Source organism: Cryptomeria japonica, chromosome 9, assembly GCF_030272615.1.
Source record: "Cryptomeria japonica chromosome 9, Sugi_1.0, whole genome shotgun sequence".
NCBI classification, from domain to species: Eukaryota; Viridiplantae; Streptophyta; class Pinopsida; order Cupressales; family Cupressaceae; genus Cryptomeria; species Cryptomeria japonica.
Window position 1 is genome coordinate 507,833,902 of NC_081413.1, and position 264,359 is coordinate 508,098,260.

At 36.6% G+C, this 264,359-nt stretch overlaps 3 protein-coding genes and 1 non-coding gene across 5 annotated transcripts; 2 read left to right on the forward strand and 2 right to left on the reverse strand.

The window, feature by feature from the left end:
• Positions 1–76,451: 76,451 nt before the first annotated feature.
• On the reverse strand, positions 76,452–225,525 carry LOC131046939 (uncharacterized). 2 transcript variants are annotated; one of them, XM_057980769.2, is made up of 6 exons: positions 225,087–225,525; positions 163,945–164,053; positions 82,004–82,095; positions 81,492–81,750; positions 81,017–81,150; positions 76,452–76,941 (listed from the first exon to the last, which is right to left on the reverse strand). In XM_057980769.2, the coding sequence occupies exons 1-6, from the start codon at positions 225,422–225,424 to the stop codon at positions 76,911–76,913; spliced, it is 963 nt and encodes a 320-aa protein (XP_057836752.1). In that variant the 5' UTR covers positions 225,425–225,525; the 3' UTR covers positions 76,452–76,910. The 2 variants fall into 2 exon arrangements, with proteins under 2 accessions (XP_057836752.1, XP_057836750.1); XM_057980767.2 differs by having other exon boundaries at positions 81,007–81,150; positions 225,087–225,522.
• On the reverse strand, positions 88,940–90,180 carry LOC131046941 (uncharacterized). The gene is made up of 2 exons (XM_057980771.2): positions 89,342–90,180; positions 88,940–89,233 (listed from the first exon to the last, which is right to left on the reverse strand). Exons 1-2 carry the CDS (start codon positions 89,456–89,458, stop codon positions 89,024–89,026), a joined length of 327 nt encoding a protein of 108 aa, XP_057836754.2. The 5' UTR covers positions 89,459–90,180; the 3' UTR covers positions 88,940–89,023.
• Positions 215,871–215,942, forward strand: TRNAA-AGC (transfer RNA alanine (anticodon AGC)). Its single transcript has one exon. It is a non-coding gene; the product is annotated as a tRNA-Ala (tRNA).
• A 21,754-nt stretch (positions 225,526–247,279) lies between the features above and the next one.
• LOC131858469 (uncharacterized) lies at positions 247,280–248,263 on the forward strand. Its single transcript, XM_059211715.1, has 2 exons — positions 247,280–247,679; positions 247,830–248,263. The coding sequence occupies exons 1-2, from the start codon at positions 247,280–247,282 to the stop codon at positions 248,261–248,263; spliced, it is 834 nt and encodes a 277-aa protein (XP_059067698.1).
• The last annotated feature ends 16,096 nt before the right edge of the window (positions 248,264–264,359 follow it).

Below are 264,359 nucleotides of genomic sequence, written 5' to 3' on the forward strand. Positions count from 1 at the left end.
CCACCATGGTTTTTCCCAGTTGGGTTTCCACGTGAAAAATCTGTGTCATGTGTGATGCCTTTTCATGTGATGCTTTGTTATTTTCTATCAAGTGGTAAATCATGTTGAACTAGCAGGTTATTATATTTTTGATTGTATAATACCGGTGTATGCGTATGGGTGAAGTGGAAATAAGATGTTAGATTGTGTGGAAAGCTAAGTGTTACCGGTTTAGGTCCTTCACCATCTCACTGTGTTTAACCGGTAGTAATCTGGTTTAGATCGATGTTAGTGATTGCCAGTCAAGTGCAATGTCTGTAGTCAAACTGGTTTAGGAAGAGTGATTTTTGTTTGTACTGATTCACCCCCCTCTCAGTACCGGTTTGGTACTAACTGTTCATCATTTATTCATTAGTTCTGCTGATAGTTGGCTTGCCACTGTTTCATTGTTCTACTCTTGGGTCAGCCCCTTTGTTTTGGCTTCTTTTAATATAAAAAAACACATAACACCAAGATTTGTACGTGGAAAACCCGGTAAAGGGAAAACCACGGTGGGAAGCCTACCCATAGTCAGATAATACTTCTGCAGCAAGTATGTGATTACAATAAGAGGGGCCTACACATGCAAGAAGGCACACTGCTCATCACAAAAGGAGCCTCACTGAATACAAAGAAATCTAGACTACAATTCGGAAAGATGATTGAACTGCACGAATAGCATCTCCTATGCCTAAGTACAATTTTGGTTAAGCTTAATATCGAAGGTCTTAAACCTCTTTCACAAACCCAATTCGATCACCTATGATCGACCAAAACCTCTGTATATGATTACAACATTATTTGCACACAGATAATCCTATATCCCACTCCTATGTTATGATCTACAAAGAGATCTTACATCATATTTATACCAACCTGGGACCTAAACAATTAGGTCGGCCACCTAAAAGATAATACAATAGATTTGTTACATAATCCCACAAACCAATGATAAACCAAGTCGGCCTAAGATCGAAACAACATAATCCAAACAATAAATCCAACCGGTGTCACATGGGGAGCATCAACCAACACATTACACAAATCGGTCCATAACCTAGCAGAATAAGACAAGACCTATAATAGGTCGCCATATAAGCCAAATGAAACACCACCGATCAACTGAAACATGAACAAGATAACCATCAGCATTCTGATAACCTTCTAGAACCCGAACCAACACCACTTATCAGATTCATCAAAATATTTTCAACAAAGTGCTATCAGTAAAACACTTACCGGTGACCAAAAGGCTTACTAAAACAAATGATAGCATCCAAATCATCAAATCCCAAACCAACTGAATGTGATATGCATCAGGAACACATGAATAACCAATCCAAGCCAATACCACAAGCCGGAACAAATCGGAGAATACCAGAGATGGTCTCCAGATCAATATCATAATCCAACCACTCTACCAGAAGTCAGTAGACAACAAAACAACTAGTGTTGACATTAATGACAAAACATCAATGCAACACATAATCAATTCCTCCAGATTGCCAACAAAATAAAGACGTAGGATTGGGATCTTTATTGACCCAAAAGATGAGGCAAATGTACTTGGGGAAGATTCTTTCCCAAGCACAAAAACCAAATGATTAATTGATCAAGGATGAGGTCTAAATAAAACTTCACAAGGTACAAAACCTTAGAGTGGGCTTGATTTGATTGATTAAGGGATTGGATGTTTGATTGATTTGATTAAGGTTTGATTGTTGGTTGATTGATGTGCTAATTCCTTAGGAAAGGTGCATGATGAAAGATCAAGGGGAATGATAGTGATGACTAGAAGAAAATGGTGATTAGATTATTCATAGGATGGAAATGACTCAATAAGTGATAGGTTTGGACGACAAATTGTATGAAGGGATGCGACCACCCTGATTTTGATGATAGTTGGTATTGAAAGACAAGCCCAATCCTTGGTGTAGGGCACTGACTCTTAGTTCATCACTACCATCAAACTCGTTGTTATGACCATGACTATAATCATGATATTGATGCAAGAAGGTCCTATGTTTGAGCAAGAGTTTGCGGTTGGTGTACCAAAAATTTTGACATCTAATGAGTTGGGCTTGGGTGAGTTTCTTCTTCTTGAATTGATGATGAATAGACTTCTTGGGATGCTTGTACAACTTAGGCTTATGGAACATGAGGTGAAGGTGAGGTGGACTAGGTTTGGACTTTGTTTATGCAAGAGTAAGAATTTGGACATTGGAATGTTTGTCAAATGTGGAAAGTGGGGAGGTTATTTGTCAATCTGCTCTTGGCAAGAAATCATCAAGCATAGTAAACACATTGGCCAAGTATAACACTCAATGTCGAGTGTGCAAGTGATGTGGGGCCTAGATTAGCCCAAATTGATTTTACGGGTATAGCACAAATGAAGACACTTAAAGACAACATAACTTAGGATGGAAAGTGGAAACCACTTGATAGGCCCATCACATAAGAAATACCTCACTCAGGTGGACAAATAGAGATTCTGGTAGCACTAGCTCCACTCCACGACACTCACTTCTTGGGTATACCAGATTCTCTTACCCCAAATATCCAAGGATCTATTATATCATGAATTTATGTCTCATCTTGAGCGGATACATGAGGAGTAACTTCGGGGTACAATCTGCATCCCCTACATTATCAAATGTAAGATTTTGGCTACTAAAACTAGTGTCTAGTGTAATTTTCGAGGGATCACCAATCCGATGATGGATTCTCAAAGCAAGCCAATTAAGGCTCTAAATGAGCTTATTAGTGCAAGGAAGGCCCCCACATACGTTGAATTCACTCAGCACTCTAGTCTCCCGACAAACTTATTTATATAGCGGATCAAAAAACCCACTTGAGATCGCATCGGGAGAGTCGATATCCCCGACGTGTCCCAACTTAAGATACCCTTGTGGGGTGATGAAATCCCCAATCAAGAAATACCCCTCAACTACTTAAATAAAAAGAGAGTGTCATTGATCACTCATTCTCTTACACCCAAGATTCGTGAAGGCGAGGGGATAGGATACTAGAGTGCAATGATGGGCCCACTCAACATAAAGTATGCAAGCGCACAAGACACAAAAGACAATGGTTTATTTTAGTTCCACATGAATAAGATTTTCTATCTAGAAAGCATAAAATGAAACTAAACTAGTAGAAAAATGATTCTTTGGCATGCATGCTGCAAGAAAAAAGGATTAGTAGTTTTAAAATTATATCTTGGACACATGAAACTACCTACAACCACCCAAAATTTGATTAGAAACAAAAACTCCTAAGGATACAACTCAAACGTTGATCCACAGGCACAGACGTTGCAGCGTCTATGCAAACATTGAAGCAACTGTGCACACCTAAAAAAATAGTAGAGGCGGGCACCGTAAAGTTAAATTTAAATTCAAATTTTCAATTAGGATTTTACCTCCTACGCAGACGTTGATGCATATGCGCAGACATTAAAACAGAAAGCTAAATACTCACAGTGAGTTAGTTGATAGTTTCAAAATTTGAATTTTAATTTCAGAAGGCGGGAGGGAAATCTGGTCCGACATAGGTGCCAAACCAGAGCGCAAATGTCGATGCATTTGCGCAGGCATTGATTGCCAAAAAACCGAGAAATCAAACTAAAATGCTAAAAAAAACTGAACTAAATGCTAAATATTTGTTTGTTTTTATTCTTTTTAGACTCTTTTTAAAATTTTTTTTTTTTTTTACCTTTTAAAACAAAACAAATTCCAAGATAATGTTCTAACTGAAAATGTCTAAAGACACTACACAAATTTCGATTGGTAGTGCATACGTTGAATGTGCTAAAACCTGCAAAAAGCGGGAAAAATTCAAATCAAAAATCAAAAATGTTGAATCCCGGTGGAGATGTCGAAACAGCCAGGCGAAGGCATTGAAAGGCAGGTGGAGATGTTGAAACACTAACCTACGTGCTTAATATCACAAAAACACAAAATGATTAAATTTTAGGGACGTAGGTCCCACTGGGCGTGCCAAAATGAAGCAAGGGAAAATCAAAGTGAAAGGAAATATCTAGTTTAATCCAAAAAAAACATTCAAAACAAGATAAAACACCATTATACCTTCACAATGTGATCTCTTGCTCCTTCGATTAAGCCTTCTATGAAGTGAAGAATGCACCCCTTCTCCACTTGATTGGATTGACTCTTTGATAGGATTGTGGAATGCTCTCCACTACACAACAAGATGGGATTGGATTCCAATGATGAGCATGGGTGTGATGGATTGGATTATGAGGCAATATTTTGGCATTGTGATGGCATGATGGATGATTTTAGATCTCAAAAGGACATCATAAGATTAGATGGAAGGTGGATGAAAATGAAGGGGAGGAGACCCAGATTTATAGATTGGAGGAGGCCAAAATGGAGGGCCAAGATTGATTTCAAAATCAAGGGTTGAGATTGATTTGAGAGGGAGCACATGGATTGAGAGGACAAGGTGTGGAGACCAAGAGATATGCCATAAAGGCATTTCTTGTCTCCACACCTCTCAAGGTACATGGGGAAGAGCTCCCAAGAACATTGGGAAGAGAAAAGGAATAAAAAATTCCTTGGGGGAAGGAAGGAGACATTTAAAATTCCAAAATAAGAGGACGTGTGTGAAGATTAGATGGATAAAGGAATTAAAAATTCCTTGGGAAGAGGATGCATGGGGAGATTCAAATAATTTGAATTTCTTTGAAAGGATCAAGGTGATTAGGAATGTGCAAATGATTAAGGAGATTGATTAGGTGGCTTAATGAAGGATTAGAGTACAAGTAGGAAAGTTAGGAGGATGTGACATGAGGAGAGAGAATGAGTGGATGAAGATGAAATTAGAGAATAATGATAAGCATGATTCTAGAAGAATTAATTAGGTTAAGTGGGGATTAGGAAAAGTGATTTGTAGAAATCACTTTAGTTAAGTTAATTAATTAGGATTAATTAACTAAGAGGAATTTAGAAGAATGGGGAATTAATTAATTAATTATTGGACTATAGAGATAAGATTGATTAAATTTGATTTAATTAACCTTGAGACAAAGGGAATTAACACAATTAAATTGGTTAATTATGTTGACATACTTAAATTCATTAATTTTAGGTGTCTACAGTTGTCAACCCGATGGTTGAGGCCACTTTTTCTACCCAGTCGACGCTCGATTGCATATCATATCTTAGTCCAACCATAGGGGATTTTCACCATTACCCCAGATGGGACCTTGAGGCCGGATTTTGGTACCATCCATGCTCATTCAATGCAGATTGAGGAATTTTGTGCCTGGTACGCAATCCCAGTGCATTCAATTGTGGAGATTTCCTCCTTTTGCAGGGATTTTTCTTTTCCAGAGGTAGAGGACGCTCTTAGAGCCAGTTTCAGCACGCTATCAAATTAACCTTGATCTAACCTTCCTTCCCTTTGATATTTTGTAACCTAACCCGAGCCAAGGTTAGGGCTTCTTAATTGTAACCATCCAAGTTATGCCTGAACTATAAAGGAAAATCTGTAACATTTGTACAGGATCTTCTTTATTTTCTTCTACAGAAAACTTATGTTTCTCTGCACTTGTAAAGATCTACTTTGCCTTTGCATGTATAGAATTTGCCTATCTTGCCTTGTTTCAGTTTGAGCAATCTGTGTAATGCTTACCTCCTTGTTTGCAAGATAGAGAACCCTATTGAAATAGGGGGGTGGCTTCATCTGGAATGGGCTTGGAACTAGGACTTAAAGTAGTGCAATTGTATCTGAACTATCATCATTAACGAGGTTAGAGCCAATTCAATGGGGTGGGTTTCTTTGCATAAGAGGTTGTGTTGATCCCCTCTTCGGGTGGCACCTAAGAACTATTTGTTGGTGTAAATAATTATTCATTATGGATATTGTTACACTATACTTAAGTTTACTTAGGAAATGCATTTCATAGCAGTTTGGGTATGAGACACTTGGGTGTTTGTGCCACATTGGGATAGTGTGTGTAGGAGAATTTCCACCTTTTATGTTGTTGATCTTATTAGTACTTTATCGTATCCACTTATTGTGGAGTGATAATTCTACCTTCGGTGGGTGATCCACCTCATGTGGAATATTTTATTGTTTCTCCTACCTACCCACACCTATTTCCTACCTACCCTTGTTTCTTATTGAGCCACATGTCATGTTTGTGTGCTCACATATCCATATAGCCTTGCCTATATAAGTAGGCTCATCTACATTGTATGAACATTCATTGAACGATTGATGATCCAGTTGATCACTATCAACTTGATAGAATACAGTTTATTCCTATCATCTATTTTGTTCTCTCTTATTTGTGCTTTCCATTGCCTCTAGATCTTGGCAAAATATCACACTATTTATTTTCCCCTTGCCATTCTTTAGAATTCCAACCTTCACTCTTACTTAGGGAGCTGATTTAGGTAGAAACATGTGCACATCCTGGGTGATTTTATTTGTGTTTCATGTAGTTACAAGCAGGGAGATCAAATTACTTCTAGGTGCAAACCTCTTTTTCTTCTTTCAAGAAACCCTTCTCTTTCTCTCTTTTCTCTGTTAGATTATAGACTAGGATTTATCAATGTTGGGGTGGTTCAACACTTGCACTTAGATGGATAGGAAGTTGGTCTTCTTTGGAGATTCATCCTCACTTTTGCAAGTCCCACACTTGGGAGGTTGTTTCCATGTTGCACAAGGTTGATGAGCATATGTGGTCATCAAGCAGGTTCAACTTTTGTGAAAATAATTTTTAGCACGCCCGGTGGGACACACATTTCAATTAATTTGCTAAGAGTTTAGTGCTACCCTTAGCAATCTTGCCTTTGGAGGTAGTCACATTTAGCACTTGGTGACTTTGAGGATCAAATCTAGGCTCTTGTTCAGGACCAACTATCGTTTCACATCAAGTTTTCAACAAGAGCATCTTCTAGAGGTATTTTTATTTGATAGTATGAACTTTTAGATTCTAGAAGAAGAGGGAGTTGCTATTTCTCATGGCAGTCCCTAGAATACATTCATTTGTCACCTTTAATGGTCACAGACCTTTAGCTCTAACCCAAAGGAATGATATCCCAGTTGCAGCCCTTAGGGATGTACCATTCTTTATTGAGGAAACCTCTTTCACCCCAGTTGAACACATTCAGGATGTTGCAAGTGTCTTCTCTGTTTTTGATATCACAAAGGATAATGTTGCAGTGAGGCTTCTTGCCTCTTCATTCAAAGGAAAGGCCCTAAAGTGGTATAGGGGTATGCTCTCTAATTCCATCCATAGCTAGGATGAGTTGGGAGAAAGATTACGCAAGAGTTTTGAAGACAAGAGTGACCCCTTGTCACTGGTTGAACAACTAGCAACCATAAATAGAGCCCCCTATGAATTCATGGCAGATTCTAACTACAAGTTTCCAAAAACTTGGGATAGAGTCCCTGCTTTGGTCAAACCATCTTCCAATCATACCTTCTTATACTTCCTCAGGGCTTTGAATTGCGACATAGCTATGATGATATAATCAATGGGCAGGGATAACCTTTCAGAAGCTTATGACACTGCCATCAAGGCATAAAGGTGTTTAATTCAAGCTGGAAAGTTATCTCCAAGGCCTCCAATTCCCTTGCTCCTAAAGGCTCCTACATGACAAACTAATTTGGCGCCTATACCAATGAGACCTACTCCATTTCCTTAAGAGATTTAGGAGCTTAAAACCTTGGTGCAGGGACTTAACAATGAGTTAGTCTTGCTCAAGAGGCAACAGTCTCAGGATGACAAGCCTTATCAACCCCAAAATCTGAATTATTAGTAGCAGAGACCCAATTTCCAAGAGAAGAACCAATGGACAATCCCTAGACCTTTGAATATCTTAAATCCTGCAATTACAAGCACCTTAGGAGAACTTGTCCCTGTGCAAAGAAGTCTTGCTCAGGGGTGGGATTTGGGAATTCATGTTAATCGGGCCACTTTTAGAAATGAAGATGTCTCTCAAGCCTTAGTGACACAAAGATATTTTTCTTTTACAAACTGGCAAAAGGCAAATTTTTGTGTGGTTGACCAATTAGACAACTCCCCTATGACTGACAAGAAGGAAGAGTTTGTTTTCTCATTATTTGATGAGCTTCCTTCCTTTATTGAGAATGAGGAGGAACTGGAAGATGAACCTACAAAGAGGATGCAACATGGGTTGCAATAGGCTAGTGTTGAGGTGGCCATAGAGAGAAGTGATTTTGCAATAGATAGCATGGTAGATGAGTCTTGCCATGAGCCTGAGCTTGCTGCAATTTCTCGCCAAGAAGAAGAAAGAACAAAAACAGAGAGACAATATGAAGATTTTAAGTCTTCATGTGAAGTGTCTTGTGAGCCTGAGGTTTGTGTTGATGAGATAGATATAAACACATGTGATTATGATGTATGTTGGTTCTACCCTATCCCTAATTATGATGATGTTGAATATAAGGCCTTTATTTAGTATGAAGATGTCTCTTTTGACATTAGGGATAAGGTGTTTGAGCTTGAATGTTTTACTTGGGACCAACATAGAAAGTTTGATGAGGCTGAGCAACAACATGTTGATCATGCAAAAATTCCTTTGGTTGTTCAATTTGACAGTATGCTCGAGATTCAAAGTTTCCACTTTTATATGCATGAGGACCCCCTTTATGCAGATCAAGATAGGGATATCCAGTACACTTGTCATCCTCATGTGAGTTTGAGACTTTTTCTTTTGGTCTCAACTCATACCTAAAGCAGGGCAACAATAATAACAGTGTTCAATATGATTTTGACCTGACCTCCATGCATCTTCCCCTTGCTTCTAAGCATACACTTGATGTGCCTCCATGTGTAGAAGGGGCTTATTTTATGTGGATTCCCTACAACAACAAGGTAAATGGTGAGTTCTCTTTTTACCACATCAACGACATGTGTTCTATGTTGTATGCATGTAGGATAGAATCATTGCTGCGGTTAGCTGATGACTACAACCATGAACTGAGGGAGATCATCTCCTTCAGAAGGATCATCTTTGACAGAGGCAAGAGACATCATCTACCTCTTATTGCAGCAATGTAAATATTAGTTAGATCTTTTCTAGTTTTCCAAGAAGTGCACATGCACAAGCTATTCTCCAGAATGGTGAAGTTTTGATATTTTGCAGGTTGTAGGGATAGTGAGGAGTTTATTTTTTGTTTTCCCCTTTTGACCTGTGCCCAATGAATATACACAGAGACATTTGGTCTTTCCCTAAGGAGGCTTAGGGCCCCCTCTGAGTCGCCAAAATGATGACTATTTCTCTATCAACTTAACTTCATCAAACCTGAGAAATTTTTCACATAACCTGTGTGTTATGCACACTGTATTGACGACAAAAGAGAGCAGTTTATTTTGCCCTGGTAGTCTTTTGAGGCTCCAAGTTCTATTTTTGAGTTGACTGGATCAGCTGATCAACTCACTTAAGTTTCTACCGGTTGGCGAAGTTCCTTGTTATCGCTTTGTTGCATCGAACATGAACACTTCCACTTTTGTTCCATGTTCCGATCTTCCATTTTTGCGCGATTGTGCAATAAGCGATGCTACTGAGGGGAAAGGAGGTTGTTATCGCTTGATTTGCCTATCTCTCTTTTCTTACAAAAAAGAACAATGTGACTTTTCCACTTTCACATGACAAAGTGATAAGCGATGCTACTAGAAGGAACAATAGGCAGTTTGTTATCCCACAAGGCCAACAAAGGCGAAAGAAGGATGCTACGAGATAAGAAAATGACAACACGAAGGATTGCCCTTCCCCTTATCCTGCAAGGCAAATAGAGGTTGTTGAATAGGCATGCAGGTAAGAAAGTAACAACTATATACGAGTGAAATGGGTCCCACCACATGGCATGCGTGCGACCGTGGATTTTCACTTGAGAGGATGATCAAGGGTCATGTTTTAATCTTCTTTTGAGCCTTTTGGAGGGCTATATGGAGAGATTCAAGCATCCATCTTTGCATGAATCTCTCAGATCAATGACCATTTTTCAAATCTGTAGTGAACATTAGAATTCAAACCTTTGTGCAGGGTGGTTGTTGACCCGATGGTCGAGGCCACTTTTTCCACCTAGTCAATGCTCGATTGCGTATTAGATCTCAGTCCAACCACCAGGGATTTTCACCATTACTCCAAACGAGACCTTGAGGATGGATTTTGGTGTTGCTCATATTCATTCAATGCAAATTGAGGAAGTTTTGTGCCCGGTATGCAATCCCAATGCATTCGATTGCAAAGATTTCCTCCTTTTGCAGGGATTTTGCCTTTCTAGAGGCAGATGACGCTCTCAGAGTCAATTTTAGCACTCTATCAGATCACCCTTGCTATGATCTTCCTTCCCTCTGATATTTTGTAACCTAACCCGAGCCAAGGTTAGGGTTTTGTAACTATAACCATCTGAGTTATGCCTGAACTATAAAGGCAAATCTATAACATTTGTATAGGATCTTCATTCTTTTCTTCTATGGAAAACTTATGTTTCTCTGCACTTGTAAAGATCTACTTTGCCTTTGCATGAATAGAATTCGCCTATCTTGCCTTGTTTTAGTTTGAGCAATCTGTGTAATGCTTACCTCCTTGTTCAAATGCATCTTCATCTTGTTTTCTTTGCATAAGTGATTGTGTTGATCCCCTCTTCGGGTGGCACCTGAGAACTATTTATGTTCCCCTTGTCATTATTTAGAATTCAAACCTTCACTCTTACTTAAGGAGTTGATTTAGGTATAAACCTATGGATATTCAGGGAGGTTTTATTTGTGTTATGTGGAGTTACAGGCAAGGAGATCAAATTCCTTTTTGGTGCAAACCTCTTTCCCTTCTTTCAAGCAACCCTTCTCTTTCTCCCTTTTCTATGTTAGATCATAGAATAAGATTTATCAGTGTTGGGTTGGTTCAATACTTTCTCTCAGATGGATAGAAAGTCGTCTTTCTCTGGAGATTCAACCTCACTTTTGCAAGTCCCACACTTAGGAGGTTGTTTCCATGTTGCACAAGGTTGATGAGCATACATGGTCATCAAACGGGTTCAACTTTTATGACAACAATAAACTTTATCAATTCAGTCTTTGATAGAGCAATAAAGATAACATACCTTGCCTTTTCTTTCTCTTCATAAGCTTGAATCTCATATGGAGTAATAAGACCATTTGCTAGTTGAACATACTTATTTTTCATAGCTTTTCGAATGTTGCAACCCAAGGAGATCGGGTAAACTCTCATCTTCACTTTCCAAAAGCTATAGTCGAATCCTTCAAAGATAGGAATGGTCAGTTTATGTGCCATCATATCAAGATCTACCTCAAGTGGTTAAGTTCTTTTCTAAGGAACCAAAGATCTGATACCAACTGTTAAATATCTAGGCAACTGAGAGGGGGGTGAATCAGTTAACATCTTAAATATTCTCTTCAACTCTTTTACACATATGGAGTAACCAACATAATTAATTAAAGAAGATATAATGTGAAAGCACATACACAACACAAATTGCACAATGAACACCAGATATGACGTGGAAAACCCAAGAAGGGAAAAACCACAAAGAATGTTAGTTCTAAATATATAACACTGGTTAAGGTGACACTGGTTAAGGTGATTTTTACAAAAGGTGACTCACTACTAGAATGCTCAGTGCAGGTGGGCTCACTATTGAAACAAGAAGAAAGAAAGAAAGAGAATCCACCATTGTTACACAATTTGCAATACTAGAACAGTTTTAGTTGTCTCAACACCAACACTCTTCACATATCATCAATAGCTAGATTTTTCCTTTTCAATCTCACAAGTCTTCCATATGTTCATCATTCAATTCATCCTCTTATTTATACTATTTCCAAGAAACATAATATTCTAAGTCGGCCAAGACAGATATTTAGGATAGGTCAACACTAAACATTCCGATGGTGGGAAGGAATGATAAGTAGACCATACCACAACACACAAAATCAGTTAGATCAACACGTTACATCCATCACAAATTTTGGACCCAAATCAAGACTTGCATGCTACACAAATGTCGTAACTCATCCTCAAATTCCAGACTTAATCTGGACCCAAAATAGCACTACTCAACACAACAGAAATATGAAAGAAACAAAGATACTCATGAATGCAGTCAACCAACACCATATCTGATAAACAAAGAAATCCATATCACCGTCAACTCAACTAATCCATGCCGAATATCAACTGAAACACATCTTTTGAATAACCAAAGATTTTAGGAACATATCTTCCAGATCACCAACACCAAAATCATTATGTTGACATCAATGACAACTAATCATAATCATCAACATCACATTTGCAACAATATGATGTTTTTGGTATATGGCTCACTAGGTAGGGTGGTTTCATTCCTTGTTGTAGAAGGCCAAGTAGCAAGAGAAGTGTTTGTCTTCAATTTTTTTACTTTATAGTGCCCTTTTAGAGCCCCCATCCCCATTAGGAAAGTGTTGAGAGGGCTCACCATGGTTTCAAGTTTCTCTTATGGATTGATGTTGTTCATGTCATTAAGACCAAAGATGGCAACAATGTAATGTCAAGTGGTGGTGAAGGCCCTTCCATCATGAAGGAATAATCTCAGTGTTTAACTACACTCTTTTTCATGGTTTAATGATTCTAACCCAATTTTATTTACAAAAGGATTCTATTTTGTTAAATGGGTGTCCAATAAATTCAAAAAAGACACTCCAATAATAATACAATATTTACAACAATACTCTATGAAACATAATTTTTTTATATAATCTTAAGTTAGCATAGAGGGTGATGCATAGCATTTTATTTTGTTAAAGGACAATTGATTACTTTAGACTAGATGTAAGTTATGTGCTTTTGATCTGATAGATCTGTGAGTTGGAAAATGTACTTAGATTTGTCTAGTTATAATGAGAAATTCAAGAAGGTTCTAATATTATTTTTAAAAGTAAAATTTTAAAGGATTATATCCAAACTCAAACAAATAGAATAAGAAAAATCATGAAAAAATGTGTCCAATAAAAAAAACATATAAAAAAAGTGTCATAGAAAAAACCAAAAATTGTTGTTATATTATTCTAATTAAGATAGATAAATTGATTTTTCTATAATAGATTAACCGTTAATAAATATAAATAATTATAATTATATGAAAATATTAAAATCATTTTATTATTAATTATGATTCAAATGTTATTATTGTATCAGCTTTATATATATATATAACTTGCTTTTCAATATTAAAATTTAAGAATCATAAAATTTGACAAAGAAATTCCGTAATAATAAATAAGTACAAAAAGTAAAGATATGTCCTCCCCTCCCCTTTTAAAGGACAACTATTTGGTAGTAATATTAAAATGGGAATTGTTTGTAAATATGAAGAAATTTGTGCATGCACATGATCATGATGTGCATTTAAACTTTTAAACCATAATTAGAAGTTATCATGTAAAGGACAATGATAATAATAAATATTTGATCTTCTACAAATTATGATCTTCTATAGCTTTGATTTTGTATTAAATTGTACTTCTCTTTTAAATTATTACATTAGTGCACCTTTTTAGACACTATAATTTGTAGGCATAATTACTTGTCTTCAAGAATTTTTAAAGTACTTATTTTATGGAAGTATTAGTTGGTATGCTAACATTTATATCTTAAAGTGTTTATTTAAATTAATTAGTAGAGTTTTGTGTTGGAATTGGTTTAAAGCATGATTTTGATTTTTCTTTTTATTTTAATCTTGTAATTTATTTTCATGTGATTTGTGATTGATTTAGATTAATTTTGAGAGTGAAAAATTATTGTAGAATCTTAAATTTTCAATTTTAAAATCATTTTTTAACTTTTTTTTTATTAATTATGATGAAATGATCTAGCAAACATTTGTGGGACATGTTGCTATATCATGGTATTTAAGGACATTATTAGTGCACTTCATTTCATAAGAAGAATTAATCATAAGGTGGGTTGTTAGAGAATACTTCAATTCTAAGAAGAATTAAAGTCAAATATGCATCATCATTATATAAGACACTTACATGCTTATGAATATTGTCTTTGATTTTCCTTGTGGATAATTTTATCCGCCTATGGGTTTGATCCATAAAAGCATGTTCACTTATCTAGTCCACTAGCTTGTGAACACTGTTCTTATATACCACATTGATAGACCTAGATGCCAAGAAGGAGAAGGCAAACAACTTTTTAGGTGTACATTTTATCGCTTCATTCTAATATTTTTTAAGATTAATCTTGCATGGCATGTCGGGTTTGCAAAAATCATAAATAAATCTATTAAGTTTGGGATTAATATGCATTGTTTTCTACTATAACTCAAATGCTAAGAGATTCAACATATGATCAAGGAAATTAACTTTCTAATAGCAATATTAATTCAAATTAACATCAACAACATTCATTCATCATCGATCATAAAATAAAATTTGTATCTTCCTATTTAATTTATCACATTTATTTTAATTTAATTATTTATTTTGACTCTATTATCTAAATTACTTTAAATTTATTCAATTAGATAAAGTCAATTAACCCAAATAATTTATGTAGAAGCACTATATATATTGTTTACTTAATTTATAATTGAAGTGGAGCTCATTTTGTTGAAAGCTATATGCATGCTATAATCTATTATTTTTAATTAATTTTCATTCTAAGTAGATTAAATATTTATCTAAAAATTATTTTTTCAAAAATAATTTTGAATCTTTTAAAATATATAAAAGAAGATATTTATTATTGTAATATTTTTTTTTTGGGTGTCAATATGGGCTAATTTCATAGAATGCATATACATAAATAATAGATTAATAGAGATCAATAAGAAATAGTTGTGAGTTAATGTATTCTAAAATAAAATATAATGAGTAGGGGTACTTAGCTTTCTAATTGAATAATGATTGTCCTTGATGAAGATTCTAAACCTTGTATACTTCTATCAAAAAAATGTAAACTTTAGGTATCAATGAAATGTCTTGAAACCTATGACAAATTTGTGTTCTATTTACAACCAAGTGTATAGGTCTAGATTGAATCTATTATCATGAATTCTTCCCTTACATTTAGATTCAACCATACACAATATATAATTATGTTTATATTATGTTTGATTGAACTTCATCTTGTTTGTTCTTTTATGGTATTTGAGGGGTAGTGATGCTCAAAAATACCTTGGAAAGGCTGCTTTATGTTGCTAGGGGATACATTAAACTTCTAGGTCAATCCATATAAATGTGTCTACAAGTTTTAAAAAATAATACATTTTAGACATGCACATGCACCTAGTATGCTCATGTGGATCTAGATTTATTTTATCACATTAACCAAAGTGTTGTGATACAAAGATATTTGAATAAATCAAGGATGATGATCCCTTTGGATGAACTATAAATGAAACTAAATGTCTTTTAATATTATTAGATGTAATTTAAGTTCATATGATACATGTACTTAATTGAGTCAATATGGGAAAATAAAGGGATCAATTGACCAAAATTTATATTTTAATCCGTCTAAAACTACAAGGTCAACCCAGCTATAGAAATGACCCAAGATGGAAAAAGTGTTATATCTAGGTGTATATAGGCTATTGGTAGGTGTATAGATAAATCTGATGAATATAAGAATTAGGTTAATGTATAAGAATGCTTCCATATAAGGATAAGGTCAGGGCTAGGTGCAAGGGAATATGTGCATAGGAATAGATAGAAACTAAGGGAAAACTCAACTTCACATAAGATTATGCCATTTGTCAATATGTTTATGTATGAAGATATTTACCCAAAATAGACATGAAACAAAATGAAAAACAATATGGTTATGCAACTTTTTTAGTTACATTTTGCCTACAATTTGTGTTGCATGTGAATCTTGTAATGATCATGCATCCCAAATTATATAGCACTCACAAAAATGCATGAAAATGAATTATTTAGACACAACAAGATACCAAAGATTGTCCATATAATGTAATGTAGGTTTTTCCCTTGTCATCTACTCTCCATGGTAACTTGTTAAATAAAGGATAACTATGCCATGAGTACTTTATATAACACAAGCAAGAAAAAATATAATTTAAATCTTATTGTTAGCAATCACAAGATAGAGAAGAAAATAAACCTATATAAAAAGTGATAATGAACCCCCTTGTTTAAAGTTCAATGGGTGATAGGGTGGGTATGTGCAAGGTATGCAATATACTAAAAATAAGTTTCAATAGACGATCAAAACTATATAGAAAACTCAACATAAGAGTAATACTGACATGATATGTTCCCCCTATAATTGGTTGCGTGGATATAAGAAGTCATATGAGTGGAAAAAATAGGAAATGAAATATTAAGGTAAGGATGTAAGCATGCAATCATGTAAAGTAATAAATGTGAATAAATAAATTATTTAACAATCTTGTAAATGTATCAAATGATAAGCATGGTAAACTCATGGGCTAGATGTAAGAAATTTAATGTAGCAAAACAACTTCCTACACTAATATTGAAAGCAGGCTAATGTAAACCTTTTTAGACCTTTACAATAGTTACAAAAATTAACATATATAATGCATAACACAACATGGTAGTTTACATGGGGAAAACCCTTTTGGTAGAAAAATCCCACACTCCAAAATATATCTAATGTATTATTCAATAATCATGAAGATTATAATGTACATGCAAAGAAATCTCATCACATGAGTATCACCAGCTAGTGATCTAGAGGTAAAACAACAACTATCAGATTCTCAGAATACATCACAATGCACCATTGTAATACGATGCCCCCATAAATAGGGTTTCCTTCCAGGGAAAGAAAATCCAACATAATATATACTACCAAATTTGAGGCCTACAATAAATGGTATAGATTTACAATAATGTGTGTGTGGCTTTTAGGGCCACTACTCTCAAACCCTTGTTGGGACACATGACCCCTAGACCTCCCTTTGGGAGTATAGTCCCCCTGAATTCCCTAGGAGGTACCCACCTTGTAACTCACATCCACTCAACTATCAACAATTATCTTATGTAATTGCAAGGTTGAGACACCTTTTTCCTAACATTAGAGATCATACTAAGAAATAGTGATTTTTTCACCATAATAGGTAAATAAAGGGTGATGATGTGGTTTTAAGAGGCTAGGAACACACATGTAACTACATAAGGCACTAGAGTGGAATATACTCCCAATATGGTATTGAAGAGCACAATCACACATTTGTATTGATAAGGTGATAGGTCCTTGATGGTGATGAGGATGTCGATGTTTGACATGTACCTAATAAAGTGGGGTCATATACATAACTCCTTATGTTTCCCATGTCGTAATGTAGCTTCATAGGATGTGATTAGGTCACATGATTGCAATAATGTATATTGTGAGTATGAAAGCTTGTGTCAAGGTAATGATCTCTAAAAGATGGTATGATAATCATATTAGGTGAAAATGTGTGTAGTAGGAAAAAACATTATACCCAAAATGTAAGATGTGGAATGTTAAGTATAGTGTATAAGAGTCCAAGACGTGATTATCAAAAGATTATTGTACAATTACTAAAAAAAGACCCTAGTAATACAACATTGCTATAATACAATTACTAAAAAAGAAACTAAATGACATATATTGTACCAAATGAAAGAAATGATCTAAGAACTATATAGTAGAAACCAGACAATAATATAGTTAAGAATATTAAACATTTGTGCTATTGTGTCATCAATAACACCTATAGATAGGACATAGGGGATGAGGTGACTACTAGGGATCTTACCAAATGATTGAGCCCCTATTTTTGTTTTTCAATCCCTATGGGTATTCCAATAAAAATATGGATTGAAGTTGGATAATGTGTGTGAGTTTTATTCCTAAGTGTATATAAAATTGAAGGACATTAATTTTTATAGAATGAATACTCAATATATTATGTTTATAGAGATGCTAAATATCATATGTGTATGGAGGATAATGATAGAGGATGTAGAATCAACAAATGCTAATAATTTCTCTTTAAATATCCTAAATAAAAAATGGACAAGCAATTCAACATTGGCCTTTTGAGAAGATAGATAACACAATGACAACTCGATGGGAATATAGATGAGTTATAAATGACTAATAAGATAGGTCAAAATGAAAGGAGGGTAAAAATGAACAATGATAGTACCACCTTGCTAAAAAATGTTATGAAGAGATATCTTCCACGAATGATGAGGAGAAATTGTTATTAAGAGAAATACTCCCAATAAATATCCATTAAATGAGAATACAATATTTATTAGAGAAAAATAATAACTTTTGATCTAGAAAATTGATTGAGCCTATTTTTTTAAAAATGAAGGTCTCAAAGAAATCAACGAATTGTAAACCACTTGCTTTGGTTAAGGTTCATTTTGACATTTTGAGGGGGTCAAAGTTAACCTTTATAACCTAGAAATGATAAATTTAGTTTTTTATAGCTAAACAATTATGTGTGTTTAACATTATAATGCAAGGTTGAAACACCTTTCTTAACATCACCAAGGTCAACTAGGATTGACTAGAAATTGTAATAGCAATAATTTAAGGCATTTATTCCAATCCTTCCCTAATTTTTAATATTACATAACTAAACTCATTGAAAAATTGAGGAGGAAGGCTAAATGGAAAGGAGTTAAGATTGTGGTTGGTATGGATGCTACTACTCATCAACAGTTTGTTAATAATACCATCCTCTTTGGGGAGGCATCTTTGAGGGAGGCTAGATGTATCAAACAAGCTTTGAATAATTATAGTGAAATTTTGAGCAACATATTAATTGGTTTAAAATCGAAGATTTTTTCTTCAATACCAATTTTTGTAGACAAAGGGAAATCTAAAAAATTCTAGGCATTAAGGTTGGCAACCTTCTAGAAAAATTTCTTGGAACTCCTCTTTTCTCAGGTGTGTGTTGATCAAATTTTTGACAGAAACTAGTGATAGTTGTGTGGGGAGGCTAGAATGATGGAAGAGTAAGTGGTTAATTGTGGTAGGTAAATTTATTATGCTCAAAATAGTGATCTTGGCTACTCTAATTTTTTCTATGACGTGTCTGAAAATCTCAAAGAAGATCATTAATACAATAAACCAAAGAATGAGGAAGGTTTTTTTTTAATGGCAAAAATGAGTAGGATAAGATTCCTTTATTAGCTTGGATAAGGTATGCAAACTTAAATTTGTAGGTGGTGTTAGTTTAAGGAAATGGTACATTATGAACGAAGCAATGGGGGCAAAGCTAGCATGGAACATGTATTTAAATTTTGGAGGGGACTCTTGGGAGAGTTGGTTGAATATCTAGGCAACTGAGAGGGGGGGTGAATCTGTTGACAACTTTAAATAATTTCTTCAATGCTTTCACACATTCTAAGTAGCCAACATAATTAATTAAAGCATATATAACATGAAGAACACATACACACAACACGTTACATAATGAACACCAGATATGACGTGGAAAACCCAAGGAACGAAAAACCACAAAGAATGTTAGTTCTCAGTATAAAATACCAGTTAAGGTGACATAGGTTAAGGTGATTTTTACAAAGAGTGGCTCACTGCCAAAATTCTCTTTGCAGGAGGGCTCACTGCCGAAGAAAGAAAGAAAGAAAGAAAGAAAGGTAATCCACCACTATAATACACATTGCAAAAACTAGACTGCATCCAATGCCTCAACACCAACACACTTCATACAACATCAATAATTAGATCCTTCCTTCTCAATCTCACATATCTTCAATAATAATGCCACACTTTTTTCATATTAACACAATCAGATCATCCTCATATAAATATTGTCTTTTGGGAAGCATAATATTCCAATTTGACAAAGATCTAAAATAGGTTAGCACTAAACATTTCGGTGGTGGGAAGGAATGATAAGTAGACTATACCACAATACACATCATTTGTTAGATCAATATGTTACATCCATTACAAATTCTAAACCCAAATCATGACTGACACGTTGCACCAATGTTGCTACACATCCTTGAATTCTAGTCTTAATCCGGACCCAAAAACCATTGCCCAATACAACAAAAATAAGAATGGAATCAAGATACACATGAATACAATCGATTAACATCATATCTGATAAAAAAAAATCTGGATCACCATCAACTCAACTAATCCATACTGAAACACATCTTCTAGAGCACTAAAGATTCTAGAGACACATCTTTCAGATCACCAACACAATGAACACATGTTCACACTAATGACAACCATTATGTTGACATCAATGAAAACCAATCATACTCATCAACAACACATTTGCAACAAGGTTATCTACCCTCCGAAGACAAGAATAATGTTTGCAGATATCAAGATTATTATAGAAGCAAGGTGGGGTTCAAAAGTTAGTAATTATGTGGACAAATTTAGGGAGAATGGTATGGATGTGTGGGGATGGAAAAATATTCAGGAACTAGACCTAAATGCACATCATGAATCATATTTTAATAACATATTCTAATCTTGGTGTTTAATGCTATCGGGAGGCAAAGATGAGATTATATGGTGCAGAGACAAAACTGAGATATATTCGGTCAAACTGGGGTACAAGGTTTTAGAAAGGGAGTTGGAGGAGGAGAGTTGGCCTTTTTAAACTTTGCTGGAATAAAAATCGTATTCCCAAGGTAGGCACCTTTGCATGGATTTATTTGAGAGGACATATATTAACGGGTGAAAGATTGAATAAGTTGGGTTTTCATGGTTAGATTCTTTCTTTGTAAGGAGGAAAATGAAACTCTTGACCACCTCCTTCTAAATTGTAGTTTTTCTCTACATTGTTGGAAGTTTTTGTTGCAAAAATTAAATTGATTTATTTTGCTCCTTGTCAAACTCATAGAGTTATTTCAAAGTTGGAATTTAGATAGAATGAAATCAGTATATTCAAGTATTTGGTATATTGTTTTGTCCATCCTCATTTGGAAAATAAGGAAGGAAATGAATAGGAGGGTCTTTCAGGATAAGGAAGAATCTTGGCAACGAATGTGTGCTCAAATGGAACATGCCATTTTTAGTAATGGTGAATGTTGCAACTATTAACTATAATTTTGAGAAATACCCACTTAGTATGGCAAATAAAATTTTATAGTCATAATGGCCAATGTTGAAATTTAGGCCTATTTATGGGCTTCTTAGGATTGATCCTCCTTAGAGATCCAAGGAAAGTATTAATTGGATGAAGATAGAAGCAAGATGGATTAAGATCAATTTTGACAAGCCTCGAAAGGAAATCCAAGACCCTTAGGTGCAGGTTGTATTGCGAGAATGATACTAGAGAAGTTTTAGCAATGGAAGCATCAAAATTGAATGATGATACTAATAATGAAGAAACAAAGGCTCAATCAATGCTCCTTGCAATCTCTTTGGCAAGTAGATTACTAGTCTCTAGACCCCATTTAGAAGGAGATACAAAAATTATGATTGATGCCATTTCAAAAGGGGAAGCAAAATGTTGTAAGCTAAATAAATTCATAAATATCGTTATGCAAAAACATAGTACATTTCAAGACTTCAAAGTCTCTCATACACGAAGAGAAGGTAATTGGGAGGCACTTTTCCTCTCTAATCAGGGGTGTGCTTTAAACGAACAAGAGGTGAGATGGTGGGAAGGCATACGAGGAGGACAAAGGATTGAGGAGGTGGTTGAGGGTGATGGCATGAGATGAGTTGGTAGGCCACCAAGACAAGGTGTGATGATGATTACTGTTCTCAGCAAAAGTTATCATGTTTAAATGCAAGACAATCACCTCAAATAGTAGTAATGATGGCTGTACAGTGAGCGTATGCCACCAGAGCTTAGATTTATGCAGGGCACTGTGAGTTTCAAATGATATTGATGGTTGATATGTGTGACCATTTAAGGCAAGGTGGGTAGTTGGCATGACTAGCGTGACATTCACAAAGAGAAAATATTTAGTGATATCGGCAAAGATTTTTGTCAAATTCTACAAGCTTGAGTGCAGATGAATACATTCTCGGGGATGAGGAAGGTGGGGATTCGATCTATGTCTATCTTTGAGCACGCAGATTGTAGGTTTTGAATGGGGTGCTGATAGCGATGGAGGCAACCATTATGCTCACCAAAAGTAGTAACTAGTGTGTCTTGGGAGTGATATCGAAAGAAAGAATGTGAAATATCTTCAAAATTCATGCAGATGGTGGACATTTTGTTGGGGAAGAAATTTATAGAATTAGAGTTCCAGTATAGAACCAACGCTTATATGGTTTCTATGTTCTTTGCTTGGGGGCTAGAGTTGGGGATGAAGGAGGATGTCAAGTGGGTAATGAAGGAGTGTGTTAAGGAGGAATGAAAACTCAGAATAGAGACATTCATGCCATTAATAGGCTTAGGGAAGGATTTGTGTCTACAAGTGGTGAATGGATTCACTCTGCCGAGTTCGTGCCAACTTTGAGGCCCTTCTTTATTTAAGGGGTAGATATGGATTGGGAGGCTCATAGGGAGGAGGTGTATGTGGGTTGGGAGTACATCAAGGATTACTTGAGAAGCAGAGAGGAAATGGTGGAGGTGTTGGGACTAGAGGAGCTGAAGAAGACAAAGGAAAATAATGTTTTTAAGGAGGACTACCGGGTGAGCTGCAAGAAGCTAGTGATTTGAAATTATGTAAAAATTTATGTTTCTCATTTCATTTTATAAAGTTTTAATTTGGTAAGGTCTTTTCAAAATGTCTCAGTGATAATAGGTTGACTCTGTTTCGTATGTATGCGTCCATTGACAGTTTTTGTTTAGGTGGTAGAAATATGTAAATCTGATATGTTTGATAGGGTTTTAAGAGACTCAAACTGTTAATTGTTGTATTTCTTTTTTGATAATTTAATATAAATATATCCTATTTATGGATCAAAAATAAATAAATTCATAACTAAAGTCTACAATCTTTAATGAGTCCTTATGTAGATTTTTAATATAATGAAAATTCAACTAGAAGTTAGAAAAACTAAATGAATGAGATGGAGAATTCGAATGAGAGCATGTTTTGCACCCATTCAAACATGTAAACCATGAATCTTGTATATTTACTTGATATTGCCATTAGAAACATAATCAATTATTGTTTCCTTCCTTTGACATCCTCCTCCTCGCTCTTTGCCTTGTGATGAAGGTGGAAACCCTAAGTTCTTGTAGGTAAGAAAAAGAGTTTGACATTAAGGAAATGGAGGTAAAATCCTAAAGCAACACATAAAGGGAAGCCAAAATTAGAATGATGTAATTGCTAGACTAAAAAAGTCAATGACTCATTATTGACATCCTTTAGGTTGCTAATTGTTGGAAAAATATGACATTTCTCAAAAAATCCATACAAACAAAGACGCATTGCTTTTGCCAGAAACCTAGTGGTCGCTTGCTCATGCAGAAAAGGAGCAAAAGAGTTTGAAGATGGCATTCATTTGTATTATATTATATTTGACAATAATAACCAAGAGATTTTGTATACAAGGTGAAGGACAATTGATTTTAAACAAAAAATTAAATTAAAAAATAATAAAAAAATTAAATAGAATGAACATAACCACAATTACAATTACATAAAGAAAATAAAATCGCATTATAATTTACATTATAATTTGAATTAAAATAACAAAACATAAATCTAAATTAAATATAAACCACAAATTAAAATTAATAAAAATACAAAGAAATAGCTAAATACAATCAACTTGTACACTAACATCCACCAAATTAAACACCAAAAAGTAAAGTACAAAACAAAACATTGATTAAAAAGTACTGATTAACCAAAAAAATAAAATAATAAAAGCATGTTTAATACATTAGATGAAGAGTTATTCATGGACACTTTATTTCCCCTCAAAATCCGAGTATTAATTATAATTATTAATCTATTCATGGTAGTTGTAACCATCGATTATTCGTTAAATCAACATTAAAAATAATTCCTTAGAGAACAACAATTAAACCTCCGATTTAATATTCGAAGGGAAGTATGTCCATGCCTTAAGGTATAATTGTGTTTTCAAACTTAATTTTCATATAGTTTGGCCATTGATACAAGGATAAGATCCCTTTCTCGTGGGCAAGGGAAAATGTTTATTTAATGTTAGTAGAGGACTGAAGTGGGTGCTTTTTTAATGTTTTTTATATGTAATTTTAATATCATATATTATATTTTTGTCTCATTTATTTTTTATTGGTTTTTTAATTATAGACAAGATATGCAATTATGATTTTGGAATTTGAATGAGGTTATTGATGAGATTTTATTCTTGCTTTCAAATTTTGATATTTCATATTCTAAAGTTGACAATGATGTAGCACCAAGAGCAAAGCTAACTCAAAAGCTTATTAGATAGTATATCCTTCACTTCCATATGCATATATAGATCTCGCAATATTTATTTCTATTTTGTAGCCTTGCGTATTGAGGTTGATATTGAGATTGTCAAGGGTAATTCAAAATTTTATGATTGAGATGAAAAATCTAATCTTGGGGATGAAGAGCCATATATTTGGGAGGAAGATTTAATCGACGCAACAACAATTGATGTGGTTGAATAAGCCTCTCAAGGGTTAAGAACTCACGTCACCCAAAATATAAGAGATATCTTTTTTATGTTTCTATATGTGTTTGTAGGTTTTCACTTCTCGTTAAAATTTGAGGTTGTAATTATAATAATATTTTGCATTAGGCTTGATTAAGATATTGTGGTATCATGAAGTCTTTTGGCTAGGACTTTGTTGTTGTAGAAATAATAGAGATTGAAGCATAGTTAAAACTTATGTAGTATCACCTGAAATGCAATTGATCACCTAGAGACTATGTGATATCTTTGTGGGGTCTCTAGTTCCTACTATACATTCAAGGATGATGTAAAATTTTAAGCATTTGCATTATTATTCTTGGGGCCACTTTTCTATAGCTTGCAAAAAGATTTTCTATTTGACTCTTTGGGACCATTATTTATCTTTATGGGGATTTATATTATGGCATCGACTAATTAGAAGACCTCTTCACTTAATATTATGAAAAATAATTTTTAAATAATAATGATAACGAGAGGTCATATTTCATAATTAGGAGTGGCTATTGGGATTACTAAATAGACATATATAAATACTAGTTTAGCAACTTAAGGTAGTAATGCTAATTGAATATCTTTGGTTCAAGCAAGGGTGTGAATTGAAGAAGGATTGTGTGGATTTTATATCTCATGAAAGAAATTTTCTTATTTTCTAAGACATCAAGGCTTGAATGTTGAGGTTATATAAGGCTTGAAAGCTTGACTTTGTATTGATATTACACAACTAGATGTTTCATCACTTTTCCAAGTAGCTTGATATATTATTATTGATAAAATTAAAGTCATCATTTTAGACATGTGTCTTTCTATTGCATAATTGAGCCTCTTTGATTATTTTGTGTTGTTCAAGAGGATTGGTGTAATAGATTTGTGGGTTTGGACATCCCTTAATTGGGACCTCCATCTATAAATGCATGAAATGATATCAAGTAGGCATAATTATTATGAGTGAGTGGCAAGAGGAGTGTGTGGATGGAAGCATTGATTTTGGGTTAGTATATAAGAGGTAATTATGAAATATAGTTATGAGCATTAATTGTGAGGAAGTATACAAGTAGTGTGGAAGAGAAACATAATAGGAGGTTATTTATATTTGAGGGTAACCATAATGTGTTTAACCTATGAATGAGTTTATCTCATAGTTATAGTTGTAGGATTATGTGACTTATTATCAACAAGTTTAGTGGAAGAGTGGCTAGTAGAGGGAAAACTAGAGTTGCCAATATGAAGATAAATTTGGAGGCACAAATGGAAAATACAAAGAATATGTTCAAGGCCCTAATTTCTAGATTAGATATTCTATAGTAAAAATAAAGGCTAAGAAAATAACAAATAAGGTTGCAAGGATAAGTGATGAAGAATTTGAATTAGTCCAATATAAATACCCATAAATGATCGACAAATAATCATTTAATTATAATAAGTGGCTCATAAGGGGTGAGATAAGTAATGTAGTGTGGTGTGTTCCATAGATAAGTAGAATATACTATTTTGGTATGTGTGGTAAGACAATCAACATTAAGTGAAGAAGATGAGTCACCTTGTAGGTGATAAAAAGGATTTTTTGAACAATAAAGCAGGTGAGAGCTTGTGAGTAGCTAGAATAAGATTTTAAAAAATAGCATATAAGGATGAAGAAATAGAAATGATCATGAGATTCTTGAAGGAGATCAATTATATTATTATTGTCTCCAATGTAATTCCATAAATGGAGCATTTGTGGCAAAATAAGATGTGATAGAAATAGTGAAAGAAGAATTTCCTTTTAGGCATTTCGTTGATAGTGGTACAATCAAGGAGATAATTGAGGAGGGGAAAATTAATATAGTTCAAGCCAAGGAGGAATTTTACTATACAAAAACTTTGAATTTAGATAATAAACTAAATTAGAGATAGTATAAGTTTGACATATTTGCAATAACACAAAATAATTTCTTGAAGATGCAATGATAATACCCATAGTAAAAGTGGGAGAATAATACATCTTTAGTGAATAAGGGATGAGAAGAGATAAGACCCTATTAAATTTAATTGAGATAAGGTAGGGTTGTGATCGACCTTCAGATGATCTAGAAGTGATAGTGGTTGATTTAAAAAATTCAACACTATTTAATCCTCAAAACGATGTAAAAAAGGAATAGACAACATGTAAGGTAACACCCTTGAGAATGAAACTTCCATGAGTTGTAATAGGCATGAGGCTTTGTTGAGCACATAATTGAGTTCTTATCAAAGGAGTGAAAAAATAGAGAGGTTTGGAACAAGCACTAGGAAGAGGTGAGTAGTAGAGGAAATTGAATGAGAACAAGACATGATTGAGTTGGTCCTTGGAGAGGAAGAAAGTAGTATAGGCGAAGGAATAATGACAACATATCCTTTGGAATACATGAATAGTGCTATGGTAGAGAATGTGGTATAGATGAGTAAAAAAAAAAACCTTCATCTTTAACTGATTGTGAGGAGGAACACAAATTTTAGAATAGAAGGAACTAGTGTGAGTATGAAAAGAAATTAGGGAAGGAAATAATAATAATAATTTGATATAAGTGGAAAGGTATGCGATATTTTTTGACAACACCAATACACATAAAATAATACAAGGATGTCAAAGATAATTGCACATAGATGACAAAAATAAGGATAAGAAGAGAAAAACCATAGAGTGGAGATGGATAGTGCATGGTAGCTTAAGATGCACCAAAGATGGAAGAAAGAAATAAAGAGGGATAATTGTGTCTTGGCTATGCCAACCTTGGGTTGTCATATGAAGGATATACTAGGTGGGTCAAATATTCCCGATTGATTAGAGAATTCACATACATGAGAAGGTTAGTGGAGGCTCCTTTCACAATTGTAAGATGGGATTATGCAACACCACACATTGTCAAGGGATCAAAGGTAGTAATGGAATGCATTCTAATGAATTGAAATGGGAGGATGTGTTAAAAATTTATAGAGAATTAGGAGCCATAAATATAATGAATGAAAGGAAACAAAGTAATCCTCACTAAAGGAAGAATGAATACTAAGGTAGGATATGCTAGGTTAGTAGTTTTTTATAAAGAACCTCTTGTTGCTTTGTAGAGTGAAAATGTAATGTACAAAATTTAACTTGTTTTAGCTTTTATCTTCTTTGAAGATTTAACTTCAATCAATTTTGTCTTAGGAAGTAATCTAGATTAAATTTTTACTCAAAACAATATTTGAACCCTTGTAATTCTCTGTCACATCCTTGTCAATAATTGTGCTCTATTAATGCTAACATATGACACAATCCCTAATATTTATCTAGAGACTACCCCATTTTAATATCTTTGGGTCCTTGAAAAACCAAATCAATGCTAAACCTGTCATATAAAGTTTTTTGAGGAGGTGAATCAAAATGAGAGGGTCCCTCTCCTTATTGAGCTAAAAAGGATCATTCCCTACTAGATAACTTGGAATAATGAAATGATGGTAAGGAGTTCCAACATCCAATTGAGTTGGATTCAAAGGAGGTATTAATCATTTTATTCCTTGATAAAGAATATCCCACATGAATTTTTTTCACTGCTTTGAGAGGCTAGATCCTTAAGGGAGAAGAATCATCTATATCTAAAAGTGATTTTTTATATAGTAAACAACTTATCTTCAACTTTTATAAATTCAATTTTTTTTTTAAATTCATCATGGAATCCTCTTAAGATGTTCATCTCTACACAAAGTTAGGCTATTGTAGTGTATGCTTTTTAAAGTCTCACTAGATATACGAGAGCATCTCCATTTACCACTAGTGTTAAACCTTCACAATATTTTAGGAGTAGGTAAGGAAGCCTTGCATAAATAAAATCATATGAAAATATTCTATTTGATGGTTGAATGTTGGGGACTAGGGTATAATGCATATAACATCATCCTTGAAATCCTAAGGATCAAGTTTTAAAATGAGATTCTTGTCCTTAATGAATCCAAATCTTAAAAAAAACACAAGTGCATGGGTGAAAGTAAATTTGGCCTTCCATATATTGCTTCCATTTCTCTAAAATCCACCCATGTAGTTCAATTAGTTTGGGTTCCAATCTCATAAAAATTGCACATAGTCTTGCATGCTTAAATAAACAATCTTCATTCTTAGCTAGCATATAATCATATTGATTTTAGGAACACAATCAATCTTTTAAAAGATGTAGAATACACCCTACTGTCATCGTTGTCTAATTGTACATTTGACTTGTGCAGGGATTCACCATCCAAAGAGGGGTTGGCTATAATTTCATGGTCATGGAATGCCCTAAGAAATCCCACATCATAGGTTAGATGAAACAAGAAAGTCTTAGGAGAAGAAACTTTCCCACCATAATTGAGCTAAGTTATAGAAATGAATTGGAGGTTGTCATTTGTAGAAGCCCTCTTTCAAACTTCTATTGCAAATGAAGATGAGATTGAAACCTTAAGGGTAGATGATTATTGCAAAAGAATCCTATTAGTATTGATTGTAAATCGCTTACAACCACTAGCAAGGACACTATAGAGGAAAGTACAATTAGGACATAAAGTGGTGTTATCCACAAGTTTAACAAAATATAATGAATATATAATTTTTAAGAATGATATATATGATGAAAATATTATTATTTTTTATATCATGCAGTGAGGGTTAGTAATGCCCCCCAACCCCTTGAAACTAGTAAGATTAGGTCACTTTTATTTGATGTACTCCCAACAAGGATTGTATTGGACTTACAATAATCATGCCTACACTCCAATGAGTTTAATTGTGCCTATTTGTCTCCTCTCTTTTCCCTTGCAAGACATCCACTTATTTTCTCTCCATAACTACTCCTATAGATTGAACATTATCTCCTTTTATATCCTCCTACAAGGAAAATACTCCCTTTTCCTCCTTGTCCTCCTCCTTCACCATCTATATGTCTACCACACTCTACCATTAGAGTGGAAGTATCATTTTAGCATGCTTATTGATACTAAGTTGTCCTTGGTGAGAAGTGAAACTTACTCTCCAACATAAGAGCCAAGTGATCCTATAATTAACCACAACTCCTTTATTTATAATGTATATATTTGTTTCACAATTAATATTAATATAAAATTATCAAACATTAAATATTTTTTTATCTTTATTTTAGCAATTCAAATATCTACAATTAATTTAATTTTTTTATTTGATGAGATTTTAATTATTATTTTTTGGCTATCCACTATAATATTAAACATTTAATCAATAATTGAAAAAAAGCTATCTAACATGTCCAAGGAGTTGAGCTTAATTTGTTAATGCTTTTGAGTCGTCATCATTGAGACCGAATTTTGAATCCCAATGAGACATCTAATATGAAATCCTAAGTTGTGACTCTTGGTCTTCCCTAATTGGCTTCTAAGTGGAGGTGGTTTTTGTAATGGTAGAAATAGGGTTAACTAGTTAATGCATGCAAACTAGGAACTAAAACTATTTCACAATTATTACATTAGAAGGACAATGAACTCAATAGGCTCAATCTCAATCTTATTAAGAAAGGATTGAGCACAAGGTGAATTTAGTACTCCTTGATTGAGTTGAAAATGGGCTATGAAAATGATGTGAATTGAATGTAGGATTTTGGGCTATAAGGTGCAAAGTTGACAATGGAGAGCATAAACAAGTAAATGTAGAATTGATACTCATAAAACCAACCCAGATCTAGAAAGGGGATACATAGAGGAATCTATCATAAAAATATGAATTGAAATATAGTGGACAATGATGGTTAGGCATCTCTGTCCAACTAATAAATTTCTAAGCATCGAACTGAATATAAAATCCCAAGACCATGTGCTTCCTACCAAATTTCAGCCTCAACTAGGAGGACAATATCACCCCAAGAACCCTTATCTAGAGGATTCCTAATGAAATTTGGAGGGGACATCTATCCCTGGGTCTTAAGCACTTTCCCATCTTCAATCTCTGTCAGAAGCCTGTAGTTGAACTTGAATCTACACACAAGAGGAGAAAAACGGTGTTTGGGGTTGTATAGGGGTTTTCCTTAGTTAAACCTTGGGTTGGAATCAACCCTATAATGGTGATGAATTGGAAGTAGAAATTTGAATTGAAATTCTTGATTGAAATGATTATACTTTTAATTGATGATGTAATGTTCTTAGGATAAGTACTCCATGTGTTGATGCCTTATATAGGGATCTCAATATAAAATCATCTTTTGGCTGACTTAGAATTATCATATTTTTTTGTCAGGGGTAGTTCTAAAAATGGCAAGATCAACATATTATCCTCTTGAATTTTTATCCAAAAAGTGTCAAACAATGGTGCTCCAAGTAAAGTTGTCTAGATAGTGGTGCTTGGGACAACATTATCTCAACATATTAGGGTCCGAATTTTTTGGGAATTGAGATAATAGGGCCATTGTGCCATAAATATAATATATATAAAAATTTATAATATTTAGATGGGGAAAATGGTGCATTTAACTTTGAAATGACATAGGACCCATATAAGGTTGAAATGAAATAAGATAAATGACACTTAAAATAAGGGCCCAAATAATAAAGTGTTGATGTACTAAAGTGAAATAGAAATCATAATATTGAATTAAATATAAATTTAATACAATAAAGGTCCTATGATGAATAAAGGAAAGGCAAAGATAAAATGAGTGCTAGGAGAGTGTGAAATCAGACTCCACAATTAAAGGAATATAATTTATGACGCTACATTTAGCCTACACTTTAGTGATTTATGACTTACACTCATATAGGAAAGTAGAAGTGAAGAGATAGAGCATCTATGAGCAATGCAAGCTAGGGATAGGAAACCACTAAATCTGAGGGATAATTAAGCCCCAAAGCATAGAATCCTATAAATCCATGCAAGTAACCTTCAAATATACACAAATCAAGTAACACTAGTACTAAAATAAAAGTTCCAAGTCAACTAGTTGAAGATACCTTGATGTCAAAATGTCTCAACCGCTAATATCTTTATTGGCATGTTATTGCAAGAGCATAAACTTGGACTTATAGAAAGAACAAGGACGTACACCAATTGAGAGGAGAATAAAAAACCATGATCCAACACCAACAAAGTGTATTATGCTATGGGTTAGTGGGAGAAGGAGAAAGGAATAATGGATTCCACGAGCTACCAAGCTGTGTTATGATAGGTGATCCACGAAAGCACAAATTCTATGGGACAATAAGTTGTGTTATGTCAAGTGTGATCTATGTGAAAAGGAAAGGAAGAGTCAAAATAGTCTAGCAAGTTGTGTTATGCTAGTCAACTCATCTTGAGATACAGTACAAGGAGAGCCAAAAGATCTAGCAAGTTGTGTTATGCTATTCAACTCATCCTATAAAAAGGGAGATTGCCAAGTAAAGCTTTCTTTTAACAAGGCAATTGATCAGTGTAAATTGAATTATGATATTGATGGTGTCTGGTTTCAAGAATGAAGCATCTCATGTAAGACATCAAGTTTAGTTTTGAGAATGTAACAACTTTTTTAAGACACATGCTTAGTTTTGAGAATGAAACATGAGGATGTAACAACCCGTCTAAGACCAATGATAGACAAATTGGAAAAGTGTTTAGTTTTGGGAATGAAACATGAGTATGTAACAACCCGTATAAGACAAATTATAGTTGATAAATATTGCACAAAGATAATTAAAAATGCAACTAGGAGGCCGCATGGGGGATGTCAACATAGCCATATGTTAAATTCTTAAGGCAAAAAATATCAAGGATAAACACCTTCATCACCAAGAAGATATCCTTTTTGATAAACAATGTACATACACTCCAAGCTGAAGAGGACACAACTCTTTTAAGAAAGGAAGAGAAGGTTGCAAAAGAGATATCTGGCAACAAGGGTAAATGGATCCTTTTGAGGGATGCATGCTTAATGGAGGAAGATATATTTTCCTAAAGATGTCTACCTCTGAAAAGAGAGGAGATATTTAATAAAGATGACACCTTGTAAGGGGAAGGAGAGTAAGAATACACACCTTCCCTATTGCTAGGAATAAGTGGATTCTTAATTAAGATTGCACACTTTCTATCACTAAGAAGAAATCATTCATAAAGACATACCGTTTCAATAAAGGATAGGTCCTAACCAAGGAACACACATGCACTCGCATGAAGGATAATTCTATGCAAGAAAGGACATAAAGTTATGAAAGATGCATGCCAACAAAGGAAAAGTGAATCCTTATATAGAAAGGATGTTTGAGATAAGAATAATTAAGCTATTATGTTTCTCATCAAGTATGATTGCACCTGAAATTGTACCATCATGAATGATAATGAGCCCCCAAAAGGTAAGCTAGCATTGTCACATAGTGAGAGAAACATAATAACTCATAAATGTTATTTAGAAGAGACAAGATGAGGGTCCAACTCATTGTCATCTAGTATTTGAATGATACCAGTTATAATGAGTTGTTGAATTATAATCTCCAAGTCATGGCATTTATTGGTGGAATGGCCATAGATTTGATGATATTTGCAAAAAGATGGATTAACTTGATTTTTTTATGATTCTTTCTTTGGTTTTTTAGAGGGGGGTAATCAAGTTGGTCGTAAGAAGCTCACACAAAATACTCTCGTGTTGTAATGAGAATTTGAAAGTAGAAGACATCGATGTGTTAGACAATGGGGGAGAGGATATCGACAAAGGAGGTTGGAAACCTAAACCTTGGTTTAAAAAGCCTGATGTAGATTTCCCATGGGCCTCAAAACTGTTATGCACATATCCTTAACCATGTTCATTGTATCCATGTGTAGAATTATGTATAGGTGTTCAAATGTCTAAGGGAGAGGGTTCACTCTTAGGTTGAACTGGATTGAAATTTAAAGAGCCTCAATCAACATCTAGATATGTGTTAATATTGAATAAATGATACACTAGGCTTCTTCAAGGATTTATATTTGCCACAAAAAGAGGGTGTGAAGTCTAATGAACCCCAATCAACCTCCAAGATTACCTCTTTTGGTGGAGTATATTTAGTAGGAGATGGTATATTTTTTGGTATTGGAGAAAGGATTGAAGAAATTGAAGAATATTGATCTTGGTTGGGTTCTTTATTCACTAAAGAATAATCCTTAGGAGAGAGAGCATTAGAAATATTGCCATGAAGGGAAGTCTTAATGATATCATCCTCTTTCTCCAAGGTATTCTCATGAGTAAGACAAACTTTAGGAGAGGGACAAACATAATTCATTAATGCTTCATCTCTAGAGGGAAGATCATGGAAATAAAAATAATGTAAGTTAGCCATAATATAACTCTCTTGCACCAAATGATCTCCATGGGGATGTATATTTTAGGAGAAGGATAAACATAATTTTTTAAAGCTTCTTCCTTAGGAGGTTGATCTTTGAAAATAAGTGTTGATAGTCTCTTCTTGCACTAGGATGTCCTCATGGGTGGGACCAATTTTGGGAGAGGGTAAATCATAGTTATGGATGAAAGGAAGAGATAAGTTATCATCACATGCATGAAAGGGAACATCATGAACATCTTGAATAAAACTTAAAATTGAGCTAGAAAAAGAAGATAACAACTCCATTTAAATTGTGTGCTTATGATCAAACTCATATGCAATATCAATAAAAAATGCAACTAAAGAAATTCTCAACCAATTGTATAAAATCAGAAGATATGCAAATGTAAGAGGAGTTAGGTTCACCAAAATGTAATGGTCGGAATAGGGTCAACGAGTTTAGTCATGCAAATAAACTAAACCTATTTCACAATGATTATATTAGAAGGAGAATGAACTCAATGGGCTTAATATCAAATTTATTAAGAAAGGATTGAGCACAAGGTGAATTCATAACTCCTTGATTGAGTTGAAATTGAGTTGTGGAAATGATGTGAATTGAATGTGATAATTAGGGCTAGAAGGTGCAAAGTTGACAATTGACAACATAAATAAGTAAATGTAAAACTGATAATCACAAAACCAACCCAAATCTAGAAAGGGGATATAGAGAGGAACCTACCATAAAAATATGACTTAAAATATAATGGACAATGATGATTAGGTTCCCTTGTCCAATTGGTGAATTTCTGAGCATTGAATCAAATTTGAAACCTTGAGACCATATGCCTGCTTCCTACCAAATTTCATCTTGAACTAGGAGGATAGTGTCGCCCCAAGTGCCCTTGTATAGGACAATTACACCCTAAGCACCCTTGTCCAGAGGATTCCTAATAAAATTTGGAGGGGTTTTCTAACCCCCAGTATTGAGCACTTTCCCATCTTCAGTCTTTGTCAAAAGCTTGTAGTTGAACCCGAATCTACACGTAAGTGGAGAAAAAATGTGTTTGGGGTTGTATAGGGGTTTTCCTTAGTCAAACCCCGAGTTGGACTCAACCCTACAACGTTGATGAATTGGAAGTAAAAATTTGAATCGAAATGCTTGATTGAAATAAATATACCTTCAATTGATGATATAATGTTCTTAGGATAAGTCCTTCATGTGTTGATGCAATAACATGATAAATCATCATAAAATCCATCATGAAATCATAATTGAAACATAATTGAAGATACCTTGATGTAGTTTTCTACTCATTAGACTCAGATATTCTCTTGGAAATGAATAATTGTTCTTGGAATGAAACTAGTAGATGATGAAATGAATTAGGAAGGATGCCTTATATAGGGATCTCAAAGTAAAATCACCTTTTGAATGACTTAGAATTATCACATTTTCACATTGAGGATAGTTCTATAAATGGTAAGACCAACATATTATCCTCCCAAAATTTTAGCCAAAAAGTGTTGGACAATGGTGCTCCAAGCTATAGTGTCTAGACAATGGTACTTGGGGTGACATTGACCTAACAAATTAGGCTTGAATTTTTAGGGACTTGAGATAATAGGGACCTAGTGCCAAAAATATAATTTATATGAAAAGTTAAAATATTTAGATGGGAAAAAAGGTGCATTGAACTTTGAAATGACATAGAACCCATATAAGGTTGAAAAGCAATAAGATAAAGGTCATACTTAAAATAAGGGCACAACTAAAAAAGTACTGATGTATTAAAGTGAAATAGGATTCATAAAATTGAATTTAATATTAATTTAATACAATAAAGGTCCTATAATGCATAGAGGAAAGGGAAGACTAAAATGAGTGCTAGGAGAGTGTGAAATTAGACTCTATAATTAAAGGAGTACAATTTATGATGCAACGATTCCTAAATAAGTGGACTTAGATAATTTGCAACTCTTGATCTTTCATAGGTGATTTCTAGAGTGATTGATTGAAAGTAGCTAATATTAGTCTCATGGTTGTGCTTACAAGAGTTTGTATTGGTCTCACATTTGATGAATAATGATGAACAATAACTACTCAACAAATACTGAGAGGGGGGGTGAATCAGTATTTACAAAAACTTCCTTAAACCATTTTGACTGTAAAGACTGCACTAACTGGTAAACAATATCACCGATCTAAAACAGGGCACTACCGGTAAAACACAGTGAGACTGTGAAACACATAAACCGGTAACACTTAGATCTTCACAAAACCTAATAACTTATTTCCATTTCACCCATATGCATAAGCAAGTAATACATCATCAGAAATATAATGACCACTAGATCAACATGCTTTTACCACTTAACAGAAAACACTAATCATCACATGAAAAAGCATCACACATGACACACTTATTTTTCACGTGGAAACCCAACTGGGAAAAACTACGGTGGGGATGAATACCTACAAGTTGTTCTTTGAACTCTTCTGAAGTCTGCTCTATTAAGAGCCTAGTTCGGTTAAGGACTTTACAATAGGTTCTGCTAGGAATCGATCTTGCTAGGGATGACCCGGTTAAGGGATGGCTAAATACCTAGTTAAAGGTTAGAACCCTGTTAAAGGTTACCTCGCAAGAGGATTTGAAGAACTCAATAATTTTGAGTCACCCTGTTAAAGGATTTACAGAAAGCCTGTTAAAGCTACCCGGTTAAGGGATTTTCCAACTGTTGAAATTGTTAGAAGTGAACAGGTAATACACTGATCTGATAACAACACTCAATGCCAATGCAGATCCACTTTAGTTCCTTTGCTTCTGCAATCACACTCTGCAGGTATCAACACACTTCTCCGGTCTGACAAGAATCAAGTATCTCTTCACTTGGATACACACATAACATTTGCCAACAACTTCACAATGCAAATCATCATTGACCTTATAGACAACAGATAGGTCAGTGGCATAAACCCTAAACCCTAAACAATTAGGTTATCAATACAGTCAATCCAATCCTGACCGTTCAATCACATTGCATAGTGTAAAACGTGATAGTTCTGATACTTAATATAAGTACAGATCCAATAGCCAACAAGATGAGAGGGTGGGGGGGGGGGGGTGAATCATACAAACTTAATCATCCATAAAAACATCAGATTCAACCTCGGTAACATATATATTAGTCATATAACCAAAAACTGTCAAACATGCAAACTCAAAAGTATATGAACAATATAAACCTCATAACACCAAATTTAACGTGGAAACCCAAATAGGGAAAAACCACTGTGGGATTTCAGACCCACTAAGAAATATACTCTTCTAGAGTATGCTCGGTTAAAAGCAAATCCTGTTAAAGATTACAAACACATTGCTAGATGTGACCCGGTTAAGGGATTTCCCTCAGATCTGTTAGGATCTTCACTTTGTTAGAAGTGACCTTGTCAAAGGATTTCAAACACGCAATCAGAATGTCACCTTGTTAGAGGATTTACATATAAGACTATTAAGTCCACTCGGTTAAGAGATTTCCTATCACTTTCACAAAATAACAGTAATACAATCTGTCTGCAACTTCACATCTAAAATGCTAAAGCAGATTCCTATTTGTTCAATACAATCTAGACATAGAACTAATCTTCTCTATCTGTTGGGCATCAATACTCTGTTATTCTAACAGGTCTTCAAGCTTTTGTGCTCGGTTATCACTATGTAGCATCCCTGTGCATACACTTGCCTGCATACATTGTTTATCAACAGTTTCCTATTTATAAACAATCTTCTAACCGCTTAATCTCATTGATCACATTTCCCATGATCAATCATAGCCATCAGATCTTCAATCTTGTCCAGGTTCATTGTATCTTTCAATCTGAAAATGTTTTACCTCGCCTTGGAACTTGCACATTCACCTTGGAACTTGTGTTAGGGTAATGCGGTTCAATCTGAGCTGTAGATCTTCCTGCAGACTTTCCATTGCCTTAGATTCGATTAACAAACTTCTTCCACGGCTTACCAATCATTGATCCACTACAGCTCATCAGCTTCTTTCATTAAATATCACATGTAAACATTTAATGCATTCTGTTATAGCTCGGTTACAACTCGGTGAATACTAAACTTCACTCGGTAGACATTCTGTCTTCATTAACCGACTGCGATAACCTTAGGGTTTACCGACTAGGTTCCTTAGGGTTTACCGACTAGGTTCTTTGCTTGATAACATAGTATAGTATTAACCTTTACATTTTACAACATATGTATGATGTTAAAACAATCTAAAACATCAAGATCTCATCATTGTCTAACTTGGTAGTAGTTGCCCATTGAATATCTTATCCCCTTATTCATCATATTCTTTCCTGTGTCTTTACCGACTTCTTTATAATCTTCATATCATACTTCTCAAGATATGGCAACAACATACTAAATTAGAAAATCAATTTCTTGACATCAATGACAAAATAATAATATCAAGATAGTAAAACATCTTTAATCAGTTATGTCCATAATCATCAACAACCTTCTCAATATCCTTATTGAAATGTCAACAATCTCTCATTGTCTTTTATAATGTAATATTGCCAACAAAACGATCTTGAACAAATCTCAAGACGTTCTCCATCATTTGTTCTTTGCCACTTCTGGAAGTTGATAACCCATCACACGCTCTCCACCGTTTACTGAGACTTCGCACATTCCCGAGGTAGATAGGATCAATCTTCTTCATGCAAGATCCTTAAGGAAATCCTTCATGCGCACAAGGCTGACGTGGCAACACGATCTAATCTTCATTTCAATGCTAACCCATTACAAGATGTCGTCGGTCGAATCACACAGACTTGAAATGCATCAACCGAAAACCCTGAAGCTGAGACTACCAACCGGTAGTCATACCAAATGAAACCCTGATACAAAACCTTCCATATACCGGTTCACATTCCAACATACCACTTCACTTTTTCACATATACCGGTTCACATCATCATACCGGTTCTCTTGCCAGTTTGCTTACTTCAATATACCGATTCATACTTCAGCATATTGACATCGATGACAACATACAATATCATCATGTCATCACACTCTGTACATATGCCAACATTAATGTTCATATGAAAAGATTATTTCTAAACAATTAGCAATATAAAAAAACTATACGACTTCAAAAATCTAAACATGAGAATAATTATTAAATATTTTTTTATTAAAACATGATAAACATTTTTCTCTCATAAAATTCTCCTCCTTTATTCTCTTAATACAAAACAAACATAATTATAAAAATAAAATCCAAACATTAAAATTAATAATTAAATTATATTATGAAATCATACATAAAAAATATCAACGAGAACCCATTTTAATTTAAAATAATTATTTATTTAGAAATAAAAGGAAGCATCACCCAATTTACTTTTCAAAGGATAAAATGAAATTCTATTTAAATGCTCAAGATTTTTTTTCCATAAACCATAATGAGTAGCTGTAAATTGACACTCACAAGCAATCCCATTACCCATCTTTGAATTTCATAATTTTTTCTTGGACGTATTTGGAACATAAGTTGTACAAAAATATTATATACATAAAAGCTTCTCTACATAGTCAATTTAAGAATTGTGTATTCAAAAGCTAAAATGATGTGTTTGGAATCATGAAAGCTCCTCTCTTTCTCTTTCCATTATGCCAACAAAATTGGATGAGACAAAGCATGCAATGCTTGCCTTGTAAATGAAGAGCAATGTGATAAAACACTTTATACTTTTACAGGGATATTATTAAAAGTTTTGGCTTCTTATTTAGCTCTCTCAAAGTTAGGTTGGATGTAATACACCAACAGTTGTATCATGACTTTAGATTTACAATTGTTTTCTTTATATTATATTGAGTCAATCACAAGCCATGATATGACTTGGCTTTACATACAAGTCCAGTACAAAGAAAAAGATTGGGAAAGAGCACCTTCATTACACTTCTAAAGATTTGTCAGTTTTGCCATTGAAATAGTAATTAGGTTTTTCTAGTAATATTCTATTTGTCATTAATAAGATTTATATTGTATATTTAATTATTATTTTTATTGTATTTTAGTATAAATTTATTTTTTATGTTGATAGTGGTATGGTATGATGGTTAAGTTGTGTTGTTATTGTTCTTTCCATCAAGATTGAAATCTCATGGAATGGTAATGTTAAATGAATAAATGAGAACGAGGTTCACTGTTTGTGGCCTCATTGATTCATAACTCTGAGTCAAATGTATTTCCCCTTTTTAAAAAAAAAAATTATATAAATTTTTACGAGAATACATTTTAAAATATTCAATTTACATATTTTAGATAGTGAAAATATATTTGCTTTATGTAAAACAATAGGTCACATATAATCATGACGTGAGTTTTTCATTAAACTTACAAAATGGAAGAAAAACATATATGACGAGTAGCCTTTGTCATATAGGTAAAATTAGCTCTAACTTTTTAAGTAATAATAACTATCTTTAAAAAATGAGGAGTGGAAGAGAGAGGGGGGTTTGGAAGTTTATTTCTATAGAAGCTAATATGATTATATATCACTTGATGTAGTGACTTACAATGAATCTACTTGATTGTGGATTATTTGATTTACTCAAGTGCAATAAAGTGTGATATGCTTAAGTGCAATAAAAATTATGATTTTCTTGGTAGTATAAATGTAAGAGAAATCTATCCAATTGTAATCATGTAATATAACCAATATCTATCTAAGAAAAATGATGAGTATTTGCATAGCATCAATCATTACTTGAAATCTCAATAATAAGAGTGTTGGTGATATTATATCCCACCCTTCAATTGATGGTATCCATCAAATGCAATAAATTAAAGAAAAGGAAAAATGATGCGTAATATATTTGATAGAATAATCAAATCATATAATAATGTGAGCACATATAATATCCCAAAAATGAAGCAATCATCATGATAAACATCATCAAAAAATGAAATGTAGCTACATCTATCATAAAAAATAAAAGTGGATGTGATTATGTGATAAGCATATCAATTATATAAAAATATGTAATATTCAAATAATAATTTTATCCAAGCACATGAATGTAAGGCTACAATGATAAAAATGGGGATAATTATTAAAAGATAATATTGTCCCTTGTATAGGAAAATCATGAGATATGATAAAACTAAGGCCAAGATAAAAAGGGTATAAGTAGATTCAATATTTGGTAAAATTGAAAGATAGGTGTATAGGTTCTGATAAGCAAGATATTATTATGTTTAAGCTTATGTAAAGATCATAAAACAAATAGTAAGATAATGCTTATGTAATGAGATATTATGGACATAAGAAAGATGATAGAAATGAATTTAATCATCCTATCACATGTCTAATTAATAATAATTATATAATAGTATTTAAATATAATTGCATAATATTAGTTAGATGTTTTACTATTATTAAGTTAGGAGTAGATAATCTAAAAGATTTATATCTAAGGTAAGATATCGTAATCAATGATTAAACTAATTCAAATGAAAATTGTTATGTATTTTTTTATATCATAGGATTTTTTAGGATTAGTATGAAGAACCAAGTTTTACAGCTAAAAATATCGATGGATGATTTTTTGATTGCAATTTTTTCTTTAATTTTCTTTGATATTAATAACTTATAATTCACTCTTCACTTTTCATTTCATGAATAGATACTCGTAATGAAGGAATATCCAATTCTAAGGGCATAATGACCTTAGCGTCATATACCAATGAATAAGGTGTGACCAAGATATAAATATTTTTGGACTCAATTGTGTTCAAGAAATTTTCATCATATTTCAGATCACAGTTCATAATCCATCATCAAAAATTTATTTATCCAGACAATTAAATTTTAAATTAAAACAAAATCTTTTCCCTTAGATATCTAAGAATAATAATGCTAAATTTGATGGTTCTTTATTCCAAAGCTAAAGTCAGCCATCAATGATGAAGCACATGATTTATTTTTTTAATTCTTTGTATCATAAAAAGATATGACTTCCTAGCACGTGATAGGCATATGTTATGAGCATAAATGTATAGACAAAGTGTGTTTAAAAAATTTAACAAGCATATGCAAAGAAATGTAGAATCTAATACTTGCCGGTTAAAAATGGTACAACCATGGGAAAAAGCATGTTAACACTTTTGCATATTTATTATTTTAATTTTTGGGTTTCTTATTCAAGAAGGGCCTAAAGTTATCTTATATGTAAACTATTATATCTTGCAAATAAAAAAATTAAGAGATTTGAAAAGTACTAGAGATTTGTTTAAATTTCAAATTAATCTATATTTAAATTTTGTTGTTGATGTGTTTTAAGTTTATTATATTAAGTCAAATAATGATGGAGTTACATACAAGGAATGAGCCAATAGATATTAATAATGGTGAATACAAATAATGGCTCAATAGATATTAATATTGCATAATATAAATGAGAGCTTAAAAATAATGATGGTGTTATAAGTATATTATTTCATATATTTTATATAAGTTTTTTTAAATCATATTAATGCTTGTGTATATAATCATATTTTCAAATCTGCAATCATATTAATAATGGTATATATATAATCATATTTTCAAATCTTTAGTTTTACTCTTTATTTAGGTAAGCAAATATTTTTAATACTTATAATGTTTGCATAAATATGAATGATTATTTGATTTAAGAATTCAATATAATATTTGATTAATAAAAATAAATATATAAATATGAATGATTATTTGACTTAAGAGTTCAAGACGAAATTTGATGACTAAAAAATAAATACACATTTATTAATTTTTAATATGAATGAAAAAAAGAAGATAAAACGTGAAATCACTTGAATTTTAACTGATAAAAAATATGATCTAAAAGAAAATATAGATCATAAAAAATGTATAAAAATAAAATTTTAGCTTTAATTCTCCAAATGATTTATTTTAAATTCGAATTCCAATTTTTTTTTAAAACAACCAACCCAATATTTAAATCAAAATAACTTAAAAATTTACAACAAACAAGTACTGATTTGTACATAAGCATTTGCAAAACACATGAATGCATCTTTAAAAAATGATTAAATGTATATTATTAATGTGCTTGGAGGAAATTATATGAAACATAAAATAATCATTGGTGTGAGGTAATAATGTTGAAACTTTAAATCTTCTTGGTGGTATAAGAAATGTTTCTAGAATAAAGATGTCAAGAGCACGTGTTTAGGTTTTATTAGGGTTTGATCTTTCCCTATCTCACATTGTATATTATCTTTGAGCTTTGTGAGATATTTACATTTAATATATTTTTATTGCATCAAATATGTTTTTTTCTTCCTATGTAATAATATGTTTTTAATTTATTTATTTGCAATGGTTACATCAATCATATAGGTTGATATTATTACCACTAAAGTCGTTAGTGATGATGGTTCTCAAAAGAGTTCACATAAAATGTACTTTGAATGGATCTTTAAAGATTTTTAATTGATGTTGTTTTATAATTAGTTGAATTTGATAATATTTATATATGGTGTGAGTGGCATCTTTATTTCTTATTTTGTTAGTTATTTCTAATAAACATTATATTTAAAAGCTTGGTATATGGTATTTTATAATTTTCTTATATTTAATTATATGCAATTTTAAAAAAATATTAAATATTTATATTTTTTAATTTAGAATATTGACTTATTATTATTAAATATGATTCTTAGTTCATTTATAATTTTATTGTTATATTTTTTTTTCAATTTATGATGTCGCTTTCATTGGTTGTCTATGTATTTTTATTTGTTGTTGGTGATTCAAATTGCATGTTCTTATGGATAAACATGGAGTGTTGTTGGGTGTGGCTTCACCTCCTCTAGTGCATGATTCTTCTTCGTTGTTGGGTGGCTATGGTGCAATGATATGTGGGGTTTCTCCTCTTTTGGCATGTGATTCCTCTTCAATACTACCTCCTAGGGTTAGAGCTAAGTTTGTTGGTGTTGCTCTACCTAGGGTTGGCTTGCCTGCTATTGTCAGTATTGTGGGTGTTGATTGCAACTCCCATTTAATTCTTTCTACTATTGCTACTCATTGAAGATTTTCTCATGTGGTTAGTAATGGCTCTTTTGATCCTTTGAGGGAGAAATCTCATCCTATTCATATTGTCAAATCATTCCTTATGGTGGTTTGTAGTCGGGATGTGGTGGAAATGTGGAATTCTACCAACATAGTTGTTTGGTTTGCAAATATTGCAACCTTTAGCATTCTCTTCTTGACCTTCATAATTGGGAGTTGAATTTATGGAGGCCTCTTATTATGGATGAGATTGAGCTCTTCACCTATGCTAAAGGTTGTCTCATTGCTTCATTTGCCTCTTTTGAAGATACAAATTTGGTGTTGAGTAAGTTTTGGGTGTGGGGAGAGCACTCTCTATCAATTAAGCCTTGTTAAATTTCCTTTAACCTTCTCAGTGAGTTGGACTATGATTATATGGCAAGTTAGTTATAGAGGCGGGTAGAATATTTCACCTTTATATTCACCTCTATTCCTAACGAAATACACCAATATTCATTTATTCTAGCAATTTTTCTTTCCTGTGTTGTTTCCAAGAACATAAGTGGTGGTAGAGATATCATTATTGTTACATCTTGATGTTGGTATTGAAAATGCATACAATTTCATGCGCTTTTCATCTTTACTACTATTTTGGAAAAATGTTCACTTAGAGAATATTTGGTTTGAGCTTAAAATGAATGTAATTTTTATTGAATATTTAATTATTTTATCATTGGAATGTTATTAGATTCATTTACTTGGTTTTGGGTTTTGAGAATGAGGACCAATTGGGGCCAGTGTCATTGTGTCATCTTAGTTCTCTATGTGGTGGGAGATTGAGTTGGGTGTGTGAAGAATATTCCCCTTCATCCCCCATAGAATCATTTTGAAGGCCTTTGTAGACCTCTTAATCCTTGGGAAGCATCTCTCTAAATTTCTTGCATCCCAAAGATTAGGTGTTATTGCCTAAGGTATTTTCCAATATTGTGTAGCTTGTTTTTGTAATTCCTTGAGTATGGTACCTAGAAATAGTTATTTATTTGGTCTTTGGTTAGGGCTAAAACATTACAAAAGGACTACATTGAAAAAATAAGACTACAATTCTATTTTAGGCCTCCAACACAAAAGTAGGACTTTAGAACCAAAAATAAATTTGAATACCAAAATAGGGCACCCAAGTAATAACACACTTGTTTCCTTCCCAGGTGTTAGTTACTTGTCTAGGATTTAGTATTCTTTTTGGATGTTGTAATCCTCTAGCATTTTGTATTGTGAGCTATTTTTCCAAAGAGTTGGAATTTCTAATAATTTATTGGTGAAACCTTGCATAAAAAAATTGTTCTCCTTCTATTTATGGGACTTTCCATATTGCCTCTTTGTTTAGGAGTGCCATAATCTAAAAATTATGCCATCTCCTACTTGGGTGCTATTGTTATTCTAGTTGGTGGAGGGCTTGCACCTCCTAATATAATAACCTTATGTGAGGAATTTCCTATGTATTTTGGTGTTTTTTATATTGTTTTGGACTATACTGCAAGTATTTTTCACCCTTGTTCTACTTCATGTTCAAGAAAATAGTTGTCATTTTAACTAGTTGTGACATGGTTCCTCCTACTTTTTTGACCTCTTTTATAGGTTTCTATTTGTGTTATAAGAGTCATTGAGTGTGTTTAGAGAGTATATTTAAGGTTTATTTTCTCATACTTATGTTTTGTTAATGAGAGAACATGCCCATGGATGGTTTATGATTCAATTATTATCGTGGTGCAATCTCACTCTCTTCTAGGTTTGTTGTAGTGACTTTGTCATATCATTTACAATTATTCTACTTGTACCTTGTTTCTTTGATAAATGATGATGTTATCTTGTGTGTGTCATTTTTCATAACATGAAACTTTTTGTGCATATTAGTATGCAATGTGATGTCGCATTATCATATCTTGACCACTGGAGTCATTCTTGTGTTAAATTATTTTAAAAAATATTTACTTGGATAATGTATTGGGTGTGAAGATTGGATAATTATACATGATAGTTGATATTTCAAGCCTCAATTATGAAATGACCCCATAAATTGGTACAAATACAAGGATTTGATCTTGAATATGAAACTAGGATCTATCAAGGTTAGCATCCATTTTGCCAATTCTTCACCACTATAAATTCTTGAAATCAAAGAATTGATGGATAAGAGGAGGACTAAGAGGATACAATGTATTAGTTGTAATGGATCCCATAAAATCATGATTATGTGTCATGTCCTCAGGTTCTACATTATCATCATTAGCATCCATAGGATGTGATTCAACTTTGTGGGGATGATGTATAAATGGATTGTTATAATTTTGAAATTGACTATCGTATATTGAAGTTTTTGATATTTTTCACAATTATAATGAGAAACCCCTTAATAAATATATTTTTCATCTAAAAATCGATAAATTTAGTGATTAATTTATAGAATAAATAATAGAATTAGATAACATAATTGGTAATGTATTTATTCAAGCATTGGGAATACTCAAATAGGTTGTCATCTATTACTTTAAGGTCATATTGACTTTAAATTCCTTTAATAATACTTAATAAGATCATAAAATGAATGTATAAATTCTTTAGGAAAGGAAAAGAACCACTCAATAGTATGGTATTTTAAAGTATGTGGGAATAGCTTTTCTTATAACTTATCCTCATAAATGAATTCTACACAAGTATTTGTGTACAATATTAGATAGGTTTTGGGCTCACCTTTTCCATCATACATTGAAAATTAAGGTGAAATAAATTCCATGCAAATAATGGATGTTGGGAATTCAGTCCCTACTATTGTATATAGAACTTTAAGATTATGTGATGCAAATACAACTATATTTTTTTTTGTAATATTTCAATATCTAACATAAACCAAAGAACATGAGATAGTATGTACATTGAATTCACATGAGACACAAATATTTTTGTGGGAAAAGTTTAGAGGATAAAACCCATTAATAAAAAGATGGTAGCAAATGTATTCATATGAAATGTAATGTCCAACATAATATCTTTCGTGCAAACTTCTCTATATGTAGACTACATCATACAATGTCATAACCATTCCCTAAGAATCACAACATGACACCATGATTAGCAAACCTATTTTCTCTTCCATTTAATCCATTGCAATAGTTACATGTATAGATTGTGAACTATCCTCATGAAATTCCAACTATCACAAGCATCTAATTTTTCATCGAATATGAAGTAGTACAATCATTAAATAATTGTACTATGATGTTAGCATAACTCACATTATATGAAATGTGACTCATCGTGATGATCACCACATATGATTTGTCATTGTTACTATGCTCTATTTATAATACCTCTATGTAAAGAACATCTACATGCTCTTGAATTTTTTCGTATGTTCTCTAATAGTACTCTATGTGTTCTTGGAATGTCATACACACTCCAAAACCTACTTAAACTAGATTTATCATTGAATTCACAACCAACCTTGTGGTTTTAGCCACAAAAATGCAAGGCTAAGTTAAGTGTTCATGCTATACATTAACATCTTCGACTCAATATATAGAATTTTTTAATTTTATACTAGTCTACAATCAACCACTTTAACATATTCTCTTCATCTAGGAACTATCTACAAGTGACCAACGCACTAATTTTTCATAATAGATATGTCACAATATCCAATAATAGCATTATATATCTAGCATCTAAAAATTCATTAGTATCATGTTCACTTAAATTTTCATCCAATTTATTTTTAATTTGACCTATTTTGTTAATAGTGAATCTAGGGTGGAAGAGGGAATGGTGACTAATGAGAGTTGGGTACCTTTATAGTGTGTGGGGTAATATGAATGTGAGATAATATGGGTGGATGGAGTGATATCTTGGTATAATTTCATAAAGAAAGTATGATAAGCTTAAGGTTATTTAGGATATGATATATGATGTTTATTTTGGAAGTGGCTTAGCTAAGTGGGATATAAGGAGACCCAATAGTGGTGGATAAAATAGGAATGAAGATGTGATACATCATGTGGGTAATGGGTATCTTAAGAGGGACACAACTAAGATCTAGGTCATAGAGAGGAGGGTAAGTTAAAAATGGATAGATAAATGGTGGAAACTGGTACTATTATAGTGATAAGTAGTCTTGGTGGAAGTAGTAATGGTAGAGGATGGACCTATGCAATAATTAGATGCACTAAGTCACAATAGATGAAGTAATATTAACATATGTTATTTACAAAATCTCTAATCTAAATGGACTATTAGCAAGCATTACATGAAACATATCCAACAACTGTTTAAGATTTTCTACATCACTCAAATAAGCAACTTAATTTGTGAAGCCTTGATTGCTTAAATTATTATTCTAATCATAATACTCATATACTTTCTAATTACGAGCATTAAAATAGACTATTTTTATTCAATAGGATGGTTATGGTATGGTTTACATGAGCACTCCTTAAGATCTTAAGTTGCTCATAATAGAAAAAAAAAGATTGGAAATTAACTCTTAAATATATAGTTTCAATTTAAAAAGTTAAAAAATAATACTATATAAAATTTGAAAGAGAAATCCTACTATGGGAGTCAAGGGTGAGTATACAATATGAAAGAAATAGTATAATCAAACTCAAATGATGTAACAATGTGAAAGCAATGAAATAAAACTATGCAAAGGAGTTTAAAATCTAAAAATGAGAAGTAAATCCAAAAATATAGATATATGACAAATTATAATATGGATAAAAAACCTTTAAACAAAATTATGTCATTTAGAATTGTTCAAGTTCACCAAAAATTTAAAGGATTAAACTCTTCTTAAAATTAAAATAAGGTAATTAAATAATTGCAAACAATTAAACTCAAATCAACCTAGATTAAATGATGGTAATTGGGACTAACTAATTATATTATTATGATTACTCATATGAAATTAAATGTGATAGGTAGGGGTGCTTAACTATGTGATTGAAGAATGATTTCCTTTGATAAAGATTCTAGTATTGGATGCTATCTCCTCAAAAAATGTGATCTTCTTATTATTGAAATGCATCTACAATTTACCCTATCTAAAATCAAGCTTTTGGGTCAAGTAGAAGTAAATATGGATACATATTTTTCTTTTCTAGTCACCAAGTTGGTCTTAATTTGCTCTTTTCTTCTCTAGTATTAAAAAAATAAAAAAATGTAAGATGTGTTCTTCTAGATCAACCCTTGAAAATGTTTGATAAAGATTGAATATAAGGTAAAACTTTAGAATTGTTCACACTTTTATGAAGGAAATTACCAACATAAATATTATTTTAAAACCTAGATAGCCTAAAAGAGATATGTATCTTTTACATTTCAAATGTATTTTTTTAATTAGTTTAATATAATATTTTATAAATTAAAGAATACTCTTAATTGTTTTGAAAGTGATGTCAATAGGACGTTGCATAGCATTATAAATATATATATTTTCATAAGTTGAAAATCTAGTACACAGAGCAAAAAATACAAATTCTAGAATATTTATTTTTTAATAATTTTTTAAGTCAAATTGACATCACTTTTGTCTAAAAATTTTACAATAAAAAAAGCCTTTTAGAGATTATTTTCTCCTCTAGAACAACATATATTTTTACAAAAATTATAATATATTTAAAAATTTCTAATTAGCCTCATATTCAATTATATTAGCTACTTAAAATAAAATTTTCAAAATTCATAATAAAACTAGATAGATAGATAGATAGATAGATAGGTGGATGCATTTTGGCGAAAACTCGCTATGTCACGTAGGTATGAGTAGTTTTAAATGAAATAATTTTGTTGGCTTAAAGTTTTGAACTTTCACTTAATAGTAGGAAAGGGACCTAGATTGATGTGTGTATATTCAATACTCTTTTTAGTGCACCAAATTTGAATGTTTCTCTATTGGTTGCTTATTTAATGCTCTAGGATGAGAGATGATGCTTGAGAGATCAAAGGGTGTTAAAATGAATGGTAATTAATACCTTTCAACACTGGGACATAGCATTGAATTCCATACAATATGTATATAGTGAACCCTAGAAAGAAAATAAAGGGGGGTTAATTAGCAAACTTAAATGTTGGAAAGGTAATGTCAACATTACAATCAACTTTAAAAAAAGAAAATGACCTTTGATGGGAAAATGTGCGAAATCCAAAACGTGTAATGACTATATTTTGAGACGAGTATTGATAAGGGTGATAAATATAAGAATAAGACGAGTATGTACAAGTAAAGATAACGTAGAGCTAAGTGTGTGAAAATGTGTTATAAGAATAGTTAAGACTAAGATAATGAGTCAAACTCCACAAAAGATTCTACCATCTTTTTAAAATAGACATATAAATAAAAAATAATGTGAATATATGTATTTAAATGTCTATATATAGACACAATTCTTTAAAATAGATTTTTAAAAAAAAAAATTCATTTAAGAAATTTTTATAAACTTATATTTCACAAACCAAAATTAGAATAAAATGAAAGTAAGAAATGTGGGACCCAATTGACCACTTGTTGCATGTGTTTGTCTAAGCTTTAAAGAATACTTGGTTCCCACTCAAAATGAATGCTAATTATGACAATGAAACATGTGCAGCCGTACGTTTGGTAGTTGCAACAACCAATTAATCATTTGTTTTGTTAATTTATACATAATAATAATGTTACTTAATGGGGCAAAATTCCAATTTGTGTTTGTAACTTATTTTTCTTTAGTCCGGCCATTGATTTTAGACTTAAGTATTTTTGTTTGTCACTTTAGTATTGTTTTAAGGAAATAATTTTCAAAGAAAAATTAATTAATTTTTTAGTTTAATAGATTTTTTAAATTTAATTTGTTTTATGTGTATTTAGTTTATGTTCGATTTATTGTTTTGTTTTTTTATTATTATGTTTAATGTGGGTTAAATATAATAGTGAAAATTAAGTTGCTATCTTATAATTTTTTTTTTATGTTGTGGAATATTTTATATTGGGTTGTCTCGAGTGCAATGACTAGTATGCAAATTGATATATTTTTGTATGGAAGTTGATAAATAATTTGATTATCATTTTATTTTATTTTTGGATTTCTAAAATACTAGTCTTGGTTTTGTGTCTTATCATTCCTTGTCTCGAGTCTTTTTTGTGAGTATGAAATCAACTTAGGTTAGATACATGTGCATACAAGTGACCCCAACATTTTTAGATTCAAATATTTTGAATGAGTATACATCTCTCATTTTCAAGTAACTATTATACATCAAATTATGTCTTAGAAAGTCACCAAAAAGGAAAAACCCTAACTTATTATTGCATTGACGATTTGGGCATATTGAGTGACGACCTATTCTCTTTTATCTTTTTTTTTTGTCTTAATGTCTAAATTAAGACAAACTATACCTAAGCAAAAATATAATCAAAGGTCATATCCATGAACTAACTTTGAATTTGTGTGCAAGGTTCAATTTATACTCGTGGAGATTAGTTTCATAATCATTGAAGCGAAATAGAATAACAAAAAATATGTTTCTAGCAAATCTTGATTTTTGGTATATTATAAAATTATTTGATAACATTTTGACATAACAAGATCAACATAGAACTTACACTAAATATTATTATTTTATTTATGTAAATTATGTGTATTTAAATCAATAACATGGTTAGCCCCAATTATTTATATTAGATTAATTTTTTATTAGTCTTGAATTAATTAAAATTACCTATAATATTTATATAAAGAAAAATATTTCATTTTCTTTAAATGCATTAATTAAATTTTAGATTATTTAATATTATTAAATAATGATCACCTATTCATGGATGCAAAGGGTATAGCCTCCAATTTCACTACAAAACAATGTAAGTCAGTTTTTTCATTTTGATAGAATTCTCAAATTCAACTTCAATGAGGTAAAATTTAGAGTGGTTCTTGTGGGGATAAGTTTAACTTTATAATTTGGTCATAAGATTACGACAATATATCAAAGGTTATATGATGATATATCAACAGTTATTTAATGGTTATTTTGAATGTTGTTTGTTTTGTTTTTGTTTTTATTTTTTTTGTTTTGTTTTTAGAGAAAACTATTGTTAATTGGATGTTGGATTTTTTCTTTTGGTATGACCTTTTTGGAATTTTAGTATCATTTTCATTTAATCATTATGTTTATGAAGCTAACAAGGTCACAAATTTTTTGGTTAATTTTAAAATTGTTTTCTTAATTTGGAGGTGGTTGGTGAGAGTTTAAACATTAGATTGCTTTTAGTTAAAACAATGTGAATATTTTTCAATTTAAAGTTCAATTTAAATTTTATATCAAACTTTATGATCCATCATGAAGAAGTGAATAATAAGATTATAGAATTTAGATATAGAAATTGGTAAAATGAGAGGTAGAAATGAAAAAAAAGAAGAAATACTATATGAAGTTAGTAAGATATTTGAAGAGGGTGTAAGATCATGAAAGAGTTAATACAAAGTGAGCAATATTATAGAAACATAGTAACATTAGAATATATTAATAATAATCTTATAGACACAATTAAATTGAATTTGATATTTATATAGAAAAATATTTATTAAATGTAGAAAAGAAATAATATTAATAATTAAATTTAACAAATATAAACTTGATAATACAATTAAATAATAAAAAAAAATATGACAATAATATAATAAAGAGAATTTTTATAATATATATTTTTATTTTACCTAAAGAAAAAAAAAAAATCATTAGAAAAGTATTTCAATTAATGACTTTAGTTTTATTGTAATTGAATATATCTAGGAAGGAATTCATTTGGAAAAATAGCATACCATTTAATTAGGGATGAAATGTATTTTGAGAAAAGAATAGAAAAATAGAAAATAAAATGGAAGATTAAAAAAAAAATAGATAATAAAAAACATAAAGGGAAAAAGACAAAGACTTAGCTTTATTTTTCATTCTTTCATTTTCGAAAATGTTCTTTCACAACCCTCTTCTTTTAAATGGAAAACTAGATGAAAATTTTCAGAATTGGATTGCTTGGATTCAATATGGGGTTGGTAAGGAAGGATTAGGATTGATGGAGTGATTGTTGCATTTTGAATGGTCTTCCTAATTGAGAATGAATTGAAGAAAAACTAGTAATTTTGTGAGCTTCATATTAGAGGGATCCTCTCCATTTTCCTTTTTTTTGGAACTCTCTGGACTCTTATTTGTCATGCTTATCCTTAAGGAAGCATATGGTCTTGTTGTAGAGTGATTTTCATGCAATTTTATTGAATTAAATCTAATGTTTTTTTTTTGTTTTTTTTTTTGTTAAAATGTTCATTTTGTTTAATGATTATGGTAAGATTTTTTAAAAATTATTAAATTTATTTATTTTTTCAAAAGAGTGATGTAGTTCTTTATTGAAATCTGAATAATTTTTTAATTTAAAATTTTTAGAAATCAACAATAGAGTTTTGAAAAAAATCATAATTTTTCATTGCAAATAATTTTATAATTTTTTGAATTGGGAATTATTCATGATGAATTTGATTGAAAGAAAAGAGATCAACTTAAAATTAATTTTAATTTAGAACCTTTTGAGACCATGTTAAATTTTGTGTCCCAAATTTGTGCATTGAAATTTGTGCCACACCTAAATTGGTATTTGGAATGTGCTTGTGAGGGCGTAAGGTATAGGGTTAAGAGGGAGTGGCTCTAGATGTTGTCCCAAGTTTGGAGGTGACTTTGAGGCTACAATGAGCATAGTGTTATGTAATCAAGTGATAACAATAAATTTATGGGGTAATTAAGACAAACCAAGATATCAACTGGTGACATACTTATAATGCTTTCATAGGGTTGATCAGCATATAGCAAGGACATACCACAACTAAGTATAGTTGGTGGATGTCACTTGCGTACTCCCTTCATGTGACAAGAGGACATGTGTACTCAAGTTTGCATAGTCATCCCTTTGTGCTATAGTGACGATACTCATTGCCTTTCTCTATGGTTTTCCTTATCCTTGAAGCCATTAGAATTTCTATTGATGTAATATTATTCTCTAGACATGTGTGTTTGGACAATAATGTTGGTGTTCATGTTTATTTCTATGTTGTATGTTCTATTGTTGGCATGTGGTATGCTATGTGATCATGTGGATCATTTATTATGCTCATTGCTGGTGATGGTTTGCCCCTTTGAGCCTATCATTATATGATTGGTTGATTGTACTTTTTTGCCATGTTATACTTGATATTTATTATAATTGTTATAATGTGGATGCAAGGATGGATGGATGTTAATATTGATTGGCATGTTTGTGAGCCATACTCCCCTTATTTTGTGTGGTTGTGTGTGGTTGTGCCCAAGTGACTATCTCCTAGCATAGTGAGATTGACCTATGAGTTCTACATGGTTGGGTGGTATGGAACCACCTTTGGGGATCAAAAATATTAGAAGGATTCATTTTGTAGGAGCTTTGGATGGTGTGCAAGTGGAAATTCTCTAATTCTTGCCTTAATTTCTTGTTTTTGTAAATGTTGTAAAATTTATATTTTAAGACTTTGATTCCTCTTGTGTAATTGTAATAATTTGATATGGAAACTCCTATTGGATGGAATGCAAACCTCCCACATAAGTGGTGATGAATCTATCTTCATTTGTATACTTTTTCAACATTAGTGTTGAATGTTAATGTCATTTCATATGCTTTTCATCATTTTGGTTATGTTGGTAAGATGAACTTATAACACATTTGGATTTGGGTTTCAGATAAATTCAATTTGTTAGAGAAAAATTCAATTTGGCATTGGATTATTGTGTATTTGTCTCCCTAACTTGGGTAATAGTGTGTGAGAACCCACCACAAAGTGGTGTCACTTTTTAGTCTCCTCTTGCTTGAAGGACAAGTAAGTTGTCTTGAGAATGTTTGTATTTGTTACTTATGTCCCTAGACTCATGTTGGATCATTTTTTTGGTCTCCCATTTCATATGGAGCATCTCCTTATTTCTTGTATACTTCACTCAGTGTTGTTGACCCTATTGATCTCCTAATCATATTTTACCTTTTGGAAGCCACGTGATGTTGGAATCTTGTTGTGTGAAGTCTTTAGTGTTGTCCTTGGGTTTGAGACATTTAAATAGTCATCCATTCTATTTCTAGCAAGGAAAATGTGAATTTTGGACCCCAAAATAGATTGTGGACACATGTGTAATCCTAGGACACTAGCATATTGTTGGGTCACATGAGAAATCATACTAGTGTCCTCTTGGAACATTGTATCCCTCTAACATACTATAGTTTTTTGTCTTGTAAGATAATCATTATTTTCAAGATTTTTTCTATGATATTTTATGATCAAATGTTGTTTCCCTTGGCTAGAGAGTCTTACCATGTGGCTTTGTCAATAAGTGCCCTTGTTTGGAATTCATTTTATCATTTTCATTGGGAAGCTTTCCTTTGCATGAAAATAACTTATTGTCATTCTCATTGGTGGAGGGTTTGTAACTCATAGAAAATAAATCTTTTGTGAATATGTGTCCCTTGTGTTTGGGAGTTATTTAAGTTATTTTTTAGTAGATGGGAGGTAGTCATTACCCTCATCATACTCATTCAAAAAACCAATAGTTGTGTCGTCTAGTCGATATGTGATGTATGTCAATAATTTTACCACTTGTATAGGTTTTCTTAGGTGTTGTAAGTGTTGACAAGTGTACATTGGTTAGGATTTGAGATAGAGGATTCCCTCATCCTACCCTTGTTTTTTTATGAGAAAGCATAATTGTGGGTTAGTAATTAATCATCATTTGGGTATCATTCCACTCTCTTATAGATTCAACATGGTGATTTCATTACATGCTTGTTAAGTCTTCCAATTATACCACCTTGCATATAGCAATAGTGAGATTGTCCATGTTGCTAAATGTTATTGTGTCATTTTGGTTGATAGAAAACAAGTACACATTGATATGCAATGTGACATGTCATCGTCATGTCATGAACCATGAAGTCATTCTTGTGTGGTTCTTTACAAAAAAATGTTTTCTTGGAAACCATGGAATAAAAGTTCCAAACTGAAGGAAAGGAAGTGATATCTCACAAAATAGTGAATGGAATGCCAAGAATTGTTTTCCAAAAATAATGAAGAAATTTTTTTAGTCACAAACAAGTAGACTAGGTAGTGTAATTTTTAGTATCAACAACTCTCTTGACGGAAAACAACATAACTATGGAAATGTAGTGTATCTAACACAACAAGGCTTTCAATGGCATCCCTCTTGGAAGACCACTTGACAAAAGTTCTAAATATATTATTGAATTGGAGGAGGGAAATATGTCTATCATTACCACCCTTTTATCACCATCTTAGAAGGCATAAGGAGATAGAAAAGGAAATAAAGGAATTGTTGAACATGGGGCACATTAGGCCTAGTTTAAGTCCTTCTACCTCCTTTGTATTCCTTGTGAAGTAGAAATATGACATAATGAGGATGTTTTTCAATTGTAGATGTCTTAATAAGAATACCATTAAAAAAGATTATCTAGTCACCATCATCAACAAACCAATTCATGAGCTTCACAGAGTGATTTATTTCTCTAAAATAGGCATCAATTCAAGCTACCATTAGATTAGAATATGCGAGGGAAGCATTCACAAGGCATCCTTCTAGTGCCACTATGGGAATTATGAATTTTCAGTCATGCCATTTGGCTTGACGAATGACCCTATGGCCTTCCAGTTATGTAGGAAACAAGTATTCGTTATTGAGAAAGTTTTTTCTTTTCTCTTTGATGACATCTCCACTTACAGAAAAACATAGAGGGAGCACTTAAGGCACCTTGATGAGGTGTTAGGTATTCTAAAGACACAAAATCTTTTTGAAAAGAACCATAAATGTGAATTTTTCGTGACATAAATTTTATACTTAAGGAACATCATTAACACAAAGGGGAGTGTGTATGTACATGGAAAATATCAAAACCTATTTGGATTGGCTTCCTCTAAAGACTTCGATATAGTTTCAACGATTCCTCAATCTTTGTAGCTACTCTTAGAGGTTTGTTAAGGGATTTTCTCAATTGGCCACCCCCTTCACCAATCAAATAAAGAAAGGAGGTTTCATGTTGAGTGAGATGGTGCAACAAGCTTTTTAAAATTAAAATAGGTAGCAGGCTCATGATTACTACTAGTTGTTCCTAATTTTCCCTTTTGTCTTAGAGTGTAACGCATCTAAAAAAGGAATAAGAGTTTTTCTTATGTAGAACAAGCACCCCATTGCATTTGAGGGTCACAAACTCATGGAGGAAAAAAGATGATTCTCAATCAATAATAGGGAGATGATATTTATTATGCATGTAGTAACTAAGTTTTAGCAATACTTGATTGGCAATAGATTTATGGTTAAAATAGATTACAAGAGCATACATTACTTTCTCAATTAGAAGAAATTGAATGAGAAGAAACACAAATAGGTGGGAAATCTTCAAGTGTTTGATTTTAACATTAAGTATGATAAAGGAAGGGAAAATGTAAACTTTGATGCTTTATCTAGAAAGCCAACTTTTTTCTCAATGTCACAAATCTCAACTAGTTAGAAGGTTGAAATTATAGTAGAATTGCCAAGGATGAGTTTGCAACTATTTTCTTAGAAGGGAATTTGTCAAATGATAGATACATGTTGTCCAAAGAACTCATTCTCTATAAGGAAAGAATTTATTTAGTGCCTGAAACAAAAATTCTAAAAAAAGAGGACAATTCACGATACTCTCTTGGTTGGCCATCCAAGATATTTCAAGATCTATAAGTAGTTCAAGGAGAAGTTTCACATGGAAAGGACTCGATGATAACATTGTTAGGAACATGAGAAAATGTAATATTTTCTATTCAAATAAAATAGAGTAAGCGCATCACACATAACTCTTGCAGCCTTTGTCTATCCCAAATAAAAAATGGGAGAATTATTTCAATGGACTTTATCATTGGAATTAATAAAGTCCAAGGTAATGACTATATATATGTAGTTATAAATAGACTCAAGAAATAGTCACACTTCTTTGTCATTTACTCGGATTTTAAGGCACCACAAGATGCCAAATTGTTCTACAAGGAGGTGTTTGGATTTCATGGGTTACCTAAGAACATTATGAGTGATATAGACAACTAATTCTTGATCTTATTTTGGAAAGATCTCTTTCATTTGATAGGTATTGAACTCGCACTAAACATTAGCTACCAACCTTGAATGGATAGTCAAACTGAAATTATAAATAAATGGGTAGAAATCTATTTGAGATATTATGTTTTTTGTCATAAAAAGGTATAAATTACCTCCATCTAGGAGAGAACTATTATAACATGTTGTCACATGTCTATTGGGATGACACCGTTCATGGTTTTATATGGATATGAAGCCCAAAGTTTTGTTGACTTTGTGTTGTCTAATGGAAAGGTATCAAGAATGACTAATTTGATCTAGTAGGGCTGAGACATATTGGAGTCACTTAAGAGCAATCTCCAACAAGCCAAAAATCAACAAAAGATGTATGGAAACTACCATTAGATAGAAATAAACTTAAAGTTAGGGATATGTTGTTTGTGCGACTATAATCTTACAAGAAATCTCCTTAAAGGAAAGTGGGTTTGAAAAAATCAAACATCATTTTTACAAACCTTATAGAATTTGGAATTGAGTTGGTGAAGTTGCCTACGACTTAGAATTGTTGAGGAAACTAAGATTCGCAATATGTTTCATATGTCCTACCTCAAGAGGGCACTTAGAATATTTATTCTAACTTCAATAGAGTTGCCCCAAATGGATGAGAAAGGTAAACTAAATCCAATTCCCAAAGTGGTTATGGAGGCAAGGAAAAGAAGGTCGAGAGGTCAAGCATCACAAAGTACCTACTCCAATGGAATTAACTTGCCTATAGAAGATGCAATATGAGAAGGACCATAGATGATGGAATATTAAAAACTTTCAATTGCTCGAGGACAAGCAAATTTGAGCACAGAAGACTTGTCATGTCTCCTATTTCTATAATTTATGTGATGAGTCAAAATTCCCATTTCCTAACTCCAGTGTCACACTTGATCCAATCTTTGTTATGTATTCTTCCATTTTTAAAAAATCCATTTGTCTACCTAATATCCCCAAATTTTCTATGTATGAAAGCATGACCAAACTTTTAAGTTTGTGTAAGTTGTCAGAGTTGGGATATTTCACTTCTTGGTAGGACTCTCATCCCAAATTCACTTTCTATTCTCTTTATTAGTGTATTGGAAATCTCCATATAATCCCTAAATGTGTTCCCTTCCTTTTTTCCCTCTTCCATTGGGACTGAAAAGAGTTTCACATACCGCCAAACCTCGCTCCTTCACAAACCCTAGTCAAATAATCAAACTTCCCCTTGTTGGCATGCCCCATTTTATAACCCCAAACCCTAAGTTGTGCCACAAGTCACAACATATCTCCAACACCTAAACTCTAACCCTTTGGCCTCTTTTCATTATTTATCTCCACATACCTACTTGCATGATCATGCACCCATTAATGCATAATTTGATGATGCATTGCTCTTGTAGGCATAAAATATCATTTTGCAATGAGGGCATGGTCCCATATGTTCGTTGAGTTGTGCAGACAAAAAAGGTAGCTTTGACTTCCATTAATGATGTGGTTAAGGTTTCAAACCCTAAGGGATCCCTCATTATTATTGTTAAAGATGATTATAGAAATCATAGAGGAAATTTTTCATGCCTCATGAGCACATTTTTGCACATATAAGAGCAATTCCAAACTTGATTCAAGGATAAATGATGCTTGGTAGATGCATGCAATCCTTGACACGTGCCAATCTCATGATGGAGGTAATTGTTATACATTTTGACATGTTTTTGGGTATGTTATGAGGTAAAAGACAAGATGATAAGCCATATATCAAAGATACAAAAAAAAACCTAATTAGAATGTGTGAGAACACATGTTTAAGCTCTTAAATTTGTGAAAAATAACTCATATATTTGCAAGAGATTGAAGGCATGAAAACCCATTAGATCTCCTATCAAAGGATGAAACCCCTTTGGCAAGTGAAAGTTATAGATTTGCAAAATTCTTGCCAAAGGAGTTTCATTATTTAATAGTAGATCTACTCATAGATTTGCAAGAGATTGAAGGCATGAAAACCCCTTATATCTCCTATCAAAGGATGAAATGATACAACAAAACTTACTAACTAGCTCAGAAGCTATGGAATGGGCAATATTTTCTAAACAAAACTCTACTATGCTCTTACTGGACTTTCAAAAATCTTATGATGGGGTTGAATGGTTATTTCTAAGAATGGTCCTTGAAGCATTTGAGTTCCCTACTGAATTTTGTAACATGGTTAACACATTGTTATGTGATGTTGTAGCACAAGTTGATGTGAATGGATCTCTCTTGAGACATTTGTTCTAGACAGATCAATAAGGCAAGGTTACCCCCTTGTACATGCACTCTTTGTAATTGCCTCTAACGTTGTTCATTACCTTCTAATAACTACATAGATTACTCCTGGGATCAAGGGTATAACACTCCCTGATAAGAGGGATTTTTTAAATATCCAGTTTGTAGATGATACTACAATTTTTGTTGAACTTGAAGAGAACAATGTAAATAATCTAATCTAGAAACTTGAATTGTTTTACTTAGCCTCGAGAGAAAGGGTGTCTAATGCCTAGTAAATCATTCTTGGATGGACTAATACACCTCCAAAGTGGTTTAATAAGGTTAACACTCAGTTGGAAGGGGCCCAAAAACAAGTTAGGTATTCGGATTGCCTTTGCTACTAGCCCAAATTTACTAGCCGAAATTTAAAAGAGATGTGGTTATGGATCAAAACAAAAATTGATAAAAAACTAGATGGTTGGAATACGTAATACTTGTCCTTAGGTGGAAGGATACAAGTTTTTCAAAATATCTTATCTTCATATAGTTTATACTATACCTTTGGATTTTCAACGACTACTAGGTGAATGAGAGAGAGAAAAAATTCAAGAGTATTTTATGGTTAGATGGAAAAGGAAGGAGGAAAAAACATTCAATCAAATGGGAATGGTGTTGTATGTATAATGCCATGGGGGATTGGGTATTAAGGACCTGAAAAAACATGGCATTGCTTTGACAGTGAAATGGATTATCGAATTTCTTGATGGGGAAGGGCAATGTAAAGTCTTAGTGAGAAATAATCTTATGCTTGCCAAAAAGTGGGATTCTTTGTCTATATAAGATCTTCTCATTAGCAAGTGTGTTATAACTCTTGCAAGTCCAAAGTATTCAATAGTCTATGGAAAGCATGGGAGATGGTTAAGGAAAAAGTAATATACTTCCATTTCATGTAGGATAATAACAAGAAAATTATTGCTCATAGATCCAACTGGTGAAACTTAAAATATGAAGGTAAAACCCTTAATTTACTTCACGGTTGCTTGGCCAAAAGTTTGTATTAGAAAGATATGCAATTCTTTAATAACATCATACAAAACAATCAACTTAAACATTGGACCTCCCTAAGCTACATGAATGTCTTACCACCGTCAAACTAGAGGACATACACCATTATGAGGGAAGCTAGTAAAGGCTTTCAATTTCTAGGTGACTAAATTCAGGATGTTGAACAATTTAAAAGCTATAAATGGATAAATGGTACTCCATTATGTAATATTAAAGCTAAAATCATGTATACAAAATTATCTAAAACTATTTATATCTTTGCTTAGCTTAATAATTGTTGGAATATAAATCTTGAAGATAGACAATAGTGTTGGTTGAAAGTTTTGTACACCTGGGGGATGTGTAAAATTGTGGTTTCAGCCACAATGTGTGAGTATGATACTCTCCTAATTTAGGGAAGGCTCCCCCTATCTACAAGCTAAACTAATCTAATATGGGTGAAAAGATAGTCTTTCTTTCTTCTTTCAAGAAAAACTATACTCTTTTCTCTTCACAGAAAACTAATAGCGATTGAAAATAAATAACAACAAATACAGAAATAAGACTTTTTTGTAGGACTTTTGGGACATAAAGGGAAGAAAAGTTTCCATGAAAGAACAAAGACCCCCGTCACTTCCCCGAGCAGGGAAAATAGAAATGAAAGAACAAAGTCTTAAAAACTTCTACTGTCCTATCAACCTTTTTTGATGATTTCTTGCTAACCAAGAACAATATATAGCATCTCAAAGTCTAACAACATGATGCACCTCTTATGCTCAAAGTCTAACAAGCATTAACTTGCAATTATGGAGAAAAAACATGCAACTTCATATGTGTAATGGGTAACTACAAGTTTACACTTGTAATTGAACCTTTAGGACTCATTTTCAAGTGTTTTTTAGTGCATTTTGGACCAATTTCGGGTTCTGGAAGGCAAACTGCAAGTAAGAGAACATAACAACTTGCACTTGTAATCGGGTTTTAAAATTCCGATTGCAAGTAAATAGGAAAAAATTGCAAGAGGGGAAAATCATACAAATTTACAAATTGCATTCAAAGAACAAAATGATTTGGGAAGATCTTATAGAAACCCAAAATCTTGCTTGAAGAATGCCCTAGGCAAAGCAAATGAACTTGGGAAAAACCGTAATGCTCTTATAAATATATGAAGAAGCCAACATGTTGGTATCCCATGCATCAAACAAATCGGTTTTGCATTTAACCCATTCTACAAAAAAGACTCACATTTGGCACCAAAAACTCTTCATTGAATGCAAGATGCAAAACATTTTGCAAAACGTGGCAACAATGGCGGAAAAAGGGCACCCAAAACATGGAACACGCTCAGCAGAAATCGAAGGCAAAACACTTCACATCAATGTGAAAATTGTGACAAAGATCATTGAACCCCAAAAACGTGGCAAAGAAGGTGAACAAATTCAACCATGAAAGCTTCTTCTTGTGTCAGATTCAACCATGAAAGCTTCAAATCGATGGCAAAACGTGGTCGAATTTTGCATATTCAAGAGCATGTAAAGGGCAAAAAACGTCAGACAAGGAGATACAATCAGGTTTAAAAAATCCTCTTACAAGTTTTAATTTAAAACTTACTTTCTCTTCATCCTCCAAAATCGAGTTTTGGAGAAGTAATAACAAATAAAAACACAAAAAGAACTAAAACACTTGCAATTGGATTTTTAAATCCCTATTACAAGTTCACTGAAAAAGAAAATAGGAACTTTTTAAAGCACTTACATGTTTTCATTAACTTACATTTTAAAATTTACTTGTAATTTGACCAAAAAGTTCCTTCAAAACAACTTAAAAGACTAAAAAGGGGGAAATGAGAAATAAAAAGCAAGTTACAAGTTACAAGTCTTTTATAAAGTTCACTTGTAATTGCTTGAAAAAACCCCTACAACACAAAAACAAAAGAAAACTTCTAACTTGCAAAAGAAGGAAAATTTCCCACTTGCAGTCAACAGGAAAACCCCAAATTTGAAGGAAATACATAGCAAACGAACTTGAAATGTGGTGAAATTTGAAACATGGATCAAAGATGAACCGAATATTAGTTCAATTCAACAAGATGCAAATTTTTTGTCTCAGGAAGTGTGCCATAGAGTAAAATTTCCAACTTGCAATGAATTCTCTGAAACTTGAAATCGCACAGAAAACTAGGAAAATGAAGGCCCAAACTTACCAAAGCTTGGACAACGATGTCAAAGACAACCCCTGATGATTTTACATTAACAAATATGAGTTTTGCACCTCGTAAAAAATGCCTTGGAGACAAAAATGACACATTTTGACCAAAAATTTGTAGGCGTTGTCACATTTTTGAAAATCCAAAAATGAGGACAACAAATAGCGAGGGTGTTTCAAGTTGTTATGTTCAAATATTTTAGAGCCTAGAAAGGCCTTCTTTAGATGGTTTACTTTGCAAAAATTACCTTATAAACTAAAAATACTAACATTGATTTGTGTACCATCTAGAGGAAGCCTAAATCTGTTAAACATTTTTCTTTTAAGGCTTCTTTGCAAAAGAAATCTAGAATTAGTTTTGTGTAGAACTTCCATTTCCTAACTCCACTGTCACACTTGATCCAATCTTTGTTATGTATTCTCCCATTTTTTAAAACTTGATTTGTCTATCCAATATCCCCAAATTTTCTATGTATGAAAGCATGATCAAACTTTTAAGTTTGTGTAAGTTGTCAAAGTTGTGATATTTCACTTCTTGGCATGCCTCTCCTCCCAAATCCACTTTCTATTCCCTCTATTAGTGTATTGGACGTCCCCATACAATCCCTACATGTGTTCCCTTCCTTTTTTTCCTCTTCCATTGGAACTTCAGTGTTTCACATACGACCAAACCTCACTCCTTCGCAAACCCTTGTCAAAGAATCAAACTTCCCCTTGTTGGCATGCCCCATTTAATAACCCCAAATCCTAAGTTGTGCCACAAGTCACAAGGTATCTCCAACTCCCAAACTCTAACACTCTGGCCTCTTTTCATTATTTATTTCCACATGACTACTTACATGATCATGCCCTCATTAATGCACAATTTGATGATGCGTCTTCTAGAAGGGCTCTTGTAGGTATAAAATATCATTTTACAATGAGGACGTGGTCCCATATGTTCACTGAGTTGTGCAAAAAAAAATGGTAGCTTTGACTTCCATTAATGATGCAGTTAAGGTTTCAAACCCTAAGGAATCCCTCACTATTATTGTTAAGCTTGATTATAGTTCATAGAGGACATTTTTCATGCCTCGTGAGCACATTTTTGCACATATAAGAACAATTTCAAACTTGATTCAAGGATAAATGATGTTTGGTAGGTGCATGCAATGCTTGACACATGCCAATCTCATGATGGAGGTCATTGTAATAGATTTTGACATCTTTTTGGGTGTGTTATCAGGTAAAAGACAAGATGACAAGCCATATATCAAATATATAAAAAAAAACCTAACTAGAATGTGTGAGAACACATGTTTACACACTTAAATTTGTGAAAAATAACTCATAGATTTGCAAGAGATTGAAGGCATGAAAACCCATTAGATCTCCTGTCAAAGGATGAAACCCCTTTGGCTAAAGGAGATGTCTCGCACAAAGTTTTCAGATTTATTGGTGGTAGATCTTCAACAATATCCAACTCATTTGATTTGTAGGCTACATTGGGACAAAGTCATATTTCTAGTTTATATTATTGTTTAATTGATATTCCAATTGTTGGGGCATTGTATTGTATTCTTTGTTACAATTGTTTTCATAGCTACGTTTTGTAGTGGCTTTTTCAATCTTTCATGAATGTAAATGAAGGTTCAATCGTTTTGTCTTGTTTGTGAATATGATTTATGTGCATGGGTATCAATGAATGCAAAGTAATATTTACAATCTTACTTTATTAGATCTAGGTATACATTTATATCTATTTTTTATTTTATTTGTGGATCCAACCATGTAATACTAGGTATTTAATGTTTAAATGCAAAAAGAGGAATTTTTTGAGTTTGATATATTAGAATATTAGAATATTTTAGGGATTGTTAATTTTGGGTAAAATAAGTCTAGAATATACTATAAGGTTGATAATGTTGTGCAAACATTATCTCCTAGGATTTATAAGGTTCTAGGTTTTAAATATTTAAATCTGAAATAAAAATAGTCAAAATATTTGCCTTAATATTTGAATTTTACAAGGGCTTGATCAAATATATTTAAATTTGTCTACAAATATTAGTATTAATATTTTTCAAATACATTACATACATAGTTTCAAACTAATTTAAAATCTAATGCAACTTCATTAAAACAATATAACATAAGACTTTTCACTTCATCAAAGTTGTTTGGGTTATCGTTGTTAAAGGAGAGGTTAAGTTTGGAATATGCTTCATTTATGCACCCAATGATTACAGAGATAGGATTGGATTTTTGAAGTGGATGTGCAACTTGCAACAGTGGGGATTTTAATATGATGGAGCATAATGAAGATAAGAGTAGGGGGTATAAATATGGATTGGAAAGGAAATGAAAAGCATTTATGGCAAAGAATGAATGCCAAGCTTAACTTTTTTGAGCAGGATTAAAGGAAGACAATTCCAAATTTTGGTTTACTTGGTGCACAATGCATAGAAAGGGGGAAGAAGAATCTACTATAAGTTGGATCAATTCTATGTTAATAGAGACTATTTCAGTTTTGACCCAAGTAAGGATGGATGTAAAGTCAGTGTATACCCACCCCTACACACTCTCTAATTACCACCCTATTAGGCCCAATATTGTATTAGGGGGAGGTCCCTCTAAGAGGAGCAAAAAGTATAATTGTTTCATTTTTAACACTAACATGTTGAAGGATGAAGACTGCAAGGAGGCAATATTTACCCTTAGAGAAATTCATAAGTGGATGTTGAGAGATTTGAGTGAAATTGAGAAATGGGGAGCATAATGTTAAAGGTTGAAAAGTGATATTCTAGACAATTGGAAAGAAGAGAGCCATGGATAGAAGGAGGAAATCGATCTGCAAGGTTGTTGAAAGCTGAAAATGTATACAAGGAAATCCATTAAATGAATAGCTATGTGAAGAGCTCACCTTAGCCAAGAAACTGCTTGAGGAGGCTACAAGAACACAAAATTCAAGGGCTCAAAGTGAGAGCTAAGTTGAATTGGCTTAATAATAGTGATAAAGGCACCACATTTTTCTTTAGGTCTATTAAGGACAAAGGAATCAAGGAACAGATTGATAAAATATGTCATGAAGGTAAAGTTATAACTAATCAAGAAGATATCAAAAAGCAAGTCTTCATGTTTTTAAAAAAAAAAAAAATCTGCATCTAAAGGGACTATATTGCTAATAACACCACTAGAGCATGTATTAAACAAATGATACCAAAGAAAATTACATCAGAAGATAAGGACAGATTAAAGGTTTAGATATCAAAAGATGATGTTAGGAAAGCTATCATGACTCTAAAATGACAAATTCCTAGGGGATGGTGGACTCCCCATTGAGCTCTATAAAACTAATATTGAATGGATCCGTGAGGATTTACTTCAGGTTTTCAAAGAAGTTCATTGGGAAAGAGTTAAATAAAGGAATTATTAAACTACTCCCAAAGAAGGGAGATAAAACAATAATTAAGAACTAGAGACATATCACTCTTTGAATGTATCTTATAATATCTTAGCTAAGATCATAGCTATGAGATTAATTGATATTCTTCCCAAATTTCTTAATAACACTCAAAGTAGATTTATCAAAGGTAGATATATTTTAGAGAACTTACTAACTAGCTCAGAAGCTATGGAATGGGTAAGATTTTCTAAACAAAACTCTGCTATGCTCTACTAGACTTTCAAAAATCTTATGATGGGGTTGAATGGTCATTTCTAAGAATGGCCCTTGAGGCATTTGAGTTCCCTAATGAATTTTATAACATGGTTAACACATTGTTATGTGATGTTGTAGCACAAGTTGATGTGAATGGATCTCTCTCTGAGACATTTGCTCTAGATAGATCAATAAGGCAAGGTTACCCCCTTGTACATGCACTCTTTGTAATTTCCTCTAATGTTGTTCATTACCTTCTAAGAGATACATAGATTACTCCAAGGATATGTTGGCATTGTATTGTCATTGATGTCAACTGATATAGGCAGTATATCAGTATAAGAGATGTATGTGTTGCACTGTCATGGATGCATAAAGGATATGATATCTTTGATATCATCTTGTGTTGCAGATCACTGGTAAGGAAAGGATGTCAACTGGTAAGAGTTGTGTTGATAGTGAGTAGTTGCCAACCGGCAAGCATATGACCAATGTACAAGCAGGATGAGCGAGGTGTTTGAGTTGTTGTTTGTGATGAAGAGACATAATATTACCTAAATCACATCAACACTGGAGGAGAAGGATGTACATGTTACTGGTATACTATGTGGATGCAGAACAACAGGACTCCCACCAGATGAAAATGTAGTCACCATGTGAAGAGATGATTGACAGTGAATGTACCCACACCTAATCACATGTGTCTGTTTGAAGATATGTTGCACAAACAGGGAAGCCACATGAGTGCATTGCAGGATGCAGATGACAAGGATCCACTGCCACTGGTAAGTGGAGCTTATCTCCTATTATGCATAGTGTGCATCATAGTTTTGTGAGATAAAGAAGAAGAGGTAGAAGGTAGGTGATTGAAGGCTCACACTAGATGTACCACTGAAACACAAGGATGCCTCAGGTGCATGTAATCAGAGATGTGCACCAGATCAGAAAGGGTTGGCATATTGTGCCACTGGGACAAAAAAGGAAGAGTAAAGAAGTGATGGGTTTGTCACCTTGACAAACTAGCTGAGATGATGTTTGATCTGATGATGAAGAAGGCAAAGTGGAGCAACTATAGATAGAGAATACAACCAACATGCAGATGCCTTAGATGGAAACAACTGAAGGTTGATGACATGGTGTCATTAAGGTGCCTACCGATAAGTATGAGAATCAGTAAGAGAGCAAAGAGGCTAAGTGATGTGCTCCTACTTGATGAGAATGATCAACAAAGTGCAGACATGATGGTTAACTGGTAAAGTGTGAGATACCAGCAAGGTTAGAGAACCAATAGAAAAGAAGGACCGGTTGTGTGTTGATTGTCGGTGACCGAGTCTAGCCGACACAGAGACCTTTGTTGAGGAGGATATCAACAAGGATGCCACATGGAGTTTAAGTGGCAAGCTCGTAGAGGTCGGTGAAGTGTTGCATCAGTGAGGTAGCTGGTGGTTGGTCGACATTGAATGTTGACTACGACAATCATGGAGGTGTTGCAGCTCGATGCAAACTGAATATCTGGGTGATTCCATGATCGATGAAAGATATTCAACTGCAGAACAGATTTGGCAAAGGCAACTGCGAGATCACTAAATGTGATTGACAAAAGTAGGTCGAGGAACAAGGTCGTGTTTGTTAAACATAGCAAACGTGTATTGGAAGCCACAAGATTGACAGTGGTTGATTGATCCGTTGTAGGGTGGTCGATCTCTGGAAGGAAATCTGATTGGATTCGATGTGCCTCGTGATCAGTGGAAGAAACCCTAAGGCACCAAGTTTGAATGTTGCTTTTGGCGGGAATGTCTGATCATAAATATGCAGGCCAAAGACAGGATTCGGGGATGCCTCAGAGAGAGATGCTGCCAAGTAATGCCAAAGGCCAAATAGAGAAGTAGATGAAGAGTGATAGCTGCAGAGGATGATAGAGATCGAGCAGAAGGGAGATAACCTATAATACGTTTTAGTGGAGGTTTAACCGGTGAGGTCAAAGCAACCAACAAGCTGCAAGAGAGTATCAATGAAGCCAACAGAGCAAGTGAAGAGGAGATTCGACAGAGCAAAAGCAGAAGAAATGTAATCGATAGAATTGATCCGATAGGGCAATGACATTAGAGTGTAGCAAAGAGCAGAAGATAGTGATCCAACAGAAAGATGAAGAGAGATAGAGTGAAATCGGTATAGAGATTATATGCACTAGTTGCAAGATTCACTTGTAACAGGTTATTACTTTTGTAATTGATAATATACTTTGTAGATCACTGAGTTGTAGCTCAGTGCAGGGGTTGGTGCTCCTTGGGTTGGTGCCCTAAATATTGTAATCAGAGATTCATTGTGAGGCTGGATTGGAGTAGTAGACTCCAGCAACATTTCTCACCGACGTTTTTCCCATCTTGGGTTTTCCTTGTATATGCTAGTATTATGTGATGTCTCTTTATGTGTGAGTGCATTTGTGATTAGTCTCCTTTGTAATCCGTAAGTCTGCAATGAGTTAGATCTGATAAGCGGTATACTCACATAGGACAGTTAAAGGGAAAAGTTTTAGAACCACTAATTCACCCCCCTCTCAATGGTACATTGTGTCTAACAGGATCAAGGGTATAACACTCCTTGATAAGAGGGACTTGTTAAATATCCAAATTACAGATGATACTACAATTTTTTTTGAACTTGAAGAGAAAAATATAAATAATCTAATCTAGAAACTTGAATTTTTTTTGCCTAGCCTCAGGAGCAAGGGTATCTAATGCTGAGTACATCATGCTTGGATGGACTGATACACCTCCAGAGTGGTTCAATAAGGTTAACACTCAGTTGGAGGGGGCCCAAAAATAAGTCAGGTATTTGGGGGTTGCCTTTGCTACTAGCCCAAATATAAAAGAGATGTGGCTATGGTCGACCAAAACAAAAATTGATAAAAAACTAGATGGTTGGAATACGTAATATTTGTCCTTAGGTGGCAGGATACAAGTTTTTCAAAATTCCTTATCTTCATATAGTTTATAGTTTATACTATGCCTTTGGCTTTTCAGCAACTACCAGGTAAATGAGAAAGAGAAAAAATCCAAGAGTATTCTATGGTTAGATGGAAAAGGAAAGGGGAAAAAACATTCAATCAAATGGGATTGGTGTTGTATGGATAATGCCATGGGGGATTGGGTATTAAGGACCTAAAAAAACATGGCATTGCTCTAATAGTGAAATGGATTATCGAATTTATTGATGGGGAAGAGAAATGGAAAGCCTTAGTGAGAAATAATCTTCTGCTTCTTGTTCCCAAGCATGCCAAAAAGTGGAATTCTTTGTCTATATGTGATATTCTCATTAGCAAGTGTGTTATAACTCTTGCAAGATCCAAAGTATTCAATAGTCCGTGGAAAGCATGAGAGATGGTTAAGGACAAAGTAATTTACTGCCATTTCGTGTAGGATAATAATAGAAAAATTATTGCTCATAGATCCAATTGGTGGAACTTAAAATATAAAGGTAAAACCCTTGCTTTACTTCATGGTTGCTTGGCCAAAAGTTGGTATTAGAAAGATATGCAATGCTTTAATAACGTCATACATAACAATCAACTTAAACATTGGACCTCCCTAAGCTACATGAATGTCTTACCACAGTCAACTTAGATGACATACACCATTCTAAGGGAAGCTTGTAAAGGCTTTCAATTTCTAGGTGATTACATTCAGGATGTTGAACAATTTAAAAGCTATAAATGGATAAATGGTACTTCGTTTTGTAATATTAAAGCTAAAATCACCTATAAAGAATTACCTAACACTATTTCTATCTTTGCTTACCTTAATAATTGTTGGAATGTAAAACTTGAAGATAGACAATAGCAGGGGTGTTTCAAGTTGTTATGGTCAAATATTTTAGAACCTAGAAAGGCCTTCTTTAGATGGTTGTTTACCTTATAAAATAAAAATACTAACATTGATCTATGTACCATCTACATGAAGCCTGAATCTGTTAACCATATATTCCTTTAATGCAAAAGAAATCTAGAATTAGTTTTGTGCAGAACTAAAACACTAGGATGTTAATAAATATGTTAATTGGATGGAAATTTTAATAGGAACTGTTAGCAAGTTGGATAAAAATTTAACAATCTAAATTTGAGATTTTATGGTTTATCTAGAAGACAAAAAAAGACGAGAAATTTAATGGGGTAAAGAGGTCATTTACTAAGTCAATAAAAATACTCAACTTTTCAATGTTGCCATGTAGGTTATGGTTATGATTGAGATTTGAAAGTTTATGTTTTTGAAGTTGCTTAGTGATGGCACAATGAGACTAAACAAAGAGGAGGTATTGTATAGTCGAACTTGATCATACAATTAGTTTGAGAACTCCCCCTTCTACAAAGGGCTAATGGAATTCTAGAAAAGCTACAATGAGTAAACAATGGTAAACACAGAAGGTAACAAGGGAGCGCATGGAGTAAGAATTCATCTTAATGATGACAATGACTTTGGCATTGAAGTGGTAAGATCTAATGAAGAAGTACCAATTATGTCACCTCCTATTAGGTGGTGGGATTGGGAGACCTATAGTGAAAACCGAAATTCCTAAGGGATCAATAAGAACAGTACAATTACTTACTTAAGAGTGTATAATATATATAATCTATCTCTTTTTGTATAGTGGACACTATTATATTTCATTTTAGACTATATATTAGTTACAAAAATATGTGAAATATTTAGTGTTGTAGAATGGGCTGAATTTTGTATAGGTACAACAGTTGTAAGTTATCAGCAAGTTCGATCTAGTAGCCTGGTATGTTTTCCAATAAACAGTGACCTAATGGTTTGATGATCTAAACTTTGACACTTTGTATTAACTTTTAAACTACATCTAATAAAAAAAAAGACATTACATACATAATTTCAAACTAATTAAAATTCTAACACAACTTTGTTGAAACAATACAACTCAAGACTTTTCACTTCAACAAGCCATCATAACTACAATATAAAGGAACTCCATTGCCAAAGTTACAATTGCATGATTCTAAACCGAAGAACATTATTTATTAAAAAAACAACCCCAAACAATAGCCAAGAAAAAGCTCACTACCCAACCATTTTGGCATTAATAAGTCCATATGCCTTAGCTAATAATTCAAGAGGGTGGCATCAACCGTCATAGGGAAAAAAGATGATCATAATATGCAATATACAATAACAAGTTAGGCTCGAAAAGCACACATTGGATCCACAAAAGGGATTCAACAGAGAAGAGGAGAAGGATAGGTACCACATACATCATTAATCTAAATAAAAATTTCACAACTCAAATGACAACCAAAGTAACTCCCTTTTATTTCAAAAGATCACACAACACATCAAATGGATTCATATCACATCAGTGAACCATACTAGTAGACTGAGCCTACCTCAATACTCAAGATCCCAAATGAAAATGTGTTTCTTATTTCTTCCTTTACGCCAACTCCATTTTCAAGCACAATAGGTTCTATAATGCCACCATCAAGACAGTCAACCAAAAGTGTCTTCTAAAACCAAATTTCATACTTAATTACAAGTATCATATTACCCCATGTCATCCATCAAGTCCGAGAAGTCTAATTGTCATCCTCCCTTGTGACTCCTAGGTCATGTGAAGATATCCTCGCACATGTAAAGTTGTAAACACACATTTCCATAAGCAGTGAGGATTGTCAAAACCGCTGAAATGGTTAGAGAGGAAGGCTTATAAGAAAATATATCTTACTCATTTTCATTCGAGTGAAAAGCATTTGCATACCAACTCTTAACATTTCTTGAACTTCTAAAAGTCCAAGTTTGTTAGCCCATACCCCTAGGTACCCCGTCTCTGGAATCTCAAATATCTTTAAAACCATAAAATCACATTTTTAAAACTCTTTAAAATTCCCCAAAAGATTATGTATGAAATTATACAAGAAAGAACTTGTAAGGATCTCCCAAACAATGCATAACCTAACAAACCATAATCACATCACAACAACATTTATACACAAAGGTTTAAGGTATAAACCCACAAGTAGGGTAAGGGTAGAAATTAATAAGGTAAGAGTCCCAACAGGTGTATACATGCTAGAACTTAACAAATCATCAGGCTAGCAAAATTAAGATCCCTTGCCAATCAACATCGAGAAGACATAAGGCCTAACACTTAGGCACCCTTTCAATCCCAATTTCCTACACATTTGAATAGTGCATCAAATGCATCCACGATATAAACCATTACTAAAACATTCTAACACTAATCAATTACCACATAGTAAACTAAACATAATCCTAATTATATCATCACTCATGAGCATAAGAAATGAAATACCAATTCCACATCATAATACTCACAATGGTTATAACAAAAAAACCTCACCATCTAAAGAAACCCTAATAATCTTACACTATTGCATTGTCTAAACAATCTTAGCATCAACACAAAATGTAAACTAAAAACATGCAATCACTATAATCAACTCATTAATCACTCACACAACAATTTGATATTAGTTATCACATTTCACTTGATTATACAATTGTAAAAAAGATACCATAAAACCTTAATTTCAAGCAAATGGGGACACTTTATAAATCATAACATTGATATCTATAGTAATATTATAATTAATCATGTAATTAAATTCTCTTTTAGACCAACTAACCAAATTGTCTTGTAACTAATCAGATCAATTGTAACAACATCAAAGTCATTCACTCTCAAACACACATCATCACCTAAACCTAAAACCAAGATATTTATGTCACAAAATGAGCAATTGATTACAACATATGGAATATAGAACACAATACAACACAACATTCATGTATCTCAAAGAAACATAATTACGTAGAAAATTTATTTAAATGATGCAAAAAAAATCACATTCTATGTATAGGTAGCAACAATTAATTTGATCACAATAAATATGTCTAGAAGTTACCTTTCTATTTCACATGCAAATTTTCACCATGGTTGATATGCAAATAATGCATACCAAAATTTTAAACTAAAGGATCACTAAACTCCCTTTACAAGATTTAACATTATTTTTTTTTGTCTAAACAAAGCAATTGTAAGAGAACACTCCAAGAACTATAAATGCATATATACTTAACTTACACAACAATTCATCAAGTCATAATAATAAATATATTATAGAATCCACACCATCGTAACATACATGCAAGTTCTATGTATAATCTATCATTAATTAATGAAAATTAAACATATTGGAATTGATAGACATATAAGTAAACATCCATAGGGTGCACCAACAATTCAATAGCACAGTCAAAAGTAATATAACTGTTTGTGTGTGTGTATTTGAGTGTGTGCATGTGTGTGATGTATACAAATCATGCATACCAAATTTTTAAACCAAAGGATCTATGATCTCTCTTTACAAGATTTAACATCATTTTTTGTCTAAACAAAGCAATTGTAAGAGAACACTACAAGAACCATAAAAACGTATATACTAAACTTACATAGCAATTCATCAAGTCATAATAATAAATATATTATAGAATCAACTCCATCACAACACATATGCGGGTTCTATGTATAATCTACCATTAATTAATGAAGATTATACATACTAAAATTAAGAGACATAAGTAAACATCTAGAGGGTGCATCAACAATTCAATAACATAGTCAAAAGTAAACCACCTTCAATAGTGTAAAATCTAAGTATCATATTATAGAATCAAAACCAGTTCCATGTATAATCTACCATCAATTAATGAAGATTAAACATGCTATAATTAATAGACATATAAGTAAACGTCCATAGGGCACATCAACAATTCAATAGCATACTAAAAAATAATCTAGCTTTGATTTTGTGTGTGTGCATGTGTGCACTTGTGTGTATGCTTATGTGTCTATCTATTTGTGTGTATGTGTGTATATGTGTGAGTGACAATGGATTTTTCTAAAGAATGATAAATACTAAAATGCTTAAAAACTAAAAATAACACTAACATTTTAAAATGTTTAAATATGTTAATTATATTGATATTTGATAGTCATCATCATAGAAAAAAACATTTAAAAGCATAATCACCTATAGATGATAAAGAAACTAGGAAGGGAATCCCATTATTTTTAAATACATAGCATGAGGGACCTTGGAGACGAATATATTTTCAAATCAATTGAAAAATTTCAATGCACGTACACATTAAGCCTTATTATTATTTCACTTCATATTCTTACCTCTTTGGAATTTAATAAGAAATTTTTCTAGCACCAAAAAAAACTTGTAAACTTTTCTGAAAAAAATAAAAAGTTACGAGGCTATTAGAATATTAGTTTAATTCTATTATTTTATATCAAACATCAGCACTCAAAAAAAAATCCAATGTATTTTATGTGATATTTGAAAAACCTCTATTGAAAGTTTCCTCATTTTCAAGTGATGTTCATCAAATGCATCCTAATGTATGGAAGCATCTCCATATAGGTTTCCAAGATGGTGACATGTTTCCAATATGAGAGATAAGTACAAAAGGTCGGGGTACAAGTCTCCTACTAACTATGACATTTACCTTCATTTGGTTGTAAGAAACCAAAACCATGGTCAATCCCCTAATAAAATCTAGTGTTAAAAAGTCACAATCTAGCAAAGTGAATTAAACATCATCATATGATATGAGGATTTTATAATCTTAGAAGCAATTTCAAGACACATTTCTGTGACATATCAGACTTGAAGGGGTGGCAGTAGGGGGAATTAGAAACTTCCAATAATGGTTCTTTTTGGGGTTTTTTTTAATAATCGTAGTACATATGTTGATTTGGATGACAAATAAATAGATGCATAATTATGAACCTGTGGACTTTCTCACTTAAAACAGATACAATGGGGTAATCTATCTACAAGTTTCTGTTGAAGAAACAAGGACTATTTTCTTGGATAAGAATGCCATAATTTTAATATTTCACCGACCATGAGAGAATTTTGTGAAGAATGCCATAATTTTAGTATCTCACCGAATACAAGAGAATTTTGTAACTGCCAGATACAATGAACCACAGTATACCAAAAGGGATCTTGTTGGGCTTATATGCCCTCATTGTAGGATCAAGCATGGTAGGTATATACAGAACAAAAAATGGTTGAACCAAAAAAGATCAAATGTGAAGCATAGAAAAGAAAGCAGTCACATAAAAACATCAGGAATGGGCGTAAAGACGCTTTCAAATCAGGGTACATTAGTAATGAATAAGAATAGGACTATATTACATAATTGATCATTCAAACCAACCCTGTGACAACTGATTGAAACAGAAGAGCACTTATGGGAACTGTGTGAATTTGTGTTGAACATTGACCACAACCTCAAATAGGCCGTCCATTCAAGCATAAAAGAACACTTATTTCAAGTCACCGTCTTCTCTAGTTGTTATAAATTCAACATGACATGATATACAAATTTTTAGCATAATGCTTTAGAGAAACTAAACAATTATCTTTCAATATGATGCTTTATTTCTCCAATGCCAATTACTTTTGTTGCCTCGTTTCTCTCTTTATTAATCTTTCCCTGTGACGTCAAATTTTAAATCTTTGACCTGGCTACTTTGTCATCATCCAATGAACTATCTTCCATGCAGATCATTACCTTACCCATAGCTTTTCTTAAAAAAACTGCAGCAAATGCAAGGTTTGCCTGCCATTTACACACAACATGGATTCTTCATCAAAAAGCTCACTGGGAGAAAAAAATCACTAAGTAAGAGCATTCTAAATGTAACTGAACATATCAGTTCTATAAAACTACAATTTTGACAGGTATCATTGCAATACCATAAATTTGGCTTTTCTATTCTATTTGAAAATTCCTTTAATTTTATTAATTAATAAATTCAAGGACTATCTAACTTTTAAGTTAAACAAATTAAAATTTTCATTTAGAACAAAAAAATCAGCAATTCAAGAAATACAAGTGAGATAAAATAGAAAATAATTGAAAAGGATGTCACTTGAAGATCAACCCAAAACTATGCAGTTTAATTGCATTTAAAGCTAAGTCATCAAATATGATAGAACTTGTTGCAAGCTATAGCTCCCTTCATGTTCCCATTACTATTTTGTTTAACAACTGAAAAAATGAAGCAGATTGGCAACCTTCAAGGATGTACGCAGATTGGTCACTGAGGCATTGGCATATTGGCAAGACCTGGTTTGCTCCTAAGGCTCGTTAGAAGCTAAAAAACTGAGAGAGTACAAAATTAGAATAACATTTAGATAAAGTTAAAAAATCCCCTTTTACATGTAAAGTAAGGGAAGGTTACCAAACACCATCCAAATCTGCAATACTAATAGTCTGGGAGAAAAAAATAACTCCTTTACCCCTTATTGTCCCACTGTTTGTTCCTCTACACACACACACCTCCCAATTACAGGACAGCTCTTAGGAGTTAAATCAAATGCAATCGGCCATTGACAATACCAATACAAACAACATAACAAATAATTAGAGGATCATAGCTAATTGTTTGGAAACTTTAGGGGAAAACATAAAAGGAAACCACTGTTTTGATCAGAAATTGAAAAGGTAAGGCCTTTAGTTCTCAATTCACAGGCTTTGCCAACATGGAATTCTCTACATCAATGCATGTGCTAGCAAGATTGACAATGTGGGGAGTGAAACCATGACAAAATGACAAAAAATCACATAGTACACAATGTGAATCTTAGAGCACAAGAAAATCACACTGAAACTGTAAAAGAGGGCCCTGCAACAACCTACTCATAAACACTTACATTTTTGTCTCTCAACTCCACTTGCTTATAAAACTGTCATTTATATTGTTTGACCCCCAAAAAATATCGCAATGAATATTAAAGCACACCATAGTTGCAGAAATTGGGAAACAATTCGAAATGCACTGCCACTGCCCCCTGCAGGGGAGACTCCACGACATCCCTGAGACAAACAACAGATGCCTAGGCATCCCCAACTGTCCCTAAACAAATTTTCTCTATATCATGATAACAACTTTGGTTTGTGTCACAGCTTTGAACAGACAGACATGATGATGACATATACAAATGGATGACCTTGGGAGCAAGGAGGAATATTTACACAGTATTGGAGGTAAAACAGACTATTAAAACAGCTGTTACTATTTTTGTTTACTTGAATGCATGCTCTCTTATCTTACCTTTAGGAAGTTGGTGATCAAATATTTCTTATTTTGTACATCACCAACACCAGAGTGAAGGAAGTCACGAGTGTTGGGTAGTGGTGGATGTTATCAAGTTTTCATAAATGTATGAGTTTCTGCTCTGCTCACTCCAGTAAGGAGTTTCTAAAAATAGAAAAGAAAATAAATAAAAGGATTCAAGAATGACAATATTCATGTCTTCAGTTGTGCACCCCTCTTCATTTAAATCAGTTAGTTCCCCTAGATTCAGCGTTAGTTCTAAGAAAAACGAAGATTTGGTTAGCAATAATAAGGATTTGGTGTCACATAGTGATAAAATTATGAAAGGTCCACATGGTCTCGAAGACCTTAATTTGGGCTTGGTGGCGGGGGTTCTGCTCCTCAATCCTACCTCTGCTCTAGTTTTAAAAAGCAAAAACTTAAATTTGTTTTGGGCACAAGTTGTTTGTCTGTGTGTGATGAGGATTTGGTGTCACATAGTGATACGATTATGAAAAATGGCATGTGCCATGAAGGTCCGTGTGGTTTTGAAAGGCCTTTATTTGCACTTTGGTGGGAGCTCTGCCCCTCAACGCCGCCTCTGCTCTATTTTTGAAAAGCAAAAAATAAAATTTGTTTTGGGTGCATGTACTTTTTTGTGTGCGTGTGTGTGTTTCCACTGCCCAATACGATCTCCCTGCCATCCCCAAAACACGTCCCCCTATTCTAAAACTGTAGAATACTGTTAAGAACAAGTACCAGCGGTATGTAATGTCGCCATTTGGGAGTTGCCTTCATGAAGTCCCGAGACAACAATTTTTATTTGAAGTGAGTTGTAATATATTAATAAACATAATTTCATCAGAATTGAATACATTTCATTATAATATTGACTTAAAATTTTAAGAGTAGTTTAGAGGATAGAACTTATCTTGATAACTTTCTCTGATTTGTATACTTGAAATATATACCTCAATAATATAAATTGTTGCTCTCAACTGAACCTTCAGATTAGAGTAATAAATTCCTCACAACTTATGCCATAGTTCTTCCTTTCAACTTGATCTTCAAATCTGCTTATGAAATGATCTCTAACTCATATAAATTTTCTATAAAACTCTTTTATCCTTCTCATCAAACCTGCAATCTTATCTTCTCGTATTCTTTTTATCAAATCTGTATTGAGGAACACACTCTTCCTCTTGGATTTATCTTCCTCATATGATCTCCAAATATATCGCATTAATTGAATCATTATTTTTCACTTATCACATCTTATTCATAAAATCTGTTTAAACTTCACTTCATTGATTTCTATTTGATTATTGATTTTACATCATGTATCTCTTCACTTCTTTTATCGATGTGTCTCTATATATCTATTGTCCTCTTTATATTTATTTCATTCAATTCATTACTGCATTGTTATTCTCCTTGGATGATCTTTTCCTCAATGATCTTTGGTGAATTAGTTTCTTTTTGTCTTTTTAATAGTCACACCACATAATCTATTAATTGAGGTATCTTTTCTACCTTGATGCTTTGATTCCTATCCTTTATATTTCTCAATGTAAGGGAGAGGTCACACCTTTTCATCATGTATGCCCTTTGGCAAGAGACACACCCTTTCACCATTAGAACTCTTTGAAAGGGTGCAACTCTTTATTATTTCTGCCCTTTGAAAGGGACAACCTTTCACAATCAGATCTGCACTTCTTATTTAAATCAGATCTGCTCTTCTCCTTCCTAAAATATCCCCCTGAAATGAGATTCTCTTCTCCCTTTTATATCTCATGTTTGAGGGAGTCACTACTTTTCATTTTATGTCTTTTGACCATTCATTAACTTAATTAAAGTTTAGCTATATTTAATTATATTCTTTTATAGTTTTATTTTATTTTTATTTTTTTATTCATTTGGTTTTAAATTTATTATTATTATTTATTATCAAATTTCTTTCAAAGTGGGGACATTACATGGTTCCCTTTAAGAAATTCCACACTGCTCTAAAGATTTGTTTCATAATTGCTAATGAAATTTTTTATGAAGGTATTAATAATAATTTCTGCAGAACAAATGACAAGTTTTATTCAAACTTAATTGCAAAGTAGATCTCGAAATGCTCTTCAAACAGTTTGAAGACTGCAGCAGTTGGCTTTCTATTGGTATGGTTCCATTTTAATTCAATTTGATTTTGGAATGAGAACCTATGGGAATTATTCCCTAAGGCACTGGAGAAATCCCATGCATTATAAGGCTCATTTTGTGAATTCTCCAAATTCACATTATGTATTTAAATTGATAAAACTAAAACTACTGCATTTTAAAATCTTAAACCAGTTTCTCAGATACTTCCATAGACGAACAAAAGGCATGGAATATATTCCGATCTATTAGAATTTATAAAAATTAAATGAAAGAATCGTCTATGAAATCAGCAGATACTTTAATGGAATTTGATTAGCAGTGAGAAATTCCAGAGGATAATAAAGCCAACCCTCCTATGAATATATTTGTACTTTCAAATATTGAAGTCTATTCGAAGAGAGAAAGTTGACATTAAAAGCATAAGGTTGGTTCAATACCTCTGACAACCTGTATGTATGAGATATATTTATGCGTATTAATCCCTTTGCTAGCCATGTGAGTGACTCTTGAATAGAATTTCCATATACTTCTGGTTGATGAATTCTATAGCTTCCCCAGTAAAGTCCATGCACTGTCCAGTTCTGAAACGAGATTAAAACTCAGCATGACATCCACTAAAGCAATAGCAATACCTGATATAAATATAATTATTTAATTGGATATATTCAAATAATCTTACAGATTGAAATGCAAGATACACAAGCATGTGCTGGAAAATTTCTTGATATTATGATAGAGCATGGGTTAACAATAAATGAATCTAATATATGAGAAATCACTTGAAAAAAAATGTTTTAATTCGTATTAGAAATAAAAACAGGAATAAAATGAAAACAATCTGTCTATTCTAAATAACAAACATTCAAATAAATTGTACAGTACATACTTGAAATTCTCCAAAAGCATGGGATGTCAATTCTACCTTTATAAGGGCAATATTTGCAGGAATAACAGGAATTTCTCCACTCGCAAATCCTATGACCAAAATCTTGGCTCCCCAATTCAAAAGCTTCAAGCTATCTTTTAAAAGCTTACCTCCAACAGGATCATAAAGAACATCAACTCCTTTAAGATTTCTTGATTTGAGGAACTCCCGTACATAGGGAATTATATTACTAACAGTAGAGTCAACCACGTGGTCAGCTCCTAATGACTTGAGAAGACGTTCCTTTTCGGGTCCCCTGAATTTTACACATTTAAAAACTGGTCATCACATACCTCATACACATTCATGAACTTTCAGTTGGCTTATTTCTCTGGAAATGGTTTATCAGGTGTTGCAATCTTTATTGACTTAATGACCCTTGAAACAAAGAAACATTCAGAATAAAAGCCTACAATGCCCTGTCTAATTAAGGAAGACTCAACAGAAAACAACACCCACAAAATAGAAAGATGCAAAGGCGAGTCGTGGATTATAGATCAATAACATACCTTGCAACAGCAATTACAACTGCCCCACAAACCTTTCCAATCTGCACAGCTGACAATCCAACTCCACCTGCTGCTCCAAGAACAAGCAGAACCTGAATATCAATAACCATTAGTAGTACTCCTACTGTCGTATGACATAAAGATAAATTGGAAAGACAGAAATTCACCAACTACAATTGATTATGCCTCAACTTTCACATAAGTCTGAGTAGAAATCAATTAATAACAAGCTTGGTAGAGCTGTTTGCAGAATAATTACCATATCCAAAAAGTTCAGTAGGTACTAGGTTACACAAGGAAGCTTCAATAAAGTTTAGCATTTTGAGCAAAGTTTGGAAAGATAAAGAAAAATATTTGATGTTATATGCAATTGTACATAAGAGAATGACTGCAAATCAAAGTGTACTAAACCAGATAAAATTTTGAAAAGAGATATGTTCAGTGCACATAACATTTCAGAGTTTGATTAAAACTGACCTAAAATCCTCCACTTGAATTCTGTTGATGAATACAAAGTGAATCATAAAAGTGAACAGAATGGCCTCTTTACACTAGACTTACTTTCTAGAAACAACCCTAGTTGTGAATGGATACTTTGGTTGCTTGTGAATGTTAATTTAATTTAATTTCACCCTTTCTGTTATTGCTGTAAAAAGTTCCTTTCAGCTCATCATAGTTGTTCCAAAGAATAATCAGGATGTAAAGCATCTCCTCTTATATAGTGGCAGCTCCCTCTATTTGCAAATTATTATGGAATTTGCATAAAAGATTGGAATATAACTGTGTACAGCATATACAATAATTTAGAGATATAGAGATAAACCATTTCATATCTTATTTATATGAAAATAACAACTATTTACTAACTAAAGGCACAGTTTCATTTTCAATTTTCATTGATTCAATCCACTCAGAGAAACGGTGCAAGGTGAAAGTTCAGGAGCAAAGATTCCTAATGCTTGTTTTTTCTAATTTTGCTTGGTGGATTAATGGAGCACTTTGTTAGGCAAATGGCTCTCCTTCCCTCAAGTAGAGGTGTCTGCATCCCTGTCCTAGAGATCCCAATGTCTACCTACACCATTGCAATTCGGCTAAGCAATGGAAGGCATACGAAACAAAACAAAAGTTCTTCTCCCCCTTTTTTGTGACTATTTTCAGTTTTTGACAACATTCCAAAGTCAGAATTGTCAAATCAGCGATTAAATAGGAGAATAGGACTTTCTGAGATGGCAGTGATCAGTTCCAAATGTTTGTCACCAACCAAAGGATTAAAAACTGGCACCAAAACTGATTGAATCAAATTGGTGTATGTTGAAGCCAAAGGAATCCAATGTTCATCACCAACCACCATATATCACAAGGCATATTTAGAACATTCTTGAAATTGGAGTTGCTGAAGGTAAGTTAAATAATAAATATGTTTCAATTTAGTAAACTTTTCATTTTTAGTTTTGTAAATTTATTTTTTTTATTTTGATTTTCAAACAGGTTGTTAGACCTATTTTTCCTTCAACACAATTATGATAAGATGACTTGTGAAGGTTCATGAGGCACTTTCTAACATGGTGATCAGCCCAAATTGTTCCATATGGAGGTAATCTAGTAGTACAAGGGCAGCAAAGGCCAAGCAAATGATTCTAGATGACTTTTGGTGGGATTGTGTTGAGTATCTCCTCAGTTTCATTGAACGCATAGTGAACATGATCCGTTATACCGACATAGGGTAGGCCTTGTTTGGGTGAGGTATATGATGGCATCAACTCAATGATTGAGAAGATGAAAGTCATCATAAATGCAAAAGAGCAAGATTCTAAAGAAAATTTCTTCAATGAACTACACCAAATCATTGTAGAGAGACAAAACAAAATGACCACATCATTGCATCTTCTTCCCCTTGCATTGAGTCCCAAAGATTGCCGTTCTCATCTCCTTTCTATTGGCACAAGAGTTCCCCCATATGGAGATCCTAAAGTTGCTCAAGGGTACAAGGAAGCACTTCATAGACTCTTCAATGATCGTGACATGTGGGATGCAATGAGAGTTGAGTTCATAAGTTTTGCACTAAGTTATCATTTCGGGTACGGATTCGAGTATGGAATCGTGGGTATGGCAAAAAAAAATTCCTTGGGTACAAGTACAAGTACGTATGTACACACACACACATATATATATTTAAACATCAAAATTATAAAATATAAACTGTCACTACTATTATTACAATGATACAATCCATACAATGTAACTTTCTCATACATAAATGATAAATCTATAATTGCCAATAAATATTCATAATATTGTAAATGTAATATCATACTCATAATTTGCAAGATGATAATATTCAACTTTCAACTCTCAGAATGTCATGACACAATGAAAATTCAAATTACAAGCCATATTGGATTTAATCTCCATATTCATCTTCATCTTCATTTGAAGCAAGCCCAAGCCCAAGGTCATCATTTGGTTCAAATTCAACATCATTTGAACCACAATCCATTGGAATGCCACTCCCACTAGCTACGTCTCTCTCAAGTTCCACAATTGCCTCATCTATAGAGACTTGGGCAAGTTGTGCAATTGTAGCATCTAAATCAGCACACTCAAGAGCTAGATCCCAATTCCTTGTCACACCCACAATATATTCAAGTTTCTTATGTGACAATAGACAAAGGTTGGAGTGTATGTAGACCAAATCCTCTACTTTCTTTGCACCCAAACAATTACGCTTGATTAAGTGGATGAACGAGTATGTACTCCGATTCCTCTCAACTGAAGAAGAACTTGTAACCTATTAAAACATAATTATAAATTTATAAAAATAAAATAAAAATATTTTAATATTATAGTATCAAATGGAATTGGAAAACTATAAAAAATAAAAAATAAAAAAGATACATACTTGAGAGAGAAGTTCGATTGCAAGAGGCTGCAAGAAAATGGAGCCTTGACCATGTACATAACACCACTCATCAACATCCATCCCATATCTAGCTTGAAGAGCTACAACATCATGATATTTTGTAGATATGAATTGACCAAACTACTTCACAACAATATTTCTAATCTCCTCATCTGAATATATCTTTTTAAAAGCAGCCCTTTAGCCAGTAGCAACCTCTGCATCTCTATATGGTGCACCCTCCTTGGCGTTGCAAGCATATCTGTGCTATTAAACTTTGGCGTCAAAGCAAATGCTAAGAGATGTAAGGGGGTGGTCAAAAATTTGTTGCACAACTTTGAAAAATGTTTCTATTGGGTCATTTTCCTTTTTTTGTATTATTTCTCTCATTTTCTCCACCATGTAATCCATGCCATCATAAATTTCACCCAAACATGGGCGATCGGTATCAACATACCTAATCATGCTCGTGATGGGCTCAGTGAAACTCAAAACATATTCCACACAATCCCACCATTCATCATCAAGGATCAATGCTCTTATTTTTTGAGCTCATTATGTGTTGCATTGCTTCCATACACTCCACAAAGGTCTTGATGATCATAGCACTCAAGGCCTCTTGCACCTTCACAAGTCATCTTAAGATGAGCGTATGAGATGCAAATTATGATTCGGCAACCTAACATGGCATAAAAAAAATACACATCATATATCAAGTTATCAACTATTAAAAAAAAACTAAAAAATTAAGATTTGTGAGATTTCCACAGTCCATGTTGTTGATCAATTATTTTCTGGATGCAAAAATTACTTACAAAATTAAATACAGAAAATAATTGATCAACTAAAAAACAGTGTTCCACGGGGACACGTCCCCCTCCTTCTTGGGTGTGTCCCCTCGTCAGAAACGTCTTGGGGACGGGGGGACGGAGACACGACGTCCCCCGCCGTCCCGCCACCGCCACCCAAGCACCGCCGAGACGCTCCGCGTCTCCGTGTCTCCTAGGGAGATGTGGAGACGTCTCTTGGGAGACGTCTGGGCGTCTCCTTGGGAGATGTCTGGGTGTCTCCCCCTCTCTCTCGAGACACCCAAACGTCTCTCGAGGGATGGGAAGATGCCCAGGTGTCTCCCGCGTTCCCACGTCAAAGCTAACCAAAAAAGGTAGTTTTTAAAAAACATGTGACTTTTGGGGGGGTTAGGGGGTAACCCTAATTGGACGTGGGCCAATAGAAAAATAACACCTGCCGCCTTTAGAAAATAATAAAAGTATTTTTGGCCTCGCGGGGCGCTGCTTCTCGACCCCGCCTTGTATCGAGGGGCGCTGCCCCTTGACCCCAACTTGGGGGCGCTGCCCCCAAACCCCTGTTGAAAAATATAGGGGGAAACCGCGCCGATAGAAGTAGGGAAAATTTAACCTCCGAGTCTAATTAGGCTCCATATAACAACACAATTAGCATTGAAGAAATCTTGGTATTTAGATTTAGTATTTCAAATTTCCTATAGTCTCATTTGAAATGTAATTCTTATACTGTAATACTGTCATCCATCTTTTCAAAACTAGTTTTTCAAGTACTATATGTATATGTATAACTATATCAGCACCACCACCCCACCACCCGCCTGCCACACCCCCGCTCCCGCCCCCCCCGCCGTCCCCAAACTTAGGCCCTTGGTCCCCCTGTCCTGGAAACGCGTCCTCGCATCCCCCTGTCCCCCCATCCCCAACACCCGTGGAACACTGCTAAAAAACTAAATATAAAATTTAAATTGCCCTCAACAACTCCAACTTGGAGAAGGTCCTAAATATGGCTTGTGACATATGATGATTAGTCACAAACATTTGAATCTCCTCACCCTCCATGTACATTTGTTTCATCCAATCAATTTATGTGCCAATCTTTTGCATGATTAAATTGAGTGAGCTGCACATGGTGTCCAAAAAATATGACCATATGTAGCCTTCACTATAGTCCCAGCTGCCCTACAATTTTTAGCATTGTCCGTTATGACTTGGACAACATTTTCAAGCCCCACCATGTCAATGGATTTTATGAGGATATTGGCAATGAAACTTGCATCTTTCACTTGGGCCTCACAACCCACTGCTTTTAAAAACATCGCCCCTTTAGGGCACATTACAAAAACATTGATTAATGGCCTTTTTTAACAATCTTTCCATCCATCAAAAATGATAGACACACCTATATCCGGCCATGTATCTTTGATGACTTTCAATTGTGTTTCTACAAAATCTTTCTCCTCTGCCAATAAGGTGGTTCACACCCTTTCATACCTGAGACAAACATAATCAGAAGGAGTGTTGCAAAGGGTATGCACCATGTCCCGAAAATAAGGTGATATAACAATGTTGAAAGGAAGCCCATTGCCATAAATGCAACAAGCAATGCTCTAATCGACAACTTCTTTGATTTCATTTTTGAAGGACGTATCTAATGGGCCTCTTTTTTGTGTAACCACAACATTCTCTAGTTTAGAAGGTGGTGGCATTGGCATGAAAGGATGTGGGTCAGCCGGTCTTGTGGAGCCACTACTACTAGAAGGCCTCTTCGAGTTTGCCTTGGCAAGAGGATGATCAATCTTTGGTTCGTTGCTTCTCCTATCGGCTTCCTCTTGTTCTCTAATATATTTTGTAGCTAGAGCTTTTGGTAGCCCTTTGCCATTTGACCCCTCTCAAAATTTTATTCCACATCCACAGATGAAGCAAAGGTGACCTTTCACTCGATAGTATGAGTTGGTATGCTCTTTGCCACAATGATTACACCATAGTTGAAAATCTCGGACTCGCCTCAGACTCGGCAAACCAAAAATTTGGACTCGGATTCGGACTCGTGAAAGACTCACGAAAGACTCAGCAAAAAAAAAACCGTAGTTTTACAAAAAAAACATAAAGAAATTAATGCATTTAGAGAACATAAGTGCCATAATTGAAACATTACACATGTCATATGATCTACAAACACGCAATATTTGAAATTTCATCATTCATGGCAGCATATTCAAGTTTTGCAGCATATTCAAGTTTCAAGTTTCAACTCTAAAATGTATAATGGCAGCATAAGTATATAAATGTTCACAAAATTACATATAATGATATGTCCAACTCCAACTCCAAATGTGAAAAACAACAATGTGAATGAACAAACCAAAGAGAAGACTACATCTTCCTCTTTGTATTTTTCCTAATATAGCTCAATTTTTCAGGCCTTGAGCTAGAAGTAGTAGCAGTGGGTGTTGTGGTATCTAAATGGTGAGATGATTCTTCTTCAAAGTCAAAGTCCTCATCTTCATCCTCATCTTCATCCTCCATTTCATCCAATCTTGCTCCTTCTGCATCTTGTGCTGCTCCTCTCTCTATTTCTACAATTTCTTCTTCGGTAAGGAGGACATCGTCACCATCATTTTGTTCATTCATGGTCCAATCACCATATGGATCAATTTCATCCAAGTCAATGGCCTCATGTGAAACACCCTTCACCTGTCTAACTCAAAGGTTGTACCGAACAAATACTAGATCATTGAGCCGCTTTTGTGACAATCTATTTCTCTTCTTTGTGTGAATACTCTCAAATACACTCCAATTTCGTTCACACCCAGAAGCACTGCATGGTTGAGACAAAACACGGATAGCTATCTTTTGAAGATTAGGCGTGCCAACACCATAATTCTCCCACCATAAATCTACAAAAAACATTTAGAAATATTAGAATTGAGAAAAAAATGTAACAATCAAGTTTGTAGGTTTTTTCTTGCACTATTGAACTAAGTTACTAAATTTTTTACTTGGTTGTTGTTTTCCTCTCCTATCAATTGCTAGTTGTGATGAGAAGAGTCTCCCCTCTACACTTTTGTAGATCTTGAACAATGAACATTTCCAAATTCAGAAATAGATAGTCAAAGTGTCAAACTCAAATTCAATAATGAACATTTCTGAATTCATAAATAAAGATAGAGCAATTGCAAATGTCAAAGCTCACCTCCAACTCATCAAGAACCTTGTCTCTCAACTCAGGATCAGGTGTCATCTTATCAATGCATGTAATAACACCTGCCATGAACTCCTCATCAGCCCTAAATGAATCAAAGAAGTAGAATTTCGGGTTCAAAAAGTAGGCAAGGCATGTATCGGTTGGTGGAGTTGGTTTGTCCACCTACGATCAATGATGCGCCAAAGGATTTCACATTTTCTTGTATTTCCACGATAGTAATGTGAAATGGCCTCTTTGGCCCTATCCATGGCCTCATAAATGAAACCCATTGGCATGCCCTCTCCATCCACCATACGAAGAACCCTTACCAAAGGTTTTGTCACCTAAAAAAATGAAAACAAATTTTAAATTAGTACAAAATCAACCCCTAAAAAATAAAATCAGCAAATAAACAAGATTGTATAAACTTTACTTTTGTGTTTGTTACTTACCGCAGTCAACTCCTCTCCACTTTTATTGAACCCTTCATCAAAAACAATGCTCACAATCTTCTCTGCTTCAGGTCTTTTGGAGTATGCAGACCCCAACCAAGCATTTGACACAAACATCTGCTTAAGATGAGGAATGGCACTAAGAATTCTCTACAAAGTGATGAAGTGGCTAGCAAATCGTGTCACTCCAGGTCGCACAAGGTCCTTGCCATTTGTATGTTTTCTCATCAAAGAAAGCACCCAAGTATGGTTGTAGATGAATTTGGTGACATTTCTTGCATCTTCAACCACCTTCTTCACCCATCCAATCTTCCCAATGTCCTCTAGCATCAAGTCCAAGCAATGTGCAGCACAAGGACTCCATGTAATCGAAGGATGCCTCTCCATAAGCATTCTACCTGCAGATACATATGCAGCTGCGTTGTCCGTGATAATTTGGACAACATTCTCAACTCCAACTTCCTGAACCACATCATCCAACAGATTACACAAAGTCTCTGTATTTTTTATTTCATTTGAGGCATCAAAAGACTTTATGAATACCATTGCACCGTTTGAAGCCACCAAGAAGTTGAGAAGAGTCTTATTCCGTCCATCTGTCCATCCATCAGATAAAATGCTGCATCCTTTTCTCTTCCAATACCTTTTCTGATCATCAACCACACCTTGTGTATTTTGCACAGCTTTCTCTAGCAATGGCCCACTAAAGTCATGACCTGTTGGGGCCTTAAACCCCTTACCCACAACTGTTACTGCATTAACAAAACCTTCCCAATACACATTGTTTGCTGCATTGAAAGATAGATTATTGTAAAACCAAAAGTTTGAAGCTGCTATTCGTGCTTGTTCATGCTTCTCTTTATTCCATCCTGTACCTTCAAGTGAAGGTTGTGCACCTGGAACATTGCGTGGTACAAAAAAATTAGGGTCTGATCTAACAGGAGTGCCACTAGCCTCACCCTCATTGTCACCAAAAGATGAAAGTGACTGACGACCCCGAGTGTGACCAATGGGACCCGAAGTGGACAATGTGGGATTCATTGCAGCTACCATGGCTTCTCTTGTTTTTTGCCTTTCTTCCTTGTGCATATCATTCTCAGCAAGAATGGCCTTCATCTCTCTAATAATTCCAGGAGTTGATTTGGGGCATGCCTCCACACCATATCTAGGTATTTGTGCAAGGTGGTATTTTAATCTATTGATTCCACCAGTCATCCATTTTGTACATTCGGTGCAAGTGACCTCCCCCTTTTTGCTTCCTGCAATCCCATATTTCCATGCTTTATCTCTTTGTCTTCCTGACCTTGGGGTTGCCCTGGAGTCGAACTTGCCATTGTTGATTTAACATGAAAAAAAAAAAAATCAGCAGGGTTTTATGGAAAATCAACAAAAAAAATGACAATGAATCATTTGGGAAAAATAGCATTCAAAAACAAGAAAAAAAAATGAGGAAATAACTTAAAAAAGAAAATAGAAAAAAATTTGGCAGCATATCCCCCTTGTTTTTCAAGATTTTTTTGAGTTTCAAAACATTGAAATGATTCAAATGAAAAAAAAAGTAAGAGAAAAAATCCTTACCTAGATCTCTCGCTGATTTTTTCTTCTTCCCTCTACTCCTTCGAACCCTACAAACCTGCTATAACCAAAGAAAAACAAAAATGAAGTGAAAAATTAAAAAAAACTTTGTTTTAACCCTTTACGGGCGTATTTTCTAGGCCCACGAGTCCCTACGAAAGACTCGCGAGTTCGAGCAAAAGACTCGTGTGAGTCTTTTGTAGGGACTCGCCTGGACTTGCCTCGCGAGTCCGTGGCGAATCCGCGAGTTTTAAAACTATGGGTTACACCACCAAAGATAACTCCCACCACCAGACATTTTCTTGATAATTGTTGTATAATGCCAAAGTGGTGAATTGGCATCAATTTTAAAAGGGTTTGTTGAGTTCGGGCTTGGGCAACTGAACTAGAGCTTGCACTTGCACTTCCAGACTGAGCCATTATGTATGAACAATGAACCTAAAAATAAAAAATGGAAAACTCAACATTATAAAAAAAATAAAAAAATTCAGCATTATAACCCCCTATTGTGCATACAAAGGGTAAAAAAATAACTTCTTAAAAAAAAAATTTTAAAAAAATGAAAATTTAAAAAAAAACTTGAAAAATCTTGAAAACAATCTTGAAAACTTGAAAAAAAATCAGGATTCACTCACCTTTGATGGCTAAATTTGTTGTCTCCAATGATTCCTAAGCCTTTGGTACGTGTCTCAATTAGAACTAGACTCAAAAGGATCTCCAGCACTGGTTAGAAAGACTCATAACTCCTTCATTTGACATGTCGAACAAATACTCAGCCCATGCTTGAATCCAAAATTTAAACACCAACTTCTCCTTGAGTCTAATGTATGGGGAGGTGAGCAAATTTTCTACCCTTCACTTGGAAGGACTTGCTCGTGAATGCTGATACCATTGCCTATCACTCAAAGCCATTGTCTTATCACTACGTATGAAGTGTTCAACTTCAGACAAATATAGATTGGTAGGTTCAAGAGGCAAGGTCTGAAGATCCATTTTACAGAGCTCTCATTGTTGAGGTACAGTGGTATAATAGACAAATATGTGGCAGATTTCTACAGGATTATCATAATGGTACCTAAAGTTTAAAAGAAAAAAAAGAATCACTTTACTCTTTACTAGGTTTATTGTAATGTCCCCAAATTACAGTTTTGTTTTCATTTCCTTTTTTGTATTTTCTGAATTTTCTGAGCAAATGAACAATTGAAAACAGTGGACTAGAAACAAAATAAAATGCTGGTAGCTACTCTAGATGACTGAAATTGATTATTTCAAACTCATACTTCCAAAGAACAAAAAAATATGAAACCTTTATGATTGAATTTTGTCAAATCTAAATTCGTACTTGATAATAGATGTATGAAAAACAGTATTTGACATCACTCAAACTCCTAGAACTGATATTTGTTCAAATGCACAAGTACAAACTGATCTAATAATACTGGAAACAATATTTATGAATTGCAAATTGTCCAATCTTCTTACAAAAAGGGCAGAATATCCTTAAAACTGAATTTGTACAGCCAAAGAACCTGTACAGCCTGTTACACAGATGTTCAAAGGCTGCCGTGTCATGTCCCCACCTAAACAATAAAAACCCTAATAAAGAAAATTGTCTTTTCAAAAAGACTTCACATTTTCTGAATCAATCTCAGGCAAACAATCTGAACAAAATGCAACGATTAGCAAAATCAAAGGATGCTGACCGATTTATCTAAAGAAAATATTTAAGGGACGAAATGACATTGTTAAGAGCAGTGATTAATTAATGAACAGAAAACTAAGAGTTTTTGAATTAAAGTTGGAAAGGAAACAATTCATAAGCAATCTGTAGTCAAGGAATTAGTTGAAGTGGTGCGACTCACTAAGACTATGCAATGGCTTAAATAAGAACAAACAAATGCTAATATGCAGAGATCCAAGACAAGGATAATAAAGGTGTATCTTATTAAAAAAATAACACATCGTTTGACTAATACAAGAAAGGGTGCCATGCTATAAGCTTTCAAAAGAGCGATTCAAATAATAGACATATTTGGTTCATTAAAAGGTTTAATTTTGTGTAAAGGAAAGGTGTGATTCATCAAATAAGAAGTTCATTATGAAACATTGTTTCTTTCAAGTAAAGTTCCTTCTCCATGAAGGGGCATCAAGGTACATATATATATATTTGAACTATTATTTGTGAAGAGTAAGAGGGGGAGAGATATATGGAAGTGTATTTGACATACCCTAATATAAATATCTGAATATAATCAGTAGATCAGATTTATATAAGCATTGAAAAGCATCAAGAGAGATCAATCAAGTAGGAATCTGAATATGTGAATCATATTCAGCATACAGTCCCTGTGCATTTATATGAGTGTTTGGGGCTGATGCATAATGCATGGACCATGACATTACTGATTTGCTATTTTGTAATCCATATAGAAATGGATGTAATTAACATATTATTATTAGTATATATATTTATATATTGCTATCATTACTATTATATATATATATATATGCAAAATTAATAATGATGAAGATTCCTTTAAAGTCTCATCCAATTGGCCATCCCATTTTGGAGGGGAGATAGTGCAAGAATGCAAGTAGCTAGGAAGCCATTCTGATAGAGACACCCCAAGTGGGTCTGGGAGGTCGAATGGTGGTTTTCATTCCATGCTCCTAGGCTGGATGGAACGGATCGAGGCGCCTTGTATGATCTCCCAAGTAGTTCTTCATAATGTAGATGGGTTGTTGGGAAAAAACTTAAGGGAATCCCACATGTATATTTTGTAATTTATAATCATAATTAAGATAATGTCCCTAACCCTAGTAGGAATGATCGATTTTATATCTGACATGAATGAGGGGTCTCAATCAGGATCTAACTGGTAAATGATATCTCTATTTCATTCCTTACTTTACTTGGGATTGTGATTTTAGGGCAAATACTAGGGCATGGGACAAGGGAACATTACATGCTGCGAGGCTGATGTGAAGTTTAGTGGTGAGAAAATGTTGCCAAAGTGCCATGTCATCGTACAAATGCTTCTTCAACAAAAATTTGGACTCGGATTCGGACTCGTGAAAGACTCACGAAAGACTCAGCAAAAAAAAAACCGTAGTTTTACAAAAAAAACATAAAGAAATTAATGCATTTAGAGAACATAAGTGCCATAATTGAAACATTACACATGTCATATGATCTACAAACACGCAATATTTGAAATTTCATCATTCATGGCAGCATATTCAAGTTTTGCAGCATATTCAAGTTTCAAGTTTCAACTCTAAAATGTATAATGGCAGCATAAGTATATAAATGTTCACAAAATTACATATAATGATATGTCCAACTCCAACTCCAAATGTGAAAAACAACAATGTGAATGAACAAACCAAAGAGAAGACTACATCTTCCTCTTTGTATTTTTCCTAATATAGCTCAATTTTTCAGGCCTTGAGCTAGAAGTAGTAGCAGTGGGTGTTGTGGTATCTAAATGGTGAGATGATTCTTCTTCAAAGTCAAAGTCCTCATCTTCATCCTCATCTTCATCCTCCATTTCATCCAATCTTGCTCCTTCTGCATCTTGTGCTGCTCCTCTCTCTATTTCTACAATTTCTTCTTCGGTAAGGAGGACATCGTCACCATCATTTTGTTCATTCATGGTCCAATCACCATATGGATCAATTTCATCCAAGTCAATGGCCTCATGTGAAACACCCTTCACCTGTCTAACTCAAAGGTTGTACCGAACAAATACTAGATCATTGAGCCGCTTTTGTGACAATCTATTTCTCTTCTTTGTGTGAATACTCTCAAATACACTCCAATTTCGTTCACACCCAGAAGCACTGCATGGTTGAGACAAAACACGGATAGCTATCTTTTGAAGATTAGGCGTGCCAACACCATAATTCTCCCACCATAAATCTACAAAAAACATTTAGAAATATTAGAATTGAGAAAAAAATGTAACAATCAAGTTTGTAGGTTTTTTCTTGCACTATTGAACTAAGTTACTAAATTTTTTACTTGGTTGTTGTTTTCCTCTCCTATCAATTGCTAGTTGTGATGAGAAGAGTCTCCCCTCTACACTTTTGTAGATCTTGAACAATGAACATTTCCAAATTCAGAAATAGATAGTCAAAGTGTCAAACTCAAATTCAATAATGAACATTTCTGAATTCATAAATAAAGATAGAGCAATTGCAAATGTCAAAGCTCACCTCCAACTCATCAAGAACCTTGTCTCTCAACTCAGGATCAGGTGTCATCTTATCAATGCATGTAATAACACCTGCCATGAACTCCTCATCAGCCCTAAATGAATCAAAGAAGTAGAATTTCGGGTTCAAAAAGTAGGCAAGGCATGTATCGGTTGGTGGAGTTGGTTTGTCCACCTACGATCAATGATGCGCCAAAGGATTTCACATTTTCTTGTATTTCCACGATAGTAATGTGAAATGGCCTCTTTGGCCCTATCCATGGCCTCATAAATGAAACCCATTGGCATGCCCTCTCCATCCACCATACGAAGAACCCTTACCAAAGGTTTTGTCACCTAAAAAAATGAAAACAAATTTTAAATTAGTACAAAATCAACCCCTAAAAAATAAAATCAGCAAATAAACAAGATTGTATAAACTTTACTTTTGTGTTTGTTACTTACCGCAGTCAACTCCTCTCCACTTTTATTGAACCCTTCATCAAAAACAATGCTCACAATCTTCTCTGCTTCAGGTCTTTTGGAGTATGCAGACCCCAACCAAGCATTTGACACAAACATCTGCTTAAGATGAGGAATGGCACTAAGAATTCTCTACAAAGTGATGAAGTGGCTAGCAAATCGTGTCACTCCAGGTCGCACAAGGTCCTTGCCATTTGTATGTTTTCTCATCAAAGAAAGCACCCAAGTATGGTTGTAGATGAATTTGGTGACATTTCTTGCATCTTCAACCACCTTCTTCACCCATCCAATCTTCCCAATGTCCTCTAGCATCAAGTCCAAGCAATGTGCAGCACAAGGACTCCATGTAATCGAAGGATGCCTCTCCATAAGCATTCTACCTGCAGATACATATGCAGCTGCGTTGTCCGTGATAATTTGGACAACATTCTCAACTCCAACTTCCTGAACCACATCATCCAACAGATTACACAAAGTCTCTGTATTTTTTATTTCATTTGAGGCATCAAAAGACTTTATGAATACCATTGCACCGTTTGAAGCCACCAAGAAGTTGAGAAGAGTCTTATTCCGTCCATCTGTCCATCCATCAGATAAAATGCTGCATCCTTTTCTCTTCCAATACCTTTTCTGATCATCAACCACACCTTGTGTATTTTGCACAGCTTTCTCTAGCAATGGCCCACTAAAGTCATGACCTGTTGGGGCCTTAAACCCCTTACCCACAACTGTTACTGCATTAACAAAACCTTCCCAATACACATTGTTTGCTGCATTGAAAGATAGATTATTGTAAAACCAAAAGTTTGAAGCTGCTATTCGTGCTTGTTCATGCTTCTCTTTATTCCATCCTGTACCTTCAAGTGAAGGTTGTGCACCTGGAACATTGCGTGGTACAAAAAAATTAGGGTCTGATCTAACAGGAGTGCCACTAGCCTCACCCTCATTGTCACCAAAAGATGAAAGTGACTGACGACCCCGAGTGTGACCAATGGGACCCGAAGTGGACAATGTGGGATTCATTGCAGCTACCATGGCTTCTCTTGTTTTTTGCCTTTCTTCCTTGTGCATATCATTCTCAGCAAGAATGGCCTTCATCTCTCTAATAATTCCAGGAGTTGATTTGGGGCATGCCTCCACACCATATCTAGGTATTTGTGCAAGGTGGTATTTTAATCTATTGATTCCACCAGTCATCCATTTTGTACATTCGGTGCAAGTGACCTCCCCCTTTTTGCTTCCTGCAATCCCATATTTCCATGCTTTATCTCTTTGTCTTCCTGACCTTGGGGTTGCCCTGGAGTCGAACTTGCCATTGTTGATTTAACATGAAAAAAAAAAAAATCAGCAGGGTTTTATGGAAAATCAACAAAAAAAATGACAATGAATCATTTGGGAAAAATAGCATTCAAAAACAAGAAAAAAAAATGAGGAAATAACTTAAAAAAGAAAATAGAAAAAAATTTGGCAGCATATCCCCCTTGTTTTTCAAGATTTTTTTGAGTTTCAAAACATTGAAATGATTCAAATGAAAAAAAAAGTAAGAGAAAAAATCCTTACCTAGATCTCTCGCTGATTTTTTCTTCTTCCCTCTACTCCTTCGAACCCTACAAACCTGCTATAACCAAAGAAAAACAAAAATGAAGTGAAAAATTAAAAAAAACTTTGTTTTAACCCTTTACGGGCGTATTTTCTAGGCCCACGAGTCCCTACGAAAGACTCGCGAGTTCGAGCAAAAGACTCGTGTGAGTCTTTTGTAGGGACTCGCCTGGACTTGCCTCGCGAGTCCGTGGCGAATCCGCGAGTTTTAAAACTATGGGTTACACCACCAAAGATAACTCCCACCACCAGACATTTTCTTGATAATTGTTGTATAATGCCAAAGTGGTGAATTGGCATCAATTTTAAAAGGGTTTGTTGAGTTCGGGCTTGGGCAACTGAACTAGAGCTTGCACTTGCACTTCCAGACTGAGCCATTATGTATGAACAATGAACCTAAAAATAAAAAATGGAAAACTCAACATTATAAAAAAAATAAAAAAATTCAGCATTATAACCCCCTATTGTGCATACAAAGGGTAAAAAAATAACTTCTTAAAAAAAAAATTTTAAAAAAATGAAAATTTAAAAAAAAACTTGAAAAATCTTGAAAACAATCTTGAAAACTTGAAAAAAAATCAGGATTCACTCACCTTTGATGGCTAAATTTGTTGTCTCCAATGATTCCTAAGCCTTTGGTACGTGTCTCACACCTCCGTAGCCTTCACCTTTGAAGAAAAATGGAATGACCTTCAAAACAAGCTTGGAAGAAAAAAAATGGCGAAAAATGTCTCATATGGGTGAAATTAGGGTTTCGACTGTTTTGAAAAGAAAAAAAAATGTTTTTTATTGGTGGGGCTGTTTTTAGCTGCCCGCGCTTCTGGGTACACCCAGTTATGCTCGGGTTCCACTTGGGTTCGACCCTAGCAATGGGAACACACCCAAGTCAAACCAAGGTGCGAACCCAACTCGCACTGGGACCTAGCTCGTATCGGTAACGGAATCTGGGGCTAAATGCAAGAACCCAGTAACTTAGGTTATACATGCTCAACAATTGTGGTCTTGATGCTCTTTGAGACAAGTATATGGTCGATGCCCATAGTTATTGGTACTTCCATGGAAAAACATACACGCACCTACAACCTCTTCGATCAAAATTTTATTGCAAGTTTTATAAGAAAAAAAATCTTTTACCTTTCAAATTTTATTTATATTTAAATTTTATAATTTAAATCTTAAAATTTTATAGCTCTTAACTCTCTAATTTTGTCTTAATAGGTTGCTAGTTCATCTACATCAGACAGGAATTGGCACACACACCCTTTCATCCACTCAATAAAGTACAATAGACTACACAAATAAGGTAGATGACTTGGTGTATGTGCATTTAAACTTGTGGCTCCTTACACACAAACAAATTGTCAACAAAGAAGTAGGATATCCAGCAAAATAGTGTAGACTTGGATGCTTCCACTACCCACTTTGTTGTACTTGATGTTGATGATTACTATGAGCCACCTAGTGAGCTTGAGAATGCTATGGCCAATGCTAGTTGTAGTGCTAGCACTAGTGTCAATGGCACTATTGTGACATTTTCACACATCGTCCCATTGCAAATGGGGACCCCCACTTTTTCTGCTTTCTAGGATAGTTGTAGAGTCTTTTAGCTATTAGCCTTTCACTTGTAAGAAGTGTAGCATCTTAAGTGGCTAGGACGTAATCAAGTCAAGTCTCCCTCTCTAGATGAAGTGAGGTCAGTCAATGAATGATTCACATCTTTGCTCACTCTAATGGAAATGGAATGTTGAAATTTGGCTAAGGCAAGTCGCTTTTGGAGGATCGACATTCTAGGTTTGCACTTTGGAGCTTGGTCATTGACCCCCCAAATATGCACCTTAAGCATCCACACTCGGTCATTGAACCCCAAATGTGCACCTTAAGCATTCATACTTGGTCATTGACCCCCAAAATGTGCATCTTAAGCATCCAAGCTCGGTCATTGCCACCTTGAAAGTGCGCTTTAAGCACTTTAGACACTTCCTTGCCCTTGTCTTGCACAGCAATACTTTTGAACGAAAAATCATCATTGTTTGACAAGGATGTTGCTAGGATCAAGTGATATCAAGTGAATGAGGAGATTGGCTACTTCAAGTATATAATCAAATCCACGAACTTAAGGTCTTTTAGCCATTTCCTTTGCCCTATGAGATCCACACACTTCCTTTGCCACCTAAAACCCAATGCAAATCAGACATGAATCAGACCCAAAACCTATCAAATCAAGCATATAAAGTGAGAAATCAGACATAAATCAGGCCTGACACGCAAAATCAGACTCAAGATGATGAAGAATTAAGTCAAAAGGAGAGAAATATGACTTAAAATCAGATGTTTCCATGATCAGAAAAATCATTTCCAGATTTAGAGAATGAAGCTTGATTAAGTACTTTTTACAATATCTTGATTCAAATTATGTTTCTTTTCAGGTTTGATGCAAGGGAGATGAACATGCAAAGGAAGATGAAGAAGATCAAGACTTCAAGGCGTGAAAGGAATATCACCTCACATACTACATCAAGATTTCACCACATAAGCAAAGACAAGGGTCCAAGGAAGACATTGCATCACGTAAAGTTTCAGGCTCATACAAGGAAGCTGATGGGATCATCATAATGTAAGGAGAAAAGATAATCGACATCAAGACAATCAAGACGAAGGATTCCAAGGATGGAAAGAGAAACATATCTAAGGCGAAGGAGTTTCCACACAAGACAAGGAGAATGCAAGTGATCAAGACGAGACAATTTCAGAAGAATTAATCAAATTTAGAAGATCAATTTGAGCAAAGTCATCATCATATCAAGTGCTTGGAAATGTTGAGTGTCAAGAGATATGCCTCATTCATTTACAACTACAACTTGTGATGAGTTACAATGATCAAGCTAACTGAGGTGGTGTCCAGTCATCACTTATTCAATCATATCATTCTAAGATAAGGCATCCAAATTCAATGTACTTGACTCATCTAACAAGAAGATAACTACCACATGCGGGCACAGATGTCGATGCACCTACCGTCACCATCAATTGGTCAAATTTTCAAAGGATATGTATCCCATTAATGTAATTTTGTCATTGGTCAAGCATTAAATGCTTTGTAATGGGTATAACAAACCCTAAATAGGGTTTCTATTTTTCAATCTTGGCCATTGATTGTGAATCAATCTGAGCCACTCAATTGTAATGAGAGCACTAAATAAGGCTCCACCTATTCATTTGTAAAGGTTAATATAGTGAATAGTGAGTAGTCAATAGTTCACAAATAGAAATTAGAGTAGAATAGGAAGAGAAGGCAAAGATTGTTGCCAAGACATTGTTGTAAGAAACATGTAAACTTCATTGAAGATATGATGAACTGTATGTGTTGATTCAACAATTTGCATGGTCTCTACTTCTCATTTGATTTTCATGTTGTTCGGATGAATGGAAGAACTTTGTGCATGATCAATGGTGAAATTCGTACATCCATACTACTAACACCTTGTTGATGGTAAAGTGCCTTGCGTAGTCAACTGGATCCATCTTAGCAAATATTAACTTCAATTATCACTTTTTCATTGATATGCATCAACTTGATGGTATCTATGCTTGTAGTGGTGATTTGAAAATCATAAAACTATCCTTAGAAGATTGCACTAGCCTTGTGGAGATGTTCATGGCATGTCAAAGCAAAGCTTAGTTGAGTTCCACCAAAGATTGTCCATTGCTCTTACATTCTTAGGAGTAGATTATCTTCCTCAAACCCTATCCTTTTTTCCCTTTTTTTTTCAAATCAAGTGAAATCCCACATTCCAAAGACATTCAAAAGCATTCAGGCATTCAACGTAAGTCCACCTTGTGAATCCAACAATATCATATCAAACAACTGAGTTTATCCAAGAGCATGTCAAGACCTGACATTCGAGAACCTTGGAGTCGTCTCACTTGATCACGTAGCTTAGCGTTTGAGAGTCTTTGTTCAAGAGATAATAGAATACTTAGTATTTTATTCTGTGTTGCATAGTACGTAAAAACACCATCAACAGACACTATTTGTGGTTCTTCTAATTTACCACAGCATAGATCATCTAATATGGATGATGATGATGATATTTTTGATGATCCATATGATATTTGATCGATGATGGCTGATTGTGGACATTTGACATTATTATTTTTTAACTTTAAAGTTTAATTCATATCATGACATTCATGTTTGTCTAATATTTAACTAATAATATGGTGGTGTATTTTGCTATGTTATTTGACTATTAATATGGTGGTGTATTTTGAACTTAATTACTGCTGCAAATGTGTATATATTTCTGATTTTTATATGTTTTTGTATGGACAAACCCAACATAAACCCAACCCCCATAAAATTTTTGAGTAAACCCGCGAACCAAACCTTCGAACCTGAACCAGTTGCTTAGAAAATAAGCCTAAGAATGAGAGAAGGCTCAATTAGAACTAGACTCAAAAGGATCTCCAGCACTGGTTAGAAAGACTCATAACTCCTTCATTTGACATGTCGAACAAATACTCAGCCCATGCTTGAATCCAAAATTTAAACACCAACTTCTCCTTGAGTCTAATGTATGGGGAGGTGAGCAAATTTTCTACCCTTCACTTGGAAGGACTTGCTCGTGAATGCTGATACCATTGCCTATCACTCAAAGCCATTGTCTTATCACTACGTATGAAGTGTTCAACTTCAGACAAATATAGATTGGTAGGTTCAAGAGGCAAGGTCTGAAGATCCATTTTACAGAGCTCTCATTGTTGAGGTACAGTGGTATAATAGACAAATATGTGGCAGATTTCTACAGGATTATCATAATGGTACCTAAAGTTTAAAAGAAAAAAAAGAATCACTTTACTCTTTACTAGGTTTATTGTAATGTCCCCAAATTACAGTTTTGTTTTCATTTCCTTTTTTGTATTTTCTGAATTTTCTGAGCAAATGAACAATTGAAAACAGTGGACTAGAAACAAAATAAAATGCTGGTAGCTACTCTAGATGACTGAAATTGATTATTTCAAACTCATACTTCCAAAGAACAAAAAAATATGAAACCTTTATGATTGAATTTTGTCAAATCTAAATTCGTACTTGATAATAGATGTATGAAAAACAGTATTTGACATCACTCAAACTCCTAGAACTGATATTTGTTCAAATGCACAAGTACAAACTGATCTAATAATACTGGAAACAATATTTATGAATTGCAAATTGTCCAATCTTCTTACAAAAAGGGCAGAATATCCTTAAAACTGAATTTGTACAGCCAAAGAACCTGTACAGCCTGTTACACAGATGTTCAAAGGCTGCCGTGTCATGTCCCCACCTAAACAATAAAAACCCTAATAAAGAAAATTGTCTTTTCAAAAAGACTTCACATTTTCTGAATCAATCTCAGGCAAACAATCTGAACAAAATGCAACGATTAGCAAAATCAAAGGATGCTGACCGATTTATCTAAAGAAAATATTTAAGGGACGAAATGACATTGTTAAGAGCAGTGATTAATTAATGAACAGAAAACTAAGAGTTTTTGAATTAAAGTTGGAAAGGAAACAATTCATAAGCAATCTGTAGTCAAGGAATTAGTTGAAGTGGTGCGACTCACTAAGACTATGCAATGGCTTAAATAAGAACAAACAAATGCTAATATGCAGAGATCCAAGACAAGGATAATAAAGGTGTATCTTATTAAAAAAATAACACATCGTTTGACTAATACAAGAAAGGGTGCCATGCTATAAGCTTTCAAAAGAGCGATTCAAATAATAGACATATTTGGTTCATTAAAAGGTTTAATTTTGTGTAAAGGAAAGGTGTGATTCATCAAATAAGAAGTTCATTATGAAACATTGTTTCTTTCAAGTAAAGTTCCTTCTCCATGAAGGGGCATCAAGGTACATATATATATATTTGAACTATTATTTGTGAAGAGTAAGAGGGGGAGAGATATATGGAAGTGTATTTGACATACCCTAATATAAATATCTGAATATAATCAGTAGATCAGATTTATATAAGCATTGAAAAGCATCAAGAGAGATCAATCAAGTAGGAATCTGAATATGTGAATCATATTCAGCATACAGTCCCTGTGCATTTATATGAGTGTTTGGGGCTGATGCATAATGCATGGACCATGACATTACTGATTTGCTATTTTGTAATCCATATAGAAATGGATGTAATTAACATATTATTATTAGTATATATATTTATATATTGCTATCATTACTATTATATATATATATATATGCAAAATTAATAATGATGAAGATTCCTTTAAAGTCTCATCCAATTGGCCATCCCATTTTGGAGGGGAGATAGTGCAAGAATGCAAGTAGCTAGGAAGCCATTCTGATAGAGACACCCCAAGTGGGTCTGGGAGGTCGAATGGTGGTTTTCATTCCATGCTCCTAGGCTGGATGGAACGGATCGAGGCGCCTTGTATGATCTCCCAAGTAGTTCTTCATAATGTAGATGGGTTGTTGGGAAAAAACTTAAGGGAATCCCACATGTATATTTTGTAATTTATAATCATAATTAAGATAATGTCCCTAACCCTAGTAGGAATGATCGATTTTATATCTGACATGAATGAGGGGTCTCAATCAGGATCTAACTGGTAAATGATATCTCTATTTCATTCCTTACTTTACTTGGGATTGTGATTTTAGGGCAAATACTAGGGCATGGGACAAGGGAACATTACATGCTGCGAGGCTGATGTGAAGTTTAGTGGTGAGAAAATGTTGCCAAAGTGCCATGTCATCGTACAAATGCTTCTTCAACACAAATCACCCCAATTAGTTGGTCCAATGCTGATCACCCTCAATAGGTATGCTGGAAAAATTTATAAAAAATGCCAATTGTCATCCAAGGTGTCAACATGTATGTAGATCACCCTTCTATAAATGTCCAAAACTTACCAAGATATAAATCTCCATCCTAGAATGACCATGAATGAAGTAACTTGCTGGTTGCCCTCAATAAAATGTCAAAATGATTATCATAGGCTGATTACCTCTCATTAGATATGATTCGGCCTTCAAGGGTTTGGTGCAACTGCCTCCAAATTACAAAATAGTGAGCCCAAACAACAGCAAATTATGTATAAACCTGAAATGTCCCCTCACAATTTTTTCAATTTTTAAACACAATAATTTCACCCATTAGTGTCAACAAGGTTAAATATTGAGAGCAACACATATTGGTCGTTGGACCAACCACTTCCACTTTTCAGTGGGATAAAGAAATGCTGGAAATTAACAACTACTTGGTGGTATAACCAGCCAATTACAAATCCAAGAAGACTGAAATTAAACAAGACAATCACTCAACCACTTATTCAACGAGAGGACTGGAAATAACAAACTATCACTCAACCACTTATTCAGTGGGAGGACAGGAGTACAAAATAGAATAGAGATAGGTGGCAAGCGAGCCTCTTCCACTTGTGCAGTGGGCGATATAAGAAGTATAGTGCAGAAATAAAATGGATTGTTTCAATACTGCTGAATACAGCCTTACAATGGCAACTGTACAAAATACTTGTCAGTACATCAAGCTCTAATCTCTAAGAGATACAAGAAGATACTCGAAGAAGCTACAAACATGAAAACTAGAAAATACAAGCCAAAAAGAACACTACCAAATCTGAAATAACACACCAGCAACATCAAAAACCAAACCAACAGCATTGTGAAGTCCGTATCTCCTTCAAGACACCTTTGAATAGCTCCAAACCAATGGCAAATGAGAGCTAGGAAAGGGATGCCCAAGTCTCAACCAGCAAACTAATCCAAACAGCCTTCAAACTTTAATGCATGCATCCCAAGGTCACTTCCAGCATGGTACGACCTGCTTGGAGAGGGGCGATCTGCCTTAAAAATATAGCTCTTCACTATAATTCATGATATATTTTGCGCCTGAGGGGTGTGTGTGCATTCAGTGCATAACAGAATAGGAATATAGAAACGGTAGCAGTACACAAGGATGCAAGTGAGCAGAACTCATATGTCTGTATTCATTGATTCCACAAAACCAGTACATTCAAAACATAGTTTCCCTTCCTCTTATCACATATATGGAAATAGAATCCCAAGTACATATATATAGGTGTCGGTACAGGTTGTCCAGTGCCAACTACCGACAACCGTCACATAACCACCAACCCTTAACACACGTAACATTCTAATTACAATATGACATAATTACCCGACAACATCATCCCCCCCCAAAAAAAGGTCGTCTCCTGACGACATACAAACAAAATGGTAAATGACACTAAGACAAAACATGAAAAATCAAAGCTGAGGGGGTACAGAGGGCATCCCTGATGAAGAAGGGGTCGGTGGTGCTGTCGCTGCCAATTGCTCCCTCCACTGGTGAACCTGTTGTGTCCGATGTTGGAGATCTCGCTCAGCTACCAACTGCCTCTCCCTGGATCTCTTCACCATAAAAATTGCTTCCATAAGCTCCTTTTGCTTCCCATCCAACTCCTCTAAGGTAGATGTGAGACAAGTCTCAAGGGCTGCCCATTCTACCACCTCGTGTGCACACCCCATCGTCTCCTGGGCAAATTATGTCTTGGCACGAGCCAAGTCCTCCTCTAGGCTGGTCGCCCAAGCCCTCTACTGTGCCAACTCCATCTCCATCGTATGCAGGCGAATGGCTAGCTCCTCTCGAGCTGTGATGGCCGCCACCCGCTCTATCTCTGCTGTCAAGGCACGATGCTGGGTACGTCTGAGCTGGTAGTACCTGTCCCAGAAGGCTTGTTCTACCCGTTGTAACAAGTGTACCCCACTAACCCTAGCTGTGTCCTCATTCCTCCAATCCGCCAACATCTCGGGAGTCTCCACAGCAGGCCAACCCCTGGCCTCAAAACATCTCCCAAACTCCTCAGCACACCCTCCAGTGGCAAAGGCGAGGAGACCCTCAACGACAAGCTGCCCAAGAGCCTCAATAGAGGCTGCCAATCTCCATGCACTGGCCTCAACCTCCGCTGTCATCCTCTGCGTACCGGCTCCCATCTCTGCCAAAAATATCTCTATGCCCTTTGGCTGGCTCTCGGTAGTGGCCCGCATCTATTGCTACATCTCTTTCATCTCCTCCTCAAACCCAACAGTGTCCAGTAGGAAGTCCATCGCCAACTCTTGCTGTCCCACCTCTTGATGAGAACTACCCTCATCTAGGTCCACAATTTCAGGAAAAGGACGTGGTTGGGTTAAGGCAAGCGGGGGTCCCAGTGGTGGCATAGGAGGCATCTCATAGTGACCCAGCCACACATCCATGGTGGAATCATCATCTTGGGTCATCGTGCCCTCTGCTACCGTGACCTCCATATGTACAAGTTCCCTCCATACGGTAGACCCAATGCAAGGAGGTTCGATGGGAACCAATGATACTACTGGAACCCACTCTGTCAGAACTGTTGTGGCGACCCTAGAGGGTGTAGGCAATGGGGGTCGGGGTCTCAACTGCCCAAATCCTAGAATGGGTATCCCTGGTATGGCTCCCACCGTCACCCCTAAAGCCGGGAGAGGTGTCAGTTCTCCATCAAGAATCAATACTACTGGTGCATACACCAGTCAGCCTACTCCCGCAGGTCGCACTCCACCCGTTGGTAATCCACGGATTCCCCTCCTTACGTGCCCAAAAGACACTGCACGACCACTACTCTCCTCTATACTAGGGGTTTTCTCTACTTCTTTCTGGCTATAAAGGCAGAATGTGTCGTGACTCTGGCTGCTCCTAGAAGAAGTGTCCTTGGAATCTTCCCCTTCCTCTGCACTACTATCATCCTCTTCTTCAACATCCTCATCAACTGTCTCTGTCTCTTGCTCATGTTCTGATACTACTATATGTGGTGGTCTCCTTCGTTTCCTGTTGGAATGGGCTTCCCCGCTACCTGCAATGGTATCCAGGTGGGTCCAATAGAATATGGTTGGTTGTGAAGAGTCCAACGTCTCCCGACGTTTCCAAACATGCTTCTTCAGCGATACCTGTGTGTGTACAAAATCGAGGAACAACCCTATGGCATGAAACGGCATGTAAAAAGACTTGTATTGCAAGATCAAAAATTCATGAATTCAATCAGACAAGACTCCAGCCCAGTTGTACACCATCCCATTCCTCAATCCATTCATAAGTGCAATCATGGGTACTGCTGTGTCCGATGCCCTGCTGGCTCCGGTAAGTCTGCTTTTCATAACATCTAGCAGACATTGCCATTCACCTATCACAATATATGATTTTTTTAATCCTCTCCCCTTTGGTGCCTTAATCGCTGCCCATTCCTGGTCTGAAAGATCACTTCGACACATCAGTTGTAGCAATTGTTCCTTCCTTTCTAGCGACATCTTAGTGGCATTCTTGTCCACTTTCTTTCCCTCATCTGATATGCCAAAGACCTTGGCAAAATCGTTGGGTGCAAATGAGACGGTCACAGTGCTCTACTGGTAATAGAAAGTCGATGCCCTCGTCGCACTGTCATATGTGGCCACCATCATTCGCAGACATGCTTCGAAATCCTTGATCGCAAAGATGGGCATTTGAATTGCCCAGTGCACCCGTGCTTTCCTGATAGACTTCTTAATCACATGATTATCTAGGGTCTCTAGCCACCAGGTCCTGCATACATTTCCACTCAATCCTTCAAATGTAACAGTGTCAAGTGTGGTTTTCTCGGGCATTGTCTTCTTTTTGACCTTTCCTATATCTGTTGGCCCTGCAGCTTTTACTCTAGACTACAACACTCACTTACCGTTGTCCTTGCCTACCATGCTTCCTTATGCCATTTTCCTTGACTTAGACGGTTGGTCTAACTGCTGCAACCGTTTTCGCCAATCCAACTTCCCTAATCTTGGTTTTCCTAACTCCATCAACTAGTTGCAATTGCCCGTATCCACACTTAAATGTTTTCAATTACCGTTATTTTCCTGTTTGTAGGCTCGAATGATATTGGTACGGCTTTATGTGGAACGCTTTAATCACTGTACCGTACAGTCGGCTGTGTTTAGCGTGTACGACAGCCGTACGGAATAGCTCTTATCAAACCGTACAAATTTTTGTTGTACGTGGCTATACAGTCTTTTGCGTCCTTCGGCCGATGTCCTCCAACGGTCGTACGGCCTGCAATTTGCTCCACCGTACGATCTCTTCATGCGGCCATATGGTCTTCTACCTATTTCGTGGCCATATAGACTTCATTCTTCATGGCTGTATGGACTTCTATCTGTCGTATGGATTTGCTTTGGTCTGTTTTTATGCTGCCTTTGTACGGATTTATTATGACGTGACAGTACGGAATTGTCCTCCCTTTTCGTATGGATTTAAGGAATATATCGTATGATCAACCTTTATTCTGTTTATTTCCCCGCCGAACAGAAACGTATGGCCTCGCGTTTTTTTTCAACTTTCCGTTGTACAGTGTATGGCCCTTTCACCATATGGTATGTGCTGTATGGTGAACACTTTTTTTTTTTACCTTTTTAACTTGGCCGGTAAACTCGGTCATTCTACTGTTGCCTTCGATGGTAAATTTTCAATTTCGTCCCGTTTACCGTCTCCTTCATCGGTTGGTCATCCAATGTGGACAACTTGATCACTCCATTCTCAACTACCTCGCGAATTTTATATGGCCCCAACCATCTGACCTTGACCTTTCCAGGTTTGATCTCATTCCGCCCATTATACTTCAGCACTCACTGACTTGGACGAACTCCATGCGCCAGATGTGCTTATCATGCCAAAATTTTCATCACTGTTGAGCGGCTTCGATGGCCCATTGGGCCATCATTCTTCGTTTGTCCAACTTGCCCAATGCGTAAAATTGCTCCCACAGGCTCTCCATATCTCCTAGCCGGTTCTCAATTGCTATCCTTAGACTCGGGACCATTAACTCTGTCCGCACAATGGCCTCTTGGTTGTACATTAACTGAAAGGGTGTTTGACCCGTCGTGACTTTGTAGGTGGTCTGGTATGCCCACAGTACGGATGACAACTTATCTTCCCAATCTTCCTGCTCAACTCCACAGGACTTATAGATCACAGATACCAATATTTTATTAGTGGCCTCAGTCTGCCCATTGGCCCTCGAGTAGTACGGGCTTGACAAGGAATGAAAATTTTCAAATTCTGTCATGAGAAACTTGACTACATGGTTCACAAAGTGCCCACCTCGATCACTCATCAGTTGGATTGGGATGTCGTACCTTGTAATGATTTGTTCATAAATGAACTTGGCTGTACTCAAAGCTGAGTTATCTGGAAGTGCTCGCGCCTCAACCCACTTGGTAAGGTATTATGTTGCCACCACAATGTAACGACATCTCCGTGTTCTGCTGGCCTTCAAGGGTCCAATGAAATCCAGACCCCAGCGTTCAAACAAATCCTGGGCATGGGATGGATTGAGGAGCATAAAGTCTCGCTTCAATGGTTTTCCTGCCCTCTGGCAAGTATCACAGCCCACCACCCATTCTCGTGCATCATTATACAAGGTGGGCCACCATAGTCCGACCAGCAATACTGTAATGTGCCCACTTATTTTTTCGGTTTTCAAGCACAACAATATTACAATGCACCCGTTAAAATTAGGAAATATAATTGCAATGCCACTGAAAAGTAACCCTTTCACTTTCTGATCACAAAGAGCCTAATGTGGGAAGGTGAGAGCATACAGTTACAAGGGGTTCATTAGCTCTCTAATCCGCTAGAAATTACAATGCAATTACAAAACTTGGTGGCAAGCCAGCTCCTTCCACTTTTCAGCGGGATGAAGAACACAAACTTGGCGGTAAACCAGCCAAGGCAACAAAGCATAATAGAACCAAATCACTCTACCGCTTATGCAGCGAGGGGACTTTTAAATAAAACTATCACTCAACCGCATATCTCAGTGGGAGAACAATATTACTCAACCACTTGCTCAGTGGGAGGACAAAACTGAATTAAAAACATACAGGCGGCTAAGCCATCCTCTTCCACTTGTTCAGCAGGAAATGCAGCATAGAATGAATCGGTCAATACTACTGAAGCAATTCTTACAATGATAGAAATGTGAAAGGAGATAGAATGAAGTACATATCTTAAGAATTCACTAACACATTCTAACCAATAATCCTACTTCTTGTTCTGAAATCAAATACAAGGAAAATGCAAAACCAGCCATCCCGAAACCCACTAAATTGCTTGTAACTCTCTCAAAACCAGAGAAACGGGACTTGCCCGGACTCGCCCAAACTCGGCGAGTCCGAGTACGAGTCATGCTCGGCGAGTCCTAGGGACTCGGACTCGGACTCGTCCGAGTCTGGGGAGTAAACTCGCCAGACTCGGCGAGTTGGCGAGTTTGGCTCAAAATCGCCAGACTCGGCGAGTCCTGAGCCCCAGACTCGGCTACTGGCTGGGTTAATAAAATGACAAAAAAAAAAACATTTTAAAAAGTTTTTTTTAAAAGTAATAAGTTTTTTTGGAAGGGCGAAATTTGGCATTTTCGTCTCTCCGTCAGGATTATTTTATGGAATATAACATTTAAGTATAAGTGACATTTCCTTATATCTTTCTTCTTTCTTATACTTTAAGTTATATTCCATATATACTGTCAGGATGTTGAGAGTGGTTTCGGGCCTCCAGGAGTTATATTGCAAAATCTAGTTTTTGGAGGATTCTTCAGTTTTCCAGACTTAGTCAAATTTCAGGATCAGGACATTCCAGACTTTATCACTCACCAACTTGACCTAGCTTGGACCTTCAAGAATGATACTCACCAAGCAAGACCCAATTAGCAACAAGAGCAAAACTAGGCCCTAAGGAAGACTCTCAAAGAAACCCTAATTCAGACTTGTAATAAGTTTTTTTGGCCTCGCGGGGCGCTGTCCCTCGACCTCACCCCGTATCGTGACAGGGAGTGCGCAAGGGGCACTGCCCCTTGACCCCACCTTGGGGGCGCTACCCCCAAACCCCCGTCAAAAAATGTGGGGGAAACTGCGTCGATAGAAGTAGAGAAAATTTAACCTTCGAGTCTGACACTGATTGGATCGACCAGGTAGATATAGAGGTTGAGACTGTAGCCATGGCAGAGGAGGAGCGGAGAGCACGAGCACAGACAAGAGATTCAGAGGCAGATAGTGACACGGATGTTCCTGATGTTGGTGAGCATGGCATGGTGTCACGGGGAGCGGCTATGGCAGTCAAATCATCCAGGACCTACCTTAGACGCCTTCGCAGGGGGCCGGGGCCGGAGGGTGCAGGCTCCTTTGAGCCATAGACTTGTAGTTGTATTTACCTTTGGTATTTGTATGAAACATTTGATGATGATCATATGATGACATGGATTTTTTATTCCATGAGTTTTGTAATATTGTATACATTTGACAATATTTATATATCTATGTTTGTTATTTTCTTCAGCTACAATTTGCGTTTATGCTTATGTGATTGATGTATACTTGTGTATGTAATCAAATGAGCCGAGTTTGATGATGTTATTGTGTCTTTAAGGTGTATTCAATAAAGGGTGTCTGAAACAAGTTTTAAATATTTAAAAATCTCTAAATTTCTTGAGTTTTTCACTATCCCGAGTCCAGTCAAGTTTGGAGCCGAGTCTGACACCGAGTCTCGAGTCCGAGTTTGAGTCGGCCTTGCCGAGTCCGAGCCGAGTCCGAGTCCCGTTTCTTTGCTCAAAACCCAATGGAATCAAGCCAAACCAGAAGCTAATGAAGCGTATGACATAAGCAAACAAATAAGTACCTTGAAACTGCAACTGGAGAGCATCAACAACAATGCACGCAACCCGAGGCAAATCTGGTCATGGTGTTTTTGCTGAATATTTCGATCTACAACCAAAAAATGGAGAGTTCTTCAAATGCCATGCCAATATAGGGGAACTATCGTCTCTCCGGTATGGTTCCAACAAGCCCTCACCCAGAATGATGCACTCAACACACTAGCAGCTACGAACAAAATTGCACTTCCAGCCAACACACTAGCAACACCCCAAAAAACCAGCAATGCACAACTTCTTCACTCACACACCCGAAAATCACCAAAAAGCTCATAACTAAACACCACAGCTAGGAGTGATGTCTCACACTCGAAACCGGAAGGAAGGATCTAGGAGGTATTCACCCTCGAAGAATGTCTGGATTCATTCCGACAGCATAACGATATAATTTCTCTAGATGATGAAATGAGGAACCCAACACCTGTTTATATAGCTTTTCCAATCTGAAATTCAAATGAAACTACCTCCCAAATTTGCCTCATTCCAATTGCATTTCATTTCATGGTGGACCCAAAGTGGTGCCCACTTTCCTAAGTCAAAATCATGCCAAGGAGAGGGGCCACAATTTTGGCATTATAGAACTCTTTTAAAATATAAAGAACAAAGTCTCCTTATTAATCTCCAAATAAATCGCCCAGGCATGACTTAGGAAAACATATCATATTTTGCACAATTTCCCATAGCATCAATCAATAATAAAAATAATTAAATAATAGCCTTAGGATAAGGAATAATATTTAATTAAATAGCTTATAGCTCCAGTACTGATTATCAACAAAATCCGGATGAGGCTGAGCAATGAGGATCACTGAAATGTGCCGGGTCAGGACCAAGTCCAGGATTGCCAAAAATAGAATGCCCCAAACTGCCACTTACTAAAAACAGTAAGTCATGAAATAATGCTCTGAAAATCATAATCATCACAACCAGAGAAAGAGCTTGGCGAGCTTAGCAACTTTGCACCATCCTGATGGCGAAACCCTAACTTACTAAAAATAGTAAGTTCACATTCCAACCCTGACAAGCTTAGTCAGAACTCCAAAGAACATGGAAACCCTTAATTCACCTTTCCACATAGCCTACGGGTCTCCGGAATAGGCCAATGGACCACTGAATGCAACATCACAAGGAAGGGGATATTACAATCGGCCCTTCCCAAAATTGCTTGTCCTCAAGCAATCGCAAGCCAAGATGCTGTAAAATCTCCTCATTCTCCCATGTAGCATCCTCCACCGGTAAGTCCTTCCACTTAACCAAATACTCTTGGATGGTCCTCCTCCTCAACAATCGTTCCCTAACATCAAGGATGGCCTCAGGGACTAGCACCAATTCTCCCTCTTCATCCAAAGGAGGCAAATCAGAAGAGACTATCACATTGTGCCCAAGTGCCTTTTTGAGGCGTGACACATGGAAAACATTATGTACTCGGCTCTCGCTAGTAGCTCCAACTCGTAAGCCACAACTCCTACTCTCCTAATGACCCTGAATGGTCCATAAAAATGTGGCTTGAGTTTTTTCGCTCCACTCTTCTTGAGAGTAGACTGTCTGAAGGGCAAGTCTTAGGTAGACCATATCATCAACCTCAAATGAGTGCTCAACACACTACTGATCAACATACAACTTCTGTCGATTTTGTGCAATCTGGAGGTTGTCCTTCAATGCCTTCAGAATATCTTGACACTGTTGAACCATATCCCTAGCCTAAGGTGCTCTACTATCTCCAAACACCAAATCAACAAAGTTAGGGGCCTCATAACCGTAAAGTGCCATGAAAGGTGACATCCTAATGGACATGTGATAAGTGGAATTGTAGCAATATTCACCAAGATGTAGCCATCTTACCCAGGCCTTCTGCTGTTCTGAAACGTAGTTCCTCAAGTAACCCTCCAACCACTTATATACTATCTCTGTTTGTCCATCTGTCTGGGGATGGTAACTCGTGCTTGGGGTTAGCACAGTACCACATAATCTGAAAATCTCTTGCCAAAAGGAGTTTAGGAACTTGTTGTCCCTATCACTCACAATATTTTTAGGCAGCCCATGTAGCCTAAACACCTCACGGAAGAACAAATCAGCAACCTGAGCTACTGTAAATGAGCTAGTGATGGCAAAAAATGAGCAAATTTTGTCAATCTATCCACCACCACATAGATACAATCCTTCCCACTAGCCTTTGGCAACCTAGTGATGAAATCCATAGAGACACTTTCCCATTTTTGACTGGGAATTGGCAGTGGTTGCAATAAACCAACAGGTGTTGTGTGTTCATCCTTGTTCTTTTGACAAGTATGGCATTCCCTAACGTACTTCAAGACATCTCTCTTCAACCCTTTCCAAGAGAATCTCTCTCGGATCTGCTTGTAAGTCTTGAAAAAACCTTGGTGGCTAGCAAGGGGAATGTCGTGAAAAGTTTGCAATACCTTCTCCTTCAATTTCGATTCAGGTAGAAGAAGGATTCTTCCCTTATACAAAATCAATCTATCAACCAAACTGTACTTTTCATCATGAAAAGTGCCTTCAACAATGCTGGTTGCAAACTGATTTTTGGCATAATCAGCAAGCAATAGGTCCCTCCAATCAGTAGTAAGCTCACATATAGAGCTTAGATGGGGTCTCCGTGAAAGGGCATCTGCCACTATGTTGTTTTTCCCTTTCACATATTCGATGTCGAACTCATAAGCCTAAAGCTTACTAACCCACTTTTGTTGCCTTTCATTTAAATCTTTTTGGTGCATGAAATGCTTAAGACTGTTATGATAAGTCTTAACAATGAACCTACTTCCCACCAGGTACTACATGAATTTCGCAAGGGCATGCATTATGGCAAGCATCTCCTTGTCATAGATTGAATATAGCCTTTCAGGCCCTCTCAACTTTCTACTCTCAAAGACAATAGGGGGCTTGTCTTGCATAAGAACTGCACCAACACCTTCCCCTGATGCATCACATTGCAGTTCAAAAGGCTTGGTGAAATCTGGTAAGGCCAAAATCGGGCATGAGCTCATGATTCCCTTAAACTGATCAAACAGTGTTTGTGCCTTTGCAGACCACTCAAAGGCTCCTTTCTTAGTGAGATCTGTGAGGGGGGCAGCCAACTAAGAATAACCCTTCACAAACCTTTTGTAAAAACCGCATAGACCCAAGAATCCTTTCAAATGAGTTATGTTCTCAGGTGGTGGCCAATCAAGGATAGCTCTAATCTTTTTGGGATCCACCTTCACACCCTTTGCACTGATGATGTGCCCCAAGTAGAGCAACTCCCTCATTCCAAACTCACACTTAGATTCTTTGGCAAACAATGATTCAAACTCCAAAATGCTAAGAATTTCATCTAAGTGTTGAAAGTGCTCCTTCCAAGACTTGCTGAAGATGAGAATGTCATCGAAGAATATGAGCACAAACTTCCTCAACTGCTTCTAAAAGATTTTGTTCATGCAGGACTGAAATGTGACTGGAGCATTAGTCAAACCAAAAGGCATGACTAGAAATTCGAAATGCCCAAAGTGGCATCTGAAAGCAGTCTTCTCTACATCAGAAGCCCTCATTCTGATTTGGTGGTAGCCCGATCTGAGATCTATCTTGCAGAAGTACACTGCACCATGCAGCTCATCAATCCTCGAAATGGGTGAAAGATCCCAAATGGATCCTTTTGTTGTTGCTGCTGTAAATTCTTAATTAAACATACTATATTTTTGTAATTTTCCAGTGATCTTATAGAATAGACAGAAGTTGCAGAAAGGGATTGTTTCTTTTTGGGTTTTGATGTTATAAGTAAAGTAATTGATAAATAGCAACAACTATGAAATAAATAGTAAACAATGTTCATATGTAAGAACACTTAAGCAATCTGAAAATACTGCAAATCATACCAGGCAAATAACCTAGTTTTGTATTCAGCAAGAATCCATACATTTATTTGGAGTTGTTCTCAATCTGGATTGATGTCAGATGGAGGAATATTACTGGCAACAAACAAGGAAGACCAAATAAGCTGAAAACAACCCTTCAAGCCAACATACAAACACGTGGTTGCAAAGGAGGCCTGGAAGCTGCTGCAAATCACTTGCCAGCTGAAATAGACTAGCCGCCCTGTTGAAACCCCCAATATGCATGCTAAGTCTTCACGACAAGAAGATGTGTCTTCTACCTCTAACAATCTTTGTGCAATCCTAGATAAATCCACTGTCAACTCCTGCTGAGGACTACGTCCCAGCAAGCTCAGACCTGGGGTTTGCGTCCCAGACCAAAATCACTCTTCCAAAGCAATTCCCAAATTCGCAAGTTTCAAAATGATCAAAGATGCTATCAATTAGGTTGACGATATGGAGTGGTAATTACTGGCTTAGCTCCGTCCTCCATCTCTATCCCATGCTCAAACCCTCTATCTGGAGGTACACAAGGAGGTATGTCACCAAAAACTCTGCCATGTCGGTCCATAATCGACTGAATATCAACATGAAATGCCCTGCCATCCTAAGGTGTAGGTGTCTTGGACTTCACAAAACAACGTGTAGCCCAAATCACATTATCATGTCTGATGATAGACTCCATCCTGCGCGAAGACACCTCTTTAGGCCCACCATCTAAAGCTGCCCTCAAAATGACCTTCTTCCCTCCAAACAGGAACTCTAACTACATGCGATGGTGATCAATAATATATCTCCCAATACCTTGTAACCACTACATGCCCAAAATCACATCATAGTCCTCCAAGGGTAGCACATAGAAGTCATCTGTCAAGGTATAATCCCCCATCTGAATGCTAAGCTGTGGAATCCGCTTAGTACAGCCCAAAACTGCACCATCGACAACCTTCACTCCAAAACCATCAAATAGCTTAGACTGTAACCCACGCCTCTCAACTAACTTCTGATCAATAAAGTTGTGCGTGGCCCCTGTATCTACTAAGCTCATGACTCACTAGCCCTGCACTGTACCTTTCAACCGAAAGGCATGAAATCTAGGATAACTGGAAAGGGTGGCCATAGTCACTTTGGCTGCTGCCAATGGCTCGGGGATGTCTATCTCCAACTGCGGCTGCTCCTGCCTAGTCTCCTCCGTAATGTCCTTAGTGTCAGTGTCTGGTATCTCCTCATTCCCAAACTTGGATGTTACCTCAATCAAATGAACCTTGCCCTTGCCCATAAACGGTGCTCGGGCTCCCACGGCTCTTTGCAGGAGAAGCATAGTTTCCTCCTTTTCAGATCATTCCATGTCTCCTGGTCCATCCTGGGAGGTCTAGCTGTTTGTCCATCTCTAAATTGTGAGGTATTGGCCTTTTGTGGAGGTCGTGAGTCCCTGAACGGCTTCTTATCTGTCTGATAAGAAGTAGGAGTGGTGTCCAGTCTCAACATCACATCTATGGTGTCCTTAAGAGTGGCCGGCTTGAAAGCACGTACCCATCCCTTAAGCCTGTCCTGTAGTCCCTCAATGAATAACATCACACTGCGCCTCTGAGGCATATCAGGTATCATAACTGCAATACGCTAGAACTCATTAACATACGCCTCTGCATGCCCAGTCTGTCTCAGATGTGCCAACTCCCTATAATAGAGCTCTGTCTCCTTACGATCAAACCTAGAAATGAGGCGCTCAGTGAACTCTGCATAGGAGTGGACCATGGCGTGGTCCTGGGTGACCAACCCGTGGTGCCACCAGTCATAGGCAACCCCATCTAAATGCAAGACAACAAACTGAATAGCATCACGCTCAGGCACGGGTCTCAGTGATAGATATATATCCACCTTGTGCACCCACGCTCGTGCACTCATACCACTAGTCCCATCAAATGTAGCCAATGTGATCTTCCCAATAGCTCTATTGAGGTCATAGTTCTGCTGCTGAGGCCTATAGCCCCGGTCTCCTCTGAACCTGGCGGTATCTCTACGCTATGCACAATATTGAGGAAAAGGAAAAACATCCCTAACCTCTGGGGGTAGGGCTCTCCAATCATCTGTAGCTGCCTTGACTGAATCCTGAAATTCCACCTCTAGTGGCTCTACCTATACCGGCTGCTCACCTGGTATAAACCGAGGAAGTAATGGTCTATCCCTAACTAGTGCATGATGTCTCTCACGCCTAGGGGAATGATGAGAGCTCCCAGCTGATGTATGAGATCCATGACTATGTAGCTTCCAGCCACAGACACGGATCTACTCCGTCTTCCTCTGTATCTATCCACTTCCAACCGCTCCAGGGTAACTTGTATTCTGTCTAAGGTCTGAACAATCCTGGGCTGGGTAGTGATAAGGGTCTTCATCAGCTCTCTCTCTCTTGTCTATCTTCCTCAGCCTGATTTACTCCGGCGCCCACCTGTTCATCTGCCATAATAGGTTCCTATTCTCTTCCACACTCACACTCGTACTGAGCTCTTCTGCAGGTATAATATCACTATATGTTACTTCTTCCCGGATGCATAGAAAAAAGAAAGCTTAACCCCACAGGCTGGTTGGCAAATAGCTCTGATACCACTGAAAGATCCCAAATGGATCCTTTTGTTGTTGCTGCTGTAAATTCTTAATTAAACATACTATAGTTTGTAATTTTCCAGTGATCTTATAGAATAGACAGAAGTTGCAGAAAGGGATTGTTTCTTTTTGGGTTTTGATGTTATAAGTAAAGTAATTGATAAATAGCAACAACTGTGAAATAAAACAATAAACAATGTTCATATGTAAGAACACTTAAGCAATCTGAAAATACTGCAAATCATACCAGGCAAATAACCTAGTTTTGTATTCAGCAAGAATCCATACATTTATTTGGAGTTGTTCTCAATCTGGATTGATGCCAGATGGAGGAATATTACTGGCAACGAACAAGGAAGACCAAATAAGCTGAATACAACCCTTCAAGCCAACATACAAACAAGGCGTGGTTGCAAAGGAGGCCTGGAAGCTGCTGCAAATCACTTGCCAGCTGAAATAGACTAGCCGCCCTGTTGAAACCCCCAATATGCACGCTAAATCTTCAGGACAAGAAGATGTGTCTTCTACCTCTGACAATCTCGGTGCAATCTTGGATAAATCCATTGTCAACTCCTGCTGAGGGCTACATCCCAGCAAGCTCAGACTTGGGGTTTGCGTCCCAAACCAAAATCACTCTTCCAGAGCAATTCCCAAATTCGCAAGTTTCAAAATGATCAAAGATTCTATCAATTAGGTTTTCATCTCCTTATAACTCCTTTCCCTTTGCAAGTCGAACCCTAAAGAATAATAAAGCTTGCTCTTTATAATTAAAGTGACACTTTCCCAATTATGGCATCAAACTATAGAAAAATATCACTTAATTGCGAATAAGTAGCTTCAAGCATCCAAAAAAACTCCGAGAGGTGAGAATCATGTACCAAAGTTCAAGACCTTTCCAACGAGCTATGAGGGATCAGCCTCTCCATCTTCTTCAAGGATAAAATCCGAGGACCCCCATTTGACATTCCTCGCAAAACCACCTTCTTCCCTTCAATCATGAACTTTAACTCCATGGTTTGCAGGTTAAGAGTGATCTCTCCAAGAGATCGCAGCCACCAAATGCCTAGAACCACATCATCGGTCCCTCCAATATTGACAACATAGAAGTCATCCTTGACTTCATAATTACCAAGCTTCATTGACATGTTCGACACCATCCATTTACAACAAATTGTTGATCCATCAGCCACCATGACCTTAAAGTCTTCAACATCATTAGTGATAAGACCTCTCTTGGCAACAATCCTAGAATCAATGAAGTTGTGAGTTGCTCCTGTATCAATTAGAGCAACAAGTCGGTGCTCTCCCAATGCTCCTTGAACTCTGAATGATTCATTCTTCTGGAAGCTAGAGAGTTGGGAAACTATACCCTTATCATCTTAATCACTTTCAGGCCCTTCTGGAGCCTCTTCATACTCACTTTCCTCCGAATCAAGCTGCTGTTCTGAATTTTCAGAATCTGATCCATCAGCTGAATATGCTTCCATTTGCCGAGCATTACCCTTTCCATGACATCTATGACCCGGAACCCAAGGTTCCTTGAATGAGTAACACAAATTCTTCCTCCGAAGTTCTTGACGAAGCTCATCATCCATCCGAGGAGGGAACTTCTTAGGTTGATTAGAAAATTTCTTCTTGTCTTTACGAAATGGAAAAGGCTTTGACTGAAATTTAGACTTAGGGGCAGCCAACTCCATGCTTCTAGCCTTCTTGATTGCATTAGCCAAGGTGGGCGGGTCAAAGGCTTTTACTCAACCTCTCAATGGTTCTTCAAGACCTTCAGTGAACAGGACCACCAGTCTTTTCTCCGAGATACTACTAACCACAACTGAAAGATTCTGAAATTCAGTTATGAAGGTGTCCACAGAACCCTGCTGTTTGAGTTGTGCTAGCTCTCTAAACTTCAACTCCGGATCCTTGGTATCAAATCTTTCTATCAACTTGTTGGTGAATTCAGCATACGTATGGATCAAGTTGTGACCAAGGGTGATCAACCCATTGTACCACCATTCATGAGCAGCTCCATCTAGGTGCAAGGTGGTGAATTTGATGGCCCCTTTTTCGGGCATGGGTCTCAAGGACAAGTAGTTGTCCAACTTCTGCACCCAAGCTCTAGCCGTGCTCATACTGCTTCCATCGAAGTGTGCTAGAGTGACCTTCCCAAGGGCCTGTTGAAAATCCCTGGGAGTGGAGTAACGATTATCATATCTCCCTTCCCTTCTCTTCTTTTGATTCATGTATTGGTCAAGAGACATAGCATTTCGAATCTCTTGGGGAAATGCTGCATACTCCACAAAGCTGGCCCAAATCTCCTCAGCTACAGGAACTTCCACTTCAGGAAGCGGTGTTTACCTTGGAGGGAAAACAGGTTGCAATGGCCTAGTCACCGATCCAACAGGCATTCCATTACCATGGCTGCCACTGTTGCTGCCATTCCCATTACCACTGGAGTTGTTGGAAGTACTGCCATTATTACCACTCATATTCTGATTTGGATCTTGATTATGCCCTCCTCCATCACACTGCCTAAAGGTGGCTATCATCTGGGACATCATATCCATCATAGTGTTGAATTTCTTCTCTATTTTCTCTACAGCCATAGCTATTTCATTCTGTCCAAATAGTCTTTCCCCCATTGAAACTGTTGAGTCCATTGTATCAATTTCCTTATCTCTGTTTCTCAAGACTTCTGAAAAAGTCTCTTCAAGAGGCACTGCAGGAATTTGATATTGCTGGCATCTCTGTCACTCATGGAGAACTCTGTTTACCTTGACTTCATAGGCTGGCAGGAAAAACCTGGCTCTGATACCACTGTAATGTGCCCACTTATTTTTTCGGTTTTCAAGCACAACAATATTACAATGCACCCGTTAAAGTTAGGAAATATAATTCCAATGCCAGTGAAAAGTAACCCTTCCACTTTTTGATCACCAAGAGCCCAATGTGGGAAGGTGAGAGCATATGGTGACAAGGGGTTCGTTAGCTCTCTAATCCGCTGGAAATTACAATGCAATTACAAAACTGGGCAGTAAGCCAACCCCTTCCACTTTTCAGCGGGATGAAAAACACAAACTTGGCGGTAAACCAGCCAAGGCAACAAAGCATAATAGAACCAAATCACTCTACCGCTTACGTAGCGGGAGGAACTTTAAATAAAACTATCACTCAACCGCATATCTCACCAGGAGGACAATATCACTCAACCACTTGATCAGTGGGAGGACAAAACTGAATTACAAACATACAAGCGGCTAAGCCATCCTCTTCCACTTGTTCAGCGGGAAATGCAACATAGAATGAATTGGTCAGTACTACTGAAGCAATTCTTACAATGATAGAAATGTGAAAGGAGATAGAGTGAAGTACATATCTTAAGAATTCACTAACACATTCTAACCTATAATACTACTTGCTGTTCTAAAATCAAATACAAGGAAAATGCAGAACCAGCCATCCCAAAACCCACTAAATTGCTTGTAACTCTCTCAAAACCCAATGGAATCAAGCCAAACCAGAAGCTAATGAAGCGTATGACATAAGCAAACAAATCAGTACCTTGAAACTGCAACTGGAGAGCATCAACAACAATGCACGCAACCCGAGGCAAATCTGGTCATGGTGTTTTTGCTGAATAATTCGATCTGCAACCAAAAAATGGAGAGTTCTTCAAATGCCACGCCAATATAGGGGAACTATCATCTCTCCAGTACGCTTCCAACGAGCCCTCACCTAGAATGGTGCACTCAACACACTAGCAGCTACGAACAAAAATGCACTTCCAACCAACACACCAACAACACCCAAAAAACCAACAATGCACAATTTCTTCACTCACACACCCGAAAATCACCAAGAAGCTCACAACTACACACCACAGCTAGGAGTGATGTCTCACACTCGAAACCGGAAGGAAGGATCTAGGAGGTATTCACCCTCAAAGAATGTCTGGAGTCATTCCGACAACATAACAATATAATTTCTCTAGATGATGAAATGAGGAACCCAACACCTGTTTATATAGATTTTCCAATCTGAAATTCAAATGAAACTACCTCGCAAATTTGCCTCATTCCAATTGCATTTCATTTCATGGTGGACCCAAAGTGGCACCCACTTTCCTAAGTCAAAATCACGCCAAGGAGAGGGGCCACGATTTTGGCATTATAGATTTTTTTTAAAATATAAAGAATAAAGTCTCCTTTTATTCTCCAAATAAATCGCCGAGGCATGACTCAGGAAAAAATATCGTATTTTGCACAATTTCCCATAGCATCAATCAGTAATAAAAATAATTAAATAATAACCTTAGGATAAGGAATAATATTTAATTAAATAGCTTATAGCTCCAGTACTGATTATCAACAAAACCCAAATGAGGTTGAGCAATGAGGATCACTAAAATGTGTCGGGTCAAGACCAAGTCCAAGAATGTCAAAAATAGAATGCCCCAAACTGCCACTTACTAAAAATAGTAAGTCATGAAATAATGCTTTGAAAATCGTGATCATCGCAACTAGAGAAAGAGCTTGGCGAGCTTAGCAACTTTGCACCATCTTGATGGCCAAACCCTAACTTACTAAAAATAGTAAGTTCACATTCCAACCCTGACAAGCTTAGTCAGAACTCCAAAGAACATGGAAACCCTTAATTCACCTTTCCACATAGCCTACAGATCTCCGAAATAGGCCAATGGACCACTAAATGCAGCATCACAAGGAAGGGGATATTAGAAATACTTTGCGTGCGGTGGTGTCTGGACCCATGTGGCCTCCTGCGGGCCCTTTGTGTGCTTCCCGGAGCACTCCCGAAATCTCTTCTTCCATCATACACCTTTTGAGGACTTGGTCAGGTCTATTGTGACGTATTCACACATCGTCCCATTGCAAATGGGGACCCCTACTTTTTGCTTTCTAGGGTAGTTTAGTTTGATTGTTTGCCTAGTCTTGTCTATTAACCTTTGCATTTTGAGAGTTGTCAAGGTGAGAGCAATGTGATTGAGGGAGAACTTTGAATGTTTGAGTAGTGTCTAGGGCAAATTCACCAATTTCGCTCCTGACCCTTCGAAAGGGTCTAGAGCGAATTTCCTTGGATCTTCTTTCCTGGTCCTAATTTGCATAAGAAACCTTGTCCTTATGGTGGAATGAAAAGAGCATTGATGTTTGCAACAAGGAGAAATGATGAAAAGTGAGGAATTTGGACATGACTGCAAATTTAGCTCCTGACCCTTCCAAAGGGTCCAAAGCGAAATCCTCCTTATTGCTTATTTCTTCATTAAGGACATCAAATAATGGACTTGAATGGCAAGGAGAGGATTCAAGAAGATAAGACTAAAGCATGATGAGTGAAAAGGGTCAAGAAACTTGAGCTAATGATGAATTTCGCTCGTGACCCTTCCAAAGGGTCCAAAGCGAAATTTCCCAAAGAACTAAGATTTCACCTAAGTCATTGGATAGTTGGGTTAATTTGCATGGCTATGGAAGGACATGCATTAAAAGGTTGAGTCTAAGGCGAAGTCAAGTCAATTTCAAGGTGAATTAAGCCTAGAATAGGAATTTCGCTCCTGACCCTTCCAAAGGGTTCAGAGCGAATTCCTCCATAAGACATTCCACCTTGACCCAAACTAGGAACTAACTCATTCCTAGGCATTAGTGAAGGCAAAACACTTGTTTCGATAAGGAAATGTGGGAAATGAAGTCAGGATTTGAGCCCAAAGATGAATTTCGCTCCTGACCCTTCCAAAGGGTCCAGAGCAAAATTCTTGTAGGACCCTATTTCTTCGCAAAATCTTGAAGTAAATGCCAATTTGAGGAGCAAATTGACTTGATGATGATAGGAGGAGGCCTCAAAATTTGTATCCAAGGCTAGGAAAGGAGAAAGGAGGTGTGAAATGAGCTCAAGGAAGAATTTCGCTCCTGACCCTTCCAAAGGGTCCTGAGCGAAATTCCCATAACCTCTATTTTACTCCTTGTTATGACCAAATTTGTTGATTTCTAAGGCATGTTGGGAAGGCTTTGATGCATATTTGCATTTGAAAAGTGGATTGAGGCAATGGAGTGGTGAAAATCAACCCAAAATAAGAATTTCGCTCCTGACCCTTCTAAAGGGCCCAGAGCGAAATCCTCAATTTGATCCTCTATTTTGCCTAAGACATTGAAAAGACCTTGTTTTGAGCTAAATGGATGGCAAATAGACTTGATTGTGGTGAGGAGAGATGGGTTTGATCATGTTTGAAGGTGAATCGAATGGAAGAAGTGTGAAATCAACCTAGAACAAGAATTTCGCTTTTGACCCTTCCAAAGGGTCTAGAGCAAAATTCTCCATAGACATCATTTTCTTCCTTGTTTAGACCAAAATCCTTGTTCCTTGGACATAGTGGGGGTAGATTGACATGTTTTTTGCCTTTTGAAGTGATTCAAAGCAAAGGAGAGGAAGGATTTTGTCCCAGATCTTGAATTTCGCTCTTGACCCTTCCAAAGGGTCCAGAGCGAAATTCCTCAAACCACCTATTTTCTCCTTGTGTGAAGTCAAAACATTGGTTCCTTGGCGTGGTTGAAGGTGGAGTGATGTATTTTTGCCTTGCAAGATGAATTGAAGTTAAAGAAATGAAGAATCAAGCCTAAATCATAAATTTCGCTCCTAACCCTTCCAAAGGATCCAGAGCAAAATTCTCAAAATCTCCTTTTTCTTCCAATTTTGTGTTAAGACAAACGTTGACCAAGGTGAATTGGGCTTGAAGATGTCCCTAAGCATGCATTTGAATAACTTGTGACCACCAAAAGTGAAGATTTTGAGCTAGAGTATGAATTTCTCTCCTGGCCCTTCCAAAGGGTCCAGAGCGAAATTCTAAATATGTCTTGTCCTTGGCCATGGTCTGGAGCAAATTTCTCCTTTCAGGTCTGGAGCAAATTTCTCCTTTCAGGCCTTCCTGAGAATCGAGCGAGTGTTGTCTTCATGAGAGAAGAATCCAAAGTTGAGAATCATGGCAAAGCAAGGTAAGAAGAGGGTAGAGTTCAAACTAAAGGAAGAATTTCCCTCTTGACCCTTCCAAAGGGTCCAGAGCGAATTTCTTCATAAGACACTATTCCTTGCTCCAATCTACAAGCTAGTGCATTCCCAAACAATTTTGAAGCCCAAAGACTTGTTCTTAATGACTTAAGGGATGAAGAATGGAGCTAAGTGAGGGAAAACAAGCAAATCATGAATTTCACTCCTGACCCTTCCAAAGGGTCCATAGCGAAATTCTCAAAATCCTCATGTTTAAGATCAAGATATGAATTCCTAGGCCTTGGCGGACAGAAGACTAATATATTTTTGCTTTGAGGTGCAATTTGGAGTAAGGGAGTGGTGGATTGAGTCTTAATCATGAAAATCGCTCTTGGCCTTTCCAAAGGGTCCAGAGCGAAATTTCCTATAGGGCCTGTCCCTAGAGAGGATCCTAAGCGAATTTCATTGTGATGGCTTCTTATTAATGATTTAAGGTAAGAAATGCTATGATCGGGATAAATATATCATGTGTACTTAATCATCTTTTGGTTTGTTTTGCAGATGGAGGAGGATCAAGCCAAGACAAGGACGACCTATTCCAGTCCCATCATCATCAAGGACACTCCAAATGCATGGAGGAAGACTTCAAGTGTTCGAGAAAAGCATTGGGAGATTTCAAGTGTTCAAGGAGTTCTAAGCTATCCTCAAGGACTCCATTCTACCACATAAAAACCACAGGATAACAGAGAAGAATGACCTTACCAACACTTCAAGGCGGGGTATGCTACCGGAGAAAGAAAAACTTGATAGTAAGGAAGCCTCATCAAGCACATAGAGAATCAAGGAATGCATCATTCATCGCATCAAGGACGAAGGAGGATCAACCAAGGTCAGTTCAAGGGTATAGTGAAGAAGCAGATAGTTTCAAAAGAGTTAATCAGAGATAATCTTCTCATCAAATATCAAGAGATACAAGCGAGTACCAGACAAGGTGGCATCCCAGTCATTGTTCCTCCAGTCAGACAGGTCCACCATAGCATGTCCAGATTCAGTGTACCTAGCTCAACAGTGATGGCACAAACTTCGGTGTACCTACCCCTGCTTCCTATTGGTCCTCCTTGAATGTAATTTTCTCATTGGCTAAGGAAGTTTGTTATAACAAACCCTAATTAGGGTTTTCCATCTTTTAATCCTAGCCATTGATTGTAAATCAATCAGAGCCATTGAATTGTAAAGAGCTCCCTATATAAAGCTTTGGCTCTTCATTTGTAAGGGTTAATAGTTAGGAGCTAGCAAAAGAGAGTTAGTGAATAGTTAGCAGATAGAATAGCAATTAGAGTAGATTAGGAGGACAAGGCAAGAAATTGTTGCCCTTGATTGTAAATAAACCCCATTTTCATTGAAATCATGGTGAAATGTGTCATTTCTTTGCAATATGCACGGTCTCTTGTTGAATCTTCGTATTAGATGGTAAATAACTAGATTGAATGGAGAAAATTGTTGAATGCACTTGTGTGGAGTCCGCCTAGTCCAAACCACTAGCCTCTTGCTGACTATAAGTGCGCCTTGTGTGGTCAACTGGCATAGAATGAACTTAATTTTGAGTCATTACATGTCTATTGTTCATGCATTATCTTGAATGGTGATCAGTGTTTGAAGGTGTATGATTTGAATCTATTTGAAGCATCCCTTAGAAGATCGCACTGAGTTGGTGTCGAGTTGTTCAATCTAATGGTGAGACCTAGCCCAGTAGGACTCCACCTAGTCATTCATCCATCTTCTCGCATTCTAGGTCTTAGAGTAGACTTTCTGAGCCCTGTATCTTTTGATGTTTCTTTATCTTCCAACTAGTAGATAGGACTTGAGTTCCAACAAATCAGACGCTCAAGCATTCGAATGTAAGTCCCCTTGTGATTCCAGCAAAATCACATCATACCACAAGAGCTTATCCACAAGTAGAGACCCTACATACCAAAACCTTGGGGTTGCCCCGATTGATCCTTAGGCGAAATCTTCAGCATTCGGGGAAACTTTGTTCAAGAGAGGATAAGATACCTTGGTATTTTATGTTGGTGTTGGAAATAAGCCACACCCGGACCGACGATGGACTGGTCCAAGAGGGGCCAGTAGCTCAGTGGTAGAGCACTCCAGCAGCGTATGGAAGGTCCTAGGTTCGATTCCTAGCTGGTCCATGTCTCAACATGGTATCAGAGCTAGGTCCAGGCTAGGAGCCGCAAGCACACGAGAGGTGTGGCTTAAGGGGGGTGTTGGTGTTGGAAATAAGCCACACCTGGACCAACGATGGACTAGTCCAAGAGGGGCCAATAGCTCAATGGTAGAGCACTCCAGCAGCGTATGGAAGGTCCTAGGTTCGAGTCCTAGCTGGTCCATGTCTCAACATTTTATTCTGTGTTCACATGTGCATGAAAAAAACATCAATAGGGTCCCATTTATACAACAACCCATTAATTAGCTAGAATGTCCTACTTCTCAAGACCAACTTCCTTCTCACTCGGTAACATCTCGGCTGGGAACCGAGAGGTGGACAAGTATTCCCCAGTGTTTGCATACCACGAAGGTAGTGCCGCGAACAGATGTGCGTTAGGAAAGTCATCATTGAATCCCTCTGGCGGCTCTCCCGACCTAATCCAGGACAACTGATTAGCGATCACATGCCTCTTGCCTGGCCATACAATTATTGTGAATGTGAACTCTTGAAGGAGCAGTAGCCACCTTATTCTACCTTGGATAATGGGTTTATTTACCAGGTACATCAACACCTAGTGATCCACATAGAAAGTGAAAGGTGTCGCCAGCAAGTAGTGCCGAAATTTTTGTAGGGCATAGACCATTCTGAGGGCTTCCCTCTCGGTGGTACTATAATTCTTCTCGGCTTTCAACAGCAAACGACTGGCAAAATATATGGGATGGTCCAACCCATGTCCCCCTTCCTGTGCTAGCGTAGCCCCAATGGCATAGTTTGAGGCATCCACGTGTACGTGGAATTCTCGGTCCCAGTTTGGATAGGCCAAAATGGAAGTGGCAACCAGTCTCCTCTTGAGTTCCTCAAATGCTTCCCCCTGTGCCGATCCCCATATGTACGGTTCGCCCTTCCTTGTCAGTTTGTCCAATGGGAATGAAAGTTGAGCAAAGTTCTTAATGAACTTCCAGTAGTATCCTATATGTCCCAAGAAGGACTTTACTCCCGTTACATCAATGGGTGACTCCATCTCCACAATTACCCATACCTTATTCGGGTTAGTTTTTAATCCAACTTTACAAACAATATGCCCCAGCAACTTTCCTTGCGGTACCATAAATCTGCATTTCTTCGGATTCAAGGCCAGCCTAGCCCTCCGACATCTCTCCATGCATTCCCGTAGTGCCACCAAGTGAGTGTCTTCGCTACTAAAAATCGACCAGTCATCCAAAAAGGCCTTAAAATTTCCCATAGACATCTTATCGAAGATGTGAAGGACTATCCTCTGAAATATTGTCGGAGCATTGCACAAACCAAACGGCATTCAGTTGTATGCATAGACTCCATCCTCCACCACAAAGGTGGTCTTCAACTTGTCCTCCTCAACTATCGAAATCTGATTGTATCCAAAAAAGCCGTCCAAAAATGAGTACATTTCATGGCCAGCCACCTCCTCCAAGATGTTGTCTGTGAAAGGTATAGGGAACGGATCCTTGATGGTGACTACATTGAGGCACCGAAAATCTACGCATATGCGGATCTGGTTGGCCTCCTTCAGCGAGATCATGATCGGTGAGACCCACTCACTTGTCTCTTCCCGAAATATGATGTCGGCCTCCAACATCCGTTCAATTTCTTCGTTCACCTTGGCCGCATAGTTCTTATTCATGCGGTACAGCCTATTCCGTACCGGCTGGGCTCCAGGGACCAATGGTATCCGATGGATGCACAGTTTGGGCAGGACTCCTTTCAGATCTTTGTAGGACCAAGTGAACACATCCTTGTATTCCATGAAAATTTTGAATGTTGCAGCCTTCAGCACCAGGCTCCAATCGTCTCCTACCTAGATATTTTGAGGGTTGGCAGTATCTCCTAAGGTCCTCTCCTTCACGGTGGGGTCTTTGTACCGCATTGGTTTGCCCTTTGAAAACTTGTACGCCGGAACATCATTCACTCTAGCGTCTCCCTCCTTATACTCCCTATATTCTGGCGGGAACTCATTTTTTTCGCCTCGCTCTTCATCAATTCACAGCATGTGGCACACAGGATGGAATACTTCATAATCTTCCATCTGCCAGTGGAATAGCCCATTCAACAAGCCTCACTCATCCTCAAAGCAACCCTCTAATTCTAGAAAACCTTCGTCTGTCGGCTCCCTTTTATTGTCATCCACCCCGGAATCCCCATCGGAGTCGGAATCTAAAGAAGATGCCATTTCTTCACTCACTACCTATGTCTAGAGGTCGATGATGAATTTCCGACCCCCCTTCTCCATGGACAGCGTGTTCCGCTTCCAGTTGTGATTTACTCTGGTTTTAATCAACCAGCCTCTTTCCAGGATTGCGTCATAGCCTCTTTTCTTCAAGGGAATCACCACAAAGTCTAGAACGAAGGGCTGAGTGCCAATCGTCACCTGTTGAGCCATGAGTGTCCCAATGGGTTTGATACCATGCTGGTGGGCACCCACCAGGTTGAAGGTCGGCAGCCATAGTGTCGGCTTGCCCAATTTCTGCCATGTCTCCTCCGGGAGTACATTCACCCTGGATCCTCCATCTATGATGGTGTCCATGAGGATCGTACCCAATATCCCCATTTCCACCACCGTCGGGTGTCTCCCGCTGTTCACTGCCAACAACATGGGGTCAGTCGAGAGGTTGACCAACACCTCTGTGTGAAGTGTTGTTGTACAGATCAACACTTCTACGGCATTAGTGATGGCTTCTCTTAATCTCGACATGGTTTTGAGGAGGTCCTTGAGTTTGACGGGTACCTCGGTCTGCAACACTTGTTGGAGGATGGTCTGTTCGGATTCAGCCAGTGTACTTGTCGGGGTTTCTCAGGGCTCCTTCCTCATTTCTCACTCAATATCAACCTTGGCTGCCCGTACTCGTTCGTTCTCCATACGGGGGTCAGGATAAGTAGCCTTCTTTGTTTGTGCTCTAGTGATGGCAAGCGTCTCCCTTTCATTGGAATTTTCAAAGGTTAACAAATTTACTCCAGACTTCAGGCAACTCCCGTCATCGTGATCTCCTGGCCCGCACCACCGGCACATGCTGAGCAGTGTCTCCCTTGGGACAATCATGGGCATAGTGTCCCCAGTCATTACAGGCTCGACACTGGATCATCGAGCGACCTTTTGCATCATACTGCACTCTACGGGTGCTATTGTTGTTGTTCTTTCCTCCTCGTCTATTGTTTTTGTACCCGCCAGAAGATGTTGTGGTATTGACTGATTGTTGTGGGTTAGCAGCTACCGCTGTGGAAGGTTGCTCCTGGGTCAGAAGCACTTGGGCGCTTCTTGTTTTCATATTGTACGGGCACTCCTTGGTGGAGTGTCCCAGTACTTGATAAATGTCACATAAAGCTTTCTGAAGACATGTACCCTTAGTGTGGCCTTCCTCCTTGCAATCTGCGCACCACAAGTCTCCTTCATTCTTACTGCTGCTTCCCTTCATTGCTTTGAATTCTTTCATCATCCTATGCATGTCCTTCTATAGAGCGTGGACTTTCTTGCTCAATTCCTCGTCACTACTGCTATCAGAAGAACCATCGTCACCTGATGATTTATCCTTCTTCTTCTTCGAGGTCTTGCCTTCGCTCTCGAGGTCCATGGCTCGATTGTATGCATCCTCGTACGAGGTAGGAGGGACAATCTTCATCTTCTTTTTGAGAGAGGATCTCAGTCCTTCTACAAACCACCGCTTTTTCAATCCATCAGCAGGTTGATTATCCATCTTTCCGAGCAATTCTTTGAGTCTCTGGTTGTATGCTCGTACTTTCTCGTTCTTCCTGTGCTTTGTGCACAAGATTTCGGCAACGATTTCATTGTCATCCCGAAGGAGTCTAAACTCCGTCTCGAAGGCTTTTTGCAATTCATCCTAGGTACCTATCTTCATCTTGTCCATGTCGAAGTACTAGTCCACAACTACACCTCGTAGGGTGGTGGGAAACTGCACCACCCATTCAGCTTTGTCGGTCACTCCATTGGCCAACCAGATCGTTTCGCATTTACGACAGTGTCGTACAGGATCCTCCTTCCCATCTCCAGTGAACTTAGGCAATTTCTGCCTGTTCGCCAGTATGCTTCTTGGCAGCGGTCCACTCTGCCCTCAAGAACTTGACCCTCCAAAAACTGGCCCTCCAGAATTTGGTCCTCCAGATACTGACCCTCCAGGAATTGGTCCTCCGAAAATTGGTGCGTTAGGTCCCCCCAGATTACTCTGGCTACCAGAGCTTGATGAGCCCGAACCGAACAAATTGCTTCGACTACCCTGCCCTTGTGTCCTCTGGACACCTTCAGCCACACCAGTATCTCCTACCTCTCTGATCTCGGTCTTGGTCTCCTTTTCCCTCCTAGTCTCGTCACCTCTAAATGGTGTGTACGGCTCTACCGTACTCCCATCGCCAATCTCCTCCAACGTGAGGGAAAGGTCCCACAACTGCTTCCTAGTGGTTTCTATCAATACAAGAACTTGGCCCTAGCCAGTGGAACCATCATTGCCATTCCCTCCACTTCCTTCCTCAGAAATTTTCTTCAGTCGTCGCGGACGTTCGGCTTGTTGTTCCAATCTTAGTGCCTTCGCTACTGCTCCGTGTCCATCTTCCTTTTGTCCCTTTGGTACATGATTTCGATCTTTGTTCAACGTCACAGGCATCAATTCCTACGTTCCGTAGGGTTGAAGGTCCGTCACGTTCCTCCTCCCGCCGAGTCCTCTCTTTGAACTGTTGTAGGATTTGTTGCCGACGGTTCTCGCGATAGGTTTCCTCTCGACAAGTTTGTAGAGCAAGAAATGCTTGTGCCAACAAGCTAGGCAAGTTGTTCATCAACCAGTTTACTGTCGGAGTTATGCCAAGGGCAATCCACACGACACTCTCAGGGACGTCCTCGGTCGTGGCCTCCCTCCATACATAAGTTTTGATCGATGCCTGTAGGATGTAGGTGAAATCCCTTGTCAGTGCTCTCTCTCCTTCGAACAACTCCATCAGCTCTTCCTCGAGATTGCTACTTGTCCCCTCTCTCACTGGTCGCCCCATTATTGTCATGCCATGTAGTATGTTCTTGTCATTCCAGGTTTAATTTGGCAACAACACCAGATGTTTTTCCCCTGAGGGGTGTGTGTGCATTCAGTGCATAACTGAACAGGAATATAGAAATGGTAGCAGTACACAAGGATGCAATTGAGAAGAACTCATATGTCTGTATTCATTGATTTCACAATACTAGTGCATTCAAAGCATAGTTTCCCTTCCGCTTATCACATATATGGAAATAGAAGCCCAAGTACATATATATAGGTGTCAGTACAGGTTGTCTGGTGCCAATTGCCAACAACCGTCACATAACCACCGACCCTTAACACACATAGCATTCTAATTACAATATGACATAATTACCGACAACATGAAACTTAACAAAGAGGGATGCCTAGCAAAGAGGAATCCAATGAGCCAATACCCCGAATGATCAAACAATTAGGCAAAGAGATATGAACGAATAACTGCTACAGCCATGACACAATCAAAAACATTTAAAAACACTCCAACACTCAGAAAACTGAAAATGCAACAATAAAATCCACCTCGATATAGCTCAATCTATCCGTCTGAATGAGAAATAGTCTCTCCAATCAGCTAGGTGCTATCTCTCAAGCACGAAAATGGCACAAGCTAGGAAGCTCTCAACTTTGAAGCACGAGTCTAGAACAAATTCAGCAACACTTTGTTACAAAAAATTCATGGATACCAAAACAAGAGGCCAACACTCTTATTTATAACCTTGGTGTCTCCAAATTCAAATTCACATTCCCCCCAAATGGACGCCAAACCTAAATGCAAACTAAGTTCACCTTAATTTGAATTTTGCATTTCATTTCCCCTCCTTTTCCAAGTCGACCTTCACATAGAAGCAAATATATTTTATAAAAATGACAATAAAATCATAATGTGGCGTCCAAGGTAGATAAGTGAAATATATTATAAAATTAACTTATTTCTCCATAAGGCACCCATCTTGCCTTATTAATATTTCACTTTATGAAGCATTTTTCCTCAACAATAAATCGCCCAAACCTTATGACATAAAATAATACTTTATTACCTCAAGTCGTCTCCTTAAGTCATAATAAAAAATACATAAGTCATACTCCTAGGCCAAGGGGGCATTAAAAAATATTAAAAATAATTTTCCCATGTGGTGAACAATTGCCATAGTGAACTAAAGGCCAAAAGTACTGAAAACTGCACTGCCTGAAATAGCCTCTGAACTGGACCACTGAAACATGCCAAAAATAGCACTTACTAAAAATACCATACTGCTAAAAATAGTGTGTCCAAATGCATTTTAACCACATTCTGAGTAGTTGTCGCAACTTACTTAAAATAGTAAGTCCGGAAAAGTTTTTAGATTCATTTGCCTAGCACACCATCGCGAAGCTCTCTAAAAACCCAGAAAAACCCAAAAAGATGAGTTGTCCTTGCCCCCACTTACTAAAAATAGTAAGTTTACCAAACTCCACTGATTGCTACGCATGTACCATCATTGTGAAGCTTTCTGAAAACCCAAAAGGAATCCAAAATAAAAAATGTAAAACTCCAACATGCAAGCTGCAAAAATTGCCAAAACATCCTCCTCGAAAATAGGAAACCCTAATTCTGCCTCTAACTGACCAACGGGTCTCGAGATTGGCCAACAATCCCCAAAACAAACTAGAGCAGAAAAGGGGACATTACAGTCCGCCATTCCCCAAATTGCTTGTCCTCGAGCAATGCCACAACTCCAAAAAATTAAATTGATCCACACCAAAGCAAGTGCGATCCTAGGGTCCCATGTCCATCTCAAGAAGAACCCACCATGCCGACGCTGCGCCACTCTAATCACATCAGTGAAAACAACACGCCAAAACTGAACTAAGTCCCTTGTAACTCCAAAATGTTACCATCCATGATACTCAAACTGAAAAATCTTGAAGGACTAAAATGAATATCATGCAGCATCTCATGCCCATAAAGATTTGAGTAATCAATATCAACAATCTATCTATCACAAGCCTAGGCAATAGGAAATAAAGTCTACTCAACTCACAATCAAACTCCACAACATATCTCCCCAAGGTGTCAAGCAGAGCCATGACTGTAAATGTGAATTCTTCAAATCTCCCTGCAAAGAGGAAAACAATCCTATGCAAGAGCTCAACAAACTCATCCCAATAACTCCACATGAATCTACTAGGCCTCAATTGAATTATTCTGATACAACCATGGACACTTCTGAAAACTCTTATAGTTCCTACTCCAAGCACCTCAGAATGATGAACCAAAGAAAGCAAAGGTTTGCTTTCCCAATCATAAGTAGAAGAGAGGGCATAAGGATAACCACTAGTTAGAGCTTGAACACTTCCCATACACGGATACTGATTGCCCCAACTCGCCATACCTCTCATCTGAGACCATAAACCCATCCTGCCAGGAGACTGTGAAGTCTGAAAAAGAGTACACCTGCAGCGCACCAAGTCTGAAATGATTGACTTGAGATCTGATTTTAGGAAAACCAGCATCCAAGAAGATGAACAACTGCTGCAACATAGGAAATCGAAACAACACATTTGCTCACATCCAAGGCTGGAAATATCCTCTCTAGTGACTCCAACACCATCCTTTGCTCAGAATATCTTCCCAATCCACTAGTTGATGAGCAAAAGGAACCATCAAATGGCTGGTAAAGAAGGGAACAGCACCATCAAGACTGAAAAATTGTTCCTTATACCTCCAAAGATCCTTCTTTCCACATTTAATAAGCTCCATCAGACCATGTTGACGATCTCGAACCTAGATACCCAACCGAAAGTGATTTTCAACACACTGGAAAGAAAACTCAACACATTCCCAAGTGCTAGTAAGGACCAACTGCATACTTCAGAAATTGATGTCTCCCCTAGTGAACCCTTGAAGCCTAACCATTAAAGCTTCAACAACATTGGAGTATGGAACAAATGTTGTCCTCAAATCCAACTCCCAAAATGGACTAGTATGAGCCTTATTATTATTCAACCCAGGGAATAGGTTATCAAGCAGGCAATCACCACATTCTGGTCCTTCTTTCTCCCCTACCTGAGTAACAAGTCTGAAATCTTCACTCCTTGTTGTTGCAATGAAACCTTGGACGGCTACTAAACTGTGTTTAGACAACACCTTGATGCCAAAGATGTTGAAATCATCTTGATTCAACACTTCCCAAGTGGAGTCTTCATCCTCAACCCCACATGCATTCAGTATCAAGCAGCCTCGGAAGATTACTATTCACAAAACGTGGCACATCCTCATGATTTGACATCACATCATCCATACACTGGAAACCATACTCAGTCTCATGTTCGATCACTTCACCACATGTTTTATCATCCATCACAAAGAGAGGGTTTTCATAACTTTCCTCGATACCCACTTCAAAGAGAGGGTTATCAAGAACCTAAAAGCCATCCCTTTCCTCTTGCTCACTTCCATCTTGCTGATCCAAATCTACACATGCAACTTTTGTTTTTCTTGTTAAGTTCTCAAGATCAAACTCTTCTCGAAGACTATCAAGCTCACCAATTACTTGCTCGATTTCTTCAGCTCTTTGTGCATTCTCTTGCTCCCTGAAAAGTTTGAAATCAGCAAAGTGATCTTCTACCTCCATTAGAACCAACTGAGTATTTTCTAACATGTCCTTTGTTGACTCAAGCCTAAGAGTAAGCTCTTCAACTTTCCTCTCTTTTCCTTGGAAAGCACTAAGGATCTTCTTTCCAGATTCAATGGCATAATCACGACCTGTGATCAATTGTATGCACTCTGATTTCAAAGTCTCCAAAGACTCTTTGATTAGTTGCAGATTAGGGAGAGCAACTTCATCCTTAACTCCTTTCCGTCTCTCTTCAATTTGAGCCTTCCAATAGAGTTCTATCAAACTATGTGTATGGTCAAACCCAAATAGAACCCGCACCTCATTCTCAAAGGACCTCATGAATTTATCCATCCACTCGTGAACATGCAAAGGTGGTGTATTGGTGATTGGCTGTAACTGAAAAATCAGAACTTTTTTTCTTGTCTTCGCTGCCCTCAAAGCTGCTCCAACACTCCTTTTCTTCACCATCCACTAGCTGCAATTGCTCAATATCATAAAGAAAATCCAATTCTACTAAATCTTCAAATTTGTGTTTACCACCAACTTCATGAATAGGTAAATCAAATTTGTGTTTTAGAACCTCTTTAAACTTTCCATCATCAAGAACCATATGGTCCTCTGGCTCTATGTCCTCCTCAATGTCCTCTTGATCAAAGGACGTGGTAGCCCCCAACTTGATCAATGAGTCATTGCTGATCGTTGTTTTGAAAGTTTCTACAGAAACATATTCTTCTTTAGTGGTTGCAACCATCTCAAAGGGGTTATTATGGACTTTTGCCAAGCAAACTCTTTTTCCAAAGACACCTCCTCTAATGGCCTCTTCATAGCTTACAACACAATTTGTTTTTTGAGCCTCATCAGGATCAAAGGGAAATTCATCCCACACGGTTTCCTCGTCATCCTTACCTACTTTCACACCTGGATCCCAAATGCTAAAGGGTCGTTTGTTTTGATCAAAAGGAAAGTGCTCATTGTACTCCTCTTGGAGTGTTGACCCTTTGAAGAGGTCATCTCCCAACTCACTAAAACTGACATCTTCATAAGTATCTCTCTCCAAGGTATTAGTTTGATAATCAAACTCAAGACCACCCATGTCACCAACTTCGTAATGTGGTAAAGAGTCTTCAATGCTAGCTGTTCTGAAAACTATATCATCTTTGCATTCAATGTGTTCACCATGAATAGGCATATTTTTGTCCTTATCATTGATAGTGACATGCAAACCAAAGAGGTCTTCTTGTTTACTCGTCATAAAATCCTCTTGTGAAAACTCTTGCGAAGTTTGGACAGCAACAAGTGGGAAATTTTCCAACATCAACTCTTCAACATGATTAGATATGAACTCATCCGAATCATCATGAACATCATCACCATGAAAGTTTTCATAAGCTGATTCTACAACACCACCAAAACTACCTTCAACATGCTCTTCATTAGTGAACTCATTAGTCTCAAGACCATCATTGAATGAATCTGAATTAGGCTTCAGAACTACTGTTTTGTTCTTTTCACCAAACCAATCATCATTATTTCCAATCACATGCAAGTCTGAGGGAGTATTTTGGGGCTTTGTCACACATTCTTCATATGTCAAGGCAGCCTTCCCATCCAAACATTTGGATTTTGCAGCACTTGTTGAGTATGCCCTTTTAATGTCAGGATCTCTCATAAGCATGGTCAATTCTTGTATCAACTTGGATAAAGAATTCTCCGTAGTCATCTTATTCTCTATCTTTTTTCTCTCTCAATTATAAAGAAGGTTGCATAACTGTAGCAAGGGCACATGATGGAAGCAACTTCTGCTCTGATACCACTAAAATGTCCCCTCACAATTTTTTCAACTTTTAAACACAATAATTTCAACCCATTGGCGTTAGCAAGGTGAAATATTGAGAGCAATGCATATTGGCGGTTGAACCAGCCACTTCCACTTTTCAGTGGGATAAAGAAATGCTGGAAATTAACAACTACTTGGTGGTATAACCAGCCAATTACAAATCCAAGAGATTGAAATTAAACAAGACAATCACTCAACCACTTATTCAGCGGGAGGACTGGAAATAACAAACTATCACTCAACCACTTATTCAGCGGGAGGGCAGGAGTACAAAATAGAATAGAGATAGGTGGCAAGCTAGCCTCTTCCACTTGTGCAATGGGCGATACAAGAATTATAGTGCAGAAATAAAATGGACTGTTTTAGTACTACTGAATACAGCCTTACAATGGCAACTCTGCAAAATACTTGTCAGTACATCAAGCTCCAATCTCTAAGAGATACAAGAAGATACTCCAAGAAACTACAAACATGAATACTGGAAAATACAAGCCAAAAATAACACTTTACCAAATCTGAAATAACACACTAGCAACACCAAAAACCAGACCAGCAGCACTGTGAAGTCTGTATCTCCTTCAAGACACCTCTGAATAGCTCCAAATCAATGGCAAATGAGAGCCAGGAAAGGGACGCCCAAGTCTCAACCAGAAAACTAATCTAAACAGCCTTCAAACTTTTAATGCACACATCCCAAGGTCACTTTCAGCATGGTACAACCTGCCTGGAGAGGGGAGAACTGCCCTAAAAATCCATCTCTTCGCTATAATTCATGAAACTTAACAAAAAGGGACGCCTAGCAGAGAGGAATCCAACGAGCCAATATTCAGAATGATCAAACAATCAGGTAGAAAAATATGAATGAATAACTACTACAAGCATGACAATCCAGTTGTTATCACCTAAACCTACACCCTATTGCTAAGCTATCAACTCAACAGGTTTGTGACACATGAGAACACTCCTAGACTTGTGGGTTGCCTAAAAATTGGAGTGGACCTCCAGAGAAAGATGGTTCTTAAGGACTTCACCTAATTCTAACCCACTCTAATGATTTTACTGAGAAAAGAGGAAATTTTTTTTGCATAAATTAAACCTACAAACTAATAGGTGATGCACCAAATGATACTGTGAGATTTGTAAACCAGCTGCATACACACAACAATCAATAGAAAAGAAACTTATTACACACAGCTCACACTTATATTTCCTTTGCATAAATATTTCACGAGAAGGTTAAGCTGCATAAATCCTAGAAGGAAGGAAATCTTTCACAACTAAAACAACCATGCAACTTTGACACAACTCATAACTCGCAACTTAAATATAACTATGTAAAGGTGCTTGAAATGAGACAGAACTACTAGGAAAAGAAAGGCTTTCACAAGTAATAACATCAATCATTGATACACACAACGAAACAAAGGAATGAGAAGGCTATATCTCTTTTCTTTTATTGATAGTTGAGACAAAATCTGATACATATAATTTGAGAATCTGAGTTACAATATCTCTCTCTGCAGCAAGAACTCCAAAAAAGTTACAATGATGCTTGTGAAAAATAAGAACTAACTTCCAAAAATGAAGTTAAGACCATACTTATGCTTTTTGCTAGTCAGTTACATGAGAATAGGAGCTTAAACTTCATGGTCAAATTTAACCAAAAACCCTAAAATCTAGCCACTAGATTTCTTCAAAAAGAGCTCATAAAGCATGGAAAAGTCAAACTTGACCTTGTCAAACATAATGAATAATAAATTTGCCCTCAAAACACTCCTAATTGCCCTCAAAAGCAAACAAACTCCCCTATATGCCCTCCACATGTCTTCAAACTAATTCAAGCTCCCCTATATCTTAGGCACACATGCCCTATATACTTGGCATAATCCTTCCAACTAATTCAATTTGACTTGGTCACATGGCAACACATGTCATTTTGATTCATAATAAGTATTTACTTAGTGTTTATATTTTACACTTAATAACATTTATTATATAATAACACCATTGATACAAGGCAAGAATAAAACCCACGGGGTATTTGAAAAGTAGATATTACAAAAAAGAAAAGAAATAAAATATTAAAATGCTCGTCAGCATATTAGGGTAAAGAAACCCTAATATGCCTTCATTCTTTCCTTTTTGTATTCAGCATTATCTTTCTCTGCATTTTAATACTCCCAGCCATGAGGGTTTGGATGGAATTCTTGGAGATTTCATGTTGTATACCTTACACAAGTACATCTGTTCATCTACAGGCTGCAACTAGTAAATCTTTGTTAACTTTGAGTATCGTGCTTGATATATTGATTCGAAAATGACACTGTTGTAGCTTAAAATCCATGCGCTTTTGAAAACCACTTCACAGTTTCTTTCTCCTGTAGCTGTTTATGAGTCTTAGCACGATGATTTTCTGGTAATTGCGTCTCAGTTTTCTTCTATCTAGCTGATCTTTTACCGTATTTGAGTGCTTCAGACACGGCCTATAACCTGCAGCTTGTACCTCACATCTTTACTAGTTCTGAACTTGTTGAGGGTTACAACCTTAAAGGCATCATTGCTTTGACCAAATCATTGTCTTTCTATTCTCCAAATGCTCTTGACAGAAGTATCCTTGCATCATATGATATCTAGATTGTGACAAGCTTTCCTATCACTGTAGCTTTTACTATGACAGTTTTTTGTGAATTTCAACAATGTCTTTGATCTCTGAGATTGTTCATTAGTATTACTCTTTTGTATACAGCTGCTAGACTCAGCTAACTGAGAATGAAGACATGTCAAACTGTCAAATGATGTCTTCCGAGCTTGACTGTAGCTGTACCTTGGACAATGAACGCACTATCATACATATGACTGTGAATGTGCACATTATCTTAGGTTTTTTGCAATTTTGTAAACCTGTAGCTACTTCTTCTATATGGTCATATATGATTGTCACACTAATCTTATTTACTGATCTGATCCTCTTTGGTTTATTATACATACAGTGCATTAATGTTTCTTCTTGAAATTTTGTTAATGTGTACGAAACTTGCACCTTTGCTTGAGTGATCATTCTTGATCTGATTTGAACTTCTTAGATATCTGTCATTATTATGAAGGCTGCTTTCACCGTGGTTGAACTTGACTATAGCTTGGGGCTGTTGCTCTTCTTGATATGGCTGAGATTGCAATTAGTGTTATTGACTATTAAAAGACTTACTCACTGTTCATTCCTCAATACCACTGTCTTTCTTTTGTGCTAGGGCAGACCTACAGCTTTTCCTTCTTCATTGTCTTTCTGAATGTTTTGCTGCTTTGAAACTTCTTTTCTTTCAATCATATGAATATAGGTTTCTTTCATGATATGAATTGCCAAAGGACAGTCTATGATCTTCTTGATGAATTCCTCAATCTATGAAGCTTTTACTGTAGAATAGTATATGCTTAATGAATTTGGTGAAACCTCACTACCTTTACATTAGCCCTTACCTGCCCTATTAGTAGGTCTTCAACTCCATGATTCATGACTAAGTTTATGAATACTCCTTTTAAAACACAAGCTATCTCTTTTGAGCGGCACAATAAATCACTGTTATCTATATCTTGCCTATGGTTCATAACAAGGGCTCATGATTTGTCTTTCTGCACATTGAATTTCTCTATGACACCTTGCATTTGCTGTTGAATGCTGTTCATATTGAAACCTATGCCTGACTACTCCCTTCTATGGTTGGGACTGCTTCTTATCATGATAAGGCCTTTTGTTAAAACTGTCCCTGTAGCTGATCATTGATCACTGTAACATGGCTGTAAGTGACTAATCCATATGCTTGATGGCTGTGATAAACCCCATGGTGATTCAAAGACTGTCGTACTGAGACTCTGTCAGTTATTTCTAAGCTTGAAACTCTAGATCTTTCGCTGTTGACATCAATAATGTAGTTGCTCTTGAAAGACTTATTGTTATACAGCTTATTCTTTTCCATATGATTAACATGATGACTAAGGGTTGTATGACCATTCTATACATTTGTTTAATATGCTCTTGATTATAACTCAGGGTACAGACTGCCCTTGCTTGTGACTATTTCAATCATCAGAGGAAAGTGCTCTAAATCTTCTCTGTGTATTAGCATGCTTAAGACTGTCATTTCCCTTTACCTTAGACAATATTATGATAATTTCTTTTGTTCTTCATGGTATAGATTGTTACTGAGATTAGCATGTTAGTCTCTTATTACCTTGATATGATGTCCTTGCTAACTGCTTTGTGGCTTTGTATCTATGACTGTATGATGTCTTTGCTGCTATACAATATTAATGCTCTTTTAGGCAGTAAGTTGGGTATGATTTCTCTTTGACTGCTCATACATGAATGTATTAAAGCTTTATCTACTGTTGACTGTAAGTGAAGAATGGCAGAGTTGCTTACTTGAATATTTCATCTCTGGCCTTCAATACCCTGACTGCTACATGTGATTCTTGCTTTGTCAACATATGAAGATATGGATGTTCTCATGTTCTTTTAAATGCAAAAGCGTCCTGCTGACCTGGGTAGGTAACTGCATTTACTCATATGACTGTTATAAAGCTCTATTTATGCCTGCAAGTATCAATGAACAATGTCCCTTGCATTCAGGTAGTCACTATCTTATCATTGTTCTTAATGATTGTCATTGCTTATGTTACTCATTGATTACTATTTTGCACAATACAATCATGACTTATATTAGTTATCAATGGTGACTGCATTTTAAATCATATCATATCATTATCCCTTTTCTTGATGCATGCTAGGTTCAACCCTCGTGGGAGCCACATTTCACCTCACATGTTGTATCTGATTAATCACAAGATCATAATTTTCACCTGTAGCTGCACATAAAGCAAACAAGTTAGAAAACAAATGCATACTTTGGAGAAATATGATATAATAACCTGACTGTTTTCTATTTCTTGTTTAATGTGCATTTGAGTCAGTATATATATGCATAGAGATAACTGTTTATAGGATGCTTGAGATTTGTCATTGCTTAGATCTTTATGATCTAACATCATTCTCATTACTCAAATGCAGGCACTAGGAGTTATCTAGAGCAGCAGGAGACACAAGAGATCATGGTCAAGACACCTAGCAAAGCAACAAAACGAACCAGTCATTCAGGCAATGACTAGTCTCACTTCCTATTTTCATTTATGTACTTATTCATGTATATGCTCTCTTTTATGCACATTAAATAAGTTAGTCTCATGGCTTGTGTGAGACAATGCACATTTTTTTTTTTACTTTCAATAAAGATTGATTGTTTGTACAGAAATGATTGCACAAACTCTTTCTATGCTACTTGCACTTGTATGAATGCAATAATCTGTGAATGTAATCTGTTGATTTTCTTTCATACTCTTGAATGTAATATAAGAAAGATTTTGAAAAATGTACCTTTTCTCCTTTCATTTTAGAGTAATAAGCTCTACCTGATTGAGTTGTAAGTGAAAAACTAGTAACACCAGCAACATAAAAAAACACTCCAACACTTAGAAAACAAAAAATGCAACAATAAAATCCACCTCGATATAGCTCAATCTATCCCTCTGAATGAGAAATAGTCTCTCCAATCAGCTAGGTGCTATCTCTCAAGCACGAAACTGGCACAAACTAGGAAGCTCTCAACTTTGAAGCACAAGTTTGGCACAAATTCAGCAGCACTTCATTACAAAATATTCATGGATACCAAAACAAGAGCCCAACACTCTTATTTACAACCTTGGTGTCTCCAAATTCAACTTCACATTCCCTCCAAATGGACGCAAAACCCAAATGCAAACTAATTTCACTTTAATTTGAATTTTGCATTTCATTTCCCCTTCTTTTCCAAGTCGATCTTCACATAGAAGCAAATATATTTTATAAAATGACAATAAAATCTTAATGTGGCGTCCAAGGTAGATAAGTGAAATATATTATAAAATTAACTTATTTCTCCATAAGGCGACCATCTTGCCTTATTAATATTTCACTTTATGAAGCATTTTTCCTCAACAATAAATCACCCAAACCTTATGACATAAAATAGTACTTTATTACCTCAAGTCGTCCCCTTAAGTCATAATCAAAAATACATAAGTCATACGCCTATGCCGAGGGGAGCATTAAAAAATATTAAAAATACTTTTCGCATGTGTTGAACAACTGCCATAGTGAACTGAAGGCCAAAAATACTGAAAAACTACACTGCCAGAAATAGCCTCTAAACTGGACCACTGAAACCTGCCAAAAACAACACTTACTAAAAATAGCATACTGCTAAAAATAGTAAGTGTGTCCAAATGCAATTCAACAACATTCTAAGTAGTTGTCGCAACTTACTAAAAATAGTAAGTCCAGAAAAGTCTTCAAATTCATTTGCATGTCACACCATCACGAAGCTCTCAGAAAACCTAGAAAAATGAGTTGTCCTTGCCCCCACTTACTAAAAATAGTATGTTTACCAAACTCCACTGATTGCTATGCATGTACCATCATTGCAAAACTTTCTGAAAACCCAGAAGGACTCCACAATCAAAACTACAAAACTCAAACATGCAAGCTACCAAAACTACCAAAACATCCTCCTAGAAAATAGGAAACCCTAATTCTACCTCTAACTGACCAACGGGTCTTGAGATTGGCTAAAAGTCTCCAAAACAAACTAGAGTGGAAAAGGGGACATTACAAAACCCCCTCACTTCTGCAACAAACAACTATGATGTATTTCCCTAATGTAGCACTCAAGTTGGTTGCTGGCTATGATGATGGTCAACACCTTCAAAATTTGAAGTACAATAATCCAAATGATTTGCTTGGAAATGTTACTCACCAAAACCTCCAAAAATAGAAATCCAAGAGTGTTTTAGTCCTCAAAGATGTTAGAGAACAAACAAGGATTTTCGTCCTTGGATGAGTTGAACGAACACAATGCTCAATCCAAAAAGTGAACAAAATGCCAAAATGAATACTACCTGCAAATGACGCTACGCACCCTCTTTTTAAACCTTCCCAAAGAGGGGCAATGATTAATAATTTCCTTCCAAAGTATTTATAGATACTTTTTCTATAATAAAAAATGTTTTTAATTAAATAAAATTATATTATAATATGTTGCCCCTTAAATATAAAATTGCAAAGCCCGAGTTAAAATAATACCAGCATAATTATCTTTAGAAAAGTATATTCGAAGACACCAGGACATATCATTCACACGCACCTATTTCATTTAAGTTACAACTCTAATAAATAATAGGTGCTTTAAGAATGATATCTCTTGGTGCCTTTTACATAGACTTTTCTAAAGATAGATATGCTAGTATAGATATATTACATACATCTATCTAAAAGTCATCGAGAGACATCAACGTTATTGTAGAGTTTTCTAATAGAAATCTTATTACTCAAATGGAATAGTGTTGTAAAGTCCCCATTTTGATAAAGAATTAATTAATTAAGTTGTCCAAATTATTGACATTTTTATGGATAGCTTGATTAATTATTTTAATTTAAAATATTAAGTTAATTATTTATAAAGTTGTCAAATAAATTAAAAATTAAAACATGACTTTATATTTAATTAATTTAATAAAGTGACTTAATTTAAAATAATATCATAAAGTCACTTAAGTGAAATAATATTATTTCTAGAAGCTTCTGGATGATGGGTTAGAAAAGTATAAAAGGAGGTTTAGCTTAGCTTCTTGGCGTCTAGGATTTGGTATTTGCTTTTGTGAAGTTTGTGGAGCCTAGGGTTTATGCAGATTGTTGGTCAATGGGAACGATACCTCCCTTTGATTCGCATAACTAAGGGGGTGAGAGATCCTCCAAGGGGTTGCTTTGGGAGTGAAGGACATCTTAGTCTTTCACATTGGAGCTCATCAAGTTGCAGCATTATCCATAGTGAATAATCTGAAGACACATTCAGATTCATAGAGTTTTGAAGACTATTTGATTTCAGCGTTGTGGAGGAAGACAAACGATTTTTGGAGCATTTGGAGAGATTTGTGGTGTTTGCAGGTGTATCTCAGATCTAAGACAAATCGTGTTACTACCTCCAATTCCACGATTTTGTTCATCCCTCTTCATTAAGGCATCGAATCACACATTAGAGGTCAGTGCCGGCTTTGAAGGAGAAGGGCGATGATTTTTGGAGGTGCTTAAGGGAGAATTTGAGGACACTTCAAAGATAAGACTAATCTAGAAAAAAATTGTTCAGACTGCCCTTGCCCCATGAAATTGCTCATAGTTTATCATTTTGGCATCAATTTACACCAAAGAAGACAGCGTTTCAGTTGGGGAGATAAGGCAATTATTTTTGGGGAAGGAAATTGGAGCTAGCTGCTGTCATTATTTATTATCAGATCATGTATGTTGCAGCAGGGGTGATTTTTGGATAAGGAAGATTTGGCAGTTAGAAGGTTTCGATCTATATGATATTGCTTGCTTCATCAACCCTCCAACAAGGCGATTTACATCAGGTTCATTTTGACATCATTGCTTTGGTAAATTTCAGTCATTTGGTGGGACGAATTCAAATCATGAGCATTATGATTGTTCACATCAGACTTTGGTGGATGTGAAAGATGAAGTAGTCACTAATGTTACTCATGATGAAGGTAACATTTTGCAATGGCATGATATCATCACTGATTTGTTCTTGGACAGCAGCTGTTTACCTCTCATTCTCATGACTTGGCAGCTTTAACTCATAAAATCACAAAAAAAGATAAGTCTACAAATGCTGGCATTCATAGTGCAAGTGTTGAGAATGAAGTTTCCAATAAGGAGGTGCGTGTAAGAGTTGAAGGCGTGACACAAATGCATGACCGTGGTGCTGATTGTTATAACAGCAGTGATACATCTCTTCATCCTCAGGGTGATGCAGCCTTTAATCATGGAAAAGACAATGTTATGGAGTCACCTAATGTTGGCATTCAGGTTTGGGGAGATGAACATGAGTTATTGGTTGATGATGCATTTAGTAAAAGGTCTGATTTTGTGCATCATCACATAGATGTAGAGAGGACTCAAAGCATGTGTGATGAGTGGTTAAGGAAAGCTAGGCAAGCTAAGTTGCTAGCTGCCCAAACAAGGCAACACTTACAAAGGGTCAAGGAGCGCTGCAATCATATAGATCAAACAATACAACAAAGAGAAGCATATCTTCGATCATTCTTTCTTCCAAGGAAAGAAGACATAGAGATGGAGCATGAGCAAGGTGAGTATGATTACACATCAACTCTAGAAGAGTCACATATTGCTTCATTGGGTTTTCATGATGATCAAGAAGTTGAAGAATATGCAATCAAGGATGAGCATTGTAATCTTATGAGATCAGCCACACAAGAATTACCTTGGGGTGTTAAGGAAGACACCTACATTACAAAATTGATGTGGGCACCTATTTCTTATGATATGGCAGCTATCCACTTGTTGATTGGTGACACAATTTTCCTTGATTCTGCATGGGTTAGTGGTTGTCATATTTTGATTTCCAATGCACTTTCAGATTTAGCATGGTTTACATCAGCCATTCTGTGGCATAGAGTGTGTGGGGGCATACCTACTTGATGGGTAGTGAGTATGTGATGGATGGTTTATTTGATGGATCACTTTGTGCAAAGGTTGGGAGAAAGTATGGTCAGTTACTTGACTTGCTTCCTCATGAGGCTTATACTCTTGTGGCACGTGATGAGATGATTGAATTGATTCAGCAGATTCAATTGGTGTTACAAGAGCTCTTTGGTGATAGCAAGGACATTACACATATTTTTCTTTGGGATCTAGGTAAAGTAGAGTTTTCTTTGCAGTTGAGATTGCTAGGGGATAAGCAATTTCAAGAGGGGCGGATTGTAATATCCCCATTTTGAAGAAGAATTGATTAATTAAGTTGTCCAAATTATTGATATTTATTATGGATAGCTTGATTAATTATTTTAATTAATAAAATTAAGTTAATTATTTAAAAAGTTGTCAAATAAATTAAAAATTAAAAGATGACTTTATATTTAATTAATTTTAAAAAGTGACTTAATTTAAAATACTATCATAAAATCACTTAAGTGAACTAATATTAAATAATATTATTTCTAGAAGCTTCTGGATGATGGGTTAGAAAAGTATAAAAGGAGGTTTAGCTCAGCTTCTTGGCATCCAAGATTTGATATTTGCTTTTGTAAAGTTTGTGGAGCCTAGGGTTTCTGCAGATTGTTGGTCATTGGGAACGATACGTCCCTTTGATTCGCATAACTGAGGGGGTGAGAGATCCTCCGAGGGGTTGCTTTGAGAGTGAAGGACATCTCAGTCTTTCACATTGGAGCTCATCAAGTTGCAGCATTATCCATGGTGAATAATCTGAAGACACATTCAGATTCATAGAGTTTTGAAGACTATTTGATTTCAGCGTTGTGGAGGAAGACAAACGATTTTTGTAGGAGAATTTGGAGAGATTTGTGGTGCTTGCAGGTGTATTTCAGATCTGAGACAAATCGTGTTCCTACCTCCAATTCCATGATTTTGTTCATTCCTCTTCATTAAGGCATTGAATCACACATTAGAAGTCAGTGCCAGCTTTGAAGGAGAAGGGCGATGATTTTTGGAGGTACGTGAAGGAGAATTTGAGGACACTTCAAAGATAAGACTAATCTGAAATTAAATTGTTCAGACTGCCCTTACCCCATGCAATTGCTCATAGTTTACCATTTTGGCATCAATTTACACCAAAGAAGACAGTGTTTCAGTTAGGGAGATAAGGCAATTATTTTTGGGGAAGGAAATTGGAGCTAGCTGCTGTCATTATTTATTATCAGATCATGTATGTTGCAGCAGGGGTGATTTTTGGATAAGGAAGATTTGGCAGTTAGAAGGCTACGATCTATATGATATTGCTTGCTTCATCAACCCTCCAACAAGGCAATTTAGATCAGGTTCATTTTGACATCATTGCTTTGGTAAATTTCAGTCGTATGCAGACTACAATGGCTGCCAATAATCTTCAGAATTTCTGAGTATTAAGATGTTAGTGTTTGATCATGGTATTGTCATTGTAAAGGCTTTTTGGATCATCTCTTTGAAATAAAAAGGGGGAAATAAGGTTGGATTCATATTCCATATTTGTCTGAAGTATTTATGCCAACTGTTTGACGTAATGACAGCAACTGTAGATGTATGTTTGTGTGTCTAGATTGGCATAGAACTCCATAATTTAGTGGCATATGCATTTTTTATAATTCTCTTATCAGTTAGAAGTTATTTATAGTTGATCTTTCATGAGAAATATGTGTTTGATGACCTCCATACCAATTTGAAACTTCTGAGACAACCACATCAGCATAACATGCAAGTTATCCTGCAGTCCAGAAACCACATAACATGCAGGTTATACAGACTGAGTCTTAGATCAGCAGGTTGTCAGCTATTTGTTTGACGATATTCCTTGCCTATACAATCATTTATGAGCAAGGGATATTTCAATGGTATCGGAGCGGTTTCTTGCCATCCTGTGTGGAAAAAATGGCTTCTAAATTTGTTGAAGAAGCAATGATTGCTTATGAGGAATGTAAAGCACTTCCAGATAAGACCAAAAGTTTTCTAGATTTCGACTTCTATTTGGAGTACTGGATGGAATATGGCAAGCACAAAAGGAGAACAAAGAATAGAGATGCCTCACCCCTGATAGTCAAGAATTTATATGATGACTTTGTTAGATATGCTGATTCAACTCAAGAGGTCATGAAGACAGCCATGGGGAATGAGTTGTCTACATCATATGTGCAAGAAATTTCACTTGATATTTCTACATTGGAGGCTAGCAGAGAGCAGTTGGAAGGTTTCGATCTATATGATATTGCTTGCTTCATCAACCCTCCAACAAGGCGATTTACATCAGGTTCATTTTGACATCATTGCTTTGGTAAATTTCAGTTGTATGCAGACTACAATGTCTGCCAATAATCTTCAGAATTTCTGAGTATTAAGATGTTAGTGTTTGATCATGGTATTGTCATTGTAAAGGCTTTTTGGATCATCTCTTTGAAATAAAAAGGGGGAAATAAGGTTGGATTCATATTCCATATTTGTCTGCAGTATTTATGCCAACTATTTGATGTAATGATAGAAACTGTAGATGTATGTTTGTGTGTCTAGATTGGCATAGAACTCCATAATTTAGTGGCATATGCATTTTGTATAATTGTCTTATCAGTTAGAAGTTATTTATAGTTGATCTTTCATGAGAAATATGTGTTTGATGACCTCCATACCAATCTGAAACTTCTGAGACAACCACATCAGCATAACATGCAAGTTATCCTGCAGTCCAAAAACAGCATAACACGCAGGTTATACAGACTGAGTCTTAGAGCAGCAGGTTGTCAGCTATTTGTTCGACGATATTCCTTACCTAAACAGTCATTTATGAGCAGGGGATATTTCAAGTGCAAAGGACCAATAAAGTGATGACTATTACAACAATGAATATGACAACAAATTTAAACATTCATAAAATAATTGAATTTTTATTTTGTTGAAGAGATATTACAAACATAAGCCAATATTTGAGCTTTTAGACTTTTAAAAGCATTGTGACATATCAAACTATAGACTACTCCCAGATACTCACTAGGCATTTCATCATTTGTTTGACTTTCTATATAGATTTATACATTTCAAATATTACAGGCAAATTTCTAATCTTATGCAATTCACCATCTGTTTTTAACACACCTATTAGTGTTGCTTTATTTGTTTATGAGTTAGATTATTTTACTTTACAATTACTTAAGAATTATTTTATTTTATTTACATTATTTATTTTGTTGTGTAGCCAATAAATATTTGGAAGATAATATATTTAGGCATTATTAAGAGTTCTTTTATTACATAGTGGAAAAAACATAGGCATTATTTAAGAGTTATTAATTACATTGTTGAAAAAAAGTTTAAAACACTTAAATTAACTAACTTTAATAATTTATTTGACTACTATTTTTACTATTCTGTATTTTCCAAGGAAATCAAGGGACACATCCTCATCCTTTTAAAGTGCATCCCCATTTCCAAGACATTTTGAGGACGGGAGAACATCTAGGGGATGTTCCCAAGCCATCCGCAAAATTTGGGAAATGACAAGAAACGTCCCCAAAATGGGAGATAGGAAAGCACAAATTGATGAAATATAGTATTAGTCTCATCAAGCTCATTGTTGGCCGAGAATAGTGACTAGGGGGCAAAAGGCAATAGTTTTATAATTATCTACAAATGTGCAGCCATGAACAAAGGGCAATTTTATCTGTGCAAGGTACAACATTGTGCAGAGAGGAAAATCAAAGGGTTTTATTTGTGCATTTCAACTTTCACCAATGACGGGTCACAGTGCCATTTCTTTAGAATTTGTTTAGTTTTTTTTTTTTTTTGTATTCTATGAAAAATGTAAAATGTTTTTTTTAGGTTTTTTTGTTTTTTATTCTATAAAAATCCGTTCTTAAAATTTGTATTTTTAATTTAGATATTGACTTAGACATCAATAAATAAACATATATATATATATATATATATATATATTTTTATATTTAATTTTAAAATGCAAATTTAAAGATAAAATAATATCCCCCATTAGGTTCAGAAGGCTAATCTTCCTATCAACCCCTGGGGCAGGGGTGGTTTGGAAGGCCCTTGAGTCAGTTGGGTGAAAATTAACTTTAATGGTGCCTCAAAAGGCAACCCAGACCCTAGTGGAATAGGATGTGTGGCTAGAGACCATTCAGGGGTGCTAGGTTAAAAAATTGAATTCTTGGTTGTCACGACCAATAATGAAGCATAATTTCGTGCTACATGTCTAGGTTTAAAATGTAGCTTTGAATTGCAAGGAAGCAAACTACATCTGGAAGGAAATTTTCTAATCACAGTTAATGCAATTTGTCAAAAAAGTCGCCCCCAACTGGAAACTCAAAAAATGGCTCAAACCAATTTGGGACCTAATCGCTAAATTTGGAGAATTTAAAATCTCAAATGTTTTTCATGAAAGAAATGCATTGGCCGATGAACTGGCCAAGAAGGCAATGAGATAGTGCTAAAGGGTCTAGTCAGCTAACATGTGGTGTTTGTTCAACAAATTGCTTTCTTAACTTATTGAGGTTGGTCATGTCAAGGAGGAGGAGGTCGGACAATTTGGTTGGATTTTCATATCTTGGTGACAAGCATGCAACATGACGGGGGTGGCTTACTCTCTTCCAATGCTCCTTTACTCACATAGACCTCGAAACCAATTATCCTCAATGTCTTGGATTTGCGAGTATATATGTTTTTGATGTAGAAGGTAGATTGGAAACAAGGCTTACGATGGGTTCGAGTTGGCCAATTCTCTAGCCAGCTTAGTGCTTGGATACTCCACAAGTTTGATATACGTGGCAGTATAATGATAATTTAGAGTCCCTAGGCCAAAGGACTATATTATTTATGAACAATGGCCAATGTCAAGTGACAAGGGAGTCGAAATATTCATTACAAGAAAGGGAATTTTTGACATATACGCTTGTGATGAGAATGGCAGAACAATTTATATGCATTCCTCGGTTAATCAGCGGCATATTGGTGACTTACAATTCTTGAAGTTTGATAGTGTGCAGAGATTGACAACAATGGATACAATGAGTAAGAAGAATCCTTCCTAGGGGAAGTATCTAACAAGAGATTAAAGTGCATTTTCAAAAGAAACCATGGCCTAATCATACATGCAATTAGGCTGGTGCTTGGGGACGAGTTTTTGAGGTCAAGCCACTGTCATAGGGTGAATACAAACGTTTCAGCCATGTTTCTAGCGACATTGCTAGATGTTGGCGAATCAAGGGCAACAACGAAGATAATGTGCAAAAAGCTGATTTGGAATAGTTTCCTTGGCGAGTTGGATGATGTGTTGGAGAATTTTGACCCAGAGCAAAGGGTTCATCTGTCAAAGGATTACTATGTTCTCAGATGGCAGGGGAGGGAGGTAGTAAAAAATTTGTTCATTTACTATTCGAACCCATCCCTTCTCCCTAGGCGGAAGCTTGTTGTCGACAAGAGTGTGTTATTCCCGAATAATGATGTTGGGTCTAGTTCCAAATAGGGGTCTTGGTTGACTACAAAAGTATCTCAAAGAAGATGCTTTGATGTGTTTTGGACATGAGGAAGCTAAATTTGGCATGGACATAGTCAAATAAGTTGGCAAGTTTAGCGATGTGGAGAATGACATGGTTGTTGCAGCTGCTTTGGAGGAACATGCCAATTGTGGCCCAGAGTGTGCAATGAAGGCTTGGCTAGCTGTTGTGAACACGTGGCGTGCTTGTAAGTGATGCCCAGTGTGTCGATCTGATATAGTTATGATATATAACATAATAGTCTATTTTACAATATGGTAGGTGGTTGTCTATTTGTCTTCTCCATCTTGTCTCTAGAGATATGGAGGGTTTAGAGTGTCATCTGTTAATAGGTGGTTTTTTGGACAAGGATATTGTAATGTTCCCTATCAGGATCATTTCCTAATTTACCCCAGAATCACAAATTCAGTAGATATGGAATGAAATATATTTAGGAATGCACAATTGCCCACTTTAAATCTTGATTTAAATCCAAGCACTTTATAATTATCAAAGTCTGCTGACTTCTCTTACTAATTCCGCAATTGGATCTCTCTTCCTTATTTGACTGACTTCTTTTTGTCTGCTGCAATGATGTATTTATATCTGCTGCAATAACATATTTATGTCTGCTCTGATTTTCTGGTTTTAGGCCAAGGGTTCCTTTTCATTGGTTGATCCATTATGGATGTCTTTCCTGAATTTAAAATCATATTTCTTATTTTATTCTATGATCTTCTTCTCTGGACTGTTGCCCCTCTTCACCACGCTTCACTAACTTTTCTTACACCTTCACCAAGGTAGGCGACCCTTTGGAAGGATATGATGCTTCCCAATTGAAACGACTCTTCCTTATTTCAGACTTGGGCCCTGCATAAGGGGTCGGCCCCATTAAACCCACAAAGATTTATTATTTATTTTGAGAATTAAATCCTCAAGGTGGGGCACTAATCACCAAGGGTCGGCCAGCACCATAAACCCAGAGTCAGCCCTTTAAAAATATATAATTATTTCTTGATAAGCCACTGATCTCCTTTCGATCAGGTTGGCCCTCCTCAAAGAAATCACTGTTCTTAATTGGGTCAGCCTTAAATAATTATGGCCCAATTACTTTTTTAGGGTCGTCCTTGCATATATTATTGACCTAGGGTTTTATTATCTAAGCTGGGACCTGCGTGTTTTACTTATTGTGTTTTCTTCTCTTATGACAAGCCCTAACCTTGGGCGAGGATATGACAGACATCTAGTGAAAGATGAAAATCTATAGTGAACAGATGTAAAAGACTTTTATCATCAATATAAAGGGTGAAGCCTCTACGCTGCTATTAGCTTATTATAAATAAGATAAAATGATTTATTTCTTTACTTTAAAATGCAAAATGGAACATAAAATTTCTGAACTTTACTTTTAAATATAAAATTAAAAAACAATGAAATTCAAATTTAAAAACATAAAATAAAAATATATTAATTTTCTATTTATAACTTTAAAATGCAAAATAAATATATAAAATTTTATTTAAAAATATATTACTTTTTTATTTTTAACTTTAAAGACAAAAGAAAAAAATATTTAGGTTTAATTTAAACTGTAAATTTTTTATGTTTAATAAAATAGAATTTAATATTCTTTTTGTTTTTTGAAATAAAATTTGGTTGATGTTTAAAATATTAAACATTATTTTTCTTTTAAAACATACAATTTGTTATTTAATGGCTCCAAAAATATCAACTATTGAGGCATTGAAACATTTGACCCACAACGGTGCTAACATCATATGTACCTTTATTAGAAACCTTCTACTAGAAGTTTAACAAGGGAAATGGGCTACTTACTTGGTGTTGCAAGGGGTCCACAGGGAGATATTATTGCATGTCTAGGTGTGACTCCAGATATTAGAGCTGCTTTAGAGAAAGAGCAATCCTCTTTGATTTTACGAAAGATAAAAAGCACACCAAAAAAACATAGAATTGAAGAATGTGGCTAGATTCACAGCATCTATTATGTCTTCCATCTTCCAATATACCCAAAACCATAGGTGCATCAAAAGATAGTGAAACATTGTACAGATTTTTGAAATTAGAAGAAAAACAACAGGTAGATGATGCATAAGCTGATTTATTTTATTCAAGTGCCATTCCATTCAATGTAACTAGGAATCCACACTGTCGAAATGCAATTCAGATAATTGTAGAACTTTGCAAAGGATGCACACTCCATCTTCAAAGGCATTAAGAACAACTATTTTGGAAAGTTCAAAAGACAGAGTGATTGAGCAATTAACTGAATTAATGATATTGGATTTCCACAATCCATAGCTTATAATCTCACACTTTCTGGAATAGATTGTATAGCAGATTTTTGCATCAACGTTTCGGATCACACTCCGTGATCAATCATCAGGATACTAAAGAGCAAAGAATATGAAATGATAAGCTGCAAATCAAACCATTGATGGATGGTTAGATATGTGTCAAAGACCATTGATTATGTTGTGGTGACTCTTCCTAAAGGTGTTTAGTTCTTGAAGGTGATTCACACCATGAACCAAAAAAAAACTTCAAAGTATATTTTTCAAATATTAGATGAAGCCATTCTTGAAGGGCTGGAAAATATGGGTCAAGTGGTAACTGATAGTGCAACGCATTGTGTGGGAGTTGAGAAGCTAATCATAGAGAAATATCCACAAATATATTGAAGCCCATGTGCAGCCCATTGTCTGGATTTGTTGCTTCATGACTTGGCTAAATTCTCATTGATTATGAAGCAATAAATAGAGGGAGAGTAGTTGTAAATTAAATAATAAATCATCATCTCACATTATACCTTTGCAGGCAGCATGGATCTAGGGAGTAGTTGAGGCCTTGTGACACGGGATCCACTTCATTTGATATCACTTTGAAAAGAATGGTTGAAGAGAAAGCAGCTTTGAGGTTTGTTATTTGTTCCAATGAATGGGACAATTCAGTGCTTTCTATAGGTCCTAAGGGGAAGAACATAGAGCAAATCACTTTAAACAACAATTTTTGGGAAAGTGGAGCAAAGGTTTTGAATGTATGTGAACCAAATATTGATGTGTGTCACATGGTTGTGTTGGAATATTGTCATTGATGTCAAAGGCAAGTGATAGCAGATTCATGGATGAAGAAGTTAACATGTGCCAAATATGTGGCACCTCTTATAGAGTTAAGAGTTTGCGAGAAAAACTGATTTCTTTGTCTACATGGACCGACCCATGTTAAGCATCCTAGACCAAAAAAATTAAATGAAGTATGCAAGAATTATATTTGAATTGGGACCACCCCCTCATCGGAGCCGACCCTCACTATAGGGAAATCAAATGTATTTAAATAAATCTTTTTTGTTGGGTCCCAAAGAGGGACGACCCCCTTGAAGGAAAATAAATAAATATTAGATGCCTGCTGTTTGAGCCAACCAGATTGGAAGAAAATAAATAAATAAATAAATATTAGATGCCTGCTGCTTGGGCCAACCAGATTGGAAGGACAAGTCTCTTGGCAAAAAATTTAATCAATATAAAATAGTTCAATAGTTGCTGGCCAACTTCATTAAGGCATAACCATTGGGTGAAGAGGTATGTTGAGGGGTATTTATAGGAGTCATGTGTTAATTCAAAGATAGCTCATTCAAGCAGATCATTTATGTATGAAAGGCAGAGAACTACTACAGCAGATCTACATTATGTATTTGAGCAGATTTATGAGATACATGTCATCTCATTAAGGGAAGACTAGAGGCAAATCTATGCAATGTTGTGAGCAGACTTGTTGAGCAGATTGAATGCGCAGTTACATCCACGGAGTTTGTCTAAATTCGCATCAAGGAATAGTTGTAGAATTCATAACATTGGCGGACACAATGAGATGCATTGTTTAACATTTCTATCAAGGATGGAATTAGCCTTGCAAGGAAAAGTCTCCTTTTCAAAAGTACATGAGCCTGTTGTACCGATGAAAGTGGAACCTGAAGCTTCAATTGGTGAAAATGAATTTTTCATGAGGTTCAAGGAGATGGTTAAGAAAGGCTTAAGTATTGAGAAAGACTTGTGTGTCTTGCTCCCATGTTGTTGTAGGATCCACAATACCACTCATTCCGAAGTCACATGTCCATCATGCAGGGAGGCTATTCACCAAGCCAAGGTGTAGGCAAAGTTGGAAGAATCGTCAAAGATGTACACTATAGAAAACTAGCGGAATGCTCACCTTCAACCAATTGACTTAGCATCTAATGAAGAAGGTATTACTGCAACATCTTGTAGTGAAGAAAGCACAATTGAGCGGGACAATCAACACAATTCAGTCAAGAGAAAATTTGCGTACCTTATGCCAAGGAAAGGAACACCCGTTGAAGTGGAGGTTGACAAAGAAATGGAAGATGTTCAAACAAATGCAAGCAATGATTCCACAATCAAGCAAGAAGAGATGCTCCTTGATGAAGAAGTTCGTTCATGCATGCTCCAAATGGAAGAAATGATAAGCAGCTTGAGGCGGGGAGTAATATGTGACAGTCAGTGGGCTGCTGAGATGGAAGTAGAGTATGAAATGCAGGTCGGGTCGGTGCTTGAACCTCTACTCAAGATCCAAGAACAATTGTTAAAATAAATTGAGATACATGAGATGTCGTTCGAGGAACAAGTTGTCGTGATAGAAGTAAAGAATGAAGAGCGATTCGGGTTGGGGCTCAACTCATTATCAAAAATTCAAAAGGAGTTAGCTGGAGAAATGTCCTCTATTTCCAGGTTCCCATTCAAATCCATCTCACACCATAGTTTGCTCGCCATTGAATGTGATCCCAATCTGCATATTTCAGATGTGAGTGGGATGATACACCACCAGCTTCGACCTCCTGATGAAGCAGTGGATGACACGCAAGAATTCTCGCCCACGCATGAAAACCACCAGGTTCTCTCTATCCTTGCTCCTGAATTTGAAAGTTATGAATTTGATTATGGAAATTTGGGAAGAAGAACTTGTGTATGGATTCATCATGGTCCCGATGAGTTGCCACAGTTACTAATCTTTCGTGAAGTCTTACTTGAGTTTGATATTAGTATTGTGAAAGATCACTTTTCTGAGTTTAAATATGAATTTGCAAGGCTTCGAACCATGACTAATGCCATGTTGCTCCTGCACATCCTGAAAAATCATGTTAGGAGTTGTATATTTTTAGGTCTTGTGAGTATTGTCCGTCCAAAATTTTTGTTTTTATTAGATTAGGGTTCCTTTCTGTTTGTTTTTTTGTTTTCCTTTTGAGTTTTGGTTTGTCTCGGTTTGTTTCGGGATTTTGGTTTGGGTTTTGGTTTTCAACCTTTGGTGTTGATTTCCCTTGAGCTTGTCCACTCAAGTGGTTTTGCTTAGGTTTAGGGTTTTGGAGTGGCCTAAATTGTTTGGAGTTCCTATTTGTGGGTGGGATGATGATGTTGTATTCCACTTATGTTATCAATTTCTCTAAGTCATTTAGATCTCTTGGGAGAAGTTATGGCTAGTGAAAATCCTAAATCTTGCTTCAGCGCCACTGAAATTTCTAAACCCTTAGTAAGCTTCATTGCTTACGAGCCAAAGGAATTGACAGAACAAAAATGAAATATCAAAAAAAAAAGAAAAAGAAAGATGAAAAATGAAAAGAAATATCAAATTATTGGCTTTGGGAGCATGCGGATAACTCCACCGGGGCTATGGACGCCTAGCTGGCAGTGGAGCAATATTCGTGGGAATTTCAAAGACAACCTTGTCAAAGCTATGGACGCTTGACTGGCAGCGAAGCAACATCCCATATGCTTTTGAAGTATAGATACCTTTAGCTTGCCACGACTAATTCTAGGAGTCTGGATGGTCTTGTGAGATGGAATTAATGCATATGGACACACATAATTAGATGAACATGCTTTAATTTGGGTTCTCGCCCTGAAGTGTTTTTCAACACTTCCCTCGCAGATTTTGTTTTATCTGTAAATGTTCAAGAACATTTATTCGGGTGGGGGCTAGATGTTGTGACGTTTTCACACATCACCCCATTCCAGATGGGGACCCCCTACTTTTTATGCCCTCTCGGTCTTTTGTTTTGGTTTTTGGAGTCTTTTGGTGGCAGTCTCTTCGGTTTCTCTCCTTTGCAAGTGTTTGGGGGTCAACTTGATCAAGTCTGCTTTTATTTGAGCGAGTTTGGTTCAGTCTAGGGCTTGTTTTGTCAATCTTAGGGTTTCTACCTTTAGTCCTAGATTTTAGGGATTTCTATTAGGGTTTTGGAAAAACTGAACATATAACTGGAATCATGACCCTTCAAGGAACCTCCAAGTAAAATTTGAGCCAAAATGGAGCAACTTTCTATTTTTAGAAAGTTCCTATTTTTTAGGGATTTTACAGTGTCCCGGAATGTTGTCATTTTGCCAAAAATCAAACTTACTATTTTTAGTAATTGCTATTTTTAGTAAGTTTCTATTTATAGTAAGTCATTCCTATGTCCTATTTTGGGGTATAACGCTGACGTTCTGGAAGTTTCTATTTTTGGAAAGTTTATTTCTGACAGGACCCTTCAAGCAAGCATTGAAGATCAAGCATTCACAACTACTTCTAAATCCGGAAGGTTTGAAAAGAAGATAGAATCAGTAAAAATGGCTAAGTCTTGGAAGCCCATTCCTGAAGTGGAAAGCTCGAGAAATTTATCTAAGTCCGGGAAATCACCTCAAATCCATGTATGGTAGCCCGATCCAAAAGAAGCTCAAAAATTCACCGAAGTCTACAAGAAGCAAGATTGAAATTCCCTCGCCCGGAAGAATTCACACCCAACTGCCAAACAGGGCACTAAACTGGAGGTGTCATGGAGGATTCAAAAATCACAAAATTCCAAGACGTGCAAAAATCCGCCCAAAAGGTTGAAAGGGCACCAAAGCGTATTATGCATGGAGGGATGGAAGAAATAGTGAAATCCATGCCAAGGGTGAAATGCCACCCTAGGATGATGAAGGGCGCTAAAACCAATGAGTCTTGGAATTCATAGTAAATCAATGAATTCTTTCCCTTAGTCAAAATTGTGCCCAAGCACTGTGGAGGGCGCCAAATTGGGGGGTGTAAGGAATCCATGGAAATGTTGAAATTCCCCACCAAGTATAAAATGTCGCCCTAAGATGATGAAAGGCACCAAATCCAAGATATGATGGAAAATCCAAATGAAGTATGAATTCCTCCACACATGGAAAATCCTACCCTACTCCTTAGGAGGGCGCCAAAATGGAATGCTCAAGGAAGATGGACAAGGAATGAAATTCCTTCCACAGGGAGAAATAGAGCCCAAAGGAAGGAGGCGCCAAAGGGAGGTAATGAAGGAAAATGTTAAAAATCATGAATTCCTCCCTCAATGAAGAATAGCACCTAGCAGTGAAGGAGGGCGCCAAAACACACAAAGCATCAAAACTGGAGAAAGTTTGAAATTCCATGGCAGGGAAGAATCAACACCCTGGTCAAGGAAAGGTATTGAAATGGCTAAGGCAAGGATGAAATGATGAATTCCACCATGAAGAGTGAATTCCATGCTTAGGTTGGAAGACTGAAGGAATTGTCTAAGGCATGAAAATCCAAGGGTCAAGGATGAATTGAACAAGAAATTTCCGCTCGGGGAAAATTTTGAAAAATCCATTTTCGAGCATCAAAAATTATCCAAATTTCAAAAAGATGATAGATTTGGAGTCTTGAGGGAATTTTCTCTCTCCTAGACCGTGGAACCCTAATTTGGAAATTTTCCTAAAAAATAGGAAATGTGCAAAATTGATGAAAAATCTTCTCCAAGGCAAGGAAAATTCAAAATCTCAAGAAAAATTTTCCCAAATAAAGTTTTCTCTCTCCAAGGGTTTCTTGCCAAGTGGCAACCGGGTCAACGCATGAAGAATTAATGGAGCATCTTTTGGATGTAGCCATCACATTTAAAGCATTATGGCAGATTCTTTTTTGCATGCAGCCGTCACGTTCAGGAGATGATGGTGCATTTATGGCATCATGGGGTGATTTTGCATGGAGGCATATTTATTGCATTTATGATTTATTGGGCGAGCTTGATGGATGATGGTGCATTCAATGCAAAATGGACGCCATTTTTGGCAGGAATGTAATTAATTGTAATGGGATGGAATTAATTGTATATGGGCATAATGGGCATTTATTGTTGATTCCCACCTTGTTGCATCATGTGTGGGGAATCTTTTAGGGAGAAACCCTAATCAGGGTTTTGCATGTAGCCAAGGCTTGAAGCCTATATAAAGGGGTGACCCCCCTCATTTGTAAAAGGAGGGAGCTTTGTATGAAATTGTTGCGATAAGTTTTGAGATAATAACAGTGAAACATTGTTCTTTGATGGTGTCCACTTAAGTTATTTTTTCAAAGCTTGCATAGTTTCACCTTCCTCACTTAGATTAGTAGTATAGTGCTTTGATTTCAATGGAAAATGTGATGGTGTTTGATGAATTTCCATGGTTCATACTTTTGGCATCTTGTTGATTATAAGATGTTGTGTTAAGTTAGCCTGAACCCCTAAATTTGTGCTAAGTTCGATTGTGGATAGTCGTTTGGATTGCGTCGTTTTTGGGTATTCAAATGCACTTTCTCAATCTGAAAATTCTCTAGCGTCCCTAGAAGATTGCACCAGTTCTTGCAGAGTTGTAGTTTATCTTGGCGAAGCAGAACTTGGTTTATTTGGAATTTGTCCACCGAAGCATTAACTGTTGATATCACTGCCCATAGGAGTAGATTTAGATCATTCTAAACCCTTTCCCCTTTATCTTTAGTTCATTTTAGTCTGTTTGAAGCAGCAGCATCACAAAATCGCTACATCTAATGATGGAGTTCAAGCCGCAGCAAAGAAGTGAAAGAACGATCCAAACGTAAGGCCCCTTGGATTACCAACAATCACATCTGCCAACTAAGTCACGTCCGAAGCATAAAGGAACCTTGGAGTTAGCCGTTTGAACTTTCCGCAATCTTAGCATACGGTTAAAATTTGATCAAGAGAGAGTGAAGTGACCATTGGTAACTTTATTCTATGTTAGATGTCGTCATAAAAAACACGTCAATAGATTCCCATGTAAAATCGTGTATGCATCTTGTGTTCTCTGTTGTTAGATCTTACTTGTGTGGATTCTTTTGATTACTACTCTATGATAGCTAAAGTTTTAAATAAGTGAAAATTGTCGTATACTGAGTCATTGCTCCTCTTAGTATACATGTGTGTTTTCTTCAAATTGATGGTGACACTCCTTGCCTTGACGTGCTTTATGAAAACATGGACCGTTGAAAGGAAGCTATTCAAAAAGAACGGAATAATGTAGAAGTGAAATATATGGAGATATGGGAGACAAGTGATTGTAGGTCAAAAATTATATGCACACCTTTACATGCAATAGCTTGCTATTTGGGGCCTAAGCTATTTCATATCGATAGACAAGATGATTCTGAAATTATGGCAAGGCTTTTAGAAGCCATTGACAAGTTTAACCAAATCCAACAATTGCAATGCTAATCAAAGATCGATGTTGGAAATACAAGAGAGTAGAAGGGATGTTTGGAATGTTGGCAGCCAAATATGACATGGCACGAATTGATGTACCTAGGTATAGATGGTGGATGACCTATGGAGAACAAACTCCTAAGCTACAACATTTTCTATTCAAATATTGAGTCAAGGAGCAAGTTCATCAGCTTGTGAGAGGAACTAGAGTTGTTTTGACCACATCCATTCCAAAAAAAGGAATAAGTTCTCCCGAAAGTTGGGAGATCTTGTCTACATTCGCAACAATTTAAAAAATTTCATGAAGAAATCAGCGAATGACTATTCTTCACAACAACAAAATCCTAAAGACATAGCAATGCTAATTGCATATGAGCCTGACATTTTAGATGAAGATTGAGTAGTGATACAAATGATGATGCTACAACATCTCAACCAAGTGCCCTTGATGACTTGGATCTTTTTTGAAGTTCTTCAGTATTGACTCTTATTGTACTTTTTTGACAAAAAAACATCTTAGAAATCATGATTTCACATGTTTTGTATGGTTTATATTTTATAAATGTCATATTTTTATAGTGATTTCAAATCTATTTAGCAATGTTAAACTGTTTTAACAATTTAGTGGATATATAACTTATATTTTAAAAAAATTAAATTTATTAAGGCAAAATTAATGCCAATTTTTTTTAAAAATTTTTACTCGTGGAACTTCACCCAAATTTTAATGCTGCTGAAATTGAACACAAATTCGAACCTTGTGACTTAGATTTAATCCTTTGTATTTGAAGTAATGATTGTATCATTGTAATTACAATCTTAATGATTTCCTAAAATGAATCGCCACTATAAGCATTTGTGTAGATGATGCTTACACAAACACACATTCTAAATCTGCATTTGAATGAACAGGGCGATTAATTGTCAAATCTCACTTTAAAATGTCAGCCTTGTATGTTGAGTTTCAATAGCAATCCATGGAATCAACAACATGGGCTTAACTGGTTTGTTTGTAGTAGCAAAGACTTCACAAACCTTACAAACCACAACTCTTTTAAAAAGATATGGCTAGAAACTACTAGCAACCCAGCACAATACCATTGAGTAAAATTAAAGACAAAAACAAAAAGTGCATGTTGACCTAGAAACTTAGAAGTTGCTATAGCTAGGAAATTCCCACCTGGCCAGGGCATAGTCCAGCTCGGTGTACAAGCCCAACATGTGAAGTACCAAATGCTATTGGAAGCCCACCAGCAGCAACCAAATCACATCCTAGGGGGACTATGAATCTGCACATTCACAAACCAATATTCAAAATCTCTCTTAACAAATTCAATTTTTATTACTGCATAATCTGCACCCAAAACACACACTAAAACCCTTTGAAGACTTTATATACACTGCAATAACTCATTACTTATTTCTAGGACGGTAATTTTATTATTCATCATCTAAATTTTTAAAAGAAGAAACAAAAAAGATTTCCCTATTCAATACCCTTTTTTCAATAGCAAGAATCATACCGTCCAAATTACGTATCGGAAGCCTCTCTATTACCATATCCTAAATATCCTTCTCTACACATTATCTGCCCCAAACATATTGAGTATGTATACATGAATGTTTGTCAAATGCCAACTTACTTCTCCGGTAGTAAGTTCTTTTCTATATATTAAAAACTTAACTTTGCCAAACAACAAAATTCTCAAAACAAGAAAAGACCTCCCTATTCTGTTAATTTTCAAACCATGGTCAGCAAATTCTGCACTAGCAAAAATAATCCTAACTGCATAATCTATACAAATTCAATTTTCATTACTGCATAATCTGTACAAATTCAATTTTCATTACTGCATAATCTGCACCCAAAACATACAACAAAAGCCTTTGAGGAGTTTATATACACTGCAATAACTTAATATCTATTTCTAAGGACAGTGATTTTATATTACTCATCAACTCAAAAAAGAAAACAAAAAAAAATTCCCTATTCAATACCCTTTTCTCCATAGCAAGAATCATACCATTCAAATTACATATCGAAAGCCTCTTTATTACCATATCCTAATATCCTTCTCTACACATTCTCTGCCCAAAACGTATTTGAATATGTATATATGAATGTTTGTCAAGTGCCAACTTACTTCTCCAATAGTAAATTTGTTTCTATATATAAAAAACTTAACTTTGCCAGACAACAAAATTCTCAAAACAAAAAAAGACCTCCCTATTTCTGTTAATTTTCAAAACATGGTCAGCAAATTCTGCACTCACAAAAATAATCCTAACTGCAAACTAAAACTTCAAGCAGAACAAACCCAAGTACAACCAAAAAACAAACAAACACTTAAAAAACTGTCATTTATTGAACGGAAAATAAATTACAATTAAAACATTGTTCTTCAACTTTATTGTATTTTTTTTTTCTGCAAATTTATGTACCCAATATCTTTTTAGAGACAAAGGAATATCTTTTAAGAGACAAAGACAATCATTTGGGCTTTACACACATCCAACTCAATTTGATCACCAAGTTTAGTAGAATAGGTTGTTACCAAAAAAACTAAAAACAGAAAACTAAATAAAATAGAAGACAAAGAACTTTATAGTAGAAACAAAAACAACTTATCCTTAAGAATTTAGATTCCCTCTAACTATAAAAACAGATAGAAAAGCTAGAAGAATCCAACTCTGAGCTAACAATTGAGAAAAATATACAAAATGTAAAGCTGCTTTCAGTGCCCAGCTATAGGACAAAAACACTAAAAATAAAAACTGATTTATTGTGCCCAGCTATAGGACAAAAGCACTAAAAATAAAAAGTGATTTATTGTGCACAGCTGTATGAATACAACAGCCAGGCAACACATTTGAAAATTTAACAATCCCTCTTTGCAAGGAAGGTGTTCTCCATCAAACCAGGTCTTTCTCTCAGTATTTCAAATTTCCCATTTGCTAAAGGCCTTTGTCAAAATATCCACTGCCTACTCATCTTAGGGTACATAATAAAGAACTACAGCTCCCTTATTTACAAGATCTCTAAGGAAATGATATTGAATGGGCGAATTCTTGGAGCAATCAAGAAACACTAGATTCTTAGAGAGCTTGATACAACTTTAAATCTGATTAATTATTTCTACCATCAATTTGCAAAGCCAAAAAGACTCACAACTCACAAAAGAAGTTGCTCTGCATTCTGCCTTGACTGAACTTAATGCTACCACTGCTTGCTTCCTGCTGAATTGATATATCACAAATAACCCCAAGTTGAAAAAAACCTGAAGATCTCTTTCTAGCACGGGTATCACCTACCCAATCAAATCCACAAAGCCATTCAACATGAACTCTCCATCTCCAACATACCTTAACCTATAATGAATTGTGCCCTCCAAGTATCGGAGCACATGATTGCAATGGTCTAATGAAACTGTCTTGGGTCAAAACTGATCTAGCTGACTGGAATTCGCCATAGAGCAAATATCAAGTTGAGTATTCAACAAATACACGAGGGAAATCATCAATTGCCCATTCAAAATAGGATCCCAGCAATTCAAATTTTGAATCTACAGTCAACTTCAGATTTGGAAAGAAATATACTAACTTGTGAAATTTTACAACCCTTAGAAAATGTACTTACAGCAACACTTTCTGAATATTAAAATTTAAATTTACTAATTCAGAAAAACTTGCAAATACAAAATAATAAACAGAAAATTGGAAAGGACGCAATAGGCGTGTTTTTCAGGATAAGAAGGAAAGTATTGATAGATTCCTAATTTAAGTAGAAAGAGCCATATCGGCAAGGTTGCAGGGAAACGTACCCTGGACCCCTGGAGACCCGAACTGGATACTGGTTCGCGTAACCCATGTGGGAGTCGCCAGTGGATGCGTTTCCACTTTTAGGAGACGTGGGCGGGAGCCGGCAGGGCATCTCCCAACGTATCCGGGCCGGAAAAAAAAATAAAAAATAAAAAAACGTGTGAAAAAAGGTAAAAAAACCCTAAAAATCGCAACGTCACAACCACATACGGCGGCCAAAAATTCAACGAAACCCTAACACGAATCCATTTGCGTTGCGCGAACACTAGTTGCATTGCGCAAACACTGGTTGCAGTCGCGCGAAGTCCAGAATAGCACCCAAACACTGGTTTTACGATTCAGAATTTCAAGAGATTTAAACATGATTTGCAGCCGACAATAGGTTTTTTTATTTCGCATTCAAATTCGGCTTTTAAATTTTAGTTTTCTCTACGTTTTTGCTGGGTCCGTCTATGCTTTTGCTGGGTTACAATACGCGATTCATCAATTTTTCAGTTTTCACAGTATATGAACTGTGAATGTTTGATGGTTAACCATCGAACATTCACAATTCATATACTGTGAAATCTGAATTTGTTTATAGTTTTTACTAAAAACTAAAATATTATAATATTAATAATTATATACAATTTAAACTTTATATACATTTCATAATATTAATTTATTTTTTAGTGTTGTCCTCATTTTTGTTTCCAAAAATGAAGGACCACTACATGAATTTTTTGTGAAAAAATAAAAAAATTTACTCTATGGCACACTTCCTGAGGCAGAATTTTGACTAATCCTTGGACTAGCTTAATCCTCAGTCTATCCTCGAACTACGTTTCGAATTTCATCAAATTTTGGGTTCGTTTGCTATGTCTTTCTTTCAATTTCGAGTTTTAAAACCCTGACTACAGGTGGAGAATTTTCTTCAAACTGCAAGTTTTAATGATATTCATTGTTTTGGTTGTTGTAGGGGAATTTTTAGCTTATTACATGTGCATCTTTATTAAAAGATGTTACTTGCAATTTGTTTTAAATTTCCCTTTCTTGTTTTTGTCTTTTTTATTGTTTTTTAGTCTTGTTTAGTTAAAATAGGGATTTTTTCGCCCAATTACAAGTAAACTTGCAGTTTGGTCAAAAAACCCCTACTTTAATGGTTTTTGCATGTAATAGGGATTTTAAATCCCCATTACATACGTGCAAGTATTTCTAACTTCTTGTAGGGATTTTATTTCCCTTATACAAGTAATTAAAACTTGTATTCCTCTCCAAAAAACCCGATTTTGCCTTGCAAGTGCTTTTTTGACAATTTTAAACTTGTCATTTGCTCCAAAAAACCCGATTTTGGCTAGTAAGTGAAAAAGTGGAAAATAAAACTTGCAGTTTGCTCCAAAAAACCCAATTTTGGCTAGTAAGTGAAAAAGTGGAAAATAAAACTTGTCATTCTCTCCCAAAAATCCGATTTGCATTCCCTTATGCAAAACCGAACTTGTCTTTCATTCCAAGAAACCCGAAATGCAAAAAAAAAATGGCTTTTGAAGAATTCAAAGCAATTTTTTTTGGAGATTTTCCAAGGAGGAAAGGCGTTTTTGCTTCTACAATATTTTCATGCATTCATGGACATCATTCATCCCAAATGGAGGTTGCATTGACTGGTTTTTCGCCCTAAATCAGCAACCACGTTTTTCATAAATGCCACTTTTTGAGGGATTAAATCTTCAACAAACTCCACTCTCCTAAATCGATTTTGCCCTTTCTCATCTAGGCGTGGAGTTTAGGAGGATTGTTGAGCTATTAAATGATGCCGTTTGGTGTGCAAATGATGGCCACGTGACTCCTTTGGCTACGCTTTGCAAACACTTGTCATCATTTCTTCTACTTCCTCCTTAGGTGTTTTGTTCTAATCCTCTTGGGTGTGCTCTCTCATTGGCACTTTGATCTTCCAAATTTGGGATTGCTGCTACATTTATCAGTTTGGGGATTTTTTGCAAAAACGTGTTAAGGGTTTTGGCATTGCGGATTGCTTCCATTTTTGGTCTTCCCTCTTTTTCCCAAAAATTGGTTGCATTTTTGGAGAAGCATTTGCATTTTCAAGAAAGGTATGGCTTCTTTCCTTTCTCTCCTTTATTTTATTATTTTCTTGCTTTTTTAATTTTCGTTCTTAGTTGCATTTTTTGGCATGTGTTGTTCTTCCCCCAAAATCGGTTTTTGTGAGAGGATTTTTCCCCTTGGTATGCAATTTTCGAATTGCATTGTTCTTCCCAAAATTCCCTCTTTACTTATATTCGGGATTTTTAATCTCGATTACAAGTTCGCTGGAAATTCTTGTTCTTCCCCTACAATTAAAGAATTTAACCATTTTTGGTTAAAAATTCCAAGTTAAAAAGTGTGAAATACCCCTCCCTTGTAAATTCGGGTTTTAAAAACCGGATTACATGTTGAAAAGTTCTTCCCATTTTCATGAAAATGACTTTCCCGGATTTTCCCATTTCTATTCATTCATGTTCCCCATATCCGTACTTTCCGTTTCCATCATTTCTCGCAAGTCAAAATCTCATTTTTCATCCATTTCTCTATTTTCGAATTTACAAGTGTAGCGTCCTAAAATTGCGACACTTGCAATTTCGACTGCATTTCGGTCTTCACGATGGCGACGCAACACGCAACCTGAATGGAGACCCCGAAACCTGATTACGACACTAAAAACTGCATTTTCTAGCACCCTGGCCTGAACCTCCTTTGCACCCTGCTGTCCCGGGAGGTGGGACCAGAGCGCCCAGCGCCCTGGTCCCTGGGCCTATTTTGGGCCCGGTCTCCTATGAGGTCTCGGGTCTTTTGTTTGCAAATTGGAAATTATTGTTTCCTGGTCGGCCTAAGGTCGGGAAAATCAGTCTATTAACCCTAATTGACAAGTATATAAACTACATTTTCCTCTTTCATTTGGATATGATGGAAAAAGCGTGGAAACTATACTCAAGCATTCAAGCATTCAAGCATTCTTTCAAGCTATTGATCATTCCAAGTCTCCATTCAAGGCTAAGTGTTGCATTCAAGACAAGGATTCAACCATTGAAGAGGAGATCACTTACTACATACTACTACAACATACAACATACAACAACATCTATACCTTCGCACATAAGGATACAAACATCCTTACAACAAGGTATTAGTACTTGTTTTACATTACAGACATTTACATTTACAGCAATTTCTCATTTCTTGGTTAATTCCAAAACCGGGGTTTGACCTAAAGGCAAACCCCTAATCCCTAACCCCCCAATCGTCTTCGCTTTTCTGTGTGTAGGTTGCAGGTACGCGGCTGAAATTGAAGATCTGGAATCCTTGTGTAGAGACGAACAGATCCCCCTTCGTTTCGCGGATTTTTCGGAGGACTGTGTGCACGCCAAGCGCCATCGTCCCGTCAACTTTTGCTCAAATTTGCAGGACAGCGCCGTATCGACATTTTACTGCTAATTCCAGGTCCGCAGCTTCATCCTATATCCCTAACTCAGTTTATAAGCGAATCTTTCTCACTTTCTATGCATTCCTAGCCTAATCATTCTATCTACATTCTTTACAAAAGAGGGTAGCCTTGCTGTCTTAACCCTTGAAACTCATTTAGGATCCAATCTTGCATTGTGTGGGATTGGATCTTGTGGGTTTCAACCCCTCTTTTGAATGTAAAGTCTCCCCTAAGTGAAAACCATCAACCCTAGCAACCTCCCTTCTCTCTCCTTGGAGTTGGAAGAGGGGAGAGCAACTAGGGTTCGATCGATTTTCCGCTTTACATTTTGGTGAACCCGACGTGAACATCCTTTCTGATTATTCATGGTTAGATTTGAAAATTTGATTCCTTGATTACATTTCCATGTTTGATCTTTTGCAAATTTTAGAGGTTGATTGCATAAAAATCCTAAATTTTCTTTTTAGAAATTGAACTTGTGAAATATTTAATTGTTAATGCTTGTTTCAGATCTGCTCTTCTATTACAAATTATCAATTCATATTTGTGCTTTAATTTTGAAAATTAAGTGGTTAAGTGTCAAAACCCTAATTTTTGAAACCCTCTTGATTCAACCTTTGTCCGACAATTTCACTGATCAAAACATCTCCAAATCAGCTGTAACTTTGGATTCCGCAATAAAATCACAATATCTTTCATCCCTGAAAATTTGGAAAAAAGTTGCGAGGACCGTGTGCACTCCGAGCGCCATCGTCCCCGACATTTTTTCCGAAATTTCGGGAGCAAGATTTTACTGTATTTTCCTGCTAAAATCCAGAATTTTGGCTAATTTTATCAATTATAACACTTTCAAAATTACAGTCAAAGTTGGTCTTGTGATTGCTTGGTTTAGGGCTTCTAATCATTCAAAAATCATTGAAATTGAAATTTTGTGTCAAAATTGTGTTCTTACTGTCCTAAATCTGAAAAGTGTGTTTGCATTCATTAAAAATTTCAGTGCTTTATTCAAATTCTTGCAATTTGTGACTTTTGAAATTAAGTGCTTAATTACAACAACTTTGATTTCCGCTTTCAAAATTGAATTTTGCGTGAAATTGAGTCAACTTTTGAAATTCAAAACTTGCATTGCTTTTGACATTCCCTCTAAAATCATAAAATTCAAAATTTCAGTTTCCCTCTCTTTTTCAAAATTCAAATTTTGCATTTTTCGACAATCTGGGTAGGGTTCAATTTTGAGATTGCAACTTTAATTTGGCCTATCTACAGATCGTAAAATCACTCAATTTTTTCAGATTAACTTTAAAATCATCATAACTTTCATCCCTGCAAATTTCGAAAAAAGTTGCGAGGACCGTGTGCACTCCGAGCGCCACGGTCCCTAACATTTTTTCCAAAATTTCGGGAGATTGTTATGATTGCATTTAACAGCTTAAATCTAGAAGATTGGCTGATTTTACTGAAAATTACTATCTCTAAAATTCAAAATTTTCTCTCCCTCTCTAGTGCATGAGTTTTACAACAATAAGCCCTACTTACACTATTCCCGTTAGACGAAGCCGTAGAATTAAGTCTTTCCGAGGTTTAATTACTGAGGAGATGGAACCTAATTTGAATAGCCTTTTTAACGAGGACATGGGTAATTCCTCTAATCCTCCTAATGATGAAGAAGCTCTCCATGAGGTTTCTGTAGAACAACTTTCGAAATTGGATAATCAATTTGACGATTTTCGACAATGGATGTCTCAAGAATACCCCGATAGTCAAGCTCTTCCTTTAATTGAGGGTCTAAAACATATGCTTCAAAGTGATAAGAATGGAATTGATATTTTGCGTGGTATTGCACACATTGTGGATTCGAATGTAATGCCTATAAAGAGTTGTGCCGAAACTTTGGGTTATACACAACCTCCTACTCAAGTCAATCATTCTGTTCCTCTGACAACTTCTATTACTAGCATACCTACCTTTACATCAAACATAATGACTACTTCTATACAAGACATTCCCCCTGTGATCACCAGTCATGGGGGCAATCCTTCCTCTTCAATTAACCCTCTTCCTTCATTTAATCCAACTTCTTCATTCATTCCTTCAATGAGTGTTCCTATTACATCTCCACAAATGAACATGACGCAAGGGGGCAATTCATTTAACCATTCCATTCCTCCTTGTAGTGTTCCTCCTGTCCAATCATCTCCTATGACTAATTATCATAGTGTCCCACCACCTTACTCTCTACCTTCTTTCAATAACATAACACCTCCATCACAATCTAACACATCTAATATGAATTCTTCGACTGAAGCAACCATTAACAATCTTGCACAAACTGTCTCTTCTTTACAGCAACAAATTGCCTCTATGAATCAATCTAAGTTTAGTGTGCCCACATTTGATGTTGCGAGCCCACTTTCTGTTGACGTTGTTCGAGCTATCCCTCCTAAACATGTGGAAATCCCACATTTGGAGCTTTATAATGGTAAAGGTGATCCTCTAACACATGTTAAGACTTTTCAAACAATATGTACCGATTTTGCTTATGACCAAAGGTTGCTTGCAAAACTGTTTACTAGAACATTAAGAGATAAAGCCCTACAATGGTATTGCTCGTTGCCTTCTTATTCTATTACTTCTTTTGAACAACTTGCAAATGCTTTCATTCAACAATTTCAAAACAATATAAGTCCTAAAGTTACTTTGATTGATTTAAAGCATTGTAAACAAGGTGTTAAAGAAAAAGTGACTGATTTCATTGGTAGATATAAGCATTTGTATGCTCAAATTTCTTTTCCAGTGCCTGACAATGATATTCAAAGAATCTTTATTTCTAATTTACAAAAAGATATTCGAGACAAACTTCTGTTTTCTGAGTTTACTTCTTTCCAACAGTTGTGTGCAACTCTTCACAATTATCAACTGACTGTGAGTCAAATGGAACAATCACATCCTATGGCTCCGAGTGATAAGGGTGATAGCAGTCAACAACCATTTGGGAAGTTTAAACCGAACAGAGATTCCATCAAATTCAATGAAAACATCATCAACAACAATGTGAATGCAGCATCAGGTGTGCCTCCTATTTCTAAGTTTTTCAAGAAAGAAAGAAAGTTTACTCCTTTGAATGGATCATTGCATAGTATTATGAATAAGTTATTGGAACAAAATGTGCTTACTCTTCCTCCTATAAGGCAAATAGATCCTGCAAAGATTACTTCACCCTATTTTGATAACAAATCTTTTTGTCACTTTCATCGTCAGCCTGGGCATGATACTGAAAAATGTTTTTCTTTAAAGGGTAAAATTCAAGATTTGATTGATAATAATACTAACTCTGTTTCTGGAGTGAATGATAAAGGCAACACATCTGTGGCTCCTCCTAACCAAAATCTTCAGATTTTTACTGATCCATTACCTTCTCATACCTCTAATGCGATTGAGGCTAATGATTCCTCTCTCTCATCTGATGGTCTTGTGTCTATGACTCCGAATGTGATTAACTTTGTAGAGCAGCAAGAAAATCCTAAAGAACCTTCCATCACATTTGATTCTAGTGAAACTATCAGGGCACCTGATGGTCCTTTATACATAGTTGCAAAAGTCAAGAATACACCTTGCCGTGGAGTGCTTATTGATCCTTCGTGCATGGTTAATGTTATTACTGAAGAATTTCTTTTTACTTTGCAATTGAATCAAGTGATATATGACAAAACAGATGTGGTTGTGAAATTATTTGATGCATTTTCTTCTCCTGCAATTGGTTCTATTACATTACCTATTGAGGTCCATAACAAATCCCTTGATGTGAACTTTGCTATTATTCCTTCATCTGAACAATTTCGCGTGAAGCTTGGCTATCCTTGGCTATCTTCCATGAAGGCTATTGCTTCTCCTATTCATAAGTGTTTGAAATTTCCCCATAATGGTGAAGTTGTTACTGTTAATCATAGTCTATTTAAACCAGCTGAAAGAACCTCTAGTGTTCCTATTGATTACTTTTGGCCTAAACAATTCCAATCCCTTCCTCCGCGAAGTGATCATCTTTTCAAATCTTATCAAAAGTGGAAAACAAATATGATCCTATCTCTAAGTGAACCTAGAACACCCAAACTTGATATTCCTATCATTCTTGAGAAGGAAGTTCTTCCTTTGAAAGATAAAACTAATGTCTTTCCTCAAGAAGATTCCCAACCCATCCCTATGGATGTGACTATGTCTATGCCTAATAAACTTTCTAAAAATAGACCTATACCTCCTCGTCATAATGGACTTGGTCTCCTTCCTAAACCAAATATTCCTCCTTTATATGGAGCAGTTCCTCCTCCTTCCTTTTATAGAGAGAAGAGACCTTCTTCTTCTCCTATTATCCAACCTAAGAGACCACAACCTAAACACCCAAGTGATAAGGATGAGAACATTCCTCCTCCTCAATCTTCTCCACTTCCTACTAAGACTAGACGAAATCGTTCTGCACGTGAACGTCGACGAAAGCGTCGTCTTAGAGCTCAAGCAGCTGCTTCTCAAACTTTGCAATCTCCAAAAACACCTTCAACAAGCATTATTCCATTTTCTCCTCAGCCGGAAATTGAGCCTAAATCTCCTAAACATAAGATGCATGATGGTCTTGATCCTGTGCGAGTTAAAGATCCTATTTTTATAAATCTTGATGACGATATAGATGAAAATGTTATTTATGATGAACATGTTACTCCTCTTGCTTCTGATAGTGAATATGAACTTGTTGATATTGATAACCATTTATCTAACGAATTTTCTAAAGCACTTATCCTAGCTCCTAGACAAGAACAACGTGGCTTGGGACATGAACATAGCCCTTGTTTGGATCTTGTGATATGTGAGGCCTCACCTCGACTCAGTTTGACATTCAGTGGATTTTATATTTTAGACTACTATGGATACTTTGTTTTGATGCATTTTGAGATTTAGAACTTTTATGACTTCACGATATTGGATAACATTGCTATGAATTGATGTTTTACTTACATGCTTTATGAGATAGAACACTACATGATTATTAGATAGAATGATATTGCAATGATAGATGTCGTTAATGAATTTGCAGGACTTTACTTTGAATATAGAACTATGATGTATGTTTAGTTTATGTGAATTGGGATGAAAATTGCTTATGTGAATTTGCTTGACAAAAGATGTATTCAATCTGTGCAGATGAAAATTGTATGCAAGTAATGATGTGCATTGTTATATTATTGAATTATATTTTATATGAATATTTGGGAGTACTAATGTGTACATTGAGATGCGCAGGAAATTTACCATGTGACCATGGAAAATTACGGAGAATCAAACCTAGACTTATGTATGTTCGTAAAGCCAGGGTTTGTCTATTTGGAGAGACAACACCCCGTTTGTGTTGTATTTTATTCGTATCAGTATATGCTGCATGTGTGTTTTGTGTTATTTAAATTTATTGTGTAAAAACCTCAAGAGACAATTTCATGTTTATTTTTGTAAAAGTATTTTATTAGTGTCACTTGACACATGTGAGGATTTAAATTTTAATATTTTATCTTGTCTCTTGATGGGAAAGTGTTAATTATTATTAATTTTAAATAAAATAATGTGTTGTCAAAAAGATATTTTGAGAATATAATATTTGGTGTGGTCAACTTATGTTTGACCCGAAAATAAACTTCAGAGGGGTTTAAGATGGGTTAAATGAACACCTAGGGGTAGTTTATTAGGGTTTCCTGAAGCCCATAAGGTATACCTAGGGGTTAGGGGTAATTTTAGGCAAGTTTCTACTTTATTATGATCTTTTTAATGCTTTTAAAATTGGTTTTTTTGAGTTGAGCGAAAATTGAAAATTGAAGTGAAATCAAATCCAGATTTTCCCTCTTGGAAGGAAAGTCTTTTTGCATTTTTGCTTTCTTTCTTCTTTTTTTTTTGATTTTTTTAGAATCCTGTGAGAACTCAGAGAGTGAGCTTCTTAAGGAAGATTTTTGGGAATAGGTGGTTAATCACCCACTCTCCATTTTTGGAGACAGAAGAAAATTTGGAAAATAATGTTATGGGATAAAGAAATTGATTAAGGAAAATAAAGAATTGTGGATTGGGCAGCTCTTCTTCAGATATCGGTATAACCTTTGGGCAGATTAAGGTTGGTTTCATTTTTACTTTTAATGACCTGTTTTTGTTTCTTTCTGAAAGTTGTTGAATAAGAAAATCTGTATTCTTGAAAACGAATTTTTTGAAAATCTTTTGATTTTGTTTTATGAATGAATGTGTTTTGGGAGTTTTCTCAAGATCCCTCTTTCTCTTGGGAGGGAAGAGGATCTTGAGGGTGGTAGCAGTGACAGCCCTCGAGTGAGAGACTCTCTTTAGAGAGCGATCACAAGGGATCTTTGTGTGACCCTTGCTGCATGGCCTGTTTGTGCAATGGGGGTCATAAGGAGGGTTATAAGGCTAGAATGCCTTTGGGGGGCATAAGGAATTATGGGGTTGAGATTTTGATATGTTATTTGTGCCATGAGGTGGCTTCTTGTTATTACATACTTGCAGATTCTCCTCAGGGTATTTGGTCCACTACCACCCTTCGAAAATGTTCACCACCAGAGTGTGGTGCTGTGAAAGCCAGGTTGGGAATGTGCCTGAAATATTTGTATGCTTTGTGTTTCTTTGTGTTTGCCTATTTGTACCCGTCTAGGAATTGGTTCTCCGAGCTCGGGGGTGGCTACCAGTTAGCCTAGGCTGGGAGGTGAGCACTCCGTGGTCAGTTTTGTGTTTTCTATTATGCAGGAAATCCAGAGGAAAGAGGATAGAAATTCATGAAAGATATTCAGAAGATGGAATTTTGAAGATATTGGAATTCAGTTGCAGATGTTGTTTTAAAGTTGTTGTGAATAAATGCCTCATTCAAAAAAAAGAGAAGCAAGTTGTAATTTTGTAATTTCAGATTTGAAGTCTTATTGTTGTGACTGTTCAGAGAAAACATTCTGTGAATTTGGTAGTATATATATTAGAGATGCTTTAAAGAAAGAGAAAAGGCTTGTTTTTACTTCTAGTATATTTGAAAAAGGAAAGTAAATTAGTGATGCATGCAAAGCTTCTTGTTTTATGAAGGAAATAAAAAAAAGTCTGTTTTCATTTAGATTTTTACCTGTATTTTCAATTAAGTCAAATTAGAAGTTTATTTAAGCTGGAAGCTTTTAAGTGTTTTAGATAGCAAGAAAAGTTGTTTTATGGGAATATTTTATTTAAAGAAATATTAAAGGATTTCTTATTACAAAAAAGAAACGTATAATGTATCTTTGTGAAATACTTTAAAATGTATTTGTTTTTTGTTAAACATTGATTTAGAAGCTTGTTTTATCGATGCATTTAAATTAATATATAAATATATATATATATAAATATATTTATATATATATATATATATATATATATATATATTAAATTTTTTTGATTTAACTTAAGGTTATCTTTCCCTTTATTTTTATTAGCTTAAAATTTTGCATGTAATAATTCTCATTTAAATTATATATAAGTTTTATTTAGAATTTAAATTTATCTTTTTATCTATGCTTATAAATTTATGAAAATACCACATATATAAATATATATATACATATATATATATAAATATATATATTTATATATTTATATATATATATATATATATATATATTAATAAATGTTATTGTAAATTTTAAAAGAAAATTTTTTAAAAAAAATATATGTTTGGGGCCCCCGCGGACTCCACTGTGTGTACGCACAGTGGACGACCGCGCGGCGCCCACTGTGTGCACACACAGTGGAGCCGCTTGCGGCACCCACTGTGTGGGCACACAGTGGACGGCCACGGCCGCCACTGTGTGGCCACACAGTGGGGAGCCGCTAGCGGCGCCCACTGTGTGGGCACACAGTGGTGCCGCGGCGCCACTGTGAGCTCACACAGTGGTGCGCGCGGCCAGCCTCCACTTGAAACCCCAGCGACCGGCAAGCTTGGTAACCATGGCCGCTTGTTAACTCTTCGGCCCGGCATGAAATCTTCACTTGTAAAAAAAAAGAATGGGTTAAACCCTAGCCCGATAGGGGCTAGGGAAGTTTAGTTTTTTTTTAAATATAAAAAAAGAAAATAATATGTATTTGGGGTTTAGGTAATGGTTAAATAGGAATTTAGAACCCTAATTAGGGTTGAGGAAATTAAGTGGTAATTTTTAGCAAGTTGAAATGGATTTAGGAGATTAGGATTAAAATATTGGAATATATGTAGAATATATATATAATAATATATATGTTTCCATATATATATATATGGGAATATATATATGAATATATATGTATGTTTTTTTTTAGTTTAATTGATTTCAGAAAATAAATTATGGATATTCAAAATATATGCATAATCTATATGTATATATGTGCATTTTACATGTTCTCAATATTGATTTAAAAAAAAAATCGTAAAGGAGAAATTAATTAAAATTACTAAGACTTTATAGTCATAGTGGGAAATAAATCTTGAAATATCTTCCCTATATTTTTAGTATGATTAATTTAATAAAACTATAAATTAAATACCTTTTGGAGATAGAATTTAAACCAGTAGGTTTTTCTGCAATTAAATTATAACTGATTGTCGATGCTTCGTTCGTTTCAGAATGAGCTCGAATTTATTAATGAAATTTTCGTTAACGCTTGTCGCAAGAGTGTGCTTGTTAATTAAATTTAGTATCTTTTAAAAAAAAATTTGTTCCGTTTTTGCCCTAAATTTTTGGGCATGACATGATAGCTCCATCTGCTGTGTTGGATGTTACTCCTCTAGCGTGTTCCCTGCCTTCCCGAAACATTGATCAGCAAGATCGGGGAGTAGATGACGTGCTAGACTAGTTACATTAGCATAGCAGATCCTCTCCTCCTCTCTTTTGTTACTTCTTCTATATGTTATTCTCATTCTTCTATTTGTTGTCCTTAGTGTTGTCTACTTGAGGACGATGCAAAGCATTGAGATCTCTTTTGGTCTCTCTCATGTTGACTCAAAAGACACATGTGTTCCCTTCTTCTAGGTGACCTTCCTTGATTGGGGAATGAAGAACAATTATGCATACATACATATGATATATATACATGAATTATCATACAGCATACTGACCCCAAGGAAAGCGAAGTCACCTTGTGCTTTGTGTTTTTGTATCTATTATCCTTGGGTTTATCTCACACTTGGGGGCTAAATCTTTGTGATAACGTGCTCCTTTCCCTTCTTATTTCTTATGTGTATCACTACGTTAAAACAATCACCCCCGTTGAGGCGTGTGCGATCGCTTTAACGTAGGGGGGCATACACCCTGTCTATCCCTTCAGGATACTAGAAAATTTCTTGGCGAACTTAGCTTTGCCTTGAAAATTTTTGGTATTTCTTTTGCATGACTCATGAGGGAACCTTACTACTGACAGTCATGGTTCTCCCTCGTGATCTTCCCTTTTACTTTGTCAATCGAAGTCGTAAGATCCCTAGTCCACTGGGGGCTTGGTGTGTCTTGCCTCCTTGACGTGGTGAAAGTCTTTCAATGTTGTTTCCTTGTACTTTACCGGAAGTATGAGCATACATACTCCCGCAAAAGTGGGGGCTAAATGTAGCGTCCTAAAATTGCGACACTTGCAATTTCGACTGCATTTCGATCTTCACGATGGCGACGCAACACGCAACCTGAATGGAGACCCCGAAACCTGATTACGACACTAAAAACTGCATTTTCTAGCACCCTGGCCTGAACCTCCTTTGCACCCTTCTGTCCCGGGAGGTGGGACCAGAGCGACCAGCGCCCTGGTCCTTCAGGACCAGGGCGCCCCCAGGACCATGGCGCCCAGCGCCCTGGTCCCTGGGCCTATTTTGGGCCCGGTCTCCTATGGGGTCTCGGGTCTTTTTGTTTGCAAATTGGAAATTATTGTTTCCTGGTCGGCCTAAGGTCGGGAAAATCAGTCTATTAACCCTAATTGACAAGTATATAAACTACATTTTCCTCTTTCATTTGGATATGATGGAAAAAGCGTGGAAACTATACTCAAGCATTCAAGCATTCAAGCATTCTTTCAAGCTATTGATCATTCCAAGTCTCCATTCAAGGCTAAGTGTTGCATTCAAGACAAGGATTCAACCATTGAAGAGGAGATCACTTACTACATACTACTACAACATACAACATACAACAACATCTATACCTTCGCACATAAGGATACAAACATCCTTACAACAAGGTATTAGTACTTGTTTTACATTACAGACATTTACATTTACAGCAATTTCTCATTTCTTGGTTAATTCCAAAACCGGGGTTTGACCTAAAGGCAAACCCCTAATCCCTAACCCCCCAATTGTCTTCGCTTTTCTGTGTGTAGGTTGCAGGTACGCGGCTGAAATTGAAGATCTGGAATCCTTGTGCAGAGACGAACAGATCCCCCTTCGTTTCGTGGATTTTTCGGAGGACCGTGTGCACGCCGAGCGCCATCGTCTCGTCAACTTTTGCTCAAATTTGCAGGACAGCGCCGTATCGACATTTTACTGCTAATTCCAGGTCCGCAGCTTCATCCTATATCCCTAACTCAGTTTATAAGCGAATCTTTCTCACTTTCTATGCATTCCTAGCCTAATCATTCTATCTACATTCTTTACAAAAGAGGGTAGCCTTGCTGTCTGAAACCCTTGAAACTCATCTAGAATCCAATCTTGCATTGTGTGGGATTGGATCTTGTGGGTTTCAACCCCTCTTTTGAATGTAAAGTCCCCTAAGTGAAAACCATCAACCCTAGTGACCTCCCTTCTCTCTCCTTGGAGTTGGAAGAGGGGACAGCAACTAGGGTTCGATCGATTTTCCGCTTTACAACAAGTGTACTTGTATTCGGGTTTTAAAACCCCGATTGCATGTATGTCCTTTCCAACTTGTATACTTGTGAAAATTCTCCCAAGATCTGAAATTGGTTGTTTGCCCTCTCGGGTAAACGGTTAAATGCAGAAAGTAAATGCACAGAACATAATGGAAATATATTAAATAACCAGCCTCTGTATTAATTCCACAGTCCATGTACAATAAGTGCTTATAACATTACATCTGACGCGACTAACATGATTCTACTTCGAAGAAAAGGTACACAATATATAATACCCGAAGGGGTACGACACAACCGTCGCGACTCCAACTACCTACCCATCGACTAACTAACTGACCGCCGTAACTCATTATTACCGACGACAACATAAACATAATATAACGACATAACATAATGATTATTCCCGGCAACATCATCCCCCCCAAGAAAAGAAGTCGACTCAGACGACTTAATACAAATTAGAGATGAACGGCAAGAACAACTAACGCCAGTCGGACCCGGATCTTATACACTTGCTGCATCCTCGCCTGAAAACCCTTTTCTGCTACCATCCGATGCTCAAGTGCGGATTTCACCAATATTGCTTCCTTTGCCATCACAGTCCTCCTGTGCCTAACCCAAACTTGTCTGCAAAACATGTTTTGCAGTCTCGGGTTCCACCAACTGCTACTCAAAAGATACTATCTCCCTAGCCAATTTGTCCTTGATAGCCACCCGTGCTGCTCTCCCGGCATCCAACTCTTGGGTACACTGAACTAAGTCTCACGCGACTAGTGCCTCCAACCTGGTGGTCAGCTGCTCCCGAGCCCTCTATGCATCCACCAAGGCAACCTCACGTCCAGCCAAGACATACTCCGAGTTCCTCAAAGCGTACCAGTCATGCCTGGAGGTGGCCACAATCCGTTGGCACAAATGCTAGGAGACACTCAAATCCTCCATCACACTCCCCAAAGGCTAAAAACTGAACTGAATAACTCCCTGGTGTCATACAACTGCGTGGACCTGCAATGCCTTCCCTCAAACTTTGTTTGTTCCCAACCTCCAAATCCGTCTCCCTCTACGGCTTATGGCTTCCCTGCCAATGCTTAGCTGCAGGCTTCTTTCTCACAGTATGGACAACCACAACACTGCCCGTGGTATTCTGTAGCTCAAAAATAAATTGGGGGTCTGGGGGCAACGCCCCCAGAGGGGTCGAGAGGCAACGCCCCTCGCGGGGTCTGGGGCAGCGCCCCAGCGGGGTCAAGGGGCAGCGCCCCCGCGGGGTCAAGGGGCAGCATTTCTGTGATATTTACAACCCTCAGAACCATACGAAAGTCCATGGCGCACAGCATTTCTGTGATATTTTAAGATGCCAAAAACCCTTCTTTTCCACTCTGAATTTCTAGTGTCCTGGCTTCAAACTCCAGCGAATCATTTTAAATATGGTCGTCGTCGTTTTTTTTTTTGTTTTTTTTTTTAATTTTCTAATTTTGTGCGGCTGCTTGGTCTACCTGTGGCGTGGCTGCGTGGGATTGTGCGGACTTGGTCTATTTTTCCGTTTGCGGCTGCTGCGCGTAACCCTTTCTGTGCGTGTTGTGTGATCGGGTCGTGTGGTGTGTGGTCGAGACGTGCGGTGCATCTTCCTCTCCCTTTATTCCTGGCTGTGCGGTGATGTGCCTTCGACGGTGTTTGGCGTTGTGCGGCTTCTACGTTGCGCGGGAGTGTTTTATCCTTCGTCGGCGGTGTTTTAATCTTCCGCGGCTGCTTGCGATGACCACCTTTGGTGGCCCCACCGTCGGTGTGATCACCGCACGATGGTTCCACCGCACGGTGGTTCCACCATCGATGGTGTCATTGTCGATGGCTCCACCGCATGATGGTTCCACCACACGATGGTGTCACCGTCGGTGGTCCCACCGCACGATGGTTCCACCTTCGGTGGTGTCACCATCGGTGGCTCCACCACACGATGGTTCCACCGCACGGTGGTGTCACCGTCGGTGGTCCTACCGCACGGTGGTTCCACCTTCGGTGGTGTCAAATGTTTGCCCTCTCAGGTAAACGGTTAAATGCAGAAAGTAAATGCACAGAACATAATGGAAATATATTAAATAACCAGCCTCTGTATTAATTCCACAGTCCATGTACAATAAGTGCTTATAACATTACATCTAACACGACTAACATGATTCTACTTCGAAGAAAAGGTACACAATATATAATACCCGAAGGGGTACGACACAACCGTCACGACTCCAACTACCTACCCGTCGACTAACTAACTGACCGCCGTAACTCATTATTACCGACGACAACATAAACATAATATAACGACATAATATTATGATTATTCCCGGCAACATTGGTCAAAGTCAAGATTTTCCAATTTCTACATATTTCCCCTCTTCCTCTCACAAAATCGTGAAATTCAAGAATCAAAATTTTACCCATTTGGAGAAGGACGAATGATATTTGCAGCTGACTATGATGTTGCCTTAACTCTCTTAAGTCTTCATCATAGCATTCCAGGTTCACAATCAATGTCAGATTTGCCGGCATCTCCAACTCCAAAGAAAATGAAATACAAATATGACAAATATCAGAATGAGGTTGTACCTTCCCAGGTTTCTTCTCCTTTGGATCGCATCAGAGACACGGAGATAGGGCATGTTGATATGGCAGAATTCGTCAATAGAGTAGAAGATCCACACGATAATAACTTGCAACGGTTGTTGGACAGCCATATCCATCATGCATCTTCCTTCCCGCTGGCTGCCCTAGAACCTGAGTTCGTTCTTGCATGTGCCTATCATTTTGACAAGGAATCAAGAGTCATCAAAAATGATGATGGTGAAGCTATAATTCGCCTCGATGTAGATACAATCGAGAAGGTCTTCAAAATACCTCCTGCACCTGTTTATATGGAAATCACCTGTTTATATGGAAATCACCAAAAAAAGTGCAGCGGAATATTACGTGAAGAGGGAAAAAGATTGCAAGCGGCACATCAATAGGTGGATCCAAGAGCCACGACCTTCCTTCTCAAGGTGGGCAAAGTTGTACCGTTGTGATTTCAAATGGGAGATAGGAGACACCATCACTCTTCTCAGCAGGATGATGGGCCTTGAACATTCCAATGTCTTTGAGCCATGGATGTATCAGTTCATTAAGTTCATATGGCAGTCACATCACATTTCATGGGGGGAAGTCATCAGCGATGCTTTGTGCGAACAACTTGCAGCAGTTCCTACCACCATGACCTTCTTCATGAATTCCTATTTGGTATATTTAGCAGCATCATTTAGACACTTTCCAAGTCTTTCTACCAAGGGTGATAGCTCACTTATACCAATTTGGGAATATTATAACCAGTTGCCGTTGAAACCCAGCAAACTGCATTTCAGAAGGGTCCAAGACGCATTCTTCAGATATTTCATGTGTCAGTTTGACAGAATTCTCAGGAACAAGAGAGTATCAAATGAGGCATGGGTCAAGGTGTCTAAGTATGGGTATTTGTTTCTGCAATTTCCCACCTTCACCTATATGAGGATAGGATGCTATGATGGTCAGCCATACATGCTTCTGAGATACCCAACCAATAAGATAATTCTTATGGAGTTGGGAAGACAGATTATGGCTGTTCACACTTTTCAGTCTGCTAGACACAAGGTTGGAATGGGGATCTCTACCACACACCCATTGAAAATTGGCCGATACTCCCTTGTAACATCTATGAAGGCTAAGGCCATGGAGGCTGAATTGCAGGAAATCAAGCTCAAAAGGTTTAAACCTAGAGCTGATTTTGATTACAGAGGTATGAAGGAGAAAATCAAGAAATCCTTTGTGCATGTTCATTGCATTGAAGACATCTGGGTAGATCTCCGTACAGAAGACGAAGTTCTCAAGATGGATTACTGCAGGCTCACTATTGAGCAAATTGTTGATTTGAAATTGGCAGATATCCCACAAGGGATGATTGATGACGGGCATATACTTGATCCTGAATACACTTCACGGAGGGTTGAGGAAGCTCCACTTCCTTTGATCCAATGGTTGCACAAGGAGTGCATATCCATCCTTGACAGATTTCAGCCTATCTTGGCCAACACTAACTCATGGTTGAAAAGTAATGCTGTTAGACTTATCAAAATCAAGGTTGGTAAAGAAGATGATTCTACAGGGCCTCTTGGACGGAAATCTGAGATTCAGATTGACAACAAGGAGGGTGCTTCATCTTCGGGAACAAGGATCAAGTTATGAGTCAGTCGTGTAGTAGTGCTTCCTCCTGAGGAGACTACTGTTCGTGGGAAGGAAAAATCACGATTCCATGTTCTAGTGATCGATCTGGATAATCCAAAAGAGAGGCAGCATTCTGATGATGCTCCTAAGTCTCCAGTTTCAGACTTGCCTCATGAGGTCATTCCTCCAGTTTCCATTGAGACGCCTCTTTCTCCTCCTGATTTGCTCATAGATGAGTCTCCTCAGAATGCAATTCCCATTTCAGCATACGAGCCATCTCCTGATCAACAACAAGAAAGTGTGTTGGAAGTTCCTGAGGATATTCCTACTTGCATCTAGTTATCAGAAATTGATACTTCCACTTCTGGTTTTGAAGAATTCATGAGGCAAACTTCATGCCCATTGGTAACTGAGCAAACTGTGGTCGCTGTCCAAATAGATATTCCTCCCAGGATGACCACGGTAATTCAAACAGAAACTGCTTCTCCTTTGCCTAAGGCTGCTACTGGAAGAGAGTTGATGACTTTACCTCCATGGCTGAGTTCTTTTACCCCGAAAAGGAAGAAGCAAGAAATGTCACCTGATGCCTTTGATTACCAGCAACTCAAACAGTCCAGATCCAAAGTTGCTAAGAAGGCCAAGACTATCTCTAGGGTAACTGTTGATAGCAACAAGATGAAAGTAGCTGAAATTGTAGAACCTATTGTAGATAAGCCACTTGATGAAATGTCAGCTGCTGATTATAAGGTTACAAGGATAGAGTTGGGCAAGCAAACGCATGAGGTCATTAAACATGATGCTCAATTTTCTGTTGCTTCACTGGTGCAAAGGTGTGATGAGCTTCTAGCGAAAAAAGACAAGCTAGAAGAGGAAAACCGACAACTTATGGCAGCCATTCATAAAATCACAAAACCTGTTGCTGAAGGGAGTAACTCCATAGGTTCTTCTGGTTCCCAAGAATCGATTCGTGGAGTGGAAAGGGCTGCTCAAAAGGTACAAGCACTGGATTCCTAGGTTGATCAACTTCATGATCAATGTGTACAAGTAATAAAAGACATTTTTCAAATAATGTCTAAACTAGAGACCATTGAAGAGAAACTGGATCAAACTTCTAACACTTTCAAAAAAAAACTGGAAAGTGTTGAGAAAAGTCTGACAATCTGGCGTACCATGCCCCAACAACAGCTGAGTATTTTGCGGGAGCATGCCATCATCTCTTCCAAGGTCATATACTTGGAATTTGAAGAACTCTTGGAAAACAAGACCCTTGTTCTTAAATCCCTCATTGAGGAGATCGGTGATGCAAGGAGATTTCGGGGTGAAGTTTACCGAGATATTGTCTCACATTGTGAAAGGGCCTCTTGCAACATAGTAAATCAGAATGGAGGGCTGATTCCAGAAGAAGAAGTTCTTGCTGATTTACATATAAGGATTCATAATGAATGGAGGAGCGAACAATTCTCGGCAGCTTCAATTCAGGCATTGATGAAACACCAAGCCTTTCTGCATGAAATCCAGTCTACCCTGGATAAAAACAATTCTGCGCTCCTCCGCTGTCACGACACTATTGTGAAGACTATGGTTGTTGCCAAGAACACCCATGAACCGAATCCCGATGAACTTAAAGAGAGCATCCAAAAATTTCAAGGATTTGTGTCTTCACAAAATGCAACTTAAGTGTTTTTCAACACTTGGTTGAATTTTCCGTCTTTTGTAATCTTTAGTTGTAATTTAGTTTTGACAAGTTACATGTAAAAGTATTTTTTGTAAAATGCAAGTTACACATTACTTGCACTTCTATAATTACATGTAAGGCAACTACAAGTTGTGTCCGATTAGGACTGTAGTTGGAATAAGTCTTAGTTAGTTGGAGTAACTCTTAGTTAGTTAATGAAGTCCCAGTTAGTTATTGAATGAGTCTTGGTGGTTGAGAGAATCTCTCAAGTTAGTTAGGATCCTCCCACCTTTTTCTCAAGGCTCCTCTTCTATAAATACTTGAGGGGTCTATTGTAATCTTTATCTTTTGGAAAAGCAAGCAAAAACTCTGCCAAATTTACAGCAAGAAGTCTTTGAGCTTATGTATGTGAATTGAAAGTTTTGAAGAATAATAAAGAAGGATTACTCAAATTTTGAGTCTTTGAGCTACATGTTTGAGTTTGAATCTTTTTATTTCTTCTATGCAAAGTGTTTTTAAAGGAGCTTAGTCCAATCTGATTTGAAGTCTTTGAGCTGCAAGTAGAGAAGATTAATTAAAATAGGAAAATATCTAGAAGGAGCAGCAAGTCTTTGAGCTTGCATCTAATCTTGAGGAAAAATTACTGTTTGATAAGAAATAGCAGCAAGTCTTTGAACTTGCATTAGTTCTTGTCTTTGTGTTGAAAGAATAGATTATTCCAGTCTTTGAGCTGTTATCTTTTATTCGTTGTAAAATTTAGTATAGCAAAGGGTAGATAGGACTTCCAATTGTCGAGTCTTTGAGCTTGATATTGTTGTCCCGTCCCAAAGGAAGTGACGGAAGTCTTTGCACTTTCAGGAAACTTCATTTCCTTTCTCTCATTTCACTTGAAAGTAGTTACTGCTATTCATATTCAATCGCTATCTTTTTCTGTGAAGAGAAAAGGATATTGTCTTTCTTGAAGAAAGAAGGAAGACTGTTGTACCATCCTGTTTTTATTTCAGTTTTAGTTAGATAGGGGGAGCCTTCCCTTAATTAGGAGAGTTTTTACTCGTGTGCTGTGGTTGAAACCACAATCTTGTATATTTCTCCAAGTGTACAAAATGTTCAACCAACACACAGTATATAAACTGTGAAATGTGAATGTTTCACAGATAATATACTGTGAATGCAATTTTAATTTTTTTAATGTAATAATAATATTTTTTTATTTTCAAGTATATGAACTTCATATACTTGAAAATAAAAAAATATTATTATTACAATAAAAAATTAAAATTGCATTTTAATAATTTATTTAATATTTTAATTTATTAATAATTTCAATTTGTAATATTATCCATTTTACCAGAATATTAGCCATGTGTAATCTTACCAGATTGAGCAGTAAGAAAAAAAATTAAAATCCTAATATTCTTTTGTTTTAAACTTTAATTTTTTATTCAGATTGAGCATTCAAAATGTCAGGTGGAGGAAGACAAGGGTTGTACCCACTATGGAAGTATGTTGACCATGTTCAGAGGCCGAAAGGATCAGGTGGAACAACCACTATCAAATGTTAACTTTGTCCATTGGCATGGAAAGGTACATACACGAGGGTGAAGGCTCATTTCCTCCACCTACCATGTAATGGTGTTCAAGGTTGTACAAATGAGTCTGAAAGATATGATGCTGTGAGAGAACAGGAAAGGGCTGATGGGAAAGTTACTATGCGAAGCTCTCATGCTTCAACAACAGGGGCAACTACTGCAGCTTACAGTCATAATATAGAGTCAGAGGTGGATATGACTTCTAAAGATGTAGCAACTGAACAGGGTCACAAAAGACCACACATTGGCAGCTCAAACCCCATTGGAAGATTGTTTGATGTGCAAGGTCGAGAAGCAGTTGATGCAGCCATTGGACAATTCTTTTATGCAAATGGTATACCATTTAATGTTGCTCACTCTCCATTCTATGAAGACATGGTCCATGCTATCAATAATGCACCAGCAGGCTATAAACCACCTAGGTATGAGAAGCTTCGCACTACTCTAGTTGATAAAGAAAAAAGTCAATTAGAGGAACAAACTGCACCATTGAAAAGAGTGTGGGCTCAAGAAGGATGTAGTATTGTGATGGATGGGTGGACAGATGCTAGGAATCGTCCACTACTTAATATCATGGTAACATGCAGCAAAGGGCCTTATTTTTTGAAGGCAATAGATTGTTCAGGGCAAGAAAAAAATGCAGAATTTCTTCATAGCTAGCTATGTGACAGCATTGAGGAGGTGGGGGCATCACATGTAGTCCAAGTTGTTACTGATGCTGCCCCTGTTTGTAAAGCAGCAAACATGTTGGTGCAAAAGAGGTACAAGCAGATATTTTGGACACCATGTTGTGTGCATTCATTAAATAATGCTCTCAAGGATATTGGCAAGTTCCAATGGATTTCAAATCTCATAGAGAAGGGCAAAAAGATACAAATGTTCATATGTAACCATCACCACACACAAGCCATTTATCATAAATTTGCCAAGGTGGAATTTCTCAAACCTACTGACACACGTTTTGCTTCTTACTTCATTCTTCTTGACCGCCTTTGTGAAGTCAAAGGAGCTTTGTGTTCCACAGTTGTTAGTGATGCATGGGTGGCTTGGAAACAATCTAGATCAGATATTGCAGTTGAGGTGAGAGCTATGGTCCTTGATGAGCATTTTTGGGTTGATGTTAAGTTTATTGTGGACTTTATTAAGCCCATATGTGAGGTGATCAAATTTGCAGATTCAAATAAGGCATGTTTGGGAGAGGCTTATGAAGCAATAGATTCCATGTGTGAAAGAGTAAAGAAGATAACCGATGCAAAAGATATTTCTCTATATCCTTTGATAGAAGAAAAGTTACATGGAAGGTGGAACAAACTTAACACACCTCTTCATTGTGCTGCCTATGCCCTTAATCCTAAATGGTATGATATAGAAGTGACCAAAAAGAGAGCTCCACATCAGGATAGAGAGGTAATGAAGGGCTTTTGGGTTGTGGTTAAAAAGATCTATGGCCGAGGTGAGGAAGCTTCAGTTATGAGGACTCAATGGAATAAGTTTTCACGTGGGCAAAGTGATTTTGCTTCTGTGGAAGCTATATATGATATGAAAGTAAAGAAAGACCCTATAGAGTGGTGGTGGAATCATGGAAGTGAAGCCCCCGAATTGCAATCATTTGCAATACGATTGCTCTCACAAGTGGCTAGCTCTTCATCTTGTAAGAGAAATTGGAGCACTTATGGGTTCATTCATTCACTAAAGAGGAACCGATTAGGATCAAAGAAAGCAGAGAACCTCATGTACATTCATAGCTCACTTCTTCTTCTCTCTCGTGTAGATCCTGGATACAATGAGGTTCCTTCAGCAAAATGGGATCAAATTTCACCTGATGGAGAAGTTGTAGCCATTGTAGATGAAGTGGTTGAAGTAGATGGACTAGCTGATTTACCCCCTGTTATTCTACCATCAGAGGAACCTGAATTCTAGAGTGATGACTATTTAGAGAGCCTCATAGTTGAGGACCTTGATATGGATGATCATGGCAAAGAAGAGTAGATTATAAATATAAAATTTCTGATTTTTGCTTTCAATTTTTGGTTTGCGTATCAGCTTCTTGTTTATCAAGCTATTTTCAATATGTAATCAGTATCACTAATCAGTTTGAAACTATGACACAATGATTGTATGGCATTTTGATCCTAAACTTCATAGTTAATACTTAATGTTATTTCTTTTTTTGAAAGTTCAATGTCATCAGATTTTCAGATTTTCTATAGATTATTAAATTATATTAAAAAAAAAATTGGCATTTCCAAGTACCCACGTCTCCTATTTTGAAAAAATAATTGTACCGGTACTAGTACCAGTACTCGACATCTCCAAGAACCCTCGTACCCATGCAACCTTGCATATCGGAGATAGTGAGGAATGATGCTTCGCATCAGATCTCAGGCAAAATCCCTTTCAATCGTAATGACAGTCTGATACAAAAAAATTGGTCATTGATCAAGTATAGGCCCATTTAGGGGCTTTCCAGGGCTAATCTTGAATCAGATTTTGTAATGAAGACAAAGTGGGATTGCCCTAAATAGAGTTGGATAAAGGTGAATTTCAATGGGGCATCAAAAGGAAATCCTGGTTTGTCTGGTGTTGGGTTTGTAGCGCGGCATTCCAATGGGAACATCTTAGCAATTGGAGCTAAACGCCTTAAAGATGGTAATAATAATAATGCAAAAGTTTAGGCAGCATGGGAAGCAATCCAAACGGTGATAAAACTACGAGTCAACCGCATTCATCTAGAGGGTGACTCACTTCTGCTTACCAAAGTTATAGTGAAAGGAGAATCAAATACCTGGGTATTAAACAAATTTGTTAAATTGATTTTACAAGCCTTGTCTTCCTTTGAAGACTATAAGGTTACACATGTCCTTCATGGGGGTAACTGTAGCATCATAAATTGTCACCAGGCCAATTTACACCTCATGCTTGTGCCCCTACTTTAGCGCGTCTCCCCCACATCTCCTATCTGGGTCCGTTCAGTGCCTTAACTCCAACTTTTATGCCTCAAGCACCTATCAAATGACCCTCTAGAGCTGGGTCCTCCTCCCTAGGCCTTGATTTTGGCCCCTAATTGAGGACTAGGGCACCACCAATGCCCAGTGGTCTAGTCCCCCTCTTTGTGGCCTATTTTTTAAGGAGGGGGTGAGACCCATCTCTCCAGTAGGAAATGAAGTCGGTGGCTCTATATGACTGTTGGAGGTCAAACTAATCAGTAAATTGACCTAGATCCTCATATATAAAGACGTTAATCAATTCATTTCAATCCTAAGACTCCAAGCATTCAAGCATTGAATTGTTCATCATCAAGCATTTCCAAAAGTCTTCAAAGTTGCATATTCTTCATTCAATCATTGTGGAACAAATTACAACATTCATATGCAAGCATGTGTGTGTGATTAGGGTTTTGTCATGTTCATGCCATTTCATACAACATATGTGATTACATTCAAGGAGCAAAGCATCATTATCAGTCATTGCAGATCTGAGGTATATCCTTTCATTATTTATTTCAGTATTTGCAACATTCCATTCAAGGTTACTTCCTAAACCGGGGTTTGACTTAGGCAAACCCCTATTTCCAACCTATTTCCCCTTCTTTCTGTGTGTAGGAAACAGGTACGGAGCTGCAATCTTCAGGATAAGATTTATTTACAGTGACGAATCATTCCCCCATTAGAGTGTGAAAAGTTAGGAGGACCAAAACGACCGTCACTCCAGTCCCAAGAAATCAGGAGCTCCTTCTAGGAATATGTTTGAATCCTCTTACAATCCTCAGATCCAGATTCGTGGCTCAATCCGACAATTGTAACTTACTATTTATGCGTTTTTACATCAATTTCCAACACATTTACCTTAATTTCAGCAAATTCAACAAATCAATTCAACTCAAGGGAAAAAAAGGGGGTACATTCCAACAACCCCCTAGAATTAGATCAGCATTCAGACCTCTTAGGTTTAGATCTATCATTCCTATCTTTCCCCAGTGTAATGGTCCCCAAGTCATGAATTAGCGGTTTCTTCCTTCTATGGTGGAAACCCTATTTTTTTACCATTACAGTAACGAAGTGGCAGACACACTGTCAAAGACAGTCATGTTTTCATTAAACAAGGAAGGCCTGGATCTTTTCAAAGACTTTAGGGGAATTCATCCTCACGATTTGGCATGTGTGGATGGGACAGCTCACTTCTGGCCGGGGATGATGATTAGACATGGTCATTCAAAGAATCAAAGATTAATTAAGCACCCACGCTAGTTCATTTGTGAAGGAAGGCAGTTGGTGAGATAAGTCTAGAGTCCCTGAGAATCGAGGCGAATTTCACTTTATTTTCGGAGAGGCAACAACAATGTTTTCGTGGAAGGATTTCAAACAAACATTTGGGCAATGTGATCAAGTTGGGTGACCCTTTTTTTTTGCACGTGGTGAAACGACTTTTTGGGGTGGAATTCCTTAATTTGAAGCATAGATATCACTCCAATATTGACATTGCTTCGGCGTTCATGGCATGGGGTCTCGATTTGGGTACTAGAGAGCGAGTTTTAAGGGCAATGATGGAGTGGGTTAAAACCAGAGTGGTGTGGTGGTTTGAAAGGGATTCTAGAAATTGTCGAACTGAGGGTTGGATTATGGGTGAATCATGGAGATTGGTGGCAATGCAAGTATGTCAAGACCCCCGTTCAACCCTTTCTAGTCTAGAGTGTGTTTAGTGACAAAGATGGGCATAGGGAGAGCGCTTGGTTGGAGCTAATGAATCGCTTGGATAGCAAATGCGAGGATCTCAAGCACCTGCGTGTGGAAAGGACCAATGTGAAAGGCAAATATAGAGGTGGAGTGATGCTGCCACAGAGGGATGGAGACTCAATGGGTGTTGTTATAAAGGAGCCAGCATAATCATTGTCGATGACTCAGTAGGGTAGAATGTGAGTTTTTTGGGGGTTTTTTGTTAAATTTCAGGCCTGTGTGTGCATTGGAGCCTGGTTCCTTCTCACTGTTATTTGTAGTGTGGGGTAGACTTGCATGAAAATCTGTCTAGGGAATTTTGTTGTTTATCACCATGGTTTCTAGTCGTCGTAGGTGGTAGAAACTTTCAGGTGTTATTAAGATACTCGTTTGAAATTATGTAGACTCTTCTACTATGTTTTTAGATCCTTAATATTAATACAAAGAAACTAAAACCGATCAAAAAAATAATAATAAAAAGAAAGTAACATCCTTCATTTATAAATCAGTTCATACATATGTCCATAATCAGAACCTTCTTCCTTTGAATAGCACTAAGATATCCCAAAAATTTACAAACCCATAAATCATTCAATATACATACATAATAGCAGCTATAGATTCTCCCCACAAATGATGTCATAGGCTAGCTTACAAGGCAAAACAGTAGCAGTCCAATGCTTGTGTTTTAAGGCATAAGCATAGCAAGTCGATATGAACAATGGTTGTGATAGTGACTTCCCCGCCTGAAGCGAACACCACACAGATTCTATTGCATGAGACCACGTGATTTCACCTTCATCTATCACTGTTAGTTCTGCAGTTCTCGCCACAAACCCTTGGCTTCCTCTTTAGCTCTTGCTTTGTTTATGCCTGGAGAATGAACAAAGCGGGTTTGAAAGTGAATGTAGAAAATAGGAAGTGAGCAGGGGTATCGTCCTACTCTGAATCGCCTTCTAAAGGTTTTGTCTTAGAAGGGCGGGATTCAGGAAAATGCATTTTGGTTCCAAAAGCAATGATGCCATTCCACCAACAATAGCTCCTATAAATACTTGTTCAATCATATGTCAGCCTCAAAGAATAACTGCCGCACTCAAGGAAGTTGGCCTATGGAACCGATTCAATAAAATTATTTAATAATTACATTTATTAATAATTGTATTTATTTATTTAATACTTGACGTGCATTTTGTGACCACACCAACATAGAATAAAGTTTCCAAACGGTCACCTTATCCTCTCTTGATCCAAATCAGATGTATGCTAAGATTGTAAGAAGATCATACATTGACTCCAAGGTTCCAACTGCATACTAGTGACTTTACTGGGGATATAGACTTGTTTGGCTTTGGTGTTTGTTGGTGATCCAAGGGGACTTACGTTTGAATCATTCTTTCACTTCTTTGTGGTGGCTAGAACTTCATCATCAAATATAGCAATTATGTGATGCTTCTACTTCAAATGAACTAAACTGGAATGAACTGAAATCAAAGGGGAAAGGATTTAGGAAGACTAAGCTAAGACTAATAACTCAATAGATGACAATGCTTCGGATGAGATCTACCACGCTTTACTTCGCCACTAGTAGACAACTACATAAAACGGGTGCAATCTTCAAAGGTTGTGTTCAAAAGATTCTATATTGTTGATAAACACCATTAGACAACAATGTTTATCCAACAATTCAAGTTAAGCATACACATAAAAATAGCTCAGTCCAACTGTTGATAAAAATCATCTATCAACAAAAGGTATGAGCATTCAATCTTCACCCTAAAACATTGCAATCAATCTTGTTCATCTAAATGCTTGAAATAAATCTACTCTAAGTGAGGAAGGTGAAACCATGCAAGTTTTGAAAAATAAAATAAGTGAACACCATCAGAGAACAATGCATCACTGTTATTATCTCAATAACTTATCGCAACAATTTCATACAAATCTCCCTCCTTTTACAAATGAGGGGGTCACCCCTTTATATAGGCCTCCAACCTTGATTACATGCAAACCCTAATTAGGGTTTGACCCAAAAGATTCCACACACATGATGCAACAAGGTGGGAATAAACATTAAATGCCCATCATACCTACTTACAATTAATTACATTCCTACCAAAAATGGCGTCTATTGTGCATTAAATGCACCACTACATTAAAAAAGTGCCCATTATGCAATAAATGCACCCTCATGCAAAAGATTGCCTATTGTGCAATAAATGCACCATCACCTCCAAATTTGCCCAATATGCATTGAATGCACCATCACTTCCAGGAATATGGTAGCCGCCATGCATAAAGTATGCCACTAATCGGTCCAAATGTCCACTAGCAATAAATGCGCCACCATGCTACCATGCACCCAACAGATTCTTGCCATGCAAGTGGACCCCGCCATCATAGGAACTTTCATAATTTTCCGATTTGTGCTTCATTAATACGTAATATTCCCTTTGCATGTCGCCAACTCATCCTTCACAAGAATCTTTCCATTTTGGGCTCACAAAAGACATTTTGGAAGATTTTTCTGTCTTGGAAGAATTTTAACAATCTTTTCCACTTCTGAAGGATTCCTGTATGCCTAAATTTTGGAGAGAGAAAAAAATTATTTGAGAAGAATTTTTCCGTGTTTTTGTGTTCATCATGCCTTGAGGGAGATTTTTGATCAATTTGCCTCTTTTCCTATTTTTTTAGAGAATTTTTTCATTTTAGGCTCCAGAATTTAGGAGAGAGGAAATTCTCTCTCTTGGCCAAATTTTCCTTCATCTTAAAATTTCTTCATTAATTTTGCTCCTTGAGAAATTTTCCACCTTGTTTGGAATTTCGTCTTTAGTTTATCCTGGAGGAAACTTCATCTTGGAGGAGGAATTGATGAGTTCCTTTGAGAATTCCTCCAATACCCTTCTCTAGCACTCCTCTCCTGGACTGGGCGTTGGAAACATGTGAAGGAGGAATTTTGGTTTGGTAGGAAAATTCCTCCACAACTCAATTTTGGCGCTCCTTCCTTGACCTTGATTCTACTTTACCCCTTGTTGATGTGTATTTTGTACACGACCAAACACAGAATAAAATACCTAAAAGGTACCTTATCCTCTCTTGAACAAAGTTCTCGACTACTGAAGATCTCGCCGAAGGATCAGTCGAGGCAACTCCAAGGTTCTGCTTTGAAGGATCTCTACTCGTGGATAAGCTCTTTGCGGTATGATGTGATTTTGCTAGAATCACAAGGGGACTTACACTCAATGACCTAAACGTCTGATTTGCTGGAATCACAAGTCCTAATAACTAACTGGAAGACAAACAAATGACAAAAGATGCAAGGTTCGGGATGTCTACTCTACTACCTAGAATGCGAGAAAATGGATGAATGACTAGGTGGAGTCCTACTGGGCTGGGTCTCACCATCAAGTTGAACAATTCAACACCAACTCAGTGCGATCTTCTAAGGGATGCTTCCAATATGTTCAAATCGTACACCATCTGACAATGATCACCATTCAAGATAATGCATGAACAATAGACGTGTAACAATTTAAGATTAAGCTCATTTTATGCAAGTTGACCACGCAGGGCGCACTTACCATCAATAAGAGGCTAGTGGTATGGACTAGAAAGATTCCACACAGGTGCATTCAACAATTTTCTTCAATCAATCTAATCATCTATCATCAAAAATGAAGATTCAACAAGAGACCATGCACATTGCAAAGAAACAACATATTCCACTATATCTTCAATGAAAAGAAGTCTTTACAATTAAGGCAACAATGTCTTGCCTTCTCTTCTTAATCTACTCTAATTGCTATTCTACTATTCTGGCCTCTATTACTAACTATTAACTATTAGCTATTATTGACTAACTATCAGCCTTTACAAATGAGGAGCCAGGGCTTATATAGTGCCCATAATACAATTCAATGTCTTAGATCAATTTGAGATCAATGGCCAAGATTTTACAATGAAACCCTAATTAGGGTTTGTTACAACAAACTCAATTCTGGCCAATGAAATAATTGCATTATTTGGACACATGTCTTCTCTGGAATATTCGACCAATGGAGAACCGGGGTAGGTACATCGAAGTTTGTGCCATCTCCCATGAGTCAGGTACATTGAATCTGGACACGCTGAGGTGGACCAACCCGACTGGAGGAGTGATGACTGGGATGCCACCTTGTCCGACACTTGGTTGATGTTCAATTTGGTGATGTTTAGAAGCTAACTTTAATTAACTCTTCTGAAACTACTGGCTTCTTCAATGGACCCTTGCTTTAACCTCATTTGTCTTTGATGTGCAGGATGGATGGTGTACCTTTCCTTCAAATGCTGGATTGGAAGAGGTCGTCCCTGATGATGCTGGACCGGAGAAGGTTGTCCTTGTTGATGCTGGACTGGAGAAGGTCATCCTTGTCTTGGCTTGATCTTCTTTCATCTGCAAAAACAAATCAAAAGATGATTAAGGACATAATAAATTCATTTCAACATAGTATTTCACACCTTAAATCATCAACAAAAGATATTAAAATGAAGTTAGTTCAAGACTCTTTCCAGGGACAGGCCCTATAAGAATTTCGCCCTGGACCCTCTGGAAGGGTCAGGAGCGAAATTAGCATTCCTGGCCAACTTGGACCTCTTTTCAACGTTACCTCACAACCAGCTCCTCGCCTGGCCCAAACAAGGTGAAAAATAGTAGTTTCAAAAGATTTCGCTCTGGACCCTCTGGAAGGGTCAGGAGCGAATTTTGCATTTTTGGACAAATTCCATCATGCCTCTACTCCAAAATGTCTTCCAAGGCAAGCATACGCTATCCTTCTCCTCACCAAAGGCTAGGAATCTGCAACCTGACCTTCCTCATGGGCAAACTAGGTGATTTTGGAAATTTTGCTCTGGACCCTCTGGAAGGGTCAGGAGCGAAATTCCTTCTTTAGGCTTCATTTTACACTTCCTTCACTTCAATTCATCTGGACTCCCCCACATTAAATCCACTTCCCAACTTGGCAACATTGGTTTGATCTTCACAAGGCCCAAAAAGGAGAATTCGCTCAAAAACTTAGCCAGGAACAAGACCTATCTAGGATTTCGCTCTGGACCCTTTGGAAGGGTCAGGAGCGAAATCCTTGTCTTAGCTCAAAATCTACATTTTTGGTGGCCAAAATGCATTCAAAGGCAACCTTAAGGGCTTATCTTACCTAGGTCTAAGCTTGGCCTGGCACAAATTTTAGAGAAAATGATGGGTTTTAGGATTTTCGCTCTGGACCCTTTGGAAGGGTCAAGAGCAAAAATCTTGTTTTAGGCTCATTCCTCCATCATTTCAACTTGAATTCACCTCCAAGACTAAGGACACATTGCCTCACTCCTAACTAGGCCATAAAAATCAAAATTTTGACTTGTCTTGCAAAGAAAGTAGGTGATCCTAAGATTTTCGCTCTGGACCCTTTAGAAGGGTCAGGAGTGAAATCCTTGGTTTGGGATAATTTCCATCATTTTTCAACACCAATTAACTTCAAAAGGCAAGAACATGTCTCCTCGCACCCATCCAAGCCATGAAAACCTAACGTTTGACTAGACTTGCAAGGAAAATAGGTGGTTTTAAGATTTTCGCTCTGGACCCTTTGGAAGGGTCAGGAGCGAAAATAACTTTTTGGCTCAATTCCTTCAAGTTTGATAATCATTGCTAAGTCAAAGTCATTCCTGAGGACCTCTCCCATCAAAACTCGCCCCAGTCAGCACTTGGCTTGGCACAAAATTGGGAAAAAAGGTGATTTAGAGAAAATTTGCTCAAGACCCTTTGGAAGGGTCAGGAGCGAATTTCTTAATTTAGGCTTATTTCTCCATCATTTCAAGTTGCATTCACCTCAAAAGGATAGAAAACACTTCTCCTCTCACGTCCAACCCAAGTTTGACTTGATTTTGCAAGGGGAAATAGGTGGTTGAAGAATTTTCGCCTTGGACCCTTTGGAAGGGTCAAGAGCGATTTTCATCATTTGGCTCAATTCCTTCAAACTTGATAATTATTGACCATTCAAGGACATGCCTAAAGACACCTCTAATATTGACCCACACTAGACTTGGCATAAATTTGAGGGAAAAGATAGGTTTTGCACAATTTCACTCTGGACCCTTTGGAAGGGTTAGGAGCGATTTTCCTTTTCTAGCCCAAAATCATCATTCTTTCAATCCTACTCTTCTTTGCAAGGTGAAAATTCATCTCTCTTCGACCTAGGAACAAGGTTTTAAGCTCAAACAAGGTTAAAAATATATGCTTGTAAGGAATTTCGCTCTGGACCCTTTGGAAGGGTCAGGAGTGAAATTTCCTTCCTTGGCTAAAACGCTCATTCCTTAACTCTTTCAAACGTCTTTAAGGGTTTCAATATGTCCATTCTCTCTTTCAACATGCCTTGGACATCAAAACTTGGCCAAATAAGGAAAGAAATGAGGTCTAGGAGGATTTTCGCTCTGGACCCTTTGGAAGGGTCAGGAGCGAAAATCTCAATCTTGACTTGATCCTTCATCAATTCAACTCCAATCCACTCTAGAAGACAACTAGACATCATTCTTCACCCAAGGGATAAGGTCTTAAGCCAAAACAAGGTCAAAAGATTAGGCTTGCAAGGAATTTCACTCTGAACCCTTTGGAAGGGTCAGGAGCGAAATTCACCTTCTTGGCTAGAATCCTTCATTTTTTCAAAGCTTCCAAACATTTCCAATGTCCAAACATGTCTACTCTTCCCTTCAAAATGCCTTGCAAATCAAAATTTGGTCAAATAAGGCTAGAAATGAGTCTTAGGTTGATTTTCGCTTTGGACCCTTTGGAAGGGTCAGGAGCGAAAATCTTGATTTAGGCTTTAATTGCTCATTTTTCAAACTTCAAACCACTTCAAGAAGAAAACTTAGATCATTTTCCACTTGAGGAAGAAGGTTTCAAGGTCAAACAAGGTAGCAAATGAAGTTTATGATGAATTTCGCTCTGAACCCTTTGGAAGGGTCAGGAGCGAAATTCCTAATCTTTAGGCCAAAATCTTGTTCTTCAAAATCAATCAAACTCCCTCTCAAGGCAAAAACATACCCATTCATCTCCCATCAAGCCAACGCCTAGCCAAAATAAGGAGGAAAACAAGAGTTATAAAGATTTTCGATCTGGACCCTTTGGAAGGGTCAGGAGCGAAATTCTCATTTTGGCCAAGATCTTGACTTCATTTTCACATTTCTTCATTCAAACAAGCGTTTTTTCCTTCATTCAAGCCTGGGAATGCGTTAGTTCTAGGTTTTGGTCAAAGTAGAATGTCTTATGGAGAATTTCGCTCTGGACCCTTTGGAAGGGTTAGGAGCGAAATTTGACATTTTGGTCTCTCCGTTAGGATCATTTTATGGAATATAACATTTAAGTATAAGTGACATTTCCATTTCCTTATATCTTTCTTCTTTCTTATACTTTAAGTTATATTCCATATATACTGTCAGGATGTTTGAGAGTGGTTTCGGACCTCCAAGAGTTATATTGCAAAATCTAGTTTTTGGAGGATTCTTCAGTTTTCCAAACTTAGTCAAATTTCAGGATCAAGACATTCCAGACTTAGCCAAATTTAAGGATCAGAACATTCCAGACTTAGCCAAATTTCAGGACATTTGAAGGTCAGGATGACATTCCAGACTTCATCACTCACCAACTTGACCTAGCTCAAGCAGAGCCTGCTATCCAGGTGATCCCCCTAGCGACACTCGAAAAGCAAAGGCTAACAGACAAAACTCAAAAACCTAGGAAAACAAACCCCAGAAAGAAAAAAAAAGCAAAGGTCCCCATTTGCAATGGGACGATGTGTGAATATGTCACAACACCCCTAAGGAAGGAATTTCTTCAATCCATGGCCAAATTTAACATTTTCCTAGAATTTTGTCCTAAAGGAAGGAATTTCAAACACTTAGTCAATTTTTCACTTTCCTAGAATTTTGTCCCAAAGGAAGGAATTTCCAACACTTAGTCAATTTTTCACTTTTTCCAAGAAATTCTTCATCTTGGATGTAATTTTCTCCTTGGGAAGAAAATTTTGATCAATTCATCATCTTTCCTATTTTTTAGGAATTTTTCCCATTTTGAGCTCTGGAATTCAAGAGAGAAAATTCTCTTGATAAATTTTTTTTCTTTCATCTTGAAATTTCTTCATGCTTGATGCATTTCCACGCTTGAGAGGAATTTTTATTTTCTTCCTTGATTGGGATTTCCATGCCTCTCTTCCAATGTCGATTTCATCACGTGGAGGAATTCCTCATCCGGAAGGAAATTCCTTCCTTACCCTTGTTCAACGCTCCTTATCCATACTTGGGCATGGAATTGACCATGTCATGGAGGAATTTTACATATGGAGGAAGAAAACTCCTTCGCCCTTTATTGGCACTATCCATTTGACCTTGGTTGTTGAATCCGCCCACTGTAGGAATTGGCTTTTGGAAGGAAAAAATCCTTCATCACCTAGTTTGACACCATGTCTCTGTCTTGGGCGTTGAATTCAAATGATGCAGGAATTTTGTCATGGAGGAAAAATTCCTCCATGACCTCACTTTGGCGCTCCTCACCTGGTCATGGGCGTTGTTTTGATGGTGTGGAGGAATTCACGTTTGGAGGAAAAATCCTCCACCACTCCCTTCTAGCACTCTCCACCCACACTTGGGCGCCAAACTCATGGTGTGTAGGAATTTTGGTGCTCCCTATCTGGACTTGGGCGTGGATTTGATGTGGTGTAGGGATTTTGGGTTGGAGGAAAATTCCTCCATACCCCCTATTTGGTGCCCATACACACGACTTGAGCGCTAAACCTTGCATGTGGAGGATTTTGGCATGAAGGAGAATTCCTCCATGGGGTCACTTTAGCGCCCGTGCTATTCCTAGAATGCCTTTTCCATGGGGTGAATAATTATTGTTTGATTTTCTCCAGACTTAGCCATTTTTTGCTCTTTCTAGATTGGGATGCCAATTCAGGATTGAAGTGATTTTCTCTGCCTTAGAAGATTTTTTCAAGCTTTTCCACTTTAGGAATGAATCCAGACTTAGCCTTTTTTTTTTATCAACTATCTGCTTTTTCAACTTTCCGGATTTAGACAAATATTCTCAGGAATGTTCTACCTTCAGTGTCGGGACCCCTGCTTAAGAAGAACCTGCCAAAATAAACTTACTAAAAATATTAAGTACTTCAAAACGTCAAAATTAAGGCAAACCAGGGCAAGGTGACACTAAAAATAGAAACTTACTAAAAATAGAAACTTATTAAAAATAGTGTTTGATTTTTGGCGAAATAAAGACAACCCTGGAGGTAGTGAAATTCCCTAAAAAATAGGAACTTTCTAAAAATAGAAAGTCGATTAGAATTCGTTCAAATTTCACTAGTAGCTTCGTTGAAGGGTCTTGATTCCAATGCAAAGTTAAGTTGTTCCAAAAACCTAAGGGAAAGGCCTCAAATCCAAGTCTGAAGGGCAAAACCCTAAAATAAACCAAATGAGCTCCAGACTTAGCCAAATTTACTCAAATGACTTGCAGACTTGATAAAATTTCATCAAAACACTTGCGAACCAGGGAGACTGAAGAGATTGATGTGGAAAGACCCAAAGAACCAAAACCAAAGGACCAAGAGGACCTAAAAAGTAGGGGGTCCCCATTTGCAATGGGGGCGATGTGTGAAAACGTTACAACAATACTTTATTTAATTATTATAAAAAACAAACACTTGCAAACAAAAGAGCCAACCCCTCTTAATCAGGGACATCACAATCCACCCGTCCCGGATGTTGCTTGTCCTCAAGTAACTTTGAGCTTGAATCCACACCTCTCCATGTCTCCTCATCTATGTCTTCATCGGAAATGACCTCGATATAATGAATTTGTCCTTTGCCCAAACACCTATGACCTAGTTGCCATGACTCTTTGCATGTGAAACATAACCTTTTTCTTTGCAGCTTATTTTTAGACATCTCCACCATATTTATCTTAGGTGGTATAGTGTTCATCCAAGGAGGCTTCTTTGATAGCATAGGAATTGTTTTCTTGAGACTCTTTAGTCATTGAATCTTCAAAATTTGAAGCACTATTGATGGCTTCTTGTAGGGTGCTTGGGTTAAATTCTCTTACTAACCCTTTGAGGGGTTCAACCAAGTCTTCTGTAAAGAAGACTATAAACCTTTTTTCTAACACATCAAAAAGTATTACTGCTAGCCTCTAAAATTCTGCTATGTAATCTTCCATCTTACCCTTTCGCTTCAGCTGTGCTAACTCTTTCAAATGAGTTTATGGATCCTTCCTGTCAAACCTCTCCATCAATCTTTGGTTGAATTCTTCCATGGTAATGATTGAATCGCGTTCTTGGGTTACCAGACCATGGTACCACCATTCGTGAGCCACACCTTCAAGATGTAAGGTGGCAAATCTGAGAGTCTCTTCCTCAAACATTGGATTCAATGAGAAATATGTATCTAGGTTTTGCAACTAGGCTCTTGTTGATGAGCTTCTAGATCCATCAAAAATTGGGATGGTAATCATCCCCAATCAATGTTGGATGTCCTTTCTTTCTATATACCCTTTCCTCCCATGCCCGGTTGTTTTCTTCATCTCATAATAGTCCTTGAAAGTCAGCTATGCACGGATAACAGGGATTAGGGCATAGTATGCATCATGAAGTCTTGTCATGTCTTCCTCTAGATCAAGTTGTCCTTCCCCAATACCTTCAGGTGTTTCCTTGTCGAGAAATTTAGCCCTAAAGGTCATGGTATTAATTGAAGCTCTCCCACTATTAGCTGAAAGTATTTCACCACCAGCTAAAGCTTTTCCTCTACCCAAACTGATGTCTTTAGCATTATTCTGAATGGTCCTATCAGCACTTAATTGCTGACTCATTCCTCTTAACAGTTGAACCATCTCCCTCATGGCATCCCTCACGCCTGTATTGATTTCTCTAATCTCCTTAATGAAGTCTTGGGTATTTGCCTCTTCCCTATCACCCATTGCCTTCTTCTTTTCCCTTTGCTTGTATTTTTTATCCCTATTACTCATCAATCCACAGGCTGGTAGAAAGGTGGCTCTGATACACTAAAATATACTAACTTGTGAAATTTTACAACCCTTAGAAAATGAACTTACAGCAGCACTTTCTGAATATTAAAATTACTAATTCAAGATAACAAAAAGTAACAGCCTTCCTTCATTTATAAATCAGTTCATACATGTGTCCATATTCAGACCCTTCTTGCTTTGAACAGCACTAAGATATCCCAGAAATTTACAGACCCATAAATCATTCGATATACATACATGAATAGCAGCTATAGATTCTCCCCACACATGATGTTATAGGCCAGTTTATAGGGCAAAACAATAGCAATCCATTGCTTGCGTTTTAAGGCACAAGCATAGCAAGTCAATATGAATGATGGTTCTAATTGTGACTTTCCCCACCTATAGCGAACACCACACAGATTCTATTGCATGAGACCACATGATTTCGCCTTCAGCTATCACTGTTGGTTCTGCAATTCCCACCACAGACCCTCGGCTTCCTCTTTATCTCTTGCTTAAATTCTGCCTAGAGAATGAGCAGACTGGGTTTGAAAGTGCATGCAGAAAATAGAAAGTGAGCAGGGCCGTCATCCTTCTCAGAGTCACCTTAGGGTTTCATCTTAGAAGGGCACGAAGTGTCATCCTGCTCAGAATCACCTTCTAAGGGTTTCATCTTCAAAGGGCAGGAAAATGCATTTCGGTTCCAAAATCAACGATGCCATTCAACCAATAATAGCTCCTATAAATACTTGTTCAATCCTATGTCGGCCTCAAAGACTAACTGCCAAAGTCAAGGAAGTCATCCTATGGAACTGATTCAATAAAATTATTTAAAAATTACATTTATTAATAATTTTATTTATTTATATATTTAATACTTTATTTAATTATTATTAAAAACAAACACTTGTAAACGTACTTCCCTTGACTTGGGAAGACTTCACTTGCACCGTACCACACCTCGAGACCTCAAAAATAGTGCATAAGGTCAATATTTTTCATATTGAACTCAAAGATCAACTCCCCCTTGCACCATGCTACAAGTTTCTCACTCTCACCTATAAGAATTAGGTCATCTGCATACAACTACCAGAATGAAATACCAACCACAATAAGATGTAAGAGACATAATTACCTTGATATAAGTGCATTTTGCAACTAGAGGTAAGACATCATCATAAGCACCTCCCTCTCTCTCTGAAGCCCTGTGCAATGAGTCTAGCCTTGTACTTCTCTATGTTCTCAGCCAATGCATGCTTCACCTTATAAAACCACTTAAAATCAATCACTAGTTCCCCATCTGGTCTTCATACAATCTCCCAAACATCACTTTGTATAATGGAGTCATACTCCTCTATCATGGTCATACTCCTCTACCAAGGCATCTCACACTTCCATTGAAGCCACTTCAAAACTAGAAGCTTTTTGCATTACTGATGGATGACATAAAAGTAAAATAACATGAATACTTCTTAGGGAGACAACTCACTAAGAATGAAGGTTCAATGCCCCTACTTGTTCTCGAGCCACCAACAATGTCTAAGTAAGCCATCTAGGCTTTCTAGGTATTAAGATGGTAATGAGGCATCTATTGCTGCACTATAACTTGGCTGAAATACAATTGGTACTGTTGTATTTTGTTGATTAGAATTTGGCATCTATTGCTTCTTAGGTGAAACTAATTAAATATCCTAATTATCCTAAGAAAATTTATTAAATAGGATCAATATCACATTTAGGATAGAAACATAGCCAAGGTGAAGTAAATATTACAAGAAGACCCCCCCATAAGTGTAACTTAAGAAAAATGAGAAATGACTAAAACCAATCTAGAGGAGCAAGTACCATGCAGAATTCAAGAATACTAACCATAATGAATGGCTTTCAATTTGAGATGTAATCTGATGCGAATCAAATGCAAGATGCAGGATCATATACCATATGGCTCTCAATTTGTTACATTCCACTTGTGCCCTAGTTGTTAATATGCAGTGTTTACGACATGATATATGTTTTCCCTAGTGTATTTATGCTATACTTGCAAGATGTTTAACGTGCCCTAATTTTCATGTTTAAATTGAATGAATGTGCCCTAGTTTTTCATATTTTAATTGAATTAATATGCTCAGATGTTCATGCATATTTGGTATGATGTCAACCTAAGTCACAAGGTTCGAATTCGAATTCGAAATCGACGGCCATGAAATTCGGATGAAATTCGACAAGGGAAAAATTCGAAAAAAAAAATCGAATAAAAATCGCCTTATATAATTTTGTTTATTTTTTAAATATATGCATACTTCTAATAAATTATCAAAATAGATTTGAAGTCATTATCAAAAGATGGCACATTTATAAAATATAAACCATAAGAAACATGTGAAATCACGATTGCGAAGATGTTTTCTTTTCAAAAAGTTACAATAAAAAGTTAAGACTTTAGAACTTCAAAAAAGCTCTAAGTCATCAAGAGCACTTGGCTCAGATGGTGTAGCATCATCATCTGTATCACTATCCAATTCCTCATCAAGAAAGTCAGACTCATCTACAACTGGCAGTTCTATGTCTTGTGGAATGCGTTGTTGTGAAGATGTGGAGTCGCTTGCTGATTTGTTCATGAACAATTTCAAATTGCTGCGAATGTCGACAAGATCTCCCAACTTTCTAGACAACAATTTGTTCCTGTTCTTGGAATGGATGTGGTCAAAGCAACTCCAATTCCTCTCACAAGATGATGAACTTGCTCCCTGACTCAGTATTCTAATGGCAAAGCGCTAAAGTTCAGGAGTTTGTGCTCCATAGCTCATCCACCATCTATAACTAGGTACTGCATCTCGTTTCATATCATATTTGGCTCCTGCTACTCCAAACAACCCTTCTGCTCTCTTGTATAGCCAACTTTGGTCTCTGATTAGACATGCAATTGCTGGATCTAGTTCAAATTTGCTAATGGCTTCATGAAACCCTGCCATAATTTCAAAATCAGCTTGTCGATCAATATGAAATAGCTTAGGCTCCAAATAGCAAGCTGCTGCATATAAAGGTGTATGTATCATTTTCCATCTGGAATCAACTGCTGCCCATATCTCCATGTACTCTGCATCTACATTATTTAGTGCTCTCTGAATAGCTTCCTTACAACGATCCATGCTTTCATAAAGCATGCCAAGGCAAGGTTTGTCACCATCAACCATATGAAGCACATCAACAATTGGCTCACATATACTCAAAACCTTTGTTCCACTTTCCCAAATGCTGCTATTTAAAACAATTTGCTCTATGTTCTTGCCCTTGGCACTTTTAGAAAGTGCTGAATTTTCCCAGTCATTGGAACAAACAACTGATCTCAAACCTGCTTTCTCTTCAACAACTCTTTTCAAAGTGATATAAAATGAAGCAAATCTTGTGTCACAAGGCCTCAACAACTCCCTAGATGCATGCTGCCTATAAAGACTCAATGTGAGACAATGATTTCTTATGAAGTTTGCAATTGCTCTCCCTCTATGAATTGCTTCATGTATCCATGGAAACTTAGCCAAATCATGAAGCAACAAATCCAAACAATGTGCTGCACATGGACTCCAATATATTTGTGGGTATTTCTCAACAATCAGTTTTCCAGCTCCCATACAATTTGCTGCACTGTCAGTTACCACTTGAACCACATTTTCCACCCCTACTTCAAGAATGGCTTCCTCTAATATTTGAAATATGTATTCAGAAGTTTTCTTGTGGTTCATGGTGTCAACCACTTTCAAGAATGCAACACCTTCAGGACAAGCCACCAAAACATTGATCAATGGCCTTTGACATATATCTGACCATCCATCACTCAATATGGTGCAACCTATTGCCTTCCAAGAGGCTTTGACCTCAGCTAGTTTCTCAGTCACTCTTTCCTTTGACCTCTCCAAAAGACTTGTCCTGAAAGCCTCAGAAGTGAGAGGTGTGTACCCTTTGCCAAACTCTGCAACTTTTTGAATTGCATTGCGAAAATGCGGATTTCTAGCTACATTGAATGGAATAGCACTTGTGTAAAACAAATCTGCTAGTGCATCATCCACCTATTGTTTCTCTACTGGTTTCCAAAGACTCTTCAAAGTTCCACTCTCTTTGGATGTCCCTGTGGCCTTGGGTAGACTCGAAGATAGATGCGGATCTAGACACATCCTCTTCAATTCTCTGTTTCTTTTGTGCCACCTACATCTTTCCTGCAATCGAAGAGGCTTGCTCTTTCTCTAAAATATCTCTAATTTCTTTGGACACATTTGGACATGCAGTAACACCTCCACCTTTACCCCCTGAAATACCAAGCAAGTGGTCCTTTATCCTTGTTAAAGTTCCGATATAAACTTTCGGGCACAAGTTACAATGAAGTACCATTGCGGGTCACATGTTTCCATCCCTCTGAAGTTGATTTGTTGGGAGCCATTACAATCTGTACAGAAGAAAAATGATTTTTAATATTTAAAACATGGATTAAATTTTAGCTTAAAATGAAAAAATAAAATAAAATAATATTAAAACTAATTATAATAAATGCTTCATTTTCTAATAACTAAATAAAATAAAAAACTGCATATAATAATTTTATAAACATCTATTTTTAAAATAAAAATACATCAAATAACAAAAAAAATATTTAAGACTTATCAAATAACAAATATAAAATTACATTTCTAAATTCAAAACACAATATATATTGAAAAAAAAACTTATTACAGTAAAAAATAAAACTAAAATGCATTCTGGGAAAAAATAAAATTATTACAGTAAAAAAGCATTCTGGAAAAAATTAAATTATTACAGTAAAAATAAAACTAAAATGCATTCTGGAAAAAATTAAATTATTACAGTAAAAATAAAACTAAAATGCATTCTGGAAAAAAAAAAATTATTACAGTAAAAATAAAACTATATAGCTATCAAACTATATAACCAAACAACTACACTCGAGAAAAAAAAAATGAAATGGCTATGTCGAATGCAAAGGGTGAAAAAAATGGAACTCGGCACGACGGCACCTACCTGAACAGCAACGATGGCAATTGGCAACTACGGCGAGGGCAACTGCAACCCGCGACCTCTGCAACCCTCGATTTTTGCCACCCACGACCTCTGCAACCCACGACCCTTGCAACCCGCGATTTCTGCAACGACAACGCAGTCCACCCACAACGGAAACGAAGTCAATGCGTTTTCAGAAGAAACGGAAAATATAACCAATAAATTTGGAGACGAATTTTACAGAGGCGGAGAACGGCGCTTTATAGATAAAATCCACCAAAAATCTAAAGCAAACCCTAAACGATGTTCAAAAACCCTAAACAAAATCGCTTTTTAAGTTTTTAAACAATAAAAAAAACCAACATTGAAGCCGTACGATTTTGAAACCGATTTTAAACAATTTTTAAATAAAAATTTCAGATTCGATAAAAATCGAACTTCATCCATGAAATTCGCCGTCTCCTATGACTTAGATGTCAACTATGCTTAGAATAATGATTTGATGAATCATAATTGGTAAATTGGTGACTTGATAGTTAACATTATGACATGATGTTTTACATTTAACAATGATCTAGGAAATGTCGAAATAGGACAAATTTTGATCTAACTTGTTGAATTGGCCAAGTGTGTGCAGGAGATCGTCGTCCTCCACGAAGGGAGGGAAAGTATCATCAGGTCGGGAGGTAAAAGGGAAGAAAGAACTAATGCCATCTGAAACCCAAACCCTAAGCCAGGTAGACTTATGTTTGACCTTGTCAAATTTCGTTGGTCATCGCGACAAGTAACCCTAGATGGTCAATGCAGAGATTTTAGGGTTCACAACCCTAGGTTTTTTATTGCGTTTCGAGGTAACTCATTATTATTTTAAGGAATTTTTAATTAATTATTATTTAAATTCTACAGAAGCTCATGTTTTATCATGTAAATATATTTATATATGTATATATATCAATGTATGCGTCTTATGCATAGCATGTATATGACAGTACGTATACCCGGTAGTATACGTGCCCCCAGAGGCATGCATACATAAGGCATATATATTCATATATGTAAATATATGAATATATTTTACAAAACTCTTGAAAAGGTTAAGTAACCTTAAAAATAAAAGAAATGGTAAATACCCTATTTATTTGTAAAATAAAACCCATCCTCTAGTCGCTAGAGGTATAAGTGGTGTGAAGAAAGAAAAATATTAATCAAAACATTTTTTTCACCCCCCCACCTTTTCATAGCGCCATGCTCATATACATATTATTAATTGATGAGCAAGTTATATTTTTTATCAGGCATTTTGAAAGGAGTTTGATATTAAAAAGTAAATATTGTAGAAGCTTCGAAAAATGGAAGGCTTTTTGGCGTGAACCATGAGTCTTCACAGAGAAGCAAGAACAAGCAGGAGAATGGCGTGGGGCTGGGAGGAGGAATTCTTGTGACTCCTCCTAGCGGATTAGAGAAAAGATGCCTGGTATTAGGGCAATGGTTGAAAGCAAAACGTGTTGGATAATACATAAGGGGTTTTGGAAAAAGAACGATTCATTCTTACTTCTGGTAGCCGTGGAAATAAAGTTTTATACTTTGCAAATTTCATTTTCTGCTTTGCGTCTCTAGAACAAAGAAATTGTTGTGAGGAACAGCCCTAGGAGGCATCCTACATATTTTTCTTCCTTTATAAAATACACCAGGTCATGTACTCTCGCTAAAACCCTGCGATTTTGTCCTACATTTCATCCATTGCTTCTTAGGTTTCGAATTATAGTGTTTAAAAAAAATATCGAGATATATCAGTTATGTGCAATTTGTTAAAGGATTTCTAAAAACCCCATGATATATCTGGTTATCTTTGGAGTATGCCCAATCTGAAGCAAGTATAGAGAATTACTTTGGAAATTGTTTAAGGCTAAACCCTTCTGCAGTTTTAAAATGAAATGCGTACATCTGCAATATTCTGCTATTAAACCAGACTGACTTATTGTTCTTGGAATTTAGGAGGGTTGAGAGCTAATGAACCAGTTCTCATACCTATACGCTAATGTAATATATATGTATATGTTTATGAATGCATTTATTATGATATGCCAAGATATCTTTATTGTTGAAATATTGTTGTTTATGATATTAAAAGCAGCCAAAACTAGGGGGCTGACCCAAGTACAGTCAAGATAACAGCAGATAAGCAACTGTTAGCAGAGAAACAGCAAAATCACAGCCTCCTAAACTTTCCTCTATCAAAAACTTTAAACATACTACACATATTAATAGAGTATATTAAAGTCTTAGTTAAAATATGCCACGCAGGGCAAAAGATAGTTAAGTCCAGGATTAACCAGTAACCATAACTACAAGCCGAAAGACCATTAGGGCCATTCAAAAAACCAAAAAACCAAACCATAGCAAACAAAGCTACTTCTTTTTGCCATGGCTCCTCTTGGGGAGGAGCTTCCTTCCCCATTCTTTGGTGAGGAATTTGAAGAGGTCTTTATAGTCCTCATCCTCCTTTCCTTTACCTTTGAAGGTGCTTTCTTGCAAGAGACAAAGAGTGGTCGCAAAGTTGTGCATGACATTCAATGCAAACCTGGAGACATCATGCAGCTTGTTCTCAATGGCATCTATTCTGCTGGCAATTTCTTGCAAGTTCTCGATCATGTCGTTCACTTTCTTCTCCAAATCCGTCAGTTTGCCTTTCGCTTCCTCCTTGATACTGCTCACTTCCTCCACCACCACCATCTTTTCAAACCTGAAAGTAGGGGACAGAGAGTTTACCCAGGATTTGGGACCAACATCCGGGCTCATGGAATTTTTAGGGCTCTCAAACACATGGGTGGAGCTTGCAGAATGAGGGGTCGAGGTGGAATGAAACGAGGCCGCATTACCAGAGGGGCTGGAATTTCCAGTATCATGGGATGAGGAGTCCTTAGGAGTCCTTTAAGGGTTTCTCTGGGGGTTTGGACGCCAATCTTACAGAGCGACGGGGAGTGTTAGCTCCATCCATAATCTCCACATCGGAGTCGATTTCCTAGATTCTCACTTTCTTGGGGGGTTTTAAATCCTCCAAGTGGTAGGCACGCTTTTTATTTTTCTTACTGGAGGAGCTAGGTTCGAGCAACCGAGGAGGGCTTATGTCAAGGTTGGCAGCGGCTACGACCGGAGAGTGGCTTTCAGGCACATTTTGGACCGAAATCATGCGAGGACAGAGGGCCAAGTGGAAATTGTAAAGGCGGAGGATAAGGCCTTGGTGGAGAATAGTAAAATCCTTGCCTTTCTTCTTGGCTTCAACAATATCTCTCACATTAGAATCCATAGAATGTAGCAGAAAAAAAGGGATGGAAATAAGATCCTTATTCCTAAGATGGTTAAGGAAAGCGAGGTGATAGTAGTAGAAAACCCCATACCATCCTTCCAGAGTGAAATACTTCATGATGATGTAGCAGACCTCATCCCAAGGCAGCGGAAGCTCTTTGCAGTTGAAACCACCAGCCCGCTTCACAGGATTCTCCCCATCGTGGAAAAAATGGTTTAGGCTAGTGGTGTCCAATATGCAGCTCTGTTTCTTCCATTTTCTAGCCTCCATGGACAAGCTCGTCGACTGAGCAATCACCTCTTCGTTAACTTCAAACGAGATTCCACCCATAGTGACCCTTCTGTCCTCCCAAGAAGCCACAAACTGTTTCGACAGTCTCTCGTCATTTCCTTTCATGCTCTCCATGAATTTATCGATGCCTCGTTCCGAGCACACAAACCAAACCGCCGGCTTGGCTTTGAATTCATCCATTTTATCAAGTTCAAGTCTCAATTTGTCACCCCCATGATCGTTTCCTCTAGCTTAGAAGTGAAAATGAAAAACAGGGCAGCGAGGATACAGAGCCGTTCAAGAGCATAAGCAGAGTCGAGAAGCAAGCTCAACAAATTCTGGAATAAAATCATGCAATAACTGCTGAGATTATTGCAAGCCGTGTTTAAACAAATTTCTCCATCACGAAATCTATTACGCTCGTGTGAGCCATCAATCCGCCCAATGTGACTTAGCCGAGACCAGCTATTGCCTTCCTCACCGCCAATGACATTCGTCCAGATGATTAATAGAAAATTGTCTTTCCTGATATCAGTACTTCGCCAATAAGTATCATCATTATTTAAACCCCCTTGAGACTGATGACAAGGCCATATGCAACTACGTGGCATACCCAACCCATAATGGGCGGGTTCCCACTCTAAATTCAAAATTTGAAAATTAATGCTCTTCATCATATTACAATTAGAAAGACTCGTCATTAAGACTTAGTTTTTTCTTTCTCCAAGATCTCCTTGGTGATCACTGGCAGCAGATCAGTGTTCCTCCAACACCGTAAGCCATCTTGCAGCCTACCAACAACAGCCATAGAGTCAGCAGCCGCATTCCCTTCTTTGAAAATGTGGCGGATAGTGAAACAGTCAAGGTTAGCCAGAAACATTCTTGCATCCCTCAAAATAGATTCCACTTTCCAACCCACTATAGATCTACCACTGACAGCTTCCACAATTACTTTAGAATCACCTTCAATTTACAGTTGTCTAATACCTATAGCAGTGGTGAACTTCATCCCCCATAGGAGAGCCATTCCCTCAGCTTGAGTGACAGTATGATTCTTCAGGCTACCCGCATAGGCAGCAATAGTAGTTCCCTGATGATCACGAATAACTCCACCTCCCGCTTGCCGAGTATTTTGAGCTGACCCATCAAAATTTAGCTTATGCCAAGAGGGACTTGGGGCTAACCATTTGGTCCTTTTTCTGTTGATCTTTGAAGTGTTGTTGAAGAGCTTAAACTCCAAGGGGAGCTTCCAGAGTTCTGCAATTCTTCTATCAGTTGGGTTAAGAGGATTGGAGGGGGTTTTCCATCTAGTCACAGAGATATTGTCCATAAGCATTTTGAAACAGCTAGTAAAAACATTATCAGGGGAGGTTTCAGCATCTCTAAAGATTCTATAATTTCTTTCTTTCCAAACACTCCAGCAGATATGAGGAGGGATAAGCCTCCATAGCTGAATAACCAGGGGGTGGTGGGTAGGAGGTGACCATCCATTAACAAACTGATGAATGTTATCATAAAAAACCCATTGTATAGCACATTTTTCAAGGGTAATGGCCCACAGGTGCCAAGCGAAAGGGCAGTGGATAAAAAGATGACTGATAGATTCCTCCTCAGAATTACATAAGACACATCTGTTGGGTCAAAGTTGGAATCCCCTCCTTCTTAAATTGTCCTGAGTCAAAAAAAATTCATGCATAAGGAACCACTAGAAGAAATTAATTTTTGGAATAAGTTGTGGATTCCATATCTTTTTCCAGCATTCAACATCATCAATGGATCTCAAGAGTTGTTTGTAAGCAGACTTGACCGAGAACTGCCCCGACTGGGTCCCTTTCCAGATGAATTTGTCCTCATGGGGAGATAGAGGTATGTTGCATGTAAGCATGAGATCCTAGAGATCAAGGGCAGTAGGCAATAGGTTAGGTCGATCAGTAAAGACCAGGGAGATGTTCTTCCACCTTCCTCTTCCCGGCACAATGTAGTCAGCAATATAATCACCAAAGTAAACCTTTAGGGAGTTCATTAGTTGGCAGAATCAAGATTCAGCTAGAGGTTTATCATCTAGCCAAGAGTCCTCCCAGAACCTAATCTTTCTACCATTTCCAATCCACCACTTCAGTCCCTCTCTGATAACAGGTCTAAGCTTCAGGATGTTGTTCCATAATTTTGACCCAGGAGGTAAGCCACGGGAACTCAAATTAAAGCAGAACTGTTCCCTTTCCAAATACCTAGCCCTAATAATGTTACACCAGTCCGCCTCACCTTTAGCTAGGATCCATCCCACTTTAGTAATTAAGGCCTTGTTTAAGGCATTTATCTTTCTGATACCAAGACCCCCCATGGTCTTGGGTAAGCAAACAATATCCCAGTTAACCAGAGAGAGGCATTTCTTTTCTTCCATACCCGTCCAGAGGAAAGTTGTTTGGATCTTCTCAAGCTTGTCCCCCATAGCACCCGAGATTTTGAACAGGGAAAGGAAGTACACAGGGATTCCCTGGAGGGAAGCAGCAAGGAGTTGGAGCTTCCCCGCACTACTAAGGAATTTGCCCTTCCATCCAGCAAGTTTCTTATGTATTCTTTCAAGGATAGTATTCCAGAACGCAGGGGTGACCTCTTTGACAGTGAGGGGGAGACCCAGGTAAGTCCCAAGAAGAATAGCAGACTTACACCCAAGAATATTAAGGATTTTAGTCTGAAGGTCCAAAGGGGTGTTGACGAAGAAGAGATTACTTTTATCATAGTTGATACATTGCCCTGAAGAAGAGGCATAGTCAACAAGCAAATTCTTCCAGTGTTTAGCCTCAATCATGGAGGATTTACCAAAAAGAAACGTATCATCCACAAATTGTTGAATCACAGAGGGGGGAATAGTAGAAGCCGCTTTGAACCCCTGCAGTCTTCCATTTGTTGGTGTTGGAAATAAGACACACCTGGACCGACGATGGACTGGTCCAAGAGAGGCCAGTAGCTCAGTGGTAGAGTACTCCAACAGCGTATGGAAGGTCCTAGGTTCGAGTCCTAGCTGGTCCATGTCTCAACATGGTATTAGAGCCAGGTCCAGGCTAGGAGCCCCAATCACACAAGAGGTGTGGCTTAAGGGGGGGTGTTGGTGTTGGAAATAAGCCACACCTAGACCGACGATGGACTAGTCCAAGAGGGGCCAGTAGCTCAGTGGTAGAGCACTCCAGTAGCATATGGAAGGTCCTAGGTTCGAGTCCTAGCTGGTCCATGTCTCAACACCATTGACCATCAAATCCACCACATTCCTGCCCAAAACTTCAGCAATCATAATAAAAAGATAAGGGGATAGGGGATCTCCCTATCGAATACCTTTTCCATCTTTAAAGTGGCCCCTAGGAATCCCATTGATCAAGATGGAAAACTGAACCGTAGAAACACATTCCCATATCATATCAACAACTTTTTGATTAAAGCCCAATCTTGAGAGAGTTTTGAATAGGAAGCACCAATTGACTTTATCATAAGCTTTTGAGATGTCGAGTTTAAAGGCCATACCTGGAATTCTGCTTTTGTCCATGGAATGAATAATTTCATGAGCAGCAATGGCCGCATCAACTAACAATATCCTAGAATTCCTGGAAGAAAGCCAGGGGGAAGCCATCCGGACCCGGGGTCTTGAAAGCACCCATCGCAAAGACAGCCAAACGGACCTCCTCCAAGGAAATGGGAGAAAGGAGCTAACAGTTATCCTCCTCCCCAATGGCATTAGGGAGTTTGCTCAGGAGCCTGTCCTGTAGGGCCTCATTACCTCTTCTGGACTCAGTATACATACAGATGAAGAAGTCAGTAGCAGTTTGACCAATTTGGGCTTCGCCAGTGATCTCCTGACCAGTGTCATCTTTTAGGCATTTGATCAAGTTTCTCGTTTTGTGAATGCTAGTTGAGCAGTGAAAGAAAGCCGAGTTTCTGTCACCCTCCTTCAGCCACTGAATTCTGGATCTTTGCTTCCAATAGATTTCCTCCTTAGAAAGGATTTCCTTCCAATTCTTTCTGCATTCTTCCTCCTCAATAAGGAGAGAATGAGGGGGGTCACCTGAGGCCATGATGCTTTGGAACTGTTCAAGTCTGGAGTACAAATCCTTCTTCTTTTTGAAGATGTCACCAAAGGTCGCTTTATTCCATCCTTTCACTTCCCTTCGGATGAGATTCAGTTTCTCGGCAATTCTAAACATCGCAGTCCCTTGGACCAGGGTGGCCCACCAGCCCTTGACCAGATCTCTAAAATCTGGGTGGGAGGCCCACATGATCTCATAACGGAACGGGGGAGGACCCAAGGGGGGTCTATTACTCCAATGGAGGAGGAGAGGGCTATGATCAGAAGCAGTCCTTGGGAGGGTCCTTAGATAGGAGTTCTGACCAATATCCCATTTGGCAGAGACTAGAAATCTATCCAGTCTAACTTGAATTAGGTGGTTCCCTTTCCTATTATTTGACCAAGTGAAGGGGACACCCTGAAGATCAATATCAAAGAGGCTAGTAGCATTTATAAGATTAGCAAGATCTCCCATGCTATCAAAGAAATCCACATGTCCCCCACATTTCTCAGAGGGGTAGAGAGGGTGTTGAAATCACCCGCCAACATGTAATGAGAATTCTGATCCTCAAGGATGTACTCAGAAATTTCCTCCCACCCCACTTTGGAATTGGGGGCATATATATTGAACAAGTGCCAGCAAAGATCACCATATTGAAAAGTAACCGCCAGGAAGTTCTGTGAGCTTACATAAACCTTTCCTTGGACCTTGCAGGGGTCCCAAAGGGTAGCAATTCCACCAGACGCCCCCAACGCCTCAACATACAAAAAAGTAGCACCCGGCCAAAGTTTGCCAGCAGTGGTTGCAAAAGTTTGGTAGGACATTTTGACTTCCTGAAGAAGATAAATATCTAATTTCATCTCTAAAATATATTTTTTTATAGCAAATTGCTTTTGGGGGTTGTTGAGTCCCCTTATGTTCCAAGAGAGGAACTTCATTTCTTAGTTATGTTGATTCCATCAAGGGTCAACTGTCTACACCTTGCAATATCCCTTGCCATAACTTTATGTCTTGGCACTCTCTCGGTTGGTCTTCCAACTTTGTTGTCAATGCCCACATCCGCCTTCTTCGTCCTAGTTTTTTCTTCTGTGTCAACCAGTCCTCATTATCCACAGAGGGAGAACAGAGTGGGGATAACTTCACATTAGGTGTCAACAGGGGAGATTTAGCCACTTCCTCCAAAATCCTCAAACTGCGAGGGGGGCAGTGAGGGGTTGTGAAACTTAACAGATTAGTTCCACCTGGGGAAGACTTAACACCACAAAGATTAAAGGGGGCTTGGGGAGGCATGGGGTTAGCTTCAACTGAAGGCCTAGAGGAGAGGTAGCCATCAACCATAGCCAAGGAGGGGGAGGAAGAAGGACCAGGGGATAGCCGTAGGCTAATCACCGGGGGAATTTCTCCATCTTCTAGAGGCGCCACTGGACTAGATTTCTTCACTGGATCGACAGGGGTTTTTATAATATCTAGGATCTTATCAGTGTGGGGGTAATCTTCAGAGATCTCACACACATTAGGCAATCCCAAAGGGACTGAAGAAGAGGGTGCACTTGGGCTAATGGGAACATCCACAATAGCAATCTCTTTAAGCTTGGGTTCAGCTGTCGTTGGGGCCTTACAATCAGCAAATGTATGCCCTTGCTTAGCACATTTCTGACAAAAAAGAGTAGCATTTTCATAGACAATGGCCTGGGACCATTTTCCCCACTTTGAGTTGAGGGAAACAAAGTTGGGAAGCGCTTTGTTAATAGCAACATTAACACAGAAACGGGCATAAACCAACCTAGATTTAGCAAGGGTGACCGAATCTGCTGTAACATAGTTGCCGAACGAATTCCCAATCCAGCGGAAGATCTATTCATCCCAAAATTCCAACAGGAGATCAGGGAGCCTAACCCAAACAAGAGCCATACGGTTGAGTTCAGCTGAGGGGTCGAACCCAGGCTTCCATTTAGCAAAAGTTAGAATATGCTTTCCATAGGCCCAAGAGTCTGAAAGGACGACGATCAGGTCTTCCTCCGCAATAAACTTGAAAAGGAAGAGGCCTCCTAGGATAGCCAAGAAATCAACACTTCCCTTTAAATTCCATCTTGCCTTAGCCCATCGCCTAACCATGTCAATAGATGGTATGAAGGAGAAGAAACGTCCAACATTCGCTAGGTGAAGGGATGAAGCGATTTTATCCATGAAACTATCAGGGAGCTTGATCTTCGTTCCCTCATCGGTTTGGGTAAAGTTAGCCAAAGCCATTTCTATAGTCGTATAAGTGGAACCAAGTAGAGCACCTTTCCAGTTGGATTTGGAATCGTTTTTGCCATCCTCCACAATCTTTTGACTGGAAACATTTTCCGGTCCGGAAGAGGGAGGATTCTTCTCATTAGCTTCAAGGTTATCCAAACATTTGTCCTCATCCCTCTGACCAGATTCCGTCAGTACCGAAGATGAAGAGCCAGAAGGAACATCGTTCTTGACAGTCTTTTCCAAAAGACCCACAGACAGTGGGGTCTTAAAAGCGGAACCAGGAGCATGTGGACCAACCGTGGTATCGGGAGGGGGGTCCCGTTGCAAGGAGGAGGGAGGGGACCTCCCCAGAGGAGGCGGTCATACGGGCAATTCAAAATTCAAACGATGGCAGAGGTGGGAAGGTTGTAGAGTACAATAGCAACGATTTTATTGTTAGTTTCAACCATGTTATTTGAAATACTATTGTTAAACCACACCAATTAGGATGTTTTAATTCTTCAACTATTATGATTCTTCAATTTAAAAAGAAGCATACTCTCTGTTCAGGTAGATTGTTGTTACACACCTTTCTCACTAAGCAAAATCTCTATATAAAACCAGTGGTAGACTGTAATAGCTGTCATTTTGATAGTTAAAAAAAAAATTAAAATCTAAACCTCTGAAAAAGAGCAATATGTCATAATTGGTTATCATAAAAGATGGCTGCTGGCTTGAACATTTTAAAGAACCAAAACGAATATGGGTAGACGAATATATATACAAACATACATACATATATATTTATATATGTGTGTGTGTGTATATGTATGTATAATATTGTGATGTCCCCGATATAATTAAATAATAAAATTGAAATACTTTATTGTAAGGCCCCAAATTCAATAACAAATCTTTCGGGCCCCTTATTTAATTAGATTAGTCAAGTCTTAGTTTGGTCGTGTCGGCCCGTTTGTAACCCTTCGGTAAATTTCCCGGAGCCCATATTTATGGCCAAGTCTGTCATTTGTGTTGGTATGCGAATTTGGTGTTTTTCTCTGTTGTGCGAATTCCTCTTGGAGTTCTGTTATCCGCCATTTCGGAGGTGAAAGACCCTCCCTATTTGGTACTCGCAGTTTCGGTGGGAGTAACTCCTCACCCTACTCTGCCCTGCTCTCAGTCCAGGATTGTTGTAATTTGAAGTGCATTAATCTGACTATTCTCTAGCTTGTGCGAATTCTTGAAATATAAATCTTCTTGTTCATTGTTTATCTGGCATTGGACCTTATTGCAAGCTTCATCATTTCCCTATACAACACTTGATCGAATACACCACACCTTGAACGGCCTGGCTCGGGCAACTAGTCTCCACTACCGTACGATTCTCTCACTGTACGGTCTGCACTCTCTCCATACGATTCCCACACCGTACAACCCTCATCCTCACCATACGATCACACACTGTACATCCACACCCTCACAGTATAGTCACACACCCTCACCGTACATCCTCACCCTCACCGTACATTCACACACCCTCACCGTACAAACTCACCCTCACCGTACAACCACACCCTCACCCTCACTGTACAGTCACACATCCTCACCGTACATCCACACCCTCACCATACAACCACACCCTCACCCTCACCGTACGGTCACACACCGTACATTCACACCCTCAACATACATTGACAAGGGAACATTACAAATACTCTATGCTTGTATGTGTAATGTATATGGATTATTTAACCCATAATCAGCGTAATAAGCTGGAAAAGATATACAAGTAGTATTCCTTAGATTAGAGCGGATGCCTATCCAAGTCTTGTGTTAAGAAGACTTCTCCATTCTTAATTGAGCTTTTTCAGAAATAGCTTGAGTCTGGAAATCATAACAGCAGAATCAGACGACCTAACTGATAGAGATTATCATCTTTAAATTATGAAATAAACTAATACCCTAGCCTAAGAAGGTAAAGGGTAGAAGGGCACCATTGTACCTCGATGCAGATAGCATCACCATTGAGTGATTACCCTCAAGATGCCAAGACAGCAGAGACATGTCAGGCATGGTTTGCATTCCATACTTATGAGTTGTATGTATAGTTGGCGGCTCTTATGCCCCCTATTTTTCCATCCCAAGGATTTAGTTGAATCATTACAAATCTTTGCAATCATAAATGAGAAGAAATAAACAGTAACTTTTAAGAGTACTAGAGCTGTTAACAAATGAATGTTAAATATACGTATGGTCATAGTTCCTATATGAGTTCAATTGAACCCATTTTGACCCTAGACCTATGCCGAGAAGGGTGGTGATCATTGACAGCACATTTAATCATGTTTGCAATGTTCAAACCTTGGCCAAGGTGGTGTTGCGTAATGCAAGCTACCGTCAAATCACTAGTACCAGATACACCTCTAGTCAAAAGCGTCATACTAGTTGGGGGTTACCCATAGTGTATGGCCGACTAGCATGTGTAGGTCCTAAACACCAAGTCTCAGATGGCATTGAGTTCCACTTCCCGTTACCTCCCTACGAAGGGTTGGGCCAATCCAGTTGGATATGGCACAGGGGACTAGTAAGTCCGTGGTTGGGCAGAAAAGCACCCTAATGATACTTTCCCTCCTCACTAGTATCTTGAAAAAGTTATGAAGTTCAGAATGTTAGCATCATATGAAATGTACTCTCTAAACTCTCTCTCTTTCATTTAATGCAATGTTTAGTTATTTCCATATCTTACATTTATGTTCGGTTTAGAGCAATGTAATTACTTTCAGATATTGTTTATCTCAAAAAAAAAACTCTTCCTTTATATGTTAAGTTGCAATGTTCATGTTAAGGGTTATATTCGTTTCAGCATGTTACATTTATGTTTAAAAGCTTTATTTCATTTTAGCATGTTATTTCGTTTTAGCATGTTACACAATCTATAATGTGAACCTATGCAGATCCAAATGTCTCATGTCATAAGCAAGATGCAGCAAAGAGAGAACTAGAAGATCTAAAAGCCAATGCAACTTGATGTGAGCTTTCACCAAGATGGATGTGGAATCATGATGAATGGCAATCAACTACACTCTCATCCCTTATTATATCCTATTGTGTAGAAACACTAGAAGCCTATGTATGAGACCCCCCAGAATGGAACTGTATTGTAGTTCATAATTTAGAAAATGCCCAAGTGTAAGCCCCTCAAAAAGATAAGTATATAATCAGAAGGTACTTTATAAGTTAGTGTACTTGCATAAATACCCCACCTAACCCCCCAAAACCCACCCCAAATAGCTCAATGTAGGCACCATTATTCAATAATGTTTGTGGCATTTTATACATTAGTGCGATTACAAGAGTTTTTTGTGCTTTCCAATTGATTTACAATTTCAAGAATGAAAGAAAACTGAAAAATAATCTCAAAGAAAAACTAGATCAAACTAATCATGCCATGATGTGGTGCTCTAAAATCCCCCCACCTTTCAAAAAAACAGCTTATTGATTGGAGTCCGTATGTATAAGATATGGGCATTTGAAGTTGCAAAAGTGAAATGAAATCATTTAAATCTTGAGAAATTGAGTTTTAAAAAATAACACCATATGGCTGAGATATGGCCTCCCAAAGTTTGCCTCCAACTCTTCAAATGAGAGGGATTTGCTACTGATTGGCTAGCGGAGTTGGTGACCTAATGGAGATGAAGTATTATAGTTGAAAAGAAAATGGAATTTTTTAATAGAAAAATATTAAATTGAACAAGGGCCAAGGCCCAAGGCACCCAGCTCCCACCCCCACCAACAAAAATATTTATATGCGCTTTTTGAAGCATTTTCATTTATTTTCCTTTTTGACGTTTTTTTACCAAAAGCAAAAAGAAATTACACAATACCGAAAAAAAATTTAAAAAGTGTTGTACAATGTTGTTCAAGGAGATCATATGACATCCCTGGGGGAAAAAATTGCATTTTGCTGACCTGCTCTTATTTTGACAACTTTTATGTTGATTTGTAGATTCTTGACCCTTTTGAACGTTATCATTTAGTCCATTTCAAGCCAAAATGCTCTGAAAAACAAGTTGTTCACAAAATCTACCAAAATATATGCTGTATAAAATGAAATAAAATAACTCCCAGGTACCCAAATCAGATGAAATGAAAGGCAAACCTTTGCTTCTTGACTACTCTAAAAATGATTGTGGGCTCTACTCTGATCCAGGAATCACCAATGCGAAGCTCTAGATGAAGCCTTCTTTCCTAAATGGACAAGAACAAACTCCAAATACCAACAGAGCTTTAATGCCATCTAAGATTCAATGGGAATCAAATTATACAAGCCTGAATCTAGGTGCACGAAGAGAGTTAAAATAACTGCAAGCGCAAAACAAATGATGCAACACAAGCATTCCAAAATAGAGGAAATCAATAATCAAGTCAAATCAACCATCAAATAATGAATGAAATACGTATAAATAGTCCATCTATATGTACAACTCGAGGAGTTAATATGCCCAATAGACATGAGTTTAAACTTTAACTGCCAATCAATAAATCAATTAACTCTATGAAGTCAATTTTTGAAACTGCCAATCAGAGGATTAGTTCACTCAACCTAACTAAGATAGAGGTGGCCTTGACTAAACAGAGGTGGCACCTAACTACCACCAATTAAGGATTGATGAGGCAGTGGTGGCATTTGTGTACCTTAAGACAAGGTATACACATGTCTTTACTAGTTTTTTAGATAAGAATAACTAAATATCTTAATTATTGTAAATAAATGTATTAAATGGGTACAATATCACACTTAGAATAGACGCATATCCAAAGTGAAGTAAACAATACACCAACAGCTACAATAGCCAAGATATATATTTGAAAAGCTCACATATTCTATATATAGTATTTACTATTTAACAGAATGGATTGCAAATATACACCTGTAGACTCCTACCCAATATTAAAACTCTCTCATTTCATATTCTATGTTTCCTACCATGTACACTTAGTGCCCCAAATATATCTAAGTAGATATACATCAAATGCCTTTGTGAGTTACATACTAGGCTTAATTGATTTGAACTCATTTCTATGGACAAAAACATTGCATTACAAATTTAATAAATTTCTCAATACAGAAAAAAACTGGGTAAATATCTATTGCCTTTGTGGAGTGTAGATGCCCCGATGCGTTATTTTATTTTATTTCTATGGACAGCAACTTTAGCTAAATTTTCAGAACAAAACCAAAAATCACTTCTATATCCCATTTATAACAAGTTGATATTCTCCCACCCAGACATAAAGTTTGAAATTTGAATACATCAATTTCATTTGTAGGACTAGGAATGTACTTAAACTCCTCAGTGATGGACATTTATTTCCAAGGGAAAATTTTTGCTTAATCATAAACTCTCTTTGCCATGGTCTTACTTCTTTCTCTACACAACCCAAACATATCAAGTGGGAGTTGGTATGTAGCATATCATAGTAGTCATGTTCATAAAAAGCGAAAAAGAGAGGTTAAAAAAGTATTAACGCATTTGAACAAAAACGAAATTGACAAAAAAAGAAAGTAATAAAAAAAATATTTTTGAGGAAAATACAACATAGGGATTTTATTATAGTTAATTGGAACTTCTACAGGCAATTTTTATTAATATTCCACATGAATATTATTTGTATAACGAAACCTTATATATATACAAGAGCTAAAAGAATATTGAGAAAGAGAATAGAGGGTGAAAAGCTCAGTGAAAGAGGCTAGAAGGTGAAATGCTAAGAATTTTTTAATAATCACTGATCAATCCTACACTAATTAAGAAATTGACATATAGAATTCTTCTCAAACAGGAAGCTTCAAGCATGAAGGAACTTCATTCATTTAGAATTTTTGAAATGAAAAGTTGTTTTATTAAAAGAAAGCCAAGATATTTTCTTCACTTTAGGGATTCTATCCTCCAATGCATCAAATTATGGATATACGTCAAATGTGTTCGTGGAAATAGGATTTCACATTACCAATCAGCTAAACTCTCAAAAAACAAAGGAGGTTAGATCTCTCTTAACATTTTTTTTCATTAAGTAGCAGGAACTTGCATACTTACAGCTTCTTCTCCTCCACCACAACTTTTTCGGCGTAAGTGCCATCTTCAAAGCCAATTACCCGGTCCCCAACTTTGATTCTTGTGACCCCCGTCCCTATTTCTTCCACAATTCCAGAGAAATCGCCACCTGGGACAAATGGAAGTGGAGGTTTTTCCTGGTATTTCCCCATGCACGCCAAAACTGTGGCATAATTCACACTCGCAGCCTTGACTCTGATCAGAACAGATGTGGGTGAAGTCAACTGAGGAACAGGATAATTGTTTCTAATGTATACTGGTGAGGTTTCTGAGATAGGTACAGTCGGATCACCCAGTTTTCTGCATACCAAGGCCTGCATCTTGTCAGGCTTAGGAGAGTACAGAAAAATTTGTCCGTGTTCAGAGATGGATTGGAAGTCAAGCCTATTATGAGTCGGTAGATTTTATATTCCAATTTAAAAAAAATTAAGATCTATAAATAGGGAGCACTAGGAAGACATACGTACACGTAAGATTACCTGCTCACCCATCAAATGTCTCAGACGTGTGGAAGATAAGGAAATTTTTGTCAATTAGTTTTGCATAAATTTGTGTTGTACATGAAATCAATTGGTAGATCATTTAGAAAATGATGTTTATTTGTACAATGAAGATCTCAATAATGAAAAAGTGATAGCTTCAAATCCACTTTGCATCTGCTTACAAGAATCCAATCATAAGTGAAACAAAACCTTTGAATTAGGAAGATAATTCAGTTTCATTATCAACAGGTCTTGTTATTTTTGCAATCAGAGAGGTAGAAATAGGGATAGAAAGAGGGAGAGATAGGGGGGAAGAGTAAGAGAGTGTAGAGTAAAGAGATATATATATATATATAGAGAGAGAGAGAGAGAGAGAGAGAGAGAGAGAGAGAGAGAGAGAGAGAGAGGGGTCTAAAAGGAGGAGGAGAGAGAGGGAGAGGGAGAGGGAGAGAGATGGATAGATAGAGGGAGATATGTACAAAGATAGAGAGAGAGAGGAAGAGGGGGTAAAAAAGATAGAGAGATGTAGAGGGAGAGATAACGATAGGGTATAGAGAGAAAGAGAGAGAGGAAGATATAGAGAGGTCTATAGAGGAAGAGGGAGAGATAGAGAGATATATAGATGGTGAGATAAGAGTGATAGAGAGATAGAGATAGAGATGTAAGGAGATATAGAGGGAGAGGGAGAGAAATAAAGAGAGACAAATAGAGAGAACTAGAGATAGACAAATAGATATTGAGAGAGAGTGAGAGAAATATGGGGAGATAGAGGAAGAGATAGACATATGTTGAAATAGGAGAGAGAAAAATATAAAAAGAAGAGAAAGGGAGAAAGATGTAGTGATTAAGAGATAGATAGGACGATAGAGAGGGAATAAGGGAGGGAGAGATAGGGAGAAATAGAGAGAATGGGGGGGAATATAGATAGATGGAGAGGAAAGAAATAAGGAGATAGAGGTAGAGAAAGATATGGAAAGAAAGAGATAGAGAGAGGAGAGAGGGATCAATAGATAGAGAGAGGAGGAGAGAGTGATATAGATAAAGGAAAATATAGATAGACAAAGAGGGAGAGAGGGAAAGAGAGAGAGGGGGGGCAAGAATGAGAGAAAGAAGGTGGCATAGACAAGTAACAGAGAAAGGTTTAGAGAGAGGGAGAGAGATAGAGAGGAATACATAGAGAGATAGAGATGGAGATGGAGATAGAGATGGGGAGGGAGAAACAAGAAGTGTGTGTATGTGTGTGTGAGTTAGAGAGAGAGAGAGAGAGAGAGGGAGAAAAGTAGAGAGAAGTAGAGAGATATAAAAAGAGGGATTTATGAGGAGAGAGTGAGAGATAGGGATGAAAAGAGGTAGATAGGAATAGAAAGGAAAGACAAAGTAGATATAACTTGTGAAATATAGATGGGGTGAGAGAGGGAGAGATGGAAGAAGAGAGAAAGAGGGAGATGGAGAAATAGAGATAGAAAGAGGGAGACAATGAGAGGGGGGAAGATGGAGAGATAAATATAAAGATATAGGACTTGCGATATATGGAGAGAGAGTATGAGAGATGAAGTGAGGTGTGTGTGTGTGTGTGTGTGTGTGTGTGTGTGTGAGAGAGAGAGAGAGAGAGGGAGAAATGGGAAGTCTATGTATGTGTGAGCGTGAGAGATATAGAGATAGAGATGGGGGGAGAAAGAGAGAATGTGTGTGTGAGAGAGAGATATGGAGATAGATATAGAGAAGGAGAAATATATATATATAAATAGATAGAGAGGAAGAGAGAGGTAGATAAATAAAGAGAGGTTATAGGATAAGTAGAGAGATATAAAAAGAGGGAGCCATGGGATAGAGGGACATAGAGAGGGGGATAGAAAGAGGGAGATGTAGAGATAGATATCGTGGGAAGACTAGAGGGGGAAGAAAGAGATACAAGGAGAGGTAAGGAGATATAAATAGGGAAAGAGATACGGATGGAGATAACATTCAAATGGCATGCTACCCTAAGCATTACTCTGCAAGGACACGTGATATCCTTAAATTATTAGCATGAAATGAGTAATCAAAAGTTAGTTTATGTCTCTTGATCTCTTGATCTAAACTTTTAATTTAGGTTTTAAGTTGAAATTTATTTTATCATATAAATAATAATAATTATTCTACAATATATTAAAATTTAATATGACAAAAAAATATAAATTAAATTAATTGTATTATATTTTAATTATTATTTGTAATTTCATAAGAAGACAAACAATTAAAATAAAATTTTAACTTAACGAAAATTAAACTTTAAAAGAAGAAGAAGATGGTGATTAGAATAAATTAATTAAAAATAAGATAGAATATCCTAATAAAAGAAGATAAAATTAAAATATATTCTTATCAAAGGAAAATAGTAATAAAAGATAGATTTTTAATTCACAATTTAATTATTCTACAACAATTAAAATTTTAAGAAGACAAATAATTATAAATTAAATTAACTCTATAATTTCATTGAAAACGTAAATAATTAAAATAAATTTTAAACAATGAAAAAATAAATCTTATAAAAGAAGAGAAAGCAACTAATCCTTTCTTTTTCATTTTTGAAACTTACAAAAAAAATAGGATCTCCTAATAAAAGATAATAATATTAAAAGATATTCTTATCAAAAGAAGAAACTAGTAAAAGATAAAAAAATTCTTTATGCACATTCTTTTTTTATTAATAATATTAAAATATTTTTTTAATTTTTAATTATAAAAAAAAATTAAAAATTAATATAATGTAAAGATTTTTTTAAAATTCATATAAATGTAAAAATACTATTGAGATCAATTCATTTATCTTGCATCTTTCTCCTCAATTTTGAACCATTGATTTTTAAAAGTAGGTTGCACATATCATATAAAGAATGCCTTTGACATAATTATAATGGTCAAAATTTGCCTTAAAAAGTATAGTATTTAGCTTATATAATTCAATCTAAACCAACAATTGCACCTTGGTGTGCAATGGGTACACCAAATAGGTGTGGAATGTCAATTACAAAAAAATGGTCCATTTTTTTAAATACATTTGTGCAATGGATGAAGAAAATTGGTAGGCCATTTAACAAAAGTCTGAATAGAGAAGTGATAGTTTCAAATCAACTATGCATCCACTTACATGGATCCAAACATGACTAAAACAACACCTTTGAACCGAGAACATAATCAAGCTCCATTACCAATAGGCTCATCTTAAGTTTGTAATAGGGAGATAGGGAGACAATGGGAGATATAGAGGGGTAACCAGATAGAGATAGAGACAAACATAGAGATGGAGATTGACATTGAGATGAAGAGGAATATGGAGAAAGAAAGAGAGAGGAGAGAAGGATAGATGTAGATAGAGATAAATATATAGAGGGAGAGAGTGAGAGAATGAGTGAGGGAGAGATAGAAAGATAAATATAGATAGAGGAATTGATATATATAGAGAGAGGGAGAGAGGAAGAGATCACGGAAAGATATAGGGGCAGAAAGATGGAGAGATAATGAGATGGATATAAGGAGAGATGGAATAAAGAAATGGAGAGATAGAGCCAGAGAGGCAAATAGATATAGAGGGATAGGAGGAGAGAGATAGAAAGAGAGAGATGGTGGCATAGAGTGATAGAGAGTTAGAGGTACAGATAGAGAGATACATATGGGATAGGGAGGAAGACAGTTAGAGATAGAGTGATATAAGGAGGGAGATAGGGAGATAGAGGCATGACATTCAAATCTTGCAAGTATACGAGTATATATATATATTGAGATGCATGGACCAATTTATAACTAACACATCAACAAAGATTTTGGCATATGTTGACACCTAGTATGGTTGGTGTGCCTTTGATAAATCTTTGGATCAATGATAATAATTTTAACAGAAGATTAAACTATTTCTAATTGACATGTATAACCTCATTAAATGACAAATCATAAAACATGATCTATATTATTATTTTAAAACTTATAAAAAATGATTATAAACTCATTAATAAAATAATATACATATCCTCAATTTATTTATTTTCTTTTAAAATAATTAGTTCAACAAAAAATCTACAATTAAACTAATAAAATATAAGTGTACCATGTCTCTAAAGAAACTATAGGTTCGAGTGAAAACTACTTTTTGCATGTTTTTGGACATTAAAACATCCACTTGTCAAGAAAGAATTTAAAGAAAAGACAAAAAATAATCGAAAATAGCAACCAAATTTTTTAAAAGACACGGCATCACATTTTTTAACTTAATTTCATCAATGAAAAACAAAAAGACTGCTAAAAATATGCATAAAGGAAGAAAATTTGCTACACTTGACAAGTAATTATAATTGAAGTCAAACATACAAGGAAAGTACATTATACTTGAAATAAATATGTACATGGAACAGAACGTAGATTTTCAAATGCTCAAGGTGTAACACAAATATGTGGACTATAAAATGGTAGGCAAATTTAAAAATGAAAAAAACGATTTGCTCCACACACACACACACACACACACACGCATATAAGAAATCTATATAAAGAACGTCGATAAATATCTTTAAAATATATATTTTTTATTTTATTTTTACATTTTTTAAAAAGAGTTTAAATTTGCTATTTTTTGTTTGATATTTCTTATTATTTATTATTTAATAATTTTTATTTTTTTCTAAATTTTTATACAATTATTAATTTTATATTTTCTTCATATAATATAATAATAATAATAATTAAATTAAATTAAATTAATATAATAAAAATACATTATATAATACCACAATCATATTCTTAGTAATTTTATGTTGTATTATATTAGTATTAGTATTATTATAATATAATAATATTATTAGTAGGTTATTATTATTAGGTCTAAGATATAGTGTTATTATTATAGTAATATATAATACTGTTGGTGTAAATAATTATTCATCTTGGATATTATTACACTTACTTAAGTTTACTCAGGAAATGCATTTTCATAGTAGTTTGGGTATAAGACACTTGGGTGATTGTGCCACATTGGGATAGTGTGTGTAGGAGAAATTCCACCTTTTGTGGTCTTATTTTGCTGTTACACTCCACATTCAGTGGGTGATCCAGCTCATGTGGACTATTATATTATTTCTCCTACCTACCCACACCTATTTCCTACCTACCCTTGTTTCTTATTGAGCCACATGTCATGTTTGTGTGCTCACATATCCCTAGCCTTGCCTATATAAGCAAGCTCATCTACATTGTAATTAATTGATTACTGATCATTTTCTATTGATGAGAATACAGTTTATTTTTGTCCTATATTGTGTCTCTATTTTGTACATTTCATTGAGCTATTGATCTTGAAAAAATCTCACATGGTATCAGAGCTATTGGGGCTTCATTGATTCGTCTTGAAGAGGCATTATTGCAACGTCAAGAGGCAGATCTGAGGAGCAGCATCTTTTGGAGGCGTCTTAGACTAGGTCCGACTCCGCCATTACGTCCAGAAGGTCATTTCTATGAATTTTAGTTATAAAGTCGACCTATTTTGGTGAGAAAAAAAATTTCGCCAATTTTACTATTATTGTGTGAATTTCGAAAAAAATTTATATATTTTCCGAAAATAAAAAAATCATCAAAAAAATTTTCGGAAAAATTGAAAAATCAAAAAATAAAAATTAAAAAAAAGGTGCTTTTTTGGGGGGTCTGCAGACCCCCCCCGTGACCCCCGTACCGCAAAGTATTTGATTGCAGGTCCGGACCTGCCGCAGCTGCCACGACCCGTACTCGTTGTCGTCGAAGTCTGCAGCACCTGACCGCTCCGGACGACGCACCTGTACCTGCCGCTGTCAATCCGTGCCGAACTCTCCCGCCGACCGCTCACCTCTCCCTCCGGCCTCCTTACCTACACGTCACCGAGTCCCGTCTGCCCAGCACCTGCGCCACCAAGATCTCATCGGCAACGCTTCCCTCCACCTCCGGTGACTTCCAGCCCCACGGCCGCCAGTATATTCTCCTCCAGCGTTACAAAACCAGCAATCCACGTCCGCCATGTGGCGGGAGGCCACTGGCTCGTGGCCACCTCTGATTGACACGTCATCTCCGTACAGCAGCCGAGTCAGACTGCCACATCATCCGTATGACCTGCACAGTCATCTGCCACATTAGCGTGTCCGTACAATACAGACGCCCAGTTGGCAGAGAGGCGAAGTTTTTGCGACGATCATACGGCCGTCAAATTTAACACAGTGACTTGTTGACGTTAGCACCACATCAACATTTTTCAAAATTTTGCAGGCCCCTCTCATTGAACTTTTTGATTTTGCAATTCAACTTCAAATGGCCATAACTTGCTCATTTTTGCTCCTTTTTGGGTGCAATTTTTTTTGAAATGGGCTAGAATTTTGTGCTCTCCACAGTGGTGAAGAAATTTTTTGATTTTGATGCACGGATTTTTCAGAAAATACAGTTTTTGGTGACTGTACCTGAGTAATCCCAGTTTTTTGCAACTTCAAAGGCTTTGTTTAGGGTCATACGACCTCCTTTTCAGGTGTCATTTTTTTTTAAAGTGCGTATTTTTTCGTCTACTTTCACATGCTGTTATCAGATTGATGTCATTGTAAGTAGAAATTGTACTTTCAGATTTTGGCCATTTTTGGCTCTCTTGGTACTTGTATATTTGCTTGAATCTCAGTTAGATTCATTGCACTATTGATTGAAGTCTCTTGTATCTCATTTGAGAAGCTGTAAAATTTGCATCATAAGTCCACTTTGCCTTGTTTTGCAAGTGGCTCATTGTAATCACACTAAGTATAAAGTGCCAAAATCATCACTTTGGGGGGGGGGGTACTTTGATTGATTGAATTTGGGGGGTGTCTCTTGTTCTTTTGTGCTCTTGTGTTCCTTCCTTTTTGCTGCTATGGGTTCTTCTAAGTTTCCTCTCTTAAATCCTCATAATTATGCTACTTGGAAAATTGATGCATGGAGTAAACTTATGGAAAAAGGACTCACTCATTACATTGATGGAACTATTGTTGCTCCCGTTGATCCTAAGGTTGATCCAGTTGGTCACTTGGATTGGCTCACTAAAAATATCATGGCAATTGGTACCTTAAGAAAGTATGTATCAAAGGATCTCATTTTTCATATTGAGAAATGTACTCTAATCAAGGATGTTTGGCAAAAGTTTCAAGACTTATATGGTCAAGTTGATGAGATTAGGGGATATCAAATTGATAGTGATCTCACCATGTTAGATCCCAAGAAAATTGATAATATATAAGATTATGTCACTAAGGCAAATGAGTTGAGGGCACAACTCAAAGATTGTGGCATTGATAAAAAGGATACTCAATTGATATTCAACTTGATAGGCAAGCTTCCACAAGAATATGCAGCATTTGTTTCTAGTTTCCAAACCCATAGGATGACAATGGGTTCAAGCTACAAAATGCCTACATTTGATGCTTTCAATGAAATGTTGATGATGGAACAAACTAAGTTGATAAGCATGGGCATTCTTAAGGCTTCTAAGTCTCAAGCATTAGTGGCAAATCAAGGGAACAAAGGAAATCAAGGGAAGGACAACTCAAACAAGAAGAAATGGCAATCAAAGCCTAAGGACAAAGCACCATCTTCTCCACAACAAGGAGATACATCCTCTTCCAAGAGAGATAATTCATCAAAGAGGGAGAGACCTACTTGTGCTTATTGTAAAAAGATTGGTCATGAGGAGCATCATTGCCATTCTAAGAAGATTGATGAGCTCACACATATCATCAAAAAGCATAACATTGATTTGCCTAAAGTCTACAAGAAGGATGATTCATCAACTTCCACTTCCTCACATTCAAAAGGAAAAGGGCAAGCATTCATGGCTTCTACAAGTGGGAAGACTCACTCTTTTGGAACAAGAAAAGGAAAAGCTCTATGTGCTACTATCAGTCATGATTCAGAGAGATGGCTTCTAGATTCAGGGGCTTCTCATCATATGGCATCTTCGCAGTCTATGTTCTCTACATTTGAGCCTTGCACCATGCCACAGATTTTGATGGGCAATCATACATACATGGATGTGATTGGGAAAGGATCTATTGACATTGGGGATAACTCCTTCAATGATGTGTTGTGTGTACCCCACTTGACAAACAATCTCCTTTCTATCTATCAAATCACACATGGCGCAACTAAGAGAGTTGTGGAGTTCACACCTGACTCAGTTTTCATTAGAGACTTGGAGACTAGAGCTATCATTGCAACTGGGGTGGTTGATCATGCATCTCAGTTATACTCCTTTTCAGATTTTGTTGATCATGATGATTTCACACATTATGATCACACTTCTTGTGATGGTTCTGATTTTGAGGAGAACTTTGGGCACTTGAACATGGGGATTCTCACATATGAACCCATTCTTGAGTCTTGTATTTCATCTCCTCATATTGATATCACATCACCTATTGCACCTGATGATGCAGATAGTGCGATAGTTTTTCCTTCATGTGATTCAGTGCAGTAGGATATTCATTGTCTTCCAGCTTCAGATTCATGGGATGATTACTTGACAGACATTGCAGGTTTGTTTGTGGAATCCTACATTGCAGATTTGGGAGACATCATTGGTGACATTCATCTTCTCTTTGATGAAGATGATCCTTCTTCGATTGTTGCGAGGGCACACTCTGACCCTCTTGTTCATTCTCTACATGATCATTCTTTTGAGGTTGACATGATTGTGGATACTTATGTACAGCAGTTGGAGGAGGTCTCTTTATTTTTTGAGGAGACATGTGAATCTTTGGGACATGTTCTACATCCATCTCCACTAGATCTTGGAGTGCCTTTTTCAGCAGTGTGGCACAATTTACCACCTTTGGAGGGGGTATCTTTCAGCATCGACATGGGGACACTTGAGCAGTTTTCAGAGATTCCTTTCATCATGAGTTTTCTTCATACATCTTCCCTTCATGATTGGGGAGACTTCATGGATACACCTTTGGTTTTGTTTCTTCCTAAGGGGAGGAATGTTGTTCAACGTTCGTGGAGCAGTTTCTTCATACATCGAGCTTCTATCATTGGTGCAGATTCCACATTGAGGGGGGGCTTCCTAGTTTCTCTTCTTCTCTCATATGGGGGGGACTTTTTCCTCACATGGGGTTTTGTTCCTCACATTCTTCTATGAGAGTTCTCTTGTATTGCTTTCATCTCTTTTTTGGGGGAGGGTTTTTGCCCATTGGGTTTTTCTCTCTTTCCCCACTTTGTGAGAGATTTCATTGCATTGGTTTTCATGCATTTGCATTTGTACATGGGTACCTAACATGGCCTCGTAGCCGGGACCCATCTTGCATTGCTTAGTTGCATTGTAGACTTAAGTGCATTCCCCTAAGTTGCACTTAAGGGGGGGTGTTGGTGTAAATAATTATTCATCTTGGATATTATTACACTTACTTAAGTTTACTTAGGAAATGCATTTTCATAGTAGTTTGGGTATGAGACACTTGGGTGTTTGTGCCACATTGGGATAGTGTGTGTAAAATAAATTCCACCTTTTGTGGTCTTATTTTGCTGTTACACTCCACATTCAATGGGTGATCCACCTCATGTGGACTATTATATTATTTCTCCTACCTACCCACACCTATTTCCTACCTACCCTTGTTTCTTATTGAGCCACATGTCATGTTTGTGTGCTCATATATCCCTAGCCTTGCCTATATAAGCAAGCTCATCTACATTGTAATTAATTGATTATTGATCATTTTCTATTGATGAGAATACAGTTTATTCTTGTCCTATATTGTGTCTCTATTTTGTACATTTCATTGAGCTCTTGATCTTGGCAAAATCTCACAAATACTAATTGTATAAAAAAAATTAAAAATATTAAAAATATTAAAGAAAAAATAATAACAAGTATCAAATGACAAATAACAAATTAAAATTTCAAAAAAAATATTAAAAGAAAATATAGATAAAGATATATAGTTATTTTCTTGCCTTTATTTGCAATCATATTTAGCATAATATCATATATATATATATATATATATATATATATATATATATATATATATATATATATATATATATATATATATATATATATATATATATATATATATATATATATATATATATATATATATATATATATATATATATATAGGAATCCAAAGTTAAAATCTTTGATGAGAAGGAAAGAGTTCTTGATAAATAAAAATAAAAAACCTTGAAATGCTAATCAACAACCTTGCCTTACTTATAGGTGAAGTATTTTTGTTTAGATCGTGATTTAAGCAACGAAATTTATGGACACGGATTGTCTGACCCCTATATGCTATTGTAGAATGTTTATCAATGTTAACTACGATGTGTAGCTTGTCATATGTGGATAGTCCCACTAGAGAGTTAACAGGTGTCAAACAAAGAAGTAAAATCTCATATTTATAGTTCATCTTTCCTTTGTGCATTATTTTAAAAATGAGTTTACATTTTATATAGTAATAATATAAGTATTATAAAATATTATTTCAAATATTTATGATCCATTCACAAAGATTTCACATTTAATATTTTTTTAATGTTCTATAAATTGTGTCATGTTGTCCACAATGGTGAGGAGAAAAAAATAGCCAAAGTTTGTTGGATAACTATTTTGAAACCATGCCTGTTGGTTGAAAATTTTGTACACTTGGGGAAATATACAAAATTGTGGTTTCAACCACAGCACACGAGTAAAAACTCTCCTAATTAAGGGAAGGCTCCCCCTATCTAACTACAACTTAGAAAATAAAATGGGATGGGACAGCAATCTTTCTTCTTTTTTCAAGAAAGACAATATCCTTTTCTCTTCACAGAAAAGGATAGCGATTGAATAACAGTAGCAACCACTTTCAAGTGAAAAATAAGAGAAAGGAAATGAAGTTTCCTAAAAGCGCAAAGACTTCCGTCACTTCCTTCGGGACGGGACAGTAATATCAAGCTCAAAGACTTGACTAGTGGAAGTCCTATCTACCCTTTGCTGTACTAAATTTTACAACGAATAAAAGATAACAACTCAAAGACTGAAATAATCTATTCTTTTAACACAAAGACAAGAACTAATGCAAGCTCAAAGACTTGCTGCTATTTCTTATCAAACAATAATTTTTCTCAAGAATGGACGCAAGCTCAAAGACTTGCTGCTCCTTCAAGAGAGTTTCCTATTTTAATTAATCTTCTCTACTTGCAGCTCAAAGACTTCAAATCAGATTTGACTAAGCTCCTTTAGAAATACTTTGCATAGAAGAAATAAAAAGATTCAAACTCAAACATGTAGCTCAAAGACTCAAAACTTGAGTAATCCTTCTTTATTATTCTTCAAAAACTTTTAATCCACATACATAAGCTCAAAGACTTCTTGCTGTAAATTTGGCAGAGTTTTTGCTTGCTTTCCAAAAGATGATAATTACAATGGACCTCTCAAGTATTTATAGAATAGGAGCCTTGAGAAAAAGGTGGGAGGATCCTAACTAACTTGAGAGATTCTCTCAACCACCAAGACTCATTCAATAAATAACTGAGACTTCATTAACTAACTAAGAGTTACTCTAACTAACTAAGACTTATTCCAACTACAGTCCTAATCGGACACAACTTGTAGTTGCCTTACATGTAATTACAAAAGTGCAAGTAATGTGTAACTTGCATTTTACATAAACTACTTTTACATGTAACTTGTCAAAACAAAATTACAACTAAAAATTACAAAAAGAGAGAAAATTCAACTAAGCGTTGAAAAACACTTAAGTTGAATTTTGTAAAGACACGAATCCTTGAAATTTCTAGATGCGCGCTTGTAGTTCCTCGGGATTCGGTTCATGGGTGTTCTTAGCAACAACCATAGTCTTTACAATAGTGTCGTGACAACGAAGGAGCGCAGAATTGTCTTTATCCAGGGTAGACTGGATCTCATGCAAAAAGGCTTGGTGTTTCATCAATGCTTGAATTGAAGCTGCTGAGAATTGTTCGCTCCTCCATTCATCATGAATCCTCATCTATAAATCAGCAAGAAACTCTTCTTCTGGAATCAGTTCTCCATCCTGACTTACTATATTGCAAGAGGCCCTTTCACAATGTGAGACAATACCTTGATAAACTTCATCCCGGAATCTCCTTGCATCACTGATCTCTTCGATGAGGGATTTAAGAACAAGAGTCTTGTTTTTCATGAGTTCTTCAAATTCCAAGTACATGACCCTGGAAGAGATGATGGCGTGCTCCTGCAAGATATTGACCTGTTGTTGGCGCATGGTACGCTAGATTGCCAAACTTTTCTCAACACTTTCCAGATTCTTTTTGAAAGTGTTAGAAGTCTGATCCAGTTTCTCCTCAATGGTTTCCAACTTAGACATTATTTGAAAAATGTCTTTTACCACTTGCACACATTGATCATGAAGCTAATCAACCCAGGAATCCAGTGCTTGTACTTTCTGAGCAGCTCTTTCCACTCCATGAATCGATTCTTGGGAACCAGAAGAACCTATAGAGTTACTCCCTTCAGCAGCAGGTTTTGTGATTTTATGGATGGCTGCCATGAGCTGTCGGTTTTCTTCTTCTAGCTTGTTTTTCTTTGCAAGAAGATCGTCACACCTTTGCACTAGTGAAGCAACAGAAAACTGAGCATCATGTTTAATGACCTCATGTGTTTGCTTGCCCAATTCTACCCTTGTAACCTTATAATCAGCAGCTGACATTTCATCAAGTGGTTTATCTGTAATAGGTTCCACAATTTCAGCTACTTTCATCTTGTTGCTATCAACAGTTACCCTAGAGATAGTCTTTGCCTTCTTAGCAACTTTGGATCTGGACTGTTTGAGTTGCTGGTAGTCAAAGGCATCAGGTGAGATCTCTTGCTTCTTTTTTTTCGGGGTGAAAGAACTAAGCCATGGAGGCATAGTCATCAACTCACTTCCAGTAGCAGCTGTAGGCAAAGGAGAAGCAGTTTCTGTTTGAATTACCGTGGTCACCCTGGGAGGAATATCTATTTGAATAGCGACCACGGTTTGCTCAGTTACCAATGGGCATGAAGATTGCCTCATGAATTCTTCAAAACCAGAAGTGGGAGTATCAATTTCTGATAACTGAATGCAAGTGGGATTATCTTCGGGAACTTTCAACACACTTTATCGTTGTTGATCAGGAGAAGGCTCGTATGCTGAAATGGGAACTGCATTCTGAGGAGACTCATCAATGAGCAAATCAGGAGGAGAAAGAGGCATCTCAATGGAAATTGGAGGAATGACCTTGTGAGGCGTGTCTGAAACTGGAGACTTAGGCGCATCATCAGATTGCTGCCCCTCTTCTGGATTATCCAGATCGATCACCCAAACATGGAACCATGATCTCTCCTTCCCACGAGTAGTTGTCTCCTCAGGAGGAAGTACTACTGCATGACTGAATCGTAACTTGATCCTTGTGCCTGAAGATGAAGCACCCTCTTTATTATCAATCTGAATTTCAGACTTCCGTCCAAGAGGCCCTGTAGAATCATCATCTTTACCAGCCTTGATTTTGATAAGTCTAACAGCATTACTTTTCAGCCATGTTTTAGTGTTGGCCAAGATAGGCTGAAATCTGTCAAGAATGGAGACACACTCCTTGTGTGACCATTGGATCAAAGGAAGTGGAGCTTCCTCAACCCTTCTTGAAGTGTATTCAGGATCAAGTATATGCCCGTCATCGATCATCCCTTGTGGGATATCTGCCAAGTTCAAGTCAACAATTTGCTCAACAATGAGCCTGCAGTAATCCATCTTCAGAACTTCGGCTTCTGTGCGGAGATCTGCCTAGATGTCTTCAATGCGATGAACATGCACAAAGGATTTCTTGATCTTCTCCTTCATACCTCTATAATCAAAATCAGCCCTAGGTTTGAACCTCTTAAGCTTGATTTCCTGCAATTCAACCTCCATGGCCTTAGCCTTCACAGATGTGACAAGGGAGTATCGACCAATTTTCAAAGGGTTTGTGCTGGAGATCCCCATTCCAACCTTGTGTCTAGTAGACTGAAGAGTATGAATAGCCATAATCTGTCTTCCCAACTCCATAAGAATTATCTTATCGGTTGGGTATCTTGGAAGCATGTATGGCTGACCATCATAGCATCCAATCCTCATATAGGTGAAGGTGGGAAATTGCAGGAATAAACACCCATACTCAGACACCTTGACCCATGCCTCATCTGATACTCTTTTGTTTCTGAGATCTACGTCAAACTAAAACATGAAATATCCGAAGAATGCATCTTAGACTCTTCTGAAATGCAGTCTGCTAGGTTTCAATGGCAATTGGTCATAATATTCCCATACTGGTATAAGCAAGCGATCACCCTTGGTAGAAAGACCTGGAAAGTGTCTAAGTGATGCTGCTAAATATACCAAATAAGAATTCATGAAAACGGTCATAGTGGTAGGAACTGCTGCAAGTTGTTCGCACAAAGCATCGCTGATGATTTCACCCCATGAAATGTGATGCAACTGCCGTATGAACATGATGAATTGATACATCCATGGCTCAAAGACATTGGAGTGCTCAAGGCCCAACATTCTGCTGAGAAGAGTGATGGTGTCTCCTATCTCCCACTTGAAATCACAACGGTACAACTTTGCCCATCTTGAGAAGGAAGGATGTGGCTCTTGAATCTACCTATTGATGTGTCGCTTGCAATCTTTTTCCCTTTTCACATAATACTCTGCTGCACTTTCTTTGGTGATTTCCATATAAACAGGTGCAGGAGGTATTTTGAAGACCTTCTTGATTGTATCCGCATCAAGACGAATTATAGCTTCACCATCATCATTTTTGATGACTCTTGACTCTTTGTCAAAATGATGGGCGCATGCAAGAACAAACTCAGGTTCTAGGGTAGCCACTGGGAAAGAAGATGCATGATGGATATGGCTGTCCAATAGCCGCTGCAAGTTGTTATCTTGCGGATCTTCTACCCTGTGAATGAATTCTGCCATATCAATGTGCCCTATTTCTGTGTCCTTGATGCGATCCAATGGAGAAGATACCTGGGAAGGTGTAACCTCATTCTGGTATTTGTCATATTTGTATTTCATTTTCTTTGGAGTTGGCGATGTCGGCAAATCTGACATTGATTGTGAACCTGGAATGCTGTGATGAAGACTTAAAAGAGTTAAGGCCACATCATAATCAACTGCAAATATCATTCTTTCTTTTTCAAATGGGTAAAACTTTGATCTCTGAATTTCACGGTTTTTGTGAGAGGAAGAGGGGAGATATGTAGAAATGGGAAAATCTTGACTTTGACCAATTTCGGATCTTGGGAGAATTTTCGCAAGTATACAAGTTGGAAAGTACATACATGCAATCGGGGTTTTAAAACCCGAATACAAGTACACTTGTAAATTCGAAAATGGAGAAATGGCTGAAAAATGGGATTTTGACTTGCGGGAAATGATGGAAATGGAAAGTACGGATATGGGGAACATGAATGGATAGAAACAGGAATATCCGGGAAAGTCATTTTCATGAAAATGGGAAGACCTTTTCAACATGTAATCCGGTTTTCAAAACCCGAATTTGCAACGGAGGGGTATTTCACACTTTTCAAGCTTGGAATTTTAACCAAAAATGATTAAATTCCTTAACCGTAGGGGAAGAACAAGAATTTCCAGCGAACTTGTAATCGAGATTAAAAATCCAGAATACAAGCTAAGATGGAATTTTGAGAAGAACAATGCCATTTAACAATTGCATTTCAAAGGGGAGATTTCTTTCACGAAAACCAATTTTTAGGGGAAGAACATCACATGCCAAAAATGCAACTAATAACGAAAAAATGAAGAAAACAAGAAAATAATAAAAATAAGAGAAGAAAGGAAGAACATACCTTTATTAAAAATGCAAAATGCTTCTCCAACAATGCAATACTTCTTGAGATGAAGAAGCAAAACCGGACTATCAAACCCTTTACATGTTTTTTTTGTAAAAATGCCCCAAATATGGCAGCAATCTTAAACTTGGAGGAGCAAAATGCCAATGAAAGTGTGCATTTCAAGTTTATTGGAGCAAAACGCCTAAGGTATTTGAAGAGGCAATGATGCCAAAGGTTAAAAATGCGGCCAAAGGAAATCACGTTTTTGCAAAAAAGTGGTATTCAATGCACCATCAATGGATCATTAAATGTCTTGAAACTTATCCCATACTCCACGCCTAGGTGGGAGAGGGAAAAACGCCTTAGGAGATTGCAGGTTTATGGAGTAAAAAATGCCCAAAATTTGGATTGGATAAACCACGTTTTTGCTGATTCAGCTCCAAAAACTAGTAATAATAAACTCTAAATGGCGAAAAATGTGTTTGAAAATGCTTGAGAATAGGATAGAATCCTAAACGCCTTGCATCTCTAGCAAATCTCCCCAAAAAATCGCTTTGACATCTTCAACAAATCCATTTTCCTTGCAAATCGGGTTTTGGGAGACAAACAACAAGTTCGATTTACCCAAAAACATGCAAATCGGGTTTTAAGGAGAAAATAACAAGTTCGATTTTCACTTTTCCCACTTTTATGTCAAAATCGGGTTTTATAAGACAAATAGCAATTTTAATTTTTCACTTTTTCCATTTACAATCCAAAATCGGGTTTTAAAAGACAAATGACAAGTTCAAAATTGTCAAAAATGCACTTTTATGTCAAAATCAGGTTTTAAAAGACAAACTGCAAGTTTAAAAATACTTGTAAGAGGGAAATAAAATCCCTACAAGAAGTAAAAAAAACACTTGCACATATGTAATGGGGATTTAAAATCCCTATTACATGCGAAAACCATTAAGGTAGGGGTTTTTTGAACAAACTGCAAGTTTACTTGCAGTTGAGCCAAAAAACCCCTATTTTAACTAAAAATGACCCAAAAATAATAAAAAGATAAAAGCATTAAAGGGGAAACTTAAAATAAATTACAAGTGACATATTTAAAATAAAAGTGCACATGTAATTGGTCAAAAATTCCCCTACAAAGACCTAAACAATGAATATCATTAAAACTTGCAGTTTGAAGAAAATTCTCCACCTGCAGTCGGGATTTTAAAACTCGAAATTGAAGGAAAGGCATAGCAAACGAACCCAGAATTGGATGAAATTTGAAACGTAGTTCGAGAATGGACTGAGGATTAAGCCAGTCCAAGGATTAGTCAAAATTCTACCTTGAGAAGTGTGCCATAGAGTAATTTTTTTCATTTTTTCATAAAAATTTCACCGTAGTGGTCCTTCATTTTTGGAAACAAAAATGAGGACAACAATGCCGAAGCATATTTTTACATATCCTCACTGATTGTAAATCAAGGGATGTATTTCGCTTAATACATGATAGAATATGTCAAAGGAATTCATAAGTGGGGTCATTCAATGTCAAACGTGCGACATGGGGGAGACATTGATATTGGTGCCACAGTGTGGGTGAAAGAGAGTACACGGACAAAAAATGCCAAAAAATAGTGTGTGACAAGAAGTAGGTGTGAAAAAATAGTGTCGTGTTGTTGATGATGTTGAGAAGAAAGTAAAGGCAAAATATGACAAGAAAATATGCAAATAACAATGATGACAAAGAATGACGAAAAAAACATTGGATGAGACGGTTTCAATTTTCTTGCATAGGTTTTGGTGAACTCTAAATCATTGATTTTAAAAACTAGCTCGTCCATCTCAAATAAGAGACGCCTTCGATGTACTGAGAGATTAATTCATATAATTAAAAAATAAATATAAATTAGTGTAATAATTATATTGTTTATTATAAAATTATTTAATAGATATTTTAATTTTATATTTTAGTTTTTTATAATATTTCAATGATTTAAAATAAAATAATAAGATTCATGAAATGGCGGTACTGGATGGCAGTAGGATCGGCATTGGCGATAGGAGCAGGGTTACTGATGTGCGCTAATCTGGTGCGCAGTCTTCGAAGGTTGGATCTTGGAGCGATGAATTGGACATTGCTTTCCCCATTGAGACAGTTAGATTGCAAGTTGTTCAAAAACCAATTAATGTTGGGAAAGCGGATATGGTCCAGGGCAACAGATATTCCAGGCCGTGGTTAAACTTTGGAAACCCTTATTCAAAAGGCAACCAATGCCCTATTGACCCGCATAAGTGGAAGGAGAATGGTTTCATTTGGATTAACAAAGGTTGGTTTTGTAAGACTAAGCATCCCGCATCTGAGGCTCCCCGAAACTGGTATCCACCACCTAAACCTAGCATTTCTGGTGCGGCACCCGAGAGAGGTAATCCTCACTCTGACTCTTTTTTGGTTCCCCCGATTGATCACGGTAATCCCCAAAACTGGAATGGGTGCTTCAAGCAATACAACTCAAGAGCGGACCAAGCCAGGTTCTGGAGATCCAATTTCCGCCCTAACAATCGAAACCCTTGGTCGAGCCACGAAAGACACCCGACCTTTCGAAGAGCAGCCTCCCTCCCTCAGCGACCCCACTTTCACAAACCGGTAAGAAAAACCTCAAGACCCACCATCTTTTTGGATGAGAATAAAATTAATTCTGCTAGGTCAAATTTGCTTGAGTCTTGCCTTTTCATCAAGTGGGGTGGTGCAAAGCGGGTTAAGGATAACTTTGAATCCTGGTGTAGAGCGCAGTGGGGTAAGGATATTAACATTAATATCCTCCCGAATGATTTCTATATGATTGAATTTATGAGCAATAACGATAAATGGCAAGCACAAAACAAAGGTCTATACATCTTAGATGGCATTGAAGTTCACACCATTGATTGGCAGCCCAATTTCAACCCCCGAACGTATGTACCGTCGAACAACAAGGTATGGATAAGACTGTATAATTGTCCCTCAGATTATTGGCACATTGATGTCATCAAGGATATATACAAAGACCTTGGCACCTTTGTATCGGCAGATGATATCTTGGAGGATAAATTATGGGGAAGCTTCCTCAGAATTTGTATTAGCACGGATCAAATCACCAAGATCCCCGACGAAGTCAGAATTATTGGGGTAGGGAAGATCTGGATCCAAAAGATTGATAGAGAAGATCAACTACATATTTGTCTTAAATGCTTTTCCTTAGATCATACCAATATTAGTTGTGATGTTTTGGCTACGATTCGGTGAAGTTATTCCTGTATGCAATCTCCTATTGAGGTAAATCTGCAACCGGAACCTTCTATTGCCTTTGACACCGGGGAAGCTATTTGCAACAACACTCTTGATAATGAGAATGTCCCACTAACGGAAGCAACCCCTTTGATCATAATTCCTCCCTCCTCTAGTCAATGCAAGAGTCAACAAGATCTTCTCACACTTTTGGAGAAGATCAAAACCCTACAGGCAGATATTGAATCCAAGTTAGCAGATTCACTTCCACCCTCCCCCTGTGTGCCTAGGAATCAACTGGTAATTGAAGATGACAATCTTCACTCTACGGTTATGGAGACCGGCACGTTGAGGGAGATGGGAGGGCAGATCTGCTCCTCGACAGGCATTGAGCTGGAAGATGGTGAAATTGAAACTTTGAACCGGACTTAGATCTTATACTAGAGGGTACTCCAAAAGGTTTTGGTAAATCGGATTCAACTATTGACAAATCTAATTTTAAGCCAAAATGTGTGCGGGGGCGCAAGTCCAAAAAAGTTATGCTTGTAGTGGCTGGTGCTGCCTGTGGTCAAACCAAACTTAATTTAGGGAAGGGAAATACCCTTCCCCAGGAGAAATGGAACTCCTATCTTGGAATGTCAGGGGCATCAATGCCCCTGACAAATGGCACTTGATTAAGCACCATATTGATGACACTAAAGGAGATATTTGGCTACTTCAGGAAACTAAATGGAGCATGGTTGAGACTGCTGCTAAAATGAAAGTTTGGAAATAGTGGAATGGGCTTCTTAGGCAATCGGATGGAGCCTTTGGTGGCTTGGGTATCATTTGGAACCCCATGAATGTTAATATCTCACTTGTAGGGGATGATAAGTATTGGCAACACTTCGCAGGTACCATTCTTGGACGGAATGAGAATTTTAATATTTTCAATGTGTACAAACCATCTACTATCGATGATAAACAGGCTCTCTGGGCTCTCTTAACCAGCAAACTAAACAGTATTACCGACAATAGTTGCGTGGTAGCCGAGGACTTCAATGCGATCCTCTTTGGCACTAAGAAAAGTGGGGGTATTCAGAGAAATGGTACGTCCCAAAAGGACTTTTTGGATTTTGTTGAGCGGAATCACCTTTTAGACATTGTTCCGAAAAATGGTATTTTCACATGGACGAATTGGAGAACAGATTTCACTAATATTGTTGAATGGCTTGACCGGTTTCTTGTCTCTTGTGAGTGGTTAGGACAAAATTTAGCCTTAGAATCGTCGATTCTCCCGCTTATCGGATCAGATCACTACCCAATCTGTCTAGAGGTCACCTTGGGTCAAGCGGAGGGGGGCACCCCGTTCTGGTTTGAGAAAATGCGGTTCAGAATGCCTGAACTATATGACCTTATAGCCGCTTGGTGGAATGAACCGGTTTTTGGGAATTATTCGAGACTTCTCATTCTCAATAAAAAGATCAAGTATATTAAGGTCAAGATCAAAGAATGGAATAAGAGCCATTTAAAGAATATTCATATGGAGAAATTAAGAATTAAGGCTAAACTGACAAACTTAACTAGCTCTGTAATCACTTCTGGAATGACTGAGGATCTATTTATCAAAGAAAATTCTCTCAAGTCTGACCTAAATGAAATCCTTCGGTGTGAGGAAATTCATTGGCATCAAAAATCAAGGGAGTTGTGGCTTGAGGAAGGTGACAAAAACACCAAATTCTTCCACTGGTCGGCCGTTGCCTATCAAAATAGAAACAAAATATCGGAGATTATGAGACCAGACGGAGTTACTGTCAGGGATTATGAGGACATTGCGCAGGAAGTTGTAAGATTCTTTGACTCTTTGTTGAACGGGTTCCATCAGAACGATCATGAAGCAAGAACTGGAATTTTGAACTCAATCCCATCTATTATATCCGGTGATCAAAATATAGCTCTTTGTACTCCTATTCCAATTGATAAGGTAAGGACTACCATCTTTGAGCTGAAACCGGATAAGACTCTTGGCCCGGATGGCTTCCCTGCTGCTTTCTTCCATCATTTATGGGATATCATTGCTCGATATCTACACCTTGCAGTAGAAGAATCAAGAAAGAAGATGACTATCTTAGGGACTTTCAATCACACCTTTTTTACTCTAATTCCGAAGAAGCAAAATCCACAATAGATGAGTGACTTTAGGCCCATTGTTCTATGCAACACTGTATATAAGATTGTAACAAAGATCATTGCTAACAGATTGAAGCCCCTCCTTAATCACATTATATCAAATGAACAAAGTGGTTTTGCCCCTAGAAGATCCATTGTGGAAGGCATTATCGTTGCTCATGAAACGCTTCACACAGCCCGAAAGACCAAGGACTCCTGTATGGTTTTAAAACTAGGCATCCTGAAAGCTTATGACATGGTGGACATGGGTTTCTTATTTGATGTTCTTAATAAATTTGGCTTCTACAAGGAATGGCTCACTTGGGTCACAAGTTGTCTTTCTTCCCCCAAATTCTTTGTTTTGGTTAATGGCTCATCCCATGGTTTTTTCTCTTCGACAAGAGGAATCAGACAAGGTGATCCATTATCACCATTTTTGTTTATCATAATGGTTGAAGCTCTAGGTCGATCTATTAGAGATCTTCAGCAAGATGACCGTTGGGTTGGAGTTAATGTGGCAACAGGGGTTAAAAAAATGACTCATCTCCAGTTTGTTGATGACACCATTTTGTTTGGTTCGGCTTGTAGGCGGGAAGCTAGAACTATTAAATCATGCCTTGATGATTATTGTTTGGATTTTGGGCAAAAAATCAACTGGCATAAATCTGAAGTGTTTTTTGTCAACACCCTGCTTAACCTACAAGTTGTATTATCAAGGATTCTTAATCTCAGAGTCACTAACTTCCCTAGGAAGTTTCTTGGTACTCCCCTCTTCATTGGTAGCAACAGATCTCACTACTGGAAGCATCTTATTGATAAGTGCAAATCCAAACTTGCATCTTGGAAAGGTAAGTGGTTATCCTCTGCTGGGAAGCTTACTATGATAAAATCAGTTCTTTCAGCACTACCAGTTTTTTCCATGGCTTGCCTGAGATTACCGGTGGCAATTGAAGATGAATTGATTTCTCTAATGAGAAACTTCCTTTGGAATAGTTCAGATGACAAAGGTAAATTCCCTTTGATAGCTTGGAAAAAGATTTGCCAACCAAAAAAGGCAGGAAGTGCTGGCATTCGCCAAATCTTGGTCATGAATTTAGCAATGGGTGCTAAGTTGGTTTGGGAGATCTATAGCGGCAGGAAGCAAAAATGGGTAAGGCTCTTAAAACACAAATATCTGGACTCCCTGGAGCCTAAAAGGATACTGACTATCAACAATCCTCCCAAAGGCTTGGCTATCTGGAATTTCATTATGGACAGCGGGGAAATCATCAGTGATCAGGTTAACTGGGATGTCAGGAATGGCAAGCATGCCTCCTTTTGGTTTGATTATTGGTCTGGTGAAGCTGCGCTATGCCACAACCCCTCTCTACAACCTATTATGGTCGAAACTTGTCGCCTTTGGGAGCACAATATCTGTGATTATGGTTATTAGATCCAAGAAAATGGTATTGTCAAATGGAAATGGAACTCTTTGGATCAGCATCTGAAGGACCTATTTACTGACATTCTCAACAAAAGGTTTATTTTCCCTTCCCCTAATAGGGACATTATTAGGTGGTGCGGCTCCTCTGATGGCAAATAAAAAGTATGTTTTGGTTACAAACTGAAAGAAGCGGCTATCGACAAACAAGACTGACCTTTTAATCTTTTTTGGCATCAACATCTCCTTCCCAAAGCGAGCCCTTTGCCTAGTTGGCTTGTCAGAGAAAAATCTTGACTCAAGAAAGGCTCCAATCAATGGGTATCAATGGACCTAGCAAATGTCCTTTATGTTTGGAAAAGGAAGAGACTGTGGATCATCTTCTTCTCCACTACAAATTCTCCAAGTCACTGTTGGTGGCATTTCATGGGTAAACTGTGAATCTTTGGCCCCTTCCCAACAGGATTGGTCGATTGGTTTTTGCAATGGCCTAAACTAGCAGGTAAGGTTGTTTTTGTTGATTTTCTTTTTATCCTCCCATCTCTTTTGATCTGGGAAATCTAGAAAGAAAGGAACCACTTAATCTTCCAGGGTAAAGAAATGAGCCTATTGTCTCTTTGTGGGAAAATAGAGAACCACCTAACTGAACTCCTGAATGAGGCTGCCCAATCCAAATCTTTAAAGAAAAACTTGTTCACGGACTGGGATTGTAAGATTAAGTTGGTTCTTCCAAACCTCCTCATCCCTCCGATCTTTGGACTGGGTACCCCGGTGGATCAGATCAATCCAAGAGTGGGGGTGAAATGGGATGCGCCAGAGGTTGGGTGGTGCAAGGTAAACCTTGATGGTGCGTCTACAGGAAATCCGGGTCAAAGTGGAATTGGTTGTATTCTGAGGGATTTTGATGGTCTCTATTTAAAAGAAATCTCTAAAAATATTGGTGTGGCCACTAATAATGAAGCGAAATTCAAAGCGGCTTTCAGAGGTCTTTAGTTAGGGAAGGAGCCAGGGGTGTAGAGAATTTATTTGGAGGGAGACTCATTAAATGTTATTAATGTGATCCACTGTAATAGCATCCCTAGTTGGCATCTTAATTAGTGGCTTCAACCGATCTTGGCGCTGCTAGCTACCTTTAAGGAATATCGGGTTAGCCACATTTACAGGGAAGGTAATGGTGAAGCTAATAGACTTCCTAAATTGGCTATAGCCATAGGTGACCCCACCTGATTTTTCACCAATGATGTTTTTGGGGCCGGTTGGTGATGTGGCATTGGCTCCACCGGTTGACATGTTATTCTCACTCTTCGTTTAGGGGGTCGCTCTCCGGTTGGGTCTATTGATGGTTGTGCGCTCTCCGGTTCATTCCACAACTACCAGCTATGGAGCAATTTGTTGTTTTGCTCCCCGGTAGTCACTTTACCCCCCATCATGGTTTCCGGTGGAGAGATCGACCGTTTGCCCTATTTACCTGTTATGGTCTCTTCTCACCAACGTGATGTGACGCTTGTCGGCATCATTGATTAGGGCCAGTTTTGGCCTCGGGGCAATTGAATATAAGTGTACTTTAAAATCTAGTCACGACTAGATTCTCTCATGATTTGTTTTCAATCACTTGGTGCTTAAAGTCAGTTGACACCAAGTTGAGGAGCTTTGGCGCAGATGGTTTGTGGATACTGGCAGCTCACGTGTGTGGATATTTATTGGGTATGAATTGCTTGCAGGGTGTCGTATTCTCTGGTTTGATGTCGCATTATTTAACAATGGTATACCCTTCTTTCCATCAAACAATTGCTTTTCTTTTTGGCGATTCGCTATGGAGACCCCAATCCTCCTTGAAGCTACTTGTCGCCAGATGGCTTTCCTGGGCAAAATCACAGACAGGCGTCTGTAAGAGGTCCTCTTCTCTCGGCATCCTCTCATTCTCCACAGCATTAAGAGGATTCTAGGAAAGGAATTCCTCATGGTGTATCACAGGAAACAGAGCAAAGGTTAAGAAGCTTGTGATTGTTAATTCTCTGGATTTCGAGTCTCTCCAAGCAACCTGGCCTAACATCTCTAGGAACATTGATTTCCTGTTTAAAGCGACTGGCATACATAGCGGTTTCACTTCGGATTGGTGGGCAAAATTTCTTTATGATGAAGATATTGCGGGTATCGATGACTTTGGGATTTTGGAGAACGAAGATCTGGTGGATGGAAATGACTGGGGTTTTGGGTTGGGCAAAGAGTGGATCCCAAATGACTACCGACTCCCAAAGGAGAAGGCAAAATTGACTTCTCATGCGAATTGTGGCACAGAATGTCCCATTGTTCTGGATGCGGCTAATGCGCTAGCGGATGATGCTTCTGAAGACTCTCTTTGACTCCGGTTGTCACTAGGCACTCTGGTTTCTCTGCTTTTTTGAGCTTGTATGTTTTTGTCTAAAAACCTTTGTTTCTGTAAGAGGTTGGTTTATGTTTGTACTCTTCCAGCCCTCAGGGCTGGTCTTTCTTATCTTAGACTTAAGCTATGGTAGGGGGTTTTCTTCCTAATTATTTCCCCTTGCCGCTCTTTTTGAATCAGGCCTTGTATCCTCCTTTTTGTTTAATACAAGGGTGCTACCCCTATGCAGCTATTTACTTATTAAAATAAAATAAAATAATAAGATTCATAAATAAAGTAATTTTACTTATTCAAATAAAGAGTAGTGGTGAAAATGGCTCGTTGATGGGATTCAAAGGGTTGATCCTTCTCTCAAGGCTAATGAAATAGTGAGGTGGCAAAACCCAGAGCGCAAGGGTGGATTAAAATCAATTTTGATGGAGCATCAAAGAGCAACTTCAAACCATCGGGTGCAAGTTGTGTTGCAAGGAATGAGTATGGTGTAATATTATAAATTGGTTCCAAAAAATTCAAGGATGGCACAAATAATGAATCAGAAGCACAAGTTGCACTCCTTGCAATCATGCTTGTTAGTTGATTATCAATATCCAGACTACACTTAGAAGGTGATTCACAAATAATAATTAATGTCATATATGTGGGAGAGGTTCAAAATTGGAAACTAAACTAATTATCGAGAAGCTTCATAGTTTCCAAGTCTTCAAAGTATCACACATTGAGAGAGAAGGCAATATATTAGTTGACAGGGCTTCAAATTGGGTTGTGGTTTGAATGGATATGAGAGAATAGATTGGTGGGATGTCCCATGCAAGGTGTCGTTTGAAATTGGTGAAGAGAACAATAGGCACACAGAGCAAGAAGTGACGGGTTGAGTGTGGCACGCAGGAGATTTGATCCTCCTGAACTATGCCAGCAGAGGACACCATTGAGCTTTCTATTTGACGTGTTCTAGTGTGGCATCAATGGTGTAGACGGGAAGTTTTCAAGATTGGTGGTTTCCCTTTAGTAACATACCCCTTCCAAACGACAAAGAAGGCAATGGGTGTAGGTTGTTTTGGTATAGCTTTGAAGCATGAGAGCATAGGATAGAGTGTAGAGAAAAGGCCAAGATGGAGGCAAACTTCTCCCTTGGCACATCAAAGCAACAAGAGGCCTTTAAGGAAGTAGTTATACAGGAATGAATGCACAACATATTCAAGATTGAAGACCCACAATTAATATGTATGGTAGATTTGTTTTTGGTTGAAGCTTTCATGAAATCTACTTTTAGATTTCACACAAATATAGATGTAGCTTCCATCTTTTTGTCTTGGTGTTTGGAATTGGGATCGAAGGAAGATACAAAGTGGGTTATTAGGGAGTATGTAAGGGAGGAATGGAAAGAGGGGATGAACTCTTTCCTTACAATGGCTTATCCTGGTGAAGGATTCATCACCAAGGGTGGTGAATGGGTACATGTTACAGAGTTTGAACCCCCTTTGAGACCATTTTTAGTATGGGATACAAATGATGATCATGAAACATGAAGAGATGGAGCTCAAGAGGGGTGGGACCATATTAAAGATTATTTAAAAAACAAGGAAGTTTCTATTCAAGATCAAGAGACTGGGAAAAGAAGAAGAACAAAAAGAAATGGATAGATTCAAGAACGAAGACTACTGGTTGAGCAGAGGAAGGCTAAAGGGAGAATCTTCGAACCAGTAAATGATTATATCATTGTTTTGATTTAGTTGTCGTGTATGGTTTTTGCCTATGTATGGATTAGTCTTGATAGTTGAAATATGACTATTATGATATGGTAGGAATGAGGGTTTGAGAGATATAGTTAGTTCGCTTTCAAATAGATATGGTTACTCTAGTTTGTATGGATCGAGAAGGTTGGATAGTTGGATGAGGTAGGGATATGCCAAGTTTTGTATAGTGAATATGTAATCTTTATTATTATTAATATTAATATAAAAACTTTTACCACTACTCGAGATTAGTTTTTATTATTAATATTATTTTAATCTCCTTACAAAATTATCATATGAACTAATCTCTTTAATATAAAAACTTAACGTTGATGGTTCATCTCGAGCACGGTGGCTTCACTTAGTGAACTTGGGTTATAGCACTTTCATGGCATACTAAAGAATCCCCCTATTTTCAAAAAATATTGCCCTAAACTCCTTTTTTGTCACCCCCTGCCAATACACAGCCCGAATTCAAAGCCCCCCTATTTTCACCAAATATTGTATTTTTTCATAGCCGGAATTAAAAACCCTCCTATTTTCACCAATAGGCAATATATTGTACCCTAATTTTGGGGATATTAAACCCCCCCAATATGAATGCATGTGATATAATATTGCCTAGCCAGTGAAGCCCCCGTGATCTCGAGGCAATCTTGGCCATGCTGGTTTTGGTGGGGTTGGTTGTGATAGCTCTAGAGATATTTGGTGTATTTTCTCAATTTATAAAGGTTTTCATACCAATAATTTAATGGAGACTCTTGCCATTTTGTATGTGGTAGAGTGTAGTTGTGTTCTCTAACTGAAACAAATTATTTGTGAATCTGATTCTCAGAATATGGTGACTTTGTTGAATGAGTGATAGTTAGACGAGGTTAGCTGGCACTTGGCTGTGGTGACTAGGCAAATTCTTCGGTTGTGTAGCTCCTTAGAATCTGTTACTTTTAGTCACATTCATAGGGAGTGGAATGGAGTTGCAGATTGTTTGGCCAAATGGGCTTCTAATCATAGGCAGGGTTGGAATATAGTGGATATTAGGCAATTATCTCTGGAAATGTCTCATTTGTTGGACCACTTAGTGGAAATTGATAGAGTGGTGTAATTTTTTCTCTCTTGAGCATGTGGCCCTTCTTGTTTTGTATCTCTTTCTATGATTAATAAATTTTTACCCCTTTTAGTTTATATTTGAAATAGTACAATATTTAATTATGTGAGGCATATTATACTCACATATGGATGTAAAATTGCTTGTCAATAAAAAATAAAAGCATTAAATTTGGTGTACTTGTGAGTGTCAATGAAATTAAATCAAATAACTAAATTGTATTTAAATTAAATAACTCCAATTAAGTTTAGCTAGTCATTTAAACTCGATTTCCATAATAAACTCTTCCTTCAGAGAGACTCTTTTGAAAAATGCAAACCATAACATAATAAAATCTAAGCTAATTACATTTTAAGAATTACAAAATTAAATATAAGTTAAATTAAAATAAATAAAACTAAATAACTGAAATTAAATTAAATAACTTTAAATGAATTAAATCCAATAACTAACATGCTATTAAATTAAATAACTAAAATATTTTAAAGACGTGCATTTTCACATGGCGGATTTGGTGGAGGTTATGAAAGTGTAAGCGTTGCTCCCAAAATGTGAAATCTTTGAGTTTTAAATGCTCTACATTTAGGTCTAAAAGGCGTTTCCTTCGACTTGACAACAACTTGGCAATATGGTTCCAATTGAGCTGGCAGAATTGCATGTGAGCAACTCCTGATTTAGTGGATTAAACAAAGGTTGTGGTGTTATTCTTTGCTTATATTGAAGGTAGATGTGGAAGTGGTGATCTGGTTAAGTTTAGCAATGTGGGTGAACATTGAGAGTGGGAGATTTCACTTTAATTTGTAGTTCCTTATCAATGTTACTCTTAACTAGAAGAGGAAATATTTGTTGCACAATTTGAAGTTTTCTTTATTTATAATACTCGTAATTAGAAAAGGAAGTATGTTTTATTGATGGCTTCCACAAATAGTCATTGATTTGGGATAGGCATTGTACATATTCCTTCCTTTTGATCAACCAACTTATAGTTGTATCATTTAAGAGGAATGATGATATGGAAGAAGGATAAGCCAATGTGGAGACTTTTTAGAAGAAGTTAAGGAAAGAAAAGGACAATTCTCACCTGTAAATTTGAAGGTATACACCTCAATGCATCTTTCATTTTTTATGAATGTTTGTTATAAAAACTTCTTCCACTATAATGCCCACAAAGTGAGATGTCTAGGAAAAGAAATGATACCAAAGGTGATGTATTTTGCTTTGCATACATTATCTAAGCTTCCAAATTTAACATATGAGCCCACCCTTAGTTTAGATCACTATATTTGTTTTAATTTTTACACATATTTTCCTAGGTGATTAAAGCTATAGTTTCATCTTCTTTTACATTTGATGGATAATCATATCATATTCAATATTTTATGTTGGTTATCTAGTTATGAATCTCTATTTTCGATGCATGTATATTAAACTATTATGCACTATGTTATTTCCTTGACATAAATGTTCTATCTTTATTATCATTCAAATAGCTAAAACATTTTTGACCTTCCGCTAACAGAACAACATAATTTGTGCAGAATCTTGAGGTAAATAACTTCTCATGGTATTGCAATTTGCTTATAAACATATTGATTTTCATTAGATTGTAATGTATTTCCTTTCTCTCAATCTTTCACCATACTTTACCTATGTTTATAAAACCTCCTCAAATGAACAGACGATATTAGGTTATTTTTGTTTACTACATATGTTGAAACTTTTTGTGAAGTAATGTTCTAAAGTTGAATACAAGACATTCAAAATGTGTTCAAATGAAGATTATTTATGTAATCTTTTGGAATTGTAGCCACATTGTTTGCTCATATACAACTTAGATAAGAATGTGCACATTAATAGAATTGTTTTTTAATCAATTCAAATAGTTTTCAAGAATACATGCAAAGAACTTCATTTATGCTTGTAATGCCTTAATGCCCCCTGGATGACTGAGGGTATCTCATACCTTGATCAACTTTTGCATATAATTGTTTAAGCTTATTTAATGACTTCTCAAATGTCTTATGTTGTTGCTTCTCCTACTCTTCAACCTTTGCCTGAAAACAAGTTCATATGATTTTGTAAGGAGATTAATATATTATTAAAATTATTGAAAATGTGAAATCCCTAATTTATGGATTTTGTTCCTCTATGTTGTGCATTACATTCCAGAATTTCTTTCGAATACTCTAAAAGATCTATTCAACCATTTCACTTCAAACTCCTTACTAACAAAGTCTTTATTATTATTTACGAACATTTAATATTTTCAACCATTGGTTCTAATGAAGAATGTTTGGCACCTATGATGAAATCAATGACAAATTGATCAGAAAGAAAGTGGATGAAAATTTTATGGAGATGAAAGGTGACTTGGAGGAGAGACTCGGTGTGTCATCTACTACTGTTGTTGCAACACAATCATAATCTAGACAGAGAAAATCCAGTAGAGCTATTGCATTGCCTACACCTTATGTAGCTACTCCTCAAAGTAGAAAAAGGGCTAGTACTAATATTTTGGAGCAATATGAGACTTCTACAGAAAGGAAGAAACAAAGAAGAAAACAAAAGGCAAGCAAAGAAAAGATAAAATTAAAAATGTTGATGAAGATGATAAAGATGAGGAAGAACAAATGAAGGCCTTTTAATTGAGAAAAAGAGAGAAGAGAACCATGGAGAATAAAGAAGAAGGGAGTTTTAAGAAGATAGAAAAAGGAAAGGAAAATTTGAAAAGAGAACCCAAGAGATCAAAGAAGCTTCCTTTGGAGTCAGATGAGGAAGATCTCTTTGATCTAAATACCATCTTTAATGCCATAGAGTGCCATGGAGCACTAGAAAGAATAACAGGTCCATATCCAAATGAACCTTTTTAGAACCACGACATTATAGAACAAGCTATTATAATGTATATGATGAAATATAACTATAAATTGAAAGCATCATAGATCAACTTCTGAAGTGCCTTGCAAATGTTTTGATTGAAAAGAGAATTGAAGTTGTGGAGTTAGAATAAAAAATGAAGAAACAAGTTATCCAACAGAGTGGAGTCACTTTGACTAAGGAAGAGATAGCCAAAATAAACAAGAAACAATCACAAGAACTAAGGACAAAACATAGGGTTAATGACCTTATGGGTATGACTAAATAAGAAAAAGATGAAGTGTTGAAAGAGACTAAGGAATTCACTGCTAAAGTCTTAAGAGAAATGAAAGGAGGCGCGATGACAAAAGAACAAGTCCCTTCAGAGGATGCTACCATAGAAGAAAATATTCGCGAGGATCTTAATGCATTTGAATCTCCTTTGATAGAGAGATGTCTAGAAATGATAACTTGGAGTCTAAGAAAGGGAATAAGGAGAGCGTCCCTCCGTCAAAGAATACAAATTAGAATGTTGAGTAGATTCTAGAGAATACAATTCAAAATGATGAGCAAATTTTGGAGAATACTTGATGATTGGTGCAGAAGAGAATGTTGAAGAAGGAGAAAGGAGAAGAATGCAGAAGAAATAAGGGAGAAGATTAATACAACAAAGGTCAGTGATGAAGCGAAAAATAAATACAATTCTCCTAAGAAAGCTTTGGTTACTACCAAAGAGTCAAATAAGAAATACGAGACTTCTTCCAATGCTCCAAGTGTTGATACAAGTGTTACCGTTTAAATGGTTGGATTCTATAAAGAGTATCAAAGTACAAATGGCCTCAATTAAGTCTCAGATTTTTCAGATGAATAGTGTATATGACTTGGAGAATGATAAAGATGGATCCCTCTATGTGCAGATAGGTCAAGTTCATATGCAGCTAGATTTTCTATAGGAACAGAGGAATCAAATCAAGAAACAATTATGTTTGTTAAGGGAGATTGTTGACCTGAGGTTCGTACCCTTGTCTACAATTTTGAGAGAGGTGATGCAGACTGAGCAGAAGATGAAGGTATTAAATGACATTGGCATAGCAAAAGATTTATTCTTGCAATTTGAATGTCAAAACAAAATTCTTTCTTCGGCTATAGCTACATGTGAAACTAATCTTGCAAAGCAGAAGATACAATATAAAGTTATTTTACCTTCCAAAGGTGTTGCTAAGGTATAGACAAGATACATTTTTGTTTACCATTTTTGTTGAAGATTTTTGTATCAATTTTTTAGGGCTCTCCATCTAAGGGGGAGAATTTTGAATTGTGTGCACATATTTAAGGGATGTATGTACAGATTTATTTTTTAATTTATGTAAATACTATGCCCTTTGTTCTTGAAGTCAAAGGGTTAGATAACACCTAAGGGGGAGTTTGTATAGAGTTTTATAGATATGTACATTGTGTTGCCATCAATAACAAAGGGGAAGATTGTTGGAAACTTATTGAGAGAATGATTTGATATGTATGTTGCCCTTGATGTCAACACTAATGTCTAACAATATGTGTTGTCACTTATTTTGGACAGATGGAGAATGTGTTATGGATATTGGTATATAAGATGGTAGTATGTTGGAGGTGTTATTAGTCATTGATGCATAAGTCAATCTAGAGTTCATGGTATGTATGGTTTCTCATGGTACGACTTATGTTTATGGTCAAGATAGTTTGGTAAGAGTTTGCATGTTGGAGATGTCTTGATATTAGTCTTGGTTCAATCTCATGATTGAAAGTTTGAAGAAATTATCTAAGTGTTGAGACAGAGAGTTTCTTTATGATTGTGGGTCAGTGTTTTGCTCTGCATCCTACCGCATTGCATCTTTTGGTTATGTGGATCTGGAGTTAAGCTTTGTGATGGTGTTTTGTGCATACTATCAAGTTTTCAATTGATTTCATTATATACAACAAAAGTTATATGTGTTTGATCCTTCGGTCCCAGTTTGCCAGAGGAATGATCTTAGGAAAATCAGAAGAATGCTTTGCATTCTCCCACATTGACCAATTGGATAGTGCAGATTTGGGGTCATGGTAAGGATAGAGTATTGGACCTATGACAATAATTTCAAGTTGGTTGGTGAATTAGTTAATGATCTCTTGCTTACTATTGTTACACAGTCTATCGTACCTACATAGTGTTTTAAAATCAGTGACTTACTACTTATGGATCAACTTCCAGTGATTAGTTACTTCAGGAGGTGAATGGAGAATAGGTGTTTGTGGGTCACATGCTTTGTTTGGTGGTTCACATTATGTTTTTTATGTTATATCATGTTGGGATATGTCTTTGATATGCAGTGTTGATGTATGAAGTTGACTTAATATGTTTTGTTAACTACGGTTGATCCTAACCTATTTTATTTGGGTTGAAGAATGTCTCGGAAGTGTGTTATCATCTTGTTGGGTCCGAATACAAATTGGGTTGATCCGCAGCCTATCTTGTATGATGAACTATGCTTAAAACCAACTTATGCTTTGTCAAACATTTCTCTTATTGGGTCCTCTTAGTCTGACCTAATAGATCTTTTTTGGATGCTTCAAAGGATATATATATATATATATATATATATATATATATATATATATATATATATATATTATGAAACAAATCATTTGTAATTTAAGTAGTTCTCATTAAAAAAAGACGTGTGCATATATCTGCTTTTGGAGATATAAGAGTTGATGTAAAGTTTATGAAGCGTGCAAATTCTATGTGACATATTCAAATTTGAACTTCAAAGAGGACTACACTATTAGCATTTGAGATTCACACATTTCTCTTATTGGGTCCTCTTAGGCTGACCTAATAGATGTTTTTTGGATGCTTATGTATGCATGTATGTATGTATGTATGTATGTGTATATGTATGTATATATATACTATACATGTATACACACACATATCTATATATGTGTGTGTGTGTATACATATGTATATATACATACATATACATGTATACATATGTATATATGTATGTATATGTATGTATATGTATATACATATATTTATGTATATGTATATATATACATACATATACATGTGTGTATATATATATATATATGTGTGTGTGTGTATATACATATATAAGTACACACACACACACACAGATATATTTATCTGTGTGTGTGTGTATACTTATATATGTATATACATACATACATATATTATCTGTGTGTGTGTGTGTATACTTATATATGTATATACATACATACATACATATATATATATATATACATACATACATACACACACACACACACACACACACACACATATATATATATATATATATATATGTGTGTGTGTGTGTGTGTGTATGTATGTATGTATATATATATATATATGTATGTATGTATGTATATATATATATATATATGTATGTATGTATGTATATACATATATAAGTATACACACACACACAGATAAATATATCTGTGTGTGTGTGTGTGTGTATGCGCACGTGCGCTAAGTCACAGGGTTCGTCGATTTTTTTGTTTGAGGTTCGAAATTCGGCGAACTCAAAAAAAGGGTATAAAATTTGTCAAAGTTCATCACTAATTCATATGACAAAATTTTGACTTTTTCATTTTTTAAAATATATTTTCATCGGGTTTATTTTAGGGTTTTCGGTATTTTTTTTAAATAAATACCGAATAAGTAGCCGACTTCGCTGCTCTTCGACTTTGCGGCCTAAAGTGTTGTGCCTGCAATGTTTTTACCCGCCGGCGTCGTCGTGTTGTTTGTGCTCGCCGTGCTTGCAAGGCTTTTGCCCACCGTGTTGTTTGCTCGCAGCTTCGTCGTGTGTTGCCACGATTGGAGTGTGCTCGCTGAGTGTCACCATTGGACTGTTCTGCGGCCATTGAAGCTCACAGGTAAGTCGTGAAGCTTTTGTTTTTTTTATTTGCTTATGTATGTATTTTTTATTTGTTTTTCTATTTTATGATTTCTTTTTTCAAATTTATTTTAATATCGTTTGTAATGTGGATGTTTTTCATTTTTACTATTTTTTATTTCGTTTTGTAAAATAAAAATAAAAATTAATGATTTTTTTTTTATGATTTGAAATATATTTATATATTCAGTTTTTTTATCTGTCAAATAAAATAGAGTGTTTTATTTTTATATTATTATTATTTTTTAAATATCTTTTTAATTGTCAAATACTTTACTGTTTTATATTTTGTAAAATAAAAATAAAAATTAATATATTTTTGTTTAATGTCTTAAAAGATATATTATTCTTTTAAAACATAAAACATAAATATATTAATTTTTATTATATATACATTCAACTTTTTTATCTGTCAAATAAACTAAACTAAAGTTTTTTATTTTTTATTTTTTAAATTGTGTTTTGTAAATATTAATATAATTTCGTTCTATGTTTTACAAGATATATATATTTAGTGTTATGTTTATGATTATTGAAAGAATATTCATTTTCTTTTTAAGAGTCAAAAGTAAAAAATTCATATATTTTGTTTTGATGTTTTTTAAATAGAATGTAGTTAACAATTTAAATACTAAATATTGTTTTTCTTTTGAAATATCTAGATTGTACCAAAATGTCTCCTAAAAAATCAGATTCTATAGTATGGAAATATGTGACATGTGATGGTAATGAACTCTTTTGTAAGGAATGTGATAAACCTTTCAAAGGAAGTTTAACAAGGGCAAGAGACCACTTACTTGGAATCAGTGGGGGTGCAGGAGGAGGTGTTACTGCATGTCCAAAAGTGACTGCAGAAATGAGAGTTGCTTTAGAAAGAGAACAATCCTCTTCGATTGCAGGAATGATCAAGAATACACAAAAAAAAATAAAAAAAAATTCAAGAGGATGTGTCCAGGTTCACATATATCTCTTCCTCTTCCAGTTTACCCAAGGCCACAGGTCCATCAATAGGAAGTGGAACACTGAAAATCTTTTGGAAACCGGTAGAGAAACAACAAGTGGATGATGCATTGGCTGATTTGTTTTATACAAGTGCTATTCTATTCAATGAAGCAAGAAATCCTCATTTCCATAATGCAATTCAGAAAGTTGCAGAGTTTGGCAGAGGGTACACACCTCCAACTTCAGAGGCTTTCAGAACAACTCTTTTAGAGAGGTCAAAAGATAGAGTGACAAAAAAATTAGCTGAGGTCAAAGCTTCTTGGAAAGTAATAGGTTGCACCATATTGAGTGATGGGTGGTCAGATATATGTCAAAGGCCATTGATTAATGTTTTAGTAGCTTGCCCTGAAGGTGTTGTCTTCTTGAAAGTGATTGACACCATGAACCAGAAGAAAACTTTAGAATATATTTTTCAGATACTAGATGAAGCCATTCTTGAAGTAGGGGTGGAAAATGTGGTTCAAGTGGTTACTAATAGTGCAACAGGCTAGCAAAATTAAGATCCCTTGTCAATCAACATCGAGAAGACATAAGGCCTAACACTTAGACACCCTTTCAATCCCAATTTCCTACACATTTGAATAGTGCATCAAATGCATCCACAATATAAACCATTACTAAAACATTCTAACACTAATCAATTACCACATAGTAAACTACACATAATCCTAATTCTATCATCACTCATGAGCATAATAAATGAAATGCCAATTCCACATCATAATACTCACAATGGTTATAACAAAAAAACCTCACCATCTAAAGAAACCCTAATAATCTCACACTATTGCATTGTCTAAACAATCTTAGCATCAACACAAAATGTAAACTACAAACATGCAATCACTATAATTAACTCATTAATCACTCACAACAATTTGATATTAGTTATCACATTTCACTTGATTATACAATTGTAAAAAAGATACCATAAAACCTTAATTTCAAGCAGATGGGGACACTTTATAAATCACAACATTGATATCTATAGTAATATTATAATTAATCATGTAATTAAATTCTCTTTTAGACCAACTAACCAAATTGTCTTGTAACTAATTAAATCAATTTTAACAACATCAAAGTCATTCACTCTCAAACACACATCATCACCTAAACCTAAAACCAAGATATTTATGTCACAAAATGAGCAATCGATTACAACATATGGAATATGGAACACAATACAACACAACATTCATGTATCTCAAAGAAACATAATTACGTAGAAAATTTATTTGAATGATGCAAAAACAATCATATTCTATGTATAGGTAGCAACAATTAATTTGATCACAATAAATATGTCTAGAAGTTACCTTTCTATTTCACATGCAAATTTCCACCATGGTTGATATGCAAATAATGCATACCAAAATTTTAAACTAAAGGATCGCTAAACTCTCTTTACAAGATTTAACATCATTTTTTTTTGTCTAAACAAAGCAATTGTAAGAGAACACTCCAAGAACTATAAATGCATATATACTTAACTTACACAACAATTCATCAAGTCATAATAATAAATATATTATAGAATCCACACCATCATAACACACATGCAAGTTCTATGTATGATCTATCATTAATTAATGAAAATTAAACATATTGGAATTGATAGACATATAAGTAAACATCCATAGGGTGCACCAACAATTCAATAGCACAGTCAAAAGTAATGTAATTGTTTGTGTGTGTGTATTTAAGTGTGTGCATGTGTGTGATGTATATAAATCATGCATACCAAATTTTTAAACCAAAGGATCTATGATCTCTCTTTACAAGATTTAACATCATTTTTTGTCTAAACAAAGCAATTGTAAGAGAACACTACAAGAACCATAAAAACGTATATACTAAACTTACATAGCAATTCATCAAGTCATAATAATAAATATATCATAGAATCAACTCCATCACAACACATATGCAGGTTCTATGTATAATCTACCATTAATTAATGAAGATTATACATACTAAAATTAAGAGACATAAGTAAACATCCAGAGGGTGCATCAACAATTCAATAACATAGTCAAAAGTAAACCACCTTTAATAGTGTAAAATCTAAGTATCATATTATAGAATCAAAACCAGTTCCATGTATAATCTACCATCAATTAATGAAGATTAAACATGCTATAATTAATAGACATATAAGTAAACGTCCATAGGGCACATCAACAATTCAATAGCATACTAAAAAATAATCTAGCTTTGATTTCGTGTGTGTGCATGTGTGTGTACGCTTATGTGTCTATCTATTTGTGTGTATGTGTGAGTGACAATGGATTTTTCTAAAGAATGATAAATACTAAAATGCTTAAAAACTAAAAATAACACTAACATTTTAAAATGTTGAAATAGGTTAATTATATTGATATTTGATAGCCATCATCATCATAGAAAAAAACATTTAAAAGCATAATCACCTATAGATGATAAAGAAACTAGGAAGGGAATCCCATTATTTTTAAATACATAGCATGAGGGACCTTGGAGACGAATATATTTTCAATCAATTGAAAAATTTCAATGCATGTACACATTAAGCCTTATTATTATTTCACTTCATATTCTTACCTCTTTGGAATTTAATAAGAAATTTTTCTAGCACCAAAAAAAACTTGTAAAGTTTTATAAAAAAAATAAAAAGTTACGAGGCTATTAGAATATTAGTTTAATTCTATTATTTTATATCAAAACATCAGCACTTAAAAAAAAATCCAATGTATTTTATGTGATATTTGAAAAACCTCTATTGAAAGTTTCCTCATTTTCAAGTGATGTTCATCAAATGCATCCTAATGTATGGAAGCATCTCCATATAGGTCTCCAAGATGGTGACATGTTTCCAATATGAGAGATAAGTACAAAAGGTCGGGGTACAAGTCTCCTACTAACTATGACATTTACCTTCATTTGGTTGTAAGAAACCAAAACCATGGTCAATCCCCTAATAAAATCTAGTGTTAAAAAGTCACAATCTAGCAAAGTGAATTAAACATCATCATGTGATATGAGGATTTTATAATCTTAGAAGCAATTTCAAGACACATTTCTGTGACATATCAGACTTGAAGGGGTG

Coding starts and splice junctions, on each gene's coding strand:
- LOC131046941 (XM_057980771.2), bottom strand. CDS start 89,458: ATGTTTGTGTCAAATGCTTGGTTGGGGTCTGCATACTCCAAAAGACCT. Junction 89,234..89,341: donor GTGGAGAGGAGTTGACTGCG/GTAAGTAACAAA, acceptor TCATTTTTTTAG/GTGACAAAACCTTTGGTAAG.
- LOC131046939 (XM_057980767.2), bottom strand. CDS start 225,424: ATGCAGGCCTTGGTATGCAGAAAACTGGGTGATCCGACTGTACCTATC. Junction 164,054..225,086: donor GTGGTGGAGGAGAAGAAGCT/GTAAGTATGCAA, acceptor GTGAATGTGCAG/ATTCATAGTCCCCCTAGGAT. Junction 76,942..81,006: donor ATACATACAGGTTGTCAGAG/GTATTGAACCAA, acceptor TGTAAATGGCAG/GCAAACCTTGCATTTGCTGC.
- LOC131858469 (XM_059211715.1), top strand. CDS start 247,280: ATGGTTGAAGCTCTAGGTCGATCTATTAGAGATCTTCAGCAAGATGAC. Junction 247,680..247,829: donor CAAACTTGCATCTTGGAAAG/GTAAGTGGTTAT, acceptor GGAATAGTTCAG/ATGACAAAGGTAAATTCCCT.